Source organism: Mesoplodon densirostris, chromosome 3, assembly GCF_025265405.1.
Source record: "Mesoplodon densirostris isolate mMesDen1 chromosome 3, mMesDen1 primary haplotype, whole genome shotgun sequence".
Lineage (NCBI taxonomy): Eukaryota > Metazoa > Chordata > Mammalia > Artiodactyla > Ziphiidae > Mesoplodon > Mesoplodon densirostris.
Window position 1 is genome coordinate 136919537 of NC_082663.1, and position 227549 is coordinate 137147085.

The 227549-nt window shown below is 40.1% G+C and overlaps 4 protein-coding genes across 9 annotated transcripts; 2 read left to right on the forward strand and 2 right to left on the reverse strand.

Annotated features, from left to right (window-relative positions):
- Window positions 1-27575: 27575 nt before the first annotated feature.
- Window positions 27576-69648, reverse strand: SOX30 (SRY-box transcription factor 30). 2 transcript variants are annotated; one of them, XM_060092101.1, is made up of 5 exons: window positions 68685-69648; window positions 66448-66687; window positions 65050-65229; window positions 49080-49578; window positions 27576-28017 (listed from the first exon to the last, which is right to left on the reverse strand). In XM_060092101.1, exons 1-5 carry the CDS (start codon window positions 69646-69648, stop codon window positions 27621-27623), a joined length of 2280 nt encoding a protein of 759 aa, XP_059948084.1. In that variant the 3' UTR covers window positions 27576-27620. The 2 variants fall into 2 exon arrangements, with proteins under 2 accessions (XP_059948084.1, XP_059948085.1); XM_060092102.1 differs by lacking the exon at window positions 49080-49578 and having other exon boundaries at window positions 27811-28017.
- A 13012-nt stretch (window positions 69649-82660) lies between these two features.
- On the reverse strand, window positions 82661-180294 carry LOC132485566 (transcription factor SOX-30-like). 3 transcript variants are annotated; one of them, XM_060092103.1, is made up of 5 exons: window positions 146554-147517; window positions 144317-144556; window positions 142661-142840; window positions 111646-112144; window positions 82661-83528 (listed from the first exon to the last, which is right to left on the reverse strand). In XM_060092103.1, exons 1-5 carry the CDS (start codon window positions 147515-147517, stop codon window positions 83132-83134), a joined length of 2280 nt encoding a protein of 759 aa, XP_059948086.1. In that variant the 3' UTR covers window positions 82661-83131. The 3 variants fall into 3 exon arrangements, 2 of the variants coding, with proteins under 2 accessions (XP_059948086.1, XP_059948087.1); XM_060092104.1 differs by lacking the exon at window positions 111646-112144 and having other exon boundaries at window positions 83337-83528; XR_009531416.1 differs by lacking the exons at window positions 82661-83528; window positions 142661-142840; window positions 144317-144556; window positions 146554-147517 and adding exons at window positions 148749-148875; window positions 180209-180294 and having other exon boundaries at window positions 112056-112144.
- A 164-nt stretch (window positions 180295-180458) lies between these two features.
- On the forward strand, window positions 180459-187899 carry THG1L (tRNA-histidine guanylyltransferase 1 like). 3 transcript variants are annotated; one of them, XM_060093724.1, is made up of 6 exons: window positions 180459-180654; window positions 181701-181877; window positions 182754-182923; window positions 183733-183821; window positions 185250-185357; window positions 186421-187899. In XM_060093724.1, the coding sequence occupies exons 1-6, from the start codon at window positions 180464-180466 to the stop codon at window positions 186580-186582; spliced, it is 897 nt and encodes a 298-aa protein (XP_059949707.1). In that variant the 5' UTR covers window positions 180459-180463; the 3' UTR covers window positions 186583-187899. The 3 variants fall into 3 exon arrangements, with proteins under 3 accessions (XP_059949707.1, XP_059949708.1, XP_059949709.1); XM_060093725.1 differs by lacking the exon at window positions 180459-180654 and adding an exon at window positions 180686-180954; XM_060093726.1 differs by lacking the exon at window positions 180459-180654 and having other exon boundaries at window positions 181811-181877; window positions 182849-182923.
- A 2188-nt stretch (window positions 187900-190087) lies between these two features.
- Window positions 190088-203776, forward strand: LSM11 (LSM11, U7 small nuclear RNA associated). Its single transcript, XM_060093728.1, has 4 exons — window positions 190088-190514; window positions 195783-195922; window positions 197735-197818; window positions 198503-203776. Exons 1-4 carry the CDS (start codon window positions 190088-190090, stop codon window positions 198911-198913), a joined length of 1062 nt encoding a protein of 353 aa, XP_059949711.1. The 3' UTR covers window positions 198914-203776.
- The last annotated feature ends 23773 nt before the right edge of the window (window positions 203777-227549 follow it).

Below are 227549 nucleotides of genomic sequence, written 5' to 3' on the forward strand. Positions count from 1 at the left end.
TTAATATATCCAAATTTATCAATCTTTTTTATGGTTAGCACTTTTTGAGTCCTATTCAAGAAACTGTGTCCTACCCCAGGATCAGAAAAATGTTCTCCTATGTTTTCCTCTAAAAGCTTTACTGTTTTTATTTTATATTTAGATCTACAATTTATCTGAAATTCATTTTGTTTATAGTGTGAAGTAGAGGTCAAGGAAATTTTTTCCATATGGCCATGGCTCTCAAACTGTGTACCAAGTACACAGTGGTACCTTGGGTGCCACCGTGAATTCACAGGGGTGTCGCGGGATATTTTACATTTTTGAAGGAAGCACAGTGACATCTGTTGGGTACCATATAAACTATTAACCTGAAGTAGTTCACAGTTTCATCATTAAATTGTACTATGTTCCCTTCAATGACATCATATTTTTGCAAAGCTGGGTTTTTCAAAGTTGCCGTGACATAAAATAAATATCACTTGAAATCAGGAGATGAGAATAATGGTGTTCAATCTGATTCTAACACATGATAAGCTCTGCAGTGCCCAATGGGAGCACAAGTCCATTGGCAAATATTGTGGTTGCTTAGAAGTAAAATAAAATGTTATTTTTTTCTTTTAATTTGTGTGTATTATATAAATACTCACTAAGCTGTTTGGATCTAGCTACTTAATAAACAGATTTATTAGGTATTTGTATTTGGGCCTAGAGGTGCCGTGAAAAAAATGACTGAGACATTAAATGTTCCATGCATCAAGAAAGTTCGGGACCCTCACTGAGGCAGAGCCTAGAGCAGTCCCATGATTCCCACCCTGGTGTTTATGTTCTTTGTGATCCCCTCCTCATGAGTGTATGTGGTACTGGTGACTTGCTTCTAACCAATAAAATATGGCAAAAGTGATAAGATATATGTGACTATGTGTACGTCATTATGTTACTTAAAATTGTAACACTCGAATTCAAAGGAGTCTCTCTCTCTCTCTCTCTTTGGCTTTGAAGAAGCAACCTGTCATTTTGTGGGCTACTTCATAGAGAGAACCATGCAGCAAGGAGCTGAGGGTGGGCTCAGGCTCTCAGCAGCCAAAAACAGGCCCTGAGTTTGGCAGCCTGCAAGAAATCGAATTCTGCCTATAACCACATGAGTTTGCTCGTAGATCCTTCCCTAGTTGCACCTCTGATGAGACTGCAGCCCTAGCCAACATCCTGATTGCAACTTTGTGAGACCCTGAAGCAGAGGGACTAGTTAAGCCATGCCCAAACTACTGTCTACAGAAACTTTAAGATAATAAGTATGGGGGGGCTTCCCTGGTGGTGCAGTGGATAAGAATCTGCCTGCCAGTGCAGGGGACACGGGTTCGATCCCTAGTCCGGGAAGATCCCACATGCTGCAGAGCAACTAAGTCCCATGGGACACAACTACTGAGCCTGCACTCTAGAGCCCGCATGCCACAACCACCGAAGCCCGCGTGCCTAGAGCCCATGCTCCACAACAAGAGAAGCCACTGCAATGAGAAGCCTGTGCACCGCAACGAAGAGTAGCCCCCGCTCTCTGCAACTAGAGAAAGCCCGCGTGCAGCAACAAAGACCCAACACAGTCAAAAAAAAAAAAAAAAGTGTGCAGGGGACACAGGTTCGATCCCCGGTCCAGGAAGATTACACACAGTGAGGAGCAACTAAGCCCGTGAGCCAAAACTACTAAAGCCCGCGTGCCTAGAGCCCATGCTTCGCAACAAGAGAAGCCACCGCAATGAGAAGCCTTTGCACCGCAACAAAGGGTAGCCCCTGCTCTCCGTAACTAAAGAAACCCCGTGCGCAGCAACAAAGACCCAACGCAGCCAAAATAAATAAATAAATATATTTTTTAAAAAAGATAATAAGTGTGTGCTGGGAATTCCCTGGCGGTCCAGTGGTTAAGACTCTGAGCTTCCACTGCATGGGGCATGGGTTCGATCCCTGGTCGGGGAACTAAGATCCCATGTGCCACGTGGCACAGCCAGAAACCAAAGCAAAAAATAAGATAAGTGTGTGTTGTGTTAAAGTGCAAGTTTGTGGTAATATTGTTACATGGCAATAGGTAACTAATACACTCACCATGTGGATACCACATTGACCAGCCTCATTTAATGAAAATACCATTCTTTGCAGTGTCACCTCTGGCATAAATCAGACACAGCATTTTTTATAATAATGAGAAGTAGAAGCCACCTAAATTTCTAATAGATTTTTGATGAATAGATCATGATACATTTTATCCACTTGACAGAATAATAGATGGCCAATAAAAATCATGTGGAAAAATAGCTAATTACATGGGAAAGTTTTCACAATATATAATTAAGTGGAAAAAATGAGTTATAAAATCGTATGTTCAATTATATCCTAATTGTGTAAAAGTGAGTTTTGTGTGTATCTGCATTGTAAAAATGGTGTTAAAGTGTGTTTGGGAGAGGAAGGATTACAAGTGTTTAACAATCTTTTTGTGTGTTTTTAAAATTTTCTATAGAGAAATTGCCTACAAATTTCCTACAAAGAGAACATACTACTTTTATACGCACAAATTCATACACGCATATTATTTAAATCAAAGAAAAGTCCCTGCCTTGAGGAATTTACAGGGTGGTAGAAGGAGACAGACTACAGACAAACAAGGGCATATAAAGTTAGAGGTTGTATGTTCAGGACCATTTAGAGATGCAGCTTGAACCATCTTAACACAGAACGTTCATGGGCTGTGATTGGCCCTGCTTGGGTTATATAACATAGTTGGACCAACTGCAATCGCTAGAATATAGGGTTCTAGGTCAGGATCATGAGGTCACTCTATGAGCCTTGCCTGTCATCAGCACCACATGCAGAGTTGGGGGGGAATCTTCCCAAAGGAAAGAGAGTACCATGAACAGAAGCGGGATGAGAAAGGTGACAGTGAGTGACAAGACAAGAGGAAGTCAATTCTGCCTGGAGGAGCATGGCAAAGGCACAGAGGAAGTGATGCTTAGGCTGAATGTTCCAAGGTGAAGAGGTGTTTCCAGGTATCTGGGGTCAGGAGGGCATCTGAGGAGGAGGGAGGGAGTGATATGAACAGAGGTGAAGGGAGCCAGAGAGATAGACAGAGACCAGATCATCCAAAAGTGGCTTCTGTATCAGGTTAAGGTATCTGAGCCTTTATCCTGAGGATAAGGGGGAGTCCCAAAAGAATTGAAGGCAAGGACCAATGTGTTTGATCACCTTTGCTTACCTTGCAAGGTACAATACCCAATGCATACTACTATAAGCAAGAATAATTAATAATATTTTCTCTCTCCTGCACTAGCCTTCATGAACTCTCCAGTGGCTGTGAGGAGGATACTTGGAGGAATCTTTTATAATAGCCTCCACTAAACCAGTGTGTTTCCATGTTTTTGACCATGATCCTCAGTAAGAAATACCTTTTACATCACAATTCAACTGAATTATGTTTAAAAAAAGCAAAACACTTCCCTAGACTATCAAATTCATGATGGCAGTGACCAAAACTGTATGACTCTTTTGATTATCACTATAGCCTCTATATCTGGCACAATACTTGTCCTATGGTGGGCCCATAATATTACTATTATTACTAAGTATGTGTTTACTGAATGAATGGATGGAGGTTCAATAAATGATTCAAAATGCATTGCAAACTACAAAGAGTTATACAGATACAAACAATTGTTGTTAGCATCCAACTCAGAGCTAGATTTATGAGGCTCTGTGTTAGATCACCAGAGCAGGCAGGGGGAGGGGATGCTGAGGGCAGAGCAGAATTTGGATATCATGCCAACAGTGGGTGGTGCCCCATACACCCCACTGGAATGATTCATACTACTTCCTGGGCCAGGGTCCCCCTTCGTAGCCCCACTTCCTCTTTAACAGACCGTGAGTAATTTCAGTGGCATACTGAGACCATGATTCAGAGACTGGAGATAAGAGGGTTTGAAGATTCCCTCTCAAAGAGAGTGCAACAAATGCACAAGGTAGTCTTCTTCACTGATTAGGGGACCTGGGTTTTAAAAAGCCACTGCTTTAGATACCTTGAAAATGCGTTTGGCTCAGGGAGGGTAGCCAGGGACCACTTAAACCCATCATATCCTCCCTGCCTCTTGAAGCTTACGGATCAGTATCATTTGCAAAGCACTTCTCTTGTGTTCTCTGTAACCAAAGTTCTCTAAGCAAAAAGCCAAGCCAAGGAAACAACTCTAAAAGGAGCTGTTTGCCCAAATATTAGCAATGCTAACTGGGGCTGAGAAATTACTTCCTCCCAGTGTCAATATTCCTGCAAGGTTTAAGGATTAGAATCCCATTTGAAGAAGGGCTGGCCAGAAGAAATAATGATTTTCTGTCATTTTCAAAGAGCCAGAATCTTTTGTGATGAATGAAGTCATCATTAAAGATCTTTAGTTCAGGATTGCACTAACAATAATTTAATAGTTATAGATGACTGTGGGGGGAATTTCCAATACCAATCACATAGAGCCTTTTTCATTCAAAAAGCAAGCCAAGGGCTTCCCTAGTGGCACAGTGGTTAAGAATCCGCCTGCCAATGCAGGGGACACTGGTTTGAGCCCTGGTCCGGGAAGATCCCACATGCCGTGGAGCAGCTAAGCCCGTGCGCCACAGCTACAGAGCCTACAGTGTAGAGCCCGCGAGCCACAACTACTGAGCCCATGTGCCACAACTACTGAAGCCCACGCACCTAGAGCCCATGCTCCACAACAAGAGAAGCCACTGCAATGAGAAGTCCGTGCACTGCAACAAAGAGTAGCCCTGCTAGCTGCAACTACAGAAAGCCTGTGCGCAGCAATGAAGACCCAATGCAGCCAAAAAAAAGTAAATAAAATAAATACATTTATTAAAAAAAAACAAAAACAAAAAAGCAAGCCAAGAGTTAAGACAATGTTTGAAAGCTAAGGTTCGAGATTAAGGGACTTTGGGAGCAAGACCTGGGTTGGATTCCAATCTCTCCCCTGTACCTTTTAAGTAATCATTTTGGTCAAGTTAAAGAACATACCTCTCTAAGCCTCAAATTTCTCAGCTATAAAAATTCAAAGGTACTCTGAGGATTGGAAGAAAAATATGGAAAAGAATTTATTGCTGTACCTGGCACATCATGTGTTGAATAAATAGTTGTGGTAGTAATGATGATAATGATGATGATGGTGGTTGTGATAACCTTTGTTATTTTGTCCTAAAGCAATATGAAGAGATATAAGATCAGGTTAATACTCAGAATCCAGTTGGAAAAATAAGTTGGCTTCCCAAATAACCACAGTACCAAGCAGTATTCAAGAATGAGTATCACATTCCTATCTTCTTGAATTTATCCAAGCTGTTCCATCTACTGGAAAAGACGTCTCACACCATGTTCACTTCTTCAAATATGGCCTGACTTTGTTTCAAATGCTGTTATTCTATGAGACTGTCCTTGATCACTCAAGTCAAGGAAGCTCTCCTGCAAGCCCCCCGCCCTTCATTTGTGAGACAGTCCTCCTGCAGCCTTTCAATAAACAGCCTTTCTACTTGAGTTAATTTGAGTGAGTTTCTGCTTCTTGCAGCCAAAAAAGCTTTGATTCAGATACTGCCAACGCATGTGGTTTCAGACATACTGAGTGTGAGGGTGCTGGAAACGCAAGGGAGGATGGAAGCAAGCCAGGCAGAGGGTAGGATGTGGGAGTCACAAGCTGATCATCAAAGGTGGTTCAGAACCTATGAGATCTCTAGGGAGGGAAAGAGAGATGAGAGAAAAGACTGGAAACATGACTGATTTCAAGAAGAACTTAGATAAACTCTTGTCCCACTAAACAAAATCACACTACCACCGAGCACCTAGTGTGTGTGGCTGAGCACTGCCTAGGTACCAGGAGAGAATGCAAAGTAGAGTAAACACGACCTCTGACCTTCAGGAAATTACACCTACAACTTCTACTGAGTACAGATGAAGTGCAAGGATGACTATCTTGCAGTTCTTTCTCTTAGAGGGTCTTAAAGCATGAGACAGAAGAATCGGACAAGATCATACCAAATAGTATATTCAGAAGTGCTTTAGCAACGGTAAACAGCTTTGTATGTATAACTGATGTTAGTGTTCAGTCCACAGTTATGGAGGACCTACTGTGCCAGGCACAGTGGCAAATCTTTTATACATATTCTTTGAAGGAACAAAAAGTACCCTAGAAGTAGGTGCTATTATCCCATTTTACAGATAAGGAAATGGAACCTCAGAGAGGCTAAGTCTTTCTGTAAGGTCATGAGGCTGGTGAGTACCAGAACCAGAAGTAAATGCACATTTATGTTTAGCAGATTTTTGACAGAAGGAGAAAAAAATTATATTTTCAATAAGCGGTACTGGAACAACTGGATATCTGTACGAAAAAAAGGGAATCTTGGCCTTTACCTCACATTGTATACAAAAATTACCTTGAAATAAACCATAGAGCTAAAAGTAAAGCTAAAACTACAAATTTCTAGAAGAAATCACAGGAGAATATATTCACAACCACAAGGTAGGCAAAGATTTCACAGACAGAATACAAAAGTATAAACCATAGGAGAAAAAAATGATAAATTAGACTTCAAAAAAAAACCCCACCAAACTTCTGCATTTTGAAAGACACTTGAAATGGAAACAGCAAGGCACAATTTGGAAGAAAATATTTGCAACGTAAATATCAGATAAAGGGCTTGCAACCAGAATAAAAAGAAGGTAACTCAATCTTTTAAAAAGGACAGAAGGTTTGAAAAAGATGATATATGAATGGATAACAAGCACAAGAAAAGATGTTCAACATGATTAGATATCAACATGATTAATATCAGATGATATTAGATATCAACATGATATTAGATATCAACATGATTAGATATTAGATATCAGATATCAGGGAAATGCAAATTAAGACCACTGTGAGATACCACTTTATACCCCTGAGAATGACTAAATTTAAAATGACTGACAATACCAAGCATTGGGGAGGATGTAATGAAGCACCTGGAACTTTCAGATATTCCACTCTGGAAAACAGTTTGGCAGTTTCTTACCAAGTTGAAAATATACGGGACTTCCCTGGTGGTCCAGTGGTTAAGAATCCGACTTGCGATGCATGGGACACTGGTTCAATCCCTGGTCGGGGAACTAAGATCCCACATGCCACAGGGCAACTAAGCCTGTGTGCCACAACTTGAGAGCCCAAGTGCCACAACTACAGAGCCCATGTGCTCTGGAGCCCGCACGCCACAGCGAAGAGCCCACACGGCACAATGAAAGATCTTGCATGCCGCAACTAGGACCCAACACAGACAATAAATAAATAAATAAATAAATAGCTTTTAAAAATATATACTTATTCTATGACACAGCAATTTCACTCCTAGGTATTTGCCCAAGAGAAATTAGTGCACATACAAAGAGAGTTTTACATGAATGTGCACAGAACCTTCATTCATAATAATCAAAAAATGGCTAACTCAAAGGCTAAACAGATCGTGGTACATCCATAGAATAGTATATTACTCAGCAACAAAAAAGAACTATTCATATATACAACAACACCGATGAATCTCACAAAATTTCTGCCAAATGAAGGAAGCCAGGAACAAAATACTGCATTCTCCATGGTTCGATGTAAATGAGATTCTGGAAAAGGCAAATCTAAGCTGCAGCGGCAGAAGGCACATCGGTGGTGGCCTGGGGTGGGGGTTGGGGGGTGGGCATTGCTTGCAAGGGGCAGGTAAGAATTTTCTATATCTTGATTGTGGTGGTGGTTGTATTGGTGCACACTTCTGTCAAAATTTATTGAGCTATTTGTACACTTAAAATGGGCACATATCACTATATGTAAACTCTACCTCCAGAAAATTTTTTTAAAAGAAACTTAAAACATGGCAAATTGTTCCACAGGCTCTGCGGCGGGGAGAGGGCCTCCCCAGGTAGACTTGTTGTGGAAGACGTGGAGTTGGCATGGGCGGGAAACCTTCCGGAAATTATGCACTCTCCACCTTGCCAAGACCTTTCACACTCTTAGAAGTTGCAGTCCCTCCTCAGGTCCTGTCAGACATGGAGTGCTGGGCCGGCAGGGGCAGGGCTGCCCAAAGGATAACAATATGGAGAAAGGGGTCTGTTTTTTCCAGGTACCTCCCTGAACCTAGGACACATCATCTGACTTGGTTCTGAGTTCTCCATAAAAACCCTCACGGCCTTTCTCCTCCTCTGGCCTCACATCTCCGCCTCACTTCCTTAGAGGGCTGTCTCTCTCTCTAGGTCTCACTCAGCAGCCAGGGGCCCCTCACAGGTCCTTGGGCAGAACAGAGACTGCAATAGCCATCAACTCTGAACCCTTTACCTTCTCCTTCAGGGAAGCCACAGGAAACACTGGATGGAATAAATCCCGCCAATCACAAGCATTCAAACATTCTCATAAGTACTGTTCTTTTAAAAAGCTGGAAAGTTGGGTTGAGGAGTTTGGGGTTATTATTAGCACCACACACTATAAAAAGGAAATGCCACTGATGATCTTAGATGGCTGTATTTTTATATGGGATAATTCAAGCTTCCTTCTTAGAGTTTCCAGTCATAAGAAATCCTTAATAAAAATACTGCCTCAGGTCGTACCCTCAAACCCAGCTCAGCATTGTTGAAATCCGTTGGGACTATTCCAGTCAGGACTGACTGGGAGAACCAGGATTGCATTTTTAGCCCATTCTTATGGCCATTCCCTTCTGAGTTGCTCAGGTCTGTCCTACCAGAAGAAAACAACCAATTAATCAACCTATGTATAAATATTTATTTGTAGTGACCATGTGGAAGCAGCATGACAATGGGCTGATCTGCAGACTCTTATCAGACTGACCTGAGCTTGGTCCCTGTGTCGCATAAGGCAAGTTGCTCAGCCCTTCTGTGCTTCCTCTACAAAATGGGTCCTTGTGAACCTTGTGAGCTAATGCCTAATGTCTGGCACTTAGTAAATATTCAGTAAATGCTGATTCATTATTATTATGTGTTCACTCATACCTCTTACCACGGGAACTGCAAAAGTGTGGGTTTGCCTTAGGGAATTCTATATTCCATTTTGACACTCAAAACACTCAGGCAGGAGAGTAAAAGAACAACAGAAGTAATGAAATCTCATGTTAGTGAAGTTGCTAAAAAACGTGCAATTTAGTCTTTCAGATACTGCTGGCCCCCTGCTTCGAGCTTTATTGGAGAGGAATTTGTCAGTGTGCGTCAAAAGCGTTTAAAACGTGTTTGTCCTTAAGAAAGCAATCTGTCTGTCATGGACAGGCAACTGAGGACTGACACAGGAGGACCATGCCATTTCTGTATGTAGACTAAACAATTTTAAGGTCTCTTAGAGCCCCAAGAGTCTGGGGCATCTTTAAGTGAAAATATTAATCTGAATTTGGAAAGTCATAGGGGTTAGGGGTACCTAACTCCATGTATTCAGTTTAGTTAGGTTGTAGCAGATCACTGATTTTCCATCTTATTTCACAGAACCCAAGGCATGACTTGGGATTTACTGACATAGAAAATAGTCACGGCAGTTTTGTTTCCATTGTATTTGCACCCATCACCTCCCATCCCAAGAAGAAGGAATAAATCTGCAGCTGTTGTTTGAACTTCTGCAATGTGAAACAATTTGAAAACCACAGCTGTTAGAGGCATAAACCTGATTCTGGCTTTGTCCTTGATCCATGTCTCATGTTTCATGGAACTCACCAAAAGCCACGCTCTGGGGGTTGAGTCAGAGAAGGCCGCTTCTCCTAATCATCACCCTCCCAGAAAACAGAAGTATTGAGTGCTTATTCCTGAGGGGACTTTCCAGTGTGAAGCAGAGCCCGTTTGTGCCTTGGTTCAGTGGAGCCGAACCCCTGAGAGGGGTGCTGATATTCCTAAAGTCCTACGAAAAGTTCAGCTACTACCCAGCTTTGCCCACTGGCAAGCAGAGATGAATACTATGGCAAACACCAGCATCTGGCTGCCAGCAGCCTGGCTATTTGGAGGAAGGGGCAGTCTGGAGGGCTTTAGTGCATCTCAAGTTAACCACGCTAGTCTACCCTCACTTCCACAGAGAACAGCAGGCTGTATTCAGGCATCTCAGCGACAGCTGTGCCTTCCAAACCAAAACGCTGTTCGGAAAGATGATCCAAATGTGGGCTATGTGTTTCAGCGGGATTAGGTGGGGCTTTCCTACTCAAATGGTCCTTTGTGTGCTTCTCAAAGACAGGGTATTAACCTCACGCGTGGCTAAAGCATGATGGATGACTTGGAGTTCTCGATTTACATTTGGCTGGCGGTCAGAACTGAACCATCAAAATGCCTGGGTATCTGATGGACAGTGCCTGGCTTATTCAGACTTGTTTCTGATGGAGTGGGTGGATCCTGGGGTTTTTGCTCCATCCAGGTTTGATAAGCTAAACAAGGCTAGAATGTTACAAAGTTCCTCTCAAGGCAGCAGAATTCAGTGTCCTGAATCAGTAGGCTCTATCATCATTTTTGTTTATATTCAGCATCTTTACCTACTTCCAGATCTACTCTGACCTCTGCCCATTTGTTGCAAGGTGTGGTCTTACCCAAGACTGGGGCAGCCGGAGCACAGGGCCTCTGCTCGAGTCACTTCTCCCAGCTCCTTAAAGTCACCTGCTTGGTCTTCTTGCTTTCTCAGTAAGATCCCTTGCACGTGTGAAGTGCTTCTGTCTTCATCAGTGCTTTGGACTGTCTTCCCAGGCCAAGGGGAGTCAGAAGTTGACCTGCTCTATCTTGCCTGTTACAGGCTTGCACCATTATATGACAAGAGTTCAACACTCCCAGGCTGGAAGTGGGGTGGGATTGCCCCTCCATTCTCCTACAGACCAGAGTGGAGAAGGGGCTGCTTCATCTTCTGGTGAAGAGCTGAGCTTTTAGAGGTTCCAGAATGATTCAGATGTCTTGGTTCCCAACAAAAGCTGTGTGGGAGACTTAGGCTAGCCTGCTGCACTGACCCCTTGACTAGGCCCAATGGCAAACAAGTTATCATGTGGGAGGAGCTAAGCTAAGTACCTGTGGTGTCACCAGAAGTCATGAGCCCAGAATCCAGGCATTATAAACCTAATAAAGGATCCAAGGGAACAAGTGCTCCTCTGGCCTGGCAGACCCTTCACTCCACATGCTGAGTCTCTTCACTCAGTGTGAAGAAGGGGCTAAGACTGAGATGTGTGGGCTGCTGGCCTGAGACAAAGTGAGGTCTGGGGTTGAGGTGGAGAGTGGCTGCATCTGCCATCATGGAGCCCTGGTTCTATGTGCAGCCTCTGCACTGCTCGCTGGCATTGGCAACAGTGAACCAAAGTGAGAGCGACCTCAGTAGAATGGGACATCTTCTCAGTTATCCCCAGACACAACCAGCCTTTGTGCTCTGGCCTAGCTCAGAGGAAACAAGAGAACCTCTTAGAAAGTTTAACTCCGGGACTTCCCTGGTGGCGCAGTGATTAAGAATCCGCCTGCCAATGCAGGGGACACGGGTTTGAGCCCTGGTCCGGGAAGATCCCATATGCTGCAGAGCAACTAAACCTGTGTGCCACAACTACTGAAGCCTGCACGCCTAGAACCTGTGCTCCACAACAAGAGAAGCCACTGCAGTGAGAAGCCCGCGCACCACAACAAAGAGTAGCCCCGGCTTACTGCAACTAGAGAAAGCCCACGCGCAGCAACAAAGACCCAATGCAGCCAATAAATAAATAAATAAATTTATATATATATAAAAAAAGAAAGTTTAACTCCATGGAAACTTGTACAAGGTCAAACTTTTTAAGCTCTGGCACTGAATTTACTTACAGGAATCTACTCTAAACAAAAGAATTTTTTGTCCTCTCCATGTTGGTAATCACAATACCTGTCATAAATAATTTAAATTCCAATAGAAAGGGATTGATTAAAGGGATTATGTTATATCAATACAAGTAAACCATTAAAAGTTGTATTCTAGATTAGATCTTCCTGGTAGAACTACAACCCACCACCAAGAAGTGTTCTGATCAAAACTCTAGATCTAACAACCAATTTATAGAAAATTCAGAGGACAGAGAAGCATGTTAAATGACAGCAAGGGAATGCAATCAGGAAAATTCAGAATGTAAGTACTCTACAAAACAAACCTAGTTTCTTCTTCAACAATAAAAAAATACAAGAAAAACAAAAGACAAAATGGGAACATATAGAGAAAGAGACTTAGGGTGTATCTGGACCAAATGCAATGGGAAGACCTTTTTTGAATCCTGAGTCAAACATACAATTGTTAAAAAAAAAAAAAAAGGTCATTTATGAGACAATTGGGAAACTTGAATGCTGGATATTTAATATTAATGAATGAATACAATTTTGGGGTTTTTTTGAGTCTTTTAGAGATATATACTAAAATGTTTATGGATAAAATAATATAATATTTGCAATTTGCTTTTTAAAACTCCATTGGGGGGGTGGGGGCGGGAGGGTAGGAAAGTATAGAATTGGTGATTGTCAAATGTGAGTGATAGGTACAGAAATTTTATGATAGTATTTATGCTTCTTTTTAATAATTTTATTTATTTATTTATTTTTGGCTGTGTTGGGTCTTCGTTGCTGCGCTGGCTTTCTCTAATTGTGGTGAGTGGGGGCTGCTCTTCGTTGCCGTGCACCGGCTTCTCATTGTGGTGGCTTTTCTTGTTGCGGAGCACATGCTCTAGGCGCCCGGGCTTCAGTAGTTGTGGCATGCAGGCTCAGTAGTTGTGACTCGTGGGCTCAGTAGTTGTGGCTTGCGGGCTCTAGAGCACAGGCTCAGTAGTTGTGGTGCACGGGCTTAGTTGCTCCACAGCATGTGGGATCTTCCTGGACCAGGGCTTGAACCCATGTCCCCAGCATTGGCAGGCAGATTCTTAACCACTGCGCCACCAGGGAAGTCCTATGCTACTTTTATATAGTTTAAAATTTTTCATAATAAAAAGTTTTGGAAACCATGTTGTGGAAGAAATCTTGTGTTATGGTAAACTCTTTATGGCATATTACATTAAAAGAAAGAGGGAGTTGTATCTTAAGTACTATTATGATCTCATTTTTGTAACTGTGTGAAAAAGTCTGCAAAAATATATGAACCAAAATGACTGATGAACTATGATTAATTCTGAATGACTGAATTACAGTGATTATACTTTTTTAGTGTGTTCACTGCTATAAATTTTTCTAATAATCATTATTACTCATATATAAGCATGAAATAACAATGAATATATTTAAAATTAGAAAAAATATAGGCACAACTATATTTGCACAGAAAAGTTATGGGAGGATAGTCTTCTAGCATTTGGGGCTTTCCTGTGTTTTCCTAATTCACTGAAAAGTGTAAAAATTTCTTATAAAAAGAAATATAGAACAAAGAAATGTTGGCTTCATTTTAGGGCACTGAAATGGTTCTGATCACCAATTCCAACCTGGGGCAGGGGGGCATTTCCCACACCACCAACAGGCATTTCTCCATGACACTGGCTGGGTATTCTACAATGTAGCTCAATTCTGAAACCATCCACCTGGAGATAATGTCAGACCCTACAGGTGAAGGACTCAGTCCCACAAGACTGTTTCCACCCTACTTCAGACACCAGTCATATCCCCAGGTTACCACCTGTGTTTCTGACTGACCAGCTATAGAATGAAGCTTCCCAGTGACCCTCTGCTAGGATTCAACCAATTTGTTAGAGTGGCTCACAGAACTCAGGGAAACATTTTACTTACTAGATTACCAGTTTATTATAAATGGTAATAAACAGATATAAGTCAGGACCATCCAGATGAAGACATGCATCAGGACAAGGTATAGGGAAAAAGGCATGAAGCTTCCATGCCCTCTCCAGGCATGTTACTCTCCCAGAAGCTTCATATATTCAACCTGGACGCTCTCTGAACCTCATACTTTGGGGATTTTTATGGAGGCTTCATCACATAGGCATGATAGATCAGTAACTCCATTTTCAGCCCTTCTCCCTTCTGAAGAGAATGGGGGCAGGGCCGAAAATTCCAAGCTTCTAATCATGGCTTGGTCTTTCTGGTGGCCGTCATCCAGGAGCCCACCCAGAGTCCCCTCATCAGAACAAAGACACTCCTATCACCCAGAAAACTACAAGGGTTTCAGGAACCCTGCATCAGGAACCAGGGTCAAAGACCAACTATTAGAAAAAAAGATGTTCCTAGATCTCTGATCACTTTGGAGATTCCAAGGGTTTTAGAAGCTCTGTGCCAGAGACAAAGACCAAATCTGCATTTATTGTTATAAATCATAATATCACAGATAATTTAAGAAAATGTTTGAATACGTCATAACTACCAATTTATGCACTCTATTTCTGTACAAAGTTGAACTGTTCCCTGGCAGACCTGAGTTCTGCTCCTCCACAGAGGAGATGTTTGATGTGGGACAAGTCAATTGTTCCTGAGTCTCAGTTTCTTCCACTCACTCGGTGGGTGGCCTTGGATAAGTCACTTCACTTCTTTAAGTCCTCAGTTTTTTCATTGGTTAAATAAAGAAAACAGCTATTTACAAGCTTGTTATGAAGACTGAGATAATCCCATAACATACCAGACACAGTTGCACATAGTAGGTGTTTAGTAAAGTGTAGTTTCTATCTATTAATTAATCCAACAAGTATTTATTGAGCATGCAATACACTGCAGGCACAGTGCTCGGTATTAGGGATAATTCGTCAAGCAAGAAACACAATGTCCCTGTTCTCTTGAAGCTTCTAGCCATGGTTGGTGGGGAGAAAATAAACAAGGAAACAAATAAATGAGATAATTACATTCGGTAATACGTGCTTTGAAAAGACAATTCTTTCTGTGCTTATATTTACTATTAGTGTAAAAACCTTCCTGGTCAATCTCTCTCTACTCCTTTATGTTTTAGGAGCCACTCTCAAATTAAAGAGAGCTCAAAAATGACTTTAACTGAGCTTGGAAATTCACTGAACTACTGACTCTTAAAGCAACATGAAGACAGAGAGAAAAATGAAATGTTGGTGAGAGGAAAATCCTGAAGCTGTACCATAGCTCCCAAATGCCATTTTGTGAATCATTGCCTGGTGGGATTCAGAATTACCTGGGGAGCATTTTAAAGATACAGACTCCCGGGGCTTCCCTGGTGGCACAGTGGTTGAGAATCTGCCTGCCAATGCTGGGGACACGGGTTCAATCCCTGGTCGGGGAAGATCCCACATGCCGTGAAGCAGCTAAGCCCGTACGCCGCAACTACTGAGCCTGTGCTCTAGAGCCCTTGAGCCAGAACTACTGAGCCCGTGTGCCACAACTACTGAAGCCCGTGCACGTAGAGCCCATGCTCCACAATGAGGGAAGCCACCGCAATGAGAAGCCTGCACACTGCAACGAAGAGTAGCCCCCGCTCACCGCAACTAGAGAAAGCCCGTGCACAGCAACAAAGACCCAACACAGCCAAAAATAAATAAATAAAATAAGTAAATTTATTAAAAAAAAAAAGATACAGACACCCAGTTCCCATCCTCAAATATTCAAATTCTGGAGATCCAGGAATTTTTGTTGTTGCTGCTTTTTTTTTTTTTTTTTTTAAGTTCACTGGTAATTCTCATGGGCAATCACTCATGGGAAGCAGTGCTTATCAGGCAGCTTATGAATCCCATTAGTCACTGAAGCCGAGAGTACAGAGTTGTGTCTGTTAGTCTGTTGGCCACCATATATTTATTTTTCTAATTTCTAAAATACTTGCCCTGGTTGGCCCTCAAGGAACTTAGAAAGTAGTGGGAGATATAAATGAAGGTGCTGTGGGAATACAAAGCAGGAACAACTAAGTCTTTGAGGGTTAGAGAAAACTTTCTGGAGGGGAAGAATTCTGAATGAGTTAGAATCTGCTCCAGCTGCATGTGACAGAAAACACAAAATTATAGTGGATTGAACTAGTTAAAAATTTACTTTTCTCTCATATAAAAGCCTCTAGTCTGTAAGAGAGCTCACTCTGAAATCTCATCTTTGAAATTTACTAGGACAAATTACTGAAACTGCAAACCCAACCCTTTCATATGATTAGTTATGGCACATCTGCCTGAAGCAATATTATGCAAACATGAAAAGTCATCACTTAGGAAGCTCAGAGTATGAAAAACAGCTCGTGATAAAATATTGAGGAAATGCAAATTTGTGTATATGCAAAATTGTGTATGTGTTGTGAGTACAACTGTGTGAAAAATGTGTGTATATGGGCAAATATAGAAAGACCATCATAAAATAAAAACAATTATTGGATGGATTACAGGTTTTTTCTTCTCTGAAGATTCCCTTTAGTACAGTTATATTGTTTTCATAACAAAAATTTAAATGTCTTGCAAACTTTACATGGTGTCAAAGGTAGGAGTGCTTAAGAATCACCTGAGGAGCTTATTAAAAATGTATATTCCCAGGCTCTAGCCAGAGAGATTCTGATTCTATAGATATAGGGAATGGCTGCATTTTTAACAAGAATCCCAGATCATTTTGTTGGAAGCGGTGCACTGACCACATCTGAAAAACACCACCATATCTAGTGTCTCAGAGACACTTAAAAATGTATCGAGTTGGAATATTATGTGTGCCAAAACAGCCCAGCTTTGCATTGTCCTAAGGACTCTGGCCAATATTCCACTATCATTGTTGGGGAAACAGTAAGAAAGTTTAAAACAAAGACTCCAGGGCTTCCCTGGTGGTGCAGTGGTTGAGAGTCCGCCTGCCGATGCAGGGGACACGGGATCGTGCCCCGGTTCGGGAGGATCCCACATGCCGCGGAGTGGCTGGGCCCGTGAGCCATGGCCGCTGAGCCTGTGCGTCCGGAGCCTGTGCTCTGCATTAGGAGAGGCCACAACAGTGAGAGGCCCAGGTACCACAAAAAAAAAACAAACAAACAAAAAAAAAAAAAACAAAGACTCCATATTCACAAAAATGTTTTCTCTCCCTGGTTTATATAGTGAAATATCACTAAAAGGTACAGCTTTGACCATTTTTCTTTTGTCTTTAAGCAAACTTGAAGCTACCTAATAAAAGCAACCCAGGCACTAACAGTTATGTATCTTCAGCTCTCTTACAGTCTGCATGTATCCTGTAACTTACTCCATGCCTTTCTAATAGGCCCAACACAAGTTCAGCTATAATCTGCCTTCGTGAGTGAAGTTCAGTCATTTCAAACTCTACATCTGCATTGCACAATGTGCATAAGCATAGATCTGCATAGATCCAGTTGATTATGTACTCACTGTATTCACTAGAATGATCAGTTTATCTCAGTTTGTCCAGGAATTTTCTGTTTTTATCACTGGTCCTAGGTCCCATGACCTCCACCCCTGCAACCCCTCAGTACTGGGCAAACCAGGACGGTTGGTCACCCCCATACCTTTCCATTGCCAGTGACCCATGTAATTATGCACAGCTTAAAAGACCCTTTCCAGGAGGGCTTATCAGCCTCCACAGACAGTGTCCCAGGGAATACAGGCACGAACATAGCTTTTGGAAGATCTTCCTCTGAAAAAGAATACATATAAAATGCTGTTCATTATTTTTTAGAAATAAAACATTTCCCTGAAGTGGTTTCAGAGGAGCCAGGGATTTAAGGTGCAGTAAATGGTCCTCCTCCTACATCTCCATCTCCCCCTTTTTTCTGCAAGCATTCATCATTTAGTGAAAAGTTTACTAAGATTTGCGCGTGTTACCCATCAGAAAAGAGACACGTAGGGTTTGGTCAGGCAGTTAGAGTGAGGAAAGTAGAGATAAAGGGTAAATCTGTCTAGAGGATGTGGAATTTTTCATCAAGTAGAATTAGAAAGTAACTCCTTCCACACTTGTTTTCAGAAAACTAGTTTTATTGTGAAACTCTTGGAATTTCTCTAAAATCCTAAAAAGTTAAGATGATTCAGAAAGCTAGAACAGGATATTCCTCAGCAGAGTCTGTTCTAACATGTAGGACAGATTTTTCAGAATTACACTGTTCACATCAAAATTATACTACTTTAAAATATTGCAAGTAATGCATAGAATCCCCAGAATTTCATTTTGAAATCATTTCCAAACTGGAACTCTCAAAAGTAGCTTGTATTTTTGGCTCAGGAATAATCCTTCTGACAGCTGGTTTTCACTGTGAAAAATACACTTATGTGGGAATTTAGCACATTTGCCCACTCAAATTCTTGGGTGCAATATCAACTTTCATTAAAAAGTCAGTTTAGTGGACAACCAAAATTTATAACAGCTCTAGGTTTCAGTTCTTCTGTCTTCTAAGACCATCAGATACTTAATGCAGAATACAGTTTAATTAGTCACCACCTTCTTTCAGTAAACGATTTAAGGATTTTTTCCGATCAATGCAGAAAACCATATGTGAAGCCAACGACTGAAAACCGAAGCAACAGCAATAAGCAGCATTTTCCGGAGTGAATTCTGTTAGTAGACATTATGTTAAAAGAAAAAAGGATACTCATGCTCAGGTAGGGGAGCTCTGAGATAAACAGAGCTTAACATGTCACGTCAAGATTTTTGAGAAGCTTTGCAAAGACAATAGGCATTGGCACTCTCCAAGGTGGGGACACAGCATATATTTCCCAAAATTATTTGACCAAATATTGTCAGAATATCTAAAAGGCTTGGGTTCCAACTAACACCCTTAGAAAAAGACTGCTCTTGACTTTCTAAATTTGATAATTCAACTACTTGAAGTTGGGACTAAATCTATTTTCACTCTATTTGCAGTGAAAGAAATTTTTATTTGCAAATAAGAAGAGCAGATTTGTCCAAAGCACAGAACAGTCTGAGTGGCATTCAACACACTTTGAAAGGAAGTTATTCTTATCACAAATATGGTTACCTCCAATCTACAATAAGAACAAATAAGGCCTTGAAACCTATTAGAAAGTGCTTGTGGTTTCAAGCTTAGAGAATTTCACTGTGATGACTTGGAGAGGCAAATGAATTCATTCCAATAGGGCAGGGTTTTGTTTAGTCTATAGGTCTCTACTCAGAGCTAACAGTGGTTTGAAGAGCTATAAATGAGCAGATATGGGCATTTGCAGCTAGGCATGCTTAACTGCTATTGGATATTGTTTCACCTAAAAGATACCCATATTTCCCAGCCCAAATTATATTGTGGATCTGTAAACAATCTAAACTGACTTCTGATCAGAAGGAAGAAGATTAAAAGAGTAGCCCTGACTCAACAGCCATTAAAATGAAGATTGGGGAAGGACTAGCCTGAAGACAGATAGTTAGGACACACTGAACTATCCTCTATATTATCCCACTGCCTTACAAAGGGATTCCCACAACGAATTTGTCTATAAGAACAAGATCTGTTGGAGATATTGCCTCACACCTCTCAGAATGGCTATAACCAAAAAGTCTACAAATAACAAATGTTGGCACAGACGTGGAGAAAAGGGAACCCTAGTACATTGTTTTCAGAAATGTAAACTGGTGAAGCCACTATGGAAAACAGCATGAAGGCTCCTCAAAAAACTAAAAATAGAGCCATAATATGATCCAGCAATTCCACTCCTGGGTATATATCCAAAGAAAAGGAAAACATTAATTCGAAAAGATATACGCACCCCAATGTTCACAGCAGCATTATTCTTTTCACTGCAAATAGACTGAAAATAGATTTAGTCCCAACTTTCAAGTAGCTGAATTATCAAATTTAGAAAGCCAAGAGCAGTCTTTCTCTAAAGGTGTTAGTTGGAACCCAAGCCTTTTAGATATTCTGACAATATTTGGTCAAATAATTTGGGGAAATACAAGAGATGGAAGCTAACTAAGTGTCCATCAATAGATGAATGGATAGGACGTGGAGATCACCTTCCTCCCCACAGATACACCAGAAATACAGCTACACGTGGAACAACTCCTACAGAACACCTACTGAACGCTGGCAGAAGACCACAGACATCCCAAAAGGCAAGAAACTCCCCACGTACCTGGGTAGGGCAAAGCGGAGAGATTCCCGCACAGAGGATCAGTGCCAACCGGCACTCACCAGCCCGAGAGGCTTGTCTCCTCGCCCGCCGGGGCGGGCGGCGCTGGGAGCTGAGGCTCGGGCTTCAGTCGGAGCGCAGGGAGAGGACTGGGGTTGGCGGTGTGAACACAGCCTGAAGGGGCTCATGCGCCACAGCTAGCCGGGAGGGAGTCCGGGAAAAAGTCTGGACCTGCCGAAGAGGCAAGAGACTTTTTCTCCCCTCTGTTTCCTGGTGCACGAGGAGAGGGGATTAAGAACGCTGCTTAAAGGAGCTCCACAGACGGGCGCAAGTCGCGGGTGAAAGAGCGGACCCCAGAGATGGGCGTGGGATGCTGAGGCTGCTGCCGCCACCACGAGGCCTGTGGGCGAGTGCAGGTCACTGTCCACGCCTCCCCTCCGGGAAGCCTGTGCAGTACGACGCAGCACTGCGCGCCTCGGGCTGGTGCAACGTCACGCCGGCCTCTGCCGCTGCAGGCTTGCCCCGCCTCCGTGCCCCTCCCTCCCCGCCCCCCCCGACCTACCCTCCCTCCCCGCCCCCACCCGACCCCCCCCCCCCCGCCTGAATGAGCCAGAGTCCCCAAAGCGGCTGCTCCTTTAACCCTGTCCTGAGGGAAGAACAGACGCCCTTCCGCAACCTACACGGAGAGGCGGGGCCAAATCCAAAGCTGAGACCCGGGAGCTGTGAGAATAAAGAAGAGAAAGGGAAATCTCTCCCAGCAGCCTCAGAAGCAGCGGATTAAAGCTCCACAATCAACTTGATGTACCCTGCATCTGTGGAATATATGAATAGACAACGAATGATCCCAAATTGAGGAGCCAGGTTTCAGTGCTGTGCCTCTGAGTTGGGAGAGGCAACTTCAGGACACTGGTCCACAAGAGACCTCCCGGCTCCACATAATATCAAACGGCGAAAATCTTCCAAAGATCTCCATCTCAAAACCAGCATCCAGCTTCACTCAACGACCAGCAAGCTACAGTGCTGGACACCCTATGCCAAACAACTAGCAAGACAGGAACACAACGCCACCCATTAGCAGAGAGGTGGCCTAAAATCATAATAAGTCCACAGACACCCCAAAGCACACCACCAGACGTGGACCTGCCCACCAGAAAGACATGATCCAGCCTCATCCACCAGAACACAGGCCCTAGTCCCCTCCACCAGGAAGCCTACACAACCCACTAAACCAACCTTAGCCACTGGGGACAGACACCAAAAACAACGGGAACTACGAACCTGCAGCCTGCAAAAAGGAGACCCCAAACACAGTAAGATGAGCAAAATGAGAAGACAGAAAAACACACAGCAGGAGAAGGAGCAAGATAAAAACCCACCAGACCTAACAAATGAAGAGGTAATAGGCAGTCTACCTGAAAAAGAATTCAGAATAATGATGATAAAGATGATCCAAGATTCTATTTCCCAGATCCAAAATCTTGGAAATAGAATAGACAAAATGCAAGAAACAGTTAACAAGGACCTAGAAGAACTAAAGATGAATCAAGCAGCAATTAAAAACACAATAAATGAAATGAAAAATACTCTAGATGGGACCAATAGCAGAATAACAGAGGCAGAAGAACGGATAAGTAACGTGGAAGATAAAATAGTGGAAATAACTACTGCAGAGCAGAAGAAAGAAAAAAGAATGAAAAGAACTGAGGACAGTCTCAGAGACCTCTGGGACAACATTCAATGCACCAACATTCGAATTATAGGGGTTCCAGAAGAAGAAGAGAAAAAGAAAGGGACTGAGAAAATATTTGAAGAGATGATAGTTGAAAACTTCCCTCATATGGGAAAGGAAATAGTCAAGTCCAGGAGGCACAGAGAGTCCCATACAGGATAATTCCAAGGAGAAATATGCCAAGACTCATTAATCAAACTGTCAAAAATTAAATACAAAGAAAACATATTAAAAGCAGCAAGGGAAAGACAACAAATAACACACAAGGGAATCCCCATCAGGTTAACAGCTGATCTTTCAGCAGAAACTCTGCAAGCCAGAAGGGACTGGCAGGACATATTTAAAGTGATGAAGGGGAAAAACCTGCAACCAAGATTACTCTACCCAGCAAGGATCTCATTCAGATTTGATGGAGAAATTAAAACGTTTACAGACAAGCAAAAGCTGAGAGAGTTCAGCACCACCAAACCAGCTTTACAACAAATGCTAAAGGAACTTCTCTAGGCAAGAAACACAACAGAAGGAAAAGACCTACAATAACGAACCCAAAACAATTAAGAAAATGGGAACAGGAACATACATATCAATAATTACCTTAAATGTAAATGGACTAAATGCTCCCACCAAAAGACACAGATTGGTTGAATGGATACAAAAACAAGACCCATATATATGCTGTCTACAAGAGACCCACTTCAGACCTAGAGACACATACAGACTGAAAGTAAGGGGATGGAAAAAGATACTCCATGCAAATGGAAACCAAAAGAAAGCTGGAGTAGCAATTCTCATATCAGACAAAATAGACTTTAAAATAAAGACTACTAGAAGAGACAAAGAAGGACACTACATAATGATCAAGGGATCGATCCAAGAAGAAGATATAACAATTCTAAATATTTATGCACACAACATAGGAGCACCTCAATACATAAGGCAAATACTAACAGCCATAAAAGGGGAAATCGACAGTAACACATTCATAGTAGGGGACTTTAACACCCCACTTTCACCAATGGACAGATCATCCAAAATGAAAATAAATAAGGAAACACAAGCTTTAAATGATACATTAAACAAGATGGGCTTAATTGATATTTATAGGACATTCCATCCAAAAACAACAGAATACACATTTTTCTCAAGTGCTCATGGAACATTCTCCAGGATAGATCATATCTTGGGTCACAAATCAAGCCTTGGTAAATTTAAGAAAATTGAAATTGTATCAAGTATCTTTTCCAACCACAATGCTATGAGACTAGATATCAATTACAGGAAAAGATCTGTAAAAAATACAAACACATGGAGGCTAAACAATACACTACTTAATAACGAAGTGATCACTGAAGAAATCAAAGAGGAAATTAAAAAATACCTAGAAACAAATGACAATGGAGACACGACGACCCCAAACCTATGGGATGCAGCAAAAGCAGTTCTAAGAGGGAAGTTTATAGCAATACAATCCCATCTTAAGAAACAGGAAGCATCTCTAATAAACAACCTAACCTTGCACCTAAAGCAATTAGAGAAAGAAGAACAAAAACACCCCAAAGTTAGCAGAAGGAAAGAAATCATAAAAATCAGATCAGAAATAAATGAAAAAGAAATGAAGGAAATGATAGCAAAGATCAATAAAACTAAAAGCTGGTTCTTTGAGAAGATAAACAAAATTGATAAACCATTAGCCAGACTCATCAAGAAAAAAAGAGAGAAGACTCAAATCAATAGAATTAGAAATGAAAAAGGAGAAGTAACAACTGACACTGCAGAAATACAAAAGATCATGAGAGATTACTACAAGCAACTCTATGCCAATAAAATGGACAACCTGGAAGAAATGGACAAATTCTTAGAAATGCACAACCTGCCAAGACTGAATCAGGAAGAAATAGAAAATATGAACAGACCAATCACAAGCACTGGAATTGAAACTGTGATAAAAAATCTTCCAGCAAACAAAAGCCCAGGAGCAGATGGCTTCACAGGCGAATTCTATCAAACATTTAGAAAAGAGCTAACACCTATCCTTCTCAAATTCTTCCAAAATATAGCAGAGGGAGGAACACACACAAACTCATTCTATGAGGCCACCATCACCTTGATAGCAAAACCAGGCAAAGATGTCACAAAGAAAGAAAACTACAGGCCAATATCACTGATGAACATAGATGCAAACATCCTCAACAAAATACTAGCAAACAGAATCTAACAGGATCATACACCATGATCAATTGGGGTTTATTCCAGGAATGCAAGGATTCTTCAATATATGCAAATCAATCAACGTGATACACCATATTAACAAATTGAAGTAGAAAAACCATATGATCATCTCAATAGATGCAGAGAAAGCTTTTGACAAAATTCAACACCCATTTATGATAAAAACCCTGCAGAAAGGAGGCATAGAGGGAACTTTCCTCAACATAATAAAGGCCATATATGACAAACCCACAGCCAACATCATCCTCAATGGTGAAAAACTGAAACCATTTCCGCTAAGATCAGGAACAAGACAAGGTTGCCCACTCTCACCACTCTTATTCAACATAGTTTTGGAAGTTTTAGCCACAGCAATCAGAGAAGAAAAGGAAATAAAAGGAATCCAAATCGGAAAAGAAGAATAAAGCTGTCACTGTTTGCAGATGACATGATACTATACATAGAGAATCCTAAAGATGCTACCAGAAAACTACTAGAGCTAATCAATGAATTTGGTAAAGTTGCAGGATACAAAATTAATGCACAGAAATCTCTGGCATTCCTATACACTAATGATGAAAAATCTGAAAGTGAAATCAAGAAAACTGCCATTTACAATTGCAACAAAAAGAATAAAATATCTAGGAATAAACCTACCTAAGGAGACAAAAGACCTGTATGCAGAAAATTATAAGACACTGATGAAAGAAATTAAAGATGATACAAATAGATGGAGAGATATACTATGTTCCTGGATTGGAAGAATCAATATTGTGAAAATGACTCTACTACCCAAAGCAATCTACAGATTCAATGCAATCCCTATCAAACTACCACTGGCATTTTCACAGAACTAGAACAAAAAATTTCAAAACTTGTTTGGAAAAACAAAAGACCCCAAATAGCCAAAGCAATCTTGAGAACGAGAAACGGAGCTGGAGGTATAAGGCTCCCTGACTTCAGACTATACTACAAAGCTACAGTAATCAAGACACTGTGGTACTGGAACAAAAACAGAAACATAGCTCAATGGAACAGGATAGAAAGTCCAGAGATAAACCCACGCACATATGGTCAACTTATCTTTGATAAAGGAGGCAGGAAAGTACAGTGGAGAAAGGACAGCCTCTTCAATAAGTGGTGCTGGGAAAACTGGACAGGGACATGTCAAAGTATGAGATTAGATCACTCCCTAACACCATACACAAAAATAAGCTCAAAATGGATTAAAGTCCTAAATGTAAGGCCAGAAACTATCAAACTCTTAGAGGAAAACATAGGCAGAACACTCTATGACATAAATCACAGCAAGGTTCTTTTGGACCCACCTCCTAGAGAAATGGAAATAAAAAGAAAAATAAACACATGGGACCTAATGAAACTTAAAAGCTTTTGCACAGCAAAGGAAACCATAAACAAGACCAAAAGACAACCCTCAGAATGGGAGAAAATATTTGCAAATGAAGCAACTGACAAAGGATTAATCTCCAAAATTTATAAGCAGCTCATGCAGCTCAATAGCATAAAAACAAACAACCCAATCCAAAAATGGGCAGAAGACCTCAATAGACATTTCTCCAAAGAAGATATACAGACTGCCAACAAACACATGAAAGAATGCTCAACATCATTAATCATTAGAGAAATGCAAATCAAAACTACAGTGAGGGCCTCCCTGGTGGCGCAAGTGGTTGAGAGTCCGCCTGCCGATGCAGGGGATACGGGTTCGTGCCCCGGTCTGGGAGGATCCCATGTGCCGCGGAGTGGCTGGGCCCGTGAGCCATGGCCGCTGAGCCTGCGCGTCCGGAGACTGCGCGTCCGGAGCCTGTGCTCCGCAACGGGGGAGGCCACAAGAGTGAGAGGCCCGCATACCGCAAAAAAAAAAAAAAAAAAAAAAAAAAAAAACTACAGTGAGATATCATCTCACACCAGTCAGAATGGCCATCATCAAAAAATCTAGAAACAATTAATGCTGGAGAGGGTGTGGAGAAAAGGGAACACTCTTGCACTGCTGGTGGGAATGTGAATTGGTACAGCCACTATGGAGAACAGTATGGAGGTTCCTTAAAAAACTACAAATAGAACTACCATATGACCCAGCAATCCCACTACTAGGCATATACCCTGAGAAAACCATAATTCAAAAAGAGACATGTACCAAAATGTTCATTGCAGCTCTATTCACAATAGCCCGGAGCTGGAAACAACCTAAGTGTCCATCATTGGATGAATGGATAAAGAAGATGTGGCACATATATACAATGGAATATTACTCAGCCATAAAAAGAAACGAAACTGAGCTATTTGTAATGAGGTGGATACACCTAGAGTCTGTCATACAAAGTGAAGTAAGTCAGAAAGAGAAAGACAAATACTGTATGCTAACACATATATATGGAATTAAAAAAATATGTCATGAAGAACCTAGGGGTAAAACGGGAATAAAGACACAGACCTACTTGAGAACAGGCTTGAGGATATGGGGAGGGGGAATGGTATGCTGTGACAAAGCGAAAGAGAGGCATGGATGTATATACACTACCAAACGTAAGGCAGATAGATAGTGGGAAGCAGCCGCAGAGCACAGGGACATCAGCTCGGTGCTTTGTGACCGCCTGGAGGGGTGGGATGGGGAGGATGGGAGGGAGGGAGATGCATGAGGGAAGGGATGTGGGAACAGATGTATATGTATGGCTGATTCACTTTGTTATAAAGCAGAAACTAATAAAAAAAAATCTAGAAACAATAAATGCTGGAGAGGGTGTGGAGAAAAGGGAACACTCTTGCACTGCTGGTGGGAATGTGAATTGGTACAGCCACTATGGAGAACAGGATGGAGGTTCCTTAAAAAACTAAAAATAGAACTACCATATGACCCAGCAATCCCACTAATAGGCATATACCCTGAGAAAACCATAATTCAAAAAGAGACATGTACCAAAATGTTCATTGCAATGTTCACCACAATGTTCAATGTTCATTGTGAATAGAGATTCACAATAGTCCGGAGGTGGAAACAACCTAAGTTTCCATCATCGGATGAATGGATAAAGAAGATGTGGCACATATATACAATGGAATATTACTCCACCATAAAAACAAACAAAATTGAGCTATTTGTAATGAGGTGGATAGACATACAGTCTGTCATAGAGACTGAAGTAAGTCAGAAAGAGAAAGACAAATACCGTATGCTAACACATATATATGGAATTTAAGAAAAAAAATGTCATGAAGAACCTAGGGGTAAAACAGGAATAAAGACACAGACCTACTTGAGAATGGACTTGAGGATATGGGGAGGGGGAAGGGTAAGCTGTGACAAAGCGAGAGAGAGGCATGGACATATATACAGTACCAAACGTAAGGTAGATAGATAGTGGGAAGCAGCCGCATAGCACAGGAAGATGAGCTCAGTGCTTTGTGACCGCCTGGAGGGGTGGGATAGGAAGGGTGGGAGGGAGGGAGACGCAAGAGGGAAGGGATATGGGAACAGATGTATATGTATGACTGATTCACTTTTTATAAAGCAGAAAATAATAAAAAATATATATATTTACTTTACTTTCTTTTCCAATTAAAAAAAAGTTATGAAGGCATAAATTGCATTTGGTTTTGACTCCTCAGATCACAGCTGAAAACTCTCAACAAAGCATTCTAGGTGCTTTTTTTCATATCAAGTGACCCAGAATATATTTTAAGAGATGTTTATTTTCTGTACATATTTGTTTTATAATTATAAATTCCTGAGCACTTTTTCTTCTTCCTCCTCATCAATGTCAGTGACATTGACTTGCTGGATGTTAGAGGGAGTTGATGTCGGGGCTGTGGAGACACTTTCCAAGGCTCCAGTGTCCAGCTGAGGCATGGGATTTAAGTATTCTTCCCCACTGTGGCTATGACTGTTACAGTAAGAGGTCCCATCCAAGCTCTCACAACTCCAAAAATCTTCGCTGTGAGCACGTTCATCTGGGTAGTCTCTAAAAGGACAGTCTCTAAAAAGACATTCTCTATTTAAAGCTGAAAACATAGCTTCATGGTCTTGGTATCTTTCTTCATAATAACCAAGGCATTCTGGCACTGAACCTGGAAAATGTCCATAGTCAAAAGGAGGCCGACTATAAGGGCACGTGCTGTAGCAGAAAGACAAAAAAGGAATTCGATCATAACTTGTCCACATGTTGCCTTGTATACAGACTAACTGAGCAAGTTTAACTGGGGCCTAGAGAGCTCCCAAGATAACCTTCTGCAACTACTTCATGTACTCATCTACGTGTTGCCTAGTCCCAACATAAAACAATTGGCAAAGTAAGCTTATAAGTATTACCTATTATCAGCCTCAGGATTCTTACCTTTGGCAGCCTTGATAAAGAAAAATTACCTATCTGGGCCTTTCTCTCATGATGCCTTATGCCATGTAAGGTTTTAGAAATGCAGGTACCTGCTGTGCTGTGCTAAATATTGACACTTAGTAAGCAGTGTAACAATTGTTCTTACTAGTATTTGAGGCAAAATTTACAGGAGGTGGGGGGAAATGTATAACTGGGTTGAAATCAACAGTGCTTCGGGATGGGGGAGGGCACTCGAACAGAGGATAACAACTTAATTTTTAAATTCACATTCAATAATTAATTATATTAAAACACTCAATACCAGAAAGATTTAGAACTGATATTAAACTGGTTTTTAGAGATCTTTTCCAAAAAGAAATTTGGAGTGTGGGAATGTGAAGAATTGAAAAGATCACTTTGCTGTTTTATAAACTAATAGTTTTTCTTGTAAGGCAAATCTAAAAATTCTGCCATTCAAACCCATTTGTCAATTTTTTTTAAAAAAGTATTACTCCACCTTTCAAAGGCACAGAACAGGAATCATAGGAAGAGTTATGCAGAAAAGTCAAACCAAAAGTTGCCTGGACTCATGGACTCCATCTAGTGACAGATAATATAAGCATAATAACCATGCTCATTAGCAAAACCCAAAACAAGTTGGGTGTTTTATTTCATGCTCCAACATTCTTTTTACAAGGTCAACATTGTTTCCTTCCCTTTAAAAATATAAGTACGATTGACATAATAGACTATCATCTCAAGTTCTTTGGAAATATAGGGTTTCTTCAGGGGTTGGTGTCCTACCCCCAAATCTCCAAGTGCTAGGGACCTTGCCCATGTTCAATATCACAAAATGAGACCTAGTTTCTGAAACGTTTCAGATTTCCATTCCTACTGCCACATCCTCATTCAGGAATTTTTAATTTAATACATACATCCTGAATGCATTGTACTTGCAGCTACTATGACTTTGCTCCATAGCTCTTCTATCTTTAGATCTCTCCATGCATTGGATTCCACAAATACTTCAAGGGTGTGCTCAAATCTACTTCCTCCACAAAGCCTTCTTTGCTTCAGCTAGGAACAATTCACCTACTAACTATTCTTTTAGGACTCAATATAGGCAAGATATTACACAAGCTTTGGTGGAGAATTTAATTTAAAAAAATCTAATATCCAGGTAGTATATACTTGATAACTGCTAAAGTGTGCTATAATGCAAACATCACATGGCTATATCGGTGTGGTAAAAACAAGTTAGTATTATATCGGGAAAACAAAAATATCAGTAAAGATAAGAGTAATCCTGGACTTCTCGGGTGGCATAGTGGTTAAGAATCCACCTGCCAATACCGGAGACACGGGTTCGAGCCCTGGTCTGGGAAGATCTCACATGCCGCGGATCAACTAAGCCTGTGTGCCACAACTACTGAAACTGCACTCTAGAGCCTGCAAGCCACAACTACTGACCCTGCATGCCACAACTACTGAAGCCCATGCGCCTAGAGTCAGTGCTCCGCAACAAGACAAGCCACCCCTATGAGAAGCCCGCGCACCACAACGAAGAGTAGCCCCTGCTTGCCGCAACTAGAGAAAGCCCGCATGCAGCAACAAAGACCCAACACAGCCAAAAATAAATAAATAAATTTATTGGAAAAAAAAAAGAGTAATCCTAAAAGGTTACATGGATGAAAATGAATACCTACAGAAGCATCATGGTGTAGTGAGCAAAGCAATCCTGAGGGGTGTGTAGTGATATTGCAATGTTGTTTAAAGTTGCAATCCCCTAATGATATATGATGTGGAGAATCTTTTCATATGCTTCATTGTCACCTGTATATGTTCTCTGGTGAGGTATCTGATCAGGTCTTTTGTCCATTTTTAACTGGGTTGTTCATTTTCTTATTATTGAATTTTCAGAGTTCTTTGTATATTTGGATAACAGTCCTTTATCAGATACATCTTTTGAAAATATTTTCTCCTAGTCTGTGGCTTGTCTCCTCTTTCTCTTGATACCATGTTTTTTGATACAAAGTAACTTTGTAGTAAGTTTGAGGTCAAGAATTGTGAGTCCTCCAACTTTGTTTTCCTTTTTCAAGATTGTTTTAACTATTCCAGGTCACTTACAATTCCATGTAAATTTTAGGATCAGCTTTTCCATTTCTGCAGAAAAGCTGCTGGGATTTTGAAAAGGATTATATTGATTTTGTAAATCCCTTTGGGAAGTACTGCCATCTTAATAATAAGTCTGCCAATGCCTATACACGAATACCTTTCCATTTATTTCAGTCTTCTTTAATTTATTTCAGCTATGTTTTATAGTTTTCAGTTTACAAGTTTTGCATCTCCTTGGTTAGATTTATTCCTAAGTATTTTACTCTTTTTGATGCTATTGTAAAAAGAATTGTATTCTCAATTTCCTTTTTTGAGTGCTTATTGCTTGTGTACAGAAATACAAGTGAATTTTGTATATTGATCTTATACCCTTCAACTTTGCTGAATTCATTCATTCACTCTAATAAATTTTCATGGATTCTTTAGGATTTTCTATATGTAGGATTTTCCATATATAGTATCATGTGTGAAAAGAGGTAATTCTACTTCTTTTCCATTTTACATGTCTTTTTTTCTTGCCTAATTGCTCTGGCTGCAACTTCTAGTACAATGTTGAACAGCAGTGGTGAAAGCAGACATCCTTGTCTTGTTCCCAGTCTTAGGGGAAAGCTTTTGGTGCTTTATCATTGAGTATGATGTTAACTGTCGGTTTTGGATAAATGCCTTTTATCATGTAGAAGAAGTTCCCTTCTACTCCTAGTTTGCTAAGTTTTGAAATCAGGAATTGATTTTTATGGCAAAAAGGTGTTGGATTTTATCAAATGCTTTTTTGGCATCAATTGAAATGATCAGATGGTTTTGTTCCTTCATTCTTTTAATGAAATGTATTACCCTGATTGATTTCCTGATGTTGAACCACACTTAAAATTCCTGGGGAAAATCCCACTTGGTCTTGGTGTATAATCCTTTTAATATGCTGCTGGATTCAGTTTGCTAGTATTTTGTTGATTCTGTAATTTTCTTTCTTGTGATATCTTTTTCTAGCTTTGGTAACAGAGTAATGCTGGCTTTAGAATCACTCCCTCTTATATATTTTGGAAGAATGTGAGAAGGATTAGTGTTAATTCTTCTTTAAAAGTTTGGTAGAATTCACCAGTGAAGCTATCTAGTCCAGGGCTTTTCTTTGTTGGGAGGTTTTTAATGACTGATTCAATCTCTTGATATACATCTATTCAGATTTCCTATTTCTTCTTGAGGCAGTATTGGTAATTCAAGTATTTGTCCATTTCATCTAGGTTATCTAACTTGTTGGTGTACAATTATTCATTATTATCCTATAATCATTTTTCTACGAAGTCCGAGTAATGTACCCAGTTTCATATCTGATTTTACTAATTTATGTCTTCTCTTTTTTTCTTAGCTTAGCTATAAAAGTTTGTCAATTTTGTTGATCTTTTCAAAAAGCCAACATTTGTTGACGTTTTTTCTCTATTTCATTAAACTCTCTATTGTTTTTCTATTCTTTATTTATTTATCACTACTCTAATCTTTATTATTTCCTTCCTTCTGCTAGCTTTGGGTTTTATTTGCTCGTCTTTTTCTAGTTCCTTAAGGTATAAAGTTAGGTTGTTAATTTGACATCTTTCTTTTTTTTTTTAATTAATGAATTAATTTATTTATTTTTGTCTGCGTTGGGTCTTCGTTTCTGTGTAAGGGCTTTCTCCAGTTGCGGCGAGCGGGGGCCACTCTTCATCGCGGTGCACAGGCCTCTCACTATCGTGGCCTCTCTTGTTGAGGAGCACAGGCTCCAGACACGCAGGCTCAGTAGTTGTGGCACACGGGCTTAGTTATTCCGCGTCATGTGGGATCTTCCCAGACCAGGGCTCGAACCGGGGCTCGAACTCGTGTCTCCTGCATTGGCAGGCAGACTCCCAACCACTGCGCCACCAGGGAAGCTCAACATCTTTCTTTTTAAATGTAGGCCAGGGCAGCTATGAATTCCTCTATCAGCACTGCTTTTGCTATATAATTCCTTAAGTTTTGGTATGTTGTGTTTTCATTTTCATTCATCTCAAAGTGTTTTCTAATTTTCCTTGTGATGTATTATTTGACCCACTGGTTAAGAGTGTGTTGTTTAATTTCCAATATTTGTGAATTTTCCAGTTTTTCTTTCTGTTATTGATGACTAGTTTCATTCCATCATGGTTAGAGAAGAAACTTTGTATGGTTCCAATCTTTTAAAAATTTCTGAGACTCATCCTGTGATCTACCATATGGTCTATCCTACAGAATATACATTTTCACTTGAGAAGAATCTATATCCTGTTGTTGGGTGGAGATCATGTATTTCTGTTAGTTCTAGTTGGTTTAAGGTATCATACAGTCTTCTATTTCATTTTTGATCTTCATCATTTTTGGATGGATGGTCTTCCGTTCATTATTTAAAGTATCCACAGCTAATATCATACTCAATGGTAAAAAGTTTAAAGCTTTTCCTCTAAGGTAAAGAACAGAACAAGGATGCCCACTCTTGCCACTTATTCCACATAGTACTGGGAGCCCTAGCCACAGCAATTAGGCAAGTAAAAGAAATACAAGGCATCCAAATTGGAAAGAAAGAAGTAAAACGGTCTCTAATTGCAAATGACATAATAATATATCTAGGAAAACCTAAAAACTCAACCGAAAAAACGGTTACAATTAGTCAGTGAACTCAGTAAAGTTGCAGGATACAAAGTCAATATGCAAAATTCAGTTGCATTTCTATACACTAACAGCGAACTGTCAGAAAATGAAATTAAGAAAAACAATTCTATTTACAATTGCATCAAAAAGAATAAAATACCTAGGAATAAATTTAACCAAGGATGTGAAAGACCTGTACACCAAAAACTATAAGACACTGATGAAAAAAATTGAAGAAAACACAAATAAATGGAAAGATATTCTGTGCTCATGGATTGGAAGAAATAATGTTGTTAAAATATCCGTACTACCCAAAGCAATCTACAGATTCAGTGAAATACCTATCAAAATCCTATGGCATTTTTCACAGAAATAGAACAAACAATCCCACATGCTTTCTGGAAACATGAAAGACAGTGAATAGTCAAAGCAATCTTGAGAAAGAAGAACAAAGCTGGAGGCATTATACTCTCTGATTTCAAACTATATTACAAAACAGTATGGTATAGGCATAAACACAGACACATAGATCAATGGAACAGAAAGCAGAGCTATAAAAAAGCCCATGCATATGTGGCTAATTAATTCATGGCTATTAATTAACTAACAAAAATAAACAATTGGGAAAAGACAAAAGCTTCAATAAATGGTGTTGGAAAAACTGGACAGCCACATGCAAAAGAATGAAACTGGACCCTATCTTACATCATATACAAAAATCAAGTCAAAATGGATTAAAGATTTAAACATAAGACCTAGAGCTTTAAAACTCGTAGAAGAAAACATAGGCAATAAGCTCCTTGACATCTGAATTGGCAGTTTTTTTTTTTTTGATTTGACACCAAAAGCAAAGGCAACAAAAGCAAAAATAAACAAGTGGGACTACATCAAACTGAAAAGCTCTGTACTGTAAGGAAACCATCAACAAAATGAAAAGGCAACCTACCGAATGGGAGAAAATACTTGCAAATCATATATCTGATAAACAATTAATATACAAAACACATAAAGAATTCATATAACTGAATAGCAAAAAAAAAAAATCTGATTTAAAAATGGGCAGAGGAGCTAAACAGACATTTTCTTCCCAAAGAAGACATACAGATGGCCAACAGGTACATGAAAAGGTGCTCAAGAACTTCCCTGGTGGTGCAGTGATTACGAATTCACCTACCAATGCAGGGGACATGGGTTCAACCCCTGGTCTGGGACGATCACACATGCCGTGGAGCAACTAAGCCTGTGCACCACAACTACTGAGCCTGCGGTCTAGACCCCGCGAGCCACCACTACTGAGCTTGCGCACTACGACTACTGAAGCCCACGCACCCTAGAGCCCGCGTGCCACAACAACTGAGCCCACGTGCTGCAACTACTGAAGCCTGTGTACCTAAAGCCCGTGCTCCACAACAAGAGAAGCCACCGCAATGAGAAGCCCACACACCTCAATGAAGAGTAGCACCTGTTCGCCACAACTAGATAAAGGCCATGCGCAGCAACTAAGACCCAATGCAGCCAAAAAAACAGTTGCTCACAATTATCACAATTATCAGGCAAATACACATTAAAACCACAATGATATCAGGAAATGCTGCCATTTGCAACAACATGGATGGACCTTGAGGACATTATGCTAAGTGAAATAAGTCAGAGAAAGACAAATACCATATGGGTTCACTTACATGAGGAGTCTAAAAACAAACAAACAAAAAACAAAGAAAACCAAATCACAGATACAGAGAACAGTTTGTGGTTGCCAGAGATTGGGAGTGAGAGGTGAGCAAAATGGATAAAAGTGGTCAAAATATACAAACTTCTTATTTATAAAATAAGTTAAGTCCTCAGGATGTAATATACAGCATAGTGACTATAGTTAATAACACTGTATTGTATTTTTGAAAGTTTCTAAGAGATTAAATCCTAAAAGTTCACATCACAAGAAAAAAATTATGTTGTATACCGAGACTAATATAATGTTACATGTCAATTATATCTCAATAAAAAATAAATAAAATAAAGTAGTGAAGTCTTCAACAATTATTGCATAACTGTGTATTTCTCCCTTCAATTCTGTCAATTTTTGCTTCATATATTTTGGGGTACTGTTGTTATATATTATGTGATTATAATTGCTATATCTTCTTAACATTTTATTATTTTTTTTTGCTGCGTTAGGTCCTCGTTGCTGTGCCCAGGCTTTCTCTAGTTGCAGCAAGTGGGGGCTACTCTTCATTGTGGTGCACGGGCTTCTCATTGTGGTGGCTTTCCTTGTTGCAGAGCATGGGCTCTAGGCACGCAGGCTTCAGTAGTTGCAGCATGTGGGCTCAGTAGATGTGGCACATGGGCCCTAGAGCGCGTGGGCTTCAGTAGTTGCAGTGCCTGGGCTCAGTAGTTGTGGCTCACAGGCTTAGTTGCTCCATGGCATGTGGGATCTTCCCAGACCAGGGATCTAAACCGTCCCCTGCATTGGCAAGCGGATTCTTAACCACTGTGCCACCAGGGAAGTCCCTTCTTAACGTTTTAAAATGGATATGTCGGAGTTCCCTGGTGGCCTAGTGGTTAGGATTCCAGGCTTTCACTGCTGTGGCCCGGGTTCAATCCCTGGTCAGGGAACTGAGATCCTACATGTTACATAGTGTGGCCAATAAATAAATAAATAAATAAAATATGTAATATCTTTGTCTCTTGTAACAATTTTGACATAAAGTCTATTTTGTTAAATACTATTATAGCCACCTCAGCTCTCTTTTGGTTACTACAATACTTGCAAGGAATATCTGTTTTTATTTTTTCACTTCAGCCTATTTGTGTCATTGGATCTAAAGTGAGTCTCTTGTGGGAATTCCCTGGTGGTCCAGTGGTTAGGGCTCTGTGCTTCCATTGCAGGGGGCACAGGCTCAATCCCTGGTCAGGGAACTGAGATGCCCACAAGCCACATGGTGCAGCCAAAAAAAAAAAAAAAAATGTCTGCTCAGTGAATATCATGTTTATTTTTTAAAATAAATAAAGTGAGTCTCTTAGAGACAAGATTTAGTGTGATTATTTTTTAAATTCATTCTGCCAATCTACCTTTTAATTTAATCCATTTAAAGGGATTACTGATAAGGAAATACTTACTCTGCCTTTTTTCTTTTTTTTGGCTGTACCACATGGCATGCGGGATCTTAGTTCCTGAGCTGGGGTTCAGGGGTGCAGTGGAAGCATGGAGTCCTCTCCACCACTGCCAGGGAATTCCCTCAAATATTTTTAAGTGATTTTCTTAAGTGGTTACCATGGGGATTATAATTAACACCTTAATTTTATAACAATCTCGTTTGAATTGATACTAAGTTACCTTCATTAGCATATCAAAATTCTGCTTGTATACAGTGCCTTCCTTCCTTTGTATTGCTACTGTCCTGAATTATGTACTTATACATTTTATATCTATTAACATAGATTTTATAATAGATGTTTTATGCATTTGCTTTTTAAATCACATAGAAAAAAAGTTACTAACCAAAAATACAATATACTTGGCTTTTAAAAACAAAAGAAGGACTTCCCTGGTGGTCTAGTGGTGAAGACTCTGTGCTTCCACTATAGGGGGCACGGCTTTGATCCCTGGTCGGGGAACTAAGATCCTGCATGTCGGCTGGTGAGGCCAAAAAAACAAAAGAAAAAAGATACTTGGCTTTTGTATCTGTTATTTTAGTAACTTTTACCAGTGTTCTTTATTTCTTTGTCTGGCTTTGAGTTACTGTCTACTGCCTTTTCATTTTATTCTGAAATACTTCCTTTAGCATCCCTTGTAGGGTAGGTTTACTGGTGATGAACTTTCTCTACTTTTTTTTTTTTGGCCACACTGCGTGGCTTGTGGGATCTTAGTTTCCCAACCAGGGATCAAATCTGGGGCCCTGGTAGTGAGAGTGCCAAGTCCTAACCACTGGACTGCCAGGGAATTCCTTCTCCTTCATTTCTTTTCTTGCTTTCTTTTTTTAATTTTATTTTTGGCTGTGTTGGGTCTCTGTTGCTGCACACAGGCTTTCTCTAGTTGTAGTGAGCAGGGGCTACTCTTCATTGTGGTGTGTGGGCTTCTCACTGCAGTGGCTTCTCTTATTGCAGAGCATGGGCTCTAGGCACACAGGCTTCAGTAGTTGTGGCGCACGGGCTTAGTTGCTCCACGGCATGTGGGATCTTCCCGGACCAGGGATCGAACCCGTGTCCCCTGCATTGGCAGGCAGATTCTTATCCACTGCACCACCAGGGAAGCCCTCCTTCATTTCTGAAGGGTAGTTTTGTTGGTGATAGAATCCTTGGTTATGGTTTCTTTTCTTTCAGCACTATGCTATGCCACTGTCTTTTGACCTCCGTGGTTTCTGATGAGAAACTGGCTGTTGACCTTATTGAGAATCTCCTGTACAAGATTAGTCACTTCCCTCTTGCTGTTTTCAAGATTCTCTCCTTCTTTGGCTTTGACAGCTTGATTATAATGTATCTCTTTGAATTTACCCTACTCAGTGTTCATCGAGCTTCTTGGATTCCTATCTTTCTTTAAATTTTGGAAGTTTTGGGTCAAGCTATTTACAAGTCTTCTTCAGCCTTGACTTCCTATCTACACAGAGCCTAAAAAGCAGTCAGAGGTGAAAGCTTAGGGTCTTCTCCAGTGTTTGCTGAACATGTGTCTAGCCCTGGATATGCTAGCTCTGGATATGTTTGTGCCCTTGTGTACTGGTTCCTCAGTATACATGGGAGTTTTACAAAGCCTCTATTCCCCCATATGTCTCCTTTCCCAGTCTCTTCTAGGCTTTTCAGTCTGTCTGCTGCTTGTCCTGTCTGTTGTCCCTTAACCCAGGCAGCTGTGGACAGTACATACCTTTAAATATTTTCCACAAACACTAGCTGGGAGGCCACTCCAGCTCTAAGGGAATGCTTGGGAGAGTCAAATTAAGGTAAGCCCTGAGCCAATTCCTCAGGACGTCACCAGACAGGTCAAAAATGCACAACCATAATGCTTGAAGAACAGGGTCTGTACTGCCTCCTCTAGTAGCAACAAGTCACACCAGGAACATGGCTCACCATCCCCTTGGCCATCACTGAACTAGAAAATGTGAGATGGCTGTGGCAAAAATACCACAGTGCTCTCTTATCAGAATTTAGCAGCTTCTTTCTTCATTAAACACCCCTCCAGCTGATTCTGACAGTTTTTGCCAGCTTAGTTATTGCTTCAGTGGAGAGAGAGATTCTTGGGGCTCCCTATTCTGTAACTCTCAGTGACATTCTACCTCAGTGGTGTTTTGTACTTTTCAGAATATAAGTTTTGCACTTATTTTGTTAAATTGATTCCTAAGGTTTTTAAATTCTATTTTATTGTAGATGGAATTGTTTTCTCAATTTCATTTTCTATTTATTCATTGCTACTGTACAGAAATGCAACTGTTTTATATATATTAGTCTTATATCCTGAAAATTTGCTGAATTTATTTGTTACTTATAATAGCTTTTTTTTGTGGATTCCTCAGGATTTTCTATATATAAGATTGTGCAATATATAAATATAGTTTTATTTCTTCCTTTACAGTCTAGATACCTTTTATTTATTTTTCATGTCTAATTGTCCTGGATTAAACCTCCAATAAAATGTTGAATAGAAGTGGTAAAAATGTACATCCTTGTCTTATTCTTGATCTTAAGTGGGTCTTGCTGATCTCCAGTCTTTGTCATTAAGTATAATGTTAGTTAGGGTTCTTTTGGTAGATGCCCTTTAACTAGTTGAGGAAGTTTCTTTGTATTCCTAGTTTGCTGGAATACTTCATGTTCAACATGAAGAAGTGCTCAGTTTTGTCAAATGCTTTTTTTCTGGGTTCATTGAGATGATTGTGTGGTTTTGTCCCTTATCCTATTGATATGGTATACTACATTAATCGATTTTCATATGTTAAACAGCTCACATTCCTGGAATAAATCCAAGTTGGTTACAGTGTAAAATCCTTTTGTTATGCTGCTGAATTCACTTTGCTAGTATTTTGTTGAGGATTTTTGTCTCTGTATTCATTAGAGATATTGACCTGCAGTTTTCCCTTCTTATGTTGTCTTTCTCTGGTTTGGGTAGCAGAGCAATATTGGCCTCATGGAATGAGGCCCTCCCATTTTTTGGAAGAGTCTGACTATGAAGTTTGTCTACTGTAGACAACATACAGTTAAGATCTTGATTTTTATCCAGTTATACAATATCTGCCTTTTGATTGTTTAATCATTAACAGTTAAGGTGATTATTGAAACAGCTGGATTCATGTCTGCCATTTTATCTTTTGTTTTCTATGTGTCTTGTATTTTCCTTGTGGCCTTCTATTCCTTCTTTACTGCTTTCTTTTGCATGAAGTAAATATTTTCTAAATAACTTTTTAGTTCCTTTAACAACTTTTCCACTATTTGTTATTCTTAGTGGTTGCTCTAGGGCTAATCATATACATCTTACCTTACCTGAATCAACTTCAGATTTTTACTAACTTAATTCCAGTAAAATATAGAAATTAAAAATATATATTTATTTATTTGGGCTGCACTGGGTCTTAGTTGCGGCATACAGGATCTTCGTTGCAGCATGCAGGTTCTTTAGTTGCGGCATGCATGCGGGATCTAGTTCCCTGGCCCAGGATCGAACCCAGGCCCCCTGCGTTGGGAGCGTGGAGTCTTACCCACTGGACCACGAGGGAAGTCCCAAAATATAGAAATGTCGCTTGTATATAGCTCTACTCCTTCTTCCCCCTTTGTGTACTATTGTTATATAAATTATAGCTATATGTGTTATAAAACCAGCGATCTATGGGTATGATTATTAATTTATATAAGTTTATGCCTATTAAATAAGCTGAGAAGAGAAAGGAGAGCAAGTATATACTTTGAGGTTTGTTATATTAACCTTTTTATTCACTACTGCTGGTTCTCTTCATTTGTTCCTGTGGATTCAAGTTACCATCTGCCATCATTTCCTTACTCTAAAACAACTTTGCCTCCACCGACTTCCTTATGCTTTTATTATCAAATATACTACATTTCTATATGTTATAGGTCCCCCAAAACAATTATTTGCATATTGTTTTATACAACTGCTTTTAAAACCAGTCAAAAGAAGATTTATACTGTCTTTTTTATACTATCTTTTATTTATTTTTTATTTTAAATTATTTATTTATTTTTGTCTGTGTTGGGTCTTCGTTTCTGTGCGAGGGCTTTCTCTAGTTGTGGCAAGCGGGGGCCACTCTTCATCGCAGTGCGCGGGCCTCTCACTGTCGCGGCCTCTCTTGTTGCAGAGCACAAGCTCCAGACGCGCAGGCTCAGTAGTTGTGGCTCACGGGACTAGTTGCTCCGTGGCACGTGGGATCCTCCCAGACCAGGGCCCGAACCCGTGTTCCCTGCATTGGCAGGCAGATTCTCAACCACTGCGCCACCAGGGAAGCCCTATTTTTTTTTTTATTAATTTTTATTGGAGTATAGTTGCTTTACAATGTTGTGTTAGTTTCTGCTGTACAGCAAAGTGAATTGGTTATACATATACATACATCCACTCGTTTTTAGATTTCCTATACTATCTTTTATCATTGCATTTTTACCTTTACTGGGCTCTTTGGTATTTTGTTTGTTTGTATTCCAACTACCATTAGTGATCACTTACTCTCAGCCTGAAGAACTCCCTTCAGTATTTCTCACAATGCAAGTGTGCTAGCAATCTCAGATTTGGATTATCTGAGAATGTCTTTACTTTGGCTTCATTTTTGAAACATGGCTTCACTAAATGTAAGTTGACAGGTTGTTTTCAGTACTTCAAATATGTATTCTGGCCTCCATTGTTTCTCATGGGATGTCAGGTGTTCATTTTATTGATGAGTGTCTGTCTGTCTCTCTCTCTCTCACTTTGATTTTCTCTTTGGCTTTGGCTTTGGATTTCAGTATTTTACTATGATGTGTCTATACTATGTGTGTTTAATATGATGTGTCTCGCTGTGGATCTCTTGGCTTTTACGCTACTCATAATTCATTAAATTTCTTAAATGTGTAATATTTTTCATCAAATCTGGGAAGTTTTCAGCTATTAGGTCTTCAAATACTTTCTTCTGCTTCTTCTTCTCTCCTTTCTCCTTCTGATACTCCTTTTATAGATACACTGGTACACTTAATGATGACTGTGTTCTGAGGCTCTGTTCATTTTTCCTCATTCTTTTTCCACTCTATTCTTCAGATTGTAAAATCACTACCAGTCTATTTTCAAGTTTTCTGATTCATTCTTGTGTCCGTTCAATTTTACTGTTGAACCCCTCTAGTGAATTTTTCATTTTGGTTATTGTACTTTTCAACTCCAGAATTTCCATTTGGCTGTTTTTATAATTTCTATGTCTTTATTGATAGTATCTCTATGAAGAGACATCATCATCATAACTTCCTTTACTTCTTTAAAAATGGTTTCCTTTAATTGTTTGAATATATTTATAATGGCTTGGAAGCCTTTGTCAAATTTGAAATCTGGGCCCTACCACAGGTAGTTTCTTTTGCCTGTTTTTCTCCCCCATGTACAAATTGTGCTTTCCTGTTTCTCTGCATGTCATAATTTTTGGTTGAACTCTGGACATTTTACGTAATATACTGTAGGAACTCTGGACAATGACTCTCTTTCACTTCTCCAGGGCTACTTTTTTTGGGGTTTTTTTTTTTTTTTTTGCTTGTTTTTTGTTTACTGACTTGACTAGACTATTTTTTTTTATTTTTAAAAATATTTATTTATTTGTTTGTTTGTTTATTTATTTTGGCTATACCGGGTCTTGCTTGAGGCATGCAGACTTCTTAGTTGCAGCATGCAGACTCTTAGTTGTGGCATGCAAGCGGGATCTAGTTCCCAGAACAGGGATCGAACCCAGGCCCCCTGCATTGGGAGCGCAGGGTCTTACCCAATGGACCACCAGGGACAGACTATTTTAGTGAAGTCTCTTTCCTCTGTAGTGTGAACCTTGAGTGTCACTCCTTAGAGGGCACAGACTTGGACATGAATACAGTCACCCTAGGATGATATTGGTTTGAGCAGGACTCTCTTTGACTATCTCCTTCCCTGATTTTTGTGTTAAGCTCTCTGACTCATTTGCTATCACATACAGCTGTTAAGATTCCACTAATTGCTGGCTGATTGCTCTAATGTTTTCGAAATGCCTTGGGGCAGAAGATTGTTCCACAGTCTGATCCAATTAAATTCAGAAGGGGTAAACTTTGAGGAGTCTTTGAGGTTTGTTCTGACTGCAGGAGGGCTCTTCTTTGCTGTTTCTTTCCCTAGTTCTCTTTGGTGTACTAGCTGGCATACAGTAGCTTCTTGGTCTCAATTAAGAGGAGTCTCTTTTTATTTGCTTATCACCAAAACCTCATTGTTTTCAAGAGTGTCCTTAGGCTTGAACTTCCCCACACTGTTTCAGATAAAGTCAAATTCCTTTTGGAGAAAGCTTCTGAGCTCTCTGTTCTTATGGCAAAATCTCTGGTCTTCTTGGCTTGCCTCTGCCAGCATAGAACATCTCTTCTACAAGTGACCTGGGTCAAGCATGTTCAGGGTTACAGTATTCTCTGCCTGTCATCCTTAGAGTTGAGTGGCTATCCTGTTACTAGGGGCTGAGCGAAGAAAAGGAACCCCCAACCTCTTGGTCACACTCACCATCAACTTAGTTTCTTTAACTCAAGTGCTGGAGAGGATGAGAAATGCTACCATTCTCTGTGAGATACTGTATCACTTGATTAGGAGAAATGCTACAATTCTCTGTAAGATATTGTATCCCTTGATTAGGAGCTGAGGGGTGTGAGAGCTACCTTCTTGGCCATACCCACCCAGAGTTGGCATTCCATCCAGATGAACTGAAGGTGGGAGTGAGGGATGGTATTTGTCATGGCTCAAGGGTCATAGACTCTTGCTGTTCTCACCAAGTTTTAGGATGTTTTCTTGAATAAGTGTTTCTTCATTTGCTGTATGCCCTTAGGACACTGCCCAGAGAATTTAAGTGGTTAGTTTTTAAAAACAGTTTTCACCAGTTATGCTTGTTTGCTTGGGAGCAGCTTCACAGAGCTCCTCATGCTGCCAACCCAGAAAAGAAACTCCCTCTCACTTACCTTTTTAATCATACTATTTCTATTAATATCCTTGAGCTTTGTTTTGGATGCAGTTAATTACTTGAAGACAGTTTGATCATTTCAGATCTTAAGAATTTTTAGATAAAAGTTTTTAGATAAAAGTTGATTAAAAAGTTTTAGTCTAGGCCTAGCTGAAACAAGACTCTCTAAGTATTTAATACCCCATCAAGGTTTTCCAATCTGTTTGGTGAGAACAGGAACGATTTCCAGCCTGGTGTGATTGCTGGGAACTGGTGTCTGATTTTTCAAGTAGTTTTTCCACTAGCCTTGGGTAATTTTCCTCACAGGCATACACTGATCAGTATTCAGCTGAATACTCAAGATGGAACCTATGCAGAGATCCAGAGTTCTTGCACTGTGCAGCTTTCTTCTCTCCAGTACTCTATCCTGAGAATTCTAACTGACTTGGTTTCACTGGCCTCTTAGCTCCATCTCCTCAACTCAGGGAGTCTGCAAGGATCTGCTTGTGTTTCTCCTCCCTGTGCCACGGTTTCCAGGTCAGTAAGCTGGTTAGATTGCAAGGCTTACCTCATTTATTTTCTGTCTCTCAGGGATCTTCATAATCATTCATAATCATTGCCTGGTAAATAGTGTCTTGAAAACCATATCTTCATATATTTTGTCTGTTTTTTATCATTTCAGATGAGGGTAGATACAGTTCCTTATATTGCATCTTGGCTGGTACAGAAGTCCTCTTTAAACATTGGAAATATTGATTTTTAGTCTCTCCCTGAATTTCAGTTATTTCAAGTTCTTGGGGTGTTATTTCTCCTATTTGTAGCATCTACTGACTCTTGTTCTTAATGAATACTTTCCTCGTGTTCCGTAATTTTCTAAAGCTCACCTTTAATAACAATTTTCTCCCTTTGGAAATTCCAAGTGGCTTGAATGGTGGAAGTGTTCCTCTACAATAGTTGTCCCAGGTAAGTCATCCAAGAACTAATTTCTGTGTTCATTTCTCAGTTTATTTTTTAATTATTTTTAATATTTATTTTATGGGGGGGCTGCGTTGGGTCTTAGTTGTGGCACGTGGGATCTTTGTTGAGGCATGAGGGATCTGTCGTTGTGGCGCACGGGCGTCTCTCTAGTTGTGGCGTGTGGGTTTTTTCTCTTTTCTAGTTGTAGTGCACAGGCTCCAGGGCACGTGTGCTCTGTAGCTGTGGCACACAGGTTTCAGAGCACATGGGCTCTGTACTTTGTGGCACATGGGCTCTCTAGTTGAGGCATGTGAGCTCAGTAGTTGTGGCATGTGGGCTTAGTTGCCCCACAGCATGTGGGATCTTAGTTCCCTGACCAGGGATCGAACCCACGTCCCCTGCATTGTAAGGTGGATTCTTTACCACTGGACCTCCAGGGAAATCCCTAACTTCTCAGTTTATCAAGTGGATAGGTTGATTTCAGATTCTCAACCAGTGTGCAGTATAACCTAGGGTTTTGATTTCTAACAGAAGACTTTTTTCCATATATAGCCCTGAATAAAAACAAGTTTCCTTTGTGCTTTCTCTGGGTCAATGATAAAAATCTTCTATTACTTTATCAAGGTTGAGAGGCCTTTCTAGGGTCTTACCATTTTTTAAAAGTTATTTATTTATTTTGCCTGCATTGGGTCTTCATTGCTGTGTGCAGGCTTTCTCTAGTTGTGGCGAGCGGGGGCTACTCTTCATTGCAGTGTATGGGCTGCTCGTTGTAGTGGCTTCTCTTGTTACGGAGCACGGGGTCTCGGCACACAGGCTTCAGTAGTTGTGGCGTGTGGGCTCAGTCGTTGTGGCTTGTGGGCTCTAGAACACAGGCTCAGTAGATATGGTGCACAGGCTTAGTTCCTCTGCAGCATGTGGGATCTTCCTGGACCAGGGATCAAACCCATGTTCCCTGCATTGGCAGGCAGATTCTTAACCACTGCGCCACCAGGGAAGTCCTCTAGCGTCTTAGCTTTATGAAGAGGTTTTAATTTCAGTTCCTCACCTTGAGCAGAGTCATGACCTCACATCCTCTCCTTATGTAGGCATTAAAACCCAAGTTTATAAATGCTGAGACTATCTGAATCTGCAAACTACCCCCAGGACCGCTGTACTAGTTTTCAGCTCATTTGTCATTTTGACAAAGGGGGATTTATTTTCCTTTCTTGTGATTTCAGCTAGGTGTTAAATTGTTCATATTTAAATTCAACATTTATAGTTAGTTACAGCAGAAGGTATTCCATATTAGCTAAATCTATCATGTTTGGCGACTATAAATTCTATCCTCCGTAAGGATTAGGCAAAATATTGTATATGTATGTAGATGTGCATTATTACAGAAAATAGGTCCAAAACTTCAATTAAATTCTTAAATAGGTGGACAAACCAAACAAGGGTTAAGGATAATTGCTTTTAACTTTTGATCTGTTGGTCTAAAATTTTACAGTTAAGATGCTATATAATCCCACAAATTTAGAATTCTTTGGGCTTACTTTCCTTAATAGATACATAGATATAGCTATGTCTGATTATATTTTTTATACATTTCAAGCTAATAAATTCCCCATTATCATTCGTATCTTTTCTATATCCCTAACTGCAATACACTTTTTAAAAATTAATTAATTTATTTGTTTATATTTCTGGCTGCATTGGGTCTTTGTTGCTGCGTGTGGGCTTTCTCTAGTTGCGGCGAGCGGGGGCTACTCTTCATTGCAGTGTGCGGGCTTCTCATTGCGGTGGCTCCTCTTGTTGCGGAGCACAGGCTCTAGGCACGCAGGCTTCAGTAGTTGTGGCACGTGGGCTCAGTAGCTGTGGCTCTCGGGCTAAGAGCACAGGCTTAGTAGTTGTGGCGCACTGGCTTAGTTGCTCCATGGCATGTGGGATCTTCCTGGACGAGGTCTCGAACCTGTGTCCCCTGCCTTGGCAGGCAGATTCTTAACCAGTGTGCCACCAGAGAAGCCCTGCAATACACTTTTTGAACACATTTATTTACTCAATGGCCAAGAGAATGAAGATCCCAGATATCTCTTGTGCATATGAAAGTATAAACACTACAAGAAGGCGGAGGAATAGAAGAAAAGGTGTGGCTTCCCTGGTGGCGCAGTGGTTGAGAGTCTGCCTGCCAATGCAGGGGACACGGGTTCGAGCCCTGGTCTGGGAAGATCCCACATGCCACGGAGCAACTGGGCCCGTGAGCCACAACTTCTGAGCCTGCGCGTCTGGAGCTCGTGCTCCGCAACAAGAGAGGCCGCGACAGTGAGAGGCCCATGCACCGCGATGAAGAGTGGCCCCCGCTCGCCGCAACTAGAGAAAGCCCTTGCACGGAAACGAAGACCCGACACAGCCAAAAAATAATTAATTAATTAATTAATTTTAAAAAACAAGAAGAAATTAATGTAGTACAGAAAGAGAGTGTCTCAATAAGCACAGTATGAAGATGGTTAATATTTGAAGGCAGGAGGATATTAGCCCTCACAGCTAGGGATCAGCACTTCTAAGTGTCCATCTGTTTCATAAAGTGACTCCTTGATTAAACTGCCTAACCTCCTTGATTTTTACTCTAGATACACAGGGCAAAATATCAAATATGTATATTTGGTATATATTTAATATATATGTCAAAAGTCATTACAATTACAGTATTGAAATGGTTGAATAATGGATTAGATCATGGATCCACATCAATGGATCCACATCAATGGATTAGGTTGGGGAGGAAATATTCTTTATAGAAGAATCTATTATTAGTTGGGAGAAGAGACAATAGAAAAATTGAGGGGAAATCAATTAATTTTGTTATTTAGCCAGGCTGGATTTTACTGAAATATACTACCTAAACAAGCATAAATAAGATCATCCATATCCTTGGGAAAATTATCATCACACACATACAGGTAGAAGTTAGGAGCAACTTAATGTTTATAGCTGATGTACTTGTTTGACATTCTTACATGAAATAAAATTCAGTATAAAACTACCAACTCACTTCATTTGGTTCCTTTAATAGCATTATTATTAATTAGCAATAATGGTAGTAAAGATAAAGGCATAGTTTCTGTCTTCTAAGGACATACTTTTCAGAGTTTCTTTTCAAAATGTTCTTTAAACAATCAGATGATTTGTACATTAACAGCTAAATCCCGTAAGTCTTGTCATGAGTAAGGAAGATAAATTTCCTATGATTTTATCTATTTATTATATAAGGAAACATTTCCTGCCCAAAAGTCTACTTGACTACATGATTTTTCCATTCAAAAATACAGTATGTATTTTCCATGTGATTCTCTGCTAGCAACTAACAGCTACCAATCAAGAGAAGCCATTATATTGAGAAGCCTTACTGATACAGTGAAAAAAACAAACATGGAATTCAAAATCGGACAGCACATCTAAGTTTGACTACTGGCTCTGCCATTTACTAGTTGTGTGACCTTAACAAAGCTATTTAACAGCTGATCAGTTTCTTTATCTGAAAAAGTCAAGGGATTACTATGCCTAAAACAAAGGATTGTTGTGAGAATTACAGATAAAAATGCCAAGTTCTCAAAATGCTAAAAAGAAAAAACAGTAACAACTAGAGTGAGATTGTGGTACACAACCTGTTCTAGATGCCTCTTTTTCTCCTTTAATGTGAGTAAATACTGTCTAAGTCTTTCCTGTATTACAAAATGAAATATGTAACAAAGACAAAATTTCCGCAGTTTTAGCTCTTGGACCTCGAGGTTCTAACTAAGGCTGATCTTCTCAAACCTACTCATTTATTAAATTCCAGCTATGTCCTTAGCACTCTTCCTATAACTAACAAAAACACTGTAAAATTCTCTAAAATTCCTATAACAACAGATCCTAGGAAATAGCAATGAGAAGAGATTATCAACCCCTGGCCTTAGGAGTCTCTTGAAGTTTGATTTCTTGAACTAAAAGACTTCTGAAAGCTATTAAAGAAGAGCCTATTGGGAAAAACAAAACAAACAACAAATAGCAAAATCTCCCTTTCTCTTCATCTGATCCCCTAGTTCCACTTTCTTCCAGTTCTGGGCTAAGGACTTGAAAGCAAGCAATCTCATTATGAATTGAAGCAACATAATATATACCTTGAAAGTTCTTTGAGGCCTTGGTACCCAAGTGGGGAGTAGTTTTACTTTCTAAGTAAGTAACCATAAAAGATTGTGTTAAACATGTAACACTCCATTCTCAACAGAAACCATCTCTGTCTACACACTTAACAGCAACTGAAGACTAGAGCTTAATGCCACTCTATTAGAATGCTTGCAAAGAAGTTAAATTCTATCACTCCAAAATGAAAAGTTACAAATTTGTTTTCCCTAGATACTTCCCTGTGAAAATAAATTCCTTTACTGGTAATTTACATAAGAAACGTTTTGGTTTGTTAAAAAGGGCACTGAGAGGGCATATAACTTCAGACAAGTCATTTAACCTCTTAGATCAAGTGCTCTCTATATCCCTGCTACTCAAAGTGTGGTCCACAATCAGCAGAATTGACATCACTTGGGAGCTTGTTAGACATGCAGAATATTAGGCTTACTATAACTCAGTATAGGAAACTACTGTACCCCAGACCTGCTGACTCAGAGTCTTCATTTTAACAAGATCACATGTGGTTTATATATATATATATATGAAAGTTTCAGAACCACACCTCTATACAATAAGGAGGTTTGACTAAATGATCTTAAGGTCACATATAACTGATTATTGTTTCAAGAGAAAAATCAGACCTGACAACACTGGCGCCTGTATTCTCATGCGGCAACAGTAGGCTGGAACTGAGTAGCAGCTGCCCCATAAGATGGGGCGTGCACTCTCCTTGGCTTCCCCAGTCCTCATCTGGCCCCTCCATGTATTTATGTTCACTGCTTGGCCCCTATTTAGTCACTAATCTAAATTATATAGATCCCAAGCAGTAATGAGGAAGTTCCTTTTTCAGTAAATAAGAGAGGCCTTCAGAGATAAAAATTCATTAGCTATAAGTAGTTTTAGGTGAAAGGAAATAAATTGTTCATTTACCTTGATGGGAAGTAGTGAGGTCCAGGTAGGAAGTAAGGGTGATGAAAAGAGAATCGCGGTGGGGTCCCAAATAATGTGGCTGCATGGACGAGGGGAGGGGGCTGGCAGACATGTGAGAGTGGAATAGGAGGAGCTTGGGGGATTGGAGCACTTCTGGGACAAGTGGAGACACTGGGATATTCCTTGGGAGGTTGGATGGGAGAGGCTGCAAATCTGGCGTGGGCAGTACTTGCACTAGTTGGAATCCTGCTGGTGCTCTCCAGAGAGACAGGAGTGGGTCTCTTCACAGAGTGACTGGCTCCAGAATGCAGCTGATGAGTGTCTGTTTGGGAGGGCCCAGCAAAGCCCTCCCAAAGGGGTGGGAGTGGTGGACAGAGGGGCAAACTTGGAGCCTGGACAGCCACCTGGGCAGTACTGGAGATGCTCGGCTGGAAAAGTGAGATGGGGCTTGGGCACTGGACTGCAGGTGTGGGCAGCTGGATGGCAGGTGGAGCTTCACCTTTGGAAATAAAAATAGCATGGGTCAGGCATGAACCGAGTCACTGCATATTTGTCTTTTTTCAGCAGAACTTAATAAACTGCACAACCAGAAGCCTTCACTAACCACCTTACCTAAGAACATCACCACTCTATTTTAGCATCTTGAACAAACTGAAGCCATCTTGTTTATTTGTTTTACATTCTTGTCTCTCTTTCCCACCTAGATTCTAAGTGCCATAAGAGGAGAGACCTTTTCTGTTTTGCTCACTACTGTATCCCCAGGCCTCAACATTCTGCCTGGCACAGAATAGGCCCTTAAAAAATATTTTTTGGATGAATAAATAAATGAATAAAATGATCGAGTGATTGAGTGAAAGACAAATACACACAAATGCTGGTACATATATATAAATGTTTCTAAAAGTAATAATATGAAACTACTGATAGTGGTTACTTTTTAAAGGTGGTCATCTGGAAGAGGGGGCAGTGCCGTGGGACGCCAGACTTTCATTTTATACCTATTGGTACTATTTGAATTTTCTATTCTCTAAATATATCAATTTTATTTTACATATTAATAGAGGTTTCATCATAGTGGTATGGGTCATTTTTCTTTTATTTGGTATACTTCTCTATATTAAACTAAATTATAAATGACATTTAATTTTTTAATTGCAAAAAAACTAAACAAACAATCGGTCAAATTATTTTGCTTTATTGCATTCAATATGAATACGTAAGGAAATTCCCAAGTGAGACTAAGACTTGCCATAGGTCAGCAATTTGTGACAGACAAGAAAGGAATATTATTGCAGCAGGGCATGATGGATATAGCAGGATTTTTAGAGGCAAGTGAAATAATCATATATTTGATCTTTTTGATCCTGAAGAAGAGAGGACTGCTGACCGAGTTGCTGAGTTATCCAAATGACACACTTAGCCTAAATTTAACTTTTCCACAGAGATACAGAGAGAAGCCAAAGCAATAGATTCATGATCTAGTTTATTTCAATGCAGTTAGGTCTCTGTTAATATAGAAGATGCAGTCCAAGAACAGACCCTGTGGTTACAAATGTTTCCGTCAGAGGCCAAAAGGATTGTGAATCTTCTCTCAGCCTTGGCCAGGTAACACCTTCCTCTCCTTCCTTCTCTCCAGATAAGTCAAATAACTACCCCTCCTCCCCCTTAAACCTGGAGGTAGGGAATTAAGGGGTATATCTGTTTCAAGTTGGCCGCTGACCCAGTGAAGTAGAGGCAACACAGGAGCAGGGTGTAGATGAAGCTGTACTGATTCTCAGTTAATGGGGTTACATGGACGAGCCCTCCAATCTGTGAGGCACAGGCCTTAGGCCTTTCCTGATTAGTCAAACATAATTGCCCTCTTCAGGTTCCCTCAGAACCTATAAATCTATCACATATCATAAAATAGTGTAAATTTGCAGGTCTGCTACCCTTACCACAATCACAAAACTGGGAGATCAAGAGCAGGAACAGTTTAATTCATCTTTGTATCCCCATTACCTGGCACAGAACTTGGTTAATAATAGTCAAGAAAGGTATGACTAGATGAAAGAAAAAACAAACTAACAAATAAACCTATAGCTGACAGAACCTCTACCACTCATCTGGTATAAGGAAAATCTCCTTCTCTATGCAACTATGAAGCCAGGCTGACCTGTAAAATCTCTCAGTTTTATTCACTGAATTATCACTGCACTCAAGACATCTGCTCCTAAAATCTACCACTGACGCAGATTTCTTTTCCCTGTACAGTACAAGAGGCTCTTAGTCCTCAGGAAAGAAGTATGGTCATTTTAGGCAAAGGAAACAAAAATTATAGGAGCCATAGAGAACAATGATATTATTTCAGTTATTGAAGAAGGAAGGGACTCATCTTTTAGCTGATACAAATGTTCTTTTCTACCAAAGATATTTTTATAAAATAGGGGGTACCAGTGAGGCGTGAGGTGATAAAATCATGCATTCATTTAACTAAACAAATATTCACTAAGCAACTAACATGTGTCAAGCACCATTTTGGCCTGAGGTAAAAAATCAGATAAATCAGATGCATAGAGAGTTATATGGTAGTATAATGAAGATGTCCTAAATGTCAAAATTTATGTTGCCAAACAAGAGGTTAAAGTCTGCAACACCTGGTCATCACTGATAAACTGTCAATGGGAAGGCAGGAAGATGGCGGAAGAGTAAGACGCGGAGATCACCTTCCTCCCCACAGATACATCAGAAATTCATCTACACGTGGAACAACTCCTACAGAACACCTACTGAATGCTGACAGAACACCTCAGACCCCCCAAAAGGCAAGAAACTCCCCACATACCTGGGTAGGGCAAAAGAAAAAAGAATAAACAGAGACAAAAGGATAGGGACGGGACCTGCACCAGTGGGAGGGAGCCGTGAAGGAGGAAAGGTTTCCACACACTAGAAGCCCCTTCGCGGGCAGAGACTGCGGGTGGCGGAGGGGGAAGCCTCGGAGTAGTGGAGGAGAGCACAGCAACAGGGGTGTGGTGGGCAAAGTGGAGAGATTCCCGCACAGAGGATTGGTGGCCTCAGGCACACACCAGCCCGAGAGGCTTGTCTTCTCGGCCGCTGGGGTGGGCGGGGCTGGGAGCTGAGGCTTGGGCTTCGGTCTGAGCGCAGGGAGAGGACTGGGGTTGGCGGCGTGAACACAGCCTGAAGGGCCTAGTGCACCACGGCTGGCCCGGAGAGAGTCCGGGGGAAAAAATCTGGAGCTGCCGAAGAGGCAAGAGACTTTTTCTTCCCTTTTGTTTCCTGGTGCGCGAGGAGAGGGCATTAAGAGCGCTGCTTAAAGAAGCTCCAGAGACGGGCGCGAGCCGCGGCTGAAGGCGTGGACCCCAGAGACGGGCGTGGGACGCTGGGGCTGCTGCTGCCGCCGCCACAAGGCCTGTGTGCAAGCGCAGGTCACTGTCCACCACCCCCCTTCCGGGGAGCCTGTGCAGCCCGCCACTGCCGGGGTCCCGGGACCCAGGGACGGCTTCCCCGGGAAAGCGCACGGAGCGCCTCGGGCTGGTGCAACGTCACGCTGGCCTCTGCCGCCGCAGGCCCGCCCCGCACTGCGTGCCCCTCCCTCCCCTCGGCCTAAGTGAGCCAGAGCCCCCGAATCAGCGGCTCCTTTAAACCCGTCCTGCCTGAGCGAAGAACGGACGCCCTCCAGCGATCTACGCACAGAGGCGGGGCCCGGTCCAAGGCTGAGACCCGGGAGCTGTGAGAGCAGAGAAGAGACAGGGAAATCTCTCTGTGCAGCCTCGGAGGCAGCGGATTAAAGCTTCGCGGTCCGCTTGATGTGCCCTGCGTCTGTGGAGTGCATGAATGGACAGTGAATCATCCCAAATTGAGGAGGTGGACTTTGAGGACAAGATTTAAGATTTTTTCCCTTTTCCTCTTTTTACAACGAATTATCCCAAATTAAGGAGGTGGACTTTGAGAGCAAGATTTTCGATTTTTCCCCCTGTTCTCTTTTTGTGAATGTGTATGTGTATGCTTCTGTGTGAGATTTTCTCTGTATAGCTTTGCTTCCACCATAGGTCCCAGAGTTCTATTGGTCCGTTTATTTTTTATTTTTTATTTTTATTTTCAATAATTACTTTTTTATTTTTAATAACGCTACTATATTTTATACTTTATTCTATTTTACTTTATCTTCTCTCTTTCTATTTTTCCTACCTTCCCTTCCTCCCTCCCTCCCTCTGCCCCTTTCTCTCTTTCTTTCCTTCCTTCCTCCCTCCCTTCTTCCTTTCACTTTCTTTTTCTTTTCTTCCTCCCTCCCTCCCTTCTTTCTTTCTTTCTTTCTGTCTTTCTTCCCTCCCTCCCCCTTCTTCCTTTCACTCTTTTTCTTTCCTTCCTCCCTCCCCCCTTCTTCCTTTCACTCATTTTCTTTCCTTCCTCCCTCCCTCCCTCCTTTCTTTCTTTCTTTCCGTCCTTCCTCCCTCCCTCCTGTCTGTCTTTCTTTCCTCCCTCCCTCCTTCCCTTCTTCCTTTCACTCTTTCTTTTTCTTTCCTTCCTCCCTCCCTCCCTCCTGTCTTTCTTTCTTTCTTTCCTTCCTCCCTCCCTCCCTTCTTCTTTTCACTCTTTCTTTTTCTTTCCTCCCTCCCTCCCTCCCTCCTGCCTTTCTTTCTCTCTTTCCTTCCTCCCTCCCTCCCTCCTGCCTTTCTTTCTTTCTTTCCTTCCTCCTTCCCTCCCTCCCTTCTTCCATTCACTCTTGCTTTTTCTTTCCTTCCTCCCTCCCTCCCTCCTTTCTTTCTTTCTTTCCATCCTTCCTCCCTCCCTCCTTTCTTTCTTTCTTTCTTTCTTCCTTCCTTCCTTCCTTCCTTTCCTTCTTCCTTTCTTTCTCTCTCTCTTTCTTTCTTCTACTAATTCTTTCTTTCAACTTTTTCTCCCTTTTATTCTGAGCCAGGTAGATGAAAGGCTCTTGGTGCTGCAGCCAGGAGTCAGTGCTGTGCCTCTGAAGTGGGAGAGCCAACTTCAGGACACGGATCCACAAGAGACCTCCCAGCTCCACATAATGTCAAGCGGTGAAAATCTCCCAGAGATCTCCATCTCAACACCAGCACCCAGCTTCAGTCAACGACCAGCAAGCTACAGTGCGGGTCACCCTATGCCAAGCAACTAGCAAGACAGGAACACAACCCCACCCATTAGCAGAGAGGCTGCCTAAAAACATAATAAGGCCACAGGCACCCCAAAACATACCACCAGACGTGGACCTGTCCACCAGAAAGACAATATCGAGCCTCAACCACCAGAACACAGGCACTAGTCCCCCCACCAGGAAGCCTACACAAACTACTGAAACAACCTTAGCCACTGGGGACAGACACCAAAAATAATGGGAACTACAGATCTGCAGCCTGCAAAAAGGAGACCCCAAACACAGTACGATAAGCAAAATGAGAAGACAGAAAAACAGACAGCAGGTGAAGGAGCAAGATAAAAACCTATCAGACCTAACAAATGAAGAGGTAATAGGCAGTCTACCTGAAAAAGAATTCAGAATAATGATTGTAAAGGTGATCCAAGATAGAAGAAGCTTACCAACTTCCGGGTAAGATGGCGGAAGAGTAAGACGCGGAGATCACCTTCCTCCCCACGGATACACCAGAAATACAGCTACACGTGGAACAACTCCTACAGAACACCTACTGAATGCTGGCAGAAGATCCCAGACATCCCAAAAGGCAAGAAACTCCCCACACACCTGGGTAGGGCAAAGCGGAGAGATTCCCACACAGAGGATCGGTGCCGAGAGGCACTCACCAGCCCAAGAGGCTTGTCTGCTCGCCCGCCGGGGCGGGCGGCGCTGGAAGCTGAGGCTCGGGCTTCGGTCAGAGCGCAGGGAGAGAACTGGGGCTGGCGGCGAGAACTCAGCCTGAAGGGGGATAATGTGCCACAGCTAGCCGGGAGGGAGTCCGGGAAAACTCTGGAGCTGCTGAAGAGGCAAGAGACTTTTTCTTCCCTCTTGGTTTCCTGGTGCGCGAGGAGAGGGGATTCAGAGCGCTGCTTAAAGGGGCTCCACAGACGGGCTCGAGTCGCGGGTGAAAGCGCGGAGCCCAGTGAAGGGCGTGGGAAGCTGGGGCTGCTGCTGCCGCCGCCAAGAAGCCTGTGTGCGAGCGCAGGTCACTGTCCACACCGCCTTTCCAGGAGCCTGTGCAGCCCGCCACTGCCGGGGTCCCGGGATCCAGGGGCGGCTTCCCTGGGAGAACGCACGGCGCGCCTCGGGCTGGTGCAACGTCACGCCGACCTCTGCTGCTGCAGTCTCGCCCCGCACTCCATGCCCCTCCCTCCCGCCCGGCCTGAGTGACCCAGAGTCCCCGAAGCGGCTGCTCCTTTAACCCTGTCCTGTCTGAGCGAAGAACAGACGCCCTCCGGCGACCTACACGCAGAGGCGGAGACAAATCCAAAGATGAGACCAAGGAGCTGTGAGAACAAAGAAGAGAAAGGGAAACCTCTCCCAGCAGCCTCAGAAGCAGCGGATTAAAGCTCCACAATCAACTTGATGTACCCTGCATCTGTGGAATACATGAATAGACAACAAATCATCCCAAATTGAGGAGCCAGGAGTCAGTGCTGTGCTTCTGAAGTGGGAGAGCCAACTTCAGGACACTGGTCCACAAGAGACCTCCCAGCTCCACATAATATCAAACGGCGAAAATCTTCCAGAGATCTCCATCTCAACACCAGCACCCAGCTTCACTCAACGACCAGCAAGCTACAGTGCTGGACACCCTATGCCAAACAACTAGCAAGACAGGAACACAACCCCACCCATTAGCAGAGAGGTGGCCTAAAATCATAATAGGTCCACAGACACCCCAAAGCACACCACCAGACGTGGACCTGCCCACCAGAAAGACATGATCCAGCCTCATCCACCAGAACACAGGCCCTAGTCCCCTCCACCAGGAAGCCTACACAACCCACTAAACCAACCTTAGCCACTGGGGACAGACACCAAAAACAACGGGAACTACGAACCTGCAGCCTGCAAAAAGGAGACCCCAAACACAGTAAGATAAGCAAAATGATAAGACAGAAAAACACACAGCAGGAGAAGGAGCAAGATAAAAACCCACCAGACCTAACAAATGAAGAGGTACTAGGCAGTCTACCTGAAAAAGAATTCAGAATAATGATGGTAAAGATGATCCAAGATTCTATTTCCCAGATCCAAAATCTTGGAAATAGAATAGACAAAATGCAAGAAACAGTTAACAAGGACCTAGAAGAACTAAAGATGAATCAAGCATCGATTAAAAACACAATAAATGAAATAAAAAATACTCTAGATGGGATCAATAGCAGAATAACTGAGACAGAAGAACGGATAAGTGAGGTGGAAGATAAAATAGTGGAAATAACTGCTGCAGAGCAAAATAAAGAAAAAAGAATGAAAAGAACTGAGGACAGTCTCAGAGACCTCTTGGACAACATTAAACGCACCAACATTCGAATTATAGGGGTTCCAGAAGAAGGAGAGAAAAAGAAAGGGACTGAGAAAATATTTGAAGAGATTATAGTTGAAAACTTCCCTAATATGGGAAAGGAAATAGTTAATCAAGTCCAGGAGGCACAGAGAGTCCCATACAGAATAAATCCAAGGAGGAATACACCAAGACACATATTAATCAAACTGTCAAAAATTAAACACAAAGAAATCATATTAAAAGCAGCAAGGAAAAAACAACAAATAACACACAAGGGAATCCCCATCAGGATAGCAGCTGATCTCTCAGCAGAAACTCTACAAGCCAGAAGGGAGTGGCAGGACATAATTAAAGTGATGAAGGAGAAAAACCTGCAACCAAGATTACTCTACCCAGCAAGGATCTCATTCAGATATGATGGAGAAATTAAAACGTTTACAGACAAGCAAAAGCTGAGAGAGTTCAGCACCACCAAACCAGCTTTACAACAAATGCTAAAGGAACTTCTCTAGGCAAGAAACACAACAGAAGGAAAAGACCTACAATAACGAACCCAAAACAATTAAGAAAATGGGAATAGGAACATACATATCAATAATTACCTTAAATGTAAATGGACTAAATGCTCCCACCAAAAGACACAGATTGGCTGAATGGATACAAAAACAAGACCCATATATATGCTGTCTACAAGAGACCCACTTCAGACCTAGAGACACATACAGACTGAAAGTAAGGGGATGGAAAAAGATATTCCATGCAAATGGAAACCAAAAGAAAGCTGGAGTAGCAATTCTCATATCAGACAAAATAGACTTTAAAATAAAGACTACTAGAAGAGACAAAGAAGGACACTACATAATGATCAAGGGATCGATCCTAGAAGAAGATATAACAATTGTAAATATTTATGCACCAAACATAGGAGCACCTCAATACATAAGGCAAATACTAACAGCCATAAAAGGAGAAATCGACAGTAACACAATCATAGTAGGGGACTTTAACACCCCACTTTCACCAATGGACAGATCATCCAAAATGAAAATAAATAAGGAAACACAAGCTTTAAATGATACATTAAACAAGATGGACTTAATTGATATTTATAGGACATTCCATCCAAACACAACAGAATACACATTTTTCTCAACTGCTCATGGAACATTCTCCAGGATATATCATATCTTGGGTCACAAATCAAGCCTTGGTAAATTTAAGAAAATTGAAATTGTATCAAGTATCTTTTCCGACCACAATGCTATGAGACTAGATAACAATTACAGGAAAAGAGCTGTAAAAAATACAAACACATGGAGGCTAAACAATACACTACTTAATAACGAAATGATCACTGAAGAAATCAAAGAGAAAATAAAAATATACCTAGAAACAAATGACAATGGAGACACGACGACCCAAAACCTATGGGATGCAGCAAAAGCAGTTCTAGGAGGGAAGTTTATAGCAATACAATCCCACCTTAAGAAACAGGAAACATCTCGAATAAACAACCTGACCTTGCACCTAAAGCAATTAGAGAAAGAAGAAGAAAAACACCCCAAAGTTAGCAGAAGGAAAGAAATCATAAAAATCAGATCAGAAATAAATGAAAAAGAAATGAAGGAAACGATAGCAAAGATCAATAAAACTAAAAGCTGGTTCTTTGAGAAGATAAACAAAATTGATAAACCATTAGCCAGACTCATCAAGAAAAAAAGGGAGAAGACACAAATCCATAGAATTAGAAATGAAAAAGGAGAAGTAACAACTGACACTGCAGAAATACAAAAGATCATGAGAGATTACTATAAGCAACTCTATGCCAATAAAATGGACAACCTGGAAGAAATGGACAAATTCTTAGAAATGCACAACCTGCCAAGACTGAATCAGGAAGAAATAGAAAATATGAACAGACCAATCACAAGCACTGAAATTGAAACTGTGATAAAAAATCTTCCAACAAACAAAAGCCCAGGACCAGATGGCTTCACAGGCGAATTCTATCAAGCATTTAGAGAAAAGCTAACGTCTATCCTTCTCAAACTCTTCCAAAATATAGCAGAGGGAGGAACACTCCCAAACTCATTCTACGAGGCCACCATCACCTTGATACCAAAACCAGACAAGGATGTCACAAAGAAAGAAAACTACAGGCCAATATCACTGATGAACATAGATGCAAACATCCTCAACAAAATACTAGCAAACAGAATCCAACAGCACATTAAAAGGATCATACACCATGATCAAGTGGGGTTTATTCCAGAAATGCAACGATTCTTCAATATACGCAAATCAATCAACGTGATACACCATATTAACAAATTGAAGGAGAAAAATCATATGATCATCTCAATAGATGCAGAGAAAGCTTTCGACAAAATTCAACACCCATTTATGATAAAAACCCTCCAGAAAGTAGGCATAGAGGGAACTTTCCTCAACATAATAAAGGCCATATATGACAAACCCACTGCCAGCATCGTCCTCAATGGTGAAAAACTGAAACCATTTCCACTAAGATCAGGAACAAGACAAGGTTGCCCACTCTCACCACTCTTATTCAACATAGTTTTGGAAGTTTTAGCCACAGCAATCAGAGAAGAAAAGGAAATAAAAGGAATCCAAATCGGAAAAGAAGAAGTAAAGCTGTCACTGTTTGCAGATGACATGATACTATACATAGAGAATCCTAAAGATGCTACCAGAAAACTACTAGAGCTAATCAATGAATTTGGTAAGGTAGCAGGATACAAAATTAATGCACAGAAATCTCTGGCATTCCTATATACTAATGATGAAAAATCTGAAAGTGAAATCAAAGAAACACTCCCATTTACCATTGCAACAAAAAGAATAAAATATCTAGGAATAAACCTACCTAAGGAGACAAAAGACCTGTATGCAGAAAATTATAAGACACTGATGAAAGTAATTAAAGATGATACAAATAGATGGAGAGATATACCATGCTCCTGGATTGGAAGAATCAATATTGTGAAAATGGCTCTACTACCCAAAGCAATCTACAGATTCAATGCAATCCCTATGAGACTACCACTGGCATTCTTCACAGAACTAGAACAAAAAATTTCAAAATTTGTTTGGAAAAACAAAAGACCCCAAATAGCCAAAGCAATCTTGAGAACGAGAAACGGAGCTGGAGGTATAAGGCTCCCTGACTTCAGACTATACTACAAAGCTACAGTAATCAAGACAGTGTGGTACTGGCACAAAAACAGAAAGATAGCTCAATGGAACAGGATAGAAAGTCCAGAGATAAACCCACGCACATATGGTCAACTTATCTTTGATAAAGGAGGCAGGAAAGTACAGTGGAGAAAGGACAGCCTCTTCAATAAGTGGTGCTGGGAAAACTGGACAGGGACATGTAAAAGTATGAGATTAGATCATTCCCTGACACCATATACAAAAATAAGCTCAAAATGGATTAAAGACCTAAATGTAAGGCCAGAAACTATCAAACTCTTAGAGGAAAACATAGGCAGAACACTCTATGACATAAATCACAGCAAGATCCTTTTGGACCCATCTCCGAGAGATATTGAAATAAAAACAAAGATAAACAAATGGGACATAATGAAACTTCAAAGCTTTTGCTCAGCAAAGGAAACCATAAACAAGACCAAAAGACAACCCTCAGAATGGGAGAAAATATTTGCAAATGAAGCAACTGACAAAGGATTAATCTCCAAAATTTATAAGCAGCTCATGCAGCTCAAGAGCAAAAAAACAAACAACCCAATCCAAAAATGGGCAGAAGACTTAAATAGGCATTTCTCCAAAGAAGATATACAGACTGCCAACAAACACATGAAAGAATGCTCAACATCATTAATCATTAGAGAAATGCAAATCAAAACTACAATGAGATATCATCTCACACCAGTCAGAATGGCCATCATCAAGAAATCTAGAAACAATAAATGCTGGAGAGGGTGTGGAGAAAAGGGAACACTCTTGCACTGCTGGTGGGAATGTGAATTGGTACAGCCACTATGGAGAACAGTATGGAGGTTCCTTAAAAAACTACAAATAGAACTACCATATGACCCAGCAATTCCACTACTAGGCATATACCCTGAGAAAACCATAATTCAAAAAGAGACATGCACCAAAATATTCATAGCAGCTCTATTCACAATAGCCCGGAGATGGAAACAACCTAAGCGTCCATCATTGGATGAATGGATAAAGAAGATGTGGCACATATATACAATGGAATATTACTCAGCCATAAAAAGAAATGAAACTGAGCTATTTGTAATGAGGTGGATAGACCTAGAGTCTGTCATACAGAGTGAAGTAAGTCAGGAAGAGAAAGACAAATACTGTATGCTAACACATATATATGGAATTTAAGAAAAAAAATGTCATGAAGAACCTAGGGGTAAAACAGGAATAAAGACACAGACCTACTTGAGAACGGACTTGAGGATATGGGGAGGGGGAAGGGTAAGCTGTGACAAAGCGAAAGAGAGGCATGGACATATATACAGTACCAAACGTAAGGTAGATAGATAGTTGGAAGCAGCCGCATAGCACAGGGAGATCAGCTCGGTGCTTTGTGACCGCCTGGAGGGGTGGGATGGGGAGGGTGGGAAGGAGGGAGATGCAGGAGGGAAGGGATGTGGGAACAGATGTATATGTATGACTGATTCACTTTGTTATAAAGCAGAAACTAATTAAAAATAAATAAATAAATAAATTGTTCATGATTAAAAAAAAAACTGTCAATGAATAGGGAACACCTGTGGAACGGGCAGAGATCTAATGTATCACACTGTAGATAAAGTATGGAAAAGACCAGCCAGTCACCTGGTTTCTCTCCTTCCAGCATACAGCTAGGTTACATTTCTCAGCCTCCCTTGCAGTTAGGAGTGTACCTGTGGCTCAGGCTAACCAATGGAATGTAAGAAGAAGTGATATGCACCACTTCTGAAACTGGCCCATAAAAAACTCTCATGCATGATCCTCCATGCTCTTTTCCCTTCCGCAGGTCATGCACACTTGGATGCTACATATCAAAGATGGGAGAGCCATAGGGTAGAAGAAAACTGTGTCCATGAATCCCTTGGAAGAAAGCCAGAAATACTTATTTTGGACTTTACATGCATAAAAACATAAACCATGATTCTGTTTAAACCGTTATGTTTAGATGAGTGTTGAAGCAGCTAGCATTATCTACTTGTTACATGAGCTACAGAGCAGAATTTTAGATCTATAGTACAATATGATAAGAACAAAAGAAAAAATTTAAAGTTATTAATAACTTTCAACAATTCTGGCAAATCTCTCCCACCCACTCCTAAAGAGGAAGACTCTTCTGCCTGTGTTGAATGGATGAAGGATGCAGCCAGGCTTTTGTTGTGTGACTGGGATGAACAGGAAGGAGTACAGAATGGCATAAACTGAGGACAGACCAAATTTCTCTACAAGAAAAAGTTGTATAGAGGTAGAAAGAAGAACAGGAGGATGGGCATATGGCTGAGGAGAGAGAAACAGAGGCAGAGAGAGGAGGAGAGGACAGAGAGAAATAGAGTAAGAGGCAGACATAGAGACAGAGATGGGAAATGGAGACTTGGGAAGGACAGTTAGACAACTGCTAAGAAAGATGGGACTTTGGGGACAGAAATGGTAATGAGGAACCTAAGAAGACTTACTATAGTTTGAACCATAAGATTCCACCTTCCTTGCCTCATAAGAAAACCTACAATAATGAGCTACATCACTTTTCAAGGAATTTTCAAGCCATATCTTTGTTTCTTATGGATATAAAACTTTGCTAAAACTGATCTTAAGTCAGGGACAAGACCAGATTTTTTTGCATTATAATAACAGTATCAGAATGTTGGAGGGTGTTTTTTTGTTCTATTTCTGTTAAATAAGAATAGATGGGTAAACCAAAATCACATCACATGTTTACAACCAAAAAAATTATAATAGTAGTAAACATTTTTAAAGTAAAAATTTAGAGAAAACGTATGAATTCAGAAGAGTGAATGACGTCAACTGAGTGTAGATGTAATAAGGAAAACCCATTTCAGGTTTGAGAAATAAAATGTAGAAACTGAAATAATCTCACCAGAAAATTCCTAAATATATAAAACTGACATTTAAAAGCCAGGCTAAAATAAATATAGCTTCTACCAAACTTCCAGAATCCTTAAAAATAAATAAATTTGATCACTTAATGTAAAATGAAAATGCTGGCATAACTGGCATCAAAGACATATGATAAAAGAAAGTATCTAAAAAGTATTCTGGACTATCCGGCTGTAAGTACTTTCAGAAACTAGAAACAGGAGACAAGCTCACAAGATCACAATATCACAAGGTCTTAGGTGGCATTCACTGAAGAACTTTAGAGAAACTCAAAGTTAGAACTGAGAAGATATTAGATGAAGTAAATACAAATGGTCTCCCTGCCCAAAATGCTATGCCAGAGCATTTTCCAAGTTATTGGAAGTAGTGAACTTGTTACTGGAAGAAGTGAACTTGAGAACTATAGTTTAGTGAGTCTATTTTCTACACTTGAAAAGCTGATGAAATCTATACAATATATTAGTGTATAAAGGTTGCTAGGAAAAAAGAGAGCAAGTTTTTTTCTGATAAGAGATAAATTATACCTCACTCCTCAATAACTTCATATCTTTCTTCCATGGGAATAAACAAAACAAGTTTGAAAAACACAATTACCATGACTTTATGTTTAGAATATAAAATTAGTTGAAAGAAACAAAAAAAGGGATGGTGTAAAAATTTGTATCTGTAGGTAATAAGTGATTAAAAGCAGATTCTCTTAGGGGTTTGTGCTATAATTTGTTCTTATTTAACAGTTTTATAAATGATTTAGAATATAAAATATATAGTGAAATTTCCAAATTTGCAACTAATAACAACTCCTCCAAGTAATATAATGCCAAGCTGATGAGTACAAACTAAAAGAACATATTTCAAAAGTTGTATGATTGGGCAGCAGAGTAGCCAATAAATCTCATCGTAACTATTATATATATATATATATATATATATCATAATTATTACACATATAACTTTATATATCTGGGAAAATAATTCTCAAATTTTATACTTAAAAGATAACGATTTTTTTAATCATTTGAGATCCAAGAATTAAATCTTTACTGATACTACATATTACTAGAAATAAGAGAAATTTAAAAAGAAAAAAGCAAACAAAAGATCATTATCCTTAGATTTGATTACTTGTATATGGCTCTGAAATGTTTCCTATAATTCTGCTTCTCATACTTAAATAAAGCATCATGGATGTAAGAGCTCTACCACTTTCCATCTCGACAAATCTTTGCTCAGAATTGCATAAAATTAATATGTTGTATAAAACTGTCAGCTGCCTCAAGTAAGAACACTGATAAATATATTTCTGGGGAGAGAAAACATACAGCATTTAACTGTGGATAGAATGACATGGAAGAGGGGTCTTAGAAAAAGGGTTATAAAGAGAAGAAACAGATGATAAAAGTGTAAATTATAAATAACAGATAAAACAAGGTAAGTTAAAAAAAAGCACAATTAAGCCTAGATTGAAATACAGGATTAAAAGAGATACTACCAAATAGCAAAGGCTGAAAGTGCCTGCCTGTTCTGGGAGAGAACAGGGTGATAGGATCAGCTTTCCTTGCCTTGAGCCTAGATACCCTGAATGTGGCTTTGTTGGTATCCATTGCTACAATGATACACAGGAAAAAAACTGAAAATGCCTAAGATCCTAATAAGTTAATTTTCAAGATATCTAAACCTCTCAGCAGATAGATATGAGGAGGTAGAAACTGGAAAGAACAGTAGTTTCAGGACAAGTGATAGCAAGTAGTGAACGTACAAAGCTCTGCCTAAGAGATGACTAAAATACGCTCTGGAAGAACAAACTAATGATGGATAGACCTATAACAAGTTCTTAAGACACTGGATTCTCAATTTTGGGTTCTTAAAAGCAAAAGACAGGAATGTTGTGAAGAACTGATAATAGAGGAGACATTTAGGGAAAGACAAGGTAATGAACGAAATATCTGGTAGAAGATAGATTACTTCCATTGCTTTTCTAGGGCAGCAAAAAAAAAAAAAATGGTCATAAGAGATCAGTCACCATTACTATATTCCAGGACAGGATGCCTCACACCCCATCAGCAAGGCATTCTTTTATGCTAATAGTAAAAACACATTCCTATTTCCTATTGAATTACCTCAGTCATTTCCTGCGTTATCTGCATAATCTATGGACTCATCCTGATTTGCTTAAAAGGTCTGACATAGAATATTTGCTACTCTAGCAAACCAAGGGCTTTGATGTCTACTGAAATCTTTCTTTCCCTGATTTAATGTTTTCACTCTATTCTTGCTTTTTTTCTTAACATTGTTGTTCTAAACTCTTAAGCTAACAGAAACAATATTTCAAGTTAAGAGGTAAAATTATCACACAGACATTTAAAAATTTGTAATCTACAATAAAACCAACTCACCAACTGAATGAGTGATGGTGTTCTGTAGGCTGGGAATTACCACAGAGGAGGTAGGTGAGCAATAAGGATAAACTGTTGTTGGATTTGCAGAGATGATATACTGTGTGCTACCAGAAAGTACATTGGAAACGCTTAGAGGGAAGCGTTTGCGCTTCCCTGAACGAGGTTGATAAATCCAACCTAGAGAAGAAGATGAACTATTTTTAATTTGAACATATACATCCTATTTAGCCTTTAAGTAGTTCTTTTCACATTGAAAGTCCAAAACACTTCTAAGTCTTAATTGTCTAAAGTATCTTTTCCAGCTCTATGATACCATTTCTGTGCATTTTAGCATATATATCCATATGGCTCCTAACTAGTGGCCAATGTTGTAACCCATAATTCAAAGGAAGAGAAAGGGCAAATGTCTTTTATCCAAAGTCACATAATGAATTTATAGTAAAATCAACATTAAAGGCACTGAGTTTGAATCCCAAAGCTTTTCCTCTACACATAAAACAATGCCCCAGTAAGATACTGTTTGTCTCCTCCTGTTTCCTCACTTTCTATAAGACACAATTATCTATATCTTACGATGAAGTGGTTACTAATGACCAGTCACTATTTTTATGCCTTCTTCGGGAAGAGTCACTCTCTTAGACTTGGCAGTCTCCAAGTCCACAAACCACCCAATTTCCTTCCAAACTCAGAAAAGTGGAGTTAGGGCAGTTGTAGCCACTGTATAACCAAGAGAATCACTGGTTCCCTGCAACCGCTGCTCTGACGATTCCCCCCTAGAACCTTTCTGGCACTACTTTAGAAAAATAGTTATTCTTTTCCCACCAAGCACAATATGTTGGCCATACGCTGTGCTTTTACCAAGCTTAATATCAATGTCCTCACTGCTGGGGAGAGAATCAGAATTTCTTTCAAACTACATCATGATGGGGATAAATTTATCAATCAGAAGGCAGCACTATATTCTGATAACCATATAATATTAAAATGGAGCATGGTGTTAATGCCTGCAGCGTGCCCTGCATATTTTCTCTGTTGCTCTGATTTGAACTTCATTTTCTAGCATATTTGAAAAATTATAGCCTAGAACTCAGGAGCTTTCCTTCATTACGTTTATATTTATATATTTAATCAAAACGACAGTAAAACTGTTTGCCCCCAGGTTTGCATTAGTTGGCAAATACGAGACCAGATATCCCTCTACTTTGTTCTGTTTAAGGAAACTTATGCCCAGTATCAATTAAATAATTACTGTAATATTAGCCAGTATTTTCTCTATTGTACATATCAGATTAGAAAAAAATGACATTTTTGTCTGTCAGTCTCAACCTAACCTATTCTTTACCTAAATAAATTTAAAGAAATTAGAAAGAGGCTTTGTTCATTTCATTTGATTACCAGGAAATTCCTCTCTGTGCTTTTCTTTAATCTTTTGTGCTTCATCATAATAGGGTTTCTTTTGTTCTTCACTAAGTTTGTTCCACTCTAACCCGAGCTGGACACTGATTTCTGCATTGTTGGCTGCTGGGTTAGCTTTGGCTAGTGCTTGCCGGTGGATCCTTGCCCAAACCATAAATGCATTCATGGGTCGCTTCACATGACCATTTCTGTCCTCACTGAAGGGAGTATCTGGTATTCCTACATGACAAAAATTAAGAGACTAAATTAATGTGCCACACACACACACACACAATTTTAAAGTGAAGTGCACTTCCATCTGTATTTACTTTTTAAATATCTGGAGAAAATATACACTTCAATATAGCCAAGGAACTGCCAGCCTTCCAGAATTCCTCATAATCCCTGAACTCAGCATTCTAAGCTGTGGCTTAGAAAGACTCTTCTCTTCCTCAAAAAGAATAATATTGTTGAAGATACTGTGGAAGTAATAATGTTGAAGACAAAGTAAACTGCTGGCTTACTACTTCTTTGAGCTATATTAATATCTCTAACAATAATTAACATTTAGTTTATTTCCCATTAAAATATTCTATTACTAAGGGACAGGAATTATGACTTATTAATGACTATAATCCTAGCACTAGGTGGGTGTACCCTAAATGTTTATAGGAATTCATTTACATGCCACTGGAGTGCCCATTCAAGCAAAAATACTTATAATATTAATATACTATATTATTTATATTTCGTTAGGAAGGTGAAGCACCTGCCAAGGTGGGTCACTAACACTAGTTCCATGTCCCAGGAGAAAAAATAAGAGGAAAATAAGAAAGGTGACTTCTTGAAAGTCACAGACACACCTGGAATTACAATAAAGGAAGTTGTTTAAATTCACATCTCTCACATAATTCATCAAAAACCACTGCCTATAAACTTCATATACTGTTTCTCTTTATTTTGGGGTTACTTGATATATAAAATTTTAAAATGCACAAACGATGAAATAAGTATTATAAAGAAAGCTTCCCCTTTCTCTCCTTTAGAAAATGGAAACAAAGTTTAAAAATTACTGACGATAAAAAGCAAGAGGATGGGGAACAGATGAACTTATTTGCAAAGCAGAAATAGAGACACAGATGTAGAGAGTACAAACATATGGGTACCACCGGGGGAAGGGGAGGGTGGGATGAACTGGGAGACTGGGATTGACATATACACACTACTATGTGTAAAACAGATAACTAATGAGAACCTACTGTATAGCACAGGGAACTCTACTCAGTGCTCTGTGGTGACCTAAATAGGAAGGAAATCCGAAAAAGAGGGCATATATGTATACGTATAGCTGATTCACTTTGTTGTACAGCAGAAACTAACACAATATTGTAAAGCAACTATACTCCAATAAAATTTTAGAAAAAACAAAAGCAAGAGGGTGGGGTGGGGAGGAAGAATCAGTAAAGAAAATAAGAAAACAATAAAGATAAAAGTCAATGAAGATATGAACTGAAGATTAATATGGCTTTCCATTGACATTTATTGCCATAGTATTCTGTCTGAATTAAATCTTAAAATAAGAATTTTCTAGCTATATATTTGGAAATAACAGATAGAAATAAAATATCTACTTGTAATTGTTACTACTGTAACTGTGGTCATTTCTTTGAAAACAACTTATTCTACAGTGTTTTCATTTTCTATATTTCTATAAGTCCTTAGCTTTTAGAATACCATTACAATTAATTATGTACTGTTTTCTCCTAGAAAATGTTTACTCTTCATTTTTAAAGAAGATAAATCACCTCTATATGCAGTATAAACTTTCCTGTTTATTTTTTCATTAAATACTATTTTTTCTTGTTTCTTGATACATGTAAAAATACTGAGCTGCTATATAATACAATATTTTAAAATGTTGATTATCTGTAGCATATAAACTGAGGGCTTTGTGTTATCTAGCAAGAATATTTCTATTTTTGTGTATAAACATTAGTCACATCTAAATCTCATCCTTCACTGGGCCTTAAAAAAATAATTATTTTTAATGTTTGGGAATCTTGAACGTGTTAGCGTATTTTACTGGTATATGTACAAGTCAGAAGTGATACCTTTGCAGACTTTGCCCTGAACCCATTATTTTATTTTTCTAGTTTATGCTTCTCAACAGCTGACATGTCAGCTACGGGGCAATAGACGAAGTTTGAAAACCAGATGATTCCCCTGCCGTCTAATACCTGCATCTGAGGGAAGCACGGTGAGCGGGACACCTTTGGTTTCAATTTTTACAGAAGGCTCCAGTAAGGACTGCATTTTAATAGGCACTGGTGTCAAGGGGACCTTGGTCAATCGTATCAGCTCTGAAGGTGGAGGCCCCTGAAACTGGATCCGGGTCCCAGGGGGCACGGTGTGAAGAGTCAAAGGGATCCTGAAGTCTTGCTGGTGCGGCCCAAAGGCAATGGACGGCTGGGTCAGGATGACATCCTTGCTGCCATGGACCAGGCCACTGGAAGCGGGCGCTGTGCCGAGCCTGGAGTCCTCGCGGAGTCTCTCAGGCTCCTTCGTCGCCGTGTAGCTCATGACCTCCTCCTCCTCCTCCAACTTGCCCTTCTCGTCCCATCGAGGGCTGTCGAGGGCCGGCCCGGGGCCTCCCGCCTTCGCCGCCATGGAAGCCTTAGGGCCCGCCTTGACGGCCCTCCGAGGTCCCACTGACGGATCCGAGCTGGGGTCCGGCTCCTGCTTCTCTGCCTTAACGTGCACCGGCAGGGGCTGCACAGGGTGCAACTGAGGCCTGCAGGGGGCGCCCTCGGACGCCGGCGGCGGCGGCCGCAGCAGCATTAGCACCTCGGGCTTCAGCTGCAGCAGCCGCGCCTGCGCGGGAGAGGCGGCTGTGCCTTCCTCCCGGGCCTGAGGCAGTGGTGGCCCAGGCGGCAGCAGTAACATCTGCTCCGGGTTCACCTGCAGTACCCGCCGTGCCGCGGGCTGTACGCCCGACGCCGGAGCCTCCCCGCACGACGAGGCTACGGTCGCAATGGCGGCCGCGCACGGGGCGGGCGGCGACGCAGAGGGCCCCGCGGCCGCTGCCCGAAAAGAGGCGCCCTCGACAGGCACCGGCCGCCGAGCGGGGCGCAGCGGGCGCGGCGCTTTCGCCCGCGGCAGTTGGCGCGGCTGAGGCGGCGGTTCCGTCCTGGCTCTCTCCATGGGGGGAGGGGGACGCCCGGCCCGGTCCCGGCCCGGTCCCGGCCTGGATTGTGAGCTCAGCCGTTTGTTGGCGAGCTTCTCCCCTCCCCTTTTCAGTTAAGAGCCTTCCAAGGCCTTTGCTACCCAGAACCCTACGCGGTTCATAAAGCAGCCCTTGGTCTTGGCCTCGCCCAACCACAAGCGTCTTGGTAACCGCCCCCCCGGCCCGCCAATCACAGGCACGTTCTCCAGCTCCTCCCGCCCTCCACGCACCCCTGGTACCGAGCCCTCGAATCACCCGCTACGGCCGGGTCCGCGGCACGTGCTGCCCATTTTCCCCCTGTGACTCTCCCTCTCTTTCGGAGTTCTCTACCGGCCGTTGTCCTTAGTTACCCCTCCCCCGTCTGGAGCGCACGACAATGGCGTTGCCCAGGAAACAGAGTAGGTCCATGCCACTGACCTCCAGGAGATAAAGCCGTGTGAGTTCTTCACAAGAGCTGGAGATACCTGCCTTGTATGAGCGGTTTGCAATTCCAGAATACCCCGTGGGCCCTGACCCTCACCGGGGTCTTTGGATTTGTGCCAAGGGAAGAGAAGGCAAATTTTGCAACTTTTCAATAACCCCCTTAGCTGATCTTGCTGGGAAGAGTGTTCGACTTGGCCATTACTGTGCTAAACTTTTCATTTATCACCACTCCTGTGGGCCCTGCTTGCAAAATACATCCCCAATTCATCCACCTCTTTCCGTTTCTCCTGCCATTACTCTGTTCTGCTCTTATATCATCTTTCACCTGGATACTGCTATAGCTCTGTAAATAGTCTCCCTGCTTTTCGCTTTTGTCCCACTACGCTCCAGTTGCCAAGAATCTTTGAAAAATACAAATCTAGTCCTCCCACACCCTCTCTCCAAAAAAAATCTTCTCAGGCCATGCAGTAAAGGTTTAAGGTCTTGGCAAGGTCTGTAAGGCCCCAAATGGCGTGGGCTGTAGTTCTCCTATTTACCACTCTAGCCCCAGCTTTAGCTACACTGCGTCTCCTCATTCTTTCTCCTACTTCAAAGATGTTTGAATATGCCCTCACTTGTATTTCTCCCTTGTGTCTCCTTAACACCTCCTGCTCCTATTCGGAATTGCACCTCAACTAGTACTTCCTCAAAGACGTGTTCTCTGACTCTGAAAATCAGGTCAAATCTCCTTTATGGACTCGTACCTCTATCACCTCTTTTAAAGTTCTTACCACAATTCGTACTTACATATTTCTTTATGGCATTATTCTGCTGCCTCCTCCACTTTACTTATACTCCTTGAGGGCCGACTGTGTTTTGTAAATCTCCAATGCCAACCATAGAGCCTGGCGTATAGTAGACATTCAATAAATACCTGTTGAATGAATAAAGACTGTTGTAGTCTGATAATAAAATAGTAATAATCACTACCTATATTAAGGGCTTACTTTTATGCTAGGCATTGCTTCAAGTCCTTCGCGTGCTTATGCCTCTCCTTTTACTAGTACTGTATTGTGTTCGTTTCCATTAAATATCACCAAGAGAAAGAAGAAACCTTGTATTAACATTTGTTACATTTCTAAGTGATGTCCTGATTAAAAGCTATAGATTTATCTTGAAGCAGATCATTTTTGCCACCAGAACAAGTTAGCTCTCAAAGAAGACCTGACCCAACTCTCTAATGCCTTGTTGTCAAATGTGGCAAATAGGAGTTCTTACAACTGGCAGATAGTCAAGGGCAGTGGTTCTCCAATTTTTATCTCAGGAACCCTTTATATTCACAAAAATGATTGAAGATTTCAAAGAGCTTTTATTTATGTGGTTTTATCTGTCAATATTTGCCATATTATAAATAAAAACTGAGGACTAGTTATAGTTATCAATTCATTTTAATTCATTCATTAATGAATAGTTATCAATTCATTTTAAGTATCTGTAATAAACCCATTACATATTAACATAACACATTATCATGATAAAACTATGGTTTCCTCCAAATTAGAAGAGTGGAATTGTGAATCTACTGTCTGACTTAGTTGGAAAAAAAAGTTGGATTCTCACGGCTGCTTCTGCATTCTGTTTGTTGTAATTCATGCCATATAGGCTCTAGAAAGCTTCACTGTACACTCATGAGAGTATGAAAAAAGGCAAATATTGTCTAAGAATTATTATGAAAGTAGTGTTAACCTAGCAGACACTCTGAGTCAGTCCCTGAACCACATTTTGAGAACCACTGACAAAACAAAGGCTAGTGAAAGAGGCAGAGGAATAAATCATGGTAGTGTTGATTTTGTGCAAGACTAATACATATTCCAATCTGAATGAGTAATTCAAAGCACGTGATGTGTCAGTCCTCTGTAGCAGTGCAAATAGTATACGGGGAGTATATTTTAAGCAGAAAGCAATCTTTTTTAAAAAACAGTTTTACTGAGGTTTGATTTATATATAATGTTTATAATTAAATGTACAATTTGATGTGTTTTAATAAATATTTAAAGTTGTGTAACCATCACTACAATCCAGTTTCAGAACATTTTCATAAACTCAAAAAAGTTGGGGTAAGGTAACTCAAAAAGTCCTCTTGTTCCCGTTTGCAGTCAATGTATGCTCCCACCTTCAACCCCAAACAACCGCTTATATGCTTTCTGTCTCTATAATTTTGCCTTTTCTAGAAATTTCATATAAATCGAATCAAATAATGTGTAGGCTTATATGTCTGGCTCCTTTAACTTAGCATAATGTTTTTGAGGTTCATCCAAGTTTAATGTATCAGTAGTTCTTTATTTTATTACAGCGTAGTATTCCATAGTATGGAAATACCGAATTATTCAGGGATATTTTATTGTAAGATGTCTCCCACTCATTTTGTTTATCCATTGACTGGCTGATGAGCATTTGGATTATTTCTAGGTTTTGGCTGCTATGAATATGATGCCCATTCATGTATAAATATTTGTGGGGACATAGGTTTGCATCTCACTTGGGTAGGCACCTAGGAGCAGACTTACTAGGTTATGTGGTAAGTGTATGTACAACATTTTACAAAACTGCCAAACTGCTTTGCAAAATGTATCATCTTACATTTCCACCTACAACATATGAGGGTCCCAGTTTCTCTACCTCTTCTCCAATATTTGGTGGCAAAAGCCTTTTAAATTTTACCCATATATATAGTATATATAGAATATATTATAGTAGTAGTATATAATAGTAAATAATTGTGTTTTAAAACAGTGAATAATAATTCACAGTGAATAATAATGTTGAGCATCTCTTCATGTGCTTAGTTGCTATTCATAAATCTTTTTTTTTTTTTTTTGTGGTATGCGGGCCTCTCACTGCTGTGGCCTCTCCCGTTGCGGAGCACAGGCTCCGGACGTGCAGGCTCAGCGGCCATGGCTCACAGGCCCAGCCGCTCCACGGCATGTGAGATCTTCCGAGACAGGGGCACGAACCCGTGTCCCCTGCATCGGCAGGCAGACTCTCAACCACTGCACCACCAGGGAAGTCCCTCATAAATCTTTATTGCCTAGTTCTGTTGAAGTTTCTTTTGCCTATTATTTAGATTGTGTTGTTGATTTCCTTATTTTTGATTTTTAAGGATTCTTAATATATTCTGGATATAAGTTCTATATTAGATATATGTATTACAAATATTTTCTTCCAGTCTGTGGCTTGTCTTTTTGTTCTGGTTTTTTTTTTTTTTTCATTCCTAGTACTGTCTTCTGAAGAGCAACATTTTTACCTTTGATGAAGTCTAATTTGTCAATATGCCGTTGATTATATTTAAGAAATCATTGCCTAACCTAAGATTAAAGATTTTTCTCTCGTGATTTGCTCTAGAAGAGTTTCGTTTTAGTTCTTACATTTAGCACTATGATCCATTTCAAGTTAATTTTTATGCAAAGAAAGAATTAGTTCCTTACCTAACACCCTACAGTTGTTTCAGTACCATTTGTTGAAAAAACTATCCTTTTCCCATTGAATTACTTTAATACTTTTGTTGAAAATTAATTGACAATATATGCATGGCTTTATTTCTGAACTCTGTTCGGTTCCTCTGATCTATGTCTGTCTTTATGCTCATACCACATTGTCTTGATTACTATATCTTTATGGTAAATTTGGGGATTATGTCATATAAGTTCTCAAACTTAGCTCTTTGTCAAAATCATGTTTGCTAGTCTTGATCCTTTAGATTTTCATATAAATTTTAGTATCAGCTTATCAATTTTCACCAAAAACAGGCCTGCTAATTTAGGTAGCCTGCACTGGATCTATAGATCAATTTTGGGAAAATGGACTTCTAAGCAATATTGAGTCAGTTTGCAGGCATGGGATATATGTCCATTTATTTCAGTCTTTAATTTTTCTTGACAATGTTGTATAATATTCAGTGTACAGTTCTGCACTTCTTTTGTTAACTTCATTCTAAATACTTTAATTTTTGATGCTGTTATGAATGTAATTGTTTTCTTAATTTCATTTCTAGTTGGTTATGTATTGATTTTGTATTCATTGCCTTACTGCACTGCCTAGAAGCTCCGGTCTAGTGTGGAATACAAGTGGTGAGAGTGGACATCTTTGCTTTGTACCTAGTGTCGGGGGAAAAGCAATGTCTTTTATCTTTAAGGGTGATGTTAGTTGTAGGTTTTATGTAGCTGCCTTTTTATCAAATTAAAGATGTTTCTTTCTCTTCTTTCCTAGTTTGTTGAGAGCTTTATCATGAATGTTTGTTGCATTTTATCAAATGCTTTTTTTTTAATTCACATCTAAATTTTTTCATTTTAAATTTACACAGTTGCAAATGATTTGATTTCTGATGTATTGTAAATATTGATATTTTATCAGAAGCTTTTTCTACATATTTTGAGATTGTCATATTCCCCTTTAGTCTAGAGGTCAGCAACATTTTCCAGAAAGGGCCATATAGTAAATATTTTTGGTTTTGTGAGCTATATGATCTTTGTTGCAGCCGATCAACTCTGTTATTGTAGAATGGAAGCAATTATAGAGCACGCATAAATTAGTGGGCATGATTGTTTTCCAATCAAACTTTATTAAAAAAATAAAAGTCATGCCAGATTTGGTCTCTGAGCTGTGGTTTGCTGACCCCTGCTTTAGTCTGTTACTACTACATGTATTATATTAATTGATAGTCAGATGTTAAACTAGCCTGCCTTAGTGGATACACCTACTTGGTCATAATGTATAATCTTTTTTATACAGTATTATACACAGTTACTATTCTTTTAAGAATTTTAGCATTTATATTCATGATGGATATTGGTCTGTAGTTTTCTTGTGATATCTTTGAAACTTTGGTATCAGGGTAAAATGAGCTGGAAAGTGTTCCATTTGCTTCTAGTTTTGCAAGCGTTTTTATTGTATTGGTATTATCAATTCCTTAAATGTTGATAGAGTTCACCAGTAAAGCCATCTGGGCCTGGACTTTCCTTTGTAGGAAGATTTTTTAGTAAGTCAAATAATTTAATGTCTTTATTTGATATAGGTCTATTCAGATTTTATATTTCTTCTCGAGTCAATTTGATAATTTCTGCCTATGAATTTGCCCATTTCAGCTAAGTTGTCAAATTGTTGGCATAAGGTTGTTCATAATATTTCTTCATAATCTTTTAAATTTCTGTAGAGTTCAGGATGTTTCCTTTTCATTCCTAATTTTGGTAATCCGTATCTTTTCTCTTTTATCTTGGTCATTTTACTAAAGTTTTGTCAATTCCATAGGTCTTTTCAAAGAACCAACCATCAGTTTCACTGATGTTTCTCTATTGTTCTGGTAGTTTTTTTCTTTTAATTTCTGCTATTGGCCCTATTATTTTGTTTCAGGGTTTCAGGAGCCCTGCATCAGGAACCAGGGTCAAAGACCAACTATTAGAAAAAAAGATGTTCCTAGTACTCTGATCACTTTGGAGATTCCAAGGGTTTTAGAAGCTCTGTGCCAGAGACAAAGACCAAATCTGCATTTATTGTTATAAATCATAATATCACAGATATTTTAAGAAAATGTTTGAATACATCATAACTACCAATTTATGCACTCTATTTCTGTACAAAGTTGAACTGTTTCCTGGCAGACCTGAGTTCTGCTCCTCCACAGAGGAGATGTTTGATGTGGGACAAGTCAATTGTTCCTGAGTCTCAGTTTCTTCCACTCACTTGGTGGGTGGCCTTGGATAAGTCACTTTACTTCTTTAAGTCCTCAGTTTTTTCATTGGTTAAATAAAGAAAACAGCTATTTACAAGCTTGTTATGAAGACTGAGATAATCCCATAACATACCAGACACAGTTGCACATAGTAGGTGTTTAGTAAAGTGTAGCTTCTGTCTATTAATTAATCCAACAAGTATTTATTGAGCATGCAATACACTGCAGGCACAGTGCTCGGTATTAGGGATAATTCGTTAAGCAAGAAACACAACGTCCCCGTTCTCTTGAAACTTCTAGCCATGGTTGGTGGGGAGAAAATAAACAAGGAAACAAATAAATGAGATAATTACATTCGGTAATACGTGCTTTGAAAAGACAATTCTTTCTGTGCTTATATTTACTATTAGTGTAAAAACCTTCCTGGTCAATCTCTCTCTACTCCTTTATGTTTTAGGAGACACTCTCAAATTAAAGAGAGCTCAAAAATGACTTTAACTGAGCTTGGAAATTCACTGAACTACTGACTCTTAAAGCGACATGAAGACAGAGAGAAAAATGAAATGTTGGTGAGAGGAAAATCCTGAAGCTGTACCATAGCTCCCAAATGCCATTTTGTGAATCATTGCCTGGTGGGATTCAGAATTACCTGGGGAGCATTTTAAAGATACAGACTCCCGGGGCTTCCCTGGTGGCACAGTGGTTGAGAATCTGCCTGCCAATGCTGGGGACACGGGTTCAATCCCTGGTCGGGGAAGATCCCACATGCCGTGAAGCAGCTAAGCCCGTACGCCGCAACTACTGAGCCTGTGCTCTAGAGCCCTTGAGCCAGAACTACTGAGCCCGTGTGCCACAACTACTGAAGCCCGTGCACGTAGAGCCCATGCTCCACAATGAGGGAAGCCACCGCAATGAGAAGCCTGCACACTGCAACGAAGAGTAGCCCCCGCTCACCGCAACTAGAGAAAGCCCGTGCACAGCAACAAAGACCCAACACAGCCAAAAATAAATAAATAAAATAAGTAAATTTATTAAAAAAAAAAAGATACAGACACCCAGTTCCCATCCTCAAATATTCAAATTCTGGAGATCCAGGAATTTTTGTTGTTGCTGCTTTTTTTTTTTTTTTTTTTAAGTTCACTGGTAATTCTCATGGGCAATCAATCATGGGAAGCAGTGCTTATCAGGCAGCTTATGAATCCCATTAGTCACTGAAGCCGAGAGTACAGAGCTGTGTCTGTTAGTCTGTTCGCCACCATATATTTATTTTTCTAATTTCTAAAATACTTGCCCTGGTTGGCCCTCAAGGAACTTAGAAAGTAGTGGGAGATATAAATGAAGGTGCTGTGGGAATACAAAGCAGGAACAACTAAGTCTTTGAGGGTTAGAGAAAACTTTCTGGAGGGGAAGAATTCTGAATGAGTTAGAATCTGCTCCAGCTGCATGTGACAGAAAACACAAAATTATAGTGGATTGAACTAGTTAAAAATTTACTTTTCTCTCATATAAAAGCCTCTAGTCTGTAAGAGAGCTCACTCTGAAATCTCATCTTTGAAATTTACTAGGACAAATTACTGAAACTGCAAACCCAACCCTTTCATATGATTAGTTATGGCACATCTGCCTGAAGCAATATTATGCAAACATGAAAAGTCATCACTTAGGAAGCTACAGAGTATGAAAAACAGCTCGTGATAAAATATTGAGGAAATGCAAATTTGTGTATATGCAAAATTGTGTATGTGTTGTGAGTACAACTGTGTGAAAAATGTGTGTATATGGGCAAATATAGAAAGACCATCATAAAATAAAAACAATTATTGGATGGATTACAGGTTTTTTCTTCTCTGAAGATTCCCTTTAGTACAGTTATATTGTTTTCATAACAAAAATTTAAATGTCTTGCAAACTTTACATGGTGTCAAAGGTAGGAGTGCTTAAGAATCACCTGAGGAGCTTATTAAAAATGTATATTCCCAGGCTCTAGCCAGAGAGATTCTGATTCTATAGATATAGGGAATGGCTGCATTTTAAACAAGCATCCCAGATCATTTTGTTGGAAGCGGTGCACTGACCACATCTGAAAAACACCACCATATCTAGTGTCTCAGAGACACTTAAAAATGTATCGAGTTGGAATATTATGTGTGCCAAAACAGCCCAGCTTTGCATTGTCCTAAGGACTCTGGCCAATATTCCACTATCATTGTTGGGGAAACAGTAAGAAAGTTTAAAACAAAGACTCCATATTCACAAAAATGTTTTCTCTCCCTGGTTTATATAGTGAAATATCACTAAAAGGTACAGCTTTGACCATTTTTCTTTTGTCTTTAAGCAAACTTGAAGCTACCTAATAAAAGCAACCCAGGCACTAACACTTATGTATCTTCAGCTCTCTTACAGTCTGCATGTATCCTGTAACTTACTCCATGCCTTTCTAATAGGCCCAACACAAGTTCAGCTATAATCTGCCTTCGTGAGTGAAGTTCAGTCATTTCAAACTCTACATCTGCATTGCACAATGTGCATAAGCATAGATCTGCATAGATCCAGTTGATTATGTACTCACTGTATTCACTAGAATGATCAGTTTATCTCAGTTTGTCCAGGAATTTTCTGTTTTTATCACTGGTCCTAGGTCCCATGACCTCCACCCCTGCAACCCCTCAGTACTGGGCAAACCAGGACGGTTGGTCACCCCCATACCTTTCCATTGCCAGTGACCCATGTAATTATGCACAGCTTAAAAGACCCTTTCCAGGAGGGCTTATCAGCCTCCACAGACAGTGTCCCAGGGAATACAGGCACGAACATAGCTTTTGGAAGATCTTCCTCTGAAAAAGAATACATATAAAATGCTGTTCATTATTTTTTAGAAATAAAACATTTCCCTGAAGTGGTTTCAGAGGAGCCAGGGATTTAAGGTGCAGTAAATGGTCCTCCTCCTACATCTCCATCTCCCCCTTTTTTCTGCAAGCATTCATCATTTAGTGAAAAGTTTACTAAGATTTGCGCGTGTTACCCATCAGAAAAGAGACACGTAGGGTTTGGTCAGGCAGTTAGAGTGAGGAAAGTAGAGATAAAGGGTAAATCTGTCTAGAGGATGTGGAATTTTTCATCAAGTAGAATTAGAAAGTAACTCCTTCCACACTTGTTTTCAGAAAACTAGTTTTATTGTGAAACTCTTGGAATTTCTCTAAAATCCTAAAAAGTTAAGATGATTCAGAAAGCTAGAACAGGATATTCCTCAGCAGAGTCTGTTCTAACATGTAGGACAGATTTTTCAGAATTACACTGTTCACATCAAAATTATACTACTTTAAAATATTGCAAGTAATGCATAGAATCCCCAGAATTTCATTTTGAAATCATTTCCAAACTGGAACTCTCAAAAGTAGCTTGTGTTTTTGGCTCAGGAATAATCCTTCTGACAGCTGGTTTTCACTGTGAAAAATACACTTATGTGGGAATTTAGCACATTTGCCCACTCAAATTCTTGGGTGCAATATCAACTTTCATTAAAAAGTCAGTTTAGTGGACAACCAAAATTTATAACAGCTCTAGGTTTCAGTTCTTCTGTCTTCTAAGACCATCAGATACTTAATGCAGAATACAGTTTAATTAGTCACCACCTTCTTTCAGTAAACGATTTAAGGATTTTTTCCGATCAATGCAGAAAACCATATGTGAAGCCAACGACTGAAAACCGAAGCAACAGCAATAAGCAGCATTTTCCGGAGTGAATTCTGTTAGTAGACATTATGTTAAAAGAAAAAAGGATACTCATGCTCAGGTAGGGGAGCTCTGAGATAAACAGAGCTTAACATGTCACGTCAAGATTTTTGAGAAGCTTTGCAAAGACAATAGGCATTGGCACTCTCCAAGGTGGGGACACAGCATATATTTCCCAAAATTATTTGACCAAATATTGTCAGAATATCTAAAAGGCTTGGGTTCCAACTAACACCCTTAGAAAAAGACTGCTCTTGACTTTCTAAATTTGATAATTCAACTACTTGAAGTTGGGACTAAATCTATTTTCACTCTATTTGCAGTGAAAGAAATTTTTATTTGCAAATAAGAAGAGCAGATTTGTCCAAAGCACAGAACAGTCTGAGTGGCATTCAACACACTTTGAAAGGAAGTTATTCTTATCACAAATATGGTTACCTCCAATTTACAATAAGAACAAATAAGGCCTTGAAACCTATTAGAAAGTGCTTGTGGTTTCAAGCTTAGAGAATTTCACTGTGATGACTTGGAGAGGCAAATGAATTCATTCCAATAGGGCAGGGTTTTGTTTAGTCTATAGGTCTCTACTCAGAGCTAACAGTGGTTTGAAGAGCTATAAATGAGCAGATATGGGCATTTGCAGCTAGGCATGCTTAACTGCTATTGGATATTGTTTCACCTAAAAGATACCCATATTTCCCAGCCCAAATTATATTGTGGATCTGTAAACAATCTAAACTGACTTCTGATCAGAAGGAAGAAGATTAAAAGAGTAGCCCTGACTCAACAGCCATTAAAATGAAGATTGGGGAAGGACTAGCCTGAAGACAGATAGTTAGGACACACTGAACTATCCTCTATATTATCCCACTGCCTTACAAAGGGATTCCCACAACGAATTTGTCTATAAGAACAAGATCTGTTGGAGATATTGCCTCACACCTCTCAGAATGGCTATAACCAAAAAGTCTACAAATAACAAATGTTGGCACAGACGTGGAGAAAAGGGAACCCTAGTACATTGTTTTCAGAAATGTAAACTGGTGAAGCCACTATGGAAAACAGCATGAAGGCTCCTCAAAAAACTAAAAATAGAGCCATAATATGATCCAGCAATTCCACTCCTGGGTATATATCCAAAGAAAAGGAAAACATTAATTCGAAAAGATATACGCACCCCAATGTTCACAGCAGCATTATTCTTTTCACTGCAAATAGACTGAAAATAGATTTAGTCCCAACTTTCAAGTAGCTGAATTATCAAATTTAGAAAGTCAAGAGCAGTCTTTCTCTAAAGGTGTTAGTTGGAACCCAAGCCTTTTAGATATTCTGACAATATTTGGTCAAATAATTGGGGAAATACAAGATGTGGAAGCTAACTAAGTGTCCATCAATAGATGAATGGATAAAGAAGACACACACACAATGGAATATTACTCAGCCATAAAAAGAATGAAATTTTGCCGTTTGCAACAACATGGATGGAGCTGGAGGGTATTATGCCTTTTTTCTTTTTTTTGCCACATCACGCAGCATGGGGGATCTTAGTTCCCTGACCAGGAGGGACCCATGTCCCCTGCAGTGGAAGCGCAGAGTCCTAACCACTGAACTGCCAGGAAATTCCCTATTATGCTTAATGAAATAAGTCAGACAGAGAAAGACAAATACTGTATGTTTTCACTTATATGAGGAATCTAAAAAATAACACAAACAACTATAGCAAAACAGAAACAGACTCACAGGATAAAGAACAAACTAGTGATTACCAGTGAGTAGAGGGAATGGGAGAGGGGCAAGATAGGGATAGGGGATTAAGAGGTACAAACTACTATGTATAAAACAAGCTACAAGGATATAGTGTACAGCACAGGGAATTTAGCCAGTATTTTATAATTACTTTAAATGGAGTATTATCTATAAGAACATTGAATCACTGTTTACACCTGAAACTAATATAAATTGTAAATGAGCTATACTTCAGTAAAAAAAGAATAAGGTCTGTGATCAAAATGCAGTTCAGTCACTAAGGTGCGATTAAAATGAAATGGGATTAAATGGCTCAAACTGTCACATACAACGGTGTAGACATCTGTCATGGTGTAGACATCAAATGTGCTGTAGTTCCAATGTGAAGTTACATGTTTATCCTCTACCAAGGAATTCAAATTTTGGTCTTTAACCACATTCAAGTGATATTGCACAGAGTAATAATAAATATAAAATGTGAAAATAAAAATTTTATTGGGAAGAGGAAATGTTACATACAATTAAGTATATGGTTGATGAAATGTATCATACAGTAACAGCCTTTACTTAAGGAACAGGTTTAGTAAAGGAAGAAGTTGGAAGCTTAGAATAGGTTCCCATACATAATTTCCAAGCAGTTTTAAGTAAAAGATCTCAATTTGTATAAATTATACAGATCATTGAGAGAAAAGTGTATTGGTTTGTGGCTATTTCTGATGATCAATTCACTTTGTGTCTTGTAGATCTCTTTTACCCTGATCCCAACTCTGGTGGTTCTGATCCTGTTCTAATATGGTTCTCTCCATCCATAAGTGGGCATTTACCCAGAGGCCACATTGCAAATAGGATTTTTTTGCTCATTGTGAATTAAACAAATTCCATGTGCTCTTAAATGAACTCCATGGTTTTAAAGACAGCTGCTTGAACCAAATCTGGAAGAGCTCTTCCATTTAGGGAGTGCTTAAGTCATAGGTACACATCTGTAAAGAGTTTGGAAATGGCATCATAATATGTGCACACCATCTTTGTTGATACAGTTTCAAGTAAGCTAATAGGATCTGTACAATTCTAGAGACTATTAAGTTAAAATGAATATCTACATGTGGTATGGAACCCATTCTCATTTGAACAATACTCATTTTGCTTATTTCTGTCTCCCAAATAGAAAACATCCAACAAGAACAATTTTCTCTATGTTTATTTAAGTATAACAAAAGTAGAACAATGCATACCAAATGTAAAAAGATATCCAAAAAAGATGATGAAAATGTTTAGGAACAGAAATGACTAATTTAGGTGAAGGAATTACTCAGGTTCCATTAAAACACATTTGTAACTTATAATTGGTTATTAGTGTAAATTAAATTTGGTAACTGAGTCCCAATTTACTGCTAAAAGTTATCAAAATATTTTCAAAATGTTACATAAAAACTGAAACATCCATAAGTATTACATAAACACCAAACAAAACATTATATAAAGAAAAATAAATGTATCCTGAGTTAAAATACAAATCACACTTGTCATGCCAGATTACACACCCCCTTTCCCCTCACATATAATTGTGAGGATTCAGTGTTTTGCACGTTTCAAGATAAAGCAATGATAATATAGGCTGATACAAATTTCAGCCATAAAAATAAACTACTTCATATCTTAAATATTCCTACGATGAAACATCAGGATTCCAGTTTCACTAATCAAAACTTTATGAAGGCATAAATTGCATTTGGTTTTGACTCCTCAGATCACAGCTGAAAACTCTCAACAAAGCATTCTAGGTGCTTTTTTTCACATCAAGTGACCCAGAATATATTTTAAGAGATGTTTATTTTCTGTACATATTTGTTTTATAATTATAAATTCCTGAGCACTTTTTCTTCTTCCTCCTCATCAATGTCAGTGACATTGACTTGCTGGATGTTAGAGGGAGTTGATGTCGGGGCTGTGGAGACACTTTCCAAGGCTCCAGTGTCCAGCTGAGGCATGGGATTTAAGTATTCTTCCCCACTGTGGCTATGACTGTTACAGTAAGAGGTCCCATCCAAGCTCTCACAACTCCAAAAATCTTCGCTGTGAGCACGTTCATCTGGGTAGTCTCTAAAAGGACAGTCTCTAAAAAGACATTCTCTATTTAAAGCTGAAAACATAGCTTCATGGTCTTGGTATCTTTCTTCATAATAACCAAGGCATTCTGGCACTGAACCTGGAAAATGTCCATAGTCAAAAGGAGGCCGACTATAAGGGCACGTGCTGTAGCAGAAAGACAAAAAAGGAATTCGATCATAACTTGTCCACATGTTGCCTTGTATACAGACTAACTGAGCAAGTTTAACTGGGGCCTAGAGAGCTCCCAAGATAACCTTCTGCAACTACTTCATGTACTCATCTACGTGTTGCCTAGTCCCAACATAAAACAATTGGCAAAGTAAGCTTATAAGTATTACCTATTATCAGCCTCAGGATTCTTACCTTTGGCAGCCTTGATAAAGAAAAATTACCTATCTGGGCCTTTCACTCATGATGCCTTATGCCATGTAAGGTTTTAGAAATGCAGGTACCTGCTGTGCTGTGCTAAATATTGACACTTAGTAAGCAGTGTAACAATTGTTCTTACTAGTATTTGAAGCAAAATTTACAGGAGGTGGGGGGAAATGTTTAACTGGGTTGAAATCAAAAGCTCTTGGGGATGGGGGAGGGCACTCGAAAAGAGGATAACAACTTAAGTTTTAAATTCACATTCAATAATTAATTATATTAAAACACTCAATACCAGAAAGATTTAGAACTGATATTAAACTGTGGTTTTTAGAGATCTTTTCCAAAAAGAAATTTGGAGTGTGGGAATGTGAAGAATTGAAAAGATCACTTTGCTGTTTTATAAACTAATAGTTTTTCTTGTAAGGCAAATCTAAAAATTCTGCCATTCAAACCCGTTTGTCAATTTTTTTAAAAAAAGTATTACTCCACCTTTCAAAGGCACAGAACAGGAATCATAGGAAGAGTTATGTAGAAAAGTCCAACCAAAAGTTGCCTGGACTCATGGACTCCATCTAGTGACAGATAATATAAGCATAATAACCATGCTCATTAGCAAAACCCAAAACAAGTTGGGTGTTTCATTTCATGCTCCAACATTTTTTTTTACAAGGTCAACTTTGTTTCCTTCCCTTTAAAAATATAAGTATGATTGACATAATAGACTATCATCTCAAGTTCTTTGGAAATATAGGGTTTCCTCAGGGGTTGGTGTCCTACCCCCAAATCTCCAAGTGCTAGGGACCTTGCCCATGTTCAATATCACAAAATGAGACCTAGTTTCTGAAACGTTTCAGGTTTCCATTCCTACTGCCACATCCTCATTCAGGAATTTTTAATTTAATACATACATCCTGAATGCATTGTACTTGCAGCTACTATGACTTTGCTCCATAGCTCTTCTATCTTTAGATCTCTCCATGCATTGGATTCCACAAATACTTCAAGGGTGTACTCAAATCTACTTCCTCCACAAAGCCTTCTTCTCTTCAGCTAGGAACAATTCACCTACTAACTATTCTTTTAGGACTCAATATAGGCAAGATATTACACAAGCTTTGGTGGAGAATTTAATTTAAAAAAATCTAATATCCAGGTAGTATATACTTGATAACTGCTAAAGTGTGCTATAATGCAAACATCACATGGCTATATTGGTGTGGTAAAAACAAGTTAGTATTATATCGGGAAAACAAAAATATCAGTAAAGATAAGAGTAATCCTGGACTTCTCGGGTGGCATAGTGGTTAAGAATCCGCCTGCCAATACCAGAGACACGGGTTCGAGCCCTGGTCTGGGAAGATCTCACATGCCGCGGATCAACTAAGCCTGTGTGCCACAACTACTGAAACTGCACTCTAGAGCCTGCAAGCCACAACTACTGACCCTGCATGCCACAACTACTGAAGCCCATGCGCCTAGAGTCAGTGCTCTGCAACAAGACAAGCCACCCCTATGAGAAGCCCGCGCACCACAACGAAGAGCAGCCCCTGCTTGCCGCAACTAGAGAAAGCCCGCATGCAGCAACAAAGACCCAACACAGCCAAAACTAAATAAATAAATTTATTGGGAAAAAAAAAGAGTACTCCTAAAAGGTTACATGGATGAAAATGAATACCTACAGAAGCATCATGGTGTAGTGAGCAAAGCAATCCTGAGGGGTGTGTAGTGATATTGCAATGTTGTTTAAAGTTGCAATCCCCTAATGATATATGATGTGGAGAATCTTTTCATATGCTTCATTGTCACCTGTATATGTTCTCTGGTGAGGTATCTGATCAGGTCTTTTGTCCATTTTTAACTGGGTTGTTCATTTTCTTATTATTGAATTTTCAGAGTTCTTTGTATATTTGGATAACAGTCCTTTATCAGATACATCTTTTGAAAATATTTTCTCCTAGTCTGTGGCTTGTCTCCTCTTTCTCTTGATACCATGTTTTTTGATACAAAGTAGCTTTGTAGTAAGTTTGAGGTCAAGAATTGTGAGTCCTCCAACTTTGTTTTCCTTTTTCAAGATTGTTTTAACTATTCCAGGTCACTTACAATTCCATGTAAATTTTAGGATCAGCTTTTCCATTTCTGCAGAAAAGCTGCTGGGATTTTGAAAAGGATTATATTGATTTTGTAAATCCCTTTGGGAAGTACTACCATCTTAATAATAAGTCTGCCAATGCCTATACACAAATACCTTTCCATTTATTTCAGTCTTCTTTAATTTATTTCAGCTATGTTTTATAGTTTTCAGTTTACAAGTTTTGCATCTCCTTGGTTAGATTTATTCCTAAGTATTTTACTCTTTTTGATGCTATTGTAAAAAGAATTGTATTCTCAATTTCCTTTTTTGAGTGCTTATTGCTTGTGTACAGAAATACAAGTGAATTTTGTATATTGATCTTATACCCTTCAACTTAGCTGAATTCATTCATTCACTCTAATAAATTTTCGTGGATTCTTTAGGATTTTCTATATGTAGGATTTTCCATATATAGTATCATGTGTGAAAAGAGGTAATTCTACTTCTTTTCCATTTTACATGTCTTTTTTTCTTGCCTAATTGCTCTGGCTGCAACTTCTAGTACAATGTTGAACAGCAGTGGTGAAAGCAGACATCCTTGTCTTGTTCCCAGTCTTAGGGGAAAGCTTTTGGTGCTTTATCATTGAGTATGATGTTAACTGTCGGTTTTGGATAAATGCCTTTTATCATGTAGAAGAAGTTCCCTTCTACTCCTAGTTTGCTAAGTTTTGAAATCAGGAATTGATTTTTATGGCAAAAAGGTGTTGGATTTTATCAAATGCTTTTTCGGCATCAATTGAAATGATCAGATGGTTTTGTTCCTTCATTCTTTTAATGAAATGTATTACCCTGATTGATTTCCTGATGTTGAACCACACTTAAAATTCCTGGGGAAAATCCCACTTGGTCTTGGTGTATAATCCTTCTAATATGCTGCTGGATTCAGTTTGCTAGTATTTTGTTGATTCTGTAATTTTCTTTCTTGTGATATCTTTTTCTAGCTTTGGCAACAGAGTAATGCTGGCTTTAGAATCACTCCCTCTTATATATTTTGGAAGAATGTGAGAAGGATTAGTGTTAATTCTTCTTTAAAAGTTTGGTAGAATTCACCAGTGAAGCTATCTAGTCCAGGGCTTTTCTTTGTTGGGAGGTTTTTGGTTTTTTTGGGTTTTTTTGTTTTTTTTTTAATTTTTTAATTTTTTAATTTTTTGCTTTATAACAAATTAAATCAGTTATACATATACATATGTTCCCATATCCCCTCCCTTCTGCGTCTCCCTCCCACCCTCCCTATCCCACCCCTCCAGGCGGTCACAAACCACCGAGCTGATCTCCCTATGCTATGCAGCTGCTTCCCACTAGCTATCTACCTTACATTTGGTAGTGTATATATGTCCATGCCGCTCTTTCACTTTGTCACAGCTTACCCTTCCCCCTCCCCATATCCTCCAGTCCACTCTCTAGTAGGTCTGTGTCTTTATTCCTGTCTTACCCCTATGTTCTTCATGACATTTTTTTTCTTAAATTCCATATATATGTGTCAGCATACAGTATTTGTCTTTCTCTTTCTGACTTACTTCACTCTGTATGACAGACTCTAGGTCCATCCACCTCATTACAAATAGCTCAATTTCGTTTCTTTTTATGGCTGAGTAATATTCCATTGTATATATGTGCCACATCTTCTTTTTTTTTTTTTTTTTTTTTTTGCGGTATGCGGGCCTCTCACTGTTGTGGCCTCCCCCGTTGTGGAGCACAGGCTCCGGACGCGCAGGCTCCGGACGCGCAGGCTCAGCGGCCATGGCTCACGGGCCCAGCCGCTCCGCGGCATATGGGATCCTCCCAGACCGGGGCACGAACCCATATCCCCTGCATCGGCAGGCGGACTCTCAACCACTTGCGCCACCAGGGAGGCCCGCCACATCTTCTTTATCCATTCATCCAATGATGGACACTTAGGTTGATTCCATGTCCTGGCTATTGTAAATAGAGCTGCAATGAACATTTTGGTACATGTCTCTTTTTGAATTATGGTTTTCTCAGGGTATATGCCCAGTAGTGGGATTGCTGGGTCATACGGTAGTTCTATTTGTAGTTTTTTAAGGAACCTCCATACTGTTCTCCATAGTGGCTGTACCAATTCACATTCCCACCAGCAGTGCAAGAGTGTTCCCGTTTTTCCACACCCTCTCCAGCATTTATTGTTTCTAGATTTTTTGATGATGGCCATTCTGACTGGTGTGAGATGATATCTCATTGTAGTTTTGATTTGCATTACTCTAATGAGTAAAGATGTTGAGCATTCTTTCATGTGTTTGTTGGCAGTCTGTATATCTTCTGTGGAGAAATGTCTTTTTAGGTCTTCTGCCCATTTTTGGATTGGGTTGTTTGTTTTATTGTTATTGAGCTGCATGAGCTGCTTATAAATTTTGGAGATTAATCCTTTGTCAGTTGCTTCATTTGCAAATATTTTCTCCCATTCTGAGGGTTGTCTTTTGGTCTTGTTTATGGTTTCCTTTGCTGTGCAAAAGCTTTTAAGTTTCATTAGGTCCCATGTGTTTATTTTTCTTTTTATTTCCATTTCTCTAGGAGGTGGGTCAAAAAGGATCTTGCTGTGATTTATGTCATAGAGTGTTCTGCCTATGTTTTCCTCTAAGAGTTTGATAGTGTCTGGCCTTACATTTAGGTCTTTAATCCATTTTGAGCTTATTTTTGTGTATGATGTTAGGGAGTGATCTAATCTCATACTTTTATATGTCCCTATCCAGTTTTCTGAACACCACTTATTGAAGAGACTGTCCTTTCTCCACTGTACATTCCTGCCTCCTTTATCAAAGATAAGGTGACCATATGTCCGTGGGTTTATCTCTGGGCTTTCTATCCTGTTCCATTGACCTATCTTTCTGTTTTTGTGCCAGTACCATACTGTCTTGATTACTGTAGCTTTGTAGTATAGTCTGAAGTCAGGGAGCCTGATTCCTCCAGCTCCATTTTTCGTTCTCAAGATTGCTTTGGCTATTCGGGGTCTTTTGTATTTCCATACAAATTGTGAAATTTTTTGCTCTAGTTCTGTGAAAAATGCCAGTGGTAGTTTGATAGGGATTGCATTGAATCTGTAGATTGCTTTGGGTAGTAGAGTCATTTTCACAATGTTGATTCTTCCAATCCAAGAACATGGTACATCTCTCCATCTATTTGTATCATCTTTAATTACTTTCATAAGTGTCTTATAATTTTCTGCATACAGGTCTTTTGTCTCCTTAGGTAGGTTTATTCCTAGATATTTTATTCTTTTTGTTGCAATGGTAAATGGAAGTGTTTCCTTGATTTCACTTTCAGATTTTTCATCATTAGTATATAGGAATGCCAGAGATTTCTGTGCATTAATTTTGTATCCTGCAACTTTACCAAATTCATTGATTAGCTCTAGTAGTTTTCTGGTAGCATCTTTAGGATTCTCTATGTATAGTATCATGTCATCTGCAAACAGTAACAGCTTTACTTCTTCTTTTCCGATTTGGATTCCTTTTATTTCCTTTTCTTCTCTGATTGCTGTGGCTAAAACTTCCAAAACTAGGTTGAATAAGAGTGGTGAGAGTGGGCAACCTTGTCTTGTTCCTGATCTTAGTGGAAATGGTTTCAGTTTTTCACCATTGAGGATGATGCTGGCTGTGGGTTTGTCATATATGGCCTTTATTATGTTGAGGAAAGTTCCCTCTATGCCTACTTTCTGCAGGGTTTTTATCATAAATGGGTGTTGAATTTTGTCGAAAGCTTTCTCTGCATCTATTGAGATGATCATATGATTTTTCTCCTTCAATTTGTTAATATGGTGTATCACGTTGATTGATTTGCGTATATTGAAGAATCGTTGCATTCCTGGAATAAACCCCACTTGATCATGGTGTATGATCCTTTTAATGTGCTGTTGGATTCTGTTTGCTAGCATTTTGTTGAGGATATTTGCATCTATGTTCATCTGTGATATTGGCCTGTAGTTTTCTTTCTTTGTGATATCCTTGTCTGGTTTTGGTATCAAGGTGATGGTGGTCTCGTAGAATGAGTTTGGGAGTGTTCCCCACTCTGCTATATTTTGGAAGAGTTTGAGAAGGATAGGTGTTAGTTCTTCTCTAAATGCTTGATAGAATTCACCTGTGAAGCCATCTGGTCCTGGGCTTTTGTTTGTTGGAAGATTTTTTATCACAGTTTCAATTTCAGTGCTTGTGATTGGTCTGTTCATATTTTCTATTTCTTCTTGATTCAGTCTTGGCAGGTTGTGCATTTCTAAGAATTTGTCCATTTCTTCCAGGTTGTCCATTTTATTGGCATAGAGTTGCTTATAGTAATCTCTCATGATCTTTTGTATTTCTGCAGTGTCAGTTGTTACTTCTCCTTTTTCATTTCTAATTCTATGGATTTGAGTCTTCTCCCTTTTTTTCTTGATGAGTCTGCCTAATGGTTTATCAATTTTGTTTATCTTCTCAAAGAACCAGCTTTTAGTTTTATTGATCTTTGCTATCGTTTCCTTCATTTCTTTTTCATTTATTTCTGATCTGATTTTTATGATTTCTTTCCTTCTGCTAACTTTGGGGTGTTTTTCTTCTTTTTTCTCTAATTGCTTTAGGTGCAAGGTTAGGTTGTTTATTCGAGATGTTTCCTGTTTCTTAAGGTGGGATTGTATTGCTATAAACTTCCCTCTTAGAACTGCTTTTGCTGCATCCCATAGGTTTTGGGTCATCGTGTCTCCATTGTCATTTGTTTCTAGGTATTTTTTAATTTCCTCTTTGATTTCTTCAGTTATCACTTCGTTATTAAATAGTGTATTGTTTAGCCTCCATGTGTTTGTATTTTTTACAGATCTTTTCTTGTAATTGATATCTAGTCTCATAGCATTGTGCTCAGAAAAGGTACTTGATACAATTTCAATTTTCTTAAATTTACCAAGGCTTGATTTGTGACCCAAGATGTGATCTATCCTGGAGAATGTTCCATGAGCAGTTGAGAAAAATGTGTATTCTGTTGTGTTTGGATGGAATGTCCTATAAATATCAATTAAGTCCATCTTGTTTAATGTATCATTTAAAGCTTGTGTTTCCTTATTTATTTTCATTTTGGATGATCTGTCCATTGGTGAAAGTGGGGTGTTAAAGTCCCCTACTATGATTGTGTTACTGTCGATTTCTCCTTTTATGGCTGTTAGTATTTGCCTTATGTATTGAGGTGCTCCTATGTTTGGTGCATAAATATTTACAATTGTTATATCTTCTTCTAGGATCGATCCCTTGATCATTATGTAGTGTCCTTCTTTGTCTCTTCTAGTAGTCTTTATTTTAAAGTCTATTTTGTCTGATATGAGAATTGCTACTCCAGCTTTCTTTTGGTTTCCATTTGCATGGAATATCTTTTTCCATCCCCTTACTTTCAGTCTGTATGTGTCTCTAGGTCTGAAGTGGGTCTCTTGTAGACAGCATATATATGGGTCTTGTTTTTGTATCCATTCAGCCAATCTGTGTCTTTTGGTGGGAGCATTTAGTCCATTTACATTTAAGGTAATTATTGATATGTATGTTCCTATTCCCATTTTCTTAATTGTTTTGGGTTCGTTATTGTAGGTCTTTTCCTTCTGTTGTGTTTCTTGCCTAGAGAAGTTCCTTTAGCATTTGTTGTAAAGCTGGTTTGGTGGTGCTGAACTCTCTCAGCTTTTGCTTGTCTGTAAACGTTTTAATTTCTCCATCATATCTGAATGAGATCCTTGCTGGGTAGAGTAATCTTGGTTGCAGGTTTTTCTCTTTCATCAGTTTAATTATGTCCTGTCACTCCCTTCTGGCTTGTAGAGTTTCTGCTGAGAGATCAGCTGCTATCCTGATGGGGATTCCCTTGTGTGTTATTTGTTGTTTTTGCCTTGCTGCTTTTAATATGATTTTTTTGTGTTTAATTTTTGACAGTTTGATTAATATGTGTCTTGGCATATTTCTCCTTGGATTTATTCTGTATGGGACTCTCTGTGCCTCCTGGACTTGATTAACTATTTCCTTTCCCATATTAGGGAAGTTTTCAACTATAATCTCTTCAAATATTTTCTCAGTCCCTTTCTTTTTCTCTTCTTCTTCTGGAACCCCTATAATTCGAATGTTGGTGCGTTGAATGTTGTCCCAGAGGTCTCTGAGACTGTCCTCTGTTCTTTTCATTCTTTTTTCTTTATTTTGCTCTGCAGCAGTTATTTCCACTATTTTATCTTCCACCTCACTTATCCGTTCTTCTGCCTCAGTTATTCTGCTATTGATCCCATCTAGAGTATTTTTTATTTCATTTATTGTGTTTTTAATCGATGCTTGATTCATCTTTAGTTCTTCTAGGTCCTTGTTAACTGTTTCTTGCATTTTGTCTATTCTATTTCCAAGATTTTGGATCTGGGAAATAGAATCTTGGATCATCTTTATCATCATTATTCTGAATTCTTTTTCAGGTAGACTGCCTATTACCTCTTCATTTGTTAGGTCTGGTGGGTTTTTATCTTGCTCCTTCTCCTGCTGTGTGTTTTTCTGTCTTCTCATTTTGCTCATCTTACTGTGTTTGGGGTCTCCTTTTTGCAGGCTGCAGGTTCGTAGTTCCCGTTGTTTTTGGTGTCTGTCCCCAGTGGCTAAGGTTGGTTTAGTGGGTTGTGTAGGCTTCCTGGTGGAGGGGACTAGTGCCTGTGTTCTGGTGGATGAGGCTGGATCATGTCTTTCTGGTGGGCAGGTCCACGTCTGGTGGTGTGTTTTGGGGTGTCTGTGGAGTTTTTATGATTTTAGGCCACCTCTCTGCTAATGGGTGGCGTTGTGTTCCTGTCTTGCTAGTTGTTTGGCATAGGGTGTCCAGCACTGTAGCTTGCTGGTCGTTGAGTGAAGCTGGGTGCTGGTGTTGAGATGGAGATCTCTGGAAGATTTTCGCCATTTGATATTATGTGGAGCTGGGAGGTCTCTTGTGGACCAGTGTCCTGAAGTTGGCTCTCCCACCTCAGAGGCACAGCACTGACTCCTGGCTCCTCAATTTGGGATGATTTGTTGTCTATTCATGTATTCCACAGATGCAGGGTACATCAAGTTGATTGTGGAGCTTTAATCCGCTGCTTCTGAGGCTGCTGGGAGAGGTTTCCCTTTCTCTTCTTTGTTCTCACAGCTCCTGGGTCTCAGCCTTGGATTTGGCCCTGCCTCTCCGTGTAGGTCGCCGGAGGGTGTCTGTTCTTCGCTCAGACAGGACAGGGTTAAAGGAGCAGCCTCTTCGGGGACTCTGGCTCACTCAGGCCGGGCGGGAGGGAGGGGCACGGAGTGTGGGGCGAGCCTGCAGCGGCAGAGGTCGGCGTGACGTTGCACCAGCCCGAGGCGCGCCGTGCGTTCTCCCAGGGAAGCCGCCCCTGGATCCCGGGAACCCGGCAGTGGCAGGCTGCACAGGCTCCCGGAAGGGCGGTGTGGACAGTGACCTGCGCTCGCACACAGGCTTCTTGGCGGCGGCAGCAGCAGCCCCAGCGTCCCACGCCCGTCATTGGGCTCCGCGCTTTCAATCGTGACTCGCGCCCGTGTGTGGAGCCCCTTTAAGCAGCGCTCTTAATCCCCTCTCCTGGCGTACCAGGAAACCAAGAGGGAAGAAAAAGTCTCTTGCCTCTTCGGCAGCTCCAGAGTTTTCCTGGACTCCCTGCCGGCTAGCTGTGGCACATTAGCCCCCTTCAGGCTGAGTTCTCGCCGCCAGCCCCAGTCCTCTCCCTGCGCTCTGACCGAAGCCCGAGCCTCAGCTTCCAGTGGCGCCCGCCCTGGTGGGCGAGCAGACAAGCCTCTCGGGCTGGTGAGTGCCGCTCGGCACCGATCCTCTCTGCGGGAATCTCTTCCCTTTGCCCTACCCAGGTATGTGGGGAGTTTATTGCCTTTTGCGAGGTCTGGTGTCTTCTGCCAGCATTCAGTAGGTGTTCTGTAGGAGTTGTTCCACGTGTAGCTGTATTTCTGGTGTATCCGTGGGGAGGAAGGTGATCTCCGTGTCTTACTCTTCTGCCATCTTACCCGGAAGTCCTGTTGGGAGCTTTTTAATTACTGATTCAATCTCTTGATATACACCTATTCAGATTTCCTATTTCTTCTTGAGGCAGTATTGGTAATTCAAGTATTTGTCCATTTCATCTAGGTTATCTAACTTGTTGGTGTACAATTATTCATTATTATCCTATAATAATTTTTCTATGAGGTCAGAGTAATGTACCCAGTTTCATAACTGATTTTAGTAATTTATGTCTTCTCTCTTTTTTTCTTAGCTTAGCTATAAAAGTTTGTCAATTTTGTTGATCTTTTCAAAAAGCCAACATTTGTTGACCTTTTTTTCTCTATTTCATTAAACTCTCTATTGTTTTTCTATTCTTTATTTATCTCTACTCTAATCTTTATTATTTCCTTCCTTCTGCTAGCTTTGGGTTTTATTTGCTCTTCTTTTTCTAGCTCCTTAAGGTAAAAACTTAAGTTGTTAATTTGACATCTTTCTTTTTTTTTTTTTTTTTTTTTGCAGTACGTGGGCCTCTCACTGTTGTGGCCTCTCCTGTTGCGGAGCACAGGCTCCGGACGCGCAGGCTCAACGGCCATGGCTCATGGGCCCAGCCGCTCCACAGCATGTGGGATCTTCCTGGACCAGGGCACGAACCCGTGTCCCCTGCATCAGCAGGCGGACTCTCAACCACTGCGCCACCAGGGAGCCCTGACATCTTTCTTTTTAAATGTAGCCCAGGGCAGCTATGAATTCCTCTATCAGCACTGCTTTTGCTATATAATTCCTTAAGTTTTGGTATGTTGTGTTTTCATTTTCATTCATCTCAAAGTGTTTTCTAATCTTCCTTGTGATGTATTATTTGACCCACTGGTTAAGAGTGTGTTGTTTAATTTCCAATATTTGTGAATTTTCCAGTTTTTCTTTCTGTTATTGATGACTAGTTTCATTCCATCATGGTTAGAGAAGAAACTTTGTATGGTTCCAATCTTTTAAAAATTTCTGAGACTCATCCTGTGATCTACCATATGGTCTATCCTACAGAATATACATTTTCACTTGAGAAGAATCTATATCCTGTTGTTGGGTGGAGATCATGTATTTCTGTTAGTTCTAGTTGGTTTAAGGTATCATACAGTCTTCTATTTCATTTTTGATCTTCATCATTTTTGGATGGATGGTCTTCCGTTCATTATTTAAAGTATCCACAGCTAATATCATACTCAATGGTAAAAAGTTTAAAGCTTTTCCTCTAAGGTAAAGAACAGAACAAGGATGCCCACTCTTGCCACTTATTCCACATAGTACTGGGAGCCCTAGCCACAGCAATTAGGCAAGTAAAAGAAATACAAGGCATCCAAATTGGAAAGAAAGAAGTAAAACGGTATCTAATTGCAAATGACATAATAATATATCTAGGAAAACCTAAAAACTCAACCAAAAAAACGGTTACAATTAGTCAGTGAACTCAGTAAAGTTGCAGGATACAAAGTCAATATGTAAAAATCAGTTGCATTTCTATACACTAACAGCAAACTGTCAGAAAACGAAATTAAGAAAAACAATTCTATTTACAATTGCATCAAAAAGAATAAAATACCTAGGAATAAATTTAACCAAGGATGTGAAAGATCTGTACACCGAAAACTATAAGACACTGATGAAAAAAATTGAAGAAAACACAAATAAATGGAAAGATATTCTGTGCTCATGGATTGGAAGAAATAATGTTGTTAAAATATCCATACTACCCAAAGCAATCTACAGATTCAGTGAAATACCTATCAAAATCCAATGGCATTTTTCACAGAAATAGAACAAACAATCCCACATGCTTTCTGGAAACATGAAAGACAGTGAATAGTCAAAGCAATCTTGAGAAAGAAGAACAAAGCTGGAGGCATTATACTCTCTGATTTCAAACTATATTACAAAACAGTATGGTATAGGCATAAACACAGACACATAGATCAATGGAACAGAAAGCAGAGCTATAAAAAAGCCCATGCATATGTGGCTAATTAATTCATGGCTATTAATTAACTAACAAAAATAGACAATTGGGAAAAGACAGAAGCTTCAATAAATGGTGTTGGAAAAACTGGACAGCCACATGCAAAAGAATGAAACTGGACCCCATCTTACATCATATACAAAAATCAAGTCAAAATGGATTAAAGACTTAAACATAAGACCTAGAGCTTTAAAACTCGTAGAAGAAAACATAGGCAATAAGCTCCTTGACATCTGAATTGGCAGTTTTTTTTTTTGATTTGACACCAAAAGCAAAGGCAACAAAAGCAAAAATAAACAAGTGGGACTACATCAAACTGAAAAGCTCTGTACTGTAAGGAAACCATCAACAAAATGAAAAGGCAACCTACCGAATGGGAGAAAATACTTGCAAATCATATATCTGATAAACAATTAATATACAAAACACATAAAGAATTCATATAACTCAATAGCAAAAAAAAAAAAATCTGATTTAAAAATGGGCAGAGGAGCTAAACAGACATTTTCTTCCCAAAGAAGACATACAGATGGCCAACAGGTACATGAAAAGGTGCTCAAGAACTTCCCTGGTGGTGCAGTGATTACAAATTCACCTACCAATGCAGGGGACATGGCTTCAACCCCTGGTCTGGGACAATCACACATGCCGTGGAGCAACTAAGCCTGTGCACCACAACTACTGAGCCTGCGGTCTAGACCCCGCGAGCCACCACTACTGAGCTTGCGCACTACGACTACTGAAGCCCACGCACCCTAGAGCCCGCGTGCCACAACAACTGAGCCCACGTGCTGCAACTACTGAAGCCTGTGTACCTAAAGCCCGTGCTCCACAACAAGAGAAGCCACCGCAATGAGAAGCCCACACACCTCAATGAAGAGTAGCACCTGTTCGCCACAACTAGATAAAGGCCATGCGCAGCAACTAAGACCCAATGCAGCCAAAAAAAAAAGTTGCTCACAATTATCACAATTATCAGGCAAATACACATTAAAACCACAATGATATCAGGAAATGCTGCCATTTGCAACAACATGGATGGACCTTGAGGACATTATGCTAAGTGAAATAAGTCAGAGAAAGACAAATACCATATGGGTTCACTTACATGAGGAGTCTAAAAACAAACAAACAAAAAACAAAGAAAACCAAATCACAGATACAGAGAACAGTTTGTGGTTGCCAGAGATTGGGAGTGAGAGGTGAGCAAAATGGATAAAAGTGGTCAAAATATACAAACTTCTTATTTATAAAATAAGTTAAGTCCTCAGGATGTAATATACAGCATAGTGACTATAGTTAATAACACTGTATTGTATTTTTGAAAGTTTCTAAGAGATTAAATCCTAAAAGTTCACATCACAAGAAAAAAATTATGTTGTATACCGAGACTAATATAATGTTACATGTCAATTATATCTCAATAAAAAATAAATAAAATAAAGTAGTGAAGTCTTCAACAATTATTGCATAACTGTGTATTTCTCCCTTCAATTCTGTCAATTTTTGCTTCATATATTTTGGGGTACTGTTGTTATATATTATGTGATTATAATTGCTATATCTTCTTAACATTTTATTATTTTTTTTTGCTGCGTTAGGGCCTCGTTGCTGTGCCCAGGCTTTCTCTAGTTGCAGCAAGTGGGGGCTACTCTTCATTGTGGTGCACGGGCTTCTCATTGTGGTGGCTTTCCTTGATGCAGAGCATGGGCTCTAGGCACGCAGGCTTCAGTAGTTGCAGCATGTGGGCTCAGTAGATGTGGCACATGGGCCCTAGAGCGCGTGGGCTTCAGTAGTTGCAGTGCCTGGGCTCAGTAGTTGTGGCTCACAGGCTTAGTTGCTCCATGGCATGTGGGATCTTCCCAGACCAGGGATCTAAACCGTCCCCTGCATTGGCAAGCGGATTCTTAACCACTGTGCCACCAGGGAAGTCCCTTCTTAACGTTTTAAAATGGATATGTCGGAGTTCCCTGGTGGCCTAGTGGTTAGGATTCCAGGCTTTCACTGCTGTGGCCCGGGTTCAATCCCTGGTCAGGGAACTGAGATCCTACATGTTACATAGTGTGGCCAATAAATAAATAAATAAATAAAATATGTAATATCTTTGTCTCTTGTAACAATTTTGACATAAAGTCTATTTTGTTAAATACTATTATAGCCACCTCAGCTCTCTTTTGGTTACTACAATACTTGCAAGGAATATCTGTTTTTATTTTTTCACTTCAGCCTATTTGTGTCATTGGATCTAAAGTGAGTCTCTTGTGGGAATTCCCTGGTGGTCCAGTGGTTAGGGCTCTGTGCTTCCATTGCAGGGGGCACAGGCTCAATCCCTGGTCAGGGAACTGAGATGCCCACAAGCCACATGGTGCAGCCAAAAAAAAAAAAAAAAAGTCTGCTCAGTGAATATCATGTTTATTTTTTAAAATAAATAAAGTGAGTCTCTTAGAGACAAGATTTAGTGTGATTATTTTTTAAATTCATTCTGCCAATCTACCTTTTAATTTAATCCATTTAAAGGGATTACTGATAAGGAAATACTTACTCTGCCTTTTTTCTTTTTTTTGGCTGTACCACATGGCATGCGGGATCTTAGTTCCTGAGCTGGGGTTCAGGGGTGCAGTGGAAGCATGGAGTCCTCTCCACCACTGCCAGGGAATTCCCTCAAATATTTTTAAGTGATTTTCTTAAGTGGTTACCATGGGGATTATAATTAACACCTTAATTTTATAACAATCTCGTTTGAATTGATACTAAGTTACCTTCATTAGCATATCAAAATTCTGCTTGTATACAGTGCCTTCCTTCCTTTGTATTGCTACTGTCCTGAATTATGTACTTATACATTTTATATCTATTAACATAGATTTTATAATAGATGTTTTATGCATTTGCTTTTTAAATCACATAGAAAAAAAGTTACTAACCAAAAATACAATATACTTGGCTTTTAAAAACAAAAGAAGGACTTCCCTGGTGGTCTAGTGGTGAAGACTCTGTGCTTCCACTATAGGGGGCACGGCTTTGATCCCTGGTCGGGGAACTAAGATCCTGCATGTCGGCTGGTGAGGCCAAAAAAACAAAAGAAAAAAGATACTTGGCTTTTGTATCTGTTATTTTAGTAACTTTTACCAGTGTTCTTTATTTCTTTGTCTGGCTTTGAGTTACTGTCTACTGCCTTTTCATTTTATTCTGAAATACTTCCTTTAGCATCCCTTGTAGGGTAGGTTTACTGGTGATGAACTTTCTCTACTTTTTTTTTTTTTTTTTTTTTTGGCCACACTGCGTGGCTTGTGGGATCTTAGTTTCCCAACCAGGGATCAAATCTGGGGCCCTGGTAGTGAGAGTGCCAAGTCCTAACCACTGGACTGCCAGGGAATTCCTTCTCCTTCATTTCTTTTCTTGCTTTCTTTTTTTAATTTTATTTTTGGCTGTGTTGGGTCTCTGTTGCTGCACACAGGCTTTCTCTAGTTGAAGTGAGCAGGGGCTACTCTTCATTGTGGTGTGTGGGCTTCTCACTGCAGTGGCTTCTCTTATTGCAGAGCATGGGCTCTAGGCACACAGGCTTCAGTAGTTGTGGCGCACGGGCTTAGTTGCTCCACGGCATGTGGGATCTTCCCGGACCAGGGATCGAACCCGTGTCCCCTGCATTGGCAGGCAGATTCTTATCCACTGCACCACCAGGGAAGCCCTCCTTCATTTCTGAAGGGTAGTTTTGTTGGTGATAGAATCCTTGGTTATGGTTTCTTTTCTTTCAGCACTATGCTATGCCACTGTCTTTTGACCTCCGTGGTTTCTGATGAGAAACTGGCTGTTGACCTTATTGAGAATCTCCTGTACAAGATTAGTCACTTCCCTCTTGCTGTTTTCAAGATTCTCTCCTTCTTTGGCTTTGACAGCTTGATTATAATGTATCTCTTTGAATTTACCCTACTCAGTGTTCATCGAGCTTCTTGGATTCCTATCTTTCTTTAAATTTTGGAAGTTTGGGGTCAAGCTATTTACAAGTCTTCTTCAGCCTTGACTTCCTATCTACACAGAGCCTAAAAAGCAGTCAGAGGTGAAAGCTTAGGGTCTTCTCCAGTGTTTGCTGAACATGTGTCTGGCCCTGGATATGCTAGCTCTGGATATGTTTGTGCCCTTGTGTACTGGTTCCTCAGTATACATGGGAGTTTTACAAAGCCTCTCTTCCCCCATATGTCTCCTTTCCCAGTCTCTTCTAGGCTTTTCAGTCTGTCTGCTGCTTGTCCTGTCTGTTGTCCCTTAACCCAGGCAGCTGTGGACAGTACATACCTTTAAATATTTTCCACAAACACTAGCTGGGAGGCCACTCCAGCTCTAAGGGAATGCTTGGGAGAGTCAAATTAAGGTAAGCCCTGAGCCAATTCCTCAGGACGTCACCAGACAGGTCAAAAATGCACAACCATAATGCTTGAAGAACAGGGTCTGTACTGCCTCCTCTAGTAGCAACAAGTCACACCAGGAACATGGCTCACCATCCCCTTGGCCATCACTGAACTAGAAAATGTGAGATGGCTGTGGCAAAAATGCCACAGTGCTCTCTTATCAGAATTTAGCAGCTTCTTTCTTCATTAAACACCCCTCCAGCTGATTCTGACAGTTTTTGCCAGCTTAGTTATTGCTTCAGTGGAGAGAGAGATTCTTGGGGCTCCCTATTCTGTAACTCTCAGTGACATTCTACCTCAGTGGTGTTTTGTACTTTTCAGAATATAAGTTTTGCACTTATTTCGTTAAATTGATTCCTAAGGTTTTTAAATTCTATTTTATTGTAGATGGAATTGTTTTCTCAATTTCATTTTCTATTTATTCATTGCTACTGTACAGAAATGCAACTGTTTTATATATATTAGTCTTATATCCTGAAAACTTGCTGAATTCATTTGTTACTTATAATAGCTTTTTTTTGTGGATTCCTCAGGATTTTCTATATATAAGATTGTGCAATATATAAATATAGTTTTATTTCTTCCTTTACAGTCTAGATACCTTTTATTTATTTTTCATGTCTAATTGTCCTGGATTAAACCTCCAATAAAATGTTGAATAGAAGTGGTAAAAATGTACATCCTTGTCTTATTCTTTTTTTTTTTTTTTTTTTTTTTTTTCTTTTTGCGGTATGTGGGCCTCTCACTGTTGTGGCCTCTCCCGTTGCGGAGCACAGGCTCCGAATGCGCAGGCCCAGCGGCCATGGCCCACGGGCCCAGCTGCTCCGCGGCATATGGGACCCTCCCAGACCGGGGCACGAACCCGCATCCCCTGCATCGGCAGGCGGACTCTTAACCACTGCGCAACCAGGGAGGCCCCATCCTTGTCTTATTCTTGATCTTAAGTGGGTCTTGCTGATCTCCAGTCTTTGTCATTAAGTATAATGTTAGTTAGGGTTCCTTTGGTAGATGCCCTTTAACTAGTTGAGGAAGTTTCTTTGTATTCCTAGTTTGCTGGAATACTTCATGTTCAACATGAAGAAGTGCTCAGTTTTGTCAAATGCTTTTTTTCTGGGTTCATTGAGATGATTGTGTGGTTTTGTCCCTTATCCTATTGATATGGTATACTACATTAATCGATTTTCATATGTTAAACAACTCACATTCCTGGAATAAATCCAAGTTGGTTACAGTGTATAATCCTTTTGTTATGCTGCTGAATTCACTTTGCTAGTATTTTGTTGAGGATTTTTGTCTCTGTATTCATTAGAGATATTGACCTGCAGTTTTCCCTTCTTATGTTGTCTTTCTCTGGTTTGGGTAGCAGAGCAATATTGGCCTCATGGAATGAGGCCCTCCCATTTTTTGGAAGAGTCTGACTATGAAGTTTGTCTACTGTAGACAACATACAGTTAAGATCTTGATTTTTATCCAGTTATACAATATCTGCCTTTTGATTGTTTAATCATTAACAGTTAAGGTGATTATTGAAACAGCTGGATTCATGTCTGCCATTTTATCTTTTGTTTTCTATGTGTCTTGTATTTTCCTTGTGGCCTTCTATTCCTTCTTTACTGCTTTCTTTTGCATGAAGTAAATATTTTCTAAATAACTTTTTAGTTCCTTTAACAACTTTTCCACTATTTTTTTGTTATTCTTAGTGGTTGCTCTAGGGCTAATCATATACATCTTACCTTACCTGAATCAACTTCAGATTTTTACTAACTTAATTCCAGTAAAATATAGAAATTAAAAATATATATTTATTTATTTGGGCTGCACTGGGTCTTAGTTGCGGCATACAGGATCTTCGTTGCAGCATGCAGGTTCTTTAGTTGCGGCATGCATGCGGGATCTAGTTCGCTGGCCCAGGATCGAACCCAGGCCCCCTGCGTTGGGAGCGTGGAGTCTTACCCACTGGACCACGAGGGAAGTCCCAAAATATAGAAATGTCGCTTGTATATAGCTCTACTCCTACTTCCCCCTTTGTGTACTATTGTTATATAAATTATAGCTATATGTGTTATAAAACCAGCGATCTATGGGTATGATTATTAATTTATATAAGTTTATGCCTATTAAATAAGCTGAGAAGAGAAAGGAGAGCAAGTATATACTTTGAGGTTTGTTATATTAACCTTTTTATTCACTACTGCTGGTTCTCTTCATTTGTTCCTGTGGATTCAAGTTACCATCTGCCATCATTTCCTTACTCTAAAACAACTTTGCCTCCACCGACTTCCTTATGCTTTTATTATCAAATATACTACATTTCTATATGTTATAGGTCCCCCAAAACAATTATTTGCATATTGTTTTATACAACTGCTTTTAAAACCAGTCAAAAGAAGATTTATACTGTCTTTTTTATACTATCTTTTATTTATTTTTTATTTTAAATTATTTATTTATTTTTGTCTGTGTTGGGTCTTCGTTTCTGTGCGAGGGCTTTCTCTAGTTGTGGCAAGTGGGGGCCACTCTTCATCGCAGTGCGCGGGCCTCTCACTGTCGCGGCCTCTCTTGTTGCAGAGCACAAGCTCCAGACGCGCAGGCTCAGTAGTTGTGGCTCACGGGACTAGTTGCTCCGTGGCACGTGGGATCCTCCCAGACCAGGGCCCGAACCCGTGTTCCCTGCATTGGCAGGCAGATTCTCAACCACTGCGCCACCAGGGAAGCCCTATTTTTTTTTTTATTAATTTTTATTGGAGTATAGTTGCTTTACAATGTTGTGTTAGTTTCTGCTGTACAGCAAAGTGAATTGGTTATACATATACATACATCCACTCGTTTTTAGATTTCCTATACTATCTTTTATCATTGCATTTTTACCTTTACTGGGCTCTTTGGTATTTTGTTTGTTTGTATTCCAACTACCATTAGTGATCACTTACTCTCAGCCTGAAGAACTCCCTTCAGTATTTCTCACAATGCAAGTGTGCTAGCAATCTCAGATTTGGATTATCTGAGAATGTCTTTACTTTGGCTTCATTTTTGAAACATGGCTTCACTAAATGTAAGTTGACAGGTTGTTTTCAGTACTTCAAATATGTATTCTGGCCTCCATTGTTTCTCATGGGATGTCAGGTGTTCATTTTATTGATGAGTGTCTGTCTGTCTCTCTCTCTCTCACTTTGATTTTCTCTTTGGCTTTGGCTTTGGATTTCAGTATTTTACTATGATGTGTCTATACTATGTGTGTTTAATATGATGTGTCTCGCTGTGGATCTCTTGGCTTTTACGCTACTCATAATTCATTAAATTTCTTAAATGTGTAATATTTTTCATCAAATCTGGGAAGTTTTCAGCTATTAGGTCTTCAAATACTTTCTTCTGCTTCTTCTTCTCTCCTTTCTCCTTCTGATACTCCTTTTATAGATACACTGGTACACTTAATGATGACTGTGTTCTGAGGCTCTGTTCATTTTTCCTCATTCTTTTTCCACTCTATTCTTCAGATTGTAAAATCACTACCAGTCTATTTTCAAGTTTTCTGATTCATTCTTGTGTCCGTTCAATTTTACTGTTGAACCCCTCTAGTGAATTTTTCATTTTGGTTATTGTACTTTTCAACTCCAGAATTTCCATTTGGCTGTTTTTATAATTTCTATGTCTTTATTGATAGTATCTCTATGAAGAGACATCATCATCATAACTTCCTTTACTTCTTTAAAAATGGTTTCCTTTAATTGTTTGAATATATTTATAATGGCTTGGAAGCCTTTGTCAAATTTGAAATCTGGGCCCTACCACAGGTAGTTTCTTTTGCCTGTTTTTCTCCCCCATGTACAAATTGTGCTTTCCTGTTTCTCTGCATGTCATAATTTTTGGTTGAACTCTGGACATTTTACGTAATATACTGTAGGAACTCTGGACAATGACTCTCTTTCACTTCTCCAGGGCTACTTTTTTTGGGGTTTTTTTTTTTTTTTTTGCTTGTTTTTTGTTTACTGACTTGACTAGACTATTTTTTTTTATTTTTAAAAATATTTATTTATTTGTTTGTTTGTTTATTTATTTTGGCTATACCGGGTCTTGCTTGAGGCATGCAGACTTCTTAGTTGCAGCATGCAGACTCTTAGTTGTGGCATGCAAGCGGGATCTAGTTCCCAGAACAGGGATCGAACCCAGGCCCCCTGCATTGGGAGCGCAGGGTCTTACCCAATGGACCACCAGGGACAGACTATTTTAGTGAAGTCTCTTTCCTCTGTAGTGTGAACCTTGAGTGTCACTCCTTAGAGGGCACAGACTTGGACATGAATACAGTCACCCTAGGATGATATTGGTTTGAGCAGGACTCTCTTTGACTATCTCCTTCCCTGATTTTTGTGTTAAGCTCTCTGACTCATTTGCTGTCACATACAGCTGTTAAGATTCCACTAATTGCTGGCTGATTGCTCTAATGTTTTCAAAATGCCTTGGGGCAGAAGATTGTTCCACAGTCTGATCCAATTAAATTCAGAAGGGGTAAACTTTGAGGAGTCTTTGAGGTTTGTTCTGACTGCAGGAGGGCTCTTCTTTGCTGTTTCTTTCCCTAGTTCTCTTTGGTGTACTAGCTGGCATACAGTAGCTTCTTGGTCTCAATTAAGAGGAGTCTCTTTTTATTTGCTTATCACCAAAACCTCATTGTTTTCAAGAGTGTCCTTAGGCTTGAACTTCCCCACACTGTTTCAGATAAAGTCAAATTCCTTTTGGGGAAAGCTTCTGAGCTCTCTGTTCTTATGGCAAAATCTCTGGTCTTCTTGGCTTGCCTCTGCCAGCATAGAACATCTCTTCTACAAGTGACCTGGGTCAAGCATGTTCAGGGTTACAGTATTCTCTGCCTGTCATCCTTAGAGTTGAGTGGCTATCCTGTTACTAGGGGCTGAGCGAAGAAAAGGAACCCCCAACCTCTTGGTCACACTCACCATCAACTTAGTTTCTTTAACTCAAGTGCTGGAGAGGATGAGAAATGCTACCATTCTCTGTGAGATACTGTATCACTTGATTAGGAGAAATGCTACAATTCTCTGTAAGATATTGTATCCCTTGATTAGGAGCTGAGGGGTGTGAGAGCTACCTTCTTGGCCATACCCACCCAGAGTTGGCATTCCATCCAGATGAACTGAAGGTGGGAGGGAGGGATGGTATTTGTCATGGCTCAAGGGTCATAGACTCTTGCTGTTCTCACCAAGTTTTAGGATGTTTTCTTGAATAAGTGTTTCTTCATTTGCTGTATGCCCTTAGGACACTGCCCAGAGAATTTAAGTGGTTAGTTTTTAAAAACAGTTTTCACCAGTTATGCTTGTTTGCTTGGGAGCAGCTTCACAGAGCTCCTCATGCTGCCAACCCAGAAATGAAACTCCCTCTCACTTACCTTTTTAATCATACTATTTCTATTAATATCCTTGAGCTTTGTTTTGGATGCAGTTAATTACTTGAAGACAGTTTGATCATTTCAGATCTTAAGAGTTTTTAGATAAAAGTTTTTAGATAAAAGTTGATTAAAAAGTTTTAGTCTAGGCCTAGCTGAAACAAGACTCTCTAAGTATTTAATACCCCATCAAGGTTTTCCAATCTGTTTGGTGAGAACAGGAACGATTTCCAGCCTGGTGTGATTGCTGGGAACTGGTGTCTGATTTTTCAAGTAGTTTTTCCACTAGCCTTGGGTAATTTTCCTCACAGGCATACACTGATCAGTATTCAGCTGAATACTCAAGATGGAACCTATGCAGAGATCCAGAGTTCTTGCACTGTGCAGCTTTCTTCTCTCCAGTACTCTATCCTGAGAATTCTAACTGACTTGGTTTCACTGGCCTCTTAGCTCCATCTCCTCAACTCAGGGAGTCTGCAAGGATCTGCTTGTGTTTCTCCTCCCTGTGCCACGGTTTCCAGGTCAGTAAGCTGGTTAGATTGCAAGGCTTACCTCATTTATTTTCTGTCTCTCAGGGATCTTCATAATCATTCATAATCATTGCCTGGTAAATAGTGTCTTGAAAACCATATCTTCATATATTTTGTCTGTTTTTTATCATTTCAGATGAGGGTAGATACAGTTCCTTATATTGCATCTTGGCTGGTACAGAAGTCCTCTTTAAACATTGGAAATATTGATTTTTAGTCTCTCCCTGAATTTCAGTTATTTCAAGTTCTTGGGGTGTTATTTCTCCTATTTGTAGCATCTACTGACTCTTGTTCTTAATGAATACTTTCCTCGTGTTCCGTAATTTTCTAAAGCTCACCTTTAATAACAATTTTCTCCCTTTGGAAATTCCAAGTGGCTTGAATGGTGGAAGTGTTCCTCTACAATAGTTGTCCCAGGTAAGTCATCCAAGAACTAATTTCTGTGTTCATTTCTCAGTTTATTTTTTTATTATTTTTAATATTTATTTTATGGGGGGGCTGCGTTGGGTCTTAGTTGTGGCACGTGGGATCTTTGTTGAGGCATGAGGGATCTGTCGTTGTGGCGCACGGGCGTCTCTCTAGTTGTGGCGTGTGGGTTTTTTCTCTTTTCTAGTTGTAGTGCACAGGCTCCAGGGCACGTGTGCTCTGTAGCTGTGGCACACAGGTTTCAGAGCACATGGGCTCTGTACTTTGTGGCACATGGGCTCTCTAGTTGAGGCATGTGAGCTCAGTAGTTGTGGCATGTGGGCTTAGTTGCCCCACAGCATGTGGGATCTTAGTTCCCTGACCAGGGATCGAACCCACGTCCCCTGCATTGTAAGGTGGATTCTTTACCACTGGACCTCCAGGGAAATCCCTAACTTCTCAGTTTATCAAGTGGATAGGTTGATTTCAGATTCTCAACCAGTGTGCAGTATAACCTAGGGTTTTGATTTCTAACAGAAGACTTTTTTCCATATATAGCCCTGAATAAAAACAAGTTTCCTTTGTGCTTTCTCTGGGTCAATGATAAAAATCTTCTATTACTTTATCAAGGTTGAGAGGCCTTTCTAGGGTCTTACCATTTTTTAAAAGTTATTTATTTATTTTGCCTGCATTGGGTCTTCATTGCTGTGTGCAGGCTTTCTCTAGTTGTGGCGAGCGGGGGCTACTCTTCATTGCAGTGTATGGGCTGCTCGTTGTAGTGGCTTCTCTTGTTACGGAGCACGGGGTCTCGGCACACAGGCTTCAGTAGTTGTGGCGTGTGGGCTCAGTCGTTGTGGCTTGTGGGCTCTAGAACACAGGCTCAGTAGATATGGTGCACAGGCTTAGTTCCTCTGCAGCATGTGGGATCTTCCTGGACCAGGGATCAAACCCGTGTTCCCTGCATTGGCAGGCAGATTCTTAACCACTGCGCCACCAGGGAAGTCCTCTAGCGTCTTAGCTTTATGAAGAGGTTTTAATTTCAGTTCCTCACCTTGAGCAGAGTCATGACCTCACATCCTCTCCTTATGTAGGCATTAAAACCCAAGTTTATAAATGCTGAGACTATCTGAATCTGCAAACTACCCCCAGGACCGCTGTACTAGTTTTCAGCTCATTTGTCATTTTGACAAAGGGGGATTTATTTTCCTTTCTTGTGATTTCAGCTAGGTGTTAAATTGTTCATATTTAAATTCAACATTTATAGTTAGTTACAGCAGAAGGTATTCCATATTAGCTAAATCTATCATGTTTGGCGACTATAAATTCTATCCTCCGTAAGGATTAGGCAAAATATTGTATATGTATGTAGATGTGCATTATTACAGAAAATAGGTCCAAAACTTCAATTAAATTCTTAAATAGGTGGACAAACCAAACAAGGGTTAAGGATAATTGCTTTTAACTTTTGATCTGTTGGTCTAAAATTTTACAGTTAAGATGCTATATAATCCCACAAATTTAGAATTCTTTGGGCTTACTTTCCTTAATAGATACATAGATATAGCTATGTCTGATTATATTTTTTATACATTTCAAGCTAATAAATTCCCCATTATCATTCGTATCTTTTCTATATCCCTAACTGCAATACACTTTTTAAAAATTAATTAATTTATTTGTTTATATTTCTGGCTGCATTGGGTCTTTGTTGCTGCGTGTGGGCTTTCTCTAGTTGCGGCGAGCGGGGGCTACTCTTCATTGCAGTGTGCGGGCTTCTCATTGCGGTGGCTCCTCTTGTTGCGGAGCACAGGCTCTAGGCACGCAGGCTTCAGTAGTTGTGGCACGTGGGCTCAGTAGCTGTGGCTCTCGGGCTAAGAGCACAGGCTTAGTAGTTGTGGCGCACTGGCTTAGTTGCTCCATGGCATGTGGGATCTTCCTGGACGAGGTCTCGAACCTGTGTCCCCTGCCTTGGCAGGCAGATTCTTAACCAGTGTGCCACCAGAGAAGCCCTGCAATACACTTTTTGAACACATTTATTTACTCAATGGCCAAGAGAATGAAGATCCCAGATATCTCTTGTGCATATGAAAGTATAAACACTACAAGAAGGCGGAGGAATAGAAGAAAAGGTGTGGCTTCCCTGGTGGCGCAGTGGTTGAGAGTCTGCCTGCCAATGCAGGGGACACGGGTTCGAGCCCTGGTCTGGGAAGATCCCACATGCCACGGAGCAACTGGGCCCGTGAGCCACAACTTCTGAGCCTGCGCGTCTGGAGCTCGTGCTCCGCAACAAGAGAGGCCGCGACAGTGAGAGGCCCATGCACCGCGATGAAGAGTGGCCCCCGCTCGCCGCAACTAGAGAAAGCCCTTGCACGGAAACGAAGACCCGACACAGCCAAAAAATAATTAATTAATTAATTAATTTTAAAAAACAAGAAGAAATTAATGTAGTACAGAAAGAGAGTGTCTCAATAAGCACAGTATGAAGATGGTTAATATTTGAAGGCAGGAGGATATTAGCCCTCACAGCTAGGGATCAGCACTTCTAAGTGTCCATCTGTTTCATAAAGTGACTCCTTGATTAAACTGCCTAACCTCCTTGATTTTTACTCTAGATACACAGGGCAAAATATCAAATATGTATATTTGGTATATATTTAATATATATGTCAAAAGTCATTACAATTACAGTATTGAAATGGTTGAATAATGGATTAGATCATGGATCCACATCAATGGATCCACATCAATGGATTAGGTTGGGGAGGAAATATTCTTTATAGAAGAATCTATTATTAGTTGGGAGAAGAGACAATAGAAAAATTGAGGGGAAATCAATTAATTTTGTTATTTAGCCAGGCTGGATTTTACTGAAATATACTACCTAAACAAGCATAAATAAGATCATCCATATCCTTGGGAAAATTATCATCACACACATACAGGTAGAAGTTAGGAGCAACTTAATGTTTATAGCTGATGTACTTGTTTGACATTCTTACATGAAATAAAATTCAGTATAAAACTACCAACTCACTTCATTTGGTTCCTTTAATAGCATTATTATTAATTAGCAATAATGGTAGTAAAGATAAAGGCATAGTTTCTGTCTTCTAAGGACATACTTTTCAGAGTTTCTTTTCAAAATGTTCTTTAAACAATCAGATGATTTGTACATTAACAGCTAAATCCCGTAAGTCTTGTCATGAGTAAGGAAGATAAATTTCCTATGATTTTATCTATTTATTATATAAGGAAACATTTCCTGCCCAAAAGTCTACTTGACTACATGATTTTTCCATTCAAAAATACAGTATGTATTTTCCATGTGATTCTCTGCTAGCAACTAACAGCTACCAATCAAGAGAAGCCATTATATTGAGAAGCCTTACTGATACAGTGAAAAAAACAAACATGGAATTCAAAATCGGACAGCACATCTAAGTTTGACTACTGGCTCTGCCATTTACTAGTTGTGTGACCTTAACAAAGCTATTTAACAGCTGATCAGTTTCTTTATCTGAAAAAGTCAAGGGATTACTATGCCTAAAACAAAGGATTGTTGTGAGAATTACAGATAAAAATGCCAAGTTCTCAAAATGCTAAAAAGAAAAAACAGTAACAACTAGAGTGAGATTGTGGTACACAACCTGTTCTAGATGCCTCTTTTTCTCCTTTAATGTGAGTAAATACTGTCTAAGTCTTTCCTGTATTACAAAATGAAATATGTAACAAAGACAAAATTTCCACAGTTTTAGCTCTTGGACCTCGAGGTTCTAACTAAGGCTGATCTTCTCAAACCTACTCATTTATTAAATTCCAGCTATGTCCTTAGCACTCTTCCTATAACTAACAAAAACACTGTAAAATTCTCTAAAATTCCTATAACAACAGATCCTAGGAAATAGCAATGAGAAGAGATTATCAACCCCTGGCCTTAGGAGTCTCTTGAAGTTTGATTTCTTGAACTAAAAGACTTCTGAAAGCTATTAAAGAAGAGCCTATTGGGAAAAACAAAACAAACAACAAATAGCAAAATCTCCCTTTCTCTTCATCTGATCCCCTAGTTCCACTTTCTTCCAGTTCTGGGCTAAGGACTTGAAAGCAAGCAATCTCATTATGAATTGAAGCAACATAATATATACCTTGAAAGTTCTTTGAGGCCTTGGTACCCAAGTGGGGAGTAGTTTTACTTTCTAAGTAAGTAACCATAAAAGATTGTGTTAAACATGTAACACTCCATTCTCAACAGAAACCATCTCTGTCTACACACTTAACAGCAACTGAAGACTAGAGCTTAATGCCACTCTATTAGAATGCTTGCAAAGAAGTTAAATTCTATCACTCCAAAATGAAAAGTTACAAATTTGTTTTCCCTAGATACTTCCCTGTGAAAATAAATTCCTTTACTGGTAATTTACATAAGAAACGTTTTGGTTTGTTAAAAAGGGCACTGAGAGGGCATATAACTTCAGACAAGTCATTTAACCTCTTAGATCAAGTGCTCTCTATATCCCTGCTACTCAAAGTGTGGTCCACAATCAGCAGAATTGACATCACTTGGGAGCTTGTTAGACATGCAGAATATTAGGCTTACTATAACTCAGTATAGGAAACTACTGTACCCCAGACCTGCTGACTCAGAGTCTTCATTTTAACAAGATCACATGTGGTTTATATATATATATATATGAAAGTTTCAGAACCACACCTCTATACAATAAGGAGGTTTGACTAAATGATCTTAAGGTCACATATAACTGATTATTGTTTCAAGAGAAAAATCAGACCTGACAACACTGGCGCCTGTATTCTCATGCGGCAACAGTAGGCTGGAACTGAGTAGCAGCTGCCCCATAAGATGGGGCGTGCACTCTCCTTGGCTTCCCCAGTCCTCATCTGGCCCCTCCATGTATTTATGTTCACTGCTTGGCCCCTATTTAGTCACTAATCTAAATTATATAGATCCCAAGCAGTAATGAGGAAGTTCCTTTTTCAGTAAATAAGAGAGGCCTTCAGAGATAAAAATTCATTAGCTATAAGTAGTTTTAGGTGAAAGGAAATAAATTGTTCATTTACCTTGATGGGAAGTAGTGAGGTCCAGGTAGGAAGTAAGGGTGATGAAAAGAGAATCGCGGTGGGGTCCCAAATAATGTGGCTGCATGGACGAGGGGAGGGGGCTGGCAGACATGTGAGAGTGGAATAGGAGGAGCTTGGGGGATTGGAGCACTTCTGGGACAAGTGGAGACACTGGGATATTCCTTGGGAGGTTGGATGGGAGAGGCTGCAAATCTGGCGTGGGCAGTACTTGCACTAGTTGGAATCCTGCTGGTGCTCTCCAGAGAGACAGGAGTGGGTCTCTTCACAGAGTGACTGGCTCCAGAATGCAGCTGATGAGTGTCTGTTTGGGAGGGCCCAGCAAAGCCCTCCCAAAGGGGTGGGAGTGGTGGACAGAGGGGCAAACTTGGAGCCTGGACAGCCACCTGGGCAGTACTGGAGATGCTCGGCTGGAAAAGTGAGATGGGGCTTGGGCACTGGACTGCAGGTGTGGGCAGCTGGATGGCAGGTGGAGCTTCACCTTTGGAAATAAAAATAGCATGGGTCAGGCATGAACCGAGTCACTGCATATTTGTCTTTTTTCAGCAGAACTTAATAAACTGCACAACCAGAAGCCTTCACTAACCACCTTACCTAAGAACATCACCACTCTATTTTAGCATCTTGAACAAACTGAAGCCATCTTGTTTATTTGTTTTACATTCTTGTCTCTCTTTCCCACCTAGATTCTAAGTGCCATAAGAGGAGAGACCTTTTCTGTTTTGCTCACTACTGTATCCCCAGGCCTCAACATTCTGCCTGGCACAGAATAGGCCCTTAAAAAATATTTTTTGGATGAATAAATAAATGAATAAAATGATCGAGTGATTGAGTGAAAGACAAATACACACAAATGCTGGTACATATATATAAATGTTTCTAAAAGTAATAATATGAAACTACTGATAGTGGTTACTTTTTAAAGGTGGTCATCTGGAAGAGGGGGCAGTGCCGTGGGACGCCAGACTTTCATTTTATACCTATTGGTACTATTTGAATTTTCTATTCTCTAAATATATCAATTTTATTTTACATATTAATAGAGGTTTCATCATAGTGGTATGGGTCATTTTTCTTTTATTTGGTATACTTCTCTATATTAAACTAAATTATAAATGACATTTAATTTTTTAATTGCAAAAAAACTAAACAAACAATCGGTCAAATTATTTTGCTTTATTGCATTCAATATGAATACGTAAGGAAATTCCCAAGTGAGACTAAGACTTGCCATAGGTCAGCAATTTGTGACAGATAAGAAAGGAATATTATCGCAGCAGGGCATGATGGATATAGCAGGATTTTTAGAGGCAAGTGAAATAATCATATATTTGATCTTTTTGATCCTGAAGAAGAGAGGACTGCTGACCGAGTTGCTGAGTTATCCAAATGACACACTTAGCCTAAATTTAACTTTTCCACAGAGATACAGAGAGAAGCCAAAGCAATAGATTCATGATCTAGTTTATTTCAATGCAGTTAGGTCTCTGTTAATATAGAAGATGCAGTCCAAGAACAGACCCTGTGGTTACAAATGTTTCCGTCAGAGGCCAAAAGGATTGTGAATCTTCTCTCAGCCTTGGCCAGGTAACACCTTCCTCTCCTTCCTTCTCTCCAGATAAGTCAAATAACTACCCCTCCTCCCCCTTAAACCTGGAGGTAGGGAATTAAGGGGTATATCTGTTTCAAGTTGGCCGCTGACCCAGTGAAGTAGAGGCAACACAGGAGCAGGGTGTAGATGAAGCTGTACTGATTCTCAGTTAATGGGGTTACATGGACGAGCCCTCCAATCTGTGAGGCACAGGCCTTAGGCCTTTCCTGATTAGTCAAACATAATTGCCCTCTTCAGGTTCCCTCAGAACCTATAAATCTATCACATATCATAAAATAGTGTAAATTTGCAGGTCTGCCACCCTTACCACAATCACAAAACTGGGAGATCAAGAGCAGGAACAGTTTAATTCATCTTTGTATCCCCATTACCTGGCACAGAACTTGGTTAATAATAGTCAAGAAAGGTATGACTAGATGAAAGAAAAAACAAACTAACAAATAAACCTATAGCTGACAGAACCTCTACCACTCATCTGGTATAAGGAAAATCTCCTTCTCTATGCAACTATGAAGCCAGGCTGACCTGTAAAATCTCTCAGTTTTATTCACTGAATTATCACTGCACTCAAGACATCTGCTCCTAAAATCTACCACTGACGCAGATTTCTTTTCCCTGTACAGTACAAGAGGCTCTTAGTCCTCAGGAAAGAAGTATGGTCATTTTAGGCAAAGGAAACAAAAATTATAGGAGCCATAGAGAACAATGATATTATTTCAGTTATTGAAGAAGGAAGGGACTCATCTTTTAGCTGATACAAATGTTCTTTTCTACCAAAGATATTTTTATAAAATAGGGGGTACCAGTGAGGCGTGAGGTGATAAAATCATGCATTCATTTAACTAAACAAATATTCACTAAGCAACTAACATGTGTCAAGCACCATTTTGGCCTGAGGTAAAAAATCAGATAAATCAGATGCATAGAGAGTTATATGGTAGTATAATGAAGATGTCCTAAATGTCAAAATTTATGTTGCCAAACAAGAGGTTAAAGTCTGCAACACCTGGTCATCACTGATAAACTGTCAATGGGAAGGCAGGAAGATGGCGGAAGAGTAAGACGCGGAGATCACCTTCCTCCCCACAGATACATCAGAAATTCATCTACACGTGGAACAACTCCTACAGAACACCTACTGAACGCTGACAGAACACCTCAGACCCCCCAAAAGGCAAGAAACTCCCCACATACCTGGGTAGGGCAAAAGAAAAAAGAATAAACAGAGACAAAAGGATAGGGACGGGACCTGCACCAGTGGGAGGGAGCCGTGAAGGAGGAAAGGTTTCCACACACTAGAAGCCCCTTCGCGGGCAGAGACTGCGGGTGGCGGAGGGGGAAGCCTCGGAGTAGTGGAGGAGAGCACAGCAACAGGGGTGTGGTGGGCAAAGTGGAGAGATTCCCGCACAGAGGATCGGTGGCCTCAGGCACACACCATCCCGAGAGGCTTGTCTTCTCGGCCGCTGGGGTGGGCGGGGCTGGGAGCTGAGGCTTGGGCTTCGGTCTGAGCGCAGGGAGAGGACTGGGGTTGGTGGCGTGAACACAGCCTGAAGGGCCTAGTGCACCACGGCTGGCCCGGAGGGAGTCCGGGGGAAAAAGTCTGGAGCTGCCGAAGAGGCAAGAGACTTTTTCTTCCCTTTTGTTTCCTGGTGCGCGAGGAGAGGGCATTAAGAGCGCTGCTTAAAGAAGCTCCAGAGACGGGCGCGAGCCGCGGCTGAAGGCGTGGACCCCAGAGACGGGCGTGGGACGCTGGGGCTGCTGCTGCCGCCGCCACAAGGCCTGTGTGCAAGCGCAGGTCACTGTCCACCACCCCCCTTCCGGGGAGCCTGTGCAGCCCGCCACTGCCGGGGTCCCGGGACCCAGGGACGGCTTCCCCGGGAAAGCGCACGGAGCGCCTCGGGCTGGTGCAACGTCACGCTGGCCTCTGCCGCCGCAGGCCCGCCCCGCACTGCGTGCCCCTCCCTCCCCTCGGCCTAAGTGAGCCAGAGCCCCCGAATCAGCGGCTCCTTTAAACCCGTCCTGCCTGAGCGAAGAACGGACGCCCTCCAGCGATCTACGCGCAGAGGCGGGGCCCGGTCCAAGGCTGAGACCCGGGAGCTGTGAGAGCAGAGAAGAGACAGGGAAATCTCTCTGTGCAGCCTCGGAGGCAGCGGATTAAAGCTCTGCGGTCCGCTTGATGTGCCCTGCGTCTGTGGAGTGCATGAATGGACAGTGAATCATCCCAAATTGAGGAGGTGGACTTTGAGGACAAGATTTAAGATTTTTTCCCTTTTCCTCTTTTTACAACGAATTATCCCAAATTAAGGAGGTGGACTTTGAGAGCAAGATTTTCGATTTTTCCCCCTGTTCTCTTTTTGTGAATGTGTATGTGTATGCTTCTGTGTGAGATTTTCTCTGTATAGCTTTGCTTCCACCATAGGTCCCAGGGTTCTATTGGTCCGTTTTTTTTTATTTTTTATTTTTATTTTCAATAATTACTTTTTTATTTTTAATAATGCTACTATATTTTATACTTTATTCTATTTTACTTTATCTTCTCTCTTTCTATTTTTCCTACCGTCCCTTCCTCCCTCCCTCCCTCCGCCCCTTTCTCTCTTTCTTTCCTTCCTTCTTCCCTCCCTTCTTCCTTTCACTTTCTTTTTCTTTTCTTCCTCCTCCCTCCTTTCTTTCTTTCTTTCTGTCTTTCCTCCCTCCCTCCCCCCTTCTTCCTTTCACTCTTTTTCTTTCCTTTCTCCCTCCCCCCTTCTTCCTTTCACTCTTTTTCTTTCCTTCCTCCCTCCCTCCCTCCTTTCTTTCTTTCTTTCCGTCCTTCCTCCCTCCCTCCCGCCCTCCTGTCTGTCTTTCTTTCCTTCCTCCCTCCTTCCCTTCTTCCTTTCACTCTTTCTTTTTCTTTCCTTCCTCCCTCCCTCCCTCCTGTCTTTCTTTCTTTCTTTCCTTCCTCCCTCCCTCCCTTCTTCTTTTCACTCTTTCTTTTTCTTTCCTCCCTCCCTCCCGCCTTTCTTTCTCTCTTTCCTTCCTCCCTCCCTCCCTCCTGCCTTTCTTTCTTTCTTTCCTTCCTCCTTCCCTCCCTCCCTTCTTCCATTCACTCTTGCTTTTTCTTTCCTTCCTCCCTCCCTCCCACCTTTCTTTCTTTCTTTCCATCCTTCCTCCCTCCCTCCTTTCTTTCTTTCTTTCTTTCTTTCTTTCTTCCTTCCTTCCTTCCTTTCCTTCTTCCTTTCTTTCTCTCTCTCTTTCTTTCTTCTACTAATTCTTTCTTTCAACTTTTTCTCCCTTTTATTCTGAGCCAGGTAGATGAAAGGCTCTTGGTGCTGCAGCCAGGAGTCAGTGCTGTGCCTCTGAAGTGGGAGAGCCAACTTCAGGACATGGATCCACAAGAGACCTCCCAGCTCCACATAATGTCAAGCGGTGAAAATCTCCCAGAGATCTCCATCTCAACACCAGCACCCAGCTTCAGTCAACGACCAGCAAGCTACAGTGCGGGTCACCCTATGCCAAGCAACTAGCAAGACAGGAACACAACCCCACCCATTAGCAGAGAGGCTGCCTAAAAACATAATAAGGCCACAGGCACCCCAAAACACACCACCAGACGTGGACCTGTCCACAGAAAGACAATATCGAGCCTCAACCACCAGAACACAGGCACTAGTCCCCCCACCAGGAAGCCTACACAAACTACTGAAACAACCTTAGCCACTGGGGACAGACACCAAAAACAATGGGAACTACGGATCTGCAGCCTGCAAAAAGGAGACCCCAAACACAGTACGATAAGCAAAATGAGAAGACAGAAAAACAGACAGCAGGTGAAGGAGCAAGATAAAAACCTATCAGACCTAACAAATGAAGAGGTAATAGGCAGTCTACCTGAAAAAGAATTCAGAATAATGATTGTAAAGGTGATCCAAGATAGAAGAAGCTTACCAACTTCCGGGTAAGATGGCGGAAAAGTAAGACGCGGAGATCACCTTCCTCCCCACGGATACACCAGAAATACAGCTACACGTGGAACAACTCCTACAGAACACCTACTGACCGCTGGCAGAAGATACCAGACATCCCAAAAGGCAAGAAACTCCCCACACACCTGGGTAGGGCAAAGCGGAGAGATTCCCACACAGAGGATCGGTGCCGAGAGGCACTCACCACCCCAAGAGGCTTGTCTGCTCGCCAACCGGGGCAGGCAGCGCTGGAAGCTGAGGCTCGGGCTTCGGTCAGAGCGCAGGGAGAGGACTGGGGCTGGCGGCGAGAACTCAGCCTGAAGGGGGATAATGTGCCACAGCTAGCCGGGAGGGAGTCCGGGAAAACTCTGGAGCTGCTGAAGAGGCAAGAGACTTTTTCTTCCCTCTTGGTTTCCTGGTGCGCGAGGAGAGGGGATTAAGAGCGCTGCTTAAAGGGGCTCCACAGACGGGCTCGAGTCACGGCTGAAAGCGCGGAGCCCAGTGAAGAACGTGGGAAGCTGGGGCTGCTGCTGCCGCCGCCAAGAAGCCTGTGTGCGAGCGCAGGTCACTGTCCACACCGCACATCCAGGAGCCTGTGCAGCCCGCCACTGCCGGGGTCCCGGGATCCAGGGGCGGCTTCCCTGGGAGAACGCACGGCGCGCCTCGGGCTGGTGCAACGACACGCCGACCTCTGCTGCTGCAGTCTCGCCCCGCACTCCATGCCCCTCCCTCCCGCCCGGCCTGAGTGACCCAGAGTCCCCGAAGCGGCTGCTCCTTTAACCCTGTCCTGTCTGAGCGAAGAACAGACGCCCTCCGGCGACCTACACGCAGAGGCGGAGACAAATCCAAAGATGAGACCAAGGAGCTGTGAGAACAAAGAAGAGAAAGGGAAACCTCTCCCAGCAGCCTCAGAAGCAGCGGATTAAAGCTCCACAATCAACTTGATGTACCCTGCATCTGTGGAATACATGAATAGACAACAAATCATCCCAAATTGAGGAGCCAGGAGTCAGTGCTGTGCTTCTGAAGTGGGAGAGCCAACTTCAGGACACTGGTCCACAAGAGACCTCCCAGCTCCACATAATATCAAACGGCGAAAATCTTCCAGAGATCTCCATCTCAACACCAGCACCCAGCTTCACTCAACGACCAGCAAGCTACAGTGCTGGACACCCTATGCCAAACAACTAGCAAGACAGGAACACAACCCCACCCATTAGCAGAGAGGTGGCCTAAAATCATAATAAGTCCACAGACACCCCAAAGCACACCACCAGACGTGGACCTGCCCACCAGAAAGACATGATCCAGCCTCATCCACCAGAACACAGGCCCTAGTCCCCTCCACCAGGAAGCCTACACAACCCACTAAACCAAGCTTAGCCACTGGGGACAGACACCAAAAACAACGGGAACTACGAACCTGCAGCCTGCAAAAAGGAGACCCCAAACACAGTAAGATAAGCAAAATGAGAAGACAGAAAAACACACAGCAGGAGAAGGAGCAAGATAAAAACCCACCAGACCTAACAAATGAAGAGCTAATAGGCAGTCTACCTGAAAAAGAATTCAGAATAATGATGGTAAAGATGATCCAAGATTCTATTTCCAAGATCCAAAATCTTGGAAATAGAATAGACAAAATGCAAGAAACAGTTAACAAGGACCTACAAGAACTAAAGATGAATCAAGCATCAATTAAAAACACAATAAATGAAATAAAAAATACTCTAGATGGGATCAATAGCAGAATAACTGAGGCAGAAGAACGGATAAGTGAGGTGGAAGATAAAATAGTGGAAATAACTGCTGCAGAGCAAAATAAAGAAAAAAGAATGAAAAGAACTGAGGACAGTCTCAGAGACCTCTTGGACAACATTCAATGCACCAACATTCGAATTATAGGGGTTCCAGAAGAAGGAGAGAAAAAGAAAGGGACTGAGAAAATATTTGAAGAGATTATAGTTGAAAACTTCCCTAATATGGGAAAGGAAATAGTTAATCAAGTCCAGGAGGCACAGAGAGTCCCATACAGAATAAATCCAAGGAGGAATACACCAAGACACATATTAATCAAACTGTCAAAAATTAAACACAAAGAAATCATATTAAAAGCAGCAAGGAAAAAACAACAAATAACACACAAGGGAATCCCCATCAGGATAGCAGCTGATCTCTCAGCAGAAACTCTACAAGCCAGAAGGGAGTGGCAGGACATAATTAAAGTGATGAAGGAGAAAAACCTGCAACCAAGATTACTCTACCCAGCAAGGATCTCATTCAGATATGATGGAGAAATTAAAACGTTTACAGACAAGCAAAAGCTGAGAGAGTTCAGCACCACCAAACAAGCTTTACAACAAATGCTAAAGGAACTTCTCTAGGCAAGAAACACAACAGAAGGAAAAGAACTACAATAACGAACCCAAAACAATTAAGAAAATGGGAATAGGAACATACATATCGATAATTACCTTAAATGTAAATGGACTAAATGCTCCCACCAAAAGACACAGATTGGCTGAATGGATACAAAAACAAGACCCATATATATGCTGTCTACAAGAGACCCACTTCAGACCTAGAGACACATACAGATTGAAAGTAAGGGGATGGAAAAAGATATTCCATGCAAATGGAAACCAAAAGAAAGCTGGAGTAGCAATTCTCATATCAGACAAAATAGACTTTAAAATAAAGACTACTAGAAGAGACAAAGAAGGACACTACATAATGATCAAGGGATCAATCCAAGAAGAAGATATAACAATTGTAAATATTTATGCACCCAACACAGGAGCACCTCAATACATAAAGCAAATACTAACAGCCATAAAAGGAGAAATCGACAGTAACACACTCATAGTAGGGGACTTTAACACCCCACTTTCACCAATGGACAGATCATCCAAAATGAAAATCAATAAGGAAACACAAGCTTTAAATGATACATTAAACAAGATGGACTTAATTGATATTTATAGGACATTCCATCCAAACACAACAGAATACACATTTTTCTCAACTGCTCATGGAACATTCTCCAGGATATATCATATCTTGGGTCACAAATCAAGCCTTGGTAAATTTAAGAAAATTGAAATTGTATCAAATATCTTTTCGGACCACAATGCTATGAGACTAGATAACAATTACAGGAAAAGAGCTGTAAAAAATACAAACACATGGAGGCTAAACAATACACTACTTAATAACGAAGTGATCACTGAAGAAATCAAAGAGAAAATAAAAATATACCTAGAAACAAATGACAATGGAGACACGACGACCCAAAACCTATGGGATGCAGCAAAAGCAGTTCTAAGAGGGAAGTTTATAGCAATACAATCCCACCTTAAGAAACAGGAAACATCTCGAGTAAACAACCTGACCTTGCACCTAAAGCAATTAGAGAAAGAAGAAGAAAAACACCCCAAAGTTAGCAGAAGGAAAGAAATCATAAAAATCAGATCAGAAATAAATGAAAAAGAAATGAAGGAAACGATAGCAAAGATCAATAAAACTAAAAGCTGGTTCTTTGAGAAGATAAACAAAATTGATAAACCATTAGCCAGACTCATCAAGAAAAAAAGGGAGAAGACACAAATCCATAGAATTAGAAATGAAAAAGGAGAAGTAACAACTGACACTGCAGAAATACAAAAGATCATGAGAGATTACTATAAGCAACTCTATGCCAATAAAATGGACAACCTGGAAGAAATGGACAAATTCTTAGAAATGCACAACCTGCCAAGACTGAATCAGGAAGAAATAGAAAATATGAACAGACCAATCACAAGCACTGAAATTGAAACTGTGATAAAAAATCTTCCAACAAACAAAAGCCCAGGACCAGATGGCTTCACAGGCGAATTCTATCAAGCATTTAGAGAAAAGCTAACGTCTATCCTTCTCAAACTCTTCCAAAATATAGCAGAGGGAGGAACACTCCCAAACTCATTCTACGAGGCCACCATCACCTTGATACCAAAACCAGACAAGGATGTCACAAAGAAAGAAAACTACAGGCCAATATCACTGATGAACATAGATGCAAACATCCTCAACAAAATACTAGCAAACAGAATCCAACAGCACATTAAAAGGATCATACACCATGATCAAGTGGGGTTTATTCCAGAAATGCAAGGATTCTTCAATATACGCAAATCAATCAACGTGATACACCATATTAACAAATTGAAGGAGAAAAATCATATGATCATCTCAATAGATGCAGAGAAAGCTTTCGACAAAATTCAACACCCATTTATGATAAAAACCCTCCAGAAAGTAGGCATAGAGGGAACTTTCCTCAACATAATAAAGGCCATATATGACAAACCCACTGCCAGCATCGTCCTCAATGGTGAAAAACTGAAACCATTTCCACTAAGATCAGGAACAAGACAAGGTTGCCCACTCTCACCACTCTTATTCAACATAGTTTTGGAAGTTTTAGCCACAGCAATCAGAGAAGAAAAGGAAATAAAAGGAATCCAAATTGGAAAAGAAGAAGTAAAGCTGTCACTGTTTGCAGATGACATGATACTATACATAGAGAATCCTAAAGATGCTACCAGAAAACTACTAGAGCTAATCAATGAATTTGGTAAAGTTGCAGGATACAAAATTAATGCACAGAAATCTCTGGCATTCCTATATACTAATGATGAAAAATCTGAAAGTGAAATCAAGGAAACACTCCCATTTACCATTGCAACAAAAAGAATAAAATATCTAGGAATAAACCTACCTAAGGAGACAAAAGACCTGTATGCAGAAAATTATAAGACACTGATGAAAGTAATTAAAGATGATACAAATAGATGGAGAGATGTACCATGTTCTTGGATTGGAAGAATCAATATTGTGAAAATGACTCTACTACCCAAAGCAATCTACAGATTCAATGCAATCCCTATGAGACTACCACTGGCATTTTTCACAGAACTAGAAAAAAAATTTCACAATTTGTATGGAAACACAAAAGACCCCGAATAGCCAAAGCAATCCAGAGAACGAAAAATGGAGCTGGAGGAATCAGGCTCCCTGACTTCAGACTATACTACAAAGCTACAGTAATCAAGACAGTGTGGTACTGGCACAAAAACAGAAAGATAGATCAATGGAACAGGATAGAAAGCCCAGAGATAAACCCACGCACATATGGTCACCTTATCTTTGATAAAGGAGGCAGAAATGTACAGTGGAGAAAGGACAGCCTCTTCAATAAGTGGTGCTGGGAAAACTGGACAGGGACATGTCAAAGTATGAGATTAGATCACTCCCTAACACCATACACAAAAATAAGCTCAAAATGGATTAAAGACCTAAATGTAAGGCCAGAAACTATCAAACTCTTAGAGGAAAATATAGGCAGAACACTCTATGACATAAATCACAACAAGATCCTTTTTGACCAACCTCCTAGAGAAATGGAAATAAAGACAAAAATAAACACATGGGACCTAATGAAACTTAAAAGCTTTTGCACAGCAAAGGAAACCATAAACAAGACCAAAAGACAACCCTCAGAATGGGAGAAAATATTTGCAAATGAAGCAACTGACAAAGGATTAATCTCCAAATTTTATAAGCAGCTCATGCAGCTCAATAACAAAAAAACAAACAACCCAATCCAAAAATGGGCAGAAGACCTAAATAGACATTTCTCCACAGAAGATATACAGACTGCCAACAAACACATGAAAGGATGCTCTACATCATTAATCATTAGAGAAATGCAAATCAAAACTACAATGAGATATCATCTCACACCAGTCAGAATGGCCATCATCAAAAAATCTAGAAACAATAAATGCTGGAGAGGGTGTGGAAAAAAGGGAACACTCTTGCACTGCTGGTGGGAATGTGAATTGGTACAGCCACTATGGAGAACGGTATGGAGGTTCCTTAAAAAACTACAAATAGAACTACCATATGACCCAGCAATCCCACTATTGGGCATATACCCTGAGAAAACCATAATTCAAAAAGAGACATGTACCAAAATGTTCATAGCAGCCCTATTTACAATAGCCCGGAGATGGAAACATCCTAAGTGTCCATCATCGGATGACTGGGTAAAGAAGATGTGGCACATATATACAATGGAATATTACTCAGCCATAAAAAGAAATGAAATTGAGCTATTTCTAATGAGGTGGATGGACCTAGAGTCTGTCATACAGAGTGAAGTAAGTCAGAAAGAGAAAGACAAATACTGTATGCTGACACATATATATGGAATTTAAGAAAAAAATGTCATGAAGAACATAGGGGTAAGACAGGAATAAAGACACAGGCCTACTAGAGAATGGACTTGAGGATATGGGGAGGGGGAAGGGTAAGCTGTGACAAAGTGAAAGAGCGGCATGGACATATATACACTACCAAACATAAGGTAGATAGCTATTGGGAAGCAGCCGCATAGCACAGGGAGATCAGCTCGGTGCTTTGTGACCGCCTGGAGGCATGGGATAGGGAGGGTGGGAGGGAGACGCAAAAGGGAGGGGATATGGGAACATATGTATATGTATAACTGATTAAATTTGTTATAAAGCAAAAAAAAAAAATAAAATTAAAATTAAAAAAAAAAAAGATGATCCAAGATTCTATTTCCAAGATCCAAAATCTTGCAAATAGAATAGACAAAATGCAAGAAACAATTAACAAGGACCTACAAGAACTAAAGATGAATCAAGCATTGATTAAAAACACAATAAATGAAATGAAAAATACTCTAGATGGGATCAATAGCAGAATAACTGAGGCAGAAGAACGGATAAGTGAGGTGGAAGATAAAATAGTGGAAATAACTGCTGCAGAACAAAATAAAGAAAAAAGAATGAAAAGAACAGAGGACAGTCTCAGAGACCTCTGGGACAACATTAAACGCACCAACATTCGAATTATAGGGGTTCCAGAAGAAGAAGAGAAAAAGAAAGGAACTGAGAAAATATTTGAAGAGATTATAGTTGAAAACTCCCCTAATATAGGAAAGGAAATAGTTAATCAAGTCCAGGAGGCACAGAGAGTCCCATACAGAATAAATCCAAGGAGAAATACGCCAAGACACATACTAATCAAACTGTCAAAAATTAAACACAAAGAAATCATATTAATAGAAGCAAGGGAAAAACAACAAATAACACACAAGGGAATCCCCATCAGGTTAACAGCTAATCTCTCAGCAGAAACTCTACAAGCCAGAAGGGAGTGGCAGGACATAATTAAAGTGATGAAGGAGAAAAACCTGCAACCAAGACTACTCTACCCAGCAAGGATCTCATTCAGATTTGATGGAGAAATTAAAACGTTTACAGACAAGCAAAAGCTGAGAGAGTTCAGCACCACCAAACCAGCTTTACAACAAATGCTAAAGGAACTTCTCTAGGCAAGAAACACAACAGAAGGAAAAGACCTACAATAACGAACCCAAAACAATTAAGGAAATGGGAATAGGAACATACATATCAATAATTACCTTAAATGTAAATGGACTAACTGCTCCCACCAAAAGACACAGATTGGCTGAATGGATACAAAAAGAAGACCCATATATATGCTGTCTACAAGAGACCCACTTCAGACCTAGAGACACATACAGATTGAAAGTAAGGGGATGGAAAAAGATATTCCATGCAAATGGAAATCAAAAGAAAGCTGGAGTAGCAATTCTTATATCAGACAAAATAGACTTTAAAATAAAAACTATTAGAAGAGACAAAGAAGGACACTACATAATGATCAAGGGATCAATCCAAGAAGAAGATATAACAATTGTAAATATGCACCCAACATAGGGGCACCTCAATACATAAGGCAAACACTAACAGCCATAAAAGGGGAAATTGACAGTAACACACTCATAGTAGGGGACTTTAACACCCCACTTTCACCAATGGACAGATCATCCAAAATGAAAATAAATAAGGAAGCACAAGCTTTAAATGATACATTAAACAAGATGGGCTTAATTGATATTTATAGGACATTCCATCCAAACACAACAGAATACACATTTTTCTCAACTGCTCATGGAACATTCTCCAGGATAGATCATACCTTGGTTCACAAATCAAGCCTTGGTAAATTTAAGAAAATTGAAATTGTATCAAATATCTTTTCGGACCAAAATGGTATAAGACTAGACATCAATTACAGGAAAAGATCTGCAAAAAATACAAACACATGGAGGCTAAACAATACACTACTCAATAACGAAGTGATCACTGAAGAAATCAAAGATAAAATAAAAATATACCTAGAAACAAATGACAATGGAGACACGACGACCCAAAACCTATGGGATGCAGCAAAAGCAGTTCTAAGAGGGAAGTTTATAGCAATACAATCCCACCTTAAGAAACAGGAAACATCTCGAGTAAACAACCTGACCTTGCACCTAAAGCAATTAGAGAAAGAAGAAGAAAAACACCCCAAAGTTAGCAGAAGGAAAGAAATCATAAAAATCAGATCAGAAATAAATGAAAAAGAAATGAAGGAAACGATAGCAAAGATCAATAAAACTAAAAGCTGGTTCTTTGAGAAGATAAACAAAATTGATAAACCATTAGCCAGACTCATCAAGAAAAAAAGGGAGAAGACACAAATCCATAGAATTAGAAATGAAAAAGGAGAAGTAACAACTGACACTGCAGAAATACAAAAGATCATGAGAGATTACTATAAGCAACTCTATGCCAATAAAATGGACAACCTGGAAGAAATGGACAAATTCTTAGAAATGCACAACCTGCCAAGACTGAATCAGGAAGAAATAGAAAATATGAACAGACCAATCACAAGCACTGGAATTGAAACTGTGATAAAAAATCTTCCAACAAACAAAAGCCCAGGACCAGATGGCTTCACAGGCGAATTCTATCAAGCATTTAGAGAAAAGCTAACGTCTATCCTTCTCAAACTCTTCCAAAATATAGCAGAGGGAGGAACACTCCCAAACTCATTCTACGAGGCCACCATCACCTTGATACCAAAACCAGACAAGGATGTCACAAAGAAAGAAAACTACAGGCCAATATCACTGATGAACATAGATGCAAACATCCTCAACAAAATACTAGCAAACAGAATCCAACAGCACATTAAAAGGATCATACACCATGATCAAGTGGGGTTTATTCCAGAAATGCAACGATTCTTCAATATACGCAAATCAATCAACGTGATACACCATATTAACAAATTGAAGGAGAAAAATCATATGATCATCTCAATAGATGCAGAGAAAGCTTTCGACAAAATTCAACACCCATTTATGGTAAAAACCCTCCAGAAAGTAGGCATAGAGGGAACTTTCCTCAACATAATAAAGGCCATATATGACAAACCCACTGCCAGCATCGTCCTCAATGGTGAAAAACTGAAACCATTTCCACTAAGATCAGGAACAAGACAAGGTTGCCCACTCTCACCACTCTTATTCAACATAGTTTTGGAAGTTTTAGCCACAGCAATCAGAGAAGAAAAGGAAATAAAAGGAATCCAAATTGGAAAAGAAGAAGTAAAGCTGTCACTGTTTGCAGATGACATGATACTATACATAGAGAATCCTAAAGATGCTACCAGAAAACTACTAGAGCTAATCAATGAATTTGGTAAAGTTGCAGGATACAAAATTAATGCACAGAAATCTCTGGCATTCCTATATACTAATGATGAAAAATCTGAAAGTGAAATCAAGGAAACACTCCCATTTACCATTGCAACAAAAAGAATAAAATATCTAGGAATAAACCTACCTAAGGAGACAAAAGACCTGTATGCAGAAAATTATAAGACACTGATGAAAGTAATTAAAGATGATACAAATAGATGGAGAGATGTACCATGTTCTTGGATTGGAAGAATCAATATTGTGAAAATGACTCTACTACCCAAAGCAATCTACAGATTCAATGCAATCCCTATGAGACTACCACTGGCATTTTTCACAGAACTAGAAAAAAAATTTCACAATTTGTATGGAAACACAAAAGACCCCGAATAGCCAAAGCAATCCAGAGAACGAAAAATGGAGCTGGAGGAATCAGGCTCCCTGACTTCAGACTATACTACAAAGCTACAGTAATCAAGACAGTGTGGTACTGGCACAAAAACAGAAAGATAGATCAATGGAACAGGATAGAAAGCCCAGAGATAAACCCACGCACATATGGTCACCTTATCTTTGATAAAGGAGGCAGAAATGTACAGTGGAGAAAGGACAGCCTCTTCAATAAGTGGTGCTGGGAAAACTGGACAGGGACATGTCAAAGTATGAGATTAGATCACTCCCTAACACCATACACAAAAATAAGCTCAAAATGGATTAAAGACCTAAATGTAAGGCCAGAAACTATCAAACTCTTAGAGGAAAATATAGGCAGAACACTCTATGACATAAATCACAACAAGATCCTTTTTGACCCACCTCCTAGAGAAATGGAAATAAAGACAAAAATAAACACATGGGACCTAATGAAACTTAAAAGCTTTTGCACAGCAAAGGAAACCATAAACAAGACCAAAAGACAACCCTCAGAATGGGAGAAAATATTTGCAAATGAAGCAACTGACAAAGGATTAATCTCCAAATTTTATAAGCAGCTCATGCAGCTCAATAACAAAAAAACAAACAACCCAATCCAAAAATGGGCAGAAGACCTAAATAGACATTTCTCCACAGAAGATATACAGACTGCCAACAAACACATGAAAGGATGCTCTACATCATTAATCATTAGAGAAATGCAAATCAAAACTACAATGAGATATCATCTCACACCAGTCAGAATGGCCATCATCAAAAAATCTAGAAACAATAAATGCTGGAGAGGGTGTGGAAAAAAGGGAACACTCTTGCACTGCTGGTGGGAATGTGAATTGGTACAGCCACTATGGAGAACGGTATGGAGGTTCCTTAAAAAACTACAAATAGAACTACCATATGACCCAGCAATCCCACTATTGGGCATATACCCTGAGAAAACCATAATTCAAAAAGAGACATGTACCAAAATGTTCATAGCAGCCCTATTTACAATAGCCCGGAGATGGAGACATCCTAAGTGTCCATCATCGGATGACTGGGTAAAGAAGATGTGGCACATATATACAATGGAATATTACTCAGCCATAAAAAGAAATGAAATTGAGCTATTTCTAATGAGGTGGATGGACCTAGAGTCTGTCATACAGAGTGAAGTAAGTCAGAAAGAGAAAGACAAATACTGTATGCTGACACATATATATGGAATTTAAGAAAAAAATGTCATGAAGAACATAGGGGTAAGACAGGAATAAAGACACAGGCCTACTAGAGAATGGACTTGAGGATATGGGGAGGGGGAAGGGTAAGCTGTGACAAAGTGAAAGAGCGGCATGGACATATATACACTACCAAACATAAGGTAGATAGCTATTGGGAAGCAGCCGCATAGCACAGGGAGATCAGCTCGGTGCTTTGTGACCGCCTGGAGGCATGGGATAGGGAGGGTGGGAGGGAGACGCAAAAGGGAGGGGATATGGGAACATATGTATATGTATAACTGATTAAATTTGTTATAAAGCAAAAAAAAAAATAAAATTAAAATTAAAAAAAAAAAAGATGATCCAAGATTCTATTTCCAAGATCCAAAATCTTGCAAATAGAATAGACAAAATGCAAGAAACAATTAACAAGGACCTACAAGAACTAAAGATGAATCAAGCATTGATTAAAAACACAATAAATGAAATGAAAAATACTCTAGATGGGATCAATAGCAGAATAACTGAGGCAGAAGAACGGATAAGTGAGGTGGAAGATAAAATAGTGGAAATAACTGCTGCAGAACAAAATAAAGAAAAAAGAATGAAAAGAACAGAGGACAGTCTCAGAGACCTCTGGGACAACATTAAACGCACCAACATTCGAATTATAGGGGTTCCAGAAGAAGAAGAGAAAAAGAAAGGAACTGAGAAAATATTTGAAGAGATTATAGTTGAAAACTCCCCTAATATAGGAAAGGAAATAGTTAATCAAGTCCAGGAGGCACAGAGAGTCCCATACAGAATAAATCCAAGGAGAAATACGCCAAGACACATACTAATCAAACTGTCAAAAATTAAACACAAAGAAATCATATTAATAGAAGCAAGGGAAAAACAACAAATAACACACAAGGGAATCCCCATCAGGTTAACAGCTAATCTCTCAGCAGAAACTCTACAAGCCAGAAGGGAGTGGCAGGACATAATTAAAGTGATGAAGGAGAAAAACCTGCAACCAAGACTACTCTACCCAGCAAGGATCTCATTCAGATTTGATGGAGAAATTAAAACGTTTACAGACAAGCAAAAGCTGAGAGAGTTCAGCACCACCAAACCAGCTTTACAACAAATGCTAAAGGAACTTCTCTAGGCAAGAAACACAACAGAAGGAAAAGACCTACAATAACGAACCCAAAACAATTAAGGAAATGGGAATAGGAACATACATATCAATAATTACCTTAAATGTAAATGGACTAACTGCTCCCACCAAAAGACACAGATTGGCTGAATGGATACAAAAAGAAGACCCATATATATGCTGTCTACAAGAGACCCACTTCAGACCTAGAGACACATACAGATTGAAAGTAAGGGGATGGAAAAAGATATTCCATGCAAATGGAAATCAAAAGAAAGCTGGAGTAGCAATTCTTATATCAGACAAAATAGACTTTAAAATAAAAACTATTAGAAGAGACAAAGAAGGACACTACATAATGATCAAGGGATCAATCCAAGAAGAAGATATAACAATTGTAAATATGCACCCAACATAGGGGCACCTCAATACATAAGGCAAACACTAACAGCCATAAAAGGGGAAATTGACAGTAACACACTCATAGTAGGGGACTTTAACACCCCACTTTCACCAATGGACAGATCATCCAAAATGAAAATAAATAAGGAAGCACAAGCTTTAAATGATACATTAAACAAGATGGGCTTAATTGATATTTATAGGACATTCCATCCAAACACAACAGAATACACATTTTTCTCAACTGCTCATGGAACATTCTCCAGGATAGATCATACCTTGGTTCACAAATCAAGCCTTGGTAAATTTAAGAAAATTGAAATTGTATCAAATATCTTTTCGGACCAAAATGGTATAAGACTAGACATCAATTACAGGAAAAGATCTGCAAAAAATACAAACACATGGAGGCTAAACAATACACTACTCAATAACGAAGTGATCACTGAAGAAATCAAAGATAAAATAAAAATATACCTAGAAACAAATGACAATGGAGACACGACGACCCAAAACCTATGGGATGCAGCAAAAGCAGTTCTAAGAGGGAAGTTTATAGCAATACAATCCCACCTTAAGAAACAGGAAACATCTCGAGTAAACAACCTGACCTTGCACCTAAAGCAATTAGAGAAAGAAGAAGAAAAACACCCCAAAGTTAGCAGAAGGAAAGAAATCATAAAAATCAGATCAGAAATAAATGAAAAAGAAATGAAGGAAACGATAGCAAAGATCAATAAAACTAAAAGCTGGTTCTTTGAGAAGATAAACAAAATTGATAAACCATTAGCCAGACTCATCAAGAAAAAAAGGGAGAAGACACAAATCCATAGAATTAGAAATGAAAAAGGAGAAGTAACAACTGACACTGCAGAAATACAAAAGATCATGAGAGATTACTATAAGCAACTCTATGCCAATAAAATGGACAACCTGGAAGAAATGGACAAATTCTTAGAAATGCACAACCTGCCAAGACTGAATCAGGAAGAAATAGAAAATATGAACAGACCAATCACAAGCACTGAAATTGAAACTGTGATAAAAAATCTTCCAACAAACAAAAGCCCAGGACCAGATGGCTTCACAGGCGAATTCTATCAAGCATTTAGAGAAAAGCTAACGTCTATCCTTCTCAAACTCTTCCAAAATATAGCAGAGGGAGGAACACTCCCAAACTCATTCTACGAGGCCACCATCACCTTGATACCAAAACCAGACAAGGATGTCACAAAGAAAGAAAACTACAGGCCAATATCACTGATGAACATAGATGCAAACATCCTCAACAAAATACTAGCAAACAGAATCCAACAGCACATTAAAAGGATCATACACCATGATCAAGTGGGGTTTATTCCAGAAATGCAAGGATTCTTCAATATACGCAAATCAATCAACGTGATACACCATATTAACAAATTGAAGGAGAAAAATCATATGATCATCTCAATAGATGCAGAGAAAGCTTTCGACAAAATTCAACACCCATTTATGGTAAAAACCCTCCAGAAAGTAGGCATAGAGGGAACTTTCCTCAACATAATAAAGGCCATATATGACAAACCCACTGCCAGCATCGTCCTCAATGGTGAAAAACTGAAACCATTTCCACTAAGATCAGGAACAAGACAAGGTTGCCCACTCTCACCACTCTTATTCAACATAGTTTTGGAAGTTTTAGCCACAGCAATCAGAGAAGAAAAGGAAATAAAAGGAATCCAAATTGGAAAAGAAGAAGTAAAGCTGTCACTGTTTGCAGATGACATGATACTATACATAGAGAATCCTAAAGATGCTACCAGAAAACTACTAGAGCTAATCAATGAATTTGGTAAAGTTGCAGGATACAAAATTAATGCACAGAAATCTCTGGCATTCCTATATACTAATGATGAAAAATCTGAAAGTGAAATCAAGGAAACACTCCCATTTACCATTGCAACAAAAAGAATAAAATATCTAGGAATAAACCTACCTAAGGAGACAAAAGACCTGTATGCAGAAAATTATAAGACACTGATGAAAGTAATTAAAGATGATACAAATAGATGGAGAGATGTACCATGTTCTTGGATTGGAAGAATCAATATTGTGAAAATGACTCTACTACCCAAAGCAATCTACAGATTCAATGCAATCCCTATGAGACTACCACTGGCATTTTTCACAGAACTAGAAAAAAAATTTCACAATTTGTATGGAAACACAAAAGACCCCGAATAGCCAAAGCAATCCAGAGAACGAAAAATGGAGCTGGAGGAATCAGGCTCCCTGACTTCAGACTATACTACAAAGCTACAGTAATCAAGACAGTGTGGTACTGGCACAAAAACAGAAAGATAGATCAATGGAACAGGATAGAAAGCCCAGAGATAAACCCACGCACATATGGTCACCTTATCTTTGATAAAGGAGGCAGAAATGTACAGTGGAGAAAGGACAGCCTCTTCAATAAGTGGTGCTGGGAAAACTGGACAGGGACATGTCAAAGTATGAGATTAGATCACTCCCTAACACCATACACAAAAATAAGCTCAAAATGGATTAAAGACCTAAATGTAAGGCCAGAAACTATCAAACTCTTAGAGGAAAATATAGGCAGAACACTCTATGACATAAATCACAACAAGATCCTTTTTGACCCACCTCCTAGAGAAATGGAAATAAAGACAAAAATAAACACATGGGACCTAATGAAACTTAAAAGCTTTTGCACAGCAAAGGAAACCATAAACAAGACCAAAAGACAACCCTCAGAATGGGAGAAAATATTTGCAAATGAAGCAACTGACAAAGGATTAATCTCCAAATTTTATAAGCAGCTCATGCAGCTCAATAACAAAAAAACAAACAACCCAATCCAAAAATGGGCAGAAGACCTAAATAGACATTTCTCCACAGAAGATATACAGACTGCCAACAAACACATGAAAGGATGCTCTACATCATTAATCATTAGAGAAATGCAAATCAAAACTACAATGAGATATCATCTCACACCAGTCAGAATGGCCATCATCAAAAAATCTAGAAACAATAAATGCTGGAGAGGGTGTGGAAAAAAGGGAACACTCTTGCACTGCTGGTGGGAATGTGAATTGGTACAGCCACTATGGAGAACGGTATGGAGGTTCCTTAAAAAACTACAAATAGAACTACCATATGACCCAGCAATCCCACTATTGGGCATATACCCTGAGAAAACCATAATTCAAAAAGAGACATGTACCAAAATGTTCATAGCAGCCCTATTTACAATAGCCCGGAGATGGAAACATCCTAAGTGTCCATCATCGGATGACTGGGTAAAGAAGATGTGGCACATATATACAATGGAATATTACTCAGCCATAAAAAGAAATGAAATTGAGCTATTTCTAATGAGGTGGATGGACCTAGAGTCTGTCATACAGAGTGAAGTAAGTCAGAAAGAGAAAGACAAATACTGTATGCTGACACATATATATGGAATTTAAGAAAAAAATGTCATGAAGAACATAGGGGTAAGACAGGAATAAAGACACAGGCCTACTAGAGAATGGACTTGAGGATATGGGGAGGGGGAAGGGTAAGCTGTGACAAAGTGAAAGAGCGGCATGGACATATATACACTACCAAACATAAGGTAGATAGCTATTGGGAAGCAGCCGCATAGCACAGGGAGATCAGCTCGGTGCTTTGTGACCGCCTGGAGGCATGGGATAGGGAGGGTGGGAGGGAGACGCAAAAGGGAGGGGATATGGGAACATATGTATATGTATAACTGATTAAATTTGTTATAAAGCAAAAAAAAAAATAAAATTAAAATTAAAAAAAAAAAGATGATCCAAGATTCTATTTCCAAGATCCAAAATCTTGCAAATAGAATAGACAAAATGCAAGAAACAATTAACAAGGACCTACAAGAACTAAAGATGAATCAAGCATTGATTAAAAACACAATAAATGAAATGAAAAATACTCTAGATGGGATCAATAGCAGAATAACTGAGGCAGAAGAACGGATAAGTGAGGTGGAAGATAAAATAGTGGAAATAACTGCTGCAGAACAAAATAAAGAAAAAAGAATGAAAAGAACAGAGGACAGTCTCAGAGACCTCTGGGACAACATTAAACGCACCAACATTCGAATTATAGGGGTTCCAGAAGAAGAAGAGAAAAAGAAAGGAACTGAGAAAATATTTGAAGAGATTATAGTTGAAAACTCCCCTAATATAGGAAAGGAAATAGTTAATCAAGTCCAGGAGGCACAGAGAGTCCCATACAGAATAAATCCAAGGAGAAATACGCCAAGACACATACTAATCAAACTGTCAAAAATTAAACACAAAGAAATCATATTAATAGAAGCAAGGGAAAAACAACAAATAACACACAAGGGAATCCCCATCAGGTTAACAGCTAATCTCTCAGCAGAAACTCTACAAGCCAGAAGGGAGTGGCAGGACATAATTAAAGTGATGAAGGAGAAAAACCTGCAACCAAGACTACTCTACCCAGCAAGGATCTCATTCAGATTTGATGGAGAAATTAAAACGTTTACAGACAAGCAAAAGCTGAGAGAGTTCAGCACCACCAAACCAGCTTTACAACAAATGCTAAAGGAACTTCTCTAGGCAAGAAACACAACAGAAGGAAAAGACCTACAATAACGAACCCAAAACAATTAAGGAAATGGGAATAGGAACATACATATCAATAATTACCTTAAATGTAAATGGACTAACTGCTCCCACCAAAAGACACAGATTGGCTGAATGGATACAAAAAGAAGACCCATATATATGCTGTCTACAAGAGACCCACTTCAGACCTAGAGACACATACAGATTGAAAGTAAGGGGATGGAAAAAGATATTCCATGCAAATGGAAATCAAAAGAAAGCTGGAGTAGCAATTCTTATATCAGACAAAATAGACTTTAAAATAAAAACTATTAGAAGAGACAAAGAAGGACACTACATAATGATCAAGGGATCAATCCAAGAAGAAGATATAACAATTGTAAATATGCACCCAACATAGGGGCACCTCAATACATAAGGCAAACACTAACAGCCATAAAAGGGGAAATTGACAGTAACACACTCATAGTAGGGGACTTTAACACCCCACTTTCACCAATGGACAGATCATCCAAAATGAAAATAAATAAGGAAGCACAAGCTTTAAATGATACATTAAACAAGATGGGCTTAATTGATATTTATAGGACATTCCATCCAAACACAACAGAATACACATTTTTCTCAACTGCTCATGGAACATTCTCCAGGATAGATCATACCTTGGTTCACAAATCAAGCCTTGGTAAATTTAAGAAAATTGAAATTGTATCAAATATCTTTTCGGACCAAAATGGTATAAGACTAGACATCAATTACAGGAAAAGATCTGCAAAAAATACAAACACATGGAGGCTAAACAATACACTACTCAATAACGAAGTGATCACTGAAGAAATCAAAGATAAAATAAAAATATACCTAGAAACAAATGACAATGGAGACACGACGACCCAAAACCTATGGGATGCAGCAAAAGCAGTTCTAAGAGGGAAGTTTATAGCAATACAATCCCACCTTAAGAAACAGGAAACATCTCGAGTAAACAACCTGACCCTGCACCTTAAGCAATGAGAGAAGGAAGAACTAAAACCCCCAAAGGTAGCAGAAGGAAAGAAATCATAAAGATCAGATCAGAAATAAATGAAAAAGAAATGAAGGAAACGATAGCAAAGATCAATAAAACTAAAAGCTGGTTCTTTGAGAAGATAAACAAAATTGATAAACCATTAGCCAGACTCATCAAGAAAAAAAGGGAGAAGACACAAATCCATAGAATTAGAAATGAAAAAGGAGAAGTAACAACTGACACTGCAGAAATACAAAAGATCATGAGAGATTACTATAAGCAACTCTATGCCAATAAAATGGACAACCTGGAAGAAATGGACAAATTCTTAGAAATGCACAACCTGCCAAGACTGAATCAGGAAGAAATAGAAAATATGAACAGATCAATCACAAGCACTGGAATTGAAACTGTGATAAAAAATCTTCCAACAAACAAAAGCCCAGGACCAGATGGCTTCACAGGCGAATTCTATCAAGCATTTAGAGAAAAGCTAACGTCTATCCTTCTCAAACTCTTCCAAAATATAGCAGAGGGAGGAACACTCCCAAACTCATTCTACGAGGCCACCATCACCTTGATACCAAAACCAGACAAGGATGTCACAAAGAAAGAAAACTACAGGCCAATATCACTGATGAACATAGATGCAAACATCCTCAACAAAATACTAGCAAACAGAATCCAACAGCACATTAAAAGGATCATACACCATGATCAAGTGGGGTTTATTCCAGAAATGCAAGGATTCTTCAATATACGCAAATCAATCAACGTGATACACCATATTAACAAATTGAAGGAGAAAAATCATATGATCATCTCAATAGATGCAGAGAAAGCTTTCGACAAAATTCAACACCCATTTATGATAAAAACCCTCCAGAAAGTAGGCATAGAGGGAACTTTCCTCAACATAATAAAGGCCATATATGACAAACCCACTGCCAGCATCGTCCTCAATGGTGAAAAACTGAAACCATTTCCACTAAGATCAGGAACAAGACAAGGTTGCCCACTCTCACCACTCTTATTCAACATAGTTTTGGAAGTTTTAGCCACAGCAATCAGAGAAGAAAAGGAAATAAAAGGAATCCAAATCGGAAAAGAAGAAGTAAAGCTGTCACTGTTTGCAGATGACATGATACTATACATAGAGAATCCTAAAGATGCTACCAGAAAACTACTAGAGCTAATCAATGAATTTGGTAAAGTAGCAGGATACAAAATTAATGCACAGAAATCTCTGGCATTCCTATATACTAATGATGAAAAATCTGAAAGTGAAATCAAGGAAACACTCCCATTTACCATTGCAACAAAAAGAATAAAATATCTAGGAATAAACCTACCTAAGGAGACAAAAGACCTGTATGCAGAAAATTATAAGACACTGATGAAAGTAATTAAAGATGATACAAATAGATGGAGAGATGTACCATGTTCTTGGATTGGAAGAATCAATATTGTGAAAATGGCTCTACTACCCAAAGCAATCTACAGATTCAATGCAATCCCTATGAGACTACCACTGGCATTCTTCACAGAACTAGAACAAAAAATTTCAAAATTTGTTTGGAAAAACAAAAGACCCCAAATAGCCAAAGCAATCTTGAGAACGAGAAACGGAGCAGGAGGTATAAGGCTCCCTGATTTCAGACTATACTACAAATCTACAGTAATCAAGACAGTGTGGTACTGGCACAAAAACAGAAAGATAGCTCAATGGAACAGGATAGAAAGTCCAGAGATAAACCCACGCACATATGGTCAACTTATCTTTGATAAAGGAGGCAGGAAAGTACAGTGGAGAAAGGACAGCCTCTTCAATAAGTGGTGCTGGGAAAACTGGACAGGGACATGTAAAAGTATGAGATTAGATCATTCCCTGACACCATACACAAAAATAAGCTCAAAATGGATTAAAGACCTAAATGTAAGGCCAGAAACTATCAAACTCTTAGAGGAAAATATAGGCAGAACACTCTATGACATAAATCACAGCAAGATCCTTTTGGACCCACCTCCGAGAGATATTGAAATAAAAACAAAGATAAACAAATGGGACCTAATGAAACTTCAAAGCTTTTGCTCAGCAAAGGAAACCAGAAACAAGACCAAAAGACAACCCTCAGAATGGGAGAAAATATTTGCAAATGAAGCAACTGACAAAGGATTAATCTCCAAAATTTATAAGCAGCTCATGCAGCTCAATAACAAAAAAACAAACAACCCAATCCAAAAATGGGCAGAAGACTTAAATAGGCATTTCTCCAAAGAAGATATACAGACTGCCAACAAACACATGAAAGAATGTTCAACATTATTAATCATTAGAGAAATGCAAATCAAAACTACAATGAGATATCATCTCACCCCAGTCAGAATGGCCATCATCAAGAAATCTAGAAACAATAAATGCTGGAGAGGGTGTGGAGAAAAGGGAACACTCTTGCACTGCTGGTGGGAATGTGAATTGGTACAGCCACTATGGAGAACGGTATGGAGGTTCCTTAAAAAACTACAAATAGAACTACCATATGACCAAGCAATTCCACTACTAGGCATATACCCTGAGAAAACCATAATTCAAAAAGAGACATGCACCAAAATATTTCATAGCAGCTCTATTCACAATAGCCCGGAGATGGAAACAACCTAAGCGTCCATCATCGGATGAATGGATAAAGAAGATGTGGCACATATATACAATGGAATATTACTCAGCCATAAAAAGAAATGAAACTGAGCTATTTGTAATGAGGTGGATAGACCTAGAGTCTGTCATACAGAGTGAAGTAAGTCAGAAAGAGAAAGACAAATACTGTATGCTAACACATATATATGGAATTTAAGAAAAAAAATGTCATGAAGAACCTAGGGGTAAAACAGGAATAAAGACACAGACCTACTTGAGAACGGACTTGAGGATATGGGGAGGGGGAAGGGTAAGCTGTGACAAAGCGAAAGAGAGGCATGGACATATATACAGTACCAAACGTAAGGTAGATAGATAGTTGGAAGCAGCCGCATAGCACAGGGAGATCAGCTCGGTGCTTTGTGACCGCCTGGAGGGGTGGGATGGGGTGGGTGGGAAGGAGGTAGATGCAGGAGGGAAGGCATGTGGGAACAGATGTATATGTATGACTGATTCACTTTGTTATAAAGCAGAAACTAATTAAAAATAAATAAATAAATAAATTGTTCATGATTAAAAAAAAAACTGTCAATGAATAGGGAACACTTGTGGAACGGGCAGAGATCTAATGTATCACACTGTAGATAAAGTATCAAAAAGACCAGCCAGTCACCTGGTTTCTCTCCTTCCAGCATACAGCTAGGTTACATTTCTCAGCCTCCCTTGCAGTTAGGAGTGTACCTGTGGCTCAGGCTAACCAATGGAATGTAAGAAGAAGTGATATGCACCACTTCTGAAACTGGCCCATAAAAAACTCTCATGCATGATCCTCCATGCTCTTTTCCCTTCCGCAGGTCATGCACACTTGGATGCTACATATCAAAGATGGGAGAGCCATAGGGTAGAAGAAAACTGTGTCCATGAATCCCTTGGAAGAAAGCCAGAAATACTTATTTTGGACTTTACATGCGTAAAAACATAAACCATGATTCTGTTTAAACCGTTATGTTTAGATGAGTGTTGAAGCAGCTAGCATTATCTACTTGTTACATGAGCTACAGAGCAGAATTTTAGATCTATAGTACAATATGATAAGAACAAAAGAAAAAATTTAAAGTTATTAATAACTTTCAACAATTCTGGCAAATCTCTCCCACCCACTCCTAAAGAGGAAGACTCTTCTGCCTGTGTTGAATGGATGAAGGATGCAGCCAGGCTTTTGTTGTGTGACTGGGATGAACAGGAAGGAGTACAGAATGGCATAAACTGAGGACAGACCAAATTTCTCTACAAGAAAAAGTTGTATAGAGGTAGAAAGAAGAACAGGAGGATGGACATATGGCTGAGGAGAGAGAAACAGAGGCAGAGAGAGGAGGAGAGGACAGAGAGAAATAGAGTAAGAGGCAGACATAGAGACAGAGATGGGAAATGGAGACTTGGGAAGGACAGTTAGACAACTGCTAAGAAAGATGGGACTTTGGGGACAGAAATGGTAATGAGGAACCTAAGAAGACTTACTATAGTTTGAACCATAAGATTCCACCTTCCTTGCCTCATAAGAAAACCTACAATAATGAGCTACATCACTTTTCAAGGAATTTTCAAGCCATATCTTTGTTTCTTATGGATATAAAACTTTGCTAAAACTGATCTTAAGTCAGGGACAAGACCAGATTTTTTTGCATTATAATAACAGTATCAGAATGTTGGAGGGTGTTTTTTTGTTCTATTTCTGTTAAATAAGAATAGATGGGTAAACCAAAATCACATCACATGTTTACAACCAAAAAAATTATAATAGTAGTAAACATTTTTAAAGTAAAAATTTAGAGAAAACGTATGAATTCAGAAGAGTGAATGACGTCAACTGAGTGTAGATGTAATAAGGAAAACCCATTTCAGGTTTGAGAAATAAAATGTGGAAACTGAAATAATCTCACCAGAAAATTCCTAAATATATAAAACTGACATTTAAAAGCCAGGCTAAAATAAATATAGCTTCTACCAAACTTCCAGAATCCTTAAAAATAAATAAATTTGATCACTTAATGTAAAATGAAAATGCTGGCATAACTAGCATCAAAGACATATGATAAAAGAAAGTATCTAAAAAGTATTCTGGACTATCCGGCTGTAAGTACTTTCAGAAACTAGAAACAGGAGACAAGCTCACAAGATCACAATATCACAAGGTCTTAGGTGGCATTCACTGAAGAACTTTAGAGAAACTCAAAGTTAGAACTGAGAAGATATTAGATGAAGTAAATACAAATGGTCTCCCTGCCCAAAATGCTATGCCAGAGCATTTTCCAAGTTATTGGAAGTAGTGAACTTGTTACTGGAAGAAGTGAACTTGAGAACTATAGTTTAGTGAGTCTATTTTCTACACTTGAAAAGCTGATGAAATCTATACAATATATTAGTGTATAAAGGTTGCTAGGAAAAAAGAGAGCAAATTTTTTTCTGATAAGAGATAAATTATACCTCACTCCTCAATAACTTCATATCTTTCTTCCATGGGAATAAACAAAACAAGTTTGAAAAACACAATTACCATGACTTTAGGTTTAGAATATAAAATTAGTTGAAAGAAACAAAAAAAGGGATGGTGTAAAAATTTGTATCTGTAGGTAATAAGTGATTAAAAGCAGATTCTCTTAGGGGTTTGTGCTATAATTTGTTCTTATTTAACAGTTTTATAAATGATTTAGAATATAAAATATATAGTGAAATTTCCAAATTTGCAACTGATAACAACTCCTCCAAGTAATATAATGCCAAGCTGATGAGTACAAACTAAAAGAACATATTTCAAAAGTTGTATGATTGGGCAGCAGAGTAGCCAATAAATCTCATCGTAACTATTATATATATATATATATATATATATATATATATCATAATTATTATACATATAACTTTATATATCTGGGAAAATAATTCTCAAATTTTATACTTAAAAGATAACGATTTTTTTAATCATTTGAGATCCAAGAATTAAATCTTTACTGATACTACATATTACTAGAAATAAGAGAAATTTAAAAAGAAAAAAGCAAACAAAAGATCATTATCCTTAGATTTGATTACTTGTATATGGCTCTGAAATGTTTCCTATAATTCTGCTTCTCATACTTAAATAAAGCATCATGGATGTAAGAGCTCTACCACTTTCCATCTCGACAAATCTTTGCTCAGAATTGCATAAAATTAATATGTTGTATAAAACTGTCAGCTGCCTCAAGTAAGAACACTGATAAATATATTTCTGTGGAGAGAAAACATACAGCATTTAACTGTGGATAGAATGACATGGAAGAGGGGTCTTAGAAAAAGGGTTATAAAGAGAAGAAACAGATGATAAAAGTGTAAATTATAAATAACAGATAAAACAAGGTAAGTTAAAAAAAAGCACAATTAAGCCTAGATTGAAATACAGGATTAAAAGAGATACTACCAAATAGCAAAGGCTGAAAGTGCCTGCCTGTTCTGGGAGAGAACAGGGTGATAGGATCAGCTTTCCTTGCCTTGAGCCTAGATACCCTGAATGTGGCTTTGTTGGTATCCATTGCTACAATGATACACAGGAAAAAAACTGAAAATGCCTAAGATCCTAATAAGTTAATTTTCAAGATATCTAAACCTCTCAGCACATAGATATGAGGAGGTAGAAACTGGAAAGAACAGTAGTTTCAGGACAAGTGATAGCAAGTAGTGAACGTACAAAGCTCTGCCTAAGAGATGACTAAAATACGCTCTGGAAGAACAAACTAATGATGGATAGACCTATAACAAGTTCTTAAGACACTGGATTCTCAATTTTGGGTTCTTAAAAGCAAAAGACAGGAATGTTGTGAAGAACTGATAATAGAGGAAACATTTAGGGAAAGACAAGGTAATGAACGAAATATCTGGTAGAAGATAGATTACTTCCATTGCTTTTCTAGGGCAGCAAAAAAAAAAAAAATGGTCATAAGAGATCAGTCACCATTACTATATTCCAGGACAGGATGCCTCACACCCCATCAGCAAGGCATTCTTTTATGCTAATAGTAAAAACACATTCCTATTTCCTATTGAATTACCTCAGTCATTTCCTGCGTTATCTGCATAATCTATGGACTCATCCTGATTTGCTTAAAAGGTCTGACATAGAATATTTGCTACTCTAGCAAACCAAGGGCTTTGATGTCTACTGAAATCTTTCTTTCCCTGATTTAATGTTTTCACTCTATTCTTGCTTTTTTTCTTAACATTGTTGTTCTAAACTCTTAAGCTAACAGAAACAATATTTCAAGTTAAGAGGTAAAATTATCACACAGACATTTAAAAATTTGTAATCTACAATAAAACCAACTCACCAACTGAATGAGTGATGGTGTTCTGTAGGCTGGGAATTACCACAGAGGAGGTAGGTGAGCAATAAGGATAAACTGTTGTTGGATTTGCAGAGATGATATACTGTGTGCTACCAGAAAGTACATTGGAAACGCTTAGAGGGAAGCGTTTGCGCTTCCCTGAACGAGGTTGATAAATCCAACCTAGAGAAGAAGATGAACTATTTTTAATTTGAACATATACATCCTATTTAGCCTTTAAGTAGTTCTTTTCACATTGAAAGTCCAAAACACTTCTAAGTCTTAATTGTCTAAAGTATCTTTTCCAGCTCTATGATACCATTTCTGTGCATTTTAGCATATATATCCATATGGCTCCTAACTAGTGGCCAATGTTGTAACCCATAATTCAAAGGAAGAGAAAGGGCAAATGTCTTTTATCCAAAGACACATAATGAATTTATAGTAAAATCAACATTAAAGGCACTGAGTTTGAATCCCAAAGCTTTTCCTCTACACATAAAACAATGCCCCAGTAAGATACTGTTTGTCTCCTCCTGTTTCCTCACTTTCTATAAGACACAATTATCTATATCTTACGATGAAGTGGTTACTAATGACCAGTCACTATTTTTATGCCTTCTTCGGGAAGAGTCACTCTCTTAGACTTGGCAGTCTCCAAGTCCACAAACCACCCAATTTCCTTCCAAACTCAGAAAAGTGGAGTTAGGGCAGTTGTAGCCACTGTATAACCAAGAGAATCACTGGTTCCCTGCAACCGCTGCTCTGACGATTCCCCCCTAGAACCTTTCTGGCACTACTTTAGAAAAATAGTTATTCTTTTCCCACCAAGCACAATATGTTGGCCATACGCTGTGCTTTTACCAAGCTTAATATCAATGTCCTCACTGCTGGGGAGAGAATCAGAATTTCTTTCAAACTACATCATGATGGGGATAAATTTATCAATCAGAAGGCAGCACTATATTCTGATAACCATATAATATTAAAATGGAGCATGGTGTTAATGCCTGCAGCGTGCCCTGCATATTTTCTCTGTTGCTCTGATTTGAACTTCATTTTCTAGCATATTTGAAAAATTATAGCCTAGAACTCAGGAGCTTTCCTTCATTACGTTTATATTTATATATTTAATCAAAACGACAGTAAAACTGTTTGCCCCCAGGTTTGCATTAGTTGGCAAATACGAGACCAGATATCCCTCTACTTTGTTCTGTTTAAGGAAACTTATGCCCAGTATCAATTAAATAATTACTGTAATATTAGCCAGTATTTTCTCTATTGTACATATCAGATTAGAAAAAAATGACATTTTTGTCTGTCAGTCTCAACCTAACCTATTCTTTTTTTTTTTTTTTTTTTTTTTTTTTTTTTTTTTTTTTGCGGTATGCGGGCCTCTCACTGTTGTGGCCTCCCCCGTCGCGGAGCACAGGCTCCAGACGCGCAGGCTCCGGACGCGCAGGCTCAGCGGCCATGGCTCACGGGCCCAGCCGCTCCGCGGCATATGGGATCCTCCCAGACCGGGGCACGAACCCGTATCCCCTGCATCGGCAGGCGGACTCTCAACCACTTGCGCCACCAGGGAGGCCCCAAACCTATTCTTTACCTAAATAAATTTAAAGAAATTAGAAAGAGGCTTTGTTCATTTCATTTGATTACCAGGAAATTCCTCTCTGTGCTTTTCTTTAATCTTTTGTGCTTCATCATAATAGGGTTTCTTTTGTTCTTCACTAAGTTTGTTCCACTCTAACCCGAGCTGGACACTGATTTCTGCATTGTTGGCTGCTGGGTTAGCTTTGGCTAGTGCTTGCCGGTGGATCCTTGCCCAAACCATAAATGCATTCATGGGTCGCTTCACATGACCATTTCTGTCCTCACTGAAGGGAGTATCTGGTATTCCTACATGACAAAAATTAAGAGACTAAATTAATGTGCCACACACACACACACACAATTTTAAAGTGAAGTGCACTTCCATCTGTATTTACTTTTTAAATATCTGGAGAAAATATACACTTCAATATAGCCAAGGAACTGCCAGCCTTCCAGAATTCCTCATAATCCCTGAACTCAGCATTCTAAGCTGTGGCTTAGAAAGACTCTTCTCTTCCTCAAAAAGAATAATATTGTTGAAGATACTGTGGAAGTAATAATGTTGAAGACAAAGTAAACTGCTGGCTTACTACTTCTTTGAGCTATATTAATATCTCTAACAATAATTAACATTTAGTTTATTTCCCATTAAAATATTCTATTACTAAGGGACAGGAATTATGACTTATTAATGACTATAATCCTAGCACTAGGTGGGTGTACCCTAAATGTTTATAGGAATTCATTTACATGCCACTGGAGTGCCCATTCAAGCAAAAATACTTATAATATTAATATACTATATTATTTATATTTCGTTAGGAAGGTGAAGCACCTGCCAAGGTGGGTCACTAACACTAGTTCCATGTCCCAGGAGAAAAAATAAGAGGAAAATAAGAAAGGTGACTTCTTGAAAGTCACAGACACACCTGGAATTACAATAAAGGAAGTTGTTTAAATTCACATCTCTCACATAATTCATCAAAAACCACTGCCTATAAACTTCATATACTGTTTCTCTTTATTTTGGGGTTACTTGATATATAAAATTTTAAAATGCACAAACGATGAAATAAGTATTATAAAGAAAGCTTCCCCTTTCTCTCCTTTAGAAAATGGAAACAAAGTTTAAAAATTACTGACGATAAAAAGCAAGAGGATGGGGAACAGATGAACTTATTTGCAAAGCAGAAATAGAGACACAGATGTAGAGAGTACAAACATATGGGTACCACCGGGGGAAGGGGAGGGTGGGATGAACTGGGAGACTGGGATTGACATATACACACTACTATGTGTAAAACAGATAACTAATGAGAACCTACTGTATAGCACAGGGAACTCTACTCAGTGCTCTGTGGTGACCTAAATAGGAAGGAAATCCGAAAAAGAGGGCATATATGTATACGTATAGCTGATTCACTTTGTTGTACAGCAGAAACTAACACAATATTGTAAAGCAACTATACTCCAATAAAATTTTAGAAAAAACAAAAGCAAGAGGGTGGGGTGGGGAGGAAGAATCAGTAAAGAAAATAAGAAAACAATAAAGATAAAAGTCAATGAAGATATGAACTGAAGATTAATATGGCTTTCCATTGACATTTACTGCCATAGTATTCTGTCTGAATTAAATCTTAAAATAAGAATTTTCTAGCTATATATTTGGAAATAACAGATAGAAATAAAATATCTACTTGTAATTGTTACTACTGTAACTGTGGTCATTTCTTTGAAAACAACTTATTCTACAGTGTTTTCATTTTCTATATTTCTATAAGTCCTTAGCTTTTAGAATACCATTACAATTAATTATGTACTGTTTTCTCCTAGAAAATGTTTACTCTTCATTTTTAAAGAAGATAAATCACCTCTATATGCAGTATAAACTTTCCTGTTTATTTTTTCATTAAATACTATTTTTTCTTGTTTCTTGATACATGTAAAAATACTGAGCTGCTATATAATACAATATTTTAAAATGTTGATTATCTGTAGCATATAAACTGAGGGCTTTGTGTTATCTAGCAAGAATATTTCTATTTTTGTGTATAAACATTAGTCACATCTAAATCTCATCCTTCACTGGGCCTTAAAAAAATAATTATTTTTAATGTTTGGGAATCTTGAACGTGTTAGCGTATTTTACTGGTATATGTACAAGTCAGAAGTGATACCTTTGCAGACTTTGCCCTGAACCCATTATTTTATTTTTCTAGTTTATGCTTCTCAACAGCTGACATGTCAGCTACGGGGCAATAGACGAAGTTTGAAAACCAGATGATTCCCCTGCCGTCTAATACCTGCATCTGAGGGAAGCACGGTGAGCGGGACACCTTTGGTTTCAATTTTTACAGAAGGCTCCAGTAAGGACTGCATTTTAATAGGCACTGGTGTCAAGGGGACCTTGGTCAATCGTATCAGCTCTGAAGGTGGAGGCCCCTGAAACTGGATCCGGGTCCCAGGGGGCACGGTGTGAAGAGTCAAAGGGATCCTGAAGTCTTGCTGGTGCGGCCCAAAGGCAATGGACGGCTGGGTCAGGATGACATCCTTGCTGCCATGGACCAGGCCACTGGAAGCGGGCGCTGTGCCGAGCCTGGAGTCCTCGCGGAGTCTCTCAGGCTCCTTCGTCGCCGTGTAGCTCATGACCTCCTCCTCCTCCTCCAACTTGCCCTTCTCGTCCCATCGAGGGCTGTCGAGGGCCGGCCCGGGGCCTCCCGCCTTCGCCGCCATGGAAGCCTTAGGGCCCGCCTTGACGGCCCTCCGAGGTCCCACTGACGGATCCGAGCTGGGGTCCGGCTCCTGCTTCTCTGCCTTAACGTGCACCGGCAGGGGCTGCACAGGGTGCAACTGAGGCCTGCAGGGGGCGCCCTCGGACGCCGGCGGCGGCGGCCGCAGCAGCATTAGCACCTCGGGCTTCAGCTGCAGCAGCCGCGCCTGCGCGGGAGAGGCGGCTGTGCCTTCCTCCCGGGCCTGAGGCAGTGGTGGCCCAGGCGGCAGCAGTAACATCTGCTCCGGGTTCACCTGCAGTACCCGCCGTGCCGCGGGCTGTACGCCCGACGCCGGAGCCTCCCCGCACGACGAGGCTACGGTCGCAATGGCGGCCGCGCACGGGGCGGGCGGCGACGCAGAGGGCCCCGCGGCCGCTGCCCGAAAAGAGGCGCCCTCGACAGGCACCGGCCGCCGAGCGGGGCGCAGCGGGCGCGGCGCTTTCGCCCGCGGCAGTTGGCGCGGCTGAGGCGGCGGTTCCGTCCTGGCTCTCTCCATGGGGGGAGGGGGACGCCCGGCCCGGTCCCGGCCCGGTCCCGGCCTGGATTGTGAGCTCAGCCGTTTGTTGGCGAGCTTCTCCCCTCCCCTTTTCAGTTAAGAGCCTTCCAAGGCCTTTGCTACCCAGAACCCTACGCGGTTCATAAAGCAGCCCTTGGTCTTGGCCTCGCCCAACCACAAGCGTCTTGGTAACCGCCCCCCCGGCCCGCCAATCACAGGCACGTTCTCCAGCTCCTCCCGCCCTCCACGCACCCCTGGTACCGAGCCCTCGAATCACCCGCTACGGCCGGGTCCGCGGCACGTGCTGCCCATTTTCCCCCTGTGACTCTCCCTCTCTTTCGGAGTTCTCTACCGGCCGTTGTCCTTAGTTACCCCTCCCCCGTCTGGAGCGCACGACAATGGCGTTGCCCAGGAAACAGAGTAGGTCCATGCCACTGACCTCCAGGAGATAAAGCCGTGTGAGTTCTTCACAAGAGCTGGAGATACCTGCCTTGTATGAGCGGTTTGCAATTCCAGAATACCCCGTGGGCCCTGACCCTCACCGGGGTCTTTGGATTTGTGCCAAGGGAAGAGAAGGCAAATTTTGCAACTTTTCAATAACCCCCTTAGCTGATCTTGCTGGGAAGAGTGTTCGACTTGGCCATTACTGTGCTAAACTTTTCATTTATCACCACTCCTGTGGGCCCTGCTTGCAAAATACATCCCCAATTCATCCACCTCTTTCCGTTTCTCCTGCCATTACTCTGTTCTGCTCTTATATCATCTTTCACCTGGATACTGCTATAGCTCTGTAAATAGTCTCCCTGCTTTTCGCTTTTGTCCCACTACGCTCCAGTTGCCAAGAATCTTTGAAAAATACAAATCTAGTCCTCCCACACCCTCTCTCCAAAAAAAATCTTCTCAGGCCATGCAGTAAAGGTTTAAGGTCTTGGCAAGGTCTGTAAGGCCCCAAATGGCGTGGGCTGTAGTTCTCCTATTTACCACTCTAGCCCCAGCTTTAGCTACACTGCGTCTCCTCATTCTTTCTCCTACTTCAAAGATGTTTGAATATGCCCTCACTTGTATTTCTCCCTTGTGTCTCCTTAACACCTCCTGCTCCTATTCGGAATTGCACCTCAACTAGTACTTCCTCAAAGACGTGTTCTCTGACTCTGAAAATCAGGTCAAATCTCCTTTATGGACTCGTACCTCTATCACCTCTTTTAAAGTTCTTACCACAATTCGTACTTACATATTTCTTTATGGCATTATTCTGCTGCCTCCTCCACTTTACTTATACTCCTTGAGGGCCGACTGTGTTTTGTAAATCTCCAATGCCAACCATAGAGCCTGGCGTATAGTAGACATTCAATAAATACCTGTTGAATGAATAAAGACTGTTGTAGTCTGATAATAAAATAGTAATAATCACTACCTATATTAAGGGCTTACTTTTATGCTAGGCATTGCTTCAAGTCCTTCGCGTGCTTATGCCTCTCCTTTTACTAGTACTGTATTGTGTTCGTTTCCATTAAATATCACCAAGAGAAAGAAGAAACCTTGTATTAACATTTGTTACATTTCTAAGTGATGTCCTGATTAAAAGCTATAGATTTATCTTGAAGCAGATCATTTTTGCCACCAGAACAAGTTAGCTCTCAAAGAAGACCTGACCCAACTCTCTAATGCCTTGTTGTCAAATGTGGCAAATAGGAGTTCTTACAACTGGCAGATAGTCAAGGGCAGTGGTTCTCCAATTTTTATCTCAGGAACCCTTTATATTCACAAAAATGATTGAAGATTTCAAAGAGCTTTTATTTATGTGGTTTTATCTGTCAATATTTGCCATATTATAAATAAAAACTGAGGACTAGTTATAGTTATCAATTCATTTTAATTCATTCATTAATGAATAGTTATCAATTCATTTTAAGTATCTGTAATAAACCCATTACATATTAACATAACACATTATCATGATAAAACTATGGTTTCCTCCAAATTAGAAGAGTGGAATTGTGAATCTACTGTCTGACTTAGTTGGAAAAAAAAGTTGGATTCTCACGGCTGCTTCTGCATTCTGTTTGTTGTAATTCATGCCATATAGGCTCTAGAAAGCTTCACTGTACACTCATGAGAGTATGAAAAAAGGCAAATATTGTCTAAGAATTATTATGAAAGTAGTGTTAACCTAGCAGACACTCTGAGTCAGTCCCTGAACCACATTTTGAGAACCACTGACAAAACAAAGGCTAGTGAAAGAGGCAGAGGAATAAATCATGGTAGTGTTGATTTTGTGCAAGACTAATACATATTCCAATCTGAATGAGTAATTCAAAGCACGTGATGTGTCAGTCCTCTGTAGCAGTGCAAATAGTATACGGGGAGTATATTTTAAGCAGAAAGCAATCTTTTTTAAAAAACAGTTTTACTGAGGTTTGATTTATATATAATGTTTATAATTAAATGTACAATTTGATGTGTTTTAATAAATATTTAAAGTTGTGTAACCATCACTACAATCCAGTTTCAGAACATTTTCATAAACTCAAAAAAGTTGGGGTAAGGTAACTCAAAAAGTCCTCTTGTTCCCGTTTGCAGTCAATGTATGCTCCCACCTTCAACCCCAAACAACCGCTTATATGCTTTCTGTCTCTATAATTTTGCCTTTTCTAGAAATTTCATATAAATCGAATCAAATAATGTGTAGGCTTATATGTCTGGCTCCTTTAACTTAGCATAATGTTTTTGAGGTTCATCCAAGTTTAATGTATCAGTAGTTCTTTATTTTATTACAGCGTAGTATTCCATAGTATGGAAATACCGAATTATTCAGGGATATTTTATTGTAAGATGTCTCCCACTCATTTTGTTTATCCATTGACTGGCTGATGAGCATTTGGATTATTTCTAGGTTTTGGCTGCTATGAATATGATGCCCATTCATGTATAAATATTTGTGGGGACATAGGTTTGCATCTCACTTGGGTAGGCACCTAGGAGCAGACTTACTAGGTTATGTGGTAAGTGTATGTACAACATTTTACAAAACTGCCAAACTGCTTTGCAAAATGTATCATCTTACATTTCCACCTACAACATATGAGGGTCCCAGTTTCTCTACCTCTTCTCCAATATTTGGTGGCAAAAGCCTTTTAAATTTTACCCATATATATAGTATATATAGAATATATTATAGTAGTAGTATATAATAGTAAATAATTGTGTTTTAAAACAGTGAATAATAATTCACAGTGAATAATAATGTTGAGCATCTCTTCATGTGCTTAGTTGCTATTCATAAATCTTTTTTTTTTTTTTTTGTGGTATGCGGGCCTCTCACTGCTGTGGCCTCTCCCGTTGCGGAGCACAGGCTCCGGACGTGCAGGCTCAGCGGCCATGGCTCACAGGCCCAGCCGCTCCACGGCATGTGAGATCTTCCGAGACAGGGGCACGAACCCGTGTCCCCTGCATCGGCAGGCAGACTCTCAACCACTGCACCACCAGGGAAGTCCCTCATAAATCTTTATTGCCTAGTTCTGTTGAAGTTTCTTTTGCCTATTATTTAGATTGTGTTGTTGATTTCCTTATTTTTGATTTTTAAGGATTCTTAATATATTCTGGATATAAGTTCTATATTAGATATATGTATTACAAATATTTTCTTCCAGTCTGTGGCTTGTCTTTTTGTTCTGGTTTTTTTTTTTTTTTCATTCCTAGTACTGTCTTCTGAAGAGCAACATTTTTACCTTTGATGAAGTCTAATTTGTCAATATGCCGTTGATTATATTTAAGAAATCATTGCCTAACCTAAGATTAAAGATTTTTCTCTCGTGATTTGCTCTAGAAGAGTTTCGTTTTAGTTCTTACATTTAGCACTATGATCCATTTCAAGTTAATTTTTATGCAAAGAAAGAACTAGTTCCTTACCTAACACCCTACAGTTGTTTCAGTACCATTTGTTGAAAAAACTATCCTTTTCCCATTGAATTACTTTAATACTTTTGTTGAAAATTAATTGACAATATATGCATGGCTTTATTTCTGAACTCTGTTCGGTTCCTCTGATCTATGTCTGTCTTTATGCTCATACCACATTGTCTTGATTACTATATCTTTATGGTAAATTTGGGGATTATGTCATATAAGTTCTCAAACTTAGCTCTTTGTCAAAATCATGTTTGCTAGTCTTGATCCTTTAGATTTTCATATAAATTTTAGTATCAGCTTATCAATTTTCACCAAAAACAGGCCTGCTAATTTAGGTAGCCTGCACTGGATCTATAGATCAATTTTGGGAAAATGGACTTCTAAGCAATATTGAGTCAGTTTGCAGGCATGGGATATATGTCCATTTATTTCAGTCTTTAATTTTTCTTGACAATGTTGTATAATATTCAGTGTACAGTTCTGCACTTCTTTTGTTAACTTCATTCTAAATACTTTAATTTTTGATGCTGTTATGAATGTAATTGTTTTCTTAATTTCATTTCTAGTTGGTTATGTATTGATTTTGTATTCATTGCCTTACTGCACTGCCTAGAAGCTCCGGTCTAGTGTGGAATACAAGTGGTGAGAGTGGACATCTTTGCTTTGTACCTAGTGTCGGGGGAAAAGCAATGTCTTTTATCTTTAAGGGTGATGTTAGTTGTAGGTTTTATGTAGCTGCCTTTTTATCAAATTAAAGATGTTTCTTTCTCTTCTTTCCTAGTTTGTTGAGAGCTTTATCATGAATGTTTGTTGCATTTTATCAAATGCTTTTTTTTTAATTCACATCTAAATTTTTTCATTTTAAATTTACACAGTTGCAAATGATTTGATTTCTGATGTATTGTAAATATTGATATTTTATCAGAAGCTTTTTCTACATATTTTGAGATTGTCATATTCCCCTTTAGTCTAGAGGTCAGCAACATTTTCCAGAAAGGGCCATATAGTAAATATTTTTGGTTTTGTGAGCTATATGATCTTTGTTGCAGCCGATCAACTCTGTTATTGTAGAATGGAAGCAATTATAGAGCACGCATAAATTAGTGGGCATGATTGTTTTCCAATCAAACTTTATTAAAAAAATAAAAGTCATGCCAGATTTGGTCTCTGAGCTGTGGTTTGCTGACCCCTGCTTTAGTCTGTTACTACTACATGTATTATATTAATTGACAGTCAGATGTTAAACTAGCCTGCCTTAGTGGATACACCTACTTGGTCATAATGTATAATCTTTTTTATACAGTATTATACACAGTTACTATTCTTTTAAGAATTTTAGCATTTATATTCATGATGGATATTGGTCTGTAGTTTTCTTGTGATATCTTTGAAACTTTGGTATCAGGGTAAAATGAGCTGGAAAGTGTTCCATTTGCTTCTAGTTTTGCAAGCGTTTTTATTGTATTGGTATTATCAATTCCTTAAATGTTGATAGAGTTCACCAGTAAAGCCATCTGGGCCTGGACTTTCCTTTGTAGGAAGATTTTTTAGTAAGTCAAATAATTTAATGTCTTTATTTGATATAGGTCTATTCAGATTTTATATTTCTTCTCGAGTCAATTTGATAATGTCTGCCTATGAATTTGCCCATTTCGGCTAAGTTGTCAAATTGTTGGCATAAGGTTGTTCATAATATTTCTTCATAATCTTTTAAATTTCTGTAGAGTTCAGGATGTTTCCTTTTCATTCCTAATTTTGGTAATCTGTATCTTTTTTCTTTTATCTTGGTCATTTTACTAAAGTTTTGTCAATTCCATAGGTCTTTACAAAGAACCAACCATCAGTTTCACTGATGTTTCTCTATTGTTCTGCTAGCTTTTTTCTTTTAATTTCTGCTATGGGCTCTATTATTTTGTTCATTCTACTTACTTGGGGTTTGATTTGCTTTTCTTTTTCTAATTTCTTAAGATGAAAGCTTAGTTAGTTGATTTTTTAAGTTATTGATTTTAAATCATTTCTTTTCTAATAGAAGCATTTAAAGCTGTAAGTTTCTCTCTATGCACCGCTTTACCTGCTTTCCATTACTTTTGCTATGGCATGATTTTGTGTTCATTCAGTAGAAGATATTTTCTAATATCTCTGGTGATTTCTTCTTTGACCAATGATTTATTTAGAAGCGTACTGTTTAATTTCCAACTCTATGGAGATGTTCCAAATTTCCTTCTGCTCTTTATTTCTAATTTAATCCTAATGTGGTCAAAGAATGTTCTTTGTATGATTTCAGTCCTTATAAATGTATTGTGACTTGTTCTATCACCTTGCATATGGTCTATTCTATAGAATGTTTCATGTGTACTTGAGAAGAATGTATATTCTACTGTTGTTGGGTAGAGCATTCTAGCTGTTTAATAATATTCAAGTATTCTGTATCCTTTCTGATTTGCTTCTTGTCATATCTATTAGTATTATCAGTTATTGAGAGAGAAATATTGAAATATCAACTATAGTTACGGAATGGTCTATTTTTCCTTTGATTTTGTCAAATTTTGCTTCACATATTTTGGGGCTGTCTTGTTAGGTGCAAGTATATTTGTAATTGTTGTAACTTTTTGATGAAGTGACCTTTTTGTCATTATGAAATATCCCTCTCTGTCTCTAGTGATATTTTTGTTATTAAAATCTATTCTAATATAGCCTCTCCAGTTTTCTTATGGTTACTGTTTGCTTGGTATACCTTTTCCCATCCTATTACATTTGATGTGTTTTATTTTAAATATAAAGTATTTCTCCTGTAAACAGAATATGCTTTTTAATCCCATCTGATTGTTCTGCCTATCAATTGGAGTTTTTAGTCCTGTACAATTTAATGTAATTATTGATATGCTTAGAATTGTGTCTGTTGTTCTGGAATTTGTTTTCTCTGTGCTTTTTTTGTGTGTGTGTGGTACGTGGGCCTCTCACTGTTGTGGCCTCTCCCGTTGTGGAGCACAGGCTCCGGACGCGCAGGCTCAGCGTCCATGGCTCACGGGCCCAGCCGCTCCGCGGCATGTGGGATCCTCCCGGACCAGGGCACGAACCCATGTCCCCTGCATCGGCAGGCGGACTGTCAACCACTGCGCCACCAGGGAAGCCCTCTCTGTGCTTTTTGTTCTTTGGTTTCTCCTATACTGCTTTCCTTTGGTTACACAAATATTTTTAGCTTACAATTTTAATTCCTCTGTTGATTTTTTTGGATGAGTTTATGAGGTTTAGTGTGTGTGTATGAGAGTATATGTGTGCACACATACATGCATGCTCTTTAGATTACAATATTCATCTTTAACCTATCACAGTCTTCTACAGTCTTCCTATACTGACTTGATTCTGATAAAATATTGCAACATTTCACCAGTAGAACTCCATTTCCTCCTCCTTCCTTTATGCTATTATTATAATATATATTATGGCTATATATATCATAAACCAAATAATAGAGGAATATATTTATTGCCTCAAACAAGCTTGTGGTTTTCAAAGAAAATAAGAGAAAAATTATGTAGTCTTTTATATTTACCCACACATTTACTATTTCCCATGTTCTTCTTTCCTTCCCACAGATCCAAATTATTGTCAAGCATCATTTCCTTTAGTATTTTTTGGAAGGCAAGTCTGCTAGCAACAACTTCTCTCATTTTTGTTTATCTGCAAATATTTTTATTTCACCTTCATCTTTGAAGGCTAGTTTAATTGGATGTAGAATTCATGGTTGACTTGTTTTCTTTCAACACCTTGAATATGTCATTCCACTACGCTCTTGTTTCTGAGAAGTCAGCCAGTAATTATACTTTTGTTTCTTCCATACATAGTGAGTCATTTTTCTTTTGCAGCTTTCACAGTTTTCTCTTTGTTTTTGGTTTTCAGGAGTCTGACTGTAATAAGTGTAGGTGTGGTTCTCTTTATTTTTATCCTACTTGGGATTTGTTGAGATTTGGATTGTACGTTTTGTTTTCTCTTAAATCATATGTGGAAAAGTTTTAACCATTATTTCTTCATGTACTTTTTTTTCTACCCATTGGCTTTCTCTTATCCTTTGAGGACTCCCATTAACACATGTTGGGACCCTTACCATTATCCTGTAAGTCTCTGATGCTCTGTTCATTTTTCTTCAGTCCTTTTTATCTGTATTCTTTGGATTAGATCATTTCTATTGATCCAGTCTAATCTTCAGGCTTGCTGATTCTTTCTGCGGCCATCTCAATTCTACTTTTGAGGTGTCCAGTGAAATTTTCATTTTAATTGTAGTACTTTTTAACTCTAGAATTCCAAATTTTAATAATTCTAGTTATTGATTTCCTATTTATTAGCATACTTTTCTATAATTCTTTGAACATATTCTTAACACCTCCTTTGAAGTTTTTACCTGCTAAATTCAATATCTGAACCCCACTCACACACAGTAAGTTTGTATTCACAGAAAGCTATCTTTTGATTTGTTAATGGGTCTGATAGACTCTTGCTCTCTTCTCTTATCTCTCATGGAAGGGCATCAATAATAATTGTCAAATAACATAAAATATTAATTTCAGTAGTTGGTTCCTTGACAGTTTATATAAGGCATAGCATGAAGTGTTATTTATTTATTTACTTAATGATGGAAATCTATCTGCCATCAGATTCCTTGTAGTGTTCAGAACTTTACAATGTGACCTTATTTGGAAATAGGGTCTTTGGAGATGTAATTACTTAACAAGTGAGATGAAATCATACTGGATTTGGGTGAACCTCAAATCCAATGACTAGTGTCATAAGAAGAGGAGAGGACACAGAGAAGATGATATAAAGATGTAGGCAGAGATTGGAGGGATGCATTACAAGCCAAGAAATGCCAAGGATTGCTGAGAGCCACCAGTAGCTAGGAAGAGGCATTGAACAGATTTTCCCTCAGAACTTCCAGAAGGAATCAGTCTTGATTTGAATGTGCTAGTCTCCAGAACTGTGAGAGAATAAATGTCTGTTGTTTTAAGCCACCTAGTTTGTGATACTTTGTTATAACAGCCCTTGGAAACTAATATATTCCGTTTTCTTTTCTTAATAGGTAATGTGTTACAGAAAGTTCTGGGATTGGTTCTTTTCCATTGACTAAGGAAGGCCTAGAGGAGAATTTCCATTCGCTGACTGACTGATTTATTCATTCAGTAAATATTTACTGAACCCCTAGAATGTGACAAGCTCTGTGCTAGGCACTAGGAATATAACAGAGAATAAGACAAATGATTCCTCTTCCCTTACACAACTTACCTTTTTAAAAGAAATTTTAAATTCATACCAAAACTGTTCAGGGTCACAACAGTGTCCTCAAAGAAGGTTACTTAAAATGAATCCAATAAAACAATGTTGTAGACAGAATGTTTGAGGCCCCCCAAATTTCTGTGCTGAAGCCCTACACCCCCACCCACAGTGTGCCTATATTTAGAGATGGGATCTCTAAGGAAGTAATTAAGGTTAAATGAGGTCATAATGGTGAGGTCCTGAACTGACAGGATTAGTATCTTTATGAGAAGAGACACCTGAGAACTCTTTCCATTCCTTTAATCACCTCAAGAACACACTGAGGAAAGTCCATATGTGGACATAGTGCGAAGATGACCATCTACAAGCCAGGAAGAGAGCTCTTACCAGGAACCAGCTCTACTAGACCTTGATCTGGCACTTTCAGCCTCCATAATTGTGAGAAAATAAATGTCTGTTGTTTAAGCAAGGCAGTTTGTGGTATTTTGTTAGGGCAGCCTAAGCAGATTAATACAAACAGGAACCAAATATCCATGGAAATTAGTGGAAAAGGTGTATTTTTATCTTTAAAAATTATGAGTTTAATTGAACTTACATTTTAGAAATTTCATATTATAGGTGCCACGGTAATTCTTAGAACAAACACAGAATGAACCAAGTGCTAATTGTTTATGGGGGAAGATAGACTTTGGTGGGGAGGCTTTCAGTGCAGAGAATTAATTGTTTTCCATAGACCAGCAGATTATTACTTTTGGTTTGTGCAAGTGCCTGTATTAGTTTCCTATTGCTGTTGTAGCAAATCACCACAAATGTAGTGGCTTAAAACAACACATACATAGTTCTTTAGGTAAGAATTTCGAAATGGGTCGTAAAACCAAGATGTCACGAAGGCTGCATTCCTTCTGGAGGCTCTAGGAAAGAATCCATTCCTTAACTTTTCCTCTTTCTAGAGGCTGCCCACATTTCTTGGCTCATGAACCTCTTCTATCTTCAAAGCTAACAGTTGGATCGCTCCGACCCCTGCTTCCATCACTACCTCATCTTCTCTGGCTCATTTATCTCCCTTTCCATCTTTTACATAACCTTGTGATTACATTGGACCCACCCAGATAATCTAGAATAGTCTCACTATTTTAAAATCCCTAATCACATTTGCAGAATCTCTTTTGTCATATAAGGTAAAACATTCATTCCTAGGATTAGGACATGGACATCTTTGGAGGCACTATTATTCTACCTACTGCAGTCCTCATTCCTGTTTTATTTTATGTCATGTCATATCATGTCATTTTATTTTTTTATGACACTTCTCCTTCATTCACCATTTCCATTCCCATTCCAGTTCTACTCTCCCTCACCTCCATCCCCCAGGCACCCACTTTATTATTTTTTAAATAAATTTATTTATTTACATATTTATTTTTGGCTGTGTTGGGTCTTTGTTGCCGCACGTGGACTTTCTCTAGTTGCAGGGAGCAGAGGCTACTCTTCGTTGCAGTGCACAGGCTTCTCATTGCGGTGGTATCTCTTGTTGCAGAGCATGGGCTCTAGGTGCACAGGCTTCAGTAGTTGTGGCATGCAGGCTCAGTAGTTGTAGCTCATGGGCTCTAGAGTGCAGGCTCAGTAGTTGTGACGCACGGGCTTAGTTGCTCTGCGGCATGTTGGGTCTTCCTGGACCAGGGCTCAAACCTGTGTCCCCTGCATTGGCAGATGGATTCTTAACCACTGCACCACCAGGGAAGCCCCCATCCCCTTTAAAATACTTAATGGAACCTCGGTTATATATGTACCATTTAGTGATATACAATGTTTTGTGTATACATGTGTTTTTTAATTTACACATGTCATCCTAGATATAGACTCAGTTTGTTTCTTATTTTTTTCACAGCATACTTTTTGGAAATTTTTTTGCTTATCTGTATTTTCTACGGTGAATATGTTCACTGATTTTTTAAAAACTTTTATTTGTTTTTATTTTTGGCTGTGTTGGGTCTTCATTGTTGCGTGTGGGCTTCTCATCGTGGCCTCTCTTGTTGTGGAGCATGGGCTCTAGGCACATGGGCTCAGTAGTTGTGGCTCGCAGGCTCTAGAGCGCAGGCTCAGTAGTTGTGGTGCATGGGTTTAGTTGTTCCACAGCATGTGGGATCTTCCCAGACGAGGGCTCTAACCTGTGTCCCCTGCATTGGCAGGCGGATTCTTAACCACTGCACCACCACGGAAGCCCTGATTTTTTTTTTTTAGTGTTTTTTTAAGTGTGTAATTTAGTGGGTTTTAGTATGTTCACAACATTGTGCAACGATCACCATTATCTGATTCCAGAATAGTTTCATCATCCCAGAAGTAAACCTCAAACCCATTAGTAGTTACTCCCCATTACTTTTCCCAGGCCCTGGAAACCACTGATCTACTTTCTGCCCTTATGAAGCACAAGTTTAAACAGATTACCCTTGTCATATAGGTATATCTGGTTCTGAGCTTCTGAATTATGCATTCTGTGCATCACTTTTTACTTCTCCATTCCTGTAATGGTGGACTCTTGGGTGCCTCTAGTGAGCTCCTACCACAAGCAGTGTTGCTGTGGACAAGACCTCATAAACCTATACAGCAGTTGCTCTGCAGATATACCCAGAAGGTATGCACATACAACTCTTCACTAACAGATTGCTCTCCCAGGTGGCTATTCCACTTCAAACTTCTAACAGCAGTACATAAGGATTTCCTTTTTCCAACTTCCTTATCAACACTTGGTTTTGTTCAATAAATTTTGCCCATCTTATCAGTGTATAGAAGCATCCAATTGTTGTTTTAATTTGCACTTCTCTGATCTTTAGATAGGTTGAGCATCTCTTCATAAACTTATTAGTCTTTCACCTTTCCCCATCAATGATGTGTACATTAAGACCCTTTGCCACTTTATTATTGTGTTTTCCACTTTTTCCTTGTTGATATGCATGAGTCCCTTGTTTATTACAGATATTCAAACATTGGAAATATCTTCTTATCTGTGACTCATCTGTTCATTTGTCTCTGACATCCTCTGTTGAACAGAAATCCTTAATTTAATGTGGTTGCATCTGTCATTTTTTCACCTTATATTTTAGGCTTATAGGGTCTTGTTTAAGAAATATTTTTCCATCCCAGATTTCTCAAAGAAATTCTATTATATTTTCTTCCATTAGTTCTATAATTTTACCTTTATAGTTAGGCCTTTAATCTATATGGAACTTTTATGTGATATAAAATAGGGACCCAAGTTAATTTCATATAGTAATCTAGTTATACTAACACCATCTAATGATTCATGTTTTCTCTGCTAATTTACCCTGCTTCTGTGTATCAAGTAGCCCTATGAAGAGTTCACATGGAGAGGGCTAAAGCTTCTTGCCAACAGTCATGTAAGTGAATCATATTTGAAGTAGATCCTCTAGCCCCATTCAAGCCTTCAAATGACTATACACCCAGCTGACATCTTAATTACAACCTCGTGAAAGACCATGAGCTGAAAGCACCCAGCTAATCTACTGAATTCCTGACTTACAGAAACTATGTGAGATAATAAATGTTTATTATTGTTTTAAACCACTAGGTTTTGGGGATAATTTGTAACACAGCAGAGGATAACTAATGTAGTTTTAATGCTGAATAAAGAGTAAGTAGAGCTCTTTGGTCTCTATTATATGGTGCCCTTCAGTTTCTATTTCATTTCTATCAGAAGAATAAAAGTAAATGATAGCTTTTCAATTTTGGTGTTCCCTAAAATAAGAGTGTAAGATAGTTAATAAATGGGAAAGATGGGAAAAGAGAGAAAAGAAGCTGAGAAAGGAACAAATATTTAAGGCCCCTTACAGTGTGCCTATTATGTCCTTTATTACCTTATTTTGATCAAAAGAGTATTTGGTCAGCTGGCAAAAATGTTATCACATTTATTTTATCTTGGACCTCCTACTACATATAATCACTGTTGACCAAAGTGAGGAGGCCAAAGCACTGTTGGCTTTGACTTGGCTGGAGGCATAGGTCATAGAAAGGAATGAGGCAGATTTGGAAAATACTGTGAAGGAAATGCATGTGTTGAATAGAGTTTGCACTAAATACTCTTTAAGGTCCACCATCTCTAGTGTTCTGAGATATTCATCCTTTGCCTGGTAAACTCCTATCTACCCTTCAAGACTCAGCTTAAATGTACCAGTCCTTAAAAAGTCATTAGTTCTACATACCTCAACATAATAAAGGCCATATATGACAAACCCACAGCTAACATCATAGTCAACAGTGAAAAGCTGAAAGCATTTCCTCTAAGATCAGGAACAAGACAAGGATGCCCACTCTTGCCACTTTTATTTTATTTTAATATAGTTTTGGAAGTTCTAGCCACAGCAATCAGAGAAGAAAAATAAATAAAAGGAGTCCAAATCAGAAAGAAAGAAGTAAACTGTTTGCAGATAACATGATACTATACGTAGAAAATTCTAAATACGCCACCAGAAAACTACTAGAGCTCATCAATGAATCTGGTAAAGTTGCAGGATATAAAATTAATATACAGAAATCTGTTGCATTTCGATACACTAACAATGAACTATCAGGAAGGAAACTAAGGAAACAATACCGTTTACCATTGCGTCAGAAAGAATAAAATACCTAGGAATAAACCTACCTAAGGAGATAAAAAGGTCTGTATTCAGAAAACTATAAGACACTAAATGAAACAAATTGAAGATGACACAAACAGATGGAAAGATATCTCATGTTCTTGGATTGGGAGAATTAATATTAAAATGACCATAGTACCCAAAGCAATCTACACATTCAATGCAATCCCTATCAAAATACCAATGGCATTTTTCACAGAACTAGAACAAATAATTTTAAAATTTATATGGAAACATAAAAGACCCTGAATATCCAAAACAATTTTGAGAAAGAAGAACAGAGATGGAGGAATCACACTCCCTGACTTCAGACTATACTACAAAGCTACAGTCATCAAAACAGTATGGTACTGGCATGAAAACAGACATATGGATCAGTGGAACAGAATACAGAACCCGGAAACAAACCCATGCACTTGTGGCCAATCAATCTGCAATAGAGGAGGCAAGAATATACCATGGAGAAAATACAGTCTCTTCAATAAGTGGTGCTGGGAAAACTGGACAGCTACATGTAAAAGAATGAAATTAGAGCATTCTCTAACACCATATACAAAAATAAACTCAGTGGATTAAAGACCCCTAAGTACAAGACCAAGTACCATAAAGCTCCTAGAGGGGGAATATAGCCAATATTTTATAATAACTATAAATGGAACATACTCTTTTAAAATTGTGAATCACTATATTGTATACCTATAACTTATATATAAACTATACTTCAATTTTTTAAAAATCCAGTAGTTCTAGCCAGAGTGAAACATTTCTTTATCTAATAAATGCTTTCACAGCACTTTCTGTATACCTCTATTTTGGCACTCATATTGGAGGGGGGATATGGCAATACTATTGGTTGCCTATCCTCCATCTTTTTCCTTGCTAACAGAACCCTGCTTTTGTTCAGAAGGCACTGTGCCAAGTACTGTTCCCCATAGTCAGAGGTTGGTATAGTGGTGGGCATGTGACCCAAGCTCTGTCCACTGAGACATAAAGAGCAGTATGTTGGATGCTTCTGGGGGAAAATTTTTTTCCCTGTAAAAGAGCAGATATACAAAAAAGCTCTTTTCTGTTCATTTCCTTCCCTCTGCTTTAGATGTTATAGTGTGAGGATGTTATGTCTGGTACCATGGCAGTCATTTTCTGAACATGAGGAGAGAGCTCTCATATATATTGTGTGGATAGTGAAGCAGAAGAATTAAAAGTGTTCCAATCCTTGATGGCATCACTGAGCCACTGAATGGACCATGGAACTGCCAAACTCCAAACTTTTCTGTGATGTAAGTAAATTTCCCATGTTGTTTAAGTTTCTGTAAGTCAGGTTCCAAGTTATTTTCAGCCCAAAGCATGCAAATTGATAGAAAGGGAAACAAAAATAACATTTATTAAACACTTGTAATATGCTTGAATTTTTTGTTAACATGCTTCTCTCGCTAAACAGTTAGAGTAGGGACGTTGTCTTAATCAATTCCTAGCTCCTTCTATAGTCTCTGATTTAGAATGATTGCTTAAGAAGTGTTTGTGCAATGAATAGATAATAAATGAATGGATAAATCTGTAAATCAATGTGATGATGTCATTAGGAGGCAGTGTAGAAAAGATGGTTAAGAACATAACCTCAGGTATTACATTTCTGGCTTCCAACCCTGGCTATACCACTTACTAGCTATGTGACCTTGGGAAAGTCACTTAATTTCTATAAAGCTGTTTCCTCAGCTATGAAACGGGTGTAATAATAGTATATACCTAAAAGAATTGTTGTGAGGATATTAAATATTCTATATAAAGGGCCCAATACAGAATTTCACAAGTAACAAACACTGAACATGTTAGCCATTATTATTAGAGAAAAATAGGGAAGAGCCAACAATGATTCCAAATTTTCAAGCCTGGTTAACTGGGAAAATAAAGATAATTTGGGCCAAAATTCAGTGTGGAAATGGAAAAGATGATGTTCATCTTCAGACGTATGTAAAACAAAGCCTAAATATAGTTAGAGAGTAAAGCTATTTTGGATATAGAGAGTTACTCTGCTTAGATTCTGATTTAATTGCAGTTACTCATCCTGAAATTCTATAATCACAGAATTGTACTTTTAAATATAGTAATTTAAAGAGGAGGATAACTTCCAGATTGCATCCATGATGAGTCAAATCCAAGGAGGTAGTAGTTTCTGAGATTCTGCCTAAAAATGTGTTCTCAAGTAGTGATCTTCAAAAACAAAATATTACAGAGAGGAAAGATTTCCTTAAACGGTGTAAATTCATGCAGTATCAGTGATGTGATGTGGTTCAGTCTCTGAAATCTCTTGAATTCTCTTCCCAAGTTGATGTTTCTTCACAGAAACAAAGGAAAACTAGGCTGGAAATATTTAGAGGGGAAATTCTGTGTATTAGCCTTCAACCATTTTTGTTCCCCAGCCAGTCAGAACCAGTAATAAAAGTCAAACATGGAGGAGGTGTGACTAAGATGGCAGAGCAGGAAGACCCTGAGCTCACCTCCTGCCGTGGGCACAGCAAAAGTACAACGATTTACAGAGCAAATATCTAAGATAATGACCTGGAGACTAGCAGAAAAGGTTTTCCACACCTAAAAGTATAAAGAAGGAACCACAACGAGATGGGTAGGAGGGGTGGAGATACAGTAGAGTGAAGACCCTTATCCCCAGGATAGGCAACCCATAAATGGGATGAAATAACTATTACAGAGGCTCTCCCCAAGGAGCAAGGGATCTGAGGCCCACATCAGTCTTCCCAGCCCAGGGGTTTTGTACCAGGAAGATGAGCCCCCATTATGTCTGGCTTTGAAGCCCAGCAGGGCTTGCATGCAGGAGAGCCAGATGGCTGTAGGAAACAGATACTCCCCTCTTAAAGACTGCATACAACATTTCACATGCTCTGAATCCTAGTGCAGAGGCGGCAGTGTAAAAGGAAACTGGGGGACTTCCCTGGTGGTGCAGTGGTTAAGAATCCGCCTGCCAACGCAGGGGACACAGGTTTGAGCCCTGGTCCATGAAGATCCCACATGCCAAGGAGCAACTAAGCCTGTGCTCCACAACTACTGAGGCTGTGTTCTAGAGCCTGTGAGCCACAGCTACTGAAGCCCGCGCGCCTAGAGCCCATGCTCCGCAACAAGAGAAGCCACCGCAATGGGAAGCCCACACACTGCAACGAAGAGTAGCCCCGCTCGCAGCACCTAGAGAAAGCCCACGTGCAGCAACAAAGACCCAATGCAGCCAAAAATAAATTAATTAATTAAAAATAAAATAAAATAAAAGGAGCCTGGGTCAGACCCACTTGCTGATCTTGGAGAACCTCCCAAAGGGGTGGGAGGCAACTAGGACTCCCACTGGGGACACAGTTACTGGTGGCAATGATTTTTGGGAACTCATTCTACCACAAGGACACTGGTGCTGGAAAGCACCATTTTGGAGCCTCATTCCAGCCTTTTAGCACCAGGGACTTACCTGCCCACCAGCAGGCCAGCACCAGCTCTGGGCCCCAAGGGTCCCACAGCTGGCCATTTTGGGGTCTGAACCTGCCCACCAGTAGACCAGCAGCCACCTCATGAGGCAAGGCCTAACAGCCAACCAAGCTGGGGGCCACTCCCACCACAAGAAGGGCCCATGCAGCCCACATAGGGGGCACCCCAGAGCATATAGCTCTGGTGATCAGAGGGGAATGTACCACTGGGCCTCACAGGACATCTCCAACACAGGGTCACTTCTCCAAGATCAGGAAACATAACCAACTTACCAAAAACATGGGAACAAACAGAGAATTAGGCAAAATGAGGAGACAGAGGAATATGTTCAAAACAAAGGAACAAAACCCCAGAAGAAGAACTAAGAGAATTTGAGAAAAGCAATCTACCTGATAAAGAGCTCAAGGTAAATGATCATATAGATGCTCAATGAACCCAGGAGAAGAATATATGAAAACAGTGAGAAGTTTAACAAAGAATTATAAAATATAAGGAAACAAATAATAACTGAAGTAAAGAATATACAAGGAATCAACTGTAGATTAGATGGAACAGATCACCAAACTAGAAGACAGAATAGTGGAAATCACCCAAGCTGAGCAGAAAAAAAGAAAAATGAATTTTTTAAAATGTTATCTTACAATTTTAAGAGACCTTTGGGACAACATCAAGTGTACTAACATCAAGTGTACTAACGTTGGGTCCCAGAGGAGAAGAGTGAGAAAGGGGCAGAGAACTTATTTGAAGAAATGATAGCTGAAAACCTTCCTAACATAGGAAATTAAACAGATATTAGGGTCCAGGAAAACAGAGTCACAAACAAGATGAACCCAACCCAAAGAAGTCTACCCCAAGATACATAATAATTAAAATGACAAAAAATAAAGAAAAAATCATAAAAGCAGCAGAGAAAAGCAACTAGTTACATGCACGAGAACTTCCATAAGACTCTCAGCTGACTTTTCATCAGAAACTTTGCAAGCCAGAAAGGAATGGCATGGCATCATGTATTCAAAGTGATGAAAGGAAAAAGTCTACAACCAAGAATGCCATACCCAGCAAGGCAGATCTGCTTCAGATTTGAAGGAGAGATAAAGAGTTTTACTGATAAGCAAAAGCTAAAAGAGTTCAGCACCACCAAACCAGCTTTAAAAGAAGCATTAAAGGGACTTCTCTAAGTGGAAAAGAAAAGACCACAACTGGAAATATGAAAATTATGAAAGGAAAAATCTCATTAGTAAAGGCAATCATATAGTAAAGGTAGTAGATCAACCACTTATAAAGTTATTTGGAAGGTTAAAAGACAAAAATAGTAAAAATCCTCTATATCCACAATAAGTATTTTGGGATGCACAAAATAAAATGATGTAAAATATGATGTCAAAAACATTAAATGTGTAGGGGGGAAGTAAAAATGCAGAGTTGGGAACCAAGATTGTGTAGTAGAAGGACGTGTTCTCACTCCCTCTTCTGAGAACACCAGAATCACAACTAGCTGCTGGACAATCATCGACAGGAAGACACTGGAACTCACCAAAAAAGATACCCCACATCCAAAGACAAAGGAGAAGCCACAGTGAGACAGTAGGAGGGGCGCAATCACAGTAAAATCAAATCCCATAACTGCTAGGTGGGTGGGTGACTCACAGACTGGAGAACACTTATGCCATAGAAGTCCACCCACTGGAGTTAAGGTTCTGAGCCCCATGTCAGGCTTCCCAACCTGGGGGTGTGGCAATGGGAGGAGGAATTCCTAGAGAATCAGACTTTGAAGGCTAGTGGGATTTGATTGCAGGACTTCGACAGGACTGGGAGAAACAGAGACTCCACTCTTGGAGGGCACACACAAAGTAGTGTGCTCATCGGGACCCAGGGGAAGGAGCAGTGACCCCAGGGGAGACTGAACCAGACCTACCTGCTAGTGTCAGAGGGTCTCCTGCAGAGGCGAGGGTGGCTGTTGCTCACCATGGGGACAAGGATACTGGCAGCAGAGGTTCTGGGAAATACTCCTTGGCGTGAGCCCTCCCAGAGTCTGCCATTAGCCCCACCAAAGAGCCCAGGTAGTCTCCAGTGTTGGGTTGCCTCAGGCCAAACAACCAACAGGGAGGGAACCCAGCCCCACCCATCAGCAGTCAAGAGGATTAAAGTTTTACTGAGCTCTGCCCACCAGAGCTACAATCAGCTCTACCCACCAACAGTCCCTCCCATCAGGAAACTTGCATAAGCCTCTTAGATAGCCTCATCCACCAGAGGGCAGACAGCAGAAGCAAGAACTACAGTCCTGCAGCCTGTGGAACAAAAACCACATTCACAGAAAGACAGACAAGATGAAAAGGCAGAGGGCTATGTACCAGATGAAGGAACAAGATAAAACCCCAGAAAAACAATTAAATAAAGTGGAGGTAGGCAGCCTTCCAGAAAAAGAATTCAGAATAATGATAGTGAAGATGATCCAGGACCTCGGAAAAAGAATGGAGGCAAACATCGAGAAGATGCAAGAAATGTTTCACAAAGATCTAGAAGAATTAAAGAACAAACAAACAGAGATGAACAATACAATAACTGAAAAGAAAACTACAATAGAACGAATCAATAGCAGAACAACTGAGGCAGAAGAACGGATAAGTGACTTGGAAGACAGAAGGGTGGAATTCAGTGCTGCAGAACAGAATAAAGAAAAAACAATGAAAAGAAATGAAGACAGCCTAAGAGACCTCTGGGATAACATTAAATGCAACAACATTCGCATTATAGGGGTCCCAAAAGGAGAAGAGAGAGAGAAAGGACTTGAGAAAATATTTGAAGAGATTATAGTCAAAAACTTCCCTAGCATGGGAAAGGAAATAGCCACCCAAGTCCAGGAAGTGCAGAGAGTTCCATACTCAAGGAGAAACACGCCGAGACACGTAGTAAGCAAATTGGCAAAAGTTAAAGACAAAGAAAAATTATTGAAAGCAGCAAGGGAAAAAAGACAACATACAAGGGAACTCCCATAAGGTTAACAGCTGATTTCTCAGCAGAAACTCTACAAGCCAGAAGGGAGTTGCATGCTATACTTAAAGTGATGAAAGGGAAGAACCTACAACCAAGATTACTCTACCCAGCAAGGATCTCATTAAGATTCCATGGAGAAATCAAAAGCTTTACAGACAAGCAAAAGCTAAGAGAATCCAGCACCACCAAACCAGCTCTACAAAAAATGCTAAAGGAACTTTTGTAAGTGGGAAATACAAGAGAAGAAAAGGACTTACAAATACAAACCCAAAACAATTAAGAAAATGGTCATAGGAACATATATATCGATAATTACCTTAAGTGTGAATGGATTACATGCTCCAACCAAAAGACACAGGCTTGCGGAATGGATACAAAAACAAGACCCATATATATGCTGTCAACAAGAGACCTAGGGACACATACAGACTGAAAGTGAGGGGATGGAAAAAGATATTCCATGCAAATGGAAATCATAAGAAAGTTGGAGTAGCAATACTCATATCATATAAAATAGGCATTAAAATAAAGAATGTTACAAGAGACAAGGAAGGACACTACATAATGATCAAGGGATCAATCCAGGAAGAAGATATAACAATTGTAAATATATATGCACCCAACTTAGGAGCACCTCAATACATAAGGCAACTGCTAACAGCTATAAAAGAGGAAATCGACAGTAGCACAATAATAGTGGGGGATTTTGACACCTCACTTACACCAATGGACAGATTATCCAAAATGAAAATAAATAAGAAAACAGAAGCTTTAAATGACACAACAGACCATATAGATTTAATTGATATTTTAGGACATTCCATCCAGGAACAGATTACACTTTCTTCTCAAGTGTGCACGGAACATTCTCCAGGATAGATCACATCTTGGGTCACAAATCAAGCCTTGGTAAATTTAAGAAAATTGAAATCATATCAAGCATCTTTTCTGACCACAATGCTATGAGATTAGAAATGAATTACAGGGAAAAAATCATAAAAACACAAACACATGGAGGCTAAACAATATGTTATGAAATATCCAAGAGATCACTGAAGAAATCAAAGAGGAAATCAAAAAATACCTAGAGACAAATGACAATGAAAATACGATGATCCAAAACCTATGGGATGCAGCAAAAGCACTTCTAAGATGGAAGTTTATAGCTATACAAGCCTACCTCAAGAAACATGAAAAATCTCAAATAAACAATCTAACCTTACACCTAAAGGAACTAGAGAAAGAAGAACAAAGAAAACCCAAAGTAAGCAGAACGAAAGAAATCATAAAGATCAGAGCAGAAATAAATGAAATAGAAACAAAGAAAACAATAGTAAAGATCAATAAAACTAAAAGCTGCTTCTTTGAGAAGATAAACAAAATTGATAAACCATTAGCCAGACTCATCAAGAAAAAGAGGGAGAGGACTCAAATCAATAATATTAGAAATGAAAAAGGACAAGTTACAACAGACACCGCAGAAATACAAAGCATCCTAAGAGACTACTACAAGCAACTGTATGCCAATAAAATGGACAACCTGGAAGAAATGGACAAATTCTTAGAAAGGTATAACCTTCCAAGACTGAACCAAGAAGAATTAGAAAATATGAACAGACCAATCACAAGTAATGAAGTCGAAACTGTGATTAAAAATCTTCCAACAAACAAAAGTCCAGGACCTGATGGCTTCACAGAAGAATTCTATCAAACATTTAGAGAAGAGCTAACACCCATCCTTCTCAAACTCTTCCAAAAAATTGCAGAGGAAGGAACACTCCCAAACTCATTCTGTGAGGCCACCATCACCCTGATACCAAAACCAGACAAAGATACTACAAAAAAAGAAAATCACAGACCAATATCACTGATGAATATAGATGCAAAAATCCTCAGCAAAATAGAAGCAAACAGAATCCAACAACACATTAAAAAGATCATACATCATGATCAAGTGGGATTTATCCCAGGGATGTAAGGATTCTTCAATAACCAAATCAATCAATGTGATACACCATATTAACAAATTGAAGAATTAAAACCATATGATCATCTCAATAGATGCAGGAAAAGCTTTTGACAAAATTCAATACCCATTTATGATAAAAACTCTCCAGAAAGTGGGCATAGAGGGAACCTACCTCAACATAATAAAGGCCATATACAACAAACCCACAGCAAACATCATTCTCAATGGTGAAAAAGTGAAAGCATTTCCTCTAAGATCAGGAATAAGACAAGGATGTCCAGTCTCGCCACTATTATTCAACATAGTTTTGGAAGTCCTAGCTATGGCAATCTGAGAAGAAAAAGAAATAAAAGGAATACAAATTGGAAAAGAAGAAGTAAAACTGTCACTGTTTGCAGATGACATGATACTATACATAGAGAATCCTAAAGATGCCACCAGAAAACTACTAGAGTTAGTCAATGAATTTGGTAAAGTTGCAGGATACACAATGCACAGAAATCTCTTGCATTCCTATACACTAATGATGAAAAATCTGAAAGAGAAATTAAGGAAACACTCCCATTTACCATTGCAACAAAAAGAATAAAATACCCAGGAATAAACCTACCTAGGGAGACAAAAGACCTGTATGCAGAAAACTATAAGACACTGATGAAAGAAATTAAAGATGATACCAACAAATGGAGAGATATACAACGTTCTTGGATTGGAAGAATCAACACTGTGAAAATGACTATACTACCCAAAGCAATCTACAGATTCAATGCAATCCCTATCAAGTTATCAATGGCATTTTTTACAGAACTAGAACAAAAAATTTTTAATTTGTATGGAGACACAAAAGACTCTGAATAGCCAAAGCAGGGAAAAAAATGGAGCTGGAGGAATCAGACTCCCTGACTTCAGACTACACTATGAAGCTACAGTAATCAAGACAATATGGTACTGGCACAAAAACAGAAACATAGATCAATGGAACAAGATAGAAAGCCCAGAGATAAACCCATGCACCTATGGTCAACTAATCTATGACAAAGGAGGCAAGGATATACAATAGAGAAAAGACAGTCTCCTCAATAAGTGGTGCTGGGAAAACTGGACAGCTACATGTAAAACAATGAAATTAGAACACTCCCTAACACCATACACAAAAATAAACTCAAAATGGATTACAGACCTAAATATAAGACCAGACTCTATAAAACTCTTATAGGAAAACATAGGAAGAACACTCTTTGACATAAATCACAGCAAGATCTTTTTTGATCCACCTCCTAGAGTAATGGAAATAAAAACAAAGATAAACAAATGGGACCTAATGAAACTTAAAAGCTTTTGCATAGCAAAAGAAACCATAAACAAGACGAAAAGACAACCTTCAGAATGGGAGAAAATATTTGCCAATGAATCAACGGACAAAGGGTTAATCCCCAAAATATATAAACAGCTCATGCAGCTTAATATTAGAAAACCAAACAACCCAATCCAAAAATGAGCAGAAGACCTAAATAGACATTTCTCCAAAGAAGACATACAGGTGGCCAAGAAGCACATGAAAAGCTGCTCAACATCACTAATTATTCAAGAAATGCAAATCAAAACTACAATGAGGTATCACCTCACACCAGTTAGAATGGGCATCATCAGAAAATCTAGAAACAATAAATGCTGGAGAGGGTGTGGAGGAAAGGGAACCCTCTTGCACTGTTGGTGGGAATGTAAATTGATACAGCCACTATGGAGAACAGTATGGAGGTTCCTTAAAAAACTAAAAATAGAATTACCATATGATCCAGCAATCCCACTACTGGGCATATACCCAGAGAAAACCATAATTCAAAAAGACACATGCACCCCAATGTTCATTGCAGCACTATTTACAATAGCCAGGTCATGGAAGCAACCTAAATGCCCATCAACAGACGAATGGATAAAGAAGATGTGGTACATATATACAATGGAATATTACTCAGCCATTAAAAGGAACAAAATTGGGCCATTTGTTGAGATGTGGATGGATCTAGAGACTCTCATACACAGTGAATAAGTCAGAAAGAGAAAAACAAATATCGTATATTAACACATATATGTGGAACCTAGAAAAATGGTACAGATGAACTGGCTTGCAGGGCAGAACTTGAGACACAGATGTAGAGAACAAACGTATGAACACCAAGGGGTGTAAGCAGCGGGGGTGGTGGTGGTGGAGGTGTGATGAATTGGGCGATTGGGATTGACATGTATACACTTATGTGTATAAAATTGATGACTAATAAGAAAAAAATGCAAACCATAGGGCTTCCCTGGTGGCGCAGTGGTTGAGAGGCCGCCTGCCGATGCAGGGGATGTGGGTTCGTGCCCCGGTCCGGGAAGATCCCACATGCCGCGGAGCGGCTGGGCCCGTGAGCCATGGCCACCGAGCCTGCGCGTCCGGAGCCTGGGCTCTGCAACGGGAGAGGCCACAACAGTAAGAGGCCCGCGTACCACAAAAAAAAAAAAACAACTGCAAACCATATATGGTTTTTATACAATTTAAATAAAAACTCTTATTTGTAAAGGAAGATTATACAGCTTTTGAGGACATGGGTTGGAATACTTTTTAAGTGTAATTAATGTAAAATAAGCCAGGCAGAGGAAGACAAATACTGCATAGAATCACTTATATGTGAAATCTTAAAAAAAAAAAAAAAGTCGAAGGCTAGAAACAGAGCAGAAAAGTGGTTGCCAGGGCAGGGGGTGGGGGAAATAAGGAGAGGTTGGTAATAGGGTACAAAGTTTCAGTTATAATATGAATAAGGTCTGAGCATCTAACAAAAAACATGGCGACTAGTGATAACACTGTATTGTATAATTGAAATTTGCTGAAAGAGTAGAACTTAAATGTTCTTACCTCCCCCCCAAAAGGGTAAATATGTGAGGTGATGGATGTGTTAATTAACGAGATGGGTGGAATCCTTTCACAATGTTCACATACATCAAATCACCACGATGTACATTTTAAACATCTTGTAATTTTATGTCAATTATACCTCAGTAAAGCTGAAATAATAGGTCTAAAAAATGCAGAGTTGTTAGAATGCATTTGAACTTAAGAGATCATTAACTTAATATAACTATATTTGATAATAATAATATATATATATATATAGTATGATCCTCACAGTAACCAGAAACCAAAAACCTATAATAGCTACACACTCACAAAAGAAAAAGGAATCCAAACATAACACTGAAGATAGTCATCAGGGGCTTCCCAGGTGGTGCAGTGGTTAAGAGCCCGCCTGCTGATGCAGGCGACATGGGTTTGTGCCCCAGTCCAGGAAGATCCCACGTGCTGCAGAGCAGCTGGGCCCGTGAGCCATGGCTGCTGGGCCTGTGCATCCGGAGCCTGTGCTTTGCAACGGGAGAGGCCACAACAGTGAGAGAGGCCCACGTACTGCAAAAAAAAAAAAAAAAAAAAAAAGATAGTCATCAAATCACAAGGGAAGAGAGCAAAAGAAGAAAAAAGGAACAAAAAATAACTACAAAAACAACCGCAAAACAATTAACAAAATGGCAATAAGTACATACCTATCAACAATTACTGCAAATGTAAATATACTAAATGTTGCATTCAAAAATCATAGAGTGGCTGAATGGATAAAGAAAGAAAACAAACAAGACCCATCTATATGTGTCCTATAAGAGACTCACTTCAGATCTAAAGGCACACACGGACTGAAAATGAGAGGATGGAAAAAGGTATCCTGTGCAAATGGAAACAGAAAGAAAGCTGGGGTAGCAATACCTATATCAGACAAAATAGAGTTCAAAACAAAGTTTTGTGATGATATAATAATTGTAAATATATATGCATCCAACATAGGAGCACCCAAATACATAAAGCAAATATGGAAAAACATAAAGGGAGAAATTGACAGCAACATAATACCAGCAGGAGATTTTAACACCCCACTGATATCAATGGACAAATCATTCAAAGAGAAAATCAATAAGGAATCACAGACCTTAAATGATACATTAAACCAGATGGAATTAATAGATGTACATATAGATCATTCCATCAAAACCAGCAGAATACACATCTTTTCAAGTGCACATGGAACAGTCTTTGGGATAGATCACATGCTGGACCACAAAACAAGTCTCAATTAGCTTAAGACTGAAATCATACCAAGCATCTTTTCCAACCACAATATTATGAAATTAGAAATGAACTACAAGAAAAAAAAAAAAAAAGTACAAACAAACGTATGGAGGCTAAACAAAATGCTGCTAACCAACAAATTTTTCACTGTAGAAATCAAAGAGGAAATCAAGAAATACCTAAAGACAAATGAAAATGGAAAAAACGATCAAAAAATCTATGGGATACAGCAAAAGCAGTTCTAAGACGGAAGTTTACTGTGATACAAGTCTACCTCTGGGAATAAGAAAAATTACAAATAAATTAGCCTTAAATCTAAAGGACTAGAAAAAGAAGAACAAACAAAACCCAAAGTTGGTAAAGGGAGAGAAATAATAAAGAGTAGAGCAGAAATAAAGTCCAAAAAAAGAAAAAATAGAAAAGATCAATGAAACTAAGAGCTGGTTCCTTGAAAGGATAAACAAAATTGATAAACCTGTAGCCAGCTAGACTCATCAAGAAAAAAAAAAAAAGAGCCCAAATAAATAAAATCAGAAATGAAAGAGAAATTACAACCAACACCATAGAAATAGGATCATAAGAGATTATTATAAACAATTGTATGCCAATAAAATGGGCAATCTAGAAGAATGGATAAATTCCTAGAAACACACAATCTCCCAAGACTGAATCAGGAAGAAATACAAAATATGAACACACCTATACCAGTAATGACATTGAATCAATAATTTTAAAAACTCCCAACAAACAACAGTCCAAGATCAGATCACTTCACAAATGAATTCTATCAAACATTTAAAGAAGAGTTAACACCTATCTTTCTCAAACTATTCCAAAAAATGGAAGAAGAAATGTTTCCAAACATATCAGGGTGATGCTGGCTACAAGGCCAGCATCACCCTGATACCAAAACCAGATCTGCTATATCAACCACCTCCCCATCCTGACTTGATGGAGGAATAGGGCGGAGAGGGAGAGTTGCCTACCTTCCAGGGGAGCACTGTGCTCTTGACCAGTATTTGAATACCAACACTAATACATTTTACTAACTGGGAAGGTATGGTTTTGGACAAGATTCTTTAAGGAAATTGCTAACCAGCAACAAAGGGGAACAAGAGAGAGCAGTTATTAGGGAAAAAAATGAAATTATTATTTATTTATACCCCAATGAATTGAGACATCTAAAAACCCAATTTCATAAATAAAAAAGGAACTTACTGGCTTAATCTCTCAACAAATATTTATTGATTGCTTCTGTTGTGCCAGACACTGTTCTAGGCAAGGACGATACAGCTTTGAAAAATATTAAACAAGGTCCCTGCTTTCCTGGAATTTATAAGAGTCTAGGAGTAGCACTGGCTCCAGGCATTGTGATCAGTGTCATCAGAAATTTTTTTCTCCATCTTTCAGATTTTTTCCTTTTGTGCAGGCTTAATTTGGAGCAGGGATGGGCTCTTCCTGCTTGAAGCTTTGCGGCTACCAGTGTAGCAACTCTAATAGGAAGAGAGTCTCATTTTCCCAGTCATTCTAGCACAGTGCTAGACTGTCTCATTGACCTGGCTTGGGCTAGGTGCATATCTCTGAACCTGATTAGACAGATCTCAGTTATTAGTGAGGCCACCACAAGTGTTTGTGCAAGTTATTCACTGCAAAGAGAACAAGCCGGAGCTGAGGTCCAGTGCAGGGCACACCATGTTTTTGCCTCGTGCAGAACTATATCTGCTGGAGAGGGTGAATTTTTCTAATTCACACTGTGACACTACAATGGTTTTAGTCAAGTGCTCACCATGGAGCAAAGGTGGGATAGGGTTATCCCCACATAAACCAAATGGTCTAAGGGTGGGAAAAGGACAGTGGGGTGCCTTTGGCAAAAGACAGTAAAAGGGATGTTGAGTAGGCAAAAAAACAGCTATTCACTTCATTCCTTTAAAACATAGAAAGGCAAGGTCATAGAGTAGAGGAAACTTGGACTTGGCATCAGAAGGACTGGGTTCTAATTCTGGTTGTGGAAGCCATGGGATATTGGGCATATCACTTAACCAACTCCCACAGAGTTTGTTTCCTTTCTTAAAAAATAGAATTATTTTTCTGCCTCCCCCACACACTTATTAAAAGGGAAAATGAGATAATAAATGAGAATATGGTTTGAAAATTCTAAGTTTCTTACACCTGGAAGGTATTATGATTATTTATTACATTTTCCCAGTCAGTATCTTGCCCAGTGCCCTTACACATTGAAGGTTCCCATTAGGTATTTATTAATTGGCTGATCCATGATATGGAAACTCACGTCACTCTGGGTCCTTTTCCAAAACTTTGTACAAGCAAAATGTTTTGGTGAAATATTCATTCAACATTAAAATTCAACAACTCTAGGAACATGCAGAGCAAGCTATCTTTTGACCTCATCATTCAGATCTCAATTTAAGTATTACTTCCTCAGGGGAAACTTCATGGTTCATCCCCAGTCCCCCAATCAGGGCAGGGCCTCCAACCTGTTTCACAACACTTAACACAATTCTAGTTCAATGGTTACTTGTGAAACTCTTGTTTAATGTTTGTCTCCGTCATTGGCCATGAACTCCATTGTGCAGGCACCATGGCTGTATTGTTTGCTGTTGCATCCTGTTGTGCATGGTACATAGTAGGAAATTGAGAAACATTTGTTCAATGAATGAGTAAGTTCATGAGATTAAGTGGAACAAGGTCAAGTGGACTAGGAAACATACATCTAATTTCCCCTTTCTGTTCTCCTAATTTTTTAAAAAATATTTACTTATTTATTTATTTGGCTGCGTCGGATCTTAGTTGCACGTGGGCTCAGTAGTTGCAGTACATGGGCTTAGTTACCCCACCCGTGGCATGTGGGATCTTAGTTCCCTGACCAGGGATCGAACCCGCATCCCCTGCATTGGAAGGCAGATTCTTAACCACTGGACCACCAGGGAAGTCCCTCTCCTAATATTTTTTTCCAAGCCCTCCAGTGACCACATCCTCATGACTTACGGAACTGCTGCTAAGTAGAGAAAGAATGGGTAGTTGACTAAGCATGTCCCTTTAAGGACACACAATCAATGACTATTCAGAAATAAAATCCATTCACTCTGACCTATGCAAGCTACGTCTCAAAAATTCAGAATAAATGTATTATGGCAATTATAAGATGTGTAATCATTAATTTACTCTAGAATAATTGTTCTAAATTTTATACCTGTGTATGTCCTAGTATGTCCTAATGCTTCTCTCTGCCTCAAAACTGTGACAGAACTAGGCAGTTCGTTCCTGGAAGCATATGCATTACTCCCAGCCACAAATTTGATTACAGTGGTTCAGAGCAGGGAAGGAGACTTTAGAGACAAATTATTTCTTCTTACCCACCTCCACCCTAAATTTCATTTACATAATGCAGTTCTTAGAATAAATGAAATGAGTCAGCATTGGGGAAGACAAACTGAAACATGACTTCCATACCAAAGGCAACTTTTCTTTCTGTCAGTCTTAGTAAATGATCTTCTAAGTAATAGAATTTTTGAAAAACAGAGGTCAGCATGCAGTTAGGTCATAAATATCTATATGCAGAATATTTTTTAACTTTTAATTTTGGTAAAATACACATAACAAAAAATTTACCATTTTAACCATTTTTAAGTACAGTTCAGTGGTGTTAGGTATATTCACATGATTCTGCACCCATTCCCCAGGCCTCTTTTTCATCTTACAAAATAGAAATTCTATACTCATCAACAACTCCCCTCCCCCCACTGCCCCCATCCCCTAGCAACCATCATTCTACTTTCTGTCTGTATGAATTTGACTTCTCTAAGCACCTCATCAAGTTTCCAGAATCATACAGTATTTGTCTTTTTGTGAAAAGCGTCCCCTCCCTCAAAGCCCCAGTGCAGGCCAGGCCTCTTACTTGAAAGGGCTTGGAGTGGGAGGTCCAGGGTCTGCTCTTTCACTCTGCTCCCACTCCAACAACCTGGAAGGAGGTGGGAGGCACATTCTGGTTCTGAGATTCTCTGCATCACTCCCCTCTTTTCAAGGCTTAATTCTGATTGAGGGCTGAACTAGGGTGTAGACAAGGCAGTGGCCTTCTACGTAATTGGCTGGGTGGTGGGAAGTCCTCTCTTCCTGGGTTGGCATTGTGCCTGGGGCCATGTTTTTAGCACCAGCCTGATCCTCCAAGGATCCCTTGGAGAGAAGCAGCCATAGCTCCCTTTGGCCCTTCTAGCTCTGTCTCCATATCGTCTCCAGGAGGGGTGACTTTACTTGCCCAGTGGCCCCAGAGGCAACTCCCAGCTCCTGCCCCCCACCAACCTCTGAGATCCTTCTTATGGGACTGATAATGATCTTTTCTAGGCCCCAAAGGCTGAGGGGGACTGCAGTGAGGTATCCCCATCCTTTCCTCAGCTATTCCACATCACTGCTCCTTCTCATCTACTGGGCTAGGCTGCTCCAGAAACCTCCAAGTGGTTTGAAATGATTTCAGATCCACTTGTTTATGACTAAAGTGAAGTTGTTTTAATCCACTTGTTTATGGCAAAGGCAAAAAAAAGTTGTTTTTAGAAATAAAGTTGTTTCGGGCTTCCCTGGTGGCGCAGTGGTTTAGAATCCGCCTGCCAGTGCAGGGGACACGGGTTTGAGCCCTGGTCCGGGAAGATCCCACATGCTGTGGAGCAGCTAAGCCTGTGGGCCACAACTACTGAGCCTACAGTCTAGAGACCATGAGCAACAACTACTGAGCCTGCGTGCCTAGAGCCTGTGCTCCACAACAAGAGAAGCCACTGCAGTGGGAAGCCTGTGCACCGCAACAAAGAGTAGCCCTGGCTCGCCGCAACTAAAGAAAGCCCACACGCAGCAACAAAGACCCAATGCAGCCATAAATAAATAAATAAATAAATAAATAAATAAATAAATAAATAAATAAATTTAAGAATCTTTCTTTAAAAAAATAAAAAGTAAAGAAATAAAGTTGTTTTGCTATAAGAATGAAGTAAGTTGTGTCAGGATGTCATTATCTCATCTGTTGTCATCGATAAGCACCCAGCAGCTCAACTGCTGAGGGGCCCCACTGGGGGCTAATCAATAAAAACAGACTAAGAAGCAACTGTGGTGAGGAGTTTGTGAGGACTATCCGAGAGTTTTGACCTGGGCAAGGTGACTCTTTGCTGACCTAACAGCTCTCTGAAGACCCTTGGAGCATAAGCTTCTGCTGGTAAAAGTGACTCTTTTACCAGCACTGCGGAAAGCTGTGCAGGGACCCAGCAAAGATCATATTGCACCTCAACACCAGGCTTCATTCCCTAACAACACACTCTAGCAACAGGGGACTTTCCACTTTCGTTTAGCTGGCAGCTGGACATCAACTTGTGGTTGGCTAAGCCAAGTCTCCCGAGAACCAACCGCATAGGAAAGATACACCTCAACTGAATTTGGACCTTCTCTTATCTCCCCTTGCCTGGAACAATAGTGTAAGCAATCTATCATCTGGAGTATGTTATTTCTTTATTGGCTTATTAAGAGACATATCCAGTATGCTATTGGCTTGTGAAATTATAATTCCCACAGTGAACCTATAGTAAATAAATTATTAGCAAAGACAGTCTCAGTCTCTGAGCATAATTTGCCCCAAAACAAAACACATCTCTATCTCTATGTTCATCTCTGTCTCTATTTCTGTATCTCTCCCTGAATGGATATGCAAGAAACTGGTAACAGTGATTGCTTAAAGTAGAGAGTTAGGAGTCAGTGAGAGGTTTACTTTTCACCATATATACTTTTATATTGTTTGAATGATATTTTTTGAGGGATATATATATGAAGGTAATGAATTCAAAAGAGCTTTATAAATCATACAGCATCGTACAAATATGAGGGTTTTACTGTTACTAGTATCGACCAGCAACAAGATCTCAAGCACTGAGTCTTTGTGAAAAAGTTGAATGACTTAATTTAGTACTACGTATGTTAGAATGAGTCCTTTTAATTAATTTATTTAAGTCACTCTTTGAAATATTTAATGACGTTGGCAAATACTCGAGGTGAGTGGAAAAAATATAAAAATTGTACAGGTGTCTGATTCCAATTTTGTGTATTCCCCGTGTAAACATACATATATAAAAACAGACCGTAAGGAACCATCCACAGTGCTTTGACGGGGAGAGGGGAGACATGAAGTGTTAATTTTCTTAATTACATTTTTCGATATAGCCCACATTTTCTACAACAAATTAACAAATGATATTTGGAAAGAAAAAAAAATCACAAACCTTCAAACTTGGCCAGAAATGATTTTTTTTTTAAATTTCGTGAGAATGATTTGTTGCAGGACGGAAGGAGACAGGCGAGCAGCCATGAGTAGTGCTAAGAGAAGCATAGAACCCCCGTTTCAGGCCCGGAAGTCCATTAAGAACTACAAGGAGAGGCGAGAGAGATGCTGGCCTCCACTACGGCTAGAGAAACCCTGAGAAGACACAGGAACTTCCGGGGCGGAGCTCTCTGCTGTTTTCATTTCCGTGGGGGAAATGTGGGCTGCTGGCGCCGGGAAAGTTCGCGGTTGCTTGGCTCCCTTTTCCGTCACTTTGAGACGGTGCTTGAAATTGGGAGCGGCAATGGCAAAGAGCAAGTTCGAGTACGTGCGGGACTTCGAGGCTGACGACACATGCCTTGCCCACTGCTGGGTGGTGGTGCGGCTGGACGGCAGGAATTTCCATCGGTGAGCGAGCTGGGCTCAGGGCTGCGTGGTTCGCCAGTGCTTCCAGAGAATGAGACACATTTGTCGCAGCCCCTAGCTCATGATTACCGGGGTAACTCGGCAGCCAGTGAGCGCGCGGCACTGAGCATCACCCTGCTTGCTGGCTACAACCGGCTTGAACGCGAGCTAGGTGGGGTAAATGAGACACGGTGCTTCCCTAGTGAGGAGCTGGCTTGGGGTGTCCATTAGCAAGACTGTGGTGGAAAAAGTCACTCTCGGGCCCATTATTTCAGCTCTTCAACAAATTGACAAGCTGTTTTGGTAGGTATCTGAGGGCTGACTGTTTAGCGGCCCGTTCTGGCCTTGCTGTGGGCAACACTAGAGTATGTTGTTTTATTATAAGTAGCAGAACACATGGACTGGATTCAGGAGGGAAAAAGTCAGAAAAAAAGAAAAGTGTAGGGCCTCCCTGGTGGCGCAGTGGTTGAGAGTCCGCCTGCCGATGCAGGGGATACGGGTTCGTGCCCCGGTCTGGGAGGATCCCATATGCCGCGGAGCGGCTGGGCCCGTGAGCCATGGCCGCTGGGCCTGCGCATCCGGAGCCTGTGCTCCGCAACGGGAGAGGCCACAACAGTGAGAGGCCCGCATACCGCAAAAAGAAAAAAAAAAAAAAAAAAAAGTGTAGCAGGAAGATGGGAATTTAAGTCTTAAAAGTGTTACTTTAGTAATGATTATTGTAGTTAACATTTATTGAGCACTTCCAAGGAGCCAGGCATAGTTATATTTATCTCCCTCTCATCTTCAGGAGAATCCTATGAAGTAACTTTATCCCCGTTTCACTGAAAAGGGAATGGAGGCTTAGTATTTATGTTCCTTTTTCTCAGTTGGTTAGAGGAAGAAAAACTAGAGTTCTTAACGAAATGGATCAGATTGTGGCTACTGGGATGTCTGGACTCACAGCACTATTACAGTATCTTCCTCTTTGAATAGCCTCTTTGATCTGTGGTATTAATGACAAGCTCTCTTCCACCCAGCTCTCTTTTCCCTCTTCTTTTTCCCTTATGAAGGTTTGCTGAGAAGCACAACTTTACAAAACCTAACGACAGCCGTGCTCTCCATCTAATGACTAAATGTGCCCAAACCGTAATGGAAGAACTGGAGGATATTGTGATTGCATATGGGCAGAGTGATGAGTACAGCTTTGTGTTCAAGCGGAAAAGCAATTGGTTTAAAAGAAGAGCCAGGTAATTTTGTGGCCTAGCTCCTTCAGAATATTTCCTACCGGCATTTGGCTTCTGCTTATCTTTTTTTTTTTTGTGGTACGCGAGCCTCTCACTGCTGTGGCCTCTCCCATTGCGGAGCACAGGCTCCGGACGCGCAGGCTCAGCGGCCATGGCTCACGGGCCCAGCCGCTCCGCGGCATGTGGGATCTTCCCGGACCGGGGCACGAACCCACGTCCCCTGCATCGGCAGGCGGACTCTCAACCACTGCGCCACCAGGGAAGCCCCACTTCTGCTTATCTTAATCACAAACTTACAGTCTGTAGTATTTGCAACTGCAGAATGTATGTATATAACAGGTTAGACTGTTGTACTTCCATCTGATACCTGAGCATTCTGTATACCTCTTTAAGTTTTTCTCTGTATTCGCCATCACCTTAGCTTCTAGACTGATCTGGCATTTAACATTAAGACTAGAAACAGAAACTAAAGTCTTAGTTAAGGAGGATCTCTTAGACAAATCTGATATTTGATTTGGCAGTATAATGAAACTCTCACAGGAAACAGATCATGTAGTGAATTGGGATGTTTTTAAAACAATGGTTCCCCTCCTTCCAAGACTTGAAAAAAAACCTCTTGAACCATAAATTCACGTCACATGCTATGGAAGAACATTTGACATTAGTAAATTACTTATAGGACTAGAAGGAGAGACAGGCTGCATTTTAAATATATAACTGAAATACTAAAATAGTTTTTCTTGACCCATCACATCTTATCTCTTGGCTTGCTGGACAGTTTGTGTTATCTCTCTGTTACACCCACAGACCCTGTCATGGTGTTGAATTAATATCATGTATTTTCTCTTTTCTTGCTCCACCCACTGTGCCTTTTGCAAGTAAATTTATGACTCACGTGGTCTCGCAGTTCGCCTCCAGCTATGTGTTTTACTGGCGGGATTACTTTGAGGACCAGCCCCTTCTGTATCCCCCAGGCTTTGATGGAAGAGTCGTGGTGTATCCTAGCAACCAGACTTTAAAGGACTATCTCAGCTGGCGGCAAGCAGATTGTAAGTGAAACCAAATAAACAGATGTAGTTAAACTACTGATTCCTTATATTAGAGGTGATGATCTGATACATTTTTGGCCCATGTATTTTGTTTGGAATGCAGTATTTCAAGTTTTTAAAATTAGTTGAAAATACTTGAAAAATTGGAAGGTTTTATGTAAATACTACCTATTTCCAACTTTTTTTTTTTTTTTTTGGAAGAATCAGATCTGGCAACACTAGGTCTATATTCCCACTTAGTATTGGTCAGAACCTGCGTAGTGACTGCTGCCTTTATACACACACACACACACACACACACACATAAACACACACATGCACGTAGGAGCCAGTGTGCCTCAGCCTCTACCATTCCCTATTGTTCCCCTGGGAACTCTGCTTTACACACGTATGTTTGTGCTGGCTTCAGTGGGTATTCAAGTTGTGACCCTTCCTTACATGACTGTGGTGAAATGTTTGTTAGACTTTTATTCATTTGGTGTGTCTTGATTTTGCCAGGAGAACTGGAAGAGAGGTGGGAATAATATAAATCAAATAACTTGGAAAGTATTCCTTAGCTTAATGCACAACTTAACAGATTTGTGTAAAGCACAACTGAAATGACAGGATAAAACTGTTAGGAAATAAGTTTTTTCTGCTTGACCACTTACCCCTGTGTTCCCTGTGTATGGCTTTGCGCAAGTAATTGTATGTCTCTGCGGTCTCTTTACTTTAAAGAGGAGAGAGGTGGGGTTCCAGTACTCTCTGAAGGGTGAATATTGAATAAAGATTCTATGTGCATACACAGTGCCACTATGTTTTCTTTACAGGTCACATCAATAATCTTTATAATACAGTTTTCTGGGCACTTGTACAGCAGTCTGGATTAACACCAATACAAGCCCAAGAGAGATTACAGGTATAAAGATCTTACTGCATTAATACTTAAAGGGGGGACAGTTTACGCTCTCTCATGACATTTGGCCTTCTTTTTTTTTTTTTTTTTTTTTGCTGTACGCGGGCCTCTCACTGCTGTGGCCTCTCCCGTTGCGGAGCACAGGCTCCGGACACACAGGCTCCGCGGCCATGGCTCGCGGGCCCAGCCGCTCCGCGGCATGTGGGATCTTCCGGGACCGGGGCACGAACCCGTGTCCCCTGCATCGGCAGGCGGACTCTCAACCACTGCGCCACCAGGGAAGCCCTGGCCTTCTTTTTAAGCTCTTAAATTTTTATAGTTTTGTTTTGAAAAGATATAAAGATCATACTAATAGCAGGTCTGCTGCTTGCTTGCTTTGTGACTGTGGATAAGTTGTTACTACTCCCTGAGCCTCAGTGTCCTCAGCTGGAAAATAGAATTAATGGCTCTACACTCCCACATGGTAGTGCTTAGCTGGAGCTGCATATAGGCTGCCCCCTATAAAGGGCACATGCTCTTCTTTTTTTGTCAGCCCCACCTGGCTGCTTCATGACTGTCAATCCCAGCTGGGGACCTGGAGTTTCTTGGGGTTAGAACTCCTGTGTATCATTAAGAGTTTAGGCTCTGGGGGTCAAATAATTGTACTCAGAGGCTTTTGTTTAATTTTATCATCTCTGCCTTAGTTTTTAATAGGTAAAATGTAGAAAATAGTAGTTCCTACCTCATAGGTTTCTGGTGAGAATTAAATGGCATGATGCATATAAAACACATAAAGGCTAGTACAGGGCACACTGTACGTACTTAATAAATACTGGCTTGTATTATTAGATGACCATGCTACTTGTAGGAAAACTAACCATGAAATGAGATGATGTGTTGTATTAGCTCCTAATACAATGCCTGGGACGTTATAATGACGCAGTAAATGGTTGTCATTATTAACAATAATGATAAAGTTGCATATGTAGCAATAATAGGAAGACTGGTAGATCTAGCCAGAGTTTGGAAGTGCTGAGATCAGATTTTGATTTTTATACGAATAAGAGCACTTTGGGCCTCAGAAAATTTATATAATCTTTCTAAGCTTCAGAGCTCTCATCTCTAAAATGGAGATGGTTATGAGGGTCAAATAATACAAAAGCTATCTAGTACAGAGTCGGTACTCTTACTATTAGTTCCTCTCACCCCATCACAGTAGTGACTTGTAAAGCCAGTTATTTGCTACAAAAGAGAATTTTATGAATTTTGATATTTCAATAAGATTTGAACTGCTTTTAAAATGAAAATTCATTAACACCTATATGATGTTTGATGAAATGCTTCCACTTCTTGATTTGTTGTGGAAGTTTAGATAGAGAGTGGAATGGATAGGTGGGGTTAGGGGAGAGAAAAGACCTACAAAGCTTTTTATATGTGTTTTTATTTCTTCAGGGAACTCTTACAGCAGACAAGAATGAGATTTTATTTTCCGAATTCAACATCAACTACAATAATGAGCCACTGATGTATAGGAAGGGAACTGTGTTGATATGGCAGAAGGTAATGCTGTTATGTCTGAGGAAAAACGGAGGTCAGAAGGAAAGCCTGTGCCCATCCCAGGCTTTGCCTTGCCTGCTGCCCGTATGCTGATGCGACTCCAGTCACTAGCACAAATTAGACCCTTTCCAAAATGAGGTGCTATAGATTATTATTATGGATGCTCGTTTTGTCAGTGTGTCAGTGAACACTGTGGTCTGGACTCCCCCGTTCTGTAAGTAGAATCACAGAATTTTAGAATTATTACACTTTTCCATGTCATAAGCTCTCCCCAAATCTAATCAAACCCCTTTAAACAGGTATAGTGCAGATACGAGAATTTCTGCATTCAGAGAACATTTAAAAAAAATAATTTCTCCCACACTGGATAATTCCATTAAATGGTCCATCCATCCCATGAGAAGTGTAATATGAGGAACTGATGTTACATGTGAGGGTTCTGTCCCTTGCAGAATGTTTGAGGGCTTCCCTCGACGTTCATACTTAACTTAATACTCTATCCTTGCATTCACCTATAGCCTTAATTCTACCAATATTTTTGCTCTGTTCCAGCTCCTGGGCATAATGAAGTCTCTAAATTTATTTCCTTCTGTCTAAAGTATTTTTTTCTGAAATGAATGCTTTCAAGTATTAAGGGGTATTAGGTATCCCACTGGCAGCTTCAGCTCTTTTATTAGTATTTTTGAAACATTTGTTTGGCACAGACTCGGATCCTTCTTAATGCAGGTGGGAGAGCAGAAGTGTCTTTAATTTTATGGTTATTGCTAACAAGGAACATAGAATCCCTTTGTTCCTAAGGTCTCCTTTCAAAATATAGCAACATAACTTTTTTAAAAAGTATTTTAGTTGTAAAGAAATTCATGTATGGTGAGAGATATACATAGATCTCTGATATGTATATACGTATGTATATATATGTTCATATATATATATATATATATATATGCCTGAAAATATGTATTTGTCAGAAGTATATAAAGTAAAAAAGTAAACTTCCCCCACTCTCCCTCTTCTCTCCCAAACCCACTCTCTAGTTAATGTGTCAATATTTTAACTTTACCTATAGGTGGATGAAGTCACGACAAAAGAAGTTAGGCTGCCCGCAGAAATGGAAGGAAAAAAGATGGTGGTGACCCGGACCAGGACTAAGGCGGTGCCCTTACACTGCGATATCATTGGGGATGCTTTCTGGAAGGAACATCCAGAAATCCTAGATGAAGACAGCTGACCCTTTGCTTTTCATTACTGGTGTGCTTGACCATGCAGGGTCCCCCAAGTCTCCTGGCCTTAGGTGGCCCTAGCATCTGTGCCATGCAGAACAGTGTCCTGGGAGTGACATGACTCTGGTTGGGAGGGGAACAGAGAAAGAAGGGATGGATGTGGGTGGTGTATCTTGTTCTGCTTTAAGTGGAACACCGATTTTTCAGTGTTGAAACATGGTTCCTTTGGTAGAAGTACAGTTTTTAAAAAATCGCGGTACTATTTTTATAAAGCAAGAACTATTTTATGCCTTGCAAAATGAATCATTTTTAGATTGTGGCGTAAGTCTTATAAAAACTTGTCAAGCTCTTTTCACCTATCATAGAAGATGTGCCCAAACTTTACTCTCACCCACTTGTTGTTAACCACAGAATTCAGTGACCTTGGTCCCCTTTCCCACCTATCTACTTGCGTTCATCTTTGGCAGACCTGGAGTTAATATGGGTTGACGCCTGCCTGTTGCCTCTGAATTCAGGAATTCCAGGGCAAACTCAGGGCTTTGTGCCAGTCTCCAGATTGGCAACTTGAGCTGAACAAATGAGTTGTAGTTTGGATGTCTTTGTGTAAACATTCCCTAGATTGATTTTGTGCAGTTGGCAGCCTGATCATCATGATCATCTTGCCAGGGGCAATGATTACAAGGCCACTTAACCTCTTTCTAAGAAGAAAGAGAATGACCTGTTCATGTGGGGGAAAGAAAACGCGAGAATGAATGAACGAGGAGGAAGAAACATTTACTCTCTGTCCTCTAGACACTTCAGTTTTGAAAGTCACCTTCCTGTGGACTTCCTAAAAAGATTCTCAGGTAGCCTCTATAATCAGAACAGTGACATTTGAGTTGCAGAACAGAGGGACCAACCCTCATCTTGGGGTCACAGGTAGGTGGCAGAGGAGTCCTAATAGTTCTGCCTGCCGACGGGCCAGTGGAGCTGGGTGGGGAGCAGCAGGAACTGCAAGTCGCCAGGCCGTTGGTCTCTGAAGGGGGGAGGCAGTGGGGATAGGTGGTAGAGAACTCACATCTCTTGTCCTCATTTCATGTTTTAGAGGAAGGAGATTAATTTGGCTCTATAAAGACTTAAGAGACAGCCCACATCCCAGTGCCTGGTCATGCATTGTAGAATTTACAGCCAAGAAAAAAATGTATTTTTGAAAGGGCAATGGCTGGTCTCATCCCTCACCAATTGACACCCCATCTGTCAATGCCTTTTTTTCTCTTCCTGTTCACTTCATGGAAATAGGAGACATGGCTTTTGAGAGAAAAAAATAAAGGTTTCAACTCCCTTGGCCTAAGATTTCATTTGTTTTTTTCATACAAATGCAGTATATGAGTCCAACTTTCATGTGTGTATGTCTTTACATAAGCCAGGCTCACATCCCTTCATCACAGTGGTGGTTCACAGACTTCTGGATGCAACTAATTTACTTGAAATACTCATTTAAAATGCCAGTTCTAAGCTTTCCCCATGAAGATTTTGGGGTTCAAAGGCTTTTGGTGGATAATGGTCAATGTACCACACTTTGTGTAACAAGGCCCAAATAAGATATACCTAGGCTAGTACACTGTGATAGGCCAAGTAAGGCAATAAGAATGTAGCTCTTGATTGGCAAATTTAATCGTAAGTAAATTAGCATTTTATATCAAAACAAATATAAGGTATTAGTACAGATTTTCAAGACAACTACCCACGGAAGTTTTGTGTTTTCTGTGGGTGCTATGTGATACCACAAAAGCTGTCACTTGATTTTGTTATAAGACGGGGATATGCATTTGCTTGTTGAATTGCCAGCAGTTTGCAGGTTTGAGGTTTGTGTTGGGGCAGGGTTTTGTTGTTTTTTTTTTTACCGGTACGCGGGCCTCTCACTGTTGTGGCCTCTCCGGTTGTGGAGCACAGGCTCCGGACGCGCATGCTCAGCGGCCATGGCTCACAGGCCCAGCCGCTCCGCGGCATGTGGGATCTTCCCGAACCAGGGCACGAACCCGTGTCCCCTGCATCGGCAGGCGGACTCTCAACCACTGCGCCACCAGGGAAGCCCCGGGGCAGGGGTTTTGAGCAAAGGAATGACCCGGGTTTACCTATTGAGTTATGTAGTGCTATCAGAAGAATTGTTGGTAGCTTTTTATGTTGTCTTTTTATTTTGCATCATGTATTCTAAAGTATACTTCACAGCTGTATATTTTCATCCTGTTCTCTAAGAGAATAGTATTCTCTCGGGCTTCCTTTCCAGGTCTTAAGGAAACTTTAAAATATACACAAAAGCAACTAGTATAGAATTAATACCAGTTGATAGCAGTTTGGGAGAGTGGTGGCAGTTAGGAAAGTGATTTGTGTGGCCTGTAGGTGACTGGAAACACCTTGGCTCTGCTGGATGAGGGGGTAATATTTGGGCCTTTGGTGTAGAGTAGACTATTATTTTAATATCAAAAAACAAAAAATGTTCCGCTGAACAGAGTCTCCAAAGTACAACCAGGTGTTTTTTTTCTTTTTTTTGCGGTACGCGGGCCTACTCACTGTTGTGCCCTCTCCCGTTACGGCGCACAGGCTCAGCGGTCATGGCTCACGGGCCCAGCCGCTCCACGGCATGTGGAATCTTCCCGGACCAGGACACGAACCCATATCCCCTGCATCGTCAGGCGGACTCTCAACCACTGCACCACCAGAGAAGCCCTGCAACCAGGTTTTGAAAATCTTGCATTATCTTGTCCCCCAATTGCGGCATCCTCATTTCCTCCAGGTGCTTAGCAATGCTTACAAGATCAGTGATAGTGAATTTGCCTTAATACTAGCGTCTTTCTGGTGTGTGCGTAAATTTCTTTTTGCAGAGGGTGTAGGAGATGCAGTACCAGGGTCCACCCATCATCCTTCAGTTTCGTTGTACACGTAACCAACATTAGTTAACATTCACAGAGCATTTATTATGCGCTCTATATGCAGTATCTCTTCATTCTTTGGACAATTCTGTGAGGTAGGCAACCACTTCTATATCTCAGATGAGAATGTAAAGAGCCAGAGAAGCTAAATAGTTGGAGGCCACCTAGGCTAAACCCCAGTGGTACCCAGCATGAGAGCAAACTAGGGCATTCTTTGCCCTCTTTCCCACTGCTTCCCGCCAGCGCAAGCTAGTAGAGCGCAGTTCCAGAGAGCAGAGAAACACCTGGGGAGCTTGTTAAGATGCCGGGCCCGGGCTCCACCCCCAGGGAATCCGCACCACTAGGAAACACCCAAAATGATAATGATATAGATGGGGGAAACACTGCGTTAGAGCAAATTAACCACTTCCCCGAACGCCGATGCGCTGCGAGGGCCGGGCGGGTCGCAGCCGCTCGCCACACCCCCGGAGACGCAGAGCGCGGGCAGATGCTGCCCCCTGGCGGCCAGGCCGGCGCAGTGAGACCCGCGTCGCGGCTGCGCAGTGCCGCCCTCTGGCGGCCCCCCTCTCCTTCCCATCGGCCTCGGCTTGCGGGCCTTTCAAACATGGAGGAGCGGGAGAGGGGGGCGAGGTCGGCTCGCGCCGGCAGCCCTGCGCGCCCGCCCAGCCCGCGGTTGGATGTCAGCTCTGACAGCTTCGACCCACTGCTGGCCCTGTACGCGCCTCGCCTGCCTCCCATCCCCTACCCCAACGCGCCCTGCTTCAACAACCTGGCCGAGTACGAGAGCTTCCTCAGGACCGGGTGCCGGGGCGGCGGGCGCGGACGGGCGCGGGGCGCGGCCACCGCCGCCGCCGGGCCCTTGGGCAGGACCCGCCGCCGCCCGGACATCCCCGCCCCGGACCCCGAGCGCATCCAGCGCCTCCGCCGCCTCATGGTGGCCAAGGAGGAAGGGGACGGGGCCGCCGGGGCGCGGCGGCGGGGTCCGGGTCGGAGCAGGAAGGCGCCGCGCAACGTGCTCACGAGAATGCCCTGTGAGTCCGGCGGGCGGGGCTGGGGCCGGGCCAGCTGTCGAGAAGGCAGCGGCCCTGGAGGCGTTTGCGGGGTGATAGCGGCTTGGCGCGGGTCTACGTGTATGGGGGAGGGTCTTGATGAAGGTTGAAGAGATAATCAGCGACCGTGGGGAGGATCAGCTTGAGGAGTGAAGAAGGGTTTGCCTGAGCTGCGGGGGAAGAGTGGTAAGGCTGTAGAGGTAATAAATAGCCGTGGGGAGTGTCTGCTTGGATAACGTGCATAAAGGTGATGGGGTCCACGGAACAGCCTACAGAGGTGATGAGGAGCCTGCAGAAAGGATCTGCAGGAGTGATGGGGGGTCTGGAGAGGTGGTGGGCCTGGAAACGGGACATCACAGGGAGGGTTTGCAGAGGTGTTGAGGTCTTGGGACCACGCACGGTGCGGGGGGGAGGGCACAGCCAATATTAGGGGAGGGAGAGTGCTTGGTCATTGAGATTTGGGGATGTTGGGATGCAGTGTGAGGAGATCTGTTCAGGTAGCATAGGAGACATAATCCCACAACCCCTGCACATTAAGTGACAGCTCGTTCTCAGTGCTGTAAGCAGGAGAAGGGCTGCAGGGTGTTGATATACATATGTTCACATTAGCAAATCACAAGTCCTGGAATGCAGCAGGCACAAAATGCCAGTAAAGCACAGACACTATTTTACAGCCACTCTGCCAGGGTGAGTGCAGGACTGTGTCTGTCAGGCTCATACTACCATATGCACAGGTTATTTTATGTTCTGAAGGTGTAAATGGCACAAGGGAATTTCTTGCAGCCTCCTAATAGATCCTTAGAGTAAAGCTGTAAACAGCAGAAGTTGCTAATGTGTGTTAGGTCTTGTGTAAATGGAATAAAAACAGCCCAGGGTTATATCTTTGTCATCTGGCAAGCAGTTCTGACATCTGCCCCATGAGCACAATGACCTACTTAGCCATTCAGAGCATCTGTATCCTGATAGCTAAATCTTGGCATTATTGAATCACTGCCTTTGGAATGGAGGGTTGTGCTAAGCAAAGGAATATTTTGTTTCATTTCTAGAAATGTGTTTGTTAAGAGAGAAACATCCTGAAAAGCTGAGTGCTGTTAGGGGTGCCTTTGTCGGATGATTTACTATGCCGGAGCATCCCTGCATAAGCTAGGGTTTACTCCAGTTTGCTTGACCAGCAGTGGCACAAAGATAGATTATGCATGTTCCTAAATTAAGAGCAGTTTGGGGCACCTTATTTTGCCCATACTTTTTTGCCACTATCAGATCTTTGAAATGCACTCCAAGTCTCAGATTGTAACATTTATTTCCATTTTGCCAATCATTGCTTTGCTTCCAAGATTTTTCAAGAGAAAAGACATATTTCTATGTGGTGGGTGGTTTTGCCTTTATCTGTGGAGCACTTTGCTGTATTATTGGTATGCAAGTGTGTGAAAGCCAACTTTATTGACTTCCCATGATAAATATATACTTGGAATCAAAGTCTCAGAATGTGTCCTCAGCACTGAAAATTTTAATCCCACCACTGGAAACACTTGGGTGTACATGGTAAAGATGAGTAGATAGCACAAAGAGTTGATGACCTTCATTCAGAAAGCAAAAAAAGTACAGAAGCATGGGTGAGGATTAGATTTTTTCAAGAAATAGTTCGTGTATGAGGTCAGCTTTAAGTCTTGAAGTTAAGGAAGGGCATGGTTGAAGATAACAGCAATTATTTAAAAATCAGACTATTGAGGTATAATATACACATAGCAAAATTCACTCTTTTAAAGTGAGTTTTGACAAGTGTATGGTCGTGAAATCACCACCACAATCAAGATACAGAGCAAATCCGCACCAAAAAGTTTCCTCGTGCCCCTTTGTAAGTCAGGTGATAACTTTATTGTCAATTATAGCTACTGTTATTGAGCCAGTAGGTGCTATACACAGTGTTAAGCCCTTTAGATGCATTGCATCTCATTTTACCCTTGGATACACTTTTATAGATGAGGAAACTGACACTCATTGAGTTCAACTTCTTGCCCAGCATCACGAAACTAGTCAGTTTGCCACTCATCCTGGGTTGTCCCAGTCCAGGGGCTATATGCTTAACCATTATGCTAGTCTCAGGAGAGGAAGAGTACATTCTAATGTTTCCTTGCTTGCTTTTTTTTTTTTTTTTTTTGGTGGGTCGAAGGTGCTGCATATGTGGTTTGTGTCCAGATCAATGAGAACTGAATTTGGGTCCAGAAAGGGATTGGTAGCCAGAATGTTTTGAAGACCAGTCAAAGAGTTTTCCTTTGACTTTGTTATGAGAGAGAGTGGGAACCATGGTGTATATTCTTAAGCAAAAGGCTTTGTAGGGCAAATGTTTCTAATTGCTGAGTTTCTAGTAGTAAAATGTGTTTGGGGAGGTAGACTAGAGCACAGGCTCAGGGGCTTGACTGCCTAGGTTTGAATACTTGCTCCCCCACTTCCCAACTGTTTTACTTTAAGCAAGTTACTTAAACTCTTTGGGGCCTCAGTTTCCTCATAAGTGAAGTGAGGACCATAATAGAATCCAGTTGTGAAGTTTAAATTAGTTAACACATTTAAAGGTTTACAATTGTAATGTTGCCTAGCATGTAGGGGAATTCTCAGTGAGTATTAAATGTCACTGTTTTTATTGGTGTAGATTGTTGTGGTGGTTATTATTAGTTTTAGACTGTCATAATTAAAAGCCCCAGGTCAGAATGCATATAGCCTGCCAGTATTGACTGTTGGTTCAGCTGTTTACTAGGTAAGTAACTTTGAGCAAATTTAAACCTGTTTGAGTTGTGAGGATTAAATAATGTGTATAAAGTTAAACTTACCATAGGGTCTGGCCCATACTGAGGGCTCAGTCATTGGTGGTAATGTTGGTGACAGTGATGATGATGCTGTTGCTGATGTGAAGGAGGGGAGCTAGGAGACTCTTGAAGTGAACCAATCATGTGATGGGCTCTGGACTGTATTGTTGGTTGTGGAAAGAGAAAAGAAAGGGCAGGTCTTAGTTATTGAGAATCTATTGTTTGGACTTAGTATTGGCTACAAGGAGGGAAAAGTAAGAGTGGGGTTAAAAATGACCTGGATTTGTAAGGGTGTGGCCCAAGAGTAATGGCAATGGAGAGCGGGATTTGGAAGAATAACTTTTTCAAAGATAAGGCATATGTGTATGTGTATATATATGTGTGTGTGTGTGTGTCTGTGTGTGTGTATCTATCTATATATATATATCTAGAAGCCTGGCTCATATCCATTTGGAGTTTGTCACAAACACTGCTGCAAAGAGATTCAGACTGTGCCTTCTGATTCAGAATGTGAAGTTCATTTTTGTCTTGGTGTTTTGCTCTGATAGCTGGTGCTAGTGTTGTATTTTTGATCACATAAGGAGAGAAATACTCCCTGGAATTACACCTTATTAAATCTTTGGGAGAAAAAAAAATCAAAAGAAAAGTACAGATGTGAGGGTGGAAAACCTGAGTTTGCCATTTAATTAGAATAAGAGACAGTTGTTAAGATACATGCCTGTCCTTTCTCTCTGATTTGGGGGTGCATGGGGAGAAGTGATGCCCCTATTTTCTTTCAAGTTAGAAAAAGAGTGGTCTTTCCACCCTTTGTGGAACATATACGTGTATGGTGAGAAAGGGGAGTGAATGTGTATAGGTAAACGGAGTAATCCAGGCATTGTGATCAGTTTCTAAGAAATTGAGCTATAAAGGCTTATTCCTTACATGACTCTAGAAGTTAACTAGTCTAACCTCATTTTATGAATGAGGACATTTGGGCTTATAGAGGAAAAGTTGTTCGCCAAGTTCACACAACTAGTTATAATGACCTAAAAGTTGTTTACAATGCTTGATTTGACACTGTCTATAACGCATATCCAGATATATGTACATACATCCTTATATGTCAAAGGTTCAAAGAATTTTAAAAGATGGCTAGAGGAGGGATAGGTGATGAAGATCAGACCAAGGTTCTCATGTTCCTTTCCAAGGCCACTGTTTCTGTCACTCTGCCTCCAACTGTGCCTTCTTGCTGAACCCTCAATCTGAGGGTGCTAAGTCACTTAATCCAAGCATATCTTCTTGTGTTAACTTATCACTGCCATCATTTATAAGCCAATCCATGAGTGAGGGGTAAGGAGGTTAAGAGTAACCACCTTAGTTATCCAAGTTGAAGTGCAAGACTTTTGTTCTCTTTGATGCCGCTAGAAACAAAACAGAGATTTTTGGTTTGTTTACTATCAATGACAATAACTTCCAAAGAATTGTGCCTTGCAAACTTGGGGGGAAGAATGAGACTGTGTATGTGTGAGTGTGAATGTGACTGTGAGAGAGAGAGAGAGTGTGTGTGTGCATGCGTGTGCTCGCGCAGTTTTCTTTAGGGAGGTTTTATGTAGTATAGCCAGCATATTTTGAAGGCTAAGTTAACATGAAATAATAAAAATAAAATTCAACCTTGCTCCCAAGCTCTGAAAAAAAGAGTCCATCATAGTAAAATCTGCAGTTTATCATCCCAGCATTCCTCCCATGAGTTGTCATACTGCTCTTTTTATATGATGCTTATCAGCAATGTCATAAAAGTCAGATGCTCAGCAGGTGCCTTTACACCAGCAAGGCTTGGAATACAACCAGGCCTCTTCCTCCTAGTGTAAAGATGGTATACACTGAAACACTAGTGACCCCAGAGAGCTCGTGCACGAAGTAGCTCAGACTGGGGAGGCCAAAAGGCCATTATTTCTTAGACGATTGCATGTGTTTCAGGGCAAATGAGTGACATGGTTCATTTCCTTTAAACCTATGACGAGGGTTTTTGTTCTTTGGAAGGCTCAAGCTGGATATGTGGTTCATGAGATTTATCCTGAAAAAGGTTGTCTTAACAGGGCATAGAACTGAGAAGAATCTAGCTGCTGATGAGCACATTTAATGTAGTATTTCTTTTTTGCCCAAAAAAGTTTTAAAATCATGGTGCCTCTTAGAATCAGTGACATCATAGAAATAGGGTAGAGAGGTAGTGAAACATTTGGATGGTAGCCATACAGCTCGTTTATCCACGTTCCAGGGAATCTTGTTTCGATTCAGTGTGTGTTGCCTACGCTAGCCATTTTGCCCACTGGGCCTTCCTGCTCCTGTGGTGTGGTTGACACTACACCGTGTTGCCTTGTGTTGCTGGAGATGGTTGGGTGGTCTTGGTTGTTAATTCTAGGAATGAGAGCAGGTGTTCATGCTGTGCTGACTTTTCTTCTTGTTTCAGTGCACGAAGGCAGCCCTCTGGGTGAACTCCATCGTTGTATCCGGGAGGGGGTGAAGGTGAATGTTCACATCCGCACTTTCAAGGGACTTCGGGGCGTCTGTACGGGCTTCCTTGTTGCATTTGACAAGTTCTGGAATATGGTAATTAAACCTTTCTCAAGGGGCTGGAGAACCTTCTAGGGATTAAATTTTTCATATATCTCAAGGACCTTATTCAGCAAAACCCCCAGAATAACTTCCCAGAGGAGCTAGAATCTTTGCACTCTCTTGGGCAACAACAAAAACGTTCTTTTTATTGCTTTTCCCAAAGACAGAGGCTTTCACTTGGGGTGATTTTGCCCATTCCTCCTTCCCAGAGACATTTGGCAATGTCATTTGTTTTGATTGTCACGACTGTGGGATGGGGTGCTACTGGCATCTAGTGGGTAGAGGCCAGGGCTGCTGCTGCTGCTGCTGCTGCACATCCGACAGTACACAAAACACCGCCCCCCCGCCCAGCAACAAAGAATTATCTGGTCCGAAATGTTATTAGTGCCAGGGTTGAGAAATCTAGCCTTAAGGCATAATTACTCATTTCATCTTTTAGTAATTTTATGGTGATCTCCTACCAACTATTTTTCATTCATTTAAAAATATTTGCTGTCTTCCCACTTTGGCTGGGCACAGTGCTAGGTACAGAAATTGCAGAGAGGAACTTTTACTTTACAGCTTTCGGAAAGACAGATGTGGATAGAGGGGAAGCAGACATATTAATAAGCCAGACACTTTGCATAGTGTTTCCTTGTGAAGGAGTGTACCACGTGCCCTCAGTCTTCTAGAGACTTACTGTCTATTTACTAAACATTTGTAGGAGAGAAGGGATATATTATAGCACAACTATAATATGAGGCAGTTAAAATAACTTGGATAATAATAATAGTTGCTAATACTTACTAAGCACTTGCTATGTGCCAGATACTGTGCTAAGGGCTTTATATATAATATCTCAATGAATGAGTTGTAGGTCTATCACTGTTTTATTTCACAAATGAAGAAATTGAGGCTAGCGATTTTAGAAGATTGGTCCCAGATCACACTGTTAGTAAGTGAAAGGACCATGACTTTATCCTTTCTGGCTTCGGAGACCATGTTTTAAGCTGTGTGGAATCAGAACACCTGGATTTGAATCCCAGCTTCACCATTTGGTAGCTGTGTGACTCTAGGCCAAGTAATTTCTCTGAGCCTCAGTTTTCTCATCTCTAAAGTGTAGGGAAAATATTTTATTATAATTTTACCTTTGAAGGAAAAGATTTAAAAGAATATATTTGATAACAGTGGTGGTAATCGTAATACTGTCAGCTTATATTTGTAGGGTGATTCACACTTTTCAAAGTAATTTCTCATACCTGATCTGATTTGATCCTAATAGCTGTCCTGTGAGGTTGATCTCTCCACAGCAAGAATTCACCAGCAATTCTATGTGTTACCCTGGTTAATCTCTATTAATTCCTGTCATAAGACATACAGACTGAAAAGGGAAAAGCAGCAGTAGTGTTTCTTAACGTGTGGTCTGAGGCTGTCCTGCATCAGAATCATGGGGTTTTTGGTTAAAATAGAAAGTTCCTAGGCTCTTCATCCCAGGATGAAGAATCTCTAGGAGGATAGCCTTAGATTTCTATTTTAATAAACTTCCTAGATATTCATGCTCCCTGAAATTTATGAACCTCTACCCTGCGTTAGTAAAGGCACCTTACCATAGGGGAAACCCATCTTACATGGTCATAGCCGTTTGGAATTCCTCTTCAGAGGGTGCCATGTATTACCATTTGTTTCTGCCCAAGAGCTGAGTCACCTGTTAAGGTTAGTTCTGCTATAATTAGATGTTATTCTGCCTTTTAAATTTTTTCCTGAAGGATATAAAAATAATATTTGAATGCTACCTTATTTTCCCCCCTTTGGTCTGTTTTTCTCTAGGCACTTACTGATGTGGATGAGACCTACCGAAAACCTGTTCTAGGCAAAGCATATGAACGGGATTCTTCATTGACTCTCACTAGGGTAGGCAGTTTCCCCTGACTTTCTGAGTACCCAACATGCTTTCAAGCTTAGGAATTAAGATCACTGAGCCCAGGGACCAGGGTTTCCAAGTGGAAAAGCCCTATTGCTATCAACCAGGTGTGCCTGGACCACGGTCTTCATTAGTCTCTTCCCGTGCATCCAGCGAATCAAAAATGAGTCTCTGCTTCTTACTTGCATATTGTTTGAACAGCAAGTTACTTCATAAGGTTTAAAAGTCTTTCAGTTTTATACCATAGAAAAAGCGGGTGCCTTTTCTCTTGACATATTTATTGATTTATCTGAATTATGGCTAGAAATAGAAAATTCGTTGCTAACTTTTTTTTTTTTTTTTTTTTTTGCGGTACGCGGGCCTCTCACTGTTGTGGCCTCTCCTGTTGCGGAGCACAGGCTCTGGACGTGCAGGCTCAGCGGCCATGGCTCACGGGCCTAGCCGCTCCGCGGCATGTGAGATCCTCCCGGACTGGAGCACGAGCCCGTGTCCCTTGCATTGGCAGGCAGACTGTCAACCACTGCGCCACCAGGGAAGCCCACTAACTTTTTAAAAGTTGCAAAGCAAGCAGTCCACAGAGCATGATAAAGGAATCTAGTCTGTCTTCTACATATTGAAAGAGGGATGTTGTAAGCTAAAGGGAAGGCTAATACTTGTCATTGCTTTCCTTATAGCTCTTTGATCGACTAAAACTGCAGGATTCCTCCAAGAAGGAAACAGATTCCAAGTCTGCAGTTGAAGACTCCACTCTGTCCAGATGCTCCCAGACATCCACCTGGAAGATGGCTTCAGTGTGGGGACGAGGAGACACTGACCGGGGTTCACGCAAGCGTTCCCGCTCCGTCCCTTCCTCCCTGCAGGCATCGGCAAGGGAGGAGTCCAGGTCAGAGCTGTCAGGGAGGACTACACAGACAGAAGGGTCGAGTGCGGGAGGTACCTTTTCCAGGGCCACCACCCTTTCCAGGGGCCAGCCCCGTAAGAAAAAGCGAAAGCCCAAAGTGGATTACCAGCAGGTATTCACTCGACACATAAATCAGATTTTCATTCGAGGCGAGAATGTCCTGCTGGTTCATCTTGCACAGTGACCAGCTCGGCCTCACTTGAGCTTTGGTTTTTAGAAATAAAATGCATGAATCGCTGCTATGCTATATCCTAGTATCCCAGTGAAGCTATGAGTTGGAATGATTCCTTCTGGTCTGGCATGTGCAGAGCATAGAGCCAGGCTCGGGCCCTCTGGGAGATGAGGTCCCTGAAGGGGAAACAGGCCTTGAGAGGGTGGGTGGGTGTTTGCATTAATATCAAGGCAAAAGCTGTACAGAGGTACATGCATCTTACTTGGTATCGTGGTCTACTTCAGACACTCAAACCAAATACTAGATTTGAATTAGGGAGCATGGAATGAATTGAATTCACTCCACAGACACTGTAGCACGGTGAAGGAAAAAACCACCTCAAAAAGAATGATCTCATTTCTAAAAGCTAGTGCCCTGAGTACTCATAAATTTGTTTCTAAGAGTAGCAGTATAAATCACCCTGAGCCCTGAACCCACATCTTGTAACTGACCTTTGAATTTTGCTCTACACCATTCTCTCTTGATCAAGAAATGTAATTTGTTACCTTTTAATATCTATAAGATGTAAGAAGCCCACCAATTTATATACGAGTGAAATTTGGGTAGGTGGTATGCTCAAAGCATCAAGCAATGAATGCTGTGTTTTTATCCCTCTCCACTTTATGGAAAGAAATATGGGACCTCGTTGTTGGTCTTCCTCTTGCCAGAGATAGCTTCTGCAGATGGTGTACCAGATGGGACTCTAAGATGCTGTTATCCTTCTCTTTCACTTCTGTGGCATGGTGCTAGTGCATGTACCCTGTGTATTGCCCCTCTGTATATAGTGTGACCTGTCCTGTGAGCTTTATGTCAGGAGACTGTGACCTTCATGTCTGGCTTTAAAGAGTTCTGCGTGGACTCAATAATACACACTCATCATGTGGCTGAGAGTACTCTTTCCAGGCAGGGCTGGCCCCTGTCTAGAGTATCTTTTAGGATGGTTTCCATGAAACAGGGGTGGAGTTTTATTCCCTTGTGTCAGGCCAAAGAGGTTCTCACAAAGTACAGCGGTGGTGTCTGTAAGGGACACTTTACTCAGCCCGGCTTGAGTAACAGGAACACTAGACCACCTGCTACTACTTCTACTTGAACCATATGCTTTTCCAATCACCAGTGCAAAATAGGCTATATCTTGACACAGACTGTTAGGCAATGTTGACCTTTTGTTTTGTTAGTTTATACATTATTTGGTTTTATTTTAGATAACTTAGGTTCAAAGTGAGAATGATAAATAACTAACTAGTTAAAACGTTTGAAAAGAAAAACTTCCTCTGCTGTATTTGTTGTGTTACTTAAATAAGCCTTCTGAGAAGCTGGTGAATCAAGTTCAAGGAGCTGGGACTCTGGCTCATCATGTAGTGAGAGGAGAGCAGACTAACCCCTCTGTGCCTCAGTTTTTTCCCACCAGACACCTACCTCACAGGGGCACTGAGTAAAAGAATTTGGGGAAGGCATTCTAAAGTCTTTTAACACGTGTAAGTGCCATGAGTGATTTTTACTCACCCTGTTTCATTAGCTTGGTAAAAGTTCAGTGTTTCATGAGCAAGGTAGGTGCTATATAATATCAGAGAGTAATCTCCATAGGTGTCACTGTTACGACCTTGTCATCATCAAAAAGCAGTGATATCTTCAGGAACTGTTTTCCATGTTCCGTTCCTTCCTCCTAAGGGACAATGGAAGTGCTCAGAAGAGTATCTTCAGTAAAGGAAGAGGGGCATTTCCTTGCTGCCCCCCCACATCCCAGCCCCCACCCTCTTCTGGTCACGATGAGAGGGAATTCTACTGCACTTTCTGAGGGGTTTATATAACAGCACCGAAGGAAGGATGCGCACCTAAAAACAACGCATCCCCAAAGGGGCATCTGTGGAAGTTGTTTTGTTTTGTTTATTTGATTTTGTTTCAAAATGCATTTAAAATATACTCTTTAGAGCCAGATTAGGTGCACTAAACATTTAGAGAAGTTCTGGGTTACAAACGCTCGTGAACAATTATCTTTGGAATCTGCCAGTCTAAATCTCTTCTAAACCGTATGTCTAAAATCTCAGTTCCCCAATTAGTAGTTGTCTTGTTTAATCATCAGGCACCCCTGCCTCTACCTCTTTACCAGTCCTCCCTGTTTGGCAGTTGCCAGCTGTCTGTCCTCTTGTCCCTCAGCTAGAAGCTGTAATGGTTACTAGATTTTCCCAATAAAGTGGAAATTTGGAATCAAAAGGAGTATAATCAATTTCCATTCATTGTAGTGCCTGATTAAATCTAACCTGATTTATTTTAAACACATGCTCGTTTCCTAGTTTGCATTTAATTTTCATGTATCCATATAAGGATTGATTTACTGCTTTTCTGCCCAACTTACCAATTCTGGATCTGAAAATTATTTTAAAACTATGTGTCATCTGTCTTATATGCCCATATACACCCATTTATTTGTTTGGTTTGGACAGTGACTCTGGAGTGAGTATTATCTAGTAAATATGCTGTTGTGTACAAAGCATGATAACCATATTTTTAGAGAAGTAAACTCTTTAAATCATTGCTTTTTCTGTATTATTGGAGAGATTGTTCAAAAGGAATGAAAAATATGTCCTGAAAATGTATATGCTGCTCAAAAATGTGATCATCTAGGACATTTAAATAAGTTGCTATGGAAATAGCTGAAGTCTTCCTCAGAAGGCAAGAAAAGAAAAGGGGAAAGTAACAGCCAGAATGGTAGATTTCTGGAGGCCCCCCATCAACTTGTCAAGGGGGTCCTAAGCAGCCAAAATACAGCAAACCTGGCTTCTGGTGTTCTCTAGGGATTGGGCTGGAGACACCAGTACTTATTTTTGAACATTGAACGTTGATTCTTCAACGTAATCTCTAGACATGGCAGTGTGTGTTCAGGGCGGTTCACAGGGCAGACCTGTACACTTCGTTGAGGTCTTCTCAGGAGTATCCAGCTTTGTTAGGAAGTAACAAGGGATCGAGAAATGGAAGGTGTGGCTGCACCCCCAGAACGATTTCATGAGCCATTCTTTGTACACAGAGATGTTTCTACTGCTTCACCACTAGGAGAGACTGTACTTTAGGTTGTTTGTGCTAGTATTTGGGAAGTATTTCTGCTTCCTCTCAGAGACCATTTATGACAGGTGGGCCGTTGGTGCGATGGTTAGCTGGAGTTATCAGTGTCTAAGACAGGTGGCCTTGGACTAGTTGGTTCCTTGCTCTCCGTGCATGGCGCATGTCAAGGCAGAAAGCCTAGAAACCATTAGCATTAAAGTCTAGGTGCATAGGAATCCTTGCTCGAGTCGTTAGCGAATGAAGAAGGGCTTTACCTATCCTCGTGGTGAGATAGTCCAGGAGTGCTTCTAGAGGTTGTCAGGCCATGAGCTACGAGCTGCCCCTCATCCTCAGAGGCCTTACAGAAACCTAGGTGTACTGCTTCTATCCCTTGAGAAAAAATGGAAACCGAACCTGATGTAGAGTGGATATTTGTATTTCTGTTTGTACTGTTTCCATAGCAGCTGACATGGGCAAAACCATGAAATAGAATCTGTTCTGTAAATTACGTCTTTAAATTTCTCTTAATTTTGCCTTTAGGAAAAAATTAAAATTATTCAAAGACAGCTAGCTGTCACTGGTGCTGCCCCAAAGCTTTCTAAGCCGTTGTGTACTTTTTCTGAATGAAATGGTTGCTGAGGGAAGGTAAAGATTCACCTAAGAGTATCATGGTATACATGTAACGGTTTCCAGATGTTTTCATTTTCCTTTTCCTGTGCCAGATATAGAATGCAGTCGACCCCTTTTCAGTAGCTTCTGTTCATCAGCCTGTGTTCTTGTGGGCAATAACTCCCAGAAGGCTTTTCTTAGTGATTGTAAAGAAAGAAAATCCCATCTAGGCCTGTGTGGCAAAGGTGAGTGGTCTGTCATGACTTTCTGGCAAATTGAGTTGATGGATTTAAGATAAGCCTTTGGGGTTCCTGTCACAGTTTTCTGGGCTCTGAGGAAGGGTTGGGCCTCCTTTACTGTCAGTGTTTCGAGTATTTTTCAGATGTTTGTAAGTTCTCTTGCACTCCTCTAATAAAAATGAAAGGTCTCTGTAAAGAAATGGCTTTGGATGGTTTGGAGATCTGGTGGGGGTTGGGGGTGTGTGTGTGGAAGAGTACACCTGAAACCTTCAGTTGGTCTTATCTATTTAGAATAAAGAGTAGTTTGATAAACTACCAGAGTTAGTGCTTCTTTAAAAACATTCTCTGAAGAGATAGGAACTGTCCTTCAGGAAAGCCGTAAAAGCTATTCCCAATACACTGCAATTGATTTTGATTTTTAGTCCTTCCAAGCAAATGTCTGATGTTATGTCTGATGTTATGTTTTTAGAGCTGTCGGTCGGGGGGGCGGGGAAAGTGTTTTAAAAAAATTTAGGGGTATATTGAAACAATGATTATCTGGCTGAATTATGTGTGAGCTAAGTTCTAGGGCAGCTGTCCAGTTCTTTTTCTGTTGTCCTGACAGCAAAGCAGATAGTAAGTGATGTCTTGAAAAGTGATTTGCTTATTTCATACTGACATCTAAAGGCATTAGCCTTCTGTTTGGCAACCCTGGGGATACCCCTCTGCACCGTGACTTATTAATGTTTTTTAGACAAGGCTAAACCTGGATGACTCTATGTATTTATAGTTTCACTGTTCATATACCAGCTGCTAAAAGAAAAAACATGACTTTTATTCTTGTCTTGAAATTACTCCTCATTGTTAAATTCACTTAAACCCTTCCTCCCAGGAAGGGTTTAGGTGGGTTGCTGCTAGTAACGTCAGCTTGCAGTGTTCTTCTGCTTTAGGTATTTGTCATATGGGAGTCTGGAAACTGTAATAAATATGATTAATACAATATACTGGCTGCTTTGTGTCTGCTGATTGGAGAGGGGTGGGTGCAGAGAAGGAGGCAGGGGAGTCTGTTACCAAGGGAAGACACTGATCTAGAAAGCTGAAACATCTCAGGCTTTCTGCAGTCTCATTGTTGTAACCTTGTGCCTTCTCTTTACCAGAGCTCACATACCTAGATCACTATCCTTGATGTTGCTTTGTTGTTCCAAGTTTATTTGAAGTTCACGCTTAGAAAAGGAAATTGGCCCATGTTGTGAATTATCTCCTCTAAGCCCCAAGCAGTGGTAATTGCTCTGTGAATTTATTCTACCTAATAGCTCACTGGCATTAATCCACTCTCTTCACAACCTGCTGAGATCACCATTGACTCTGCTCACCTCGGAGGATTTTACCACGTCTGACTCGTTGATCCTCATACGCTTCCAGGAATATCTGAATTTGCCACCAGCTCCTCTGTGCATGTACAGGAAGTTGATCTGCAGAGATTTGCCACATTGATTACTTGATCTCCTCTGTGTGCTTCTAGCGCTGAGTCACCTGAGTAAGGTGGAGAAACAAAAATGACGTTGATTCTTAGAGGGGGAAACCTCAAGTTAATTGTCAAGACCCAATTCCCTACTTTCAAAGAATACATTAAGTTGGGCGCAGCTGACATCAGGAAGTTTCTAACCACCACGGTGGAGGAAAGGGAGGCAAGACCCACGTGCTCCAGTTCTGGCCCTTGCTTGTTTGTTTTATATCTCAAAGGCTTGTGATAAATGAAAATGCCCTCATCAGTCAAAATAAAGTCAGAAGAGTCTGCTAGCTTGACATATAAAATGTACAGTGATGGTTAAACATTGGCAGGGAGTGGAGGCCAGTGGAATGAGATTCATCTTCTGTCACTTCTTTCCCTACGCTTTCTGGGTAGGGTGGCAGGGAAAAAACAAGTTCCTTTTTGCCCATCCGCATTCTCTCCTTGGACATAAGTGAAGCGCATTTCAGTCTGCTCAGTTACCACTAGGTGGCAGTGGTTTAAAGAGAACTGTTTAACTACAGAGTCCCAGGGGGGACCTGAGTCTCCAGATCTCCAGGCACTGCTACAATTTATTGTTAAATGCTCACCAGTCTGGACTGAGATAATCAAGGAAAAACAAACTATAGTCAACCCAAGTGGCAATATAAACATCTCTTACCACTACTGAATTTACATAATGTGAAGTTAAGGAAGCCTGACCGATGGCAATCAGCCAGCCAACATGCTTACGGAAGAGTGATGAAGAGAGAGATGGCCACTGTCCACTATGTCAGGGAGTCTGTTGCTGTTCTCACATTGTGGGCTCCTCATTTCTTCTCAGAATACTGTCCACTCCGCCTGGCCTCTTCCCACTGGGTAGTAGATTACTCCAGGAAAACTGTCTTGATACCCTTCTTTCTTTCTTTTTTTTTTTTTTTAATGTTGAGCCTTCTTTTAATTTATTTTATTTTATTTTTTTTATTTTTGGCTGTGTTGGGTCTTCGTTTCTGTGTGAGGGCTTTCTGCAGTTGTGGCAAGCGGGGGCCACTCTTCATCGCGGTGCGCGGGCCTCTCACTGTCGCGGCCTCTCTTGTTGCGGAGCACAGGCTCTAGACGCGCAGGCTCAGTAGTTGTGGCTCACGGGCCTAGTTGCTCTGCGGCCTGTGGGATCTTCCCAGACCAGGGCTCGAACCCGTGTCCCCTGCATTAGCAGGCAGATTCTCAACCGCTGCACCACCAGGGAAGCCCGATACCTTTATTTCTTAGCTGCTGGCTCGCTTTTGGAAACAATTCAGTTTCCTCCAGTGTTGATGCCTGAGAGCCCATTTATGAGAGCGGTTGCAGTTCTCTCACAATTCTATGACCAGAATTAAGCCTCCACTCCAAGGCTGCAAGCAAGAAAAATTTCTAATAGACACAGGAAAGTATGTTGTTTTAGGCTGGGCACTGGGGGTAGGAGGGGTGGGTGGGCAGTGCTGGTAAGTCTTCTAAGCACTTCACATCAAGGCCTTCAAAAGACCTTCCCCTCTCTCTGTCAAGGAATAATTTCCCAGCAGCCTATGGTGAAGAGGAATACAGTATGTGAAATAACTAGACGCTGGTCTTCAAATGAACAACTAAAAATAAGATGATAATAAGGAGTTTTATTTCATGCCTTTTTGGACCATGACAATTTGCACCACATTTCACTCAGTTGCTCTCCGTGAGAGGGCAGAGGACAGAGCATGCAATAAGAAGTACTGTCATTCTTGAGCATTAGAGCCCTGTGTGCCAAGTGTATTACACACATTGCCTTCTTCAGATACATCCCCTGTGAGGGGAAGATTTTATCCCCAGTATATATGTGAGGGAACTGAAACAGGTTAAATAACTTACCAACATCTCTCCTGCTAATAAATGTCAAATTTGGGACTCTGTCTCTATCTATCTGACTCTTAAGTTGATTGTTAGCCAGTTGCACCTTAAAAATATCAAATTTCTCAGGCATTGAGTAGGAAGCTTTGAGGACAAGCTGAGTCATCCCCTTAGACTAATCAGAAAGCAGAGGGCTGAGTTAAACTAGGGCTTTTGTTTTGTGCCAAGTGTCTCTAGTTCCTTTTGCCCTGATCTTCGGCTGGAAGTGGACACTCACACGGGCCTTCATGGCTCCCAGAAAGGACCGTGGCAGTGGGCAGCCCCAGGGCAGTGGGCCAGCTGTGGCTCTGGCAAGAGTGGCTGCCAGGTGAGGGCCACTTGGTATTTCATTTCACCCACCAGTTAGTTTGGCCCTGGAAGGGCTATCGACCCAATAGTCTTGTTAAAAAGGCAGGTGGAGTGGCTAGTGGGCTTTCCCAGGTCTTCAGAATGCATGTAGAAAGCCTGCCATCCCTTTCTTTCCAGTGTTCTCCAAACCTGGGAAGAATGCTTTCCCTAGGCCTTGCCTTCGTAATCTTATTATTCATCTTATTTAAAAAAGCCTCTTCTCAAGGCTACACTATGGATGTGCTAAAGCAACAGAAAAATAAAGATTATCTGAAGGCGTACAGTTTTTCCCCTGAGACCTAAAAGGGGGCACAAGCAGAAAGGTTTGGCAAGCTGTCTGTCTGGTAATATTTCCCTTCTACTTGGTGATGTATTAATTTCCAGAATATGGCAGTCCTAGGAGGAGCCCCTATCTTAGATGCTTACTAGTGACTTCTGAGCCTCGGTTTCCTGATCTCTAAAATAGGGATAATACCACCTGCCTTATAGGGTTGGTGACAGGAAGTGCTCAGCCCAGACAGCAAGCACTTACTGTCATTTATGCTATGATAAGCTTGCTGTGTGATGCTCAGCTGCTTTCTTCACTTCCCTGTGCTTACATTTCATGTCCTGAGGCCAGGCCTGACAAACAAATGGACACAGCAGAATCTTGTTGTCGTCGTTTTTTTCTAACACACAGATGTTTGAAAGATTGTTCCCAGGCTTCCTGAGTTCTCTGTGCCTCCTCAGTTGGTTCTCCCTAGGTTAAAACTTCAGCATGTCATCAACTTCTTCACTGCTGGGAGAGCTATGTGCTCCCCCAGGAACGACATTAGGCTCCACGGGACATTCATTAGTTGGGGTTACGAGAGGACCACAGGGCACTGGAATGGTAATTTCCTACATGGGACCCCAGTGACCCAGAGCGAGCTAGCTCAGCTGGTCTGAGCATGTGGCTAATGAGGGAAGGGTCATGGTTTCACTCCTGTGTGGGCCAATTAGTGTCACGTGGAAAAGCACGCTCCTGGGGCATCAGGCAGCAGCTTTACAAGTGTATGGCACTGGTCTCCAGGATGAATGTGTGGCCATCATTGCTATCAGAAGCCCAACCCAAAGCCTACATCTTCCTTCTTATTATTACCTAGCCCATGGTTTCCAAGACTTGGGTCATTTGCAGAGCATCTCCATGATTTTTGCCTTATCCCAAATAGACCACTGCATTTTTATTTATTTGATATGTTTTATACATTGACTCACTTTTTAGCTAACACTTAAAAAGAAGCTATGCATCACTACCATCAGTGCAAAATAGGGAAATTTGCCTTAAATTGAAAGTACACATGAAAATAAATAGGCAACTATTGAAATTAAAATGTTTATCTTCAGACTATAGGCAAAGACCTCCTGGGCCACAAGTGATCAGTGTCCTCCTGTGTATTATGAAATGCATGGATATAAGCTGCATGTGTTACGTAATACACACTATGTTCTGTAATAAAATGGTCACATCAGCAAAAACAATATTCTAAAGCAGTTGCTTCCATGGGAGAAGTTGGAATCAGTGACTAGGGAGTTTCACAATTGAAGTGATGAAATTATTCTTGCAGGAATTTCAACACCAAAGGTCTTTCTAATAGCCATAAATGTGTAGCTATAAAACCTATAGTCTGAACAAATCTGGGGTTTAATTTACATCCAACTCTTTCTCAGAAGTCATGGCTTTTGTTCACACTCTCCATCGGCACTGTCATTAACACTGTGCTGCTTACACATCCTTATCATTATCGCCCATTTTATGATAAGCAAAGCACAAACGTGCAAAGCAGATGTGTTGACCACACATCTTTGTTCCCGTCCAGTCATGAGCCAATGCACGCTAATCTCCCCAGTTGGCCAGTTCCTTATGGAGATCAAGATATAACCGTTAGTGGTGTTGGTAATAAAAATGTATTCCTTGGGCTTCCCTGGTGGCGCAGTGGTTGAGAGTCCGCCTGCCGATGCAGGGGATACGGGTTCGTGCCCCGGTCTGGGAGGATCCCACATGCCGCGGAGCGGCTGGGCCCGTGAGCCATGGCCGCTGAGCCTGCGCGTCTGGAGCCTGTGCTCCGCAATGGGAGAGGCCACAACAGTGAGAGGCCCGCATACCACACACACACAAAAAAAAATGTATTCCTTAATTAATTGAACATGTTACATCCAATCCACTTACGAAAATGTGCACTGGAGGACAAATACGCATAAAAAGACACACACGGGCCTCTTCAGGGTAGAGAGGGAGCCTGGCCACTTTCATTATTTGAGGCTCGCAATACATGAAAATAGTGAAGAAATGTCAAAGAGTCATAAATGTGGTGTATTTGTAAAATTCAGGCTGAATCACGCACAGCTTCCAGTCCTCGCTGTGTACCTGTGAGCAGGTGCATAGCCTCATTTGGAGGTAGAGCCACAGTCTGTATGTGAGGTCTTTGTGAATGTGAAGTCCAAAGAGTCCTTTCTCCCTGCTTCCAGGTCCAGAGATGAGCCCCGCCAGGAAAACTGTCTTATGTAGGGATCTGGATTCAAATATACCATAAGGCAGAGTGTAACATTTTAGCAGTGTGGAAACACGAAGTTGTCAGGGCCGTAGAAGTGTCAGCAGGTGAATAGCTTCTCCTTTTCTTTTCATGTCTCCCTTACCTTGTGGGTTCTTGCTGCACAAGAACAACCCACAAGAATAACTCCTGTTATTTCAGTGCTGCTTGGGTTATCCCACTTTCGTAGCTTTCTCATCCTTGGAAAGCCATGAATTAGTAACAAAAGGGCCAGACCATTTTATAAGTGCCAGAAGACTTACTCAGATTAGAAAATCAAAATGTTAAGAACTGGGAATGCAGTTGTATCAGCTTTCTTCCCTTGTGTGTGGACCTGATGACTACTTTAACCACAAGAACTACTTTGAACGACTGTGTGCGCGTGCACACACACACTTTAAATATGACTCAAAAGTTGTAAAAAATTTGGAAGGGTGTCAGAAATTTTTTTACTTTTATTTATATCACTTGTGTGAACAAAATTTATTGTTAGTGATGACTATCAAGAATTTGAAGAGACCATGATTAGTAAGTCTTGATTGGATTAAAAGTCTTCATCAGGAATTGCTATTTCAAGCATAAAATCTGATATTAAAAAAACTATATTCAGGGCTTCCCTGGTGGCGCAGTGGTTGAGAGTCTGCCTGCCGATGCAGGGGACACAGGTTCGTGCCCCGGTCCGGGAAGATCCCACATGCCGCGGAGCGGCTGGGCCCGTGAGCCATGGCCGCTGAGCCTGCGTGTCCGGAGCCTGTGCTCCGCAACAGGAGAGGCCACAACAGTGAGAGACCCGTGTACCACACACACACAAAAAAAAACTATATTCAGAGATTATTTTTTAGAAATTTTACACAAATTCAGTATTTAATATTCCCTAAATTTTGAATCTTATTTTCCTATAATTATATAATAAAGAGTAGTGAAGGCTTTTGCCAAGCCCCATATAGATGCCTGAGTCTCCTCGCATTTACCCCAGTGTGTGCTTTAATATTATCATTTTCTATGTGTGCTATGAAATGAAAAATGTTAGGAGCAGCAGTCTAGCCAGCAGCTTTCCCAAGGAGTCTGAAGCAAGTCATCTGCTTTTCCCCACTTGTAGCAATAAAGGATATTGGGATTTGACTTGATAAATCAAGGCATGACTGAAACAGGATTCAACCATGGTGACAGCTAATAGTACTTCATACAGTTGTTGAAATGATTACATGAGATGCTGCATGTAAAGTGCTCAGAATAATGCCTGGAACATAGGAAATACTCAGTGAATGGCAGTTACCATTACCTGGTACCTTGGATAACTAGTAAGTTGACAAATTCTGTTGATTCTGTGTCCACAATGACTCAGCTCTGTTGTTTTTTTTTTTTTTTTTTTGATAAATTTATTTATTTATTTAGTTAGTTAGTTATTGGCTGCGTTGGGTCTTTGTTGCTGTGGGCGGGCTTTCTCTAGTTGCGGTGAGCGAGGGCTACTCTTTGTTGCGGTGCGCGGGCTTCTCATTATAGTGGCTTCTCTTTGTTGCAGAGCACAGGCTCTAGGCACCCGGGCTGCAGTAGTGGTGGCACGTGGGCTCAGTAGTTGTGGCTTACGGGCTCTAGAGCGCAGGCTCAGTAGTTGTGGTGCATGGGCTTAGTTGCTCCGCAGCATGTGGGATCTTCCCAGACCAGGGCTCGAACCCATGTCCCCTGCATTGGCAGGTGGATTCTTAACCACTGCGCCACCAGGGAAGTCCCTCAACTCTATTCTTGCCTTTACTTTCCATTCCTCTTGTTCCACCCTACCATGCTTAGCATTTTATCACTGCTCACCTGACAGTTATATTCGCCTCTTAATTTGTCTTTCAGCTTCCAGTATCTTCATTTTTGACTCCTCTGTTCAGTTAAGATGCTTTAGGCAGCACGTAACAGAATATTCAACTTAAATTTATTCTTTCATATTTTAAGACATCCAAAGTTTCTAGAGTTGGTTTAGCAATTCAACAATATTAGGCCTCAGGCTTAGGGAGTATGTTTGTGTATGTGTGTGTGTGGCTTTGTTTGTTCGTTTGTTTTGTCTTCCCCCTCATGGTGTCAATATGGCTGCTATAGCTCCAAGTAGCACCACCACTCTTGCTAACATCCAAAAGCATAGAGGAGAGGAGTGTTCTCCTTGTATATTTCCTTTTCCATTCTTCAGAAAGCCTCTTTGAGTTCCTCAGAACACATCTACCTTAAACCAATCATAGACAAAGGGCAATGGGATTACAACAATGGGTTTGGACTTCTCATCATTTATCCCTGGGCCTTGGCCTACTTTCTCTGAGCATAGTACTAGTTCTATACCCAAACAGAACTGGAATTCTGATAGCCAGGAAAGAGTGATGGCTGTTGGGTTAACAACAAGCATTTCCAGCCAGTCCTTCCTACACACCACTGGCAGGTTCTTCAGGGATTTACTGCTTGAACAAGAGCTCACAGCCTGCTGGGTGAAGTCCCAGCCCCTTCACCTGGAATTAAGTGTTTGATCCCTAATCTAGCTGATGAGGTCAGATTTCACCAGCAAAATCCTATACTTTTCCTTCATAGCTCCTTATTACCTTTTGTAATTATACGTGAATTTAAGGAAGTTTATGACTAGTATCTCTGCCCAACTAACTCCAGAATATAAACGCCATTAGGACCATGTCTGTTTTGCTCACCATTATACCCAACACCTAACAATTCTTGGACAATTCATTCTTGAGTGAATGAATGTCTATACCTGTCAAAAGGGAGCAAGCAGCAATTTCAACAGTTAGATATTTAATCTGGCAAAAACAGGTTTCTATGCAGCTATCAACAGAAGTTGAAAGAATTTGGTACCTCAGCATCACCAACATTTTGTTAAAGGACTAATTGCCAAGCCCCATGTGCACGTGGGACCATTAGTAATTCTGTAGCTATGCAAATTAAAACAGTGATGTATGATTTATAGCTTTAATAACATTCTGAAGGCTCTTAAATTTTAATCACCTGCAACATCCTTTTTAATATTCAATTACTTTATTAACTAATTAGGTCACTTGCTGAAAAAGCACATAAGGCTGGTGCTATTTTAATATCAGCTGGGCCTCACAAAATACCTTTGAAATGGTGCAAATGGTTTATTTATTTTAAACAGATCATTAAGATGATATAATTAATAAACCAATTACTAAAAAAAGGCCAGATAGTGATAGATGCACAAGTACAATAGCAGTGTCCAATGGATTAGTCATTTTTATACACATACATCAAGGGGCAAAACTTAAATGAAAACCCACTGTAAAAAGTGCTTTCCTAAATAATTAATTTGTGCAATGACTGATAACCCTATCACAGCAAACCTGACTTGAGGCTTGTTCATTACGAAAACCTGTACTGTGTACTTTCATTTCATCTAATGACACTCACGATGGAAAACCCACAGCACACTAAGCTTGATGTTCCTTGATTACTTATGAGGGGCTTAATTTGCAGACCAAGCTGGGCACTTCATGACTTATCAGTGTGTCAGAGTGAGCCGAGCCTCCCGGAGGAGAATCAGAAGGAGACACACGCAGGGTTGGCAGCATCCCTGCTTATTGATTTCTCAGCACCATGTTAAGGTCTTCAAAGCAAACAGTGTGGACAAAGAAAGCTGAGGCCAAGCCTGTGGGGATTTTTCACCCAATATTCTCAAAGGAGACTGTGGATCGTAGCACTAAGCCTGCTTTTTGAAGGCATAGAGATGTTGGGACTATGGCTGAGGATGGGTAGGATGCAGCTCTGAGGCTTGGGGACAAATTTTGTTTCTAGGATCAGGGTGAGGCAAGAGGAACCAGATTCTTTTGCTGGCCTGGGAAAGAACGTGGTCAAATCCTAGAGGCCGGGTAATTTTTCTGGCTAACAGCAGTATAATAATAAAACCATAATAACCACCATGTATTGAGTCCTTACTATCTACTTCCTAGAAACTGTTGGTTGCCCATGTCATCTGTTGGATATTTCAGGGTATTTGTTGAGTCACCATTTATAAACTGAGCGCCTCCTGGGACCAGGCACTGTTCTGGGCACTGGAGATCTTGGAATGAACCCAACAGGCAAGTCCCCCGCTCTCATGGTGTTTACATTCTATTAAGGAAAAGAAATAAAAATCATACATCACGAGAAAACAAAATATAAACAACCACTTTAGACAATGCAAAGTGCTAGGGAAAAAAGTCAATCAGGAGAATGGGAGAGTGTGATGACGGGTGACTGAGGCAGCTCTTTGTGACTGAGTCATCAGGGAAGGCCTCTCTGAGGAAAGTAACATGGCAAATGGACAGGGGAGTCTTGAATAACTCAGAGTTTCCCCCCCCCCCAACCACCCCATTTCACCAGTTGTTCGGTTCTTTTCTGCTTTGTGTCCTGTTCATGTTAGAGCAGGAGGATGGCGAAGGCAACCAGAGAGACAGACAGGGAAGCAGGGTGGGAGTGAGAGTGGCAGGTGAGAGAGACTGAAAGAAAATGGAGATGGCATCATTACGCTACCATCATTAGCATTACCGTTCTTTTGCAAGTGCGGGCTCTTTTTTTGCAATCAGACCCCAATATGAACTTGTGTGCATTTTGTTGTTAGTGTGTGTAGGTGAGAAACTGCAGAGAGAGCTATTTCTCTTATGTCTTCCTGCCACCGTCATCCTCTGCAAGTGGTTACAGCAATGTTTTATGTATTTCCAATCTGTTTTAGCGCCTTCATGATGTGTTGATGAAACTTTAAAATATTCATAAATTTCCACATTGTCCCGTGGATTCTAAGTTCTTTGGGAAGAGCGACCTAGCCCAAACAATAAATCTGATGTGTGTGCTCCTCAAATACGTGGAAAAAGTATCATCCTGCCTGGGTCCTTAAGAGAAAGCCTCAGAAAGGACCCCCATAATCTCTGTCAATTGTAAACTAAACAGTGTTCCAGCAAAGTGGAACCTTAGCTTGTGAACCACTGGGCCTTTTTTTTTTTTTTTTTTACACCCATGAAGAGCAATATATACCCAGCTCCCAGCACCAGCTGAATTATCTCTGAGAGGTGTGTTGAGAACATAATATTTTAATGAGACAAGAAAAGGTTAAATATAAGCAGACCCCTATATTAATGAATAATTACTTTGGTGGGTGAAGTTCTGTCGGAGTCAAATGAATCTTTGTTCTTTCCCTCTTTACCAACCCAAGATGGATGCTAATCATGAATGTAAGTGAAAGGAGTGTACTAGTGTTACTCTAGTATTAAGGAAGAGAAGCGCTGTGAGTTTTGCAGTGAACTTGGGCAAGAAAAAGCCAGTTCTGTGTATCTTCCATGTCCTCGAAGGAGACTAGAAGCCATTTTCCAAGTCTTCATGAAAGTCTCTATTTTTCATTCTCATGGTTTTCTCTACCTACAGCATGGTTCAAAATAAATTATTCAATTTTTGTTCCATTAATCACTAGTATTATAACAGCATTATAATCTGTAAATTGTCATTGCAAATGTCTATTTCTGCCATATTGAGTATTAAATAGATCTCTTCTAAGAAAATGAATTACTATAAGCCATTTTTATAGAAAAATTAATTCTAAGTTATAGATGAATGCTAAGAAGATTTGGGAACCCAGTCCATTTGTGGCTTGGGTCTTCTTTCCTTTTTGAAATTTGGAACTGGAACAAGATGGTTGGGTTTTGAGATCTCCAAAGGACTGTAAAAAACAGCCTATGATCCTTCATATGTGAGGGTGACCTCTTGAATACACATCTTTTATTCAAGGGTGGCTTCTTCAGGGTCTTCTGCCCTCTCTCACTTCACCCTTCCTCAGGGATAGATAGGGGAAGAGAGAACAAGCATGCCTAGAGAAAACAGGTCACAAATACACCAGTAGTGCAAGTCCTAGATCTAAACAACCCCTTTCTCACATCTGGTAGTAATCATACCTTTTTGATTGAATGTCCTATTCGTAAAACGGTGTTTAGTGTCCCACTCCCAAATGAGTACACTTATAAAATAGACATCTGCTCTATTGTCAGTCTGTATATTAATCATTAGTAAATTTATTTTTCTGTATTTTAGATTAAAAAAATACAAATAGATATTCCAGCCTTGTCATGCCTTGCAGATCCTCTGGCATTCACCCAGGGCCTGTGTGAACCTACCTTTGAAGATCACTGCACTGAACAATTGATGTAACTTGTGGCAAATAACCGAGGGTTCTTGAAGAAATATGCCTTATGTTGATGGGGAACAGATCTACTGCTAGGAGCACCTTAAGAAAATTCGGGGCATTTCTTGCATAAGAAGCTGGATGGAAAGTGCATTAAACAGAACATTCTGGCCTTTGACCTTCCCTGGAGTTTCTTTTGGGATCACTGGTCAAAGCTTTCAGAGATGTGCAGTTATTTCATACGCCAGTGTTTCCCCAAGTTCTGCCCTGCTCATATTACCATCACAATTTTTACCTTGTCAAAGTACCATGGTATTATTATTTTAGAAATACTTGTCTTTAAATTTTCTCATTTTCACTTAATATATTCAAAAAGATTTTTTATATCACTGCCATAAATGGAATGCCAACCTTACTTGCCATGAATAGGATGGATTTTTTTTAAAAAACTAAGTGTGTAATTATTAAATTTTTTAAAACCACAATGAGATGTCCCCTCACACCTATCAGAGTGGCTATTATCAAAAAGACATGAGATAACAAGTGTTGTCGAGGGTATGGAGGAAAGGGAACCCTCGTGCACTGTTGGCAGAAATATAAATTTGTGAAGCCACTGTGGAGAACAGTATGGAGGTTCCTCAGAAAATTAAGAATAGAACTACTGTATGATCCAGCAATTCTGCTTCTGGTATATATCCAAAGGAAATGAAAATAAGATATTAAAGAGAGAGCTGCACTCCCATGTTCACTGCAATATTATTCATAATAGCCAAGATATGAAAACAACCTAAGTGTCTATCAATGGATAAAGAAGATGTGGAATATATATACAATGGAATATTATTCAGCCACAAGAAAGAAGGAAATCCTGCCATTTTGAAAGCATGGATGGAGCTTGAGAGCATTATGCTAAGTGAAGTAAGTCAGACAGAGGAAGACAAAACTGCATGGTATCACTTATATGTGGAATAAAAAAAAAAGTCAAACTCATAAAACCAAAGAGTAGAAAAGTGACTGACAGGTGCAAGAAACAGGGAGAGATTGGTAAAAGAGTATAAACTTTCGCCTGTATGGAGAATACGGTCTGAGGATCTGATGTAAAACATGGTGTCTGTAGTTGATAACATTGTATTGTAAAATTGAAGTTGCTAAGAGAGTAGAACTTAAATGGTCTCACCAAAAAAAAAAAAAGTTAAATATGTGAGGTGATGGATGTGTTAATGAACTAGATGGGGGAGAATCCTTTCACAATGTATATGTGTATCAAATCACCATAATGAACACTTTATATAACTTAAAATTTTGTCAGTTATACCTCAATAAAGCTGGGGGGGAAGACTTTAAAAATGCCCCCCACCAAAAAATCTTCCGTGTGCTACCCCAAATCACCAAACCAACTCAAACAAGCAAAAAACCCAAAGCACCACATATTGGGAAAGATTGCCTTAAGCTATTTAAAAACTAACAATGTATCTGCTAGACATTCTTTAAAGAATTTTGCTGGCTATCTTGACACATGTAATCAAGCAACAGATTATATCCGCAGCTCCATGACGTGCTTTCCTCTTCCATTTGGAGGCTGTAAATTTTAGTTCTCTGGCTCCTCCTAGCTCTGCCATCAATTGACATGCTGTGTGATGCAGGACCTCGCTTCCCCCAGCCATCCACTGATCTGAATCACTGAGAAGTCAATATTCTCAGCTCTGTCAATGCCGATGGTTCTCCTCCCATATCATAGATTTCTGTTTTAAAAAATGATCTCATTTGGTGTTAGCAGTGCTAAGTATTTGAGAATTCACTTGTATATTCTCTGGAAATATTTAGTCCCAGGTTTTCTCTTAGCTCTATCAAGAACGTTATGGGACCTCAGTTTCTCCTTCTGGAAAAGGAACTTAACACACTTACTAGTCAGCCTAGGGTAACTGAAGCATGATGGGCAGAAGAGTCCCTTTTTTTTAAAAAAAATTATTTTATTTATTTTTGGCTGCATTGGGTCTTCGTTGCTGCATGCAGGCTTTCTCTAGTTGCGGCGAGCGGGGGCTGCTCTTCGTTGTGGTGCGCAGGCTTCTTATTGCGGTGGCTTCTCTTGTTACAGAGCATGGGCTGTAGGCGCGCAGGCTTCAGTAGCTGTGGCACGCAGGCTCAGAAGTTGTGGCGCACGTGCTTAGTTGCTCCGTGGCATGTGGGATCTTCCCGAACCAGGGCTCGAACCCATGTACCCTGCATTGGCAGGTGGATTCTTAACCACTGAGCCACCAGGGAAGCCGCCTTTGTTTTTTTTTTAAAAGAAAAAAGTATGCTGCCTGGTGAAGGAAGAACCAATCTATGTAACACCCAAACACCCAGACAGGCATGAATTCTGGCAGCCCAGCCATCACGTTTCCTCAGGGCTGTGTCCCGAGTGCCGTGGCAGGCCGAGTCAACAGGGCCTGTACGGTCCACACATTCAGTATTGTGGAGGAAAGACGATGGATAGCCACAAGTCAAGGCAGCATGTGGGAAACATGCTCAAGCGCAGCTAGAAGGGGCCACACTCCACACCTTCAGCAGCCTGGTTAGCAGCGTGAGCTTGGGAGTTAGATCTGGTGCAACTGCGGGGGCTGCCAGGACCATGAGCCATTTTCTCCAGCCCTGCTGAGCCCCAGTTTGCTCCTAATCTGGAAAATAAGGCCTACACTGTGGATTTGCATGTTACTTCAGTAGCACTTGAAAGAGTATAGGCTCTTTCGAGGCCCTTTCTTCTTTGTGCATGTTTGGCCTGGAAGGGATGATGGGAGACCTAAGTCTGCTGTTTTCTCTGCTGGGTTCAATTTCCACCTGACTCTCGTGTGAACTCCGAGTGTGTCCTAATGTTTAAAGACTCAGGGCTGGGAATTCCCTGATGGTCCAGTGGTTAGAACTCCGCACTTTTGCTGCCAGGGCCTGGGTTCAATCCATGGTCAGGGAACTAAGATCCTGCAAGCTGCATGGTGTGGCCAAAAAAAGACTCAGGGCCATAGAATTATACTCCACTTACATATATTTATTATATGCTGTATATAACTCTATATGTTTATGCATATATAGTTATGTAGGTTTATGTACACAAAACCATGTACAATTTAAGGGATTTTCAAGGGCAATTCTGACGCTACCCAACATTTACCATATTCCTGCTTCTACAGTAAGACCCCCACAGGAGCTGTAACTTCATTGTAAGACCAGCTGACAGGACATCATGAGAATTCAATAGGAGAATGTATATAAACTTTTTAGCATAGTGCCTGACACATAGCTAATACTAAAGGTTAATAGAACCATGGTTATAATGTTATTATTGTTTTCCATCCAGAGAGGGAACTATCAGCTGTAAGTGCCTACTGGTTATTATTAATAAAATTATCTAAGGAAAGAGAGACAGAAATCACTTCCCCTGGGGTTACTCAGTCTTCTCAGAGAAGTATGGGTATTTCAACTGATAGACACTGAGTCCAGGTGAAGACCTCCAGGGTCCTGGTTCAGGAGTGGCCTGGAGCAGCAATGGGGAGGAGAACAGGCACTGAGTGTGCCAGGACTGGGGAGCAGTTTCCTTTGGTTGGCACATGTGAGCAGAGCCAGTGGATAAAATCTGGAAAAGTAACCTGGGGTTAGATGGCCTTGAATATCTAGACTTGATTCAGTTGAGAGTGGGGAGCCACTGATGATTTATGAGCGGGGAGAGATGCACAAAATATCTGAAGTGAAGGGAAGGTTAGAAACATGGAAACCAGTTAGGAAGCTGTTACAAGGTGTTTGTGAGAAGTCTTCCTGAGCTCAAACGAGAATGATGGCAGAAGGAATGGAAAAGATATTAGTTGATTCAGAGCGATTATAATCCTGTGTATTTCCTGAGCAGATCTTGGATTTTTTATTGTTCTTTTTTGCTACAAATAGTTATATATTCTCATATTTTCAACCAATAACAATTTTTTAAAAATCCTTTTAAAGTATAAATATGTAATTTTGAAAGCCACAACAGGACTTTAAATAATGACTTAACATTACTGAAGAATTTTACCAACTCCAGCACTGATGGCTGAATCCTGAGAATGCAAGTGGGAAGCCCATGGAAAAATCCCCAATGTGGGGACCATACTTGCCATATAACATTAAGAATATAACATATAACCTTGGCAGAGAAAAATACCATCATCTCAGATTACACTCCTAACTGAAACCAAATGAACTTTGGTTCTGCTCCCAAATAATTTTGTAACGTGGTGAGGTAAAGGAGGAATAAAAGAATAATAAAAGGAAGTTGCCTTGCAAATATGTTACAAGGGGTGAATGAATATTATTATTTACATTGTCTAAGTCATTTATTTGTTAGTGTTTAAGATATGCAGGTGTACGTACAAGATGCAGCACAATTTTTAAAGAAATTTTTTTCTTTAAAAACAAAAATTTAATTTTTGTCATACTTGTATTGAAAATGCTACAGGTATGATTGCATCTGCCTAATAGTGTCAACCTGAGTATGGCCTTGGAATTCCTTCAAATAAATGTCTCCCCTCCCATTCAGAGTTAGAGCATATTATTGCATATCCAAATATATGATTTCCTACTAGTTTATGGTATAGAATATTGTCATAGTGACATGAACAGTACAACCTGTCCTTCTTTACAAAACTACTTCCATCTATCACTGAACCAGTCCATCATTTGAAATTTTTGGTGTTTGGCTTTCCAATTGTAATGTGAGCATATTAAATGGGGTGGTAGTTGTGGTGTCAATTTTTATAGAGTTTTGGGGCGGAAATAGATCTCACGTTCCTACAAAAAAATGTAATAATTTCTGTGTAGGAATTCAAGGTGATGTTTTATTTAACAAAGGAGTCACTCATACAACTGAGAGATTACAGACTTTTACATTTGTATTTGATGTTATGGGTTCTTTCAAAGACCACAAAATTCTCAGCTTATAACAGAACACCACATTTGTAATAAATAATTTTCCTGTTGCGGGCAGTGCTGGGGGGGGGGTCTTAATTCCCATTTTTAAACTTATTCCCATGGTGTGCATTTTCATTTATTTTCCAGCCATGAAATGAGAAAAAAAAATCAAAAGAATAAAGCCTAAGGTTGTATTGGGCTTTTTCCTTGAAAAGACCAAGGAGAGAAAATGGAACCTGATTAAGGGCCCCATATCAAGGTAAGATGAACAGAAATCCAAAATAAGCCAAATGACACTTCATAAAAATTAAACATAGAATTATTACATGATCCAGCAATTTCATTTCTGAGTGTATACCTAAAAGAATTGAAAGCAGAGATTCAAACAGGTATTTGTGCACGCATGTTCATGTTCACAATAACCAGTAAGTGGAAACAGTGTACATTTAATTAACAGACTAATGGATAAACCAAATGTGGTATGTACACACTATAGAATATTATTCAGCCTTAAAAGAAATGGAATTCTGACATACTCTAAACCTTGGATGAGCTTTGAGACATGCTAAGTGAAATAAGCCAGATGCAAAAAGACAAATGGGATACGAATCCATTTATATTAGGTCTTTAGAGTGGTCAAATTCAGGCAGAAAGTAGAGTGGTGGTTTCCAGAGGCTGAGGGAGGGGCGAGTGGGGAGTTAGTGTTTAATGGGTACAGAGTTTTGGCTGGGGGAGATGAAAACGTTCTAGAGATGGATGGTGGTAATGGTTGCATAACAATGTGAATGTACCTACCAGAACTGGACACTTTAAAACAGGGGTCCCCAACCCCCGGGCCGCAAACGGGTACCAATCCGCAACCTGTTAGGAACTGGGCCGCACAGCAGGAAGTGAGCAGCGGGCGAGTGAGTGAAGCTTCATCTGCCGCTCCCCATCGCTCGCATTACCACCTGAACCATCCCCCCACCCCCATCCATGAAAAAATTGTCTTCCATGAAACCGGCCCCTGGTGAAAAAAAGGTTGGGGACCAATGCTTTAAAATGATGAAAATAGTAATTTTTATGTTATTTTACAACATTTATACACATAAATTCACCACATTATACACATAAAATATGTATCTTTTACCATAATTTAAAAAGAGAAGCCAAGTGAAATAGAGAAGGTAGTTGAATTGAACTTATGAGAATTAATGTCCAGTTTTCCTCATTGCCCTTAATGTTCTCCCAAAATATGTATGTAAGCAAGTACTTCAGTGAGAACAGGGAGATGGGTACACATTTAGTTGTGAAAGTGCAAGCTCTTTTAGGTATAATCTCCCCTCGTCTAGGATATAATCTCAAACAAGTCTTCCATGAATATGTCCCTCAAGAAATCTCATCAATAAACTGGGGAAGTGTGGTCCTGATCACACAACTATTAATATTAGGTGGGTGTACCACTTACATGAGGGTCTCATTTAGACAGGTTATCAATACCCGACTCACTGCCTGCACGGGGAGTGAAGGGTTCCCTTAGAGGGACCCAGCAGTACCCAGGTTACCTGCAGACACACAGAATTTTCATTCTAAATAGTTTCTAATTCACTGCAAGTCCATCTTGCACCAACTTGACCCTGATATTACCTGCCTTTCCCATCTGGAAGAGTCTCCTTTGTTTTAAAAGAGTCTTGGCAAACGTGTTGTTTAGTGGAATAAAACGGAAGACATTTTTGAAACACAGACATTTTAAGCCTCAAATCAGGTGCACAGGAGAAAGAAGTGGTACATTGGAAACGTGGCCACCAGTTTGGAGAGAGTGTTAGCACGAGTGTAGAGCTACAAAGACCTGAGTAGCTAACGGTGGATTATTAACCTCCCAAACTCGATTCAATGTGACAGTGACACTTCACAGCACATTGCATCCAATCTCATTCGAAGCTGACAAAGATTGTTTCTGCTTTACATCTATTGGTTTATTAATGGTCTACAGCCTCTTAAGCAGATGCATATTCATTAGGTAGCCAGCTGTTAGGAGGTTCCCAGGTGTCGAATGTAACTCTGTCTTGGAACATTTTTTTTTCCTTATCATGAAACAAAGTAATTGAGGCCTTATTAAAGAGCCAGTTAATTACTAAAGCGATACCTTATGGCACCTTTTTATCATTCAAATTTGAGAGCTCTTGGGACATCTAAAAAATTTGGTAAAGAGACAATATTTAAGAGCCAACATTTATTATATAATTATAAATATATAGAGACTGATATTGTACATGTGGAGATATACATACACACCCTTCCATGTTGGGGAAATTAAAAGTAAGTGAAACGTTCCTAACAACTGAAAAATTTCGGCTACAATATCCTTTCCTTGGTTCATTATAGGAATTAGGTCCAAAGGACAACACTGATGAACCTAGTAAATTAATTAAATCTACTTTAATATTTCTTTAATCTTAATCACTTTCCTATAAAAGATGACTTTAAAAATGGGTTTTTGTGTAACTTATGCTTCAAACTTACTTTTTTAAATTTAATTTATTTTTTATACAGCAGGTTATTAGTTATCTATTTTATACATATTAGTTTATATGCATCAATCCCAATCTCCAATTCATCCTACCACCACCACCATCCCCCCCCACCCCCCCGCTTTCCCCCCTTTGCATCCATACGTTTGTTCTCTACATCTGTGTCTCTATTTCTGCCTTGCAAACTGGTTCATCTGTACCATTTTTCTAGATTCCACATATATGCATTAACGTACATTGTTTATTTTTCTCTTTCTGACTTACTTCACTCTGTATGACAGTTTCTATGTCCATCCACATTTCTACAAATAACCCAATTTCATTCCTTTTTTATGGCTGAGTAATATTCCATTGTATATATGTACCACATCTTCTTTATCCATTCGTCTGTTGATGGGCATTTAGGTTGCTTCCATGACCTGGCTATTGTAAATAGTGCTGCAGTGAACGTTGGGGTGCATGTGTCTTTTTGAATTATGGTTTTCTCTGGGTATATGCCCAGTAGTGGGATTGTTGGATCATATGGTAATTCTATTTTTAGTTTTTTAAGAAACCTCCATATTGTTCTCCATAGTGACTGTATCAATTTACATTCCCACCAACAGTGCAAGAGGGTTCCCTTTCCTCCACACCCTCTCCAGCATTTGTTGTTTGTAGATTTTCTGATGATGGCCATTCTGACCAGTGTGAGGTGATACCTCATTGTAGTTTTGATTTGCATTTCTCTAATAATTAGTGATGTTGAGCAGTTTTCATGTGCCTCTTGGCCATCTGTATGTCTTCTTTGGAGAAATGTCTATTTAGGTCTTCTCATTTTTGATTGGGTTGTTTGTTTTTTTAAAATATTGAGCTGCATGAGATGTTTATATATTTTGGAGATTAATCCTTTGTCTGTTGATTCGTCTGCAAATATTTTCTCCCATTCTGAGGGTTGTCTTTTCGTCTTGTTTATAGTTTCCTTTGCTGTGCAAAAGCTTTTAAGTTTCATTAGGTCCCATTTGTTTATTTTTGTTTTTATTGACATTTCTCTAAGAGGTGGGTCAAAAAGGATCTTGCTGTGATTTTTGTCAAAGAGTGTTCTTCCTATGTTTTCCTCTAAGAGTTTTATAGTGTCCAGTCTTGCATTTAGGTCTTTAATCCATTTTGAGTTTATTTTTGTGTATGGTGTTAAGAAGTCTTCTAATTTCATTGTTCTACATGTAGCTGTCTAGTTTTCCCAGCACCACTTATTGAAGAGACTGTCTTTTCTCCATTGTATATCCTTGCCTCCTTTGTCATAGATTAGTTGACCATAGGTGCATAGGTTTATCTCTGGGCTTTCTATCCTGTTCCACTGATCTATATTTCTGTTTTTGTGCCAGTACCATATTGGCTTGATTACTGTAGCTTTGTAGTATAGTCTGAAGTCAGGGAGTCTGATTCCTCCAGCTCCGTTTTTTTCCTTCAAGATTGCTTTGGCTATTCAGGGTCTTTTGTGTTTCCATACAAATTTTAAGATTTTTTGTTCTAGTTCTGTAAAAAATGCTACTGGTAATTTGATAGGGATTGCATTGAATCTGTGGATTGCTTTGGGTAGTAGAGTCATTTCACAATGTTGATTCTTCCAATCCAAGAACATGGTATATCTCTCCATCTGTTTGTGTCATCTTTGATTTCTTTCATCAGTGTCTTATAGTTTTCTGAGTACAGGTCTTTTACCTCCTTAGGTAGGTTTATTCCTAGGTATTTTATTCTTTTTGTTGCAGTGGTGAATGAGATTGTTTCCTTAATTTTTTTTTCTGATCTTTCATTGTTAGTGTATAGGAATGCAAGAGATTTCTGTGCCTTAATTTTGTATCCTTCTACTTTACCAAATTCATTGATTAGCTCTAGTAGTTTTCTGGTGGCATCTTTAGGATTCTCTATGTACAGTATCATGTCATCTGCAAACAATGACAGTTTTCCTTCTTCTTTTCCAATTTGTATTCCTTTTATTTCTTTTTCTTCTCAGATTGCCATAGCTAGGACTTCCAAAACTATGTTGAATAATAGTGGCGAGAGTGGACATCCTTTTCTTGTTCCTGATCTTAGAGGAAATGCTTTCAGTTTTTCACCACTGAGAATGATGTTTGCTGTGGGTTTGTCATATATGGCCTTTATTATGTTGAGGTAGGTTCCCTCTATGCCTACTTTCTGGAGAGCTTTTATCATAAATGGGTGTTGAATTTTGTCAAAAGCTTTTACTGCATCTATTGAGCTGATCATATGGTTTTAATTCTTCAATTTGTTAATATGGTGTATCACATTGATTGATTTGCATATATTGAAGAAACCTTGCATCCCTGGGATAAACCTCACTTGATCATGGTGTATGATCCTTTTAATGTGTTGTTAGATTCTGTTTGCTAGTATTTTGTTGAGGATTTTTGCATCTATATTCATCAGTGATATTGATCTGTAATTTTCTTTTTTTGCTGTGACTCTGGTTTTGGTATCAAGGTGATGGTGGCCTCGTAGAATGAGTTTGGGAATGTTCCTTCCTCTGCAATTTTTGGAAGAGTTTGAGAAGGATGGGTGTTAGCTCTTCTCTAAATGTTTGATAGAATTCACCTGTGAAGCCATCTGGTCCTGGGCTTTTGTTTGTTGGAAGATTTTTAATCACAGTTTCAACGTCATTATTTGTGACTGGTCTGTTCATATTTTCTATTTCTTCCTGATTCAGTCATCGAAGGTTATACCTTTCTAAGAATTTGTCCATTTCTTCCAGGTTGTCCATTTTATTGTCATAGTGTTCCTTGTAGTAGTCTCTTATGATGCTTTGTATTTCTGCAGTGTCCGTTGCACCTTCTCCTTTTTCATTTCTAATTTTACTGATTTGAGTCCTCTCCCTCTTTTACTTGATGAGTCTGGCTAAAGGTTTATCAATTTTTTTTATCTTCTCAAAGAACCAGCTTTTAGTTTTATTGATCTTTGCTATTTTTTTCTTTGTTTCTCTTTCATCTATTTCTGCTCTGATCGCTATAATTTCTTTCCTTCTACTAACTTTGGGTTTTGTTTGTTCTTCTTTCTCTAGTTCCTTTAGGTGTAAGGTTAGATTGTTTATTTGAGATTTTTCTTGTTTCTTGGGGTAGGATTGTATTGCTATAAACTTCCCTCTTAGAACTGCTTTTGCTGAATCCCATACATTTTGGATTGTCCTGTTTTCCTTATCATTTGTCTCTAGGTATTTTTTGATTTCCTCCTTGATCTCTTGGTTATTTAGTAGCATATTGTTTAGCCTCCATGTGTTTGTGTTTTTTACATTTTTTTCCCTGTAATTTATTTGTAATCTCATAATGTTGTGGTCAGAAAAGATGCTTGATATGATTTCAATTTTCTTAAATTTACTGAGGCTTGATTTGTGACCCAATATGTGATCTATCCTGGAGAATGTTCTGTGTGCATTTGAGAAGAAAGTGTAATCTGCTGTTTTTGGATGGAATATCCTATAAATATGAATGAAATCTATCTGGTCTATTGTGTCATTTAAAGCTAGTGTTTCATTATTAATTTTCTCTCTGGATGATCTGTCCATTGGTGTAAGTCAGGTTTTAAAGTCCCCCACTATTATTCTGTTACTATTGATTTCCTCTTTTATAGCTGTTAGCATCTGCCTTATGTATTGAGGTGCTTCTATGTTGGGTGCATAGATATTTATAATTGTTATATCTTCTTCTTGGATTGATCCCTTGATCATTATGTAGTGTGCTTCCTTGTCTCTTGTAACATTCTTTATTTTAAAGTCTATTTTGTCTGATATGAGTATTGCTACTCCAGCTTTCTTTTGATTCCCATTTGCATGGAATATCTTTTTCCATCCCCTCACTTTCACTCTGTATGTGTCTCTAGGTCTGAAGTGGGTCTCTTGTAGATAGCATATATATGGGTCTTGTTTTTGTATCCATTCAGCGAGCCTGTGTCTTTTGGTTGGAGCATTTAATCCATTCACATTTAAGGTAGTTATCGATATGTATGTTCCTATTACCATTTTCTTAATTGTTTTGGGTTTGTTTTTGTGGGCCTTTTTCTTTTGTGTTTCCTGCCTAGAGAATTCTCTTTAGCATTTGTTGTAGAGCTGGTTTGGTTGTGTTGAATTCTCTTAGCTTTTGCTTGTCTGAAAAGCTTTTGATTCCAGTGTCTTCCTGTCAATGATTGTTCAGCAGTTAGTTGTGATTCCATTGCTCTTGCAAGAGGGAGCCCAAACTTACTTTTATATTTTCATTAAAACTAGTATTTTTTCCCTGTCAAAAATAAGATAGTTCAATTACTGGCAATCAAACTAGTGTTTTCAAATTGCCAAGTATTTCTAAATGCCCTTTATAGCAGTGTATATATATATATAGTTTTAAGTTGATGATCTGTTGATTTCACATGCACTTTGCAAAATATTTTTATTTTATTTATTTTTGGCTGCATTGTGTCTTCGTTGCTGCACACAGGCTTTCTCTAGTTGCTGCGAGTGAGGGCTACTCTTGCAGTGCATGGGCTTCTCATTGCGGTGGCTTCTCTTGTTGCAGAGCACAGGCTCTAGAGCACAGGCTCAGTAGTTGTGGTGCATGGGCTTAGTTGCTCTGCGGCATGTGGGATCTTCCCAGATCTGGGATCGAACCCATGTCCCCTGCATTGGCAGGTGGATTCTTAACCACTGCACCACCAGGGAAGTCCCTCAAATGCAATTTAAAAACCCTACATTTGTACTCTCCTCCCTTCATGTTTACTGTTTTTGATATCATATTTTACATCTCATTGTTTTGTGTATCCCTTAACTGCTTATCGTGGATACAGTAACTCTCCTACATACAAACATTCTGTTCTAAGAGTGCGTTCATAAGTTCAGTTTGTTCATAAGTCCAACAAAGTTAGCCTAGGTACCTAACTAA

Coding starts and splice junctions, on each gene's coding strand:
- SOX30 (XM_060092101.1), bottom strand. CDS start 69,648: ATGGAGAGAGCCAGGACGGAACCGCCGCCTCAGCCGCGCCAACTGCCG. Junction 66,688..68,684: donor CGTGCTTCCCTCAGATGCAG/GTATTAGACGGC, acceptor TTTGTCATGTAG/GAATACCAGATACTCCCTTC. Junction 65,230..66,447: donor GCACAGAGAGGAATTTCCTG/GTAATCAAATGA, acceptor CTTCTTCTCTAG/GTTGGATTTATCAACCTCGT.
- LOC132485566 (XM_060092103.1), bottom strand. CDS start 147,517: ATGGAGAGAGCCAGGACGGAACCGCCGCCTCAGCCGCGCCAACTGCCG. Junction 144,557..146,553: donor CGTGCTTCCCTCAGATGCAG/GTATTAGACGGC, acceptor TTTGTCATGTAG/GAATACCAGATACTCCCTTC. Junction 83,529..111,645: donor CCTCACTACTTCCCATCAAG/GTAAATGAACAA, acceptor TTTCTGCTACAG/CACGTGCCCTTATAGTCGGC.
- THG1L (XM_060093724.1), top strand. CDS start 180,464: ATGTGGGCTGCTGGCGCCGGGAAAGTTCGCGGTTGCTTGGCTCCCTTT. Junction 180,655..181,700: donor GACGGCAGGAATTTCCATCG/GTGAGCGAGCTG, acceptor TCCCTTATGAAG/GTTTGCTGAGAAGCACAACT. Junction 182,924..183,732: donor CAGCTGGCGGCAAGCAGATT/GTAAGTGAAACC, acceptor TTTTCTTTACAG/GTCACATCAATAATCTTTAT.
- LSM11 (XM_060093728.1), top strand. CDS start 190,088: ATGGAGGAGCGGGAGAGGGGGGCGAGGTCGGCTCGCGCCGGCAGCCCT. Junction 195,923..197,734: donor TTGACAAGTTCTGGAATATG/GTAATTAAACCT, acceptor GTTTTTCTCTAG/GCACTTACTGATGTGGATGA. Junction 197,819..198,502: donor CTTCATTGACTCTCACTAGG/GTAGGCAGTTTC, acceptor CTTTCCTTATAG/CTCTTTGATCGACTAAAACT.